The sequence below is a fragment of the Capra hircus genome, chromosome 22, assembly GCF_001704415.2.
Source record: "Capra hircus breed San Clemente chromosome 22, ASM170441v1, whole genome shotgun sequence".
Lineage (NCBI taxonomy): Eukaryota > Metazoa > Chordata > Mammalia > Artiodactyla > Bovidae > Capra > Capra hircus.
In genome coordinates this window covers 50,453,766-50,684,913 of record NC_030829.1, presented here as the reverse complement: position 1 = coordinate 50,684,913, position 231,148 = coordinate 50,453,766, and the positions used below count along the sequence as shown (strand labels likewise).

The 231,148-nt window shown below is 54.1% G+C and overlaps 13 protein-coding genes, 1 long non-coding RNA gene and 1 pseudogene across 30 annotated transcripts; 6 read left to right on the top strand and 9 right to left on the bottom strand.

Moving 5' to 3' along the window:
• BSN (bassoon presynaptic cytomatrix protein) lies at positions 5,409–83,336 on the top strand. The gene is made up of 12 exons (XM_018066666.1): positions 5,409–5,653; positions 44,606–45,014; positions 54,001–54,867; positions 61,993–62,460; positions 62,903–69,547; positions 71,668–73,759; positions 74,071–74,861; positions 74,989–75,088; positions 75,604–75,735; positions 75,992–76,046; positions 76,384–76,476; positions 79,349–83,336. Exons 1-10 carry the CDS (start codon positions 5,454–5,456, stop codon positions 76,030–76,032), a joined length of 11,745 nt encoding a protein of 3,914 aa, XP_017922155.1. The 5' UTR covers positions 5,409–5,453; the 3' UTR covers positions 76,033–76,046; positions 76,384–76,476; positions 79,349–83,336.
• APEH (acylaminoacyl-peptide hydrolase) lies at positions 85,519–94,098 on the top strand. 2 transcript variants are annotated; one of them, XM_018066656.1, is made up of 22 exons: positions 85,519–85,604; positions 85,680–85,812; positions 86,274–86,400; positions 86,778–86,865; positions 86,966–87,041; positions 87,131–87,294; positions 87,461–87,598; positions 87,694–87,785; positions 87,868–87,908; positions 87,994–88,115; positions 88,559–88,619; positions 89,704–89,801; positions 90,263–90,314; positions 91,179–91,267; positions 91,706–91,844; positions 92,335–92,418; positions 92,506–92,586; positions 92,934–93,022; positions 93,133–93,323; positions 93,432–93,534; positions 93,627–93,733; positions 93,827–94,098. In XM_018066656.1, exons 1-22 carry the CDS (start codon positions 85,593–85,595, stop codon positions 93,930–93,932), a joined length of 2,193 nt encoding a protein of 730 aa, XP_017922145.1. In that variant the 5' UTR covers positions 85,519–85,592; the 3' UTR covers positions 93,933–94,098. The 2 variants fall into 2 exon arrangements, with proteins under 2 accessions (XP_017922145.1, XP_017922146.1); XM_018066657.1 differs by lacking the exons at positions 85,519–85,604; positions 86,274–86,400 and having other exon boundaries at positions 85,703–85,812; positions 93,827–94,094.
• On the bottom strand, positions 94,519–99,492 carry MST1 (macrophage stimulating 1). 2 transcript variants are annotated; one of them, XM_018066658.1, is made up of 18 exons: positions 99,358–99,451; positions 98,332–98,479; positions 98,141–98,253; positions 97,946–98,060; positions 97,728–97,864; positions 97,525–97,645; positions 97,261–97,379; positions 96,915–97,083; positions 96,613–96,743; positions 96,424–96,526; positions 96,145–96,281; positions 96,011–96,046; positions 95,799–95,919; positions 95,574–95,651; positions 95,285–95,431; positions 95,098–95,204; positions 94,860–94,999; positions 94,519–94,753 (listed from the first exon to the last, which is right to left on the bottom strand). In XM_018066658.1, exons 1-18 carry the CDS (start codon positions 99,449–99,451, stop codon positions 94,592–94,594), a joined length of 2,178 nt encoding a protein of 725 aa, XP_017922147.1. In that variant the 3' UTR covers positions 94,519–94,591. The 2 variants fall into 2 exon arrangements, with proteins under 2 accessions (XP_017922147.1, XP_017922148.1); XM_018066659.1 differs by lacking the exons at positions 96,424–96,526; positions 96,613–96,743 and having other exon boundaries at positions 99,358–99,492.
• RNF123 (ring finger protein 123) lies at positions 98,060–125,820 on the top strand. Of its 6 annotated transcripts, none has more exons than XM_018066654.1 (39): positions 98,060–98,191; positions 101,980–102,090; positions 102,343–102,427; positions 105,009–105,088; positions 105,215–105,309; positions 105,648–105,702; positions 105,815–105,900; positions 106,183–106,269; positions 106,483–106,550; positions 106,741–106,866; positions 107,226–107,340; positions 107,425–107,529; positions 107,937–108,062; positions 108,173–108,265; positions 108,337–108,410; positions 109,094–109,211; positions 109,380–109,473; positions 109,678–109,739; positions 109,927–109,998; positions 110,184–110,304; positions 110,808–110,909; positions 112,118–112,224; positions 112,592–112,790; positions 113,143–113,288; positions 113,580–113,663; positions 114,409–114,516; positions 117,641–117,818; positions 118,561–118,635; positions 118,786–118,873; positions 118,960–119,047; positions 119,128–119,212; positions 120,439–120,578; positions 120,683–120,871; positions 120,956–121,031; positions 121,241–121,325; positions 124,837–124,979; positions 125,127–125,221; positions 125,331–125,416; positions 125,488–125,820. In XM_018066654.1, exons 2-39 carry the CDS (start codon positions 102,009–102,011, stop codon positions 125,606–125,608), a joined length of 3,939 nt encoding a protein of 1,312 aa, XP_017922143.1. In that variant the 5' UTR covers positions 98,060–98,191; positions 101,980–102,008; the 3' UTR covers positions 125,609–125,820. The 6 variants fall into 6 exon arrangements, with proteins under 6 accessions (XP_017922143.1, XP_017922140.1, XP_017922141.1 ...); XM_018066651.1 differs by having other exon boundaries at positions 101,973–102,090; XM_018066652.1 differs by lacking the exon at positions 98,060–98,191 and adding an exon at positions 99,841–99,950 and having other exon boundaries at positions 101,973–102,090.
• AMIGO3 (adhesion molecule with Ig like domain 3) lies at positions 121,630–124,830 on the bottom strand. Its single transcript, XM_005695955.3, has one exon. The coding sequence runs from the start codon at positions 124,050–124,052 to the stop codon at positions 122,511–122,513; it is 1,542 nt and encodes a 513-aa protein (XP_005696012.3). The 5' UTR covers positions 124,053–124,830; the 3' UTR covers positions 121,630–122,510.
• GMPPB (GDP-mannose pyrophosphorylase B) lies at positions 125,790–128,235 on the bottom strand. Of its 3 annotated transcripts, none has more exons than XM_018066664.1 (9): positions 127,857–128,232; positions 127,661–127,741; positions 127,525–127,573; positions 127,245–127,387; positions 126,877–127,035; positions 126,712–126,790; positions 126,510–126,637; positions 126,245–126,427; positions 125,790–126,169 (listed from the first exon to the last, which is right to left on the bottom strand). In XM_018066664.1, exons 1-9 carry the CDS (start codon positions 127,983–127,985, stop codon positions 126,038–126,040), a joined length of 1,083 nt encoding a protein of 360 aa, XP_017922153.1. In that variant the 5' UTR covers positions 127,986–128,232; the 3' UTR covers positions 125,790–126,037. The 3 variants fall into 3 exon arrangements, with proteins under 3 accessions (XP_017922153.1, XP_017922152.1, XP_017922154.1); XM_018066665.1 differs by having other exon boundaries at positions 126,026–126,169; positions 126,249–126,427; positions 127,857–128,234; XM_018066663.1 differs by having other exon boundaries at positions 125,795–126,427; positions 127,857–128,235.
• On the bottom strand, positions 128,560–166,509 carry IP6K1 (inositol hexakisphosphate kinase 1). Of its 4 annotated transcripts, none has more exons than XM_018066660.1 (6): positions 166,290–166,509; positions 146,189–146,539; positions 136,674–136,884; positions 134,743–134,924; positions 132,538–132,713; positions 128,560–131,994 (listed from the first exon to the last, which is right to left on the bottom strand). In XM_018066660.1, exons 2-6 carry the CDS (start codon positions 146,409–146,411, stop codon positions 131,461–131,463), a joined length of 1,326 nt encoding a protein of 441 aa, XP_017922149.1. In that variant the 5' UTR covers positions 146,412–146,539; positions 166,290–166,509; the 3' UTR covers positions 128,560–131,460. The 4 variants fall into 4 exon arrangements, with proteins under 4 accessions (XP_017922149.1, XP_005696007.2, XP_017922150.1 ...); XM_005695950.3 differs by having other exon boundaries at positions 165,957–166,474; XM_018066661.1 differs by lacking the exon at positions 146,189–146,539 and having other exon boundaries at positions 165,957–166,474.
• CDHR4 (cadherin related family member 4) lies at positions 168,709–176,269 on the bottom strand. The gene is made up of 19 exons (XM_018038474.1): positions 176,159–176,269; positions 175,586–175,770; positions 175,077–175,239; positions 174,917–174,999; positions 174,315–174,425; positions 173,612–173,715; positions 173,289–173,425; positions 172,848–173,031; positions 172,598–172,751; positions 172,283–172,376; positions 171,844–172,047; positions 171,624–171,763; positions 171,039–171,189; positions 170,721–170,941; positions 170,354–170,496; positions 169,812–169,868; positions 169,623–169,710; positions 169,366–169,396; positions 168,709–168,848 (listed from the first exon to the last, which is right to left on the bottom strand). Exons 1-19 carry the CDS (start codon positions 176,205–176,207, stop codon positions 168,793–168,795), a joined length of 2,355 nt encoding a protein of 784 aa, XP_017893963.1. The 5' UTR covers positions 176,208–176,269; the 3' UTR covers positions 168,709–168,792.
• Positions 178,445–180,269, top strand: FAM212A (family with sequence similarity 212 member A). The gene is made up of 2 exons (XM_005695942.3): positions 178,445–178,688; positions 179,425–180,269. The coding sequence occupies exons 1-2, from the start codon at positions 178,638–178,640 to the stop codon at positions 180,223–180,225; spliced, it is 852 nt and encodes a 283-aa protein (XP_005695999.2). The 5' UTR covers positions 178,445–178,637; the 3' UTR covers positions 180,226–180,269.
• Positions 180,436–189,527, bottom strand: UBA7 (ubiquitin like modifier activating enzyme 7). Of its 3 annotated transcripts, XM_005695943.2 has the most exons (24): positions 189,324–189,527; positions 189,071–189,239; positions 188,840–188,974; positions 188,624–188,730; positions 188,216–188,306; positions 187,990–188,125; positions 187,492–187,589; positions 187,261–187,407; positions 186,436–186,618; positions 186,147–186,254; positions 185,909–185,989; positions 185,672–185,827; positions 185,411–185,576; positions 185,134–185,336; positions 184,972–185,036; positions 184,698–184,881; positions 184,547–184,621; positions 184,128–184,302; positions 183,540–183,613; positions 183,201–183,293; positions 182,917–183,108; positions 181,269–181,361; positions 181,103–181,203; positions 180,437–180,661 (listed from the first exon to the last, which is right to left on the bottom strand). In XM_005695943.2, exons 1-24 carry the CDS (start codon positions 189,377–189,379, stop codon positions 180,550–180,552), a joined length of 3,000 nt encoding a protein of 999 aa, XP_005696000.2. In that variant the 5' UTR covers positions 189,380–189,527; the 3' UTR covers positions 180,437–180,549. The 3 variants fall into 3 exon arrangements, with proteins under 3 accessions (XP_005696003.2, XP_005696005.2, XP_005696000.2); XM_005695946.3 differs by lacking the exon at positions 181,269–181,361 and having other exon boundaries at positions 180,436–180,661; XM_005695948.3 differs by lacking the exons at positions 188,624–188,730; positions 188,840–188,974; positions 189,324–189,527 and having other exon boundaries at positions 180,436–180,661; positions 189,071–189,218.
• On the bottom strand, positions 191,843–210,593 carry TRAIP (TRAF interacting protein). The gene is made up of 15 exons (XM_005695941.3): positions 210,374–210,593; positions 205,327–205,384; positions 204,748–204,831; positions 202,698–202,737; positions 201,668–201,795; positions 200,390–200,484; positions 199,862–199,975; positions 199,030–199,117; positions 198,189–198,278; positions 197,622–197,710; positions 194,984–195,139; positions 194,710–194,758; positions 194,309–194,458; positions 194,153–194,203; positions 191,843–193,945 (listed from the first exon to the last, which is right to left on the bottom strand). The coding sequence occupies exons 1-15, from the start codon at positions 210,469–210,471 to the stop codon at positions 193,820–193,822; spliced, it is 1,416 nt and encodes a 471-aa protein (XP_005695998.2). The 5' UTR covers positions 210,472–210,593; the 3' UTR covers positions 191,843–193,819.
• On the top strand, positions 206,305–209,503 carry LOC108638586 (annotated as a pseudogene).
• On the top strand, positions 210,648–212,404 carry LOC106503453. The gene is made up of 3 exons (XR_001920011.1): positions 210,648–210,747; positions 211,300–211,341; positions 212,294–212,404. It is a non-coding gene; the product is annotated as an uncharacterized LOC106503453 (long non-coding RNA).
• CAMKV (CaM kinase like vesicle associated) lies at positions 211,934–223,935 on the bottom strand. 3 transcript variants are annotated; one of them, XM_013973627.2, is made up of 11 exons: positions 223,460–223,935; positions 216,306–216,414; positions 216,064–216,195; positions 215,815–215,889; positions 215,461–215,599; positions 215,197–215,317; positions 214,967–215,042; positions 214,732–214,868; positions 214,495–214,573; positions 214,166–214,253; positions 211,934–213,872 (listed from the first exon to the last, which is right to left on the bottom strand). In XM_013973627.2, the coding sequence occupies exons 2-11, from the start codon at positions 216,398–216,400 to the stop codon at positions 213,300–213,302; spliced, it is 1,515 nt and encodes a 504-aa protein (XP_013829081.2). In that variant the 5' UTR covers positions 216,401–216,414; positions 223,460–223,935; the 3' UTR covers positions 211,934–213,299. The 3 variants fall into 3 exon arrangements, with proteins under 3 accessions (XP_013829081.2, XP_013829082.2, XP_017922720.1); XM_013973628.2 differs by having other exon boundaries at positions 223,453–223,629; XM_018067231.1 differs by lacking the exon at positions 223,460–223,935 and having other exon boundaries at positions 216,306–217,472.
• LOC102177288 (protein piccolo-like) lies at positions 227,085–230,699 on the bottom strand. The gene has a single exon (XM_013973482.2). The coding sequence runs from the start codon at positions 230,697–230,699 to the stop codon at positions 227,085–227,087; it is 3,615 nt and encodes a 1,204-aa protein (XP_013828936.1).

Here is a 231,148-nt window from a genome sequence, read left to right as displayed (position 1 = left end):
TTCCCTGAAGACTGGAACTGAGTCTGATGAAGGGGCTGAGCTAACTGTCCCTTTCCCGTGAACTGTCCAAGTCATGTCTGAACCTCTGTTGCCTTACTCCAGGCACATGGGCTCGTCAGGAGAGACATGACTTACCACCTGGGTCTGTTCCCCGCCCCTTACCTCCGCATCTGTGGGACAGAGGTAGGTGGAGGCAACTCCATGGAAACTAGAATCCTAGTGGGAAGGATTGCAATGGGGATTGAGATAGTATTTTCTATAGTTTACAGGAAACCGTTTATGTGCTTGTCTCTCCCATTCTGCAAACTGAACTCCTTGAGGGAAGGTCCCTTAGTCTTCACTGGGCCTGGTACTGAGTAAATATAGGCTTGGCACTGGCTGAAGGAGGATAAGTATGCGGGTATGCATGAATGAGATCCACAAAGCCAGCCTGGAGGCTTGTCTGAGGGAAGGCAGAGGGACAAGGAAAAGCAGCGTGTTTTGACTTGGGCACTTACAGCTTGGAGAAAGCATGTCTTCATTATTTCTTTCTTGTCACAACAAGCCTTTGGAAGCACATAACTCTAATAGCAATGGGGCTTAATGAGCTTTCTTGGGAGCACTGCATGGGCGGTGGGGCTAGGTTGGTTATAAACGTTTATGATGATTTTTTTTCCCCTGGCTCTTTTCACAGAATGCACGTAAAGATTTGCACAGCGCAACAGGAAAGGAATTAGGCAGACAAGGCCTCCAGCAAGTTCTATACCTTTCAGTTTTGCTCCCTTTTCCTACTCTACCAAAGGCATGGCTCATCTGAAGAACCTAGGACACAAGCAAAAGTGTCCTAGCCAGCCCGGACGGGCTGCTGAGCAGGACACAGATTGGTCGGGTTCCTTATTTGCAGCCGCATACTAGCCTGCGGCTTGCTTGGGGAGCTGCCTTATTGCTCGTGTTGGTGGGTGGTGCTGACAAACCTCAGCCAGGAGGGAAACCTTCTGTTTCGTTGCACTTCCTTCCTTCCTTTCTCTCAGTCCTGTTTTTCCATCCCAGTGGAGGAATGCAGACAGGGATCCAGTTTCCTGAGTGGCTTCTTCCTGGGAGGTGAGACAGGCCTCGGCAGTGCTACAACAAAACGGAAGAGCAGAGAGGTCAGGAGACCCCGGGAGCTGGCTCTCCCAGTCTTTCTCTCGGGAACAGTCCACAGCCCGTGGCACCGTGCCATCCAGAACTGTCCTCAGCCAGCCATCCTCATTCCCTCCCACCTCCATGCTCTCTGCCTCCCCTTCTTGCTGGCAAAGTTTGTCATTCCTCGCCACCACCGTCGGCATCTTCATCTTTGCCTCCTGAGCCTCCCTGTGGAGGTCACCATGCTGAAAGTAGCGGCCTGGGGTGAACTGGGCTCTGTGGGGAAGCAGGAAAGCCTCAGAGTTTGCACGCTGCCCCTTCTGTGCCTGGGCTCACCTACATAGTGCCTCACCCATGGCCCAGCTGGCATCCGGGTGCAGGTCCCAAGGCCTTGCATCTCTTCATGCTTTCAAGATTTGCCTCCCAATGACTAATCATTTCCACAAACTCCAGCACCAAGCTGGCTCTGAACAGGCCTTTTTCTACCTTGGTAGATGTCCTTCCCCCCCCCCCCCCCGCCCCGCCCCAGTTACATTTTCCTTCTGGTCTTTTATCAGTGTTTGAGAGCACGGGCTGGAGAAGTCAGTGGACGTGTGTCCGTCCATCAGTTCTATTTTGGCATGTAGACTGATTCTCCTCCCATCTGGGCTTTCTCCAAAATGACTGCTGTGGGTCATATGTCACATCAAAGTGGGAAGAAAATGCCTTTGGCAAGTGAAGTTTAGGGGGCTTGGAAACTTCTGTAGGGGCTCCAGGTCCATCCTGTCCCTGACTGGGCACCAGCTGGACCCAGGAGGAAATGGTACCAGACATCCCAACTGCTGGTTTGTATAAACTTAGAGATCATGGCATCCAGTCCCATCACTTCATGGGAAATAGATGGGGAAACAGTAGAAACAGTGTCAGACTTTATTTTTGGGGGCTCCAAAATCACTGCAGATGGTGACTGCAGCCATGAAATTAAAAGATGCTTACTCCTTGGAAGGAAAGTTATGACCAACCTAGATAGTATATTCAAAAGCAGAGACATTACTTGGCCGACTAAGGTCCATCTAGTCAAGGCTATGGTTTTTCCTGTGGTCATGTATGGGTGTGAGAGTCGGACTGTGAAGAAGGCTGAGTGCAGAAGAATTGATGCTTTTGAACTGTGGTGTTGGAGAAGACTCTTGAGAGTCCCTTGGACTTCAAGGAGATCTAACCAGTCCATTCTGAAGGAAATCAACCCTGGGATTTCTTTGGAAGGAATGATGCTAAAGCTGAAGCTCCAGTACTTTGGCCACCTCATGCAAAGAGTTGACTCATTGGAAAAGACTCTGATGCTGGAAGGGATTGGGGGCAGGAGGAAAAGGGGATGACCGAGGATGAGATGGCTGGATGGCATCACGGACTCGATGGACGTGATTCTGAGTGAACTCCGGGAGATGGTGATGGACAGGGAGGCCTGGCGTGCTGGATTCATGGGGTCGCAAAGAGTCAGACACGACTGAGCGACTGAACTGAACTGAACTGAAGAGATTTGTGCATTCACTTGTCATGTAGTCAAGCCTAGTGAATTCTAGTTAGTACAGGTAGCTCATCTATGACCCCTCCAGCAGGAGACACTTTGGGCACAACCTCAGCACTGTCCCTGTTATTCATGAAGTGAATAACCCATACACAGTGATGCAGGAGCTAAATTCAAAGGTCCCTCTGGGGTCCTTTTAGCCTGGCGGTTGGTGAAGCCCTTGGAAGTGCCAGTGAGAGAAATGCCCGGAGCTGCCTAGAGAACTCAGCCCAACCAGCAACCCCAAAGCCCTGCTGAAGGGCAGCCCAGGGAATAGGACAAGCCAGACAATGTGCTGCTCTTGAAGAGCCCCCACTCTAAGTCAGAAGGAAGGAAACAACTCCTGGAACAGTGAATAAAAACCAGAGACTGAGTCAGAGCCCCAGACCACCAGAGGCCAGCGCCATCCCTTGGCCAGCAGGAGTCCCTGGGCCAAATGTGAGGGGTGGATGTGGACACGGCAGGCGTGTTCCTGCAGATGTTTCTCGGAGGAAGTGAGATTGGCAGTTGGAAAGGAGGGCAGGGGAACCACTAACTCACACTTCCAGGTCTCCACTGCACTGTGGTTTTTGTTACCAAGGCAGCAGAGACCCTGGAGGCCTGCTAACAGCCAACGATCCACTCTGACGAGGGCAACTCCCCGGGTCCGCTGCCCAGGTAGGGCTAATTACCCCCACTGGAACCAGGGGCACGTTGATTTAAATCTATGGGAAGCCATAGCTCTTATGGCTTTTACAAAAGCAAACATCCCTTTCTCCCCCACTTTCAAGGAGTCCACTGACTGGTGTCTGTGAAGCCGGAAGGGCCTGGGTCAGGCCAAGGTCAGGTCACTGGCCTGCTCATAGTGCCTGTGTACATGTTCTTACCCAGGAGAAAAGGTGTGGCACAAATTCTCCAAATCCAAGACCATCCACCAGAGAGACAACTAATAATAAATTTGGTCATGTGTACACCAGGCCCTTGTTCTTGTGTTTTATTTGTATCAGCCACTCCACTCTCACAATCCCTCACATTAGAGGGGGCTAGTATTATAACTTTGCAGGTTAGGACATGGAGGCTTGGTGAGTTTAAGTCAGTTGCCAAGGTCCCATCTGGGAAGTGGCAGGGCTGAGGTGTGGATCCTTGAGGAGCCTACATACACATACTCACCAGACACAAAGATGATTGAAACACAGGAGGAAACACAGTGAAGACCATCATAACATGGGCAGAGAGGCTCTTATTATTCCAGGCAGTCAGAGTCAGGTAGTCAAGTCAGCAATCCAGGCTTCATGGAAACTCCATCCTAGAGGTCATAGGGAGCAGATCAGTGTGCGCGGGAAGGCCCAGCTAAGGTCTGTCCATCTGGTTATCAGTTCACAGGAATCCCTGGATTATTCCAGGTCAGGTTAGAACTGCTGACATGCCATTTGATATATCTTCCATCATTAGGTTTCCCTGGTGGTTCAAACAGTAAAGAATCTGCCTGCAATGCAGGAGACCTGGGTTCAGTCTTTGGGTTGGGAAGATCCCCTGGAGAAGGGCATGGCAACCCACTCCAGTATTCTTGCCTGGAGAATTGCATGAGCAGAGGAGCCTGGCACGCTACAGTCCATGGGTCACAAAGAGTTGGACATGACTGAACCACTAACACTTTCACTTTTCACTTCCATCATTAGGAGAATTAGATGAGTTTGTAAAATATGTCCAAGTTTACTTAAGTTCCTCTGCACAGCTGTGATTTATGAAGCCAGGAATAGGTTGGGATATCTTCTAAGAAATTATCTCCCTCAGGAAAACCCAGGTTTGTGTGAGAAGCGAGGAGTCAGAGTAGAAGGCAAGCACTGAAGTCTGTAATAGTGAGGTGCGGGAAAAGTAATGGGTAAGCTCTCAGGTCCATGCAGAGGCAGCCTGCAGCCCCTCATCTGACATTCCCTGGGAACCACAGTTCAAAACCTCCAAGAAAAACTCTTCCCCCTCCCCATCCCCAAGGTCACTGTTCCAGGGCCTACTGAGGCAGCTTTCCATCTGGCTTCAGGCCAACCCTGACACACCGTCCACCTTTCCCAGGGACACTTTTTTGAGGTTCTCATCTCCCGGGACTAAGCCTGGACCTGAATCCCAGATGGTTGCACCGCCCCACCTGTATGAAGTCTTCACTCCCCAGCTAGCCTTTGAGAACCTCATAAACAGCCCCATATCTCAGTAGTCTTTAAAATCTCCGTCCTTCCATTACATTGTACCTCTGAACACTCTTCGTTCATTAGCGTTTCCAACTCCTAAACATCCTTTAACGCCACACTCGGCGTCCCCTCTCTGAGGCCAGTTCCCACAAAGTCTGCCAAAAGCTGGGACACTGAAGTTACCCAAATGAGAGCTCCCACGCCCAAGTTCCCCGAGTCAGAAAGCCCCACTGGCTCCAAGACAGGGCACGGAGTGACGCCCCCACGGACCCGTCTAGTTGTCCGTGTCCCTCCAATCCTGGTTAGGCGGGACGCTCCTACCAACCCTCGCGGCACACGCCTGGTAGTACCCGCCGGCTCGGAGGGCGCATGCGCCGGCGCCGGCGGCTGAATCCGGCGATCCAGCCTCAGGCTCGTGGACTAAAGACTTCAGAAGCCTGCGGGAGCGCGCGCACGCGTGGAAGGGGGGGAGGCGTGTGCAGAGAGGGGCACACGAGCCGCGCATGCGCAGTGGCAGGCGGCGGCGCTAGCCGAGCTGGGAGATGGCGGCGGCGGCGGCGGCGGAGCGGAGCGTGTGAGAGTCGCCCGGGAGCCGCCGGCCCGGGCCCAGTGCGACCCCGACCCCGCCCGCCCGCCTGCCCGCCATGGGCAACGAGGCCAGCCTGGAGGGCGGCGCTGGCGACGGGCCGCTGCCGCCCGGAGGCTCCGGCCCCGGCCCGGGCCCCGGTGCCGGGAAGCCGCCTTCAGCACTGGCAGGCGGAGGACAGCTCCCGGCGACAGGCGGGGCGCGGGCGACCGCCGGACCCGCGGGTCCAGGCCCCGGGCCTGGGGGTGGTCCGGGCAGGTAAGCGCGCGGCACAGCTCCCGGGGACGGGGGCAGGAGGGCACGGGAGTGTGTAGTCTGAGGCGGAGGCCAGTGCCGGGGCCCACGACCCTACGGTCTAGTCTGGACAGCGAGGTCGGACGTCCGGCCACACTTTGAACCCAGCTGGTTTGAGGGGGTGGCATGAGGGAGGGTGGTCCCGCGACGCGGCCCTCCCTTTACAGCCGCCTTGCCTTAGTATAAAGCACGATGCTGAGCACAGGGTCAGTCCGGGCCTGCAGACCGTGACTTCGTCACGAACCCCAAATTCTCTTCACCCCAATGCTGGGCTAAGGAGGGGCTTATGTAACCTCAGCCTGGTCCCTCCGCACTGGGGAGCAATGGGATGGAAAACGTCCTCCCTGTCTGCTGGTATCTGCCTGTGTCCATTGTGTTGGGCCGAGGAAAGAGCACAATGGGAGTGGCTGTCAGGGAGGATAAGTGTCACTGTGAGGAGCAGAAAGATGTGGAAATAGTTGAACCATGAACTTGGTCATGCGCTTTCCTCAGGCATTTCGTAGCTAAAATCTTTGGAGGAGGGGAACCGGACGCCAAAAGGTACTTATTTAGGCTCAACAGTACTAACAGGGTCATGTGCTTTCACCATGGTGTAGTGAAACACTTTGAGGTGAAGCAAAAAATGCTGTTGAATCATCTAGAACCAAATATGTTCTGTTGCCTCATGATCGAGAGTCCTACCTCAGATCAGTGACATGTTTTAAACAGAACATATCTGATCAAATACTATGAAACCAGCTGTTTAAAATGCACGTGATGGTCCTATAAACAATTAAGTGGCGTAAATGCAGTGGAAGGAAATGCCAATATATAGTAAATCAGTCAACTGAAAACTCAGGAAAGCTAAGAGACGGCAAGATAAAATGGAAGGCGTTATCTTCACAGCAGATAGACCCAGGGAGTAGCAAAGCTGGGGTGTGCTTTGGATCCATGTGAGTCTGCTGATAAATGTTGCCTTGGTTTTCCTGTGTGTCCCACAAACTGTAAGGGAGCATAATTTTTGCTTCTTCAGCTGCCCAGCTGTGCCTCTCAGGGGCTTATTTTCTCAGAAATCGTTTCTTAGACAATTAATGGTAATGAAAAGCGCTCGGTAGCCTGAAACCTGCCGCAGACAAGCCAGCTTGTGACCATCCCTTTTAGAGGGGGAATTTGCCCATTTTACATTAGCTTTTTCAGTAATGCAGTTGTGGAGCACACAGTTCTTAGCACTGCAAATACTGTCCATTTTGCTGCGTGTTGAGCTGCGCTTTGAGTTTTAGCTCGAGGGAGGCTCACTCAGGCTTTAGAGCACTCCCTCCAGGGGAAAGCCTCTACAGCTGTGTGGAAAAACACCTTGTTATTGGGAGTTCTCTATATGGGAAACTCGACATTTCCCTTCTGGTAACCAGGCAGGCTACTCTGCCTGTCATTTATCTGATGTTGCAGAGGCAAGCATCTGAAAATTTGGAAAGACTTGAACATCTCAAAGAGACAGGAAGAGGCTAGTGTCTATTCATATTCCTTTTCAGTATTTCATTTCTACCCCCTGTCTACGTGTTCTACTACAGGGCAGACCCATGAACCACTGTGGGGTAGAGAATCATGGGCTCCTGCTGGATTTAGCAGTCACGTAATTTTGCTCTTGGCTGTAGGCAGTGCATACACACGGGCCTGTTTAGCTATGGTCCTACAGCTATCAAGCTCAGAGGGTGAGCTGGCTATTTGTCACCAAAGCTGGGGATTGGAGGTCCTTAGGAGATGGGGTTTACTCTTCCAGCTGATATTCGCTTGTCTGGGCACCTCAGCCAAGCCGCACCTCCATGATTTGTCTCTCCTCCAGCAGCTGTATAGCTTCACTTCCTCTCACCCAGCGTCTCAGGTACCTAATGCCAAATTTAGCAAGTTCTGTTCTGAGATGCTGCTGAACAGATTGGCCCATTGATGGAGAAAAAACCCTGTGGCATGTGCTTCTGGGCATTTGGGAAAGAGCATTGGCATACTTTCAAGCCAGCTTGTGAATTTGGGGGAATTACATGGTGAATAGAGATAGGTGGAGGGTCAGGTAAGGGGAAGACCATTTTACTGACCCCAGAGGGGAATGGAACTGAGGCTCTGGGGGACTGGACTCCTGGCTCTTTCTTGTTGCTATATTACCCCTTGTCACCTCAGGCTGAATTAGTCTTTTCCTCCTCATACTGAGCTGACTTGGGCCCTGCAAGGGGCCACCTTCACCATTTGAGGCTGAAGAGCTCGGCTAGAACCCTGTGAGTAGCAGTCTGCCACACCCATAGTGCTGCCTCTTAACCTGTTTGGATGATATGGCACTTTGGGCATCAGAGAGTCTCTCAAGGCAGGGCTCTCTGCTCCTGGTCCCAAGTTCACATGCGCAGTTACATAGGTTGTGCCTTCCCTGAGGAGTGCCAGATCAGGGAAGGCTGAACTCTATCTCAGGCTCCAGGTTCTATGCCTTAGGTGTGGGCTGCATCTTCCTGCAGGAAGGGGCACCTTTCAGTTATTCATTCATTCAGTTCATTTTATGGCTGAATGGCTGATGTTCAGTGAAGGTCCCGAGTTGACGGGGTTTTTACCTGTACACAAACCAGTTCAAGAGAAACTTTATCAGTACTCCAGAAAACACCTTAAAAAAATTGCACAAAGAAGCCATGTAGACCAGTGGCGACGTGGTTAATCGACACCAGCTCTGTGGACTTGCAGAGCTTTGACATTTGCAAACAGATCTTTAGTCAGTCAAGCAAGGTATATTTACCAGTGTCAAGAGCAAGCACTGTGCTGAGCTTTGTGGAGGATCTCGAAGGATACACAATGCTCCCCTGGCCTCCAGCACCTCACAGTCTGGTTGGTCAGAAAGCTCCTGAAGAACTCTTGGAGAATACGGAAGGATCCTAGGAGTGACCCTGCAGGCATCTCAGTGTCTGAGGAGCATTCAATAGGTAATGCTTATAGAAGGGTTGTCAAGTGAGAAGAATAGAGAGGCAGAGCCAGGCTTCAAAAGAAGGAGAATCCCAAGTCTGCTTGGGAAAGTGAGGGAGGTGGCCCTGAGAGGTAGAGAGAGGAAGAAATGACATGAGGCACATGGTTTACACAGGCAGAGACTGGGGCTGAGTGCAGGGGTGTGAAAAACTGCGGCAGGCCACATAAGGCTCCTCCTTGTTACCCCACTGAAATCAGTGATCAGTGCTGAACTGTCACTCATTTCCAGACCATATGTCAGGGAGACATCTTGAGCCCAGTGCAGCTGGGTACAGAGAGCCTGGGCATTTGTGGGAAGGTAGGAGAGGCTGCCCTGAGAACCATACCCAGAGTTCCTTTCTCAAGATAGGTTTGCCATAATTATATCTCGAAGATAGATTAATGAACGAGTAACTAGGTTTGTCAGGCAAAGTATCTCTGGTCTGACATTAGCCAGACTTGTTTTACTATATCAGCTAACAGTCAGGCTCTAGAAAAATCTGGGATTAATTTGTAAGGCCAGAAAGAAAGGATACAATTATTAGGTTTAGAAATAATGGGCCTTTAACATTTAGAGATTATGTTAGGCCACTGGATTCTCATGGAGGACATGTCATGGAGTTTGTGCTAAAGTGACCCTAATATCTGGATGGTGATGATGTAAAAAACTTACCCTAAGAGGGAAGCCATTTTTGCATTTCTTGCCTGGGAGAGAGGGGCAGTTTTGATAATATAGCTATTTGTAGCCTTGGTAAGACTGATAATATGCCATAGGTCCAAAAAAAAAAAAAAAAGCTATGGATTTGTTAGGGAGAGAAAGTCTATTTTATTTAAAGTTTTTTTTTATTATGGAAAATTTCAAACACACATACATAAAAGTAGAGAAAATAAGTTAATAAACTGCCATGTTCCCACTGCCCAGCCACAGCCATCATCAACTCACAGCTGATCAAGTTTATCTATCTCCCTTACTCTACTTAAAGTATCTTCAATGGAAGCATCTTCCAGATATTCAAACATTTCATCATCAATGTTTCAGTGTATATTTCTAAGAAATAAGGGCTTTGGGGACTTTCCTGGTGGTCCAGTGGTTAAGACTTCATGTTCCCAATGCAGGGGACACAGGTGTGATCCCTGGTCGGGGATCTAAGGGGCTTCCCCAGTGCTACTAGTGGTAAAGAACCCACCTGCCAATGCAGGAGACGTAAGAGATGCAGATTTGATTCCTGGGTTGGGAAGATCCCTTGGAGGAGGGCATGGCAACCCACTTCTGTATTCTTGCCTGGAGAATCCCCTGGACAGAGGAGTCTGGTGAGCTACAGTCCATGGGGTTACAAAGAGCTGGACACAACTGAAGTGACTTCAGCATGTGCTCACGGGAAACTAAGCTCTGGCATGCTGCATGGTGAGGTGAAAAAGAAAGGAAATAAGGGCTTTGTATAAACATTACCTGGAGAAAGTAATGGCAAGCCACTCCAGTACTCTTGCCTGGAAAATCTCATGGACGGAGGAGCCTGGCAGGCTGCAGTCCATGGGGTAGCTACGAGTCGGACATGACTGAGCGACTTCACTTTCACTTTTCACTTTCACGCATTGGAGAAGGAAATGGCAGCCCACTCCAGTGTTCTTGCCTGGAGAATCCCAGGGATGGGGGAGCCTGGTGGGCTGCCATTTATAGGGTCACACAGAGTCGAACACGACTGAAGCAACTTAGCAGGAGCAGAAGCATAAACATTACCACAGCACCATGATTACATCTAAAGAGGGTAACAATCTCTTCTTAACCTCAGGGAATATTCCATCAGGGTTCAGTTTTTTTGGATTATTTTATTAATTTATTTTTATAATGGTCTGTTTGAATTGTAAGCTGAACGAGGTCTGCACATAGCATTTGTTTGCTACGTCTCTTCAGTTTCTTTAAATCTGTAAGTTCCGCTTATGATTTATGATTGTGTGGTTTTTCCTGTGGTTTCACATACACACACATACACACACACACTCATATTCTGGATTATGCTGATTGTATCCCTGTGGTGTCATTTAAGATGTTCCCCTGTCCCATATTTTTCCTCAAAATGGGGAATTACATCCAGAAGGCATTCAGAATCGCATCAGGGGTTTTTTGGCCAAGAAATCCTAGCTTTTTAAGAAAGTTTGTTGAGCACTTCCAATTGGAAGCGGCTAGGAGTTCGTTGAAAGAAGATCCAGACTTTGGACTAGTTTGAGAACAAAGATCGATTCCATGGGCCATTTTTCCATTCTTTTTCTAAAGTTCTTCCACCGAGTAGGTTTGGTTCTGAGTTTAAGAAGTCAAAGCTTGCGGACCCCCTAAGTCATGCCTTTTCACCCCAGCATCACAGGTGGAGCCTTCCCTGTATGTGTATTTTATATATTATATATGTATAAGTAGCTGCCAGGAGATAAGATTTGGGGCTTCAGTAAATCCTCCCTCTTCTCCTAGGTCCTGCACATTTCAATGGGCCCCTTTCCCCTTGTCTGATGGAGGTGGGGAGGGATAGACCTTGCTATGTGTGGGTTACCTGGGGAGAATCTGTTCCTGGAGCCTGTGGCCTGTGTGCTGTGAGTTGGGGCTGACTATGGAGGTAGGCTGGCAAAGCTGTCGTAACAGTTACAACTACCACTGCTGGGTGCCTGCTCCATCACAGTCATTCCTCTAGGTGTTTTATACACACTTATTCCTCACACCGGGCTTCCCAGGTGGCTCCTCGGTAAAAAATCTGCCTGCCAATGCATCAGACACCGGTTCAATCCCTGGGTCAGGAGATCCCCTTGAGTAGGAAATGGCTATCCACCCTAGTATTCTTGCTGGCAGAATCCCCATGGACAGAGGAGCCTGGCGGGCTACAGTCCATGGGATCACAAAGAGTCGGACACGACTGAGCAACTGAACATGCGCACATTCCTCACTCCACCTACCTGGCCATGGAGCTCCCCCGGGTTCTGTCTGTCCTGGCCTTACTTGCCTTTCCTGTCCAGGGATTCACTTTTTTAAAACGGTGAAATGGTGAGCGGAGACCTGCATGCCTGCAGCATGGGCTGAGTGTCACACTAAGACTGGAGGCCCTCCTGGTCAGCCAGGCCTCAGTGGACACTCCAGCTGTGGGGACTCCCATCTCAGTTGATGCCTGAGTATGTCATGTGGGTATTGGTCCTGCCTCTGGAGGACTTGCTCAGGCTTCTTTCCAACAGGGCCATCTGCCATCTCCACTCACCAGTGTGGTGGTGGGAGCTGGTCGAAGCTGGGGAATGACTTGGGACCCTGGCCTGCGTTCAGGGAGATGGAATTCTGGTGACCCACCTGCTGTGGATTGGGCCTCTGGCGGGGGCCTGTCCCCTTCTGGTATTTTCTGAGCCCAATATCTTATCCTTGAGCCTGTGGGACAGCTGGGCCTGTGGGATGGAGCCAAGGTGCATGTTCCGATTCCCCTGTGCTGTGCCTTGGGCACCCAGGCTGCTCTCTCCTTCCTGTACTTTGCTGTTAGGGGCATCTAGGGTTCTTAAGAGAACTTTGCTCTAGCAGACATCTCTTACCTGGTATCCTCACTTCTTTTTAAGAAGAGGCTCACCTGGAAGCATATTGCGAGTCTCCAGGGCATTGTAGGTCACCCTTGGGGTCAAATCCAAATTTCTTTGGAGGGACCTGGCTACTTCTGAAATGGTGAGACTACTGTCAGGGCCAAAGGTGAGGATGAGATTTTCCCTAAGGAGTTGTAGAAGGGCTTGTTCTCAACCACTGAGGAGATCACAGAGCCTCCACAGATTGTCCAGGAGCTCACACAAGGGGTCACTGGGCCTGGTCCCATCTGGCACCGCTGCTTGTACCCAGAGGAGCCCAAGCTCTCCACTGCCCCAGGCTCAGGGAGGGGGCTGTCCCCCCAAGGATGCTGGAAGAACCAGTAAGACATTGGGTGCTTTGAAAGAAAGGAGAGGTAAGGAAATTTGCCAGTAGGCACATCTGTATACTGGATACATTTGTGTGTGCTGGTAGGTAATCAGGGTCGTCTGCACTTTTCATATATGGGAGTGGATATGAGGAGTCATATATGTGAGGAATTTCTACAGTTAAATTCTACTTAGAAGTAGGAGGACTTTAAAGTGAAGTTCATCCATGTATCTGGAAACCTTTGCTCAACACCTATCAGATGCCTATCCCTGGGTGAAATGAGAGGAAAAAGAAGCTCAGGAGGTAGGCTCTGCCCTCGAGGGGGTCACAGTGTGGTGGGAGAGAGACACTTCAGTTCAGATCTTTTCCCTTGCCTTCCCTAAATTAGAGTTCGCTCCTGCCTTTGTCTCACAGAGGTAAGGGGAAAGAGCGCACCATGAAAAGGGGTTGTATCATTTTATCTTCTAAAATAGTAGAGCACATATTTGTATGATGTTTTACAGCTTACAAAACACATTCACAGCACTGACTTACTCTGTTGGGAGCTCCAAAGGTCTAACATGAGAGATTCAGAAGAAAAGCCAGCTTCGCTGACTTTAGCAAACCCAAATGCCATACACTGAGCACAGCTGGAGAACCACGTCACTTCCCTGCCTCCTGCTCTCAGAAGACGGAAAATTTAGCAAGAGGATGGCGAGGGCTTTGAGGACAGGGAAGAGATCTGGAAGTAGGACATTTGAGCAAAGGAGAGGATAGGGTGGGGTAGGGGATGAAGAACAGTGGAGACTTCCTGGGCGGCGGGAAAGGGGGGTCAGAAACTCAGGTTGTAATGAGTCCTGACCTTGCCTGAAATGGACTATACCTGTGGGCTTAGTCCTTGTTTTTTTTTCCATCTGTAAACTGAGAAATTTAACTAATCTCCGAAGTCCCCTCCACCTCTGACAGCTTATTTCTGTGAGATGATTGAAAAGGAAAGGGGAAGCTTCCCGCTGTTCAGCTTCACAGAGTAGAGAAAACAAGTCCAACTGGCGCCTTTAGGTTAATTAGAAGAGCTTTAAATGAAGAGGATTGCTCTCCCATTGTGGCCCGGAGATCTTCCGGAGTAGACAAAATGACTTCACAATCAAGCCAGGAGCCAGGAGGGGAACTGGTTCCCGCCTTGCCACTTGGTCGCTCCTGGTAAGCAGGGGCTCTTGAAAAGCTGACGGCCTCCTACTGGCTCTGCCGGCGGCCAGCAAGGTGCCCAGCCGGGCCGGCAGAGCCTGCTGCCGGCGCCCTCTCCCCAGCTGTGCTCGACGGCTCACCTCCTGAGTGTTGTCCCCTCCACATTCCACAGGAGCTCTGGCGCAGCCTGTGTGCTCATGACTTCCAGGGGGGCGGGGGTTGGCAAACCCTTCGTGGTGGGGGAGGGGGCCGTGGAAGGGGCTGGCCTGAAGGAGACCCTAGTTCTGGCCTCTCCAGTCAGGCAGCTGTTCGGCTTCCTCCACTTGTAGAGCAAGGAGCTGGATGTGGCCCTCTCTGCAGTTTCTCCTGCAGCTGCGTGGGTTCTGTGGGCTCAGGCCAGGTCTCCTCTAATGTCAAGGTCTGGCCTGTGAGGCTGCTTCCTTCAGGAGCATGCTTGAGCTTCAGCACCTGGTATGTTTGCTCTGTCCTCCTTTTGTTTTGAGCATCTAATTAAACCCCTGAGGGATGCCAGGACGGCGGCTTCCACATTCCCCAGAGGTAGGAGCTCCGCCTTGTCGTGACTTCCCCAGTGGTCCAGGCCTTTGCTCCCACCCAGGCAGATGACCCCCGTGTTGGGAAGTTCTCTCCCTTTTTGGGTCTCCTTGCACCTCCCGTCCTCTTGGTCCTGGCTCCGCCCTCTGGCCCCACTGACTTACCTGCTACAGATTTGGCAGGATCACACGATGCTCTCACCTCCTCAACCCCAGTCCTCTCTCCAGATGACTTCTCCAGCTCCCGTGGCTGGGAAGTGGCTCTGGGACCCTTGCTGACCTGGGCTGTCCACCCAGGGCTGTCAGATCCTGGGGCCAGGGAGGCTCGGAGAACAGGGCTCAGCAGGTCACGTGGACTGTGAGTGACGCAGCCTGAGGATGAGGCGCCTTGGCTCACGCAGCCTGAAAACACCACCCTACACCTTTCCGAGCACTCCGTGGCACTGCACCCCATGGTTGTCCAGCCTCATTCTGCGCATCTCATCGTGAAGGCTGGGTTCCCTCCTCCCTGGGCTTGTGCGAGTGTGAATCTTTGGGGGTTCTGCAGGGGCCCCTGGCATGACTTCTCTGGTCGCACTTAGAGATCCCTTCCAACCTAGTGAGACCCCTTTTGGATCCTGATTCTTACCTCTGAATTGGGGTAATAACTAAGGCAGTCATTGTTTCGGTAATTATGTTATGAGAACTTCTCCCCTTCCTATGGCCCCTAGAGCCCACTTTCCAAACCCCTTTGTCTGCTCTTGAGTGGCCAGTGTTGGGTCTAGAGGCCACAGCCTTGCCGGCTTGGGTTTGGAGCAGTGCCAGCTGAGAACGGTGGCAGAGTCAGGGCTCGAATGGAGAGGCCGCCACTGCCGGCACCTTTGCCATGGCAGACCCGGTGCAGGCTTGTCCTTCCCTGGTGGCCGGGTCATGCTGGCCGCTCTTTAGGTGCCTTGGCCTTTGGCTCTGTAGGTTAGATGTCCCTGGGACAGCAGATGCTCTGAAGATGAGTTTTAGACACACATAAAAGGAGAAAAGATGACAGGGTGAACTCCCTCCTATGAACCCATCACCCAGCATCAGCAATGATCAATGTTTTGTCAACTTGTTTCATATATTTTCCTCCCACCTTTTTTTTGGCTGGAGTATTTTCAATAAAAATCCTAACATATCATTTGAGTCATAAATACTTTAGGATGTACCTCTAATAGTTAAAAGATATTTTTATTTTCATCCAGTGACATTATCAAAGACAACAAAGTAAATTCTTAATATAACCTAATACCTAGTCCATGTTCAGTTTTCCTTGATTATCTCAAAAATGACTCTTTATTTTTAATTTTTTAAATTAAACTTTTTTTTTAGCGAGAGAAAAGATAGATTTTTATTTATATATGTCTGGGGGAGTTCAGAGAAAAATGTGATTTCCAAAAATGATATTTTAGAGTTTGTTCTTTCACATCAGAATGCAAACAAATCTTGCATATATATAGACTGCTATATATATATATATATATATATATATGTGCTTGTTTCAAAATAATAATATAGATATTTTTACTAGCAGTAATACTAATGAGCCTGGTAGGCTATAGTCCATGGGATCGCAAAGAGTCTGACACGACTAAGTGACTTCACTTAATACTAATGAGTGTAGTTGAAGATTCCCTTGTGGTTTCTTTTGTCCTTAGCGTATATCTTTTCAGGAATTTGTAGTCAAAGTTTGTGTTCTAGAGTTATTATAAATGATTCTTCTCTGTCTAGTTATGCTATTAAGAGGATATGCAATTAAGTTTGTTTTTCCAGTTTGTGTTCTGCTTGTAGAGATTGCTTTTTGATCACTTATCTGTTGCTATTGTCATACTGCACAATAAATCAACCAAACTCAGTGGCTTCAAAAGCAGTTTTTTGTTTTGTTTTTTTTTTTTTTTTAGTTTGCCTGCTGGCTAGAATTCACTGCTCTAGGCTGGACTCCAGGCTGCAGGTGAGTCCAGGCCTGCTCCGTGTGTCTCCCGTCCTCCTCAGATAGCAGGCTGGCCAGGGCGTGTTTCCCGTGGTGATGGCAGATGCATAGGAGGGCATGCCTAACCATACACACACGTTCCAAGCCACTGCTTAGAATGACATATCCACGAGTATTTCTTGAGTCAAAGTAATTTATAGTTAAGCCCAACATCAAGGTGTGGTACTGTAGTTACAATGGCGATATAACAAATTACCCCAAAAGTTAGTGGTGTAAAACATTATTACTTTACTCACAGATTCTGTAGGTCAGAAATTGAGGCAGAGAACAGAGAGCTGGTTATTTCTGCTCTACAGAGTCTGGATCTTCAGCTGGAAGACTTGAAGGCTGCGGACTGGAATCATTTGACATGTCTTCATCATTACTGTGTCTTACAGCTTATGCTGGCTATTAGCTGGGGCCCTCAGTACTTCCCCATGTGGACTAGATTGAGCTTCCTCACAACAATGGTTCCTGGGTTCCAAGGTGCCCTGAGAAAGGAAGCAGGTAGAGGCTGTGCTGCCTTTATTGCTGTCGTTTAGTTGCTGAGTCATGTCCATCTCTTGTGACTCCATAGACTGTAGCTCACCGGGCTCCTCTGTCCATGGAATTCTCTAGGCAAGAATACTGGAGTGGGTTGCCATTTCCTTCTCCAGGGGATCTTCCCAACCCAGGGATCAAACTGTGTATTTCCTCCTTGGCAGGCAGGAAAGCCTGCCTTTCCCTGGTGGAAAGCCACCAGGGAAGCCCACTTCCTTTATTACCTAATCTCAAAAGATGTATTGTTACTTCTGCCACGTTCCATTCATTGGTGCAGTCACAAAGTCCTGCCCAGATTTGAGAGGGGGAGACAGACTCCATCTCTTGATTGAGAGTATCCAGGTTTTATAAGAGCATGTGAGGGAATTCCCTAGTGGTCTAGTGGTTAGGACTCTGTGCTTCCACTGCAGGGGACATGAATTCCATCCCTGGTCAAGGAACTAAGATCCTGCATGCCATGTGGCTTGGCCAAAAAAAAAAAAAAGAGCATATGAGACTGGAAATCTTGCTGAGATTTTTTTCAAAAATAGAGTCTGCTGCAGCTGGAAAAATGTACTGCACCTCTAGTGGGAAAAATTGCAGAGTCACATGGTAAGGAGCAGAGATCCAGGGAAAGTAAAGGTTGAAGAACAATGCCATCTACCCTATTTTTTCTTTTCCACTTAATTTCCTTAAAATTGTGTACAACTTTCATGTGATTCCAAATAAAACAAGGGGTACTGAGAGAGGGCTAGTTCCATCTTGTTCCCTTCCACCTTGTTCTCTGCCTTCCCTGATAAGAAACCATTTTTTATTAGATTGTTTCTCTTTGAAAATGTAAGGGAAAAATGCATTTCTTTTCTTTTCTATATGTGAGTCAACAAACCCTAAACACTATACTATACTTTGCCTTTTTTTCACTTAATGTCTCCTGAAGATCATTTCCGAGCAGAACACAGAAACCCTCCTGATTCCTTTTTCCATGTGTGCACTGCTCTAGCATGCGGCCATGCCGTGGTTAATCCATGAAAAGCCTGTGTCCAGTCTTTTGCTCTTACAAAGTGCACCACAGTGAGAAACCTGATGCGTATGTCATTTGTATTTTTACAGCGTGTCTATGGGATACTTTACCAGTGTATCTATGGGATACATTGTGTTTTTTCCAGTGTACCTATAGGATAGTTTCCTGTTGGATGTGGAAACAAAATGGTAAATGCATATTTTTCTCTGTGTTGCCAAGTTTCAGGGGCAAAGGCGGAAGCTGGGAGCTGTTGAGGGGTTTGGACAGTATTCAGGTATGAGAGAATAGTCACTGGATGAGGATGAGGAGGGGGTGATGGGGAGTGGGGAGGGGGCTGAGAGTGCTGGAAAGTGTTCAACTTCTGAATAGATTCTGGACATAGAGTCAGCAGGGTGGCTGGAGGGTTGACTGTGAAGTTAGAAAAAGAGAGGACTCAGGAGGACCCCTGAGTTTTGGCCTGAGTGTCTGTGTACACTGGCGGCAACAAGGATGGGTCTAAGATCAGGATTTTGTTCCGGGACAGCTTGTGTTTTAGGGGCATCCAGGAGAGATGTTAGGTAGGCAGTGGGGTCGTTAAGTCTGGTCTGGGATAAAAAAATAAAGCAGCATTTTACCTGCAAATGCTTTAATATTAATGCCATCTGGTTCCTACAAGCACTCGGGGTAAGAGATAAGGAAGAGGAATAAATTGAGGCAGTACTGGAGTTCCAAGAGGGCAAGTCAAGCATATTTAGCTCTACAAGCATTTACTTTGTCAAATGAAATGCTAGAAATGAAAGCACTCACAAGAGGCCTGACATTAAATACCAGCCGGTGCCCGGTTCCTGCCCAGGGCTGAGGATATAAAGATGAACAGGTAGATTAGCATCCCTGTTTCCTGCTACAGAGCATCTTTGAATTAAACTTGATTGAAGGTATGGTCTCTGCCCTCTTTGAGATGCTCAGAGGATGCAGAGAGGACTGTGGTCCATCCTGCTCATCTTCACAAAAAGCTACTAAAGCAGATACAGAATTTGAGCCTCAGACCTGACAGTTTACTTGAAAGTCCTGGCCCGTACCATAGGCTCTCAGAATTCATCGCTGGTTGGCTCTGAAGCCCAGACCACCAGAGCCACAGAGAACACCCTCTCGCTGTAGGGAGAGTATCACTTTTCCCTCTTGACCCTCCCTTGTGTTCATAAACTCCAGGAAGGCTGGACTGTGGTGTGGGACAGGGTCAGGAAGTCTCCATGGCCACTCCAGATAAGGAGACTCTTGTGTGTCCAGCAAAGGGATCAGACATCTACTAGAGTGCAGGACTGGCCTGCTTGGTACCCTCTCTGCCCCAGGGTAGAGTGGGCTCGGGTTGGGGAGCCAGTTGCAATCTCAGGGTGGCCTGGTGATATAAAGCTCCAGGGCCAGAGAGAAAAGCCCATGCCCCACTAGATGGAGTTCAGGGCAAGGCCTCTGCCGCGGACTCCTCCGAACAGCTCAGTCTTGTATGCACTCACTCTGTGCCAGACCTCAGGGTGCAGTTGGGAGCAAGCACAGAGACGGTTCAGTCGTCTCATGTGCTGGCGTGGATGCAGGGGGGCCCTTGTGAACAAGCCCACAAGCTCCAGGATCTTGTGGCATGCACAGCCTTCAGATTAAGACCCACAGCCGTATAAGCGATTCTCATAAAGCATTCTAGTTACTATCCCATGACCTGTCTTGGGAGGTAGGTGTAGACACCTAGGATCTATGCAGCACCAACACTCTCCCCTGACAAATTGATTTCTCCACAGGCCCTGGTTTATCCCCAGGGAAGGCTTTGCTCTCAAACGATTCCCATCCTGAGAATGCTGTTTCTTTGTCCCACATTATTGTTCATTATTTATTTTTGTTCAGTGTTTGTTCATTCAACAAGCCTTTATTAATCCCGCAGTGAATCTGGGTCTGTGCAGGCTCCGGGTTCACAGAGGAAATGCAGTAGTCAGCCTACTTGTACCCCCACAGTCCAAGTGAGCATGAGGGACTCAGCCAGAGCCACCCAGTTCAGAGAAAGGAGTGAGCAGCGCTGGGGAGGGATGGGGCTCAGGGCAGGCCGTGGTGAGTCATGGCCTCCCTGTGGAGAAGCTTCTGGGTGGGCCCAGGTGTTTCTCTTAGAGTTGAACCCTTGGTCTGTCCTGTTGGAATCTCCCCTAAGGATGCTGCCAGTTTCCCTTTTTTAAGCAGGTGTGCAGCAAGGGTTCTCTGGAGCAAGCCCACTAGCTCTCATCAGCCTTATCAGCTTGTGACAGTGCTCCCAGGGAGGCCTTCTTGCAACTTTGGCTTCAAGGTGAGCCTCTTCAGACACCCACATCACAAGTCACACCTTTGGGAAGCCAAGGCCAGGCCTCCAGACAGATGGAACAGAGACCCTGCCTCCCCCACGCCCACTCCCCCTCCCCAGGACTGACCCCAGAAGGAGAGGCAGGGAGAGCGGCAGGGGGCAGGAAAGCCTGCCTGGGGTGGCTTCCACTGGGTGACCGTGATACCACTGACCAAGGTGCTGACTGTGTGCTTGCTTAGCATGACTGGGACATGGAGAGCAAGTTTACTACGCGTTCATCCCAGACATAGTGGGGGCCCCAGGAATGGGCTGGACCCTCAGCAGGGACTTTGGGAAGGAACCTTGCGGGAAGGGTCTTTGGATCCTGCTGGCCCCTTGCTTCTCGGAGATCTTGCCTGAGCAGGACTCCTGTTGCCAGTGAGGCTTGTTTTCTGTCTCTGTTCCTGGGCTTTTTCTTGGCTTCCCTTTTTTATGTTACTCTCCCTCCTCCTGATATATCCAGGTAATTCTGAGTTTTAACTTTGTTGATGAGACTCTTCTGGAATTAATTAAAAATTATATAAGTAAGACTGAATATATTTTTGATGTAAACCTTCAAACCATCCAATCATGTATTGAGTAAAACTTCTGTTTCGCTTTCTAGCATTATTGCTTTTCTATCTATACTTCTAAGATCTTTCTCCAAGTATTTATATTCTTGAATCTGTTGTGTACACATACTTTTTAAAAATAGCTCAGTGTTATTTTCTCTAGTAACAAACATTTACTCACCAAACAAACCTTGTGCCCCCTCTGGACAGGCAGAATGTTTGGCTGCAACAATAAAGTGGCAGCTAATCCAGAAATCAGTGCCCTGGGGAAGGATGTGCTATCTGGGAGGGGCACGGAGTTAGGCTCAGCTCCCTTTTTCCCTGCTAAGGCTTCACAAAAAAATAGGCCACAAAGCTGTGCACCATCAGAGAAAGCTGGTCAAGACAGGAAGGGATGGGAAATTCGGAGTTGACCAGGGTTTTCAGTCATTCATATGGAGCTACATCTGAACTGTCCCTCAGAGTTAACCATTTGGAGTCGGAAACTGGTGGGTGATCTCCACCTCCATGGGTCCTAGCAAAGGAACAGTGAAGCTTGAATTGGAGCACTGCGTTCCATGGACCTCAAGCCACCAGGCCTTGGTATATACACCTGGGCACCTGCTCTATCTGGGGGGTGCCACAGGCTATGGCATCTTCCTCTCCTGTGATGCCAGGGCCTGAGGATCACCCAGAGTCCCTAGGGTGCCAGGGCCTGAGCTGCTGGGGCTTCCAGGATCTCCTGGCCTGCCGCAGCTGCCGCCACTGCCGGCTGCGTCCACCGCGCTGGCCGGGGCTCCTGCATCTTTCTCCACTGTGCTGTGGCTCCTTTACCATCTGCCACCTTGAATCCGCCCACCCCCTCCACTGGCCACTAGAAGATCAACACACGTACTTTATTTTTTTAAAGAAATGGGATCACATTGAGTATGTTGTGTTGCAGCCAGCTTTTCCCGCCCTCCCCACAGAACAGTGTGAGGAACATTTCTTCCTACCCTCCCACTTTTCAAAGAATCAGGAGTTTGGGCCCTAGATAACCTTTTGTCACCTTGTCCCTTCATGAATGGGAGTAATCCTTGTGCCTTTTGGGGTCCCAGGCGTATCTCCAGGCAAGCTACCAGACCTTTGTCTAGTGGGACACCTAACTGCTCAGCCTTTGAGGGTAGCATGAGCTAGAGCAGCAGCCTGCAGGAGTGCAACAGTGGCCTTGACCCTGAGGCTCTGCCTCCGAGCTTCAGAGAGTTTCGGGGTTCTGGTCTGTTTTGCCAGCTAGGGCTGTCTCCCGGATGCAGAGGTCCCTGCAAAGTTCCTTTTTCTTCCCTGACATGTGGTGTGAATTCCCTTTCTCTCTTCATACCTTTTGCAGGTTGCACTGTTCAGTCATCTGAGTAGAAGACTGCTTGCAGGGCAGGGCCGCCTACAGCGTGAGGACTCACCTGTGCCAGCATCTTGGGTTTCTTCTTGGTCCCCCTGGTGGCCTGTATGAGTACACACTGCCCATGCCCCTGCAGAGACCCAACCCCAAATCTGATGGAGGGTGGACTCCAACTCTCTAACCTCTTCCCACTAAGAGTTTTGATGTTTGAAATTTGAAGGTTTTTTAATGCAGCCCAGCTCCATGTTGGGTCAGACCTCTACTCCAGGACAGAATGTACTTGAGGTCATTTATTCAGTAAATATTTATTGAGCACATGCTACATGCTAAGTACCATTCTAGGCAGTCCCTACTGTTGCCTATTAATCGTGTCCTCCTCCCAAATTTCTTCTTTGTTTTGCTGGTTTCCTCACTGCTTGCAGAGGCTTTTGCCTCTAAATTTGCCTCAGGAACATGAAACTTCAATGTCCAGCTAAATAAATCACAAGAATTTTTCCCCTGAGGTTTTACTCAAATTCTGTCCTACCAGGAACTAAAATTTTAATCTCCTATGAAATGCCAAGCAAACAGGAGGCCTGTTTCCTAGAAACTCGCCTTGGTATGTTTCTGCTGAGGCGTGTATCTTTTTCGTGCAGCTCTGTTTTTTTGGGCGTGCTAGGTGTCTGTTGCTGCAGGGGCTCTCTCCAGTGTGAGCAGGGGCCGCTCTCTAGTTGCCGTGAGTGGGCTCCTCACTGCAGTGACTGCTCTCGCTGCAGAGCACAGGTTCTAGGGCGCTCGGGCTTCAGTAGTTGTGGCACGTGGGGCTCCGTCCTTGTGGCTCCCGGGTCTAGAGCACCAGCTCAGCAGTTGTGGCGAATGGGCTTAGTTGCTCCACGGTATGTGGGATCTTCCTGGATCAGGGATAGAATCTGTGTCTCCCGCATAACAGGTGATTGCTCCCACTGAGCCACCAGGGAAGCCCAGGCACTTAGTTTTAAGGATTGGGAGTTTGAGAGTGGGGCTTGGAGGGGCAGCAGTTCTTAGGCCAGGACCCAGCCTTGCTGTCTGTTTTTCTGGTGCCCTTAAGCTGCTTTGTTTCTTTATTTTTTGCCCATGCAGCCTACGGGATCCTAGTTCCCCAACTAGGGATTGAACCCGTGCCCTCTGCATTGGAAGCATGGAATCTTAACAACTGGACCACCAGGGAGATCCCTACTGCTTTGTTTTTTTAATCTTCAGTCTTCTCATTGGAAAAAAATGGAAATGATAATACCCACCCTGCGTGGTTGTTAGGAGGTCAATTATGTAAAGGGCCAGTCTCGCACACTGAGTGAGCTGAGAGCGTGATGGTGCTGAGGGTGATGGTGTTTGTGATCTGACTCCCAGTGGATGAAAGGCAGTGAAGCCATTATGTATTTCATCAGCCAAGATTTTTCTTTAAATATTACTTTTTATTTTCTGATTTTGTGAATGCTTAATACATTAGCACAATAGCACATGCTTATAATTTTGAAATGAATATTGTGTATTTGAGGGTACTATTTTGAAATCCTTTTCTAAGTTATAATTCACATACTATAAAATTCACCCAATGGTTTTTAGAACAGAGTTGTATCACAAAAGCTATAATCTAAGTTTAAAACATTTTCATCACCCCCGAAAGAAATCTCACATCCATTAACAGTCACTTGTTATTTTTTCCCGCCCCTAGGGTCAGGCAGCCAATAACCTATTATACTATTTGTGTCTATAGATTTGTCTACTTTGAACATATCATGATTAAATAGAATCATGCAATTGTGGTTTTTTGTGTCAGACTTATTTCACTTAGCATGTGTTCAGGGTTCCTCCATGATGTTGCATGTCATTAGTTTATTCCTTTTTACTGCCCAATAATATGCCCTTATATGGATCTACCAAATTTTATTCCCTCATCGGCTCATGGACATTTGGGTTGTTTCCACTTTTTGGCTTTGGCTATTATGAATAATCCTGTTATGAATGTATGAGTACAAATTTTTCTGTAGACATATGTTTTAAATTATTTTGGATGAATTCCTAGGAGTAAAATTGCTGGGTCATTTGATAGCTTTACGTGTAACATTTGGAGAACTATTGGACTCTTTTCTAAAGTAACTGCACCATTTTACATTCCAACAAGCAGTAAATGATGGTTCCTTTTTTCTGCATCCTTGCCCACATGTGTCATTATCCTTCTTTCTGATTGATTTTCTAATTTCCCTTGTGATTTCTTCTTTGACCCATTGGCTATTTAGGAGTATGTTGTATAAGTTGCAGTTACTTATGAATTCCCTAAATTTCTTTCTGCTATTGATTTCTAATTTAATTCTTTGTATGTTGTGTTCAGAGAACATCCTTTTTATGATTTCTAGTCTTTTAAATTTATTGAGGCTTGTTTTATGGTCTGACCTGTAGAATGTTCCATGTGCACTTGAGAAGAGTGCATTCTGCATTGTTGGGCAGGGTGTTTCATAGATGCCTGTTAGTTCTAGTTGGTTTACAGTGTGTTCAGATCTGTTTTCTTGTTAATTTTCTGCATGGTTAGTCTATCCTTGGTTAATAGGGTATGGAAGGAAATTTCCTGGTGGTCCAGTGATTAGGACTTGCACTTTCACTACCAAGGGCCTGTATTCAGTCCCTGATTGAGGAACTAAAATCCTGCAAGCCACACAGTGCAACCAAACAATTTTAAAACAAAAGGTATTGAAATCTCCAATTATCGTTGAATTTTCTGTTTTTCCCTTTAATTCTGTCAGTGTTTGCTTCATGTATTCTGGCACTCTGTTTCTAGATGTATATATGTTTGTAATTTATATATAGTTAGGTATTGTATACTGATTCTATATAGTTATATATAATTTAAATCTTTATAATGAATTGACTTCTTAAAATCAATCTTTATCTTCCGTACACCTTTCTTCTACAATCTATTTTGTCTGATATCAGTATAGCCGCTCTAGCTCTCTTATGGTTGCTGTTTGTGTGGTAATCTTTTCCCATTAAAAAAATTTCAAACCATATCTTTGACTTTAAAAGATGTCTCTTATAGAGCGTATATAGTTGAATTTTTAAAATCAGTCTACTAATTTCTGCCTTTTGATTAGATTGTCTGATTTTTATTTAAGTGATGTTATTGATGTAGTTGGGTTTACATTTGCCAGTTTGGTTTTTTATGTTCTCATTGCTTTTAATTCATTTTTTCCTGTTTACTGCCTTGTTCTGTATTAAGTGGGCACTTTTTGGAGTAACATTTTAATTCCTCTGATGATTTTTAAATTACACATGTTTAGATTATCTGCCTGGTAGTTGCTTTAAGACTTACACCATATACATCTTTGTTTGTCAGAATCTACTTCAGACTTATGCTAACTTAATTTCATTGAAATATAGTAATGTCACTCCTTTACAATTCTATTACTTTCTCCCCTTTTTTAATGTGATTATTGTTACACGTACTATATCTCTTATCCCTGGACTGCAAGGAGATCCAACCAGTCCATCGTAAAGGAGATCAGTCCTGGGTATTCATTGGAAGAACTGATGTTGAAGCTGAAACTCCAATACTTTGGCCACCTGATGTGAAGAGCTGACTCATCTGAAAAGACCCTGATGCTTGGAAAGATTGAGGGTGGGAGGAAAAGGGGACGACAGAGGATGAGATGGTTGGATGGCATCACCGACTCAATGGACATGAGTTTGGGTAAACTCCAGGAGTTGGTGATGGACAGGGAGGCCTGGTGTGCTGCGGTTCATGGGGTCACAAAGAGTCGGACATGACTGAGTGACTGAACTGAACATCATTATAATTGTTGTTGTTGCTCAGTTGCTAAGTCATGTCCGACTCTTTGCCACCCATGAGCTGCAGCATGCCAGCCTTCCCTGTACCTTGTTATCTCCCAGGGTTTGCTCAAACTCATGTCCATTGAGTCAATGATGCCATCCAACCATCTCATCTTCCATCGCCCCCTTCTCCTCTTGCCCTTAATCTTTCCCAGCACTTTATATAATATTGTGTAATGTTATATACAATCTTATAAGACCTTTTACAGAAATTGAGAGAAAAGGGGGAGAAAGTATATATTTGCAGAATTTGTTATATGACTTTCTTGTTTACTATTTCTGAGTCTCCTCATTTTTCCCTGAGACTTCGAGTTACTAGCTGATGTCATTTCCCTACCTCAATATAGCTTTGTTCCCACGCACCTCTTTTCTGCTCTTTTTGTCAAACATATTATGTTTCTATACATTGTAAGCTCAACAACACACACGGCTTTATGCAGTTGCCTTCTTATCAGTTAAGAGAAAAATATGCAATTATACATATACATACACACTTTATGCTTGTTATTAAAAAGATTATTGGTCCTTGGCTAAGAGGAGGCTCTGCCTTGGGCCCGCTGGTGTAATAAACTGCACTCCACTAAAAAAAGATTGTTGGCTCTGATAAGGTTGAGAACCAAAAGGACAGAGTAATATTATGAATGATGAAATACCAACACATTTCTTATTCACAGTTTTTAAAAACGATTAAAAATGTTCAAAAAAAAATTTCAATGGCAACCCAGTGGACAATTGGCTTTATTTAAAAATGGACAATTTGAAACACATTTTAAAATTTAAATTATTGTAGGTTCACATGTGGTTTCAGAAACAATGCAGAGACATTCCTTCTATATTTTGCCCAGTTTCTCCCAGTGGTGACATTTTGTAAAACTACAGTATAATATCATAGCCAAGATACTGACATTCATACCATCTTATTCAGGTTTCCCTAGTTTTACTTGTACTCATTTGTATGTGTGCTTCTTAATTACTAAGGTGTACAGTTTTATCACCTGCGTAGATTTGGGTACCCACTACCACAGTCAAGACTCTGAACAGTTCCAACTGCACATTTCTCTTGTGTTGTCCTTGTATAATTGTGTCCAGCCTCCCTCCTGCCTCTGCACTCCTCTCCATCCCTAAAAAATCCCTGGCTGCACCAGTCTGTCCTCCATTTTTTGATTTTGTCCTTTCAAGACTGTTGCACGTGCAATCACTACAGTGCATAACCTTTTGGGATTGGCTCTTTTCCCTTTTTTCCCCTATAATTCTATCAAGATTTGTCTAAGCTGAAGCGTCTATCAGTTGTTCGTTCCTTTTCATTGCTGAATAGTACTCATGGTATGTATATGCCACAGTTTGTTCAACCAGTCACTGTTGAAGGACATCTGGGCTGACTTCAGTTTTGGTCTCTTACAAATAAAGCTCTTAGGAACACTCGTGCACAGGTTTTTATGTGAACATAAGTTTTCATTTCTCTGGGATAAATGTCAGGAATGCAACGGCTGGGTCTTTTGACAGTTGCAAGCTTAGTTTTTAAAGAGGTTGCCAAAATGTTTTCCAAACTGGCTGTACCATTTACATTTTCATCAGCAGTATGTGAGCGATCCAGTTTCTTTGCATCCTTTCCAGCCTATGGTATATTCACTACTTGTTTAGTTTAGTTATTCTGATATGCATTTTGGTTTCAGTTTGCATTTCCCTAATGGCTAATGATGTTGAACATCTTTTCATACGCTTATTTGCCATTTATATATGCTCTTTAGTCTCTTCATGTCTTTTGCCCATTTTTGAATTGATATTTTTTCTGTCGAGTTTTGAGAGTTCTTCATATGTTCTGAATACTAGTCCTTTATGGAACATGTGATTTCAGATACTTTCTCTTACTCTGTAGCTTTTCTTTTCAGTCTCCTTCCATAGGCTTTTACAAAGCAAAACTTGTGAAATTTGGTGAAGTCCATTGATCAATTTTTCTGTAATGGATCACACTTACAGTATCAAGTTTAGGAACTCTTTGCCTAGCTAGATCTTGACTATTTTCCTGACCTTTAAGTTTATTATTTATTTTGAATTAGTTTTTGTATTAAGTCTGAGGCTTAGGCCAAGGAGTTGTGTTTCGTTTCTTTTTCCCCTCTGTCTTTGGATGTCCAGTTGCTTCAATACAGTTTGTTGAAAACGCTGTCCTTCCTCAGTTGGTTGGTTTTGCACCTTTGTAAAAAGTCAGTTGAGCATATTTGTGTGCGTATATTTCTAAATCCTTTAATCTTTTCCATTAATTTATATGTCTATCATCTTAACAATACCGTTTTCTTAATATAGTTTTATAGTAAGCGTTAATACTGGATAGAGTTATTCCTCCCACTTTACTCTCCTTTAACAAGAATATTTTAATGTTGTAGGTCCCATGCTTTTCCATATAACTTCTAGAATAAGTTTGTCTATGTCTATAAAAACTTTACTGGAATTTTGTTATGAATTGCATTAAACCTAATAGATCAGTTTGGGGAGAACTGACATCTTTTCTATGCTGAATCTTCTAGTTCATGAGCATAGTATGCTCTTCCATTTATTTAGGTCTTCTTTGATTTATTTCATCAGAATTTTGTAATTTTTACCTATAGATTCTATTAAAAAAAAACTTTAAGTGCTTACCTAAGTTGTATTTGCTTTGGAATGATTGTAAGTGACATTGTGTTTTTACTTGTGATTTCTTCATGTTTATTGTTAGTATCTAGAAGTGGAATTGGTTTTATATATTTATTTTGTATCTTTCAACCTTGTTGAACTTATTTAATAACTATATATATTTTTTGTAGACTCTGGGATTTTTAATGTAGATAATCATGCCATCTGCAATATATTCAGTTTTACTTCTTCCTTTCCGGTATGGATGTCTTTTACCCCTTTTACTTGCCTTATTACAGCAGTTAGAATTTGCAGTACTACGTTGACTAAGAGTGGTGAGGGAGTACTGGGCCAAGGGATGTCTGGGTATCGGGTTTAAGGGGGCAATGAGGCCAGAGGCCAGAGGGCTTGGAGTGGCCAGCGGGATTTGGACTTGAGTCTGTTAAGGAAATTCTTCTGGACACTATGTGTGACATTCATCAAGGAGGGGAGCCTGGAGCCCTGGGAATGAGTGGAGGCTACAGCCCAGAGCCTCATCTTGGAGCCAGTGTCAGAGGTTGCTGAACATGGGCCTGAGACAGAAGAATGGCATGCAGGAAGTGAGGAAGATGTAGATGAGGCGCCATCTTCAAGACTAGACCAAGGCAAGACAAGAAGCTCCCATCTATTTTCCTTGCCCCTGTGACATGGTCAGTGAGTGGCAGGTACCAATGCTGTATCAGAGGAACTCCTCTCGGGAAGCAGAGAAGAGAGAAAGGAGGGAGGCTCCTAGGCTCCAGAAAAAAGGGAAGCCATGGTGGGTGCAGTAGGCTGGAACAAAGATTGGAGGGACTGAGGAGGTAGCCTGCAGTACAAGTGGCAACCTTCAGAACTACCTGAACATCATACATGAGACCTTCCCCTTGAAGGTTTTGGAGAAGTTAAGGAGCTCCTTACTTGCACTGCAGTGTGCAATGAGCTTAACTCTGCTTTCCTTTCTGAGGCCTAGAGAGCTATGTGAGCAACCAGAAACCTAGAAAGACCTTAGTAAGAACATGGTTTCTTTGAGGTTGGTCTTCTGATTGTAACACCTCTTCCAGTGCTACCTTATGGCTCTGTGTCTTGGCCAAAAAATTTGAGGGCGAAGCTAAGTCCAGAGCTGGTAAACAGAGGACAAGGCTCTGGTGCTAGTCCCCAGGGCAGATTCCCCGGATGTGGTTTTCCTCACTGAATTCGCTCCATGATGCTTCAGAGTGAAGGCTCTCTATCTAGTCTCAGAAAGACACCAGACAGCTTCCCAAGTTTTTGTGTGTTACCACTAACATTGTTTGCTTCTGAAGAATTTATACTTTTATTTCTCCATAGGAGGTAATTATTAGATTTCTGGGAAATGTGGGGTTTGTTTAAATGAGTCAGAGCAGTTGGCTGAAATAGATAGGACTCCATCTGTTGCCTTTGCGTGGTCTCCAGTTCTGTTCCCTGTGACTAAGCTGTAAAGGAGGCGGGAGAACTTGGTGTTCTGGGCGCTCACCACGACTGGCCTTGCCTGTCAGGCCCAAGTCTCACAAGCAAAGATGTGGGGAAGAGGACCCTGTTTCCTGAGAACTTCCCAACGTGTGATCCATGCAGTTTGTCCACTGAGCTTGGGTGAGGCGGGTGCGGGCAGGAGCCCCGGGCTCCTTGTCCACTGACCTCTGCCAGCTCCTTCATCAGTGACAGGTCTCTCTCACGTGCCGAGTGAAAGAAGAGGTGTGCTGGGAGTCAGGGGCACAGCACGTGAGGTGGTGATGTCCCCTTCCCCCTGCGAGGGTGGCTGCTCTGTGGGCGGAGCAAGTAGCTCTCAGATCCCAGCCTCGTCGCCATCAGCAGGTTGGCCCGCCTCACTCTGCTGCTCACAGGCCTGCCTCTTACTGGGCAGCTGGGGCCTGGCCTTCCACACCCGTCAGAGGGGCTGGGCCTGTAGAGCCGTGCCCGGCTTCTGCCGGCTCCTGCAGGACCAGAGGCCTGGGGACTCCGGAGGGGCACATGCGCTACGCTGCTGCTCTCCTCTTCTGCTTGAGCTGGGAGGCCTTGTTCTGAACTGTCGCTGGAAGTGCCGTGCCCCTCACCTCTGCTGGTTGGTGGTGTGCTGCCCGGCCAACGTCTAGCCTCAGCGGGCTCCTCCTCCTAGGGGCTCACTGAGGTGACGGTGAGGCCCTGTAAGCAGATGCCATCAGCTTCACCTGATGCCTTCTTCAGTTTCCCAGCTACCCAGGGTGTGTCACAGGATTGACTGGCACCCTAGTCCACACAGGCCTATCAGGTTGCGTCACGAGTACAGAACTGGCAAACAACCAGAGGCCTTTCTCAAGAGTGAGCCTTTGTGAGGAGTCCTGAGTGGACCCCACTCCACTGCTGGAGACGCACAGAAGCTCTTCCCTACAGGGATACTGGTAGCTCCGAAGGCCCAGGGAGATAGCGTTTCTGTTGGTTGTTCTAGCAGGCTTTGGTGAGCCTCGCTGTCACTCTGTGCTGAAGCTTAAGGCCCAGCTCAGCCCAAAGAAGTGGCCAGCTGACCTCGCCAGCTCCCAGTGGGTGCAGAGCCCCACACCTGTCTAGTTCTAAAACATTCTCTTCACCCCACAGAAAACCCCACACCCATGAAGTAGTTGCTCCCCGTTTCTTCCCCCAGCCTCTGGCACCCAACAGTCTGCTTTCCCCTTCTACTGATTTACTTATCCTAGATATTTCATATAAATGGAACTGTAGCATATGTAGCCTTTTGTGTCTGGCTTCTTTCGATGAACCCAATATTTTCAGGGTTCATCTATACTACAGCATGAATCAGGATTTCATTCCTTTTGTTTTGTTTATTGTGGTAAACTAAACATCGCGTACAATTTACCGTTTTAATAATTTTTAAGTGTGTAGTGTATGAGTGTTGGGTACGTTCATTGTTGTGGAGCTATCTCCACAATTCTGTCCATCTCCAGAACTTTTTCATCATCCCAAGTTGAAACTGTGGCCATTCAACAGAATTCCCCATTCCCCCTCCGCAGCCCCTGGTAACCACTGCTCTACTTTCAGCCTCTGTGAACTTAACTGTTCCAGGTGCTTCATATAATGGAATCATGTAATATTTACTCAGATTTAATTTAACAGAATGTCTTCAATATGAACATCCATGTTGTGACATGTGTCAGCGCTCCATTCCTTTGTAAGTCTGAATAACATGTCACAGTGTGTATATGCCACATTCTGTGTATCCATTTAGCCATCCACGGGCTTTGGGGTTGTTTCCACTTTTAGGCTGTTGTGAATAATGCAGGGATCCTGCATCTAGGCAACCTGGTGGACCGGGAGAGCACAGACATAGCCCAGCCCTGGGACGAGGTCCTGAGGCTTGGGGATGAGTCCAGAAGCAGGGTCTGCTCCCACGTCCCATGGCCTTTGTGTGGCTCTGCTCAAGTGTCCCCTCTTCCGAGGGCCCTCCCCCTCCTTTCTCATCTATATTGTTCTGAACGAGTCAGGCTTACCCATTTGTCTTCTTGGTGTTTGTCTGTCTCTGCACCACACGGCAAGTTCCAGGAGAAGAGAGGCCTTGTTGGCCTTGCTCACTGCTAGGTAACCATGGTCTGCAGTGCAGCGCAGTGCCAGGCACCCTGGAGCTGTTGGGAAAATGGGTGTTCAGTGACGCCTCACACTTGTGCCACTATGGCTGCTGCCGGAGCCCAACCCCCTTTTTTCTCCCCATCGTGCATTTGGATCGCACCCACCACATCCTCTGTCCAGGCATCGCCCCGTTATCTGGAACCCCAGACCATCTGAGTCCCCAGCACCTTCCCCAGGCATTCCCTCCACTTCTGCCAGCTGAGCACCTGGCTCTGCGTGAGGATGCAGCATTCCCCTCACCCCCTCGGCAGGGCGATCCAGACCCCCATTCACTCACTTGTCCCTCCTGGCCAGGGGGCCTTTGGGGCGGCATGAGCCTGGTCCTCAGACCCCGGTCCTTCCTCTCCCATCAGCCACTGGCCATATGGTTCTACTCCTTTCTCTCCCTCAGCATCTCTGCCTGCATCTCTCATTACTTGCCACTTCCCTAAAGACTTTGGCATCAGAATCCCAGGCTCCCTGCCCACTCCCCTTGCTGTAAGCCAGGGAAGGAAGGAAGGGAGGAAGGAAAGCGCATGTTTTTCTCAGCGCCTGCTGGGCACCTGGCATTGCTCTTCTGCAGGCTGGGGTGACCCTGTTCTCTCTGCTGGCTCAGGCTAGCCTGGGCACTCTGGGTGGGGACTCAGGGCTGGGTTAGTCCCTCAGGACATTGGCCCTTCCCCTTGGGAGCAGACATCCTGGACTTTACTTATTACTCAGAGCGGTAACTCCATGTACCACGAAAAATGTGGTCACACATGTGCTCACCCACGTGTATGTGCAGTGAACTGCCCACGCACACACCAGCACCCACGCTAGTGCCCACATGCACATACAACCTTGCACACACGTGAGCACTCACACGTACCCCCCACTCACACGTGTGCATGTGCACTCACAGAGCATCTCATCATCTTAGTCTCAATCACCACTCTCAGACCCACATTTTCCTTATGAGTACATCTGTCTTAATGGATTTTTTAAGCCCAAGTGGCTGAGTTTAATGTGCTAGACATGTGAACACGTGTCAGGTAGGAACACAGTCATGCCCAAGCCTGTGCTGGTTGGAGGCCGAGCCCTGGGAAAGGGAGGAGAGTAGGGAAGGGACCTCCTGGTCAAGGGCTTTTCCTGGCCAAGGGCCCCCACCTGAAAAGGACTTAGACTCCTTGGACAGGAAGTTCTGGCCTTAGGTCAGGCCCAAGGGGCCTTGCAAGAGAGCTGTCCTACAGCAGGCTGAGCTCTGGGAATCAGCCCCTTGAAGCAGGAGGAAGAATGGGGTGGGGTTAGGAGGGGTGGGGAGAGGGGAGCGCCTCCTACAGGAAGTCTCCCTGGTGTTTCATGTTATTGGGAAATCTCTCCCAGTGGCAGGCAAGCTCCCCGGAGGGTTGGTAGGTGAACCTTCAACTGGAGGAGTCTTGAAAGGAACTCCCAGCACCTTCCTAGCCCTCACAGTCTAAGGAAGAGGGAGGTTCAGGAACCCAAGTGCCACAAGTAGATGTTAGATTCCGCCCTCTGAGTTAGAGCCCTCAGAAGTGAAAGACAACAGAGCCACAGAGGAAAGAAAGACTGTGAAATTGGCAAACAGGGAAACTGAGCCCCCAGCCATGTGCATTTTTCTGCAGCTAGGCTGAGGGGGCAGGTAGAACAATGGAACGGTGATGCTAAAGGCTGGAAGGGTGGTGGGTACTCCTTGCTTTTGCAGGGTCGTTTAAGGCATGCTTCTTCCTGATGGAATCTTGAGTCTCATTTCCCATCTGGAGATGTCAGTTTTTTGTCATCTGATTTTTTTCTCAGGCCCTGTAAAGAGTTGCATCCACTAGTTAAACACTTCCTCAGCACCTTGACTGTAATAAATTTGGAATCGCCAGGCAAAGGTATTGTTCAGAGGCTTCTCTTCTCTTTTCAGGACCTGCGGTTTCCAGCCCTGCAGGTCCTTTGTTGGAAGGCAGGACTCTTTAGCGGTTGGAATAGCCCTGCCCAAGGACTAGCTCTGTGCCCTGGGCTGTAGGCGCAAGTGACAGAAGGGCAGGGGCAGGCAGGGTGGCTCTGGGAGATGAGGAGGTGGGGACCCCCCTTCTGTTGTTTCATTTAGAGCTGAAACTAAGGACCAGAGATGACCCTCGGTAACAATTTTCTTTTACCGTTTTTGGGTCACAGGTAAGTTCTTCCTTATGGTATAGAAGCATAAAGAGCAGGCAAGCTCTTACTAGTTTAAAAAACGTTAAACTAGGGGGAAAAAAGGAAAAGAGCAGGCCTTATTTCTGGACAGAGAGGTTTTTAGCATGGAAATATTACTTTGGTGTTTCTTTCTCTCCCAAAATACACAATAGATGTAGTTTTTGGATCCCATTGGCTTCCAGGAGAAGGGAGCTAAGGGTTCCTCAGGCTCGGTGGGGTTTCCCTGCTGGTCTTGGAAGAGCAGGCAGTGGGAAGCCTTAGACACTTGAGGTGTGTTCAGGCCCCACCTGGATCCCCGCGCTCAGCAGATGTTCAGCTAACTCACGTATTAATGATGCAGGCACTGGCTTATCTTACTCACAGCATTGTTCTGGCCCGTCTTCCTTCCAGTGCTTGGATCAGGGCCGGACATGAAGCAGGCCCATAGCCGTGTTTGTGGCACAGGATGTGTCCCTGGCCCTTAGGGCAGGCTGAGGGCTCAGTCCGCTGTGCTGGGTCTGAAGACAGGGCCGAAGCTTGTCAAGCTTTGTGAGCCAGAGTCCTGGCTTCTGATTGGAGCGAGGGGTGAGGCCTGCCGCCTCCATTGTCACAAAGAGTTAGAGTCTCCTCTTAACTTATCTCCTGGTTTCAGCAGAATCTGGAGGCGAGCTGACAAGCGTAACATTGTCCCCTTGGTAAAAGGCTACATTTGTAGAATTTGCTGGAGCAAGAAGCAGGGAAGGGCTGGCTCAGCTTTATGTAATGATGCCTGGCTCCTGATTAGAGCTTCCTAGCTCAGGAATCTTCCTCCTGAGCCAGAAAACTGGGACGCTTCGCAGCTCCAAGTGGTCCTCATGTGGGGTCCCGGGGCAGATGTCTGTGAACCCAGGGCTGTCTGGGGGCAGGTGCCTCTGGCTTAGGCTAGGTTAGAGCTCCTGGGCCATGCCTGGAAGCCAAGGCACTCCCAGGAGACAGGGTTGGTAAATGAGAACCAAGGGCTGGACTGGGGCCAGAGCTCTTGAGAAGGCTGTAGGAGGGGTGAAGAATTTGCCTGTCTGCCATGTGTGTCCTCAGAAAGCTGAGCCTGGGAGGGGAGTCCACGGGGGCATGTGACTGGCCTGGATGCTCTTTTGAAGGGTACCCCAGTCACCACAGGCTAGAAAGGCCAGGGAGTTCTTTAAAGTTCAAATGCTGTCAATGCTTTAGGCCTTAGGACAAGAATGTGAGGGCTTAGTCCACACGAATGTCAGCATACTAGGTCCAGTCCTTATGGTGCCCAAAGGGAAGGGTTCCTAAGGTGGGGCCCTTGTTTCCTCTGATGTCCCAGGTCAGGCCACCTGGAACGCCTGGGGAGAGCCTTTGAGGAGCTGCTGACCTGGGTCCCAGCTCTGGGCGGTGACTCTGGCCACTCTGCTCTGACCTGCTGCTTCTTCCCTCCCCTGGCCCTCTTGGCTCCCAGCGTGGGGGCCCGTGCTCCCGGCTCCCTCAGGAATCTCCTACTGATGCGCTGTTACCCAAGACTGATGAATAAGTGGAAATAAGACATTAGAGCACTAAAAGCAGTAATGCTCCTCCTACTGAGTTCTGCCTGAGGAAGCCAGTTCCTTTATATGCTATAGTAAAAACAATCTTTGGATCCCTTCCCCTTGGAATTTGTGGTAATTGGCTGAACCAGACATTTGTAAAAGGTAAATGATGTAAATATGACTGTTTAATTCACCTAAAATACGAAGTTGCTTTCAAGCCCTACCAGACTCATTTCCTACAAATCTTGCCTAATTGCAAGTTATTTTTCATCAGTTGATTGTAACTACCTGTGTGAACTTCAGCTTCCTTCGACTGGCAAACAGGGATTGCAACCAGGTTAGATTCTGGGAGCCCCTGGCCTCCTGGGGTGCCCAGTCTGACCGAAGAGACAGACAGTGAGCAATGCCTTGCAGTGGGGCAGCACTGGGACCAGGCTTGTGGGGGACACACAGGGAGGGGAACTCCAGGAGGCTTCACGCCAGAAGTCACATTGGAATGGTGCTGTTCAGCCAGCCTTATGGGGAGCATGTGGGCATGGGTGCAGGAAAGCCTCTGGTCCCTCGGGGAGCTCCCAGGCCTCAGGCAGGGCTTGCATTAGGGAATGTGTGGGCAATGCTTAAGAGACAGGATGGTGTGGAGGGTAGGGACCTTTGGCTTGAGACCCAGACTAGGGAACAAGGTTCCTATGTACTTTTAAAAAATGAATGAACGAATAAAAACTTCTAGAGACGCACTCTGAGCTCCTGGTGCTGGCTTTATGTCTGCTCACAGGCTCCTGAGGCCTGTGGCTGAGTGTTGTGGAGACCTCACCTCTGTGCTGCTGCTCTTAGCAAGGCAATTCCTTTTTGGTTCATCAGTGGTCAGAAAGGCTGAGGAGGGCCCCCCGATAGCCTCATGCCTCTCTGACCCTGACCTCAGTATACCTGTGAGGGGGCAGGGCTGAGAGCAGGAGAGAACCTGGTCTTGGCAACCAGCAGAGACCCCTTTAAAGACTGGGAGAGTAAGAATTCCCTCTGAAATGGGGCACACGTGCTGGGAGGGGAGGGAGACAGAACAGTCAAGTGAGGCATGGGAGAAAAACGTGAAAACCCCTCTTTACGTTTGTGTCCTATCTCATCCTTTCAGACATTGCCAGCTGGGGAGGTGTGTTTTAGCAGTAATTATATGCACTTAATTGGTAAATAAACAGTCATCTGTCGGGGATATGTGAACTCGTTTTAGTGATAGGGACTGGTGATCAAAAAGCCAGGAGGCCACTGGCCTGAAAGTGGGCAAGTCAGGAAATGTTTTCTTGTGTGAAAACTGGCCTTTTTTTTTTTTTTTAACTCAGACTTTCTCAATTCTCCCATCCCTTCTTGAGAGAAAACTCTCCGGGGCCCAGAACTAGATCCTGGTGCCCACTCTTCTGCAACCCCTGCTTCTCTGCCTGGACACATGGGGGCTAGTGGGCTGTCCTAGTGGTCCTTTCTAGCCTGGGCCTTCAAGAAGTCCTTCCCCCTGCATCTCCTTGACCATAATTGCCCATTACAGAAAGGTCAGCCAGGGATTTATCAAAAACCTTGTTTGAAGCCTGTGGGGCTCTTCCGGCTGCTCTGACTTAGAAAAAAACAGTGTCCTTAAGTTCACTCCCCTCCTGGTGAGCAAAGACAGCTATTTATTTGTGTGAAGTATCTTTCTTTCAAATACTCAACTGGAGGCGGCAGAGGGCGGGGGTGGGGTGGGGTGTGATGCTTTAGAAGGCTGTCGTGTGGAACCCAGCCTAGTTTTCCCTCGGGACCCCACATGGTCTCTCCCCGCTTTTCTGGCCAGTCTGCCCAGCATGAGCAGGCGCCCCTGAGCACACCTGCCAGGGCAGCCTGGCTCTGCCCTTAGGGACATACCTGGGGTCAGAGCATCTTCAGCCACTGGAGCTTGTTGGCCTCCTGCCTTTCTTGGGGGTTTCTGACAGAGTAGAGCCCAGCTTCTGACCAGCGCAATCTGGATTATTCCTCCTGGCAGTGGTCATGGAATGGGACAGCAGGCCTCAGGTTACTGAGGAGAGTTGTGGGGGAGGCCGATGGGATGGGACTTGTGGCAGAGGCTCCTTCCTGCTTTGCTAACCAGCTTTAAGACTTGTCTCTGATCAGTCAGTAGCCTTAAATGCTGAAAGGGAGGAGAGCTGGTGGAAATACAGCTATTTTTACATCCTCCACCTTTTGTGGCCATCTTTTAAAAATATCTAGCCTGGATAAGGAAGGCATTTTTAGTCTTCCCCTCCTTGTCTTCCAGGCACTCCTCCGTGCTTCTGCCCTCTCCCTCCTCCGCCTGCCTGTCCTCCGTGTCTTTCCCACTTTAAGGCAGTTTCCTCTCCCCCTCCTGCTCGCCTGTCCTCATCCCGGCCCTCCCCGGGGAGCAGGGCTCCCGGAGGCTGAGGGAGGTGCACTGGCCTCCAGGGCTGTCACTGCCGATGAGCCACATCCATGAAACCAGGGCTTCCTGAGGCTGGGCTGGGTCCTGCCTGTGGACACCCACCTCCCTCCCTTCTGTGCCCAGTGGAGACCTTTGCTAAGGAGGTTCCTCTGGAGACTTGCCTATGAACTGAACCCTTAACTCTCCCAGGTGAAAATATCTAGACTTGTCTGAATTGAACCCAAGCTCCAATCCATCTCTTGATGTCTCTTGAATGCCCCAACGGAGATCACCAATTGGACAAAACCAGCTCAACCTTGTGATTTTGCCATTTCATCCCCCAGTCTCCACCCACCAATTGGCTTCTCTCCCTGGATCCTCCAGCTCAGTCAAAAGGACCCTCCTCCCCAGACCCCAGGCCAGAATACTCCTGCTGAGCTTTCCCTCTCTCTCAGCCCCTGGACTGTCTTTTGGGCTGTCACGTTATTCTCTCTTCCGGGTAGGGTTTCCCTGCTAGCTCAGCTAGAAAAGAATCAGCCTGCAATGCAGGAGACCCTGGTTTGATTCCTGGGTGAGGAAGATCCACTGGAGGAGTGATAGGCTACCCACTCCAGTATTCTTGGGCTTCCCCCGGTGGCTCAGCTGGTAAAGAATCTGCCTGCAATGCGGGAGACCTGGGTTCGATCCTTGGTTGGGAAGATCCCCTGGAGAAGGGAAAGGCTACGCACTCCAGTATTCTGACCTGGAGAATTCCATGGACTGTATGGTCCATGGGGTCACAAAGAGTCGGACACAACTGAGCAACTTTCAGTTATTCTCTCTGTCTCCCTACCTTCACCATCTCTTTGTCACAGAGTGGAATACTTCTTGTTTGAAAAGCTTAAAGGGCCTGCCCTCCTGGCCCTTCCCATCTTGCCTCTGAATCCAGGTTGTTTGCTGCACGCTGTCTCCAGGAGCTGTTCAAAGTGCTGAGAATAGCACTGACTTACACCCTGTCATGGAGCCACCCCGGTGACTTAGTGATAAGGAACCCACCGGCCAATGCAGGAGATGTGGGTTGGATCCCTGGGTCAGAAAGAACCCCTGGAGAAGGAAATGGCAATCCACTCCAGTATTTTTGCCTGGGAAATCCAATGCACAGAGGAGCCTGGCAGGCTACAGTCCATGCAGTTGCAAGGAGTCGGACTTGACTTAGCAACTCAACAACAGAAACACCGGGTCATGCATCTGGGTCTTTGCACGTGTTTTCTCTTCCGCCTCAATTCCCCTTTACCTGGAAATGGGGGTGGCAGGCAGCCCATCCATGAAGACTTGGTTTAGACACCTCCGAGTTCTCTAAGCCTTCTAAAACTCCACCCTGGACTGTGTGGATGTGTCTTGCAGTGATTTGTTTGCACATCTGGTCTCCTCTCTGGACTGGAGGCTCCCAGAAGACTGGATCCCTGTCTGACCCACTTTTTAAGAAATTTACTTTAATTAAAAATTGAGTAGATGTTTATACAGAATATAAGAATACTTATAAAATATGTATAAGATGTAAAGAATAGCAATACAATGAGCACCTGTGGACCTACCTTCCATTTGTGAGTCGCAATCCATTCATACCATCAGCACCTATCACCCAGCCTGGAGCTGTCGTTCCAGGGGGCAGTGAATGTTTGTGAATGACTGAATGCTCGAATGCGCAAGTGACTGGAGTGTGGTTTTCTCTGTGAATCGCATTGCAGTGCTCCCCACCCCTCTACAGCCTTGCTGTGCTCACCCAGAGACAATGCAGAATGTGTTTTAGGACAGGACTGGTGGCCTTCTTTGACCACACTATGCGGCATGTGGGATCTTAGTTCCACAACCAGAGATCAAACCCATGCCGCTTGCAGTGGGATCACAGTCTTAACCACTGGGCTGCCAGAGAAGTCTGAACTGGTGCCCTTGGTATTGGAATCACCGCACCACCACTTACAGGTCATAATGGCTTTGCAAGTTCCTTAACTTCCATGTGTGGCAGTGTTCTCATCTGTAAAACAGGCAAGTTGCATCCTACCACGTGGATTTGCCGTGAGACTTAGAGGAGTTAACATGTGACAGGTGCCTGGCACATGGCGGTGTTCAGGGTGAAGGCACGGTTGGCACGAGCACTTCTGTGCCCAGTGGAGTGTTCTGTGTGGTGGGACTGGGGGTACACAGCAAGTGGCCGGAGAGGGCTCGGGGTGTCACTCCTGCCGTTCTGCCCTGCATGAGGCCAGATCCAGGGCGGGCCAAGTGCACGCCCATCATGTGCCGTGTTTCCTCAGCTCAAACACATTTAGGGGCCACGTTTTACTGTTCTGAGTTGTGATATGAGTGCAGTCCATCCACCCAGGAGACATGTATGAGCATCCAGCGAGTGCTGGGCTCTGGGGCACCGCTGTGGAGGAAGCCCAGAGGTCCTTCCAGGACCACAGAGGGTGCACGGGTGCAGCATGTCTAGCAATGATGAGTCGGGAGGTCTCAGTGCCCTGGAGCACAGAGAAGCCGGAGGGACGGAAGCTGCCTCTTTTTTTTTTTAGATTTTTTTAAATATATGGACCAGTTTTAAAGTCTTTGTTGAATTTGTTAGGGCCTCCCTGGTAGCTCAGCTGGTAAAGAATCTGCCTGCAATGCAGGAGACCCCAGTTCAATTCCTGGGTCGAAAAGATCCCCTGGAGAAGGGAAAGGCTACCCACTCCAGTATTCTTGGGCTTCCCTGGTGGCTCAGATGGTAAAGAATGGGCTTGAATTTATTACAATATTGCTTCTGTTTTATATTTTGGTTTTTTGGCCTCCCCCACCAGGAATTGAACCCACACCTCCGGCACAGGAAGGTGAAGTCTTAACCCTTGGATGGCCAGGGAAATCTGGAAGCTGCAGTTTTTAATAGGTTGGTCTGCAAAAGAGTCCCCACAACGATGCCACCAGAGCCAAGACCCTCCCTGCATCTGCTGCCCTTCTGCCGGTCCCGCTCCTGCCTCTGGGCGTTTGTATCTGCGTGCGCTGTCTCGAGTGTGCATGCAAGTGCCAGCAGGTGCCAACTTCCAGAGACAGGAGCGGGCCTGGCGGAGCGGAGCAGACCCAGGGCGAGAGAGAGAGTAGGAGGCTAGGGGGAAAGGGCCCGAACCTCAGTGGGACCTCGCAGGCTGTTACAAAGCCTTTGGTTCTTCCTGTGGGAGGGAAAGGAGGGTTTAAGCAGACAAGGGAAGCGGTTTGATTCATGTGTATAAAGGGTTATCCCGGCTGCCGCCCAGAGAAGACCCTAGATGGGCGAGAGAGACCAGCCCAGCTTGTGCAAAACTGGAGAGCAGAGGGCACCGTGACTTGAATCAGCTGGAGCGAGGAGGCAGTGGGGGTGTCCAGACACTGAAGCCCAAGGTTTACTGATGACTGATAAGGCCTGAGAGGAGAAGGAGTCAGAGTCTCCAAGGGGAAGACGGGGAGGAGCACGTGTGTGGGCAGATCAGGGGCTCAGCTTGGGCACGCCATGTTCGAGGTGTCTGTAAGATATCTCGATGAAGACATGGGGTCGGCAGTGAGAGGAGAGGGAGTTCTGGGCCAGACACACATTTGCAGTTACCAGCAGGGAGTAGGAGATAAAGCCTTGAGCCTCAGGGAGCTGTGGGCTCAGAAAGCCCCGTGTGCACAAAGGCTGAGTCCCTGCAATGTCGGAAGTGGGATTCTGGGTTTGGGAAATGAGGAAGCACCTGCAGAAGAGCTCAGAACAGCGTGACCAGGAGGGAGGAGGCCGCCTGGCAGAGGGTGGTGTTCCCAGAGGAAGCTGAGAGTTTCTTTCGGGAGAGAGGGAGGCCTTAGCGCTGTCGGGTCAGGGGATGATCAGGTGAGAGGAGGAACCTAGAAGCGACTTTCGGATTTGATGCTGTGGAGGTCACCAGTGACTATGACCTGAGTGACTTCTGTGGAAAGATGGGCAGAGCCAGGTGGCCCGGTTGAGAGGAAGGGAGGAGTGGGGCTGGAGGCCAAGAGTGGAGGCCACTCTTTCAAGGAGATTTTCTGTAAGAGCAGCAGAGAAATGAGGCAGTAGCTGAAGGGGAATGTGGGCCCAATTTCCTTTTTCTTTTTCAAGATGGGAGAAGCATCTTTGTATGGGCATTGAAATCATCAAATAGAGAGGCAAACAAGGACGATGAAGGAGAGGGGAGAATTTATGAAGGTGAGAAGTGGGCCTTGGGAGCAGGAGACTGGTAAACACAGGGACAGTTGTCGAGAGGCCTTAGTTGTACAAATTCCCCTCCAGCCACTCCCACTTTCCCAGCAAGATGGTGGACAGGTTGTCAGCAGCAGTGAGCAGAGGGAAGCGGCTGACAGCCTGGAGATCAAGGAGAAGGTGTGAGGAGTCAGGAGACAGGGGAATCAGGGTCCCGGGTGTGTATCGTGATTGCTAGGTGTTGGCTGCAGCCACCGCATGGTGTGTGGACATACATCGGGCCTGTGTGCAGGGGGCGCTGGCCTCGCCACACAGGCTCTGCTGGTGCAGAGGGCTCTGCTTGTTTGTCCGTTGCCACCACAGCTGAGTTGAAAGTTAACCTGAATTTGGATCCCTGATGGTCACATACAGTGTCCCCGAAAGACTGCATTTGCATTTCACCGCAGCATTGAATTAAAAAGTCACTGTGTACACAAAAGATTGCATGTCACACACCATGCAAAACAAACACAGTAGAAATTGCTTACTTTTTCTCAGAAGAAACCATGGACCTTGCCCAGCCTGGAAACAGGGTTCTGGTCCCTTTGCATGTTATAAAGGGCTCTCCATAGCTTCTGATGAGCCTTCAAGGGCTGCTGTTTAGATTCCAGCCCCAAGTAATTTAAGATATGGAACGATGAATTTAACCAAGTGGGATTATTTCTTTATGACACCTAGAAATTAGTCTACTGAAAGGCCCTGGAGCCCTTTGGGCCTAGAGATGGCTGCAGCCACCACCAATTGCCACATTGCGCTAGGCCTCACAGCTGGTGGCAAAGGTGACTTCCAGAGGGCTAGACTCAGGCTCTGGCCATCCGAAGTGGCCAGTCTGTGAGACTGGATGGATGGGTGTGTGCTGTGTTGGCTGACAGACAGTTAACAGTGTCCTTTTTCTTTTTCCTGGAAGAGTCCTTATTAGACCGAGGGTATGTCTCCTCCCTGGCAGTTCCTTGGAAGGGAGGAAGGACCGTAGAGTGTCTTGGAGTGGGTCTCCTGGCAGGTTCTGTGTCTCCTCTCTAAAATGGCTTTACCTGAGACAGCCTACCAGGGGCTCCTGAATCTTTTTGGCAAGCAGATGTCGTTCACATAAGGGCAGCAGACTTAAGAGTCTCCTCCTGTTAGTCAGACCCTACAAGGACCGGGAGCACAGGGGCCGAAGGGGCCAGGCCAGGATGCTCCACAGGCGGCTGTGGCCAGGCCTCTGCAGTGACTTTCAGCCAGGCTGCCCTGTTGCCTGGGTGCCAGCATCCACCCAAATGAATACACACTGAAGCAAGTATAAAATGTCACGGAAGCAGTGTGAAGTCTTGCCTTTGGCTTTCTGTATGTGGCTTTCTTCAAACTGGAAAACTGGGAGGGGGGTCAAACCAGAAGGAATGTGGGGCATTGAGTTTAGCCTCATGGTTTGCCTTCTACTCAGCTCTGATGGCTCTGCTGTAGCTGGGCCATGTCAGATGGAGGTGGGGGTCAGGCATATTGAACTCCCCTCGATGGTTCCTCAAGCCCTGGATCCTAGAGTTCTGGCCCTGTCCTTTCTTACATTAGCAGAAGAGTAACAAACACATCACCCACCTTGATGGACTTGGTCTGGCATTAGACCTGCTGGAAGACCACCAGAAGGAAGGCTCCATTGTCCCTGCTGGAGGTAGCATTAGCTGGGCCTTCGAGGGCCTCCCCTGCTTGCCTCCAGCTGCCCGATATTGGCCTCTGAAGCAGATAAGCCAGAACGTAACAGACCTACCAGAGCAGTTGATATAAACTAGCTGCATGTTGAAATCACCTAGGGAGGAAAAAAATACTAATGCCAGGGTCCTGCCCTCACAGATATTGATGTAATTTGTGTGGTGTGCAGTTTAAGAGTCAGAAATGTTAAAATCAGTCTAGGTGTTACTCATATGTAGTTTAGACCCTTGGTTCTCAAAGTGTGGTCCGCAGACCATAGTGAAGGCATCACCTTAAAGATCGTAAAAATGCAGACTATACCGCAGACCTACTGAATCAGACTCTGCATTTTAGGGGATGCAAAAGGGGACATTCCTGAGCCGACCACATGGCCTGGTGCTGATGGCTCAGGTGGGGACACTTGTCAGGGCCCAGCATGGAGCACAGTTAGCACTGGGCTGGTGGAAGGCTGTGCTAATGGCACCGGCTGGCAGAGGGGGGTGGTGAGGGCACCTGGCAGCCACCTGGGTTGGTGGAGACCTCTGCAGGTGACTTTTCTAACCTTATCATTTTCAATGTCATTTCAGCGTTCCCCGGAGACTGGACCCTAAGGAGCCCCTGGGTAGCCAGAGAGCAGCTTCCCCAACCCCGAAGCAGCCTTCTGCTACCACTCCCGGCCGCGAGAGCCCCCGGGAGCCGAGGGCACAGGGCCCTGAAGGCCAGGAGGCCGATGGCCCCCGCAGGACGCTGCAGGTAGACAGCAGGACGCAGAGATCAGGGCGGTCCCCCTCTGTGTCACCAGACAGAGGCAGCACCCCCACATCACCCTACTCCGTCCCCCAGATCGCCCCCCTTCCCAGCAGCACGCTGTGTCCCATATGTAAGACCTCGGACCTCACGTCGACCCCCAGCCAGCCAAACTTCAACACCTGCACCCAGTGTCACAACAAGGTCTGCAACCAGTGTGGGTTCAACCCCAACCCTCACCTCACCCAGGTAATCACCTCTGCGCCGGCTTCCCCCCACCCCACCCACCTTCCCAGGCCTCCCCGGTTTCCTTTCTCTTCCTGGTCATTTCCCTTGGCCGCCAGCCCCTGCGTCTTCCTTGGGCTGGGATTCTGGCTCCCAGGTGTGGAAGTAGAGAGCAAGTCCTGGTCCCAGATCTCCGGAGGGGCTGATTACTGTGCCTCCTGAAAGCTTGGGCTCAGTCCTGTTTAGAAGGTGCTTTCCTATCTGCTCCAAGTCCGACCTGGAAAAATGCTCTAGGGAGGCCAAACAGAGCCTTACGGATAGCTTTTCCCATGGTTGCTTGAAGAGGGTCATGAGCAGCCTCAGGACCCAAAGAGAGGCAAATCTCCTTGACCCCCGGCCAGCCTCCCTCCAGTGGGTCCTGGAGAGGGGAGCAGGGGAGGGGAACAGGTGTTAAGGGAGGCAGGAGACTGGGCTCCTGGAAGAGCCTTTGTTTCCCAATTTCAGTTAGCTGGGGCCTGAGGGGGCGGAGCAGCTCCCCTTCCCGGGTGAGGAGCCAGGATTCACATGGCGACAGTGTCCTGCCCTCACCGCGAGGCCACTGGAAGGCCATTTCCATGAGATTGGCCCCCTTTCTGCCCTAGAGGACCCAGGGTCCCCAGCCCCACCCTGGCTGTGTTGGGATGCTCTGAATTGCTGTGGAGTGCTCAGCCAAGCCCAGGAGGCTCTCCTAGGTGCCCTGGAGGCCAGGTGCTCCAGTATACTAGCTGGGGCCCATGCCTCTGAAATGAGTGGCTCCCTCCCTCCCTGCTGCGGTAACCCCCGGAAGTCTCTGGTTGTCCCCCCAGAGCTCCGCTCTTGGGCTGGTTGGCGCGTGGTGACTCTGTGGCTGTGGCTGCAGCTGGGATTAGCAGTAGCAGGAGCCGTTTGGACCACGTGGGTGGGGGAGGGCTGAGTGAGAATCGTTCACAGGTCGGGGTCTATTTGTGACATGAGGTGCTGTGGGTGTGGGACGTGTGGTTTGCGAGAGGTAAGTGTGAGATTCCGAGGAAGGAGCTGCCGGTGTGGGGAGATGACTCAGTACGTTTGGAGTCGCTCCTGGAGTGTGGGGGCTTCCTGCGGAGGCGTGCACACTCGTGATTATTACATCTGTGATTAGAAACGGCCCGTCCCTGCGCTGATCAGTTAGGTAAGTGTTGCTCCATAGTATCTAGAGCACTGTGATGAAGGCCAGGGAAGCTCACCTGTGATCCTGCCGCCGAGAAGCCAGAAGCACCCAGCCTCGCAGGAGCAGGGGGTTTGGCAGGCAGGGATGAGAGGCCACTGTGGGAATTCCGCCCCCATCTTATGCTGGCCCTGCACCCTGGGATCCAGCCTCCAGAGATGCTCATAGAGCAGCAGGACCTGAATGACGCTGGGTGGGGTGGGTGGAGATCAAGCGAGAGCCACACACAGCAGCACCAGTTTCCCGGTGGGCCTCCCAGCCTTTCCCCCACACCAAAGACCTTCGTTGAGCAGGGAGGGGAGCCAGCCTTGGGCCGCGCCTGGAAAAACAGCAGAGTGGGAGGGCCTGGCGACACTTGGTCCATCTGCCTCATTGTGCTGGGAGGAGCCGAGGCTCAGGGCCAGGAGGAAAGGGGCTGCCAACTTACTGCAGAGGAAGAGCAGGCCTTCGGCCCAGGTCCTTCACGGCACGTCCAGGCGGGTGCTCTGAGATGGGGCTGTCACTGGCTGCCTTCCCCAGACCTGCTTTCACGGAATGTTAGGGGCTGCAGTTATGGTACCCAGTTTGGGAAATGCTGACCATTCTCCAGGTGCTCACCTGACAGGGTCCGAACATTTCTCGCCAGCCCCAGGAGACCCTCCCAGTGAGGATTCACTGACCAGGAGCCCAGAGGTGTTCACATTTAAGTCTGTCCAGTGCCCGGTGATGGGGACACAACAAGAAGGCTGTTCTCTACCTGGATGTGGGTTCCTACACAAGCACCCTAACCCTCTGAATGTCGCATTTCTCTCGGGGAGAAGCAGGCTGTGGGTGCCAGCCTCGGTGGCTTTGCCGATGCCCCAGGCCTGCTCCGCCCAGTTAGCCCACCTTTCTGCTCTTCAGTGACTGCGCATTCAGGCCTGCCACCCCTTTCTCCTCCAGGACAGAGACACCTGTTCTGATAGCTGGACGAAGCAGACAGGTGTGGCTGTGGGCCAACAAATGGAGGGGAACGGTGAGGTTGGGCTGGGAGCCACTCCTGGAGACAACGAGCAATGCCTTGTCTGTCAGCCCCATCGGGGGCTTCCTTGCCCCGCTTGGAGCTGCCCCAGTGGCGCATCCTGGCTTGGAACTCCTCCAGAGGAGTCCGTCCTCACCCCAGGAACAGCACCACGGGAGTGAGTGCTGTGCGGAGGCAGGGTTGACTGCACGCCTGCGCGTCTCACTCTGATCAGCAGAATCCTCCTGGAGCACCACCACCCAAAATGAGGCTGCAGCCTACACCTGGGGGCGCTCACCCTCTGCCCCTGTGGGTACAGCAGGGCTGCCGCCTCCTCCTCAGTCTTCCAGGTCCAGGAACTCGTGTGCCTTCCACCTCCCTTGCTCTAGTCAGAACCACTCATAAGCCCCCTCTAAGAAAACTATGGAAACATGATCACGGTCTTTCTTCACCTGTTCCAAGGTCTAGACGTTGTCGAAACCAAGCTACCCATCACCCCATCACCCCACCCTCACCCCCCTGGCAAACCTTGGGCTTAAGTACATACCCAGGGTGGGTGGTGTGGAGAAGGAAGGGAGAGACGCAGTGGCCACAAGCCTCTTCCTCTCCTGCCTGCATCCCACTCTTTCCGGCGGCGAGGGCCGGGCCACCAGATGGCCCGGGGGTGGTGCTGTGAGTGCAGCCCGGATCCCTCTGCCGCAGCCTCCAGCCTTGCCCCCTTCCCTCTGCTCCCTCCTGGTCGTCTTACTACCTGCCCAGACCGTGAGGAAAGAGGAGCAGGTGTTAGAAGGACATGGATCAGCGGTGGGCTGAGGAGTGGCTAAGGTGTCTTCCTCTCTTCCTGGGCCCAGCCCTCCCTGTTCCACCTCCAAACAGAGGAAATGTGAAAGGACCTCTAGGTGGCCTTAGTCCCTTCTGGGTGGGTTTGCTTGGCAGTAGCCACTTTGACCCAAACCATCTCTGAATCAGTGGGGAAATGCCCTGAAGCTTCAGCCAGCCCTGGGCAGCTAGCCCTACCAGCCCCTACTCCCAGGAGCTGGGCCTCTCAGCCATCTCACTTGGATCACTGTGAGGTGGAGGCTAGAGTCACTGGGGGCAGACCGATGAGGCTGCTGTACAGGAGAGGGGGTTTTTCACTGCTGCAGCCATCAGGTGTGGCACGCCTAACTTTAACTATGAGAGGGGGCTGTAAAATTATCTGAGAATGAATATATAGTGCAGAGAAGATAGGCCTGGGAGGGAGGGGGGCCATCTGGTGTAGAACCGGCGGAGTTGAGGGCTCTTGGGAGGTGGAGAATTCTCTCCCTTTCATGGAGCTTCAGGCTAGTGAGGCCTTCCCGCCCCAAGCAGCAATTGGGTTCAGCCTCCACAACCCAAATCCTGGCCTCAGATGCTAGGCAGGTTCCGAGGGCCTTTCTCAGGGTCCTGACCTGATGACACGGACCTCCCCTGTGGGCCAGGCCTGGCTGAACAGGCTCTGGATCAACGTGCCGTGCCTTGTGGGACCCTGTGGTGCCCACCTCTAGGCCTGAGGTCAACCAGTTGACAGCGGAAGCAAGTTAGTGGCAGACTCGGGACAGTCAGCTGCTGGATGAGGCAGGTGACGTGTCCAATGACGTGGGCAGTGTGAGGGCACAGGCCCGCCCCCGTCCCTGGCCCACAGTGGGCTGCGTGCCTCCAGTCGCGGCCTGGCCCATGACTCACAGCCCAGAAGAGCATGGCATCATACTGGCCAGTGGGGCCCTCCCAGGACCCTCTGGACTTGGCACCAGCAGGGAGGGCTCATTTATAACCTGCTTCTGTGATGTTTCAGCTTGTACCAGAATGGAAAAAGGCGTGAATGCAGCATCAGGCATGATGTCAGTGCAGTGATCCGACACGCAGCCTGCCTGCTCTCCCTGGGAGGGCTGGGCTCCAAGGCAAGCCGCTGCTCTCCGCAGGAAGGCGGGCCACGTGACATGTGCCACCCTCCTTCCTCCTTGCTGGTGGTGCCGTGGAAGGGGATGCTGTGGGAGCACACGTTACTGCTGGGGGCCCAGAGCTTCCTGGCAGCCCTGGAGGTGACAGCGCGGCAGGCCCCGCCCTGGGCAGCCTTCTTTGGGGCCAAATAGCCACATGCAAGGCTGGATTCTACCCTCTGAGGCTGAGACACAGGGCGGCAGGTGCATTGCCACTGTGAGAACGATAGAGAAGCCCCTCCCGAAAGGTGTCCCCACTCCCCTTCCTGCCCCGGAGCCCCGTGGAGGGAGAGGCCACGCAGACGTGCAGTTCCCAGAGCCCCCCGCCTCCGGCTCCTGGAGGGTGGCATCACCTCCATTCCCCTGCTGTGCACTGAATGGTGCGAGGAAGGTAGCGGCTGAGAAGGCTCTCCCGGGGAGGACGTCCCTTCAGAGCCCACGGGGCTTGCTCTGCTCACCCTCAAGCCGGCTCCTGCAGCACAGGCACTGCCTCCCTGCTGGAAGCCACTTTCCTAGAGCCTCTGCTTCCCCGCCTCCTGACCAGCACACTGCCCTGTGCCTCCCCACCCCCGCTGTTGCTCAGGCCCCCACTGCGTGGGGTGCAAGGGCCTTTGCGCCTCTGAGATGGCAGGATTGGCCCCTGCTTTCAAGAAGGATCAGCCACCACCTGGCAGAGCCATCTACCTGGTAGCTGGAGCCCTGGGAGGTCCCCTTAGCTCCACCTCTGGGTCTTAGGACGGGAGATCTGTGACTGGCACATTTCCCAGCCGAGTGCCAAGTTAGGCTTACGGAGATATCTGAAAACAAGGTTCTAAAAGAGGCCCTCTGTCACACTGATGGAAGGCCTGCCCTCTGATTCTAGTGGGCAGTAAGCTAGGAGGGTGCCCAGGAGCCACAGACACGGTCCAGCCAAGGAAGACTCTCGCTGTGGTTGGTCCTGGAGTCTGGGGACCTGCCCCAAGCCTGGTCATGGATCCATGGCCTAGGTGGGCTGGTGATGCACAGCCATCTCCCTGCCCAACCAGTGGGCCACCCCCATGTCCCTAATGTGGGATAAGGACCTTGGAGTAGGGAGGAAGAGGCTGAGGATGACCCCCTCCCAGCAGGCTCCCAGGGGTCCATGGAGGAGCCAGAGAGGGGAGTCTTACGGATTCAGAGATTTCCCCAGCCAGCATCCTCCCCAGGAGGCCTGTATGCTGGTCCTCTCGGCCCAGGCCTGGGCCTGGGAGGGGCTGGGAGAGGGCACAGTGCAGGCTCCTCGCCGTCTGGAAGATGCTAGATAGAAATAGCTGCTCCCATCTGGGAGATGACTCACTGAGGGGCGTTTTAGCCGTTTCTTGGTGAGGTTCTATTTTAGGTGAGACGCCTGTGACAGCCTGGGTGCTGGGGGCTGGATAAGGGAATCTTCTGGTGGTGAGTGCAGGAGTTTTAGCACAGGCCCTTGTTGACCCCTTGTTGATCCGGGACCCAAAATGGGGTCTCCCTGAAGTCTCAGAATCAAAGGGTCTCACCTCCCAGATTCCTCTTCTTCGGAAGTCCCACCTCAGGGCATGCTTCAGAGATAAGACCTTGGGTGTGAGCGGCATACACACCTCAGGAACTGAGTCTGTGGCTTCCGCCCTGGGCCAGGGCCTTGGCACCCCACTCAGGAGGGTGATCATCTCTGGGTCTCTTTGAGGATTAGCCCAAACAGCTCGCCTCTTGGAGCTCCTACTTTGGACGAAAGTGAACCCTGACACCCCTACCAAATATGACTTCTTTAACGGAGTCTTGGAGCTGAGTCCCAAGGACACACATTGTCTTCTCTGTGGCTTTCTTTGTCCAAAAGTATACAGAGCTGCCTTGGGTCTTCAAAGCACTTAGGTGAGTTCACAGTTCCCAGCTTGGGGCGGGGCAGTTCACACCCCAGTGCTGTGGCATTGCTGATCTGATGGTTTCCAGAGCTGGGCTTGGTCTTTGAGTTTCTCGAGGGCAGCTTCTAGACCTCTGACTTGACTTGCATGAGGCTCAGTGGCCTGCAGAAGAGGTAGACATGTGAAAGGCACTGGGCTCCAGGCTGCAGCTCAGGAGCTGGGCAGGGCTGGCAGGGCCAGTCTCCCCAGCAGCACCGCTTCCTAGCCGGGTAACCGCAAGAGCCAGAGGCTAAATCATATTAGACCTTGGTTTTTCTCTACTGTGAAAACAAAATGAAAGAATGCCTGCAAACATGCCCTGCATGATGCAGGGCACCATGGGGTAATCACCAAAGCGCATGCTTCTCCCCTGTCTCAGAGGCTACTCTTGGTTTCATGGCAAGACAGCCAAGCCCAGGCTCCCAAACTCCAAGTCAGCCACAGTGGCGGCCATACAGCCTTGTGACCTCAAGGCAGAGAGCAGGGCCAGAGGTACCTACTGAGGATGGGCAGAAGGGGCTTTCTGCCCCAGGGACCAGACTGGACCTTTCCCTGGCAACTAGGCTACTGTGGTGCTTTCAAAGACTCTCGTTGCAACCATGGATGAGCAGACTTGTCCTCTGCCTTGGCTCAGGTTGAGAAGGAGGAGCTCCTTCCACACCGTGGGGTGCTGAATCTCCAGTCTCGTGGCTGTAGCCTTGTAAGAGCCATGCCTCCATTAATAGGTTATCAGGCTTCATCCCCCAGCAAGACTCTGGAGTAAGCCCTACTCTGTGCCAGGCACCATGCACTGTCCCCTGGACCACCTCAGTAAGAGCTCATGCGCGGGGCAAGGAGACACCCAGAGGAATAAAGTAGCATAAACTTTGGGAAAGAACAAGTACCATGAAGACAAACTGGGTGGTTAGCTACAGAGTGCTTCGGAGGGATTTTCAGTCATATGGCCAGGAAGGGCCCTGATGGGGAAGTGATCCTGGCTGAGACATGTGCAGATAGCTGGCTCCGGGGCTGAGGAAAGAGTGAGTGAAAGGCCTGGTTATGGAAGAGAGCTCAAAGGATCACTTGGTAGAAGAGGAGGCCCGAGGTGAGAGGGCAGGAAAGGGGGACAGAGAGAGGCGTAGGCTGGAGTAGATTGGGGGCCTCCCAGATCACAGTAAAGAGTTCCCATGGTAAGTGAGGGGAGAGTCCACTAGAGGGCTTTGAGCCTGTAAGTGACATGCTCTGATTTATATTTGGATTTTGAGAGGAAGATGATATTGACTCGTGTAACTGGGAGTCTGAGAGTAGATTTAAGACAGAGCTGAATCCAGGGAATTAAATGAAGCCATGGGGTCTGCTCATTTCTCCTGTCTTGGCTCCATTTCTGACTGTCCCTTCACTTCATTCTTAGCGCCTCTCTCCACGCTGGGCAAGAAGGCTCCTGCCCACTCCACCGCTACGTCCTTCTGATGAGTGACCCTTTCTCCTACGGTTCATTCACCCTGAAACATGGAAGGGCTCTGATTGGCCCTGTTTGCAAGGTCATGTGCCCATCCCTGCAACCCCGGCTGAAACCAGTGATTGGCCCAACCCAGTTGTGAGCCCTCTCTCCTTGGGAAGGAGTTAATGACAGAGAGAAACGACATATCCATCATGTGAACAGCAGCACGTGCCTTGTTTAGTCTGGAGGCACAAATCATCCATTTTCTTTAAAAAAGATTTGTCTTCCTTAAGAAAGCAAAAGATTTTTTCATTCAGTTTACGTCACTCACGTGGCATCACTTTGCCCTCATTTACTTCGCTCTCAAGATGTTTCATTTGTATCTTTTCTCCTCAGCAAGACTCTGAGCTCCTTGAGGACAGGGATCATGGTTTCTTTTTCTTTTCTTTTCTTTTTTTTTTTTTTTGCCTCCTTCTCCCACCTGCTGCTCTTCACTCCTTTATTCATTCTGCAGGTTTTTATTGAGTGCCTGTTGCATACCAGGCACTTGTTTTGGGGCCATGCGGTCTATCCTGATATACGTTTTAAAAGATCACTCTGCTGCCCTGTGGGCTCCAGAGAAGGCAATGGTGACCCACTCCGGTACTCTTGCCTGGAAAATCCCATGGATGGAGGAGCATGGTGGGCTGCAGTCCATGGGGTTGCGAAGAGTCGGACACGACTGAGAGACTTCCCTTTCACTTTTCACTTTCCTGCATTGGAGAAGGAAATGGCAACCCACTCCAGTGTTCTTGCCTGGAGCATCCCAGGGACGGGGGAGCCTGGTGGGCTGCCATCTCTGGGGTTGCACAGAGTCAGACACGACTGAAGCGACTTAGCGGAAGCAGCAGCAGCAGGGGCCCTGTGGGAGTGACCTGAAGGGGGCAGCAGGGGAAGGAGAGTGAGCAGTTGGAGGCTATTCTTAGGTGGCTCTAGTGGTAAAGAATCCACCTGCCAATGCAGGAGACACAGGAGACGTGGGTTCGATTCCTGGGTCGGAAAGATCGTTTGGAGAAGGAAATGGCAACCCACTCCAATGTTCTTGCCTGGAGAATCCCATGGATAGAGGAGCCTGATGGGCTACAGTCCATGGGGTTGCAAAGAGTCAGACACCCCTGAAGTGATTTAGCATGCACAACGAGGGGTCATCCAACCAGGAGGATGGGAGCGTAGGTTGGTGAGGTGGGATGTGGAGACACATGATGTACCCAGGTACAGCCAGTGGGTGTGGGGAGGACCCTGGCCGGCAGTGGGTCGGCAGTTTGGGGCTGGGGAGTGTGTGAGTGCCTCCGTTCCTCTCCGTGTACCTGGAAGCTCCTAGAGGGCAGGGTGGTACCATCTGCCCCTCAGCCTGCCTCCTGGCAGCCCAGAAACACCTGTGCCAGGCTTGGTGCTCCTGCCTGTGTGAGGAGCTGGCCCTGGTTGCTAGGGGCTGCAAGGACCTGGGCCGTGGGCGCCCCAATCCTGACCATCCTGGTAACCCTGCTGCTTCCTCCTCAGGTGAAGGAGTGGCTGTGTCTGAACTGCCAGATGCAGAGGGCTCTAGGGATGGACATGACCACAGCGCCTCGCTCCAAGAGCCAGCAGCAGCTGCACTCACCGGGCCTGTCTCCTGCCCACTCCCCAGCCAAACAGCCCCTGGGGAAGCCAGAGCAAGAGAGAGCTCGGGGCCCAGGGGGACCACAGCCTGGCCCCCGGCAGGCCGAGACAGCCAGGGCCACCTCAGTGCCGGGGCCTGCCCCAGCTGCCGCCCCTCCGGAGGTGGGAAAGGTGTCTCCCCAGCCCTCTCTCCCCATCAAGCCTTCCACAGCCGAGCCCAGGCCCCCGGCAGGAGAGGCCCCGGCCAAGAGTGCCACCGCAGCGCCCTCTGGGCCTGGTGCTGCTGAGCCGACCCAGGAGGGCCTCACTGGGAAGCTCTTTGGCCTTGGTGCGTCGCTGCTGACCCAGGCGAGCACCCTCATGTCTGCGCAGCCTGAAGTGGACTCCCAGGGCCAGCCTGCCCCCAGCAAGGGGCCGCCCAAGATCGTCTTCAGCGATGCCAGCAAGGAGGCTGGCCCAAGACCCCCAGGCTCAGGGCCTGGGCCCGGGCCCGCAACTGGAGCCAAAACTGAGCCTGGATCAGGGCCCAGAGCCCAGGCGAGAACAGGGGGAACCACCAGCCCAAAGCATGGCAGAACAGAACACCAGGCAGCATCGAAGGCTGCTGCCAAGCCAAAGACCACGCCGAAGGAAAGGGCCACCTGCCCACTGTGCCAAGCTGAGCTCAACGTGGGCAGCAAGGGCCCCGCCAACTATAACACCTGCACCACCTGCAAACTCCAGGTGTGCAACCTGTGTGGCTTCAACCCGACACCCCACCTGGTGGAGGTAAGAGCTGGACCAAGCAGGTTCCTTTGGGCCTTGGTGCGGGGCTGAGCCTGGGGTGATGGAGGGCATCAGAGTCAGAAAGGGCGGCAGAAGGCTGATTCTGGAGCAGTCCCGGGACTGTCCCTATAGCTGCAGCAGGGCTCCACTCCCTTACCTGGCCCTGGCGCCAGCCTCTCCTTCCACTCCGAGAGTTAACTGGTGCGGTGAATGGAGTCCTGGTGCTCACTGCCTCTGACCAGCTGACCAGCGCCTGAGGCTGGTCCCAAAGGTAACCGGGCTTAGAAGGCCCTGTCCTGGCCTCCCCGTTCCCAGCTATCATGGGCATGGCCCTGATGGAAGATTCCAGTCACCCCTGTGCATGCAAGAAGGGCCTGAGGTCCCACTTTGCCCACCGTGTGTGACCCTCACAGGGGTTGAAGGGCAGATAGGCAGCGGGCTGTGCCTGCATGCCCAGGGCCGGGCAGAAGGCTTCCTCACAGTAGGGCAGCCCAGCCAGGCAGTTTCCTCCCTTCATCCCCTCTTCCGAGGTCATGGGTGTTAATGTCTACTTGTCAATGCCATAACCTTTGGTCCACAAATTCTCCCTGGCAGGGCCTGGCTGTCCATGGAGCTATTTGTGGAGATGCTCAGAGATGCTCTTCTTACCCAGAGGGAAGTCCGAGGAAGTACTGGGGTTGGGGCCCATCTCTCTGCAGTCCCTCTTCCACTGGAGGGCTCTGGGCCCTGTGCAGAGTGGGGTGAAAGCGGGCAGGAGGCTTGGTATTCTCGTGAAGCTTGGAGCCCACCCTGGGAGGCTCCGAAGCTGCCCCATGGAGCTCCCCTGGCAGAGCAGGGTGAACCTGGGCTGGGAGGCTGCTCCAGCTCCTCCCCTCACCCCACTCCGCCCCACCCTGTTCATCCACGCGAACTCCGCTTTTGCTGCCTTGCACATAGCTGGGTGTGTCCCCTTCCGAGAGTGCCCTTGGGGTCTATGATTGGCTCATCTGGGCAGGTTGATGTGTCCTTAGCTGTGTCATATCCGATGTCAAGCCCCCTTCTCCAGCACACAGCAGTCACCTGAGTCTTGGGGCCCCTGGGCTGAACCATGTGTAACTGATGGCGGGCAGAAGAGTGTGGTGCCATGACTGCCGCTGGCCCAGAGACAACAGAGGAGTGTGTGTGGTGGTGGAATGGGCTCTGTAGCACCTAGTTCTGACTTGTCTTGTCTTGTCAGGCCTCCGTGGGAGCAGCTCGATAAGGAAAATAACTTTGGCTGCGAGAGGCCATGTTTTCCAACATGCAAGGAGGGGTGGCTTGAGCAAAACAGGTGACCTCTTCATGGATGCCCATGTGGCCCTCCAGGCCCTCACTGCCGCTGCCCCAAGCCCTAAGTCTGGTGGCTCACCGGAGGGTGGCTGGCCTGGCAGCCCAGAGAGGGGAGGGGACACCAAGGAGCCACCGCAGAGCAGAGGCACTCCGGTCAGAGCCAGGCACACCTGCACTGCTGGGCGGGGGGCCTGAGCCGAGCCCTGCTGGCCCGTTGTGCTGCCCAGCCCAGAGGACCTTGTCCCTGGGAGACCTCCTGGCCCACATTTCCTCATTAAGCAGGCTGTGCAGAGGGGAAGGCAGAACTGTCTCTGGCCAGGAGGATGAATGTTCTTGACAATGCCTCTCAGCGGCCTCCAGGCCGGGCCAGAGGAAGTGCTGATTGTACCCAAACAGAAGAGTCTTGGTCACAAGCTGACTTGGGGTGAGCAGTCTGGATTCTCAGCTCAGCTTCTCGTGAGGAGTTGGCTTGTCATCTTCCTGGACTCTGGAGCTTCTGCCCCTTGGCGATCATGGCCTCTGCCCACATCGTCCATGTCCCGCTGTCTCCATGTCCTGCCCCGCTGCCTCCTTCTGGACCAGGGCCACCCTTGCCTCCACAGGATCTGTGGGTTCCATGGGTTTGATGGCAAAGCTGCTGGGTGTCTTGGTCCTGTGCTCCTTACAGCAGTCCGGAGGTTGCCCAGCTTCTCTGTCTTATTTCTCCTCAGGGCTCTGCTGCTTAAAGCTGCTATCCCCAGAGGGCCTGGGGCTGCTCCTGGGGAAGTGTGGATGGGCAGCCATCATGCCACTTCCCGTGGTTCCTACCATGAGACCATGCCACCATCATCCATCAGAGGTGCCAGCTGGCAGTCTGGGACATCCTCAGCTCCCTGTCCCCCTGAACATCCTCCATGGCCCAAGCCCTGTGGCTTTGCCTTCTCACTGGCTAGACTCTGGCCTCATCTCTCCATCCCGGTAGCCACGGCCCTACTCCAAGCCTTTGTCCTCTCTCCCTGCAGACAACGATCACAGCTTTCTCATGGCCCTGCCTGCTTTGGGTCTTGCAGGGGGCTGATGGGAAGGGACTGGTGCCTGGTGTGTACCCCTCCCCTGCCCTTCCCACCGGCGCTGTTGCCTGTCCTCGGTGAGACTTAGCCAGCCCCTGGGCCATCTTTGGTGTTGTCTCAGCGAATGGCCGCTTGGCTCGTGGAGCAGTTTTGTGTTTCCCTGTGTGTTCTTGGTAAGAGGCTCTTGGTTTCTCAGCAGGTGGCCCAGACACATCCCTCCCTGGGAGGGAGGTGGCAGGAGCAGGTAGAGAGGAGAGCCTTCTCCAGGACCAAGGGTTAGGTCTGCCTTGGCAGTCTCTCCCCATCAAGCCGCCTCTATGCACAACGTGAAACAGAGGGACCCATGTCAGCATGCGTGCTGGGTACCTGGCGGGGACAGACCAGCTCCCTCCAGGCCTCTTAGACCTGCTGTGGCTCCAGCCACCTGTCTGGGCTGCCAGGGTGGGGACCATCCCCAACATCTCTGAGCCGTAAAAACCTTTCCACCTTCTTTCTCCGGAGGGAGTCCAGAGCACACAATGGAGGCGGCATTGAAAAGCTAGATCTCTTTTCCCTTTGAAATTTCCTCCGAAAAATTAACCATAGTGCTACTTAGTGAGTCATTTCATAATTAAGAGTTGTTGATTCCAAATTTTTTTTACCTATTTATCTTTTTGAAGGATAATAGTACCCTCTGGCTTAATTTTTAATTGGCTTTCGGTTCAAAATAGAGTTTGTGAAGAAATTAGTGCAATCAGAATAGTTACAGTAATGCCGCCAGCTTCTTTTATTATAATTGCTGAAGTAGCACCCATGGCCTTGAGAAGTCAGGCCTTCCCGCGGCAGAGGGCCTGGCACCTGTGATGTGGGAGGGGCTGGGGGCAGGGGCTACCTCTGCTCTATACCTGCCTCAGTCTGCCTCTGGGGATAGATCTCATGGAGCCTCATTTCCTCCACGCAGAATGGGAGCCATAGCGCTGTCTCTTAGGTTTCTGTGAGAACCAGTGAAATGCCATGCCTCCGACCCGGTGTAAGGTCCAGCACACAGGCAGCCCCCTTCAGCCAGGAGGTTGGAACCAGAGTGTCCGAAAAGGGAGTCTCTGCAGGACAAGAAAGTCTCTACCAGCCCCGACTGCCTGGGTGTGAATTGTGCCCGTGGCCAGTGCAAGCCCCTCGTTTCATCAGGTTTGGCCCCAGGGAACGAACACATATGTTGTTGCAGCGTGAGTAGAGGGCAGCCCAACCATGAAGGCACACCTTGGGGCTCTCAGCAAGGATTCCTCTTATTAGAGGCAGAGGCCACAGTCAGGAGAGGAACAGCAGCCCAGTGATGGCCTTGCCTGTGGTCCAGTGTACCACTCTTGGGCTTTTATTTTTTAACCTCTGGGCAACCTTGTCTCAGGAGTTCTCGTCGGCTGTCCCGGGTCTGGCAGTAGGACTGGGGATACGTTGGGCTAGGCAGCCAGCCCAGTGTCACTGTAACCAGGTGGACACCTCGGCCAGCAATACCTGCAGAGAGACTGTGTTCAGCAGGGTCATTCAGGCACAGTGTGGGGAGGAGGCCCAGCTGCCAGGGCAGCCGCGCTGGGCTCTCTCAGCCCACGAGGCACAGCAGCTAGTGATTCTGGAAGGTAGGGGTCTCACATGCCTGCCAGGGCCTCCCTACCAACTCTCTGACAACTCACGTCCCCTGCCTCGCCCTGAACCCACCTACCTCCATCCGAAGGGAAGCACATGAGATGGTGATTGCCCTCAGAGGCTGCTACCTTTGTGCCCCCGGAAAGGCACTGGACAGAGGGAGGCAAAGCTGACATGGTCATCAGAGCCTCCCGTTGTCCATCCCCAGGTCCCAGATCATCCCCAGCCCACTGGCCAAAGGGGGTAGGAAAAGAGCAAGCAAGCAGCGCCTCAGAGCTGGGCCTGGGTGATGGAGAGTATGACAGAGAACACGCAAGTGAATGAATGAATGAGGGGTAGACACTAAGTGGGGAGAGGGAATGAATGAACAGGGAATGAAGGGGTGGGGGTGGAGTAGGGGCAAGTGAGGGCCAGAGATGTGAGCAACACGAACAGAGGAGTCAGGGCTGCAGTTCCAGCTTCTCCCCACCCCCAGGCACGGCCTGCCTCCCATCCCAGCCTCATCCTCCAGAAGACTTGGGCCTTGGCCAGGTCTCCCTCTGGCTCCCCTTCTAATGGTCCCAATGCCCTATACCCTTCTCCCCCAACCCCCAAGGGGCTGGGGAAGGGCCTCCAGCTACCAGGTCGGGTGTTTATTTTTAGCTCTTCCCTCACATGCCTCTGCCTCCCCCACCTCCCTCCCCCGCTGCCTGCTATAGCAGAGCCAGGAGCAAGAGGGCCAACTGGGGTGCCCCTTCTGCAGCCTGGCTGCCTCCATGAGGAAAAAGTGTGGGAAGGAACAAGGCCCCAGGGAGCCTGTGACCACAGTCAACACACTCTGCTGAGGGCTGGGCCTCTGGGCTCAGGTAAGCAGGCTGCTGCAGGGGCTGGCTCTGAGCTCTTGGCATGAAGTCTGTCGCCTCCATTCTGGCCACCTTCCAAGGCATCCTTGTTTCATTTGGACTGTTTCTTCTGGGGCTGGGTCTGCCAGCCAGAGGTGGAGGTCAGAGGTTTGCCAGGTCACCAAGGTGAGCAAGGCAGATGACCAAGCTTCGAGAGGCCTAACCTGGATAGCCATCTACATGGGGCCAAGGGAGAGCCAGGGCAGTGTTACCTTGGGCCAGCCCCCCATCCAGGCCCAGATCCTCACCCCGTGATGCTGATCGTGGGGCTAGGGAAGGGACTGTTCGTTCATTTCTAGAACTTTCTCTGGGCCTCTGCCGACACCCCTCTCGATCTTTTTGCCACCTCACAGCTCTCTCCAACATGGAGGGATTCCCACTGTGACCCAAGGTGATGCTGGCTCAGCCCACCTAGCAGTCTCCCTAGGCACCAAGTGAGCCCATGGCCCAGCCAGGGGCCAGCACCCATGACCTTGTAGGAGTTTGTACGAGGGACACACAGAGAATCCAACAGGGTCCCAGGGAGTCAGCAGTGGTGCCAGAACCAGGCCCTGCAAGGGGCAGGGTGAGGACATGTGAGACCTCTAAAGGGTTCCCCTCCATAGCTGAGCCCCTCTGCTCAGGACCGGGGTGTGGAATCAGCCTCCAGGCAGAGTTGGAGCTCCAGTCTCAGGGAAGCAGTCTCAAGGCCCGAATCCCAAGCCTGTGGAGCAGACCTATCCCTCAGTCAACACCCAGGCCCTGCCACCTGCCTGGCCTGGCCTTCCGCCGGGGCCCAGGGCAGAACCATTGATACAGCACCCACTGTGGTGGCCTGCAGGTGCCAGGCCAAGGGCAGACATCTTGGAGGTACCATACTTCCAGGGTTCTGTTGGGTGGACTCAGGGATGTCGTGGGCCCAGGGGCGGTATGTGAGGTTAGAGTGCTAAGGATTCTGGTCCTCTGGGCTGGTAAGGGCCGAGGGCTCTCTCTGGCCCTGTCCCTGGCTCTCTGACCTGGTGGTTCCATGTCCTCTGGTTCCCCTGACTCCCCATCCTGCTGGTCAAGCTGCTGGCAGGAGCCCAGGAGTCTGGGCACCCTCATGTGTAAGAGCAGGACAGTAGGGGTGCCAAGGCTCTGCACCCCTGGGGTGAGAACAGGCACTGGCGTGCCTGTTACTCTCATTCCCTGCCCGAGTCCCGCCAAGGAGGAGCTCTGACTCTGGAGGAGGCCCTTGGAAGACATCCCCTTCCCGCCACTGAGCTGCTACAGAAATCACCTGCTCAGAGGTGCTCAGACCCTTCCCTGTGCAGACGCTGGCACCTGGGGGGGTTCGACTTGGTTGCTGGGGTTCTGGAAACTTCACCATTGATGTCCATGTCATACTTGGAACAACCCCTTTGGGCTCTGGCTTCCAAGAAGACTATGTACCAGCCCACGTGTCTGTCTTAGTCACGGCTGTGTCTCCAGCCCTTAGCACTGAGACTGACACAAGGAGAATAGTCTTGAGAGTGAGAGGCTGAGGGTGGAGGAGGATCCCAGCCCGGCTCTGGAGGGAGCAGGGCCCCTGGCCTCAGAGCCAGCACACAGTCCCCATCAGAACAGCCCAGAGCCCGGGGAGCAGGAGGAGGCTTTTGCATGGGGGTCTTTACTGGTCTAAGACAAGGTGAGTTGGTTTGGAGGGTGTGAGCAAAGGGGACTGCTCGGCCTCACCCCCAAACGCCAAGCAGCACTTCCCCTAGACCGCCTCCCCTGGCACCGAGAGCCAGTCCCCTCCCAGAACAGCACTTACTTGGGAATGGAGAAGGATGGTGCCCAAGGCCTGCGAATTAGGAGGCTGGGGAGGGGCAGTGCTTCTGGGAGGTGCTCCCAGCCTGATGCCCTTCCTGAAAGGCCCTTCCTGGGGGACTCTGCTCCACTCCCAAAGCTATTCACACCCTGGGGAGTCCCCAGCCCCCCTCTTCCCTAGACTGTGTGCTGCTTTTGTAGCCTCCTTTCTCATACAGGTCCTCCTTTTCAGCCTAGTAAAAAGCTTCCTGTGGGGTAAGGAAGGGCTCCTTCCTTGGGGTTTGTCTTTTTAACTCTGTACACGAGCATCTAAAGGCTGGGGCCCTCTGTCATTTGGGACCAACAGACCCATCAGCCTTTTGCTCCTCATCAGTCCTTTTGCCTGTAGTGCTGTGCTTTGGGAGACTTTCTCCTCCTTGTGTTTATAGACATAGTCACGGAAGTCATCTTTAAGTACTTCAGTGTCTTTGTGATTTTCATCAAAACCCTCTCTCGTTTCCTTACAGAAAACCGAGTGGCTCTGTCTGAACTGCCAAACTAAGCGGCTTCTCGAGGGCAGCCTGGGAGAGCCGACGCCCCTGCCGCTGCCCACCTCACAGCAGCCCCCTGCGGGGGCCCCTCACCATACAGCTGGAACAGCCCCTCCAAAGCAGAAAGGGCCTCAGGGGCTGAGCCAGCCATCAGGCCCCCCACCTGCCAAGGCCACCCCCCTGCCCACCAAGGCCAGTCCCCTGCCCACCAAGGCCAGTCCCCACGCCAAGCCCGCCAGGGCTTCTGAACCCAGCAGAACCCCAAGCAGTGCCCAGGAAAAGAAGACAGGAGTCCCAGCTAAAGCCGAGCCTGTGCCGAAGCCCCCTCCAGAGACCACCCTGCCCCCCGGAACTCCTAAGGCAAAGGCTGGGGTGCGGAGGACCGAACCCACCACCCCCATCACCAAGGCTGTTCCAGAAGCCCCCAAGGGTGGGGAGACAGAGGTCAGTCATCATTCCCAGGGGTCCTGGCTTTCAGGCAGGGGAGTGTGGAGAAGGGTTTAGCTCCCCGCGGGACTGGGATGTGGACCTGGGACGGTTCTTTGGGCCAGAGAGGACAGCAGGACCGTCTTGATGAGGCATGGTGGGCCTGGAGCCTGTGAGTTCTAGGCTGATCCTGTGTTTGACACCTTTTTAGATGCTTTGTTGCGTCTTTGCTACCATTAGATCTAGTAACACTTCTCTTTGAGAACCTAGGGATGCTTGTGGTTTGACATGGAACCTGTGAGTTATGCAAGTCCAGAGCAATGGAGTAGGTGGCGGGCCCTGATTCCCCCAAGAGTGGAGGCACCCCCTCCCTAGGGCCCCGGGGGTTGACAGAGAGGCTGGGGCTCCCCCAGGAGCCATCTGCCATCGGCAGTCAGCATCTGCTTCTTGCCCACTGTAGGAGCCTGGGGGCAAGCCTTACTCTCAGGACCTGTCTCGGAGCCCACAGAGCCTCAGCGACACAGGCTATTCCTCCGACGGCATCTCCAGCTCGCAGAGCGAGATCACTGGTATTGTGCGGCAGGAGATGGAGCATCTGGACAGCGCCGGGGTGACGGGGCCCCGGCCGCCCAGCCCCTCGGAGCTCCACAAGGTAGGGAGCAGCATGCGGCCTTCGCTGGAGGCCCAGGGCCCGGCGCCCAGTGGTGAGCGGAGCAGGCCGCCGAGTGGCAGTGCCGAGGAGCAGAAGCGGCGGCCCCGCTCTTTGTCCATCATGCCCGAGGCCTTCAACTCCGACGAGGAGCTGGAGGAGATCCTGGAGGAGGAAGAAGACTCCACGGAGTGGGGGCGCCGGGGGGAGCAGCAGGACGCAGCGGAGTCCTCTGACGACTTCGGGAGCCAGCTGAGGCATGACTACGTGGAGGACAGCAGCGAAGGCGGCCTGTCCCCGCTCCCGCCCCAGCCCCCGGCGCGGGCGGCAGACCTGACTGACGAGGAGTTCATGCGGCGGCAGATCCTGGAGATGAGCGCCGAGGAAGACAACCTGGAGGAGGACGAGGCTGCCCCCGCCGGACCTGGCCTGGCCAAACATGCCTCCCAAAAGGGCGGCCCCCAGCCCCGGCCCGAGTCCAGCCAAGAGCCGGGAGCGCTGCCCAAGAGGCGCCTGCCCCACAACGCCACCACGGGCTATGAGGAGCTGCTGTCTGAGGGAGGCCCCGCAGAGGACGTGGACGGCACTGCTGGGGCCCTGCAGGGCGGGCTCCGCCGCTTCAAGACCATTGAGCTCAATAGCACGGGCAGCTACAGCCATGAGCTGGACATGGGCCCAGGCCCCGACCCCAGCCTGGACCGGGAGCCTGAGCTGGAGATGGAGAGCCTGACGGGCTCACCTGAGGACCGCTCCCGCGGGGAGCACTCATCCACGCTGCCGGCCTCCACGCCCAGCTACACGTCGGGCACCTCGCCCACTTCCCTGTCCTCGCTGGAGGAGGACAGCGACAGCAGCCCCAGCCGCCGGCAGCGGCTGGAGGAGGCCAAGCAGCAGCGCAAGGCCCGGCACCGCTCGCATGGGCCCCTGCTGCCCACCATCGAGGACTCTTCGGAGGAGGAGGAGCTGCGGGAGGAGGAGGAGCTGCTGCGGGAGCAGGAGAAGATGCGGGAGGTGGAGCAGCAGCGCATCCGCAGCACAGCCCGCAAGACCCGGCGGGACAAGGAGGAGCTGCGGGCCCAGCGGCGGCGCGAGCGCTCCAAGACCCCCCCCAGCAACCTGTCGCCCATTGAGGACGCCTCGCCCACAGAGGAGCTGAGGCAGGCGGCCGAGATGGAGGAGCTCCATCGCTCCTCCTGCTCCGAGTACTCGCCCTCACCTTCCCTCGACTCGGAGGCTGAGGCCCCGGAGGGGGCGCCCAGCCGGCTCTACAAGTCGGGCAGCGAGTACAACCTGCCCACCTTCATGTCCCTCTACTCTCCAACCGAGACCCCCTTGGGCAGCGCCACAACCCCCAGCTCCGGCCGGCCCCTCAAGAGCGCTGAGGAGGCTTACGAGGAGATGATGCGGAAGGCCGAGCTGCTCCAGCGGCAACAGGGCCAGGCGGCAGGGGGCCGCGGGCCCCACAGTGGCCCCCCTCAGCCCACAGCTCCCCGCGCCCAGGGTTCCTTTGAATACCAGGACAGCCCAGACCGTGACTACGGCGGGGTTGCTCAGCCGGCTGCAGAGGGCACGCCAGCCGGCCTGGGAGCAGCCGTGTACCAGGAGATCCTCCAGACGTCCCAGAGCATCGCCCGAATGCACCAGGCCTCCTCGCGGGACCTGGCCTTTGCTGAGGACAAGAAGAAGGAGAAGCAGTTTCTGGACGCCGAGAGTGCGTACATGGACCCGATGAAACAGAATGGTGGCCCACTCACCCCTGGTACGAGTCCCACCCAGCTCGCTGCCCCCGTGTCTTTCGCCACTTCCAGCACCTCAGACAGCAGCGGGGGCCGAGTCATCCCTGATGTCCGTGTGACTCAGCATTTTGCAAAGGAGCCTCAGGACCCCGTCAAGCTGCACAGCACTCCTGCCTCCCCCAGCTCCACCTCCAAGGAAGTAGGCATAGGCTTTGCCCAGGGCCTCGGGGCCTCGGCCTCCATGGCTGTGACCCCTGGTCCAGCTGGCCTGCCACGAGGGTACATGGCTCCGACTTCCCCAGCAGCCTCAGAGCGTAGCCCTTCACCCTCTTTCACTGGCCATGGCTATGGACAGAGCCCGGCCACTGCAAACTATGGGTCTCAAACTGAGGAGCTACCGCAGGCCCCCCGTGGCCCAGCTGTCAGTGGGCGGGCTGCCAGAGAGAAGCCCCTGGGCGTGAGTGAGGGTGAGAGTGGCCCCCCACAGACCTCCCGGGGATATCCCTACTTTGTGAGCTCCAGTCCCCCTCTCTCTCCATCTTCTCCCTCAGAGAGTCCCACATTCTCCCCTGGCAAGCTGGGCCCAAGGGCCACCGCGGAGTTCTCTACACAGACGCCAAGCCCGACCCCTGCCTCAGACACGCCACGGAGCCCTGGTGCCCCTGCACCGACACCCACGGTGGCTCAGGGCACACAAACGCCACACCGACCCAGCACGCCTCGCCTGGTATGGCAGCAACCCTCTCAGGATGCCCCATTCATGGTTATCACCCTGGCATCAGATGCCTCCAGCCAGACCAAGATGGTCCATGCCAGTGCCTCCACTTCCCCAGTGTGCTCACCTGTTGACACCCAACCCACCACCCACAGCTACAGCCAGACAACACCTCCAAGTGGGTCTCAGCCCCCTGAGCCGCCTGGGCCCCCTGGCTTCCCACGGGCACCCAGCGCTGGTGCAGATGGGCCCCTGGCAGTGTATGGCTGGGGCGCCCTGCCTGCCGAGAACATCTCCTTGTGCCGGATCTCCTCCGTCCCTGGAACGTCTAGGGTTGAGCCCGGCCCCAGGCCCCCAGGCAGTGCCGTGGTAGACCTTCGCACCGCCATCAAGCCCACGCCCATCATCCTCACCGACCAGGGCATGGACCTGACCTCTCTGGCCGTGGAAGCGAGGAAGTACGGCCTGGCTCTGGATCCAATCCCGGGACGCCAGTCAACTGCTGTGCAGCCTCTGGTGATCAACCTCAATGCCCAGGAGCAGACACATGCCTTCCTCAGCACCGCCACCACCGTGAGCATCACCATGGCCTCCTCTGTGCTCATGGCTCAGCAGAAGCAGCCTGTGGTCTATGGAGACCCCTTCCAGAGCCGGCTTGACTTTGGCCAGGGTGCAGGGAGCCCAGTGTGCCTGGCCCAGGTCAAGCAGGTAGAGCAGGCCGTCCAGACCGCACCATATCGTGGTGGGCCTCGGGGAAGACCCCGGGAGACTAAGTTTGCCAGGTATAACCTGTCCAACCAGGTAGCACCTCTGGCCAGAAGGGACGTTTTGATCACTCAGGTGGGCCCAGCCCAGAGTGTTGGCCTCAAGTCGGGCCCAGTGCCAGAGCCCGGTACTGAACCCCATCGGGCCGCCCCTACAGAGCTGCGGTCGCATGCCCTGCCGGGCGCCAGGAAGCCGCACACGGTGGTGGTGCAGGTGGGCGAAGGTGCGGCAGGCACTGTGAGCACACTGCTCCCAGAGGAGCCGGCAGGGGCCCTGGACCTCACAGGGATGAGGCCTGAGAGCCAGCTGGCATGCTGCGACATGGTCTACAAGTTCCCCTTCGGCAGCAGCTGCACGGGCAGCTTCCGCACCGCCCCAAGCGCACCTGAGAGGAGCGTGGCAGAAGTTGCCCCACATGGCCAAAGCAGCGGCCCTTTCTACAGTCCCCGGGACCCAGAACCTCCTGAGCCCCCCACCTACCGGGCGCAGGTGATCGGGGGACCCGGCCCCCACGAAGAGCAGAGGCCCTACCCACAGGGCCTCCCCGGCAGGCTGTACTCCTCTATGTCCGACACCAATCTGGCTGAGGCTGGCCTCAACTACCACGCCCACAGGTTTGGGCAGCTCTTCCAGGGCCCAGGGCGAGACTCGGCCATGGACCTCAGCTCCCTGAAGCACTCCTACAGCCTGGGCTTTGCAGATGGCCGCTACCTTGGGCAGGGCTTGCAGTACGGTTCATTCACTGACCTGCGTCACCCCACAGACCTTTTGACTCACCCGCTTCCCATGCGGCGCTACAGCTCAGTGTCAAACATCTACTCGGACCACAGGTATGGCCCACGAGGAGATGCAGCTGGCTTCCAGGAGGCCAGCCTGGCCCAGTACAGCGCCACCACGGCGCGTGAGATAAGCCGTATGTGCGCAGCCCTCAACTCCATGGACCAGTACGGAGGGAGGCACGGCAGCGGTGGTGGGGGCCCCGACCTCATGCAGTATCAGCCCCAGCCCGGGCTCAGTGCCCCACAGGGCCTGGCTCCCCTGAGACCTGGCCTCCTTGGGAACCCCACCTTCCCAGAGGGCCAGGGGAGTCCTGGAAACCTGGCCCAGTACCGGCCTACAGCCGGCCAGGCCGCAGCAGTCAGACAGCTGCTGCCATCCACAGCCACCGTGCGGGCAGCCGATGGCATGATCTACTCGACCATCAATACTCCAATTGCTGCGACACTGCCCATCACCACGCAGCCTGCCTCAGTCCTGCGGCCCATGGTGCGTGGCGGCATGTACAGGCCTTACCCACCCGGTGGAGTCGCAGCTGTGCCGCTTGCCAGCCTGACGCGCATGCCTGTGATTGCCCCGCGCATACCTCTCGGGCCCACGGGGCTGTACCGATACCCTGTACCAAGCAGATTCCCCACCCCTGCCAGTGTTCCACCCACCGAGGGTCCTGTCTACCTGGGGAAGCCGGCTGCTGCCAAGGCCCCAGGGACTGGGGGCCCCTCCAGGCCAGAGCTGCCTGCTGGGGCTGCTCGGGAAGAACCCCTTTCCACAGCACCCCCTGCTGCCGCCAAGGAGACGGGAGCAGCCCCAGCCCTGGGGGCGGGCCAGAAGCCGCTGGGAGAGGCCACTCCTGGCGGTGGTGGCGGGGCCCTGGGCCGGCCGGGGCTCGAGAAGGAGGATGCCTTGCCGGAGGAGAGGCAGCGGAAGCAGCAGGAGCAGCTGCTGCAGCTGGAGCGAGAGCGGGTGGAGCTGGAAAAGCTGCGGCAGCTGCGGCTGCAGGAGGAGCTGGAGCGGGAGCGCGTGGAGCTGCAGCGGCACCGGGAGGAGGAGCAGCTGCTGGTGCAGCGGGAGCTGCAGGAGCTGCAGACCCTCAAGCATCATGTGCTGCAGCAGCAGCAGGAGGAGCGGCAGGCGCAGTTCGCCCTGCAGCGGGAGCAGCTGGCCCAACAGCGCCTGCAGCTGGAGCAGATCCAGCAGCTGCAGCAGCAGCTGCAGCAGCAGCTGGAGGAACAGAAGCAGCGGCAGAAGCCGCCCTTCCCCATGGCCTGTGAGGCACCTGGCAGAGGGCCGCCCCCCGCCGTCCCAGAGCTGGCCCAGAACGGCCAGTACTGGCCGCCCCTGACCCATGCAGCCTTCATCGCCGTGCCCGAGGGGTCTGGGCAGCCGCGTGAGCCCATGCTGCACCGCGGTCTCCCCAGCTCCGCCTCGGACATGTCGCTGCAGACGGAGGAGCCGTGGGAGGGAGGCCGCAGTGGTGGCCTCAAGAAGCGGCACTCCATGCCACGCCTGCGGGACGTGTGTGAGCCGGAGTCGGCACCCGAGCCCTGTGGGGTCAGAAGGATCGCGGACAGCAGTGTGCAGACGGACGAGGAGGATGGAGAGGGCCGCTACCTTCTGACCCGACGGCGCCGGGCACGGCGGAGCGCCGACTGCAGCGTGCAGACCGATGACGAGGATAGCGCCGAGTGGGAGCAGCCTGTGCGCCGCCGTCGGTCCCGTCTCTCCCGCCACTCAGACTCTGGCTCTGACAGCAAGCACGATGCCACGGCCTCCTCCTCTGCTGCTGCCCCCACCACGAGGGCCACGAGCAGCGTGGGCATCCAGACCATCAGCGACTGTTCTGTGCAGACGGAGCCTGACCAGCTATCCCGAGTTTCTCCAGCCATCCACATCACGGCCGTCACCGACCCCAAGGTGGAGATCGTCAGGTACATATCGGCACCCGAGAAGACTGGGCGCGGCGAGAGCCTGGCCTGCCAGACGGAGCCGGAAGGGCAAGCCCAGGGCGTGGCCGGGCCGCAGCTCATGGGGCCGACTGCCATCAGTCCCTACCTGCCTGGCATCCAGATCGTCACCCCAGGGCCCCTGGGCAGATTCGAAAAAAAGAAGCCGGATCCCCTGGAGATCGGATACCAGGCCCACCTGCCCCCAGAGTCCCTCTCTCAGCTCGTGAGCCGCCAGCCTCCCAAGTCCCCCCAGGTCCTCTACTCACCAGTCTCCCCTCTGTCCCCACACCGGCTCCTGGACACCTCCTTTGCTTCCAGTGAGAGGCTGAACAAGGCTCACGTGAGTCCCCAGAAGCACTTCACAGCTGACAGCGCTTTCCGCCAGCAGACGCTGCCGCGCCCCATGAAGACCCTGCAGCGCTCCCTGTCCGACCCTAAGCCCCTCAGCCCCACCGCCGAGGAGTCTGCCAAAGAGAGGTTCCCCCTCTACCAGCACCAGGGGGGACTGGGTAGCCAGGTATGGGCACCGGGGCTGGGCCAGGGTGGGACAGGGGTCTCGGCCTAGCCTGGGGGCCCCCACAGGGAGGGGTGTCTCCTGGGGTGGGGGTGGAGTCACCTCCAGCACCAGAGGCCCAGAGCTAGAAGTCGAGTCAGAGGCACATTGGGTGCATATCCGGTGGCGCCCACAGCCCAGCAAGGTGATCCTGGGCAAGACAAACTCACACTTGGGCCCCCGAGGCTATCCAGACCCTGCTGGAAACTTCAGCCCCTCCCTAGAGCTGCCTCTTCACGGCCCACAGCTGGCCTAGGCTCTGCCACTTCCTCCTTGTGGCCTCCTCAGCTCTCCCATCCGGCCTGTGCCCCTCCAAGTGTAAAACTTTTGTCTGGATTTTTCCTGGGAAAATGAGTAACATGGACCTGGCTGAGCTGCTCCCCACTCCCCAGCTCCAGCCTGGCTCCCCTTGCCCCACACAAAGCCCCAGCCCCATGGACTACCCTTCAGGGCCCATCCCCATACCTCATCTTGTCCCGTGCCCACATTCAACCCTCAGTGAATCTGTTCACACACCTGTCTGCTCCCCTAGATAGCGGCTCCTTGTCTGTGACTTGAGTTGCCAGTGATGTCCTGAACTGTGAGAGAGGGTGTGGCGTGTTGGGAAGATGGGGATGGCGAGGGCCTGACACCAGGGTCTTTCAATGCCAGGCCAGGAGGGGAGGGCTTTTCTCAAAGGCCCTTGAAGCTTCTGGATGTTTCAGGCAGGTGAGACAGGATGAGATCAGTATCTTAGGAAGCCTCCTGGGCAGAATGTGGGCTGGTGGACTGAAGGAAGTGCCTGTACAGTGGTCCTGGGGAGAGCCTGCAGGAGCCAGAGGCGTTGTGAGGTGTACCTCTGGGTAGGATGCAGAGAGGGGAGAGGTGAGGCCTCGATGGGTGGGATTGTGGAGGAGAGCCCTGGGGTATGCAGCCCAGAGGGGAGGGGGTGCAATATGGAGTCAGCGCTGGCAGGGAGGGCAGGTCAGAGAGGCTGGGTCCTGCCTCCAAACTAGGGTCAGCACAGAGGTCCCGTGCACTGGGCGCACTCCCGTGAGCACTCATAGTGTGCGATCAAAATGACAAGAGATGGACAACAGCGTGAGGAGTTCAAAGAGGGAAATTTGTTCCATTCTCTCAAAGGCCACCCTTCGTCCTGAGGTTTAGGGACACATTAGCATTTCTTTTAGGACGCTTGTTGAAAGCAAGTTGAGAGTTGCTTGGCAAGATAAACCATAAGAAGTCCAGTGTCAGTCCCCAGTGTATTTGGGGGATTTGGGTGGTCTGTGAAACCCAGAGGCCAGGAAGCTAGAGACAGTGGGAGGGCCAAGCTTCTGGCAGTGTGGACCTTGTGGCAACCCAGAATGAGCAGGTGAGCAGGGCCCCAGGCAGCACACGTTAGGGCGCCCTCACCAGGAAGCCAAGGAGCCAGAGGTACGGCCGCAGAGGCCCTCGAGGGCTGACAGGGATGTGGAGGAAGCTGGGGCCCGGCGGAGAGCATGGCCTGGCAGAGGGTGACATAGGGCTGCAGGAGGAGGAGACTGAACAGGCAGCTGAACTGCCTTTCACTTGAGAGAGGAGGAGGGCAGGAGGCAAAAAAGACTCAGAGCCTGCAGCCCCTGACCTTGTCAGCACGCACCCCTGGCCACGATCCTCTAGGGAACCTGGTGGGCCCAGGACCCTCTCCACTCCTGTCCATGGCCCTCTGCTGCCCTTGGCCCTTGCCAGCTGCTCAGACCCACACCCAGAGCCAAACCCGTACTCTCCTGCCCTCAGTACACTCAGTGGGAGGCAGAAGGTGATAAGCCCACTGGAGATGAACAGGGGTTCTCAGAGCCGCTGGGGGCCAGGCTAGTACTGGGCGTCAGCCAGAGGGGCCTCTTCTCCTTCCTCCTCTTCCACCGCCCTGAGCTCTGGGAAGGAAAAGGCCCATAAGACAATCACAGGCCCTCCTTCCAAGGCCATTGGGTGGGCAGGGCAGGCTTCGAGGCTGCCTGGAGAACCGGGGCGCTGACCCCAGCCAGGCCAGGGCTCTTCTACCCCGTGCCCCAACAAGCCACCCACACCTTGGGTCTCAGTGCTGCCCGCCCTTCCCTCTGTCTCAGGTGTCGGCGCCACCGCCCAACGGCCTGGTCCGCAAGGTGAAGCGGACACTGCCCAGCCCCCCTCCAGAGGAGGCTCACCTGCCCTTGGCTGGCCAGGCTGCTCCCCCGCAGCTGTATGCAGCCAGCCTGCTGCAGCGTGGGCTGGTGGGGCCCACCGCTGTCCCCGCCACCAAGGCCAGCCTGCTCCGGGAGCTGGACCGGGACCTACGGCTGGTGGAGCATGAGTCCACCAAGCTGCGCAAGAAGCAGGCGGAGCTGGACGAGGAGGAGAAGGAGATTGACGCCAAGCTCAAGTACCTGGAACTGGGCATCACCCAGCGCAAAGAGTCTCTGGCCAAAGACCGGAGTGGCCGGGACTACCCACCCTTGCGTGGTCTCAGCGAGCATCGTGACTATCTGTCGGACAGTGAGCTCAACCAGCTGCGGCTCCAGGGCTGTGCCACCGCGGCTGGCCAGTACGCGGAGATCCCTGTCACTGCCGCTGCCGCCGCCCCTGCTACTCCCTCCGGCTCCGCTGCTTTCCAGCCGCCCCGGTTCCCACCTCCAGTGCCACTGTACCCTGCAGGCAGCGCTGGGCCAACTCAGAACGGATTCGCAGCCCACCAGGCACCCACCTACCCTGGTCCCAGCACATACCCATCACCTGCTCTTCCTCCCAGTGCCAGTTACCCCGCTGAGCCTGGCCTGCCCAGCCAGCAAGCGTTTCGTCCCCCGGGCCATTATGCAGCCCAGACGCCCCTGCCAACCACACAGACCACCCTTTTCCCAGCCCCGGCTGACAGCCGTGCCCCCCACCAGAAGCCACGCCAGACATCACTGGCCGACTTGGAGCAGAAAGTGTCCACTAACTACGAGGTGATCGCCAGCCCCGTCGTGGCCATGTCTTCAGCCCCGTCGGAAACCAGCTACAGCGGCCCTGGCCCCACCGCCAGCAGCAGCTACGAACAGGGCAAGGTTCCCGAGCTGCCACGGGCCAGTGACCGCGGCGGTGTGAGCCTGAGCCCAGCCCCCATCTACTCCTCCGACTCACACTACACCAGCCTGGAGCAGACTGTCCCCCGGAACTACGTGATGATCGACGACATCAGTGAGCTGACCAAGGACAGCGCCTCCACCGCCCCCGAGAGCCAGCGACTGGAGCCCCTGGGGCCGAGCAGCAGTGGGCGTCCAGCGAAAGAGCCAGGAGAACCAGGCATCCTCGAGGGGTCCGCACTGCCCTGCTGCTATACCAGAGGGGAGGAAGAGTCCGAGGAAGACTCTTACGAGCCCCGTGGTAAGAGCGGCCACCACCGGGGTGTGGAGAGCAATGGTCGACCAGCCAGCACGCACTATTACAGCGACAGTGACTACAGACACGGCACTCGAGCGGACAAGTATAGTCCAGGCCCTGCGGGGCCCAAGCACCCCTCTAAGAGCCTGGCCCCAGCTGCTGTCCCCTCGAAGCGCAGCAAGCACCGGAAGCAGGGCATGGAGCAAAAGATCTCCAAGTTCTCACCTATCGAAGAGGCCAAGGACGTGGAGTCAGACCTGGCTTCCTATCCCTCCTCTGCAGTCAGCAGTAGCCTGGCTTCTCGGGGAAGGAAGTTCCAGGACGAAATCACCTATGGGCTCAAGAAGAACGTGTATGAGCAGCAGCGGTATTATGGGGTGTCCAGCCGGGACCCAGCGGAGGAGGATGACCGCGTGTATGGTGGGAGCAGCAGGTCCCGGGGGGCACCTGCATACAGTGGGGAGAAGCTGTCCAGCCATGACTTTGGGGGCCGGGCCAAGGGATACGAGCGGGAACGGGAGGCTGTGGAGCGACTTCAAAAAGCGGGCCCCAAGCCCTCATCTCTGAGCATGGCCCACGGCCGGCCTCGGCCCCCCATGCGGAGCCAGGCCTCTGAAGAGGAGAGCCCCGTCAGCCCCTTGGGGCGGCCCCGCCCTGCTGGGGGCCCCCTTCCCCCCGGGGACACCTGCCCACCATTCTGCTCCAGCCACTCCATGCCCGATGTCCAGGAGCACGTCAAGGAGGGACCGCGGTCCCACTCATATAAGCGTGATGAGGGCTACATCCTGGATGATTCCCACTGCGTAGTTTCCGACAGCGAAGGTAATGGCAGCTGGGGGTGATGTCTGCGGATGCTCAGCACCTGGGGGGCCTTGCCTACCCATGGGGTCCTGAGCCCTGAGGTGTCCCGGCGGGGCCGGGCCTGGTGCCTCACCTGGTGGGCCCTGCTGCTGGCTGCCCTTCCTCCTGCTCCGCCCGCGCCCTGGCCTCAGCGGTGGGGGTGGGGGCTGGGGGCCTGGCGTTAACGCTTGTGGCTGTGGGCCCACTCTCTGTTTTCCTTGCATGGCTTCAGCTGGGCCAGCCCCCTGCGGCCAGCCCAGGGGTTGACCGTGTTCTGTTTTTGGTCTCTGAAGCGTATCACCTGGGCCAGGAGGAGACAGACTGGTTTGATAAGCCCCGGGATGCCCGCTCTGACCGGTTCAGGCACCACGGGGGCCACGCAGTCTCCTCCTCCTCCCAGAAGCGAGGCCCTGCCAGGCACAGCTACCACGACTACGATGAGCCCCCCGAGGAGGGCCTGTGGCCACACGATGAGGGTGGTCCAGGCCGCCACGCCTCAGCCAAGGAGCACCGACACCACGGTGACCACGGGCGGCACTCGGGCCGCCACGCCAGCGAGGAGCCAAGCCGGCGGGCTGCCAAACCACACGTTCGGGACGTGGGTCGCCATGAGGCCCGGCCTCACCCGCAGCCCAGCCCTGCCCAGGCCGTGCAGAAGAAAGGTCAGCCTGGGTACCCCAGCTCCGCCGAATACTCACAGCCATCCCGTGCCCAGTCAGCATACCATCACTCTTCTGAGAGCAAGAAGGGCTCCCGACAGGCCCACCCTGGGCCCGTGGCACTGCAGCCAAAGCTAGAATCCCAACCACAGCCGCAAGGCCGGCAGGCAGCCCCAGGGCCACAGCCGTCCCAGCCACCGCCGTCCAGGCAGATGCCCTCGGCAACAGCGTCGCGTCAGCCGCAGACACAGCCGCAGCCGCAGCAAGGTCTTGGGCTGCAGCCTCCACAGCAGGCCCCATCGCAGGCGCGGCTGCAGCAGCAGGGCCAGCCAGCTGCCCGGGGTCCGGCCTCTGCTGCCAGCCAGCCAGCAGGGAAGCCTCAGGCAGGCCCTCCGACAGCCACAGGCCCCCAGCCGTCAGGACCAGTAAGTAGGGCTCCGGCACATGGATGCCCTGCAGGGTGGATGCTGGGACAGCAGCTTGGACAGGCCCTGGGTTCCAGGCTGGGCAGAGCGGATGGGCAGTAGCTCAGCTGTGTTCTGTGTTTTGCAGCCACGGGCAGAGCAGGCGAACAGCTCTAAAGGGACCGCCAAAGCGCCCCAGCAGGGGAGGCCTCCTCAGGCCCAGCCACCGCCAGGACCTGGCCCTGCAGGTGAGCCTGCCTTTGGGCACCCTTGGCTATGACACAGAGTACCTGGGCTGCCCTCTTCCTACACTGACCGGGACCCTGAGCTTCCCCACACTGCGTGCCGTCACTGGTTCCTGAGAAGTGCCCAGCAGCGCTGCTGGCCTCCCCAGCAGAAATTAGCCTGGGGTTAGAATTAGCCAATGGGTCACCAGCACGGGGGACTTAGGGCTCAGGCAGCTCCGAATGGAGAGCCTGGAAGGGGCTGGTGAGCACAGTGCCACGATCTAGCTCCTTATTTTCCTCCTCCCTCCTCCCTCTTTTCTGCTGTTCCCTTCCTTGCTCCTTATCGTCCTCAACTTCTTTCTTTTTTCTGCTTCTTCACACCCCTTTACTTCCTGTTCTTACCTTCCTCTCTTGATTTTTCCATCATCCTCCTCACCTTTCATTGCACAGGGCACCTGTGTTGCCATTACTTGCCTGCTCAGACTCTGAAGTGTCGGTCCAGGCATGGCTCATGATGGTGGCTCCTTTCCCCCTAGGTGTGAAGGCTGGAGCCAAGCCTGGAGGGACCCCAGGGGCTCCTGCCGGCCAGCCAGGTGCCGAAGGGGAGAGCGTGCTCTCCAAGATCCTCCCCGGTGGGGCTGCGGAGCAGGCCGGCAAGCTGACGGAAGGTAAGCAGTGCCTACAGCCGGGTCTGTGGTGGGCAGTGCTCACGGGCCCTACCGTGGCAGAGTTCGGGTCTGGGGAATGGTTCCAGGCTGGGCCACCTCGTCACGGGCCAGCCCGAGGGCGCGCCTGCTGCTGCCTAGTTATTCTTAAGGCAGTCCCTGCCCCTTGGGCTGAGCTTGGCTTTGCACCAAATGGCCTTGATTAGGAGGGTGCCTTGCCCACTTTCCTGACACCTCTCTCCTTTCTCCTGTGTCACAGCTGTGTCTGCTTTTGGTAAAAAATTCTCCTCCTTCTGGTGACCATGCCCTGCAGGGTGAGTATGAGCCTCCTGTACCCACCTTCCCCTGGGAAAGGCCTGAGGCACTGGACGTGGGGGAGGTCTTCTGGGAGGAGCACGGTCTTCAGCAGCGGGTGATGTGGTTAGAGCTGCAGTGAGTGTAGGAGGAGGAAGGGGAGGAGGGGCCCTGTGCACAGAGGGTCTATACAGTAGAGATCCCCGGCAAAGGGAAGCCAGGGCCAGCTTCCCTTTGTCCTTTTCCAGCACCCCCAGCCCGTGACAGGGCTCTGAAAGCTACGCGTTGACATTAGGTTGTGGGGGGGGTTCCGCAGGGTGCAGCTCCTCCCAGCCCTCCCTTGTGTATACTTCGCAGGCTCTTGAAGAAATGAAGGGAGATGATATCATTGCTGTGGAAAAATCTCTGGAGCCAGAGGCCTGGGCGCAGCTCTGGACTCTGCGTATAACAGTGAGTATCAGGACCAGGCTGGGCTGGGCGGAGGAGGAGGTGAAGGGCCCAGGCCGCCGACCCAGCTTCTGCAAGTGTGAACTAGGAGGGACCTATGGGAGCTTCCTTCAACTGGGACAGGCCCAGCAGCTACCTGGAGGCAGAAACGACTGAGCTGGCTGAGATGACTCAGGTAGTAACCTCAGGAAAGGGCTGGGCAAACCAACTGTGCCCCACAACTGGGGCTCCATACACTGGGCGCTGATTCCAGAGCCCCGTCTCTGAGGCCTAGTGCTGGTCACTTTGCTCCGGATGTTCAGATGAAGCTGGAGTCCCCAAACCGTGTAGAGTTAGCAGTCTTCAGTGTGACGTCAAAATAAAATTGACCTCACAGTTGCAAGAGGGACGTGAAGAATGAGCAGAGAGGTGGATGGGAAAGGGACAGAGTCAGGGAGGACACCCAGACAGGAGTCTCAGCTCCAGACCAGGTCAGCCCAGGAAGAGAGCAGAAGGGCCTCAGGAGGGGACCCTGGCTTTTGCTGGGCTGTGGTGATCAAAGCAGGATCAGAAGCCTGGACCTAGAGCCTTCTCTGGCCCTGGCCTTGCCTCCGGGCAGGCAGGAGGAAGTGGTACCTCCTGCAGGATGGTGGGGAGGGTAGGCTGGCTGACTGCATTGCTCTATGCAAAACCAGGCACCACCTCCTCACATTCCATAGCCTTGGGGTCCTCTTCCTACCCCTCCTTTGCCACTTCTGCTTCTAAGAGTACAGAGGTATGGGTGCTTCTCACAGTGGGCAGGCATGTGTGTGGCAGGGCCAGGCGCTCAACAATCAAATCACAAGGGAGCCCTGGGACCAGCGAGGCCTTTGCCCAGGCCTGGCCTGCTTGTGGGAAGGAGTGAAATCGAAAGGGTCACCTGTCTCTGGAGGACCAGTGGGGAGACTGGAAAGGTCCAGTTCCCATCCATTTATTCAGTAAGTGTTTGTCAGGTACAAGTAGGTGCTGGGCCCTGTTCTGAAGAGTGCTGAGGATCTAGCTGAGAACAGGACTGGCTCCCTGCCCTCTGAAGCTGGCAGCCTGTTAAGAGGGGCAGAGAAGAAATAAGTTTAAAAAAAATTAGATGAGAAGGTAATTTCTGGGATATCCCTGGAGGTCCAGTGGTTAAGACTCTGCACTTCCAATGCAGGGGGTGCGTGTTTGATCCCTGGTCAAGGAACTAAGATCCCACATGCCACAGAGCATAGCCAAAAATATTAAATAAAATGAAATTGAGTCCTTAAGTAAAAAGAAAATATTTTTAAAAATGAGAAGCATATGAATCTATAAAAAAAGTCTTAAAAAAAAATAAAAGGAATTTCTGAAGGTTTTAAGTGTTCTAAAGCCAGTGAGGCAGTTATGGCTCAGAGGGGTCTACACTAGAGAAGGTGGTCAGTGACAGGTAAGGCTCAAGCAGGGAGAAGAGGCTGCTGTGGAATGGGCCCAGGTGAGGGAACGGCAGCTGCAGAGCCTCCAGTGAGACAGATAGACTTCGGGGACAGACAGAAGGCCAGCACAGCCAGAGCCATAGAGGAGGGGAGAGATGTCCAAGGGTGTAGTCGGAGGAGCCAGCTGGGCTGGGCTTTGCAGGCCAAAGTGGAGAGCCCAGAATTTGTTCTAAGGAGACTACAGCGCAGCACTCCAGCGTTCATCCTGCCTTCACCCCCAGGGCAGCGGACTCCCTGCCGCCTTCCCGCTCCGCCACGTTTTCTCTGAGTTGCCCTGGAACAGAGGTGAAATGGGAAGTTGTGCTGAAGGGAGGGGAGGTTGGGGCAGCTCGGGACCAGGCCCACAGCAGGATCTGCCTTGGGTGTAGGGCCAAGGCTGTGTCACTGGGGAGCGAAAGGAGCCACTGGCGTGGCTTCATCCCATGTTCTGCCCCGTGACACGCATGGGCCACTGAGGCCACTGACTGTGGACTTCAAGGGGTCTCCCTCAAAGCCTGACATCTGGCTGATCGTGCCAAGTGGTCAGCGCTGCTGTGAGTGTCCGTCTCCTGGTGCCTTTTGTGGAGATTTCAGAAGTGGGCTGGGAGAGGCTCGTCATTTTAAACAAAACCCCATCTCCCTCATTCGTTTTTTAAAAAATTTTTAAAAAATAAGTTTATTTGTTTCAAGGTTTACAAATAACAAAGGTGCACCGTGTATTTAAAATTGCCATTATAGGTGAGAGCGTGCATGCACAGTCATTTTTGTTTGAGTAATATTTTTAATGTAATAGATTTTAAGATGTGTAAGGGAAGGAGCTGGCAGAGATGAATGTGCCGAGCAAAACCACAGCTGTGTATCTTTTAAAGCACATCGTGGCCTTAAGTACCATGTTGTTAAGGATTCTCATGAAGTGCCATTGACTAAACATCAAATCAGAGTACTGTTTCTTCAGTGTTATTGTTTTCAGAGCCACATTTTGTTGCTTATTTGCTAGTATTAATCAGTCAAAGGACACCATTCTTTTTTTTTTTTTTTTTTTGGAAACCAAAGCTGTCTCAGAAATGGCCAATTTAACTTTACAGTAACAAAATAGCACAACACAGACTCTCTCAATACAGATAAATTCACACATACTGGAGATTATATATAATAGACAGATATGAAGCAACTTGTGTTAAAGAAGTGTCCCTTCCTGGCCAGCCTGATTCTTCTTTCTTCCTGACCTTCTCTTTATGAACTCAAACCTGCCCCAGTACCCATCTCCTCTGCCTCAGTGGGGCTGGGAGCCCGTGGGTGCAGAGGAGCCAGGCCATCAGCCTGTGGCCAACAGCTGGAAGGAGGGCGGGCGGGAGGCAGCTGTCCATGGTGCTTGACCAAATTTTTCTCTTTCCTTTTTCCCTCTCTCCTGCCTCCTTTTCTCCTCCAAGCATCTACAATCTGACAAACCGTCGGCCCAAAGACTCACACGAGGTGGAACGTGGCTGTCGGGCCTCAGTTGAGGACAGGATGTTTTCTAACAGCAGCTGCCAGGGTGAAGCCTGTGCTGGTCACGTGGGACCACTGGACCCGGGTACCCGTGACTGCCTTCCCAGAGACCCTGCTCTCCTCCGGGCGCCACCGTCAAGGCGCAGCCATCAGTGGGAGGGAGGAACGCCCTCTGGAGACCCTGCCACATGGCAGTTTTGCTGCTCTGCCCATAGCTGCCCTCCGCGGCCCGGCCGGCCCGGCCTCCAATGCGTTATACACAGAGTTGGGGCGCACGCTGCCTGTTTTTGACGGATGCTGCCCTCCCTCCACCATGCCAGAAGTTTTTCCACAGCCTTGGAGAGGGGCTTTGACCGAGGGCTGGGGGCCCCAGGCTCCGTTTCCTTCACATTCCAGCTGGCCCAGATCCCTCCGTGGCCACAGGGGCCTGCCCTCCCCTCACCCTGCCCTCTGGGTGACACTGGAGCAGGCGTCCACATGGCTAGCGTGGGATTGGGAGAACTTTACAAACGTTAGGACCTAACACTGTCTCATCGCTGAAATCAGAGGCCATAGCACCGAAAAGCAGCGTGGGCGCCGGCTGAGGCTTCTCCCAGCCTGTGGGCGGCCGCGTGCTAGCACGCCCGCCGCCATCTTCAAAGCCATTCCCCCGAGTCATCATGAGCATCCCAGCGGCCCCTCCACTGTCTCCACCAGCCGGCTCCTCGTTCGTACACCTGGGGATTTCTTTTGATTTCAAGAACAGCCTTAATCATTTCAGTTTGATTTAAGTGTATACCTCATAAACATTGTTCTTTCGTTTCTCCCCCCACCCCTCCTTTCTCTCTTCCCTCTCTCGGCTCACCTCCTTGCCTCTCCCCTTCACCACCACCTTGTGACTGATGGTTTGGTCTCCTCTTTGCTCTGCCCCTGCTCAGCACAGGGAGAATGTTGACTAAGAAGCAATAGTGGGCAGCAGGCCACCAAGAGCACAAGCCCAGGGCGGGGTCTAGGGAGGCCCCTCAGCCCACCTCTGTTTACCGTGGAACTCCAGTCCTTCTTAAGCCATCACCAGTGGACGTGCTCAGAGGAGAGGGGCCAGGGCTTCTGCCAGCCGAGCGAGGGAAGGGCCCAGAGCCCTGTGCTGGGGTGGGTGGTGCCGTCCAATCCACCCCAGTGGACTGGGCGGGGCTCCTCCCCAAGGCCCTTCCGTCTGGGGCCTCCATTCATCTTGGGCACAGCCGCAAGTCTCATCTCTAACGTTCTATGCAATGAAATATAAACCCTCAAAGACAACTGTTAATATTTATTAAATTCCGTGTTATGTATAAGGAGTTAATTGCGAAGATGCAATTGAGAAACTGGATAGATCAGCTCATATCCGACCCCTCGCTCCCCTCCCCCTCCCCCGCTCCCACCGTGTGTGTGAAGTTCTCAGTCTGTGGCATGTTCGACCTGTGGCAGGACTCGCTGCTGCCAAGCAAGTCACCGCCGGTCCCACAGCGGAGCATGCACAGCTCGCAGCCTCTTTGCACGATCTCATCCATTTTAAATGCTCGACCCTCTTGCTTGGAGTTCTTTTTGTCTCAGACCCCCTGCTTCAGGAGTGCTTCTAGCTGACTTCTGCACGAGCTAGTGAGGACAGCCGGAATTGCTGCCTGAGCATGCCAGGCCACGGGCCCGGCAGTACAAGGCCCCACACACCCTGCGGGTTTCTCTGACCAAGACGTCTCTGGGGAGACACGGTGGGAGCCCACACAGGATGTGTGCACGTGAGCATTTGGAAGATTGGCTGTGGGATTTCCATCTGTAAGTTGCCCCCCGCCCTTACCCTGGCCCCGAGCCAGAGACATCTGGCTGCCCCTTCCCAGCGGGGCAGTGTTCGAGGGCAGAGCTGGACTGCCTCTGCAGCCAGAGAGACAGAAGCCAAGAGTGGGGCCTGCCTGTGTCCTAGGACCCAGCTCCTGACTGTGCCTGCTCTGTGCCTCTCCTCTGGCTTGTAAGCTCCAGGGTCTGTGAGCCAGGAGATCTAGGCCAGGACCAGAGGCCAGAGGGTGCTCAAGAAGGGCTGGACCTTTGCGTTTGTGGTGTGGACCGCTGACAGTGTCACTTTGCATCATAGTGGGTGTTCCCATAGACAGTGGCTTCAAGCAGAGATTTTTGGGAAGCATCTCAATAACAAGACTTCCAGAAGGTTCTGTGGTGACACTCTCTGTGTCTGTCCCCAGGACCTAAACGCCCCACCAGCCCCCATCTCTGGAGCCCCAGCATCCCACTGCTCATGACTGAGCCAAGCGTGCAGCAGGCACCCGACCCCTCCAGGCCTGGCCTTCCTCCAGAGTTTGCACCATGCATTTCTCAGGGGTCTGCATTTCTCCTTTCCAGTAAGGTCTACAAGCCCTTTCAGAGAGGGATCCTGACCCACTTCTGGCAGCTGTGGATGAGATAGGAGGCTGTTACCCGCTTCATTGGGCCCAGGCCCCACCCTTCTGGATTTGGGCTTCACCCATCCAACCAGACACCTGCCTCATTGCAGAGAGCAGGCCTGGGCCATGTGAGGCCATCTGTGCAAGGGCTAAGGGAGGCCATCATCTGGCCCCTCTGACCACCCAGGGCCAGGTTTTTGTGAGGTGTGGCTAGTGGCTGGATACATATGTGAGGGACTAATGCAGTGAGCCTCCCCACAGAAGGCCAAGGGACGGGTCCAGAAGCGGGGAACAGGCAAGGAGATGACAGCAGGCCAACCTCCATCAAGGCTAGTTTCAAGGCTAGTTTCTTATGCATTGACTTTTCAGCAAATCTTTCTGGTCAAGCTCTCTGAGCTGGACATTTCTGACATCTGCCACTCCCCACCCCCCAACATATCCACAGGACACATCTGTACCATCACCCCCTTGTGAAGGTGGCTGGAGCAGGCCTCTGGGCCACAGGCGTGCTGGCCCTTGTATAGATACAGCTGTGACTCCAGGGACCAGAGGCTGAGAGACCAGTATTCGATGCCTTGGGTGCTGGGGAGCACCAAGCACATCTCCACACAGGCAAGGGGATGTCTCTGGAGAGCAGTCTAGGCCTTCTCTATACCCTCCCCCGCCCCAGTGTCATGAGTAAGGGCACTGCCTCCTCTACTTCAGGGCCCAATGCATTCACAGCAACAACCCCCGCCCCACCATCGCTTAGTCCTTGGGAAGAGACTGCGGTCTCAGGGCCCATGGTGAGAGGCAGCAGTGGCAGCAACTATGTCCTGTCTTCTGGAGCCTGTGGGGAGTTTTCCAGGCCAATCCTTTGCCATGGCAACAAGGCCCTGGCCTGTTGGCCCCTCCCTTGCCCTCGTGCCCCCTCCCCCCACTCTGTAAATACTTGTCATCATGGACCACGACAGGGTCAGAGGGACAGGCCTGACCAACTGCAATGCCTCAGAGACATCACTTCTGTTCCCTGGGTACCAGCAGCCCTGGTGCGTGTGCGCTGGGGGGCACGGGAGAGCCAGGGGAGTCGTGAGGCTATCGTGCGTATGCGCATGTGAACAAGCGTGTGAGTGTGTGTGTGTGTGCGTGTCTGCCTCACTCGGCCTCTGGGACCCAGTAAGCCCGTCCTCTCTTAGAGCAGCGCCCTGGAGGGCGGTGGCCGCCCCACGCCTTTCCTCTGCTAGCTTCTTTGTCTTGTTTTGGCTCCCCCTCAACACACGCCTTCCCTCTGCCTCCCTTCTTTCCTCTCTTCCCTTCTTTCCTTCTCTCCTTCTTTCTTTGAGGGGGGAAGAGTGCTGTACAAAGTCAAACAAACAAGTTTACAGTTGTAAGTGCAATGACCCGAGTCCTTCACGTGACCTTGTGAACCGTGTGCCGTCCTCCGTGCTCTGTGAGAACTCGTGGTACTTCAGTGTCCCTCCCCCTGTATTGTGACAAGGTAATTCTGTGGTATCAGAATAAAAGGACTTGATATAAACAACCTACAGACTGTCTCTGGGATGGTTTCTGAAATGGGCAGGCGCAGACAGAGGAACAAATCCCCCAACTGTGACAGCCCCGTGTTTTCACGGTTGAAGGGAAAGGATGAGAAGGCAATGATGCGGAAGTACCAGCAAGGCCAGGGCAGAGCTCACAGCAATCTGGCCAAAGACAGTGGGTCCCTCCACAAAGGCAAGTTTAATGCTTGAACCTGGAGAGAGCAGTTAGTTCACTGGGCAGACTTGTTAATAAATATTTTTTAAGTTTTTTAAATTGGGGTTTAATTACTTTATAGTGTTGTGTCAGTTTCTGCTATACAACAAGGTGAATCAGCTATATGTATACATATATCCCCTCCCTCCCACCTACCCTGCCTCAAGGGCAGACTGTTGAGGGTACCTCCACAGTCTGCGAGTGTCTGGGGTGCACACTTTTCTGAGGCCTGGTTCCTGGGGACCCAAGTGAGCAGGTGCTGCCCCCTGGTGCCGCCAACAAGCCCTACACCTGTCTGCCTTGGCTGTGTCCACTCCAACCTCCAAACTCTTGGGGACTACTAGATCTTAGTCCTTCCCCAGACTAAGAAAGCCTTCTTTTCAAAGTAACCCTGAGTTTCTAGAAATGTTTAAAAACACAGATAAGTGAAAAGAGTATCAGCCTCACCTCTGGCCTTCCTCAAAGTTAGTATCTTGATGCATGTCTTTCCTTCCTGTGTTTTTCTTTTTCATTTTAAACAGAGCCAGAAAGATACAGCAGTTCCTGTTTTCTAGCATTCTGTTTATTTCTACATGTTCATTCCAGATACTTAGATGTTCATCCTCCAATGCCCAGCCTCCAGAGAGCTGCACCATGAGTTTACAGCCAGGCTGCTGAAAGCGCCCTCAAAGACAGGCACTATGTTCCCAGTTTTCCTGTTGTAAACAATGCTGTAATGAACATCCTCATTTCCACCTTTCCACCCAGATGGGTGGCTGGGGCCACTCTTTCTGCTCCCAGTTCTGACCTTAACAGGCCTGCACCTATGGATGCTCACAAATAAGTGGCCTCAGAAAATGGAAACTGTTTTTACCTGACTAGTCTGATGGGGAAGGGGAAGGGGAAGCTGCAGGCCAGTCAAGTGGGATCTGAGTCACAGGCAAGGCAGGGCACAGGGACCCAGGGTCCTGAGGGAGCCAGGGTCCTTGGCTCCAGCCAAGCTCAGGAGACATCCATTGCTTCTGGTTTGACAACTGGCCAGCCTCTTCTGCCATGGTAACCTGCCCTGTCCAATGCCAGTGTCCTGAGGGAGCCTTCTTGCCCAGGTTTCTCATTCCACAGGAAGGACTCTGGTTCTGGGGGGGGCCTGTACCCACCAGGCCCTCTGCACCCAAGAACTTGGGCTGAGGCCTGGGAAGGCAGACAGGCTCATGCGCTCATCCACGTGCCACGGAGCAGGGTGGGGGAGGGCTGGAGGGGCAGATAGCTTCTGGGTCAGGCTTGGTGTCCGATAAGACCTGGCAACACCCTGTGTGAACTTTGTACCCGCCCTTTGCCATAAGCCCAGAGCTCTGCATTCTACCAGGAGCACACCTCCACCCTTTTCTCTTCGGCCAGAGAACCCCCTGCAGAGCAGCGTCTGGTGAATGTAAGCCCAGCAATAGACCAGGAGGTCCCGACAGCCAGCCTCCGGGCTGCGGGAGACCCCAGCTGGGGCTGACTTTGGCTTGCATCCCGCCTCTTAGGCTCTGCCCCCCTCCTCTCCCTGGACTCGACTTTACCCTAGCTGGGCTCAGAACCTCCCACTCTGCACCCCCACCCCCCCACCCCCACTCCCGCGTCTTCGAAGAGTCCTCGGTCTATAGTCTGGCCTCAACCCGTCTTCTCGTGGGCCCTGTAGTTACTCGCACACTTCGCCCCTCCATAAAGACCAGCGCCTTTATTCCGTCCCCTCCCAGTAATAGGCGAGTACTTGGCCCACAGAGCTCGCCTCTCATCAACCTAGCCCGCCCCGAGAAGCTGGCTTCTTTCTGGGAGATCCCTGCTCTTCCCCCGCAGGACTCCAGCGACCGTAGCCCCTACTTGTTCCTTACAGGCCCTTCCTCTTTACCAACCATGGAGGTCCCGCCCCGCTGGCTAACCGTCCTCGCCCATTCGTCGAAAATCCCGCCCCTCTCACTTCACTGCAAGCCCGTGGCGGAGGCGGGCTGGGCCTCTCCGGGCTCCGCCCCCGGAGCCTCACTTCCGGGCGCCCGCAGGCCCCGCCTCGCCCTGGCGGCCCAGAGCCACCATGGAGCGGCAGGTGAGGGATCGGCCCGCGGTTCCCGTGGTCTTTGAAGCCCGGGCCGGGCCTGACCCTGCTGTGTCCCCTGCGCAGGTGCTGCTGAGCGAGCCCGAAGAGGCGGCGGCGCTGTACCGGGGCCTTAGCCGCCAGCCCGCGCTGAGCGCCGCCTGCCTGGGCCCAGAGGTCACCACGCAGTACGGGGGTCGCTACAGGACGGTGCACACTGGTGTGTGTTTGGAGGGGATTCGGGGAGAGGAGGGGGACGTGGAGGGCTCGCTGTCTGACGGTGCACACGGGTGTGTGGAAGAAGGCCGTTCTTGAAAAGTGGGTGTGAAAGGGTGCCTCCCCAAGAGCCCCGTGCACACAGATGTATGGGGTTGGGGTGGGGCTACCTAGAGTATTATGAGCTGGTGCCCATGAGTGCAGAGCGTGGGCCTTGTAAGGGCTACCCCCATCGTCCTATCCCACACGCACCCTCAAGGTTCCAGGGTGGATGCTAGGAGCAGTAATGGTTTCTCTCCTGAGATGTTGTCAGCTTAGGCTCTGGAGCGCTAGACCTGAGCTGGGTTCGGGTGTTACTCATCCTGCCCCCAGAATATCTGGAGACAGATTGAGGGAGGGGGTGCTGGGGAGGGGAGCCCATGCCAGGACTGGTCAAGTTGAGCAGTCTCATGCCTCTCCTCGCAGAATGGACCCAGAGGGACCTGGAACGCATGGAGAACATCCGATTCTGCCGCCAGTACCTGGTGTTCCATGATGGGGACTCAGTGGTGTTTGCAGGGCCTGCGGGCAACAGTGTGGAGACCCGGGGGGAGTAAGTTTGAGGGAGGAAGCTTGTCCGCAAGGCCCCAGCCATCTACAAGCCTTTTCTGAATGCCTACCATGGGCCTTGGTGTGGATCTGACCCAGAAGGGAAGCCTGGAGTCAGGTTCCTGCTCCTTGGGAGTTCAGGCAGCCTCTAGTGACATGGTCGTAAGCGCTGGAGGCCTGCTCCAAACTTGGGATGGAACTAGAGGCCCTGCCCCAGGAGGCGGAGGCAGGCAGCTTCTGTGAAAGGACTAGAAGGGCTGCAAGGGTGGATGTGGGCTGGAGCCTTAAGAATCTTGTCTAAGAGGTTGACCAGTAAGGGGACTGGATGGGCTGTCACTGGGTGGGAGGTCATCCTGACCCGCTATCCTGTATCGTCCTCAGGCTGCTAAGCAGAGAATCTCCTTCAGGCACCATGAAAGCCGTGCTGCGCAAGGCTGGAAACACTGGGGAGGAGAAGCAGTTTTTGGAGGTGAGTCTGCACAGGACCAGGTGGTAGGCAGCTGGGGGTTCTGTCCCACCGATGAGGCTCTTGTTGGAGGACAGGCAGCCTGATTACCAGATGTCCTCAGGTCTGGGAGAAGAACCGGAAGCTCAAGAGCTTCAACCTGTCAGCGCTGGAGAAGCATGGGCCGGTTTACGAGGATGGTGAGGCAGCCGGCTGGTGAGCAGGCAGGGTGGCCAGGAGGGGCAGCCGTAACCCTGGGCTCCCCCTGATCGGCCTTCCTTACACCTAGACTGTTTTGGCTGCCTGTCCTGGTCGCACTCGGAGACACACTTACTATACGTGGCAGAGAAGAAGCGCCCCAAGGCTGAGTCCTTCTTTCAGACCAAAGCCTTGGACATCAGTGGCAGTGATGATGAGATGGCCAGGCCGAAGAAGCCAGACCAGGCCGTTAAGGTGCTCACGGCCGTGGCCAGTTGGTGAAGGCTCCTCCAGGCAGCCCTCGAGCTCAGTGGGCTCTCTGCCCACACTGTGCCTACCGGAACCAGGGAGGCACTGGCTTCCAGGGGGCAGGGCAGGCTCCCACAAGACAGGCTGGGCATTGAGTGTCTTGTGTTCTCAGGGGGACCAGTTTTTATTTTACGAAGACTGGGGAGAAAACATGGTTTCCAAAGGCACTCCTGTACTCTGTGTGCTGGATATCGAGAGTGGCAACATCTCTGTGCTTGAGGGGGTCCCTGAGAGTGTGTCCCCTGGCCAGGTTAGTGCTGACTTGGCCTGCATCACTCCTGGAGTCTGGGGCCCCTGCCTGAGTGACTGCCCGTGTTCACACCTGCCCTGTGGTCTTGTTTACAGGCCTTCTGGGCCCCTGGAGACACAGGTGTGGTGTTCGCAGGCTGGTGGCATGAGCCCTTCCGGTTGGGCATCCGCTTCTGCACCAATCGGAGGTGAGGACAGTCGAAGGTGGGGGGCAGGGCGCCTTGCAGCTCAGACTGGACTTGAAGCTCAGTGTCTCTCTGGTGGTTCCAGGTCAGCCCTATACTACGTGGACCTCACTGGGGGGAACTGCGGTACGTGCTAGCACCTGCCCGTGCTTTACTGACACACCCTGGGCCCTGGCAGCCTGCATGATCCTCACATTTCTGTCTGGTCCAGAGCTCCTCTCGGCTGACTCTCTGGCTATCACTTCTCCCCGGCTGAGCCCGGATCAGTGTCGCATCGTCTACCTGCAGTTCCCATCTCTGGTCCCCCATCAGCAGTGTGGCCAGTTGTGCCTGGTGAGCTGGGGGGAGGGGGGGGGGAGGTCAACAGGAGGAAGGGATGGTGGATGAGAGCTGAAGAGTCAGTTTTGACTCCCCACGAGCCCCTCAGTAGACCTCATGTCCTGGGTGCAGTGATGGTATGAGCTCCACCTGGCCATCTCTCCAGGCAGGGCCTAGAGGCTGAGAGTGCTGTCCTGGGACGCTCCGTACAGTCAAGACTCACCACTTGGAGAGCATTCTCTGTCCACAGGAATGCTTCTCATCTGCACGTGCCTGGGCTCTGCAAGGGGCTGGGAGGTAGTGGGCTCTGGGCCCCTCCTGAAAGTCAGAGGCCTCTCCAGACCTCTGGTCCAAGTCACTAGAAAGGAGATACATCAGGCTCCTCTCAGGTCCTCGCCTCCCTGCCCTGACGGCACTGCCAGTCCCCTGGTGGGCCTGACCGCCCTGTTGTCTTGCAGTATGACTGGTATACCAGGGTCACGGTGGTGGTGGTGGATGTCGTGCCTCGGCAACTGGGAGGTAAGGGGTGTGTGGCGGGGCGGCTGCTGCGGAGCCTGCAGCTCTGTTCTCTAGCCATCTGTTCCCCTTGCTCGGGGCCAGCCTCCTCAGCTCTTCCATCCTGAGTTCCTTCTGAAGTCTCCCCTTCTGCCGGACCACCCCAGGTTCAGCTGCCACAGCGGGTGGGGCCATCACCATCGGGCATGGTTCTGACAGAATGAAGTCACTTGGACCAGAGCTGAGACGGTTTCATTCAGGCTGCAGCCCATAGACCTTTCTTGTCCTTCCAGTGACTGATTAAAGCCCCTGCTCCTTCACAGGCTCTCGGAAAGTACACTAGGTTGGCAGGTCCTACCCCCAAGGGTGAACCCCTGCCCCAGCGTTTGTCCAGTCCAAGCCCTTGAGGCAGCAGGGTCTCCAGGAGGGTGGCTCTTGGCTGATAAGCTCCAGTCACAGTCTCAGGCGCTCAGAGCTCCGCTTGGGATCCCAGGCTATCCCAAGGATGTGAGGGCTGAGTCTCCTGCCTTCTCGGGCCACCTGGTCTGTTCCAGGACACAGGGACAAGAGATGCTCTCCTCTTCCTCTCTTTGGGCTACAGGGATGCAGCTGGTACGAATTCTGGCTCTGCCCCCTACTGGCTGGGTGTTCCTGGGCAGTATCCTGACCCTCTGAGCTTCCATTGTGAGGGGGAAGGGGTTGTCCCTGCTCTTTGCAGGACTGTAGTGAGGGTTAAATGAGTGATGATACTAGAGGGTAGGATTTATTTAGGCCCCTGGGCCAGGCAGTCAGCTAAGTATGGTAATGGACAGACAGGTGTTACCTTGGTTACAGCATCCGCTCCTACCAGGGGCCCAATAAGAGCAGCTCACAGGAATGCCAGTGCCTACTGTTTCTCTCGGGAGCTCTTAAGCTCCCCCTCTCCTGGGCCCTCAGAGGCCTCTGCCCTTCAGCCCGCACTTTAGGCAGCTCCTCATCACCTCAGGTACCCATGTGTGGGGCCCCAGGTGAATTCCCCAGCAACCCAGCCTTCCTTAGAGTCTTGCTGCCCCCCACCCCCCGACCCCCTCCACTCTTGGACATGGCCCCCAGCTCTCTGCCTTTGCAGAGAGCTTCTCTGGGATCTACTGCAGCCTGCTGCCTCTGGGATGCTGGTCAGCTGACAGCCAGAGAGTGGTTTTTGACACAGCTCAGCGCAGCCGGCAGGTAAGGGGCCCCGACTGTATTGAGAGGCAGCCCTTGACCAATCCCCAGGAGTGGCAGGCCTGGGACATCTGGGGGACACAGGGGCTGCCATGGGGGTGGACCCCTGAACACCACCATATGGGGAGTTGGTGGAGGTGGGACAGTGGTTTCTCCCCAGGGTTGAGCAGGGACACCACAGTATGCCAGACTCCTTTGGGGTGTGATATCATTGGGTCCTCAGGGTAGCTGGAAGGAGTTCAGAGGCATTCCCTCTCCTGCCCAGGGTCACTCACCACGTTGTGATGGAACTGGGATTTGAACCCAGATCCCCAGGCCACACCTACTGTTCTGAGTAGCTGTCGCCGTAGTCACTCACGGATCTGGGCTGGGCCCAGGGTCCCCAGGAAGGTAGAGAGGAGGTGGAGGCAGGACCCAAAAGGCCCTAGGATGTGGTGCCAAACATGGCCTCCCCTCTGCTTCAGGACCTGTTTGCCGTGGACACCCAGACAGGCACTGTGACCCCTCTGACGGCTGGTGAGCAGGGCCAGGGAGAGGGGCCAGCCAGGCCGGGGGAGGGACCGGAACTCAAGCACACGGGGCTGCAGCAGCGCTCGCGTCCACTCTGCGCGAGTCCTGCAGCCTCTACTGACAGCTTTGAAGACCCTACCTCTGCAGGACCCTCAGCCAGCCAACAGACTGCCTCCCCGCCTCTGCCTGCCCTCCCCACCCCCCGTGTCCTGGCACTGCTCAGCACAGCCCCCACCTGGCTCCTCAAACCCACACAAGTCTCTCTGGCCAGGATCGGCCAGAATCATCCTCCCCACTCTTCAAACCTCAGGCAGAGGCACCTCTGCTTCTCCAGTGCCCAGGAGAAGCCCTGGGTTGGCTCCTTCATCTTCCTTTTACCCAGGCCTGATGATCCTGCCCCTAAAATGTTTTTTGAGTCCTCCACCTGCCCAGGCTGTACTCACCCCTCCACAAAGCTACCAAAGTGTTGTTCCCAAACTGTTTCATCGTACAGTCCCCGGCTTAGGAATTTTACTCTCCTTGGACCGCACTGCCTAGAATCAGCACCTCACCCCCGCCCCCATTCTCCTGGGCCCAGCTGCCACCTTGCAGACTACAGTCATCAAAGGGTGGGTGGATGTACCATGGGGTCTGGTGTGTCACCAGATCTGGCAGTCACAGGGCACAGCTACTGGATGGATGGGCTGAGAAGGAGGCTCTCCCGGAGCTGTGTGCAGTTGGCTGTCATTGGCTGTGACATCTCTCTGTGGGCCTCCCTTTGCTGTTCAGGGAGGAAGGGACACCTGGCTTTAAAGTCGCCAGTCTGGCAGTTCTGGCTCTGCATTTGGAGGCGGGGGGTGTGGAAGTAGTGGTGGCCTCTGCCTTCTCCAGGCGGGTCAGGTGGAAGCTGGAAGCTGCTCACAATTGACCGGGACCTCATGGTGGCCCAGTTCTCCACGCCCAACCTTCCCCCGTGCCTGGTGAGTGTTGGTGGCAGGGAGGGACCAGGAGGCAGGGATTCTGTGCAGGCAGAGTTCCCAGGTCAGGGAACTGACCCAGGTCTTGACTGTGGCTGGTCAGTTCATGAGCAGCCAGGATGCCGACTCAGCTCAGGATAGTCCATGAGATCTGGCAGCATGGGGAGGAATGCCTGAGCTGAAGTTTGCTCCGTACAGAACAGGGTGCCTGGGAAAGTGCTCAGTCCTCTGGTGTAAAATAGCCTAGAGGCTGAGGAGGGAGGGGTACCTCTGTGTGGTTGGGTGAGTGTCTGTGTATATACCAGCTTACGACAGGAGTCCATGCCGTGCCCTCTGGAGGTGGGCAGACAGCCCAGTAGAGCGAGGGCTGTCCATGCTCACAGTGGTAGGAAGGCTGGGAGGCAGCCAGGCCACCTGTGACCCACTCTTTTCCCTTGGCAGAAAGTCGGGTTCCTGCCTCCTGCGGGGATGGAGCAGGAGGTGGTGTGGGTGTCCCTGGAGGAGGCGGAGTCCATTCCTGACATCTCCTGGAGCATCCGGGTACTACAGCCACCCCCAGAGCAAGAGCATGCGCAGTATGGTGAGCTGGGCAGGGGCAGAGGGACACCTTCTCCTGGTTCCCCAAGCACACGGCATCGGTGGTCACCTTTCCCGTTTTCCTGTCTCACATTTTGGAGGGGAGGGTTTTGAGATTGTCTCTAAGAGCTGTTCTGCTCCTCTTGTGGACGATCATGGGGAGTAGTGTCCAGGCATCTAAGCATCTGCTCTGGGCATCATCGGGCCGTGTCATCTGTGGTGGGACAGCAGAGCCCAAAGAAGCCAGGTGTATGCGAGGCCTCTGTGACCACACCTCCTCCAGAATGCTGTCCCTGCAGAGAACAGGACTCCCCAACCAGGGAAGAAGGAGCATGAATGAGCCCCCTGGGGTCTATGCATCACAGTGTGGGCTACTTTTGCCCAGCCTCCTGTGTCAGAGGTCAGCCCCAGACCTGCAGCTACAGTGGAGGCTTTAGCTGGCAGAGCCCTAGGCAGTAGCCCTGGGTCTGCTGACTGCTGCTTCTCCCCTGCAGTTGGTCTTAACTTTGAAGTGATCCTTATCCAGCCCAGCAACCCTCCAGATAAGACCCAGGTGCCCATGGTGGTCATGCCCCACGGTAGGTAACTGACCTAACATCCCCTACCCTTCCTCTTCACCCCTCCTTAGCTGGCTATTTCACCCTCTGTCTGTTCCCTATCTGCAGGGGGACCCCATTCATCCTTTGTCACTTCCTGGATGCTACTCCCAGCCATGCTTTGCAAGATGGGCTTTGCAGTACTACTAGGTGAGGGGGCAGGGCCCTGAAGCTCTGGTGGGGCCATGGGGGTGGTCATGGGGTGGGCCTGGTTGGTGCAAGTGTTGTGGGTACTACCCTTGTCTCCAGGCCTCTCTGCAACCCTGAACTGGTAATCACTATCAGAAACTGCCCTGGCCCAGCCTCAGGCTCCGTGGACTAACTTGGAACTCCCATGAAAGGGCATGTGGCCACTGGGCCATCTCCGACCTCTTGGCCCCTTCTCCTGGTGTCTGAGGCAGCTAGCCCCAAGGCCTAGTTCACATAGAGGGGAAAGGGTATCCAGGGCTCCAGGAATGTCACTTGATCACCCTGTATGGTCCCTCCTTGGCTTCCAGTGAACTATCGTGGCTCCACGGGCTTTGGCCAGGACAGCATCCTCTCCCTCCCTGGCAATGTGGGCAGCCAGGATGTGAAGGACGTCCAGGTAGCAGGGACTGGGGCTTCTGGACAGGTTGGGAGGATAGGACAGCAGGGGTGTGGCTCCATTTAGCTGGTCAGGCTGCTGGCTGCAGCATGATCTGCCCCACCCTGTAGTTTGCAGTTGAGCAGGTGCTCCAGGAGGAACACTTTGACGCAGGCCGAGTGGCCCTGTTGGGTGGTTCCCATGGTGGCTTCCTGTCCTGCCACCTGATTGGTCAGTATCCCGAGACCTACGGTGCCTGTGTGGTGCGGAACCCTGTGATCAACATTGCCTCCATGATGGGCTCCACGGACATCCCTGACTGGTGGGTGTGCACACAGGCCCCTCGCCCTTCTCCCCTCCCCTCCATATCCTCATGGAGCTCCCGAGGGCCCCAGCGCTCCCGGGCCTGCATTAGCATGGTGTCTTGTAGGTGTGTGGTGGAGGCTGGCCACCTCTACAGCAGCGATTGCCTGCCAGACCCCAACTTGTGGTCTGAGATGCTGAACAAGTCACCCATCAAGTACACCCCTCAGGTACGGAGCCCTCCTCGCCTTCCCACCACCAGTGCACCACCAGTCTGTCCAGGGCCCTGGGCCCTACTCACCGCTGCTCCCCGCATACTTAGGTGAAGACACCAGTGTTACTGATGCTTGGCCAGGAGGACCGGCGTGTGCCCTTCAAGCAGGGCATGGAGTATTACCGTGCCCTCAAGGCCCGGAATGTGCCTGTTCGGTGAGTGCATGCAGCAAGACAGCCCTCGCAGCTGGTAGGCCGGTGAGCAGCAAAGGCACCTCGATCCTCACACACTGCTGCTCAATCCCCCAGGCTCCTGCTCTATCCCAAGAGCACCCACTCACTCTCAGAGGTGGAGGTGGAATCCGACAGCTTCATGAATGCTGTGATCTGGATGTGTACGCACTTGGGTCACTGAAGCCCTGCCCCTCGGCATGAGCTGGGTGGCATATGCCGCATTGGGCTCTTGGAGGGCCCCAGGGTCTGGCAGAGTGGCGAGAGGCTTCCTGGTCTCTGGACTTCATGGACGGGTGAACCGAGGAACATGGGCTGCATACTCATAATAAATGAAGACACAGAGTCTGGTTCCTGCTGGTACTTTGTACCAAGCCACCGCTAACCCCAGCCCCACCCTTGGGGTTCAGAGACTGTAGGCCCCTGCGTATGGTAGCCATCAGGTTGGCATCTACCTCTAGGGTGAGAGGGAGGGGGCAGTGTGAGGGGGACAGTGAGAGGCTCAGTTGTCACCTGGCCAAGTACGCCACCAGGTGAGCTCCCTCAGCTGCAGCCCCTTGTGATAGAAACTGCTCTATACCACTTTCTCCTCCTTGCCATTGATTAAGGGGACTAGTGAGGCCCTGCCCTTCCATAGCACCCACAGGTTAAAGCAGTCCTAGGGCAGATCACCCCGCCTAAGATGCACTGGCCTTGAGTCATTCAGGCCCTGCTATGGAGTTGCCAATTCATTCCCCAGAAGCAGAGGTAAGAAGCACCCTGCACAGATGTCAAGAGGAAAGGTGGCTTTATGTCGGACAGAAAGCTTCAGGCTTGCCAAGGCACACAGGATTGAGGCTGGGACTAGCCCAGCCTCATGACCTTGTGAATCCAGTCCACAAACACAGAGACACGCATGAAGACGGCTGGCCAGCGGGGCCGTGCACACACTCGGTTGGGGATTATAATTCCCTGCAGGACCCAGCAGTCATGAGTAAAGCAGGCAAGTGGGCCCCCGTAGTCACCCTGGTAGGTGCAAGAACTGGTGAGGGGGGCCTGGGCCGTGGCAGAGACTAGCCCCCTCGGGGGTGAAGGAGTACATTTTCAGCTGGCCAGGGACCCTGCCACTGACCTCACAGGCTCCCACAGGGGCCAGCAGTCCTGCAGTGCACATCTCACTCTCCCGTACGCGTCCTCGATGCTTGACATTACATTCCTGGTTGGAGATGACATTCAGGAGGGCTATGTTCAGGACTGTGTCGTCCCCTGTACCTACAGCGAAGGGAATGAGAAGGAGAGGGTCTGCAGGCAGGAACCAAGTTGGGGCCTGTTGGCCTGGAGAAGTCCATGCCTCTGTGCTGTTCTCTTACCTTTGGTCTCACCCCAGCCTGCAATCTCACACCTGGTGCCTGGAGGCACCACATACCGCTCAGGGGGCAGGCAGATCAGGGCCACACGCTGGTTCAGGATCACGGGTCTTGAGCAAGAATGAGGGCTTTCAGGGTCTGAGGCCACGAGGCCCAACCCCACCTCACAACCTCTTGACTTCTCACACACCTCTCCAACTTGAGCAGAACAAGCTGGGAACCAGAGGGCCCGCAGACCATCTTGGCCATTGGGATGCGCTGCAGGTCTGGCTCCCCGGGCTGTGGGTCCTGGAACAGGGTGCCCAGCCACACCTCATAGCCCACGAGAGATGTATGGCTGAGAGAGAAGCTCTGCTAGATGAGTTGAGACTCAGGGTCTGCTGCCCAGCGCTCACCTGGTGACTTGCCAGGGAAGGTGGCTGAGGGGGAGATGAAGGCAGGGGGTTGGGACTGGGTCCCCAAACCTAAGGGAGGCTCACCAGGAGGAGAAACACTGCCGGGCAGTCAGAACCCACTGCTCCTTCACTAGGGAGCCTCCGCAGAAGTGCTGGCCCTGCCTGCAGGAATGCGGGTTAGGAAATGGTCCTGAGACCCAGGCTGGACCTGCCATCTCCAGGTGGGGGCAGTTTCCCACCCTGCTACTGGCACAGGCAGAGCGGATATAGCTTCAGCCCATCTTGGGGAGTCAGGCAGTCATGCCTCACCGGTTGCGCAAGCTGACTGTCCAGGGTGAGTTCCCAGGCTGGCCCCCGACCACACGCAGCTTGGAGCGCAACGGGTCCACTCGCGTCACTCTCTTGCCACATTTATCAAACAGCACCTGGTCTGGGGGACAGAGTGTGCTGGATGAGACCCCCTACTGGATGGACCTGGGAGTGTAAAGGGGCCACAAGGAACGCCTGACCCAAGTTCATACGTGCAGTCTCCAGGATGGACGGCTGTTGGTCATCATCTGAAAGATCCAAATTCAGCATTAAGGGAGCCAGCCTTTGGCAGTGGAGGCTGAGGGCGGGGCCGCGCGGTACAGTTCCCCCGCGCCATGGTGCTCACCACAGCGCCGCAGCGCACAGTAGTCGAATGGAGTACCCGGGTCCGTGGTGTAGCACCAGGGCCCGTGACTATCCCCGTCTGGGTTCCGGCAGAAATTTTCCTCTAGGGGCGCGTGTGGGGCAGAAGTGTGCTTGAACCTAGGCAGAAGAGGGGAGCAAGATCAAAGGGTAACCCCAAGCATTCGCAGTGAGAGATGCCTAGGCTTGTCATCCGAGGCGTTGGCCTGGGCGGGGCCTGTGGCCTGGGTCTGGGAGGTGCCAGGTGCGCGGACAAGCTTACTGCGGCTTGTGTGGCATCTCAGCCGACCAGTTCTGACACCGGATGCCCTTTCGGGTTTTGCTAACAGAGCCGCGGTACAGTTCCCCTGCGCCATGGTAGCAGTCTGCGGTGGGCGGACAAGGGCGACCGTCAGCGGGTTCTCGCCCCAGCCCTCCGGCTCCGTGCCTCCAGCCCCAGCTTCGGCCTTACCCTCGGGCCGCACGTCGTCGGTGCAGCGCCGGATCTGGTAACAGAAGGCCATGCGCATGCCAGGCCGCGATGTGAAGCACCAGGGCGCCTCCGATCCGTCGGGGTTTCGACAGAAGTTCTCCCGAAGGTCCCTGAGCAGGCACGCTGCTCAGCCCAGGTGGGTCCCAGCCCGCCAGCAGGAGCCGCAATCCAGCCTTCAGCTTCTCCCCAGGTCTCGCCTTCCTTCAAGCCCCGCCCGGGACACCCCCCTCAGGTCCCATCCCCAGGAGTACTCAGCTGCCACCGGCTGCCAGCCAACTCACTTGCACGCATACTTTTCCGGCGCAAAGCGGTGCTGATGTGGGAGCTGTGCATCCCAACGCTGGCAGGGCACGCCCGCGGCGGTGGTGTTGGCTGTGCCCCGGTAGCCTTCGCCTTTCCCGCGGAAGCAGTTGAGCGTCGTGGCTTCCTGGCTCGGCTGTGCCTCGAACCCTTGGATGGACCGTGGCCGGTCGGGGCCGGAGCCGGAGCTGAGACCCGGTCGCGGGCTGGTGCGGAGCCCCAGGGTCTCTGAACCCCCGCGGGGTCACGCCTAGCCCTGCCTCTCGCCCCCAGGCCACGCCCCCACGTATCCCAGGTGCCCTCCCAGGCCCCGCCCTCACGCTGTACCGCAGCGGGGGAGGTCGCAGAACTCTCTCTCCATCTGCGGGTCTGTGGTGTAGCACCAGGGCCGCTCCGAGCCGTCCGGATTCCGGCAATAGTTGTCGTCCAGATTTTTGTCCAGAAACCTGGGGGCGGTGGCCGGGCATAAACAAGAGCCTGGTTGGTACTCCCGTCTGACCCCATCCACTGGGCCTTCTATCGCCCCGCCCCTGGAGGCCTCGGCCCGCCCCTTGCCCGCCCTCCTCTCGCGCCGAGCCCGCCCCCGCGTACTTGCTCGGCTCGAAGGGGTGTGGGTGCGGGTGCTGCAGGTCCCAGCGTTGACATTCGCGTCCTGACTCGGTGCTGTCCACTGAGCCGCGGTAATCCTCACCATTGCACCAAAGGCAAGCGGCTGGAGACACACGGGGCCGATGGGTTCGTGGACGGGCGTGGGCACGCGCCTCCCGTCCCAGGCTTGACCCGGAGCCGCTTACCCTCCCGGCAGGACTTTATGCCGCAGCTCTGGAAGCGCACGGCAGGGTCGGTTGTATAGCACCAGGGACCTCCCGGGTCCCTGTCCGGGTTGCGGCAGAAGTTTTCCTCCAAGCCGTTCCGGAGTGTGGGTGTGAACCTGCGAGAGCAGCAATACAGTGAGTGCTGAGGGGCAGGCGCCAGGCAGGCAGAGGCAGAGGGAAGCTGCTGCCTGTCTCACTTGTGGTCATTGGGAAACCTCTGGCTCCAGTGCTGGCAGGGTAGGCCACCCACGGTGATGGCCACAGTGCCCCGGTACTCGACCCCGGTGTCCACGATGCAGGTGCGAACATAGTCTGGGAGCAAAAGACCCAGAATCAACAAGGCGGGAGACCTCAGCAGCCCTCTCCCCAGCGCACCCTTTGCAGCCACTCACTTTTCTTTTGGAAGAGGTCACAGCGCCCGGAACGCTGCAGTCGTGTATGAGGTGAGTGCTGGGTCCATGGCAGCAACTGGCAACCATGGCTGCTCAAGTTGTAGTGGAAGGCCCTGGGAAGAAGGGGCACAGGGTCACCAGTGCCCAGGTTCCTCTCCCTCCAGTCTAATCGAGGCCCAGTGGGCACTCACCTGCAGTCCAGGAGGGGCCCACAGCGGCCTGCACACTCCTCAGCATTTGCCACATCTTCTTGCCAAGGCCTGGGCCCCCCTGAATGTAGCAGGTGTTGCAGCTCCGTACCTCGCAGCACCTGGAAGTCATTCAAGGGCGAGCGCTGCCCTGCAGGGTGGGCATGCGAATCAGCACGTGTATATCAGCATGTGCATACTTTATTCATTCAGGAGATCAAAATAAAAGGCCTCTGGAGTGGATCCTGTGATCCCTTCCAGGGTCAGACCCCTGTACTGGATGGGAGGAGCAGGCTCAGACGTGACTGTAATCACTAGCGCACCTGTTTAGTGGGCAAGGCACTGGGCTCAGCTGTAAAACATATACTCTGAGCGCAGTGCATGCTGGTGCTGGCCCTATGGAGCTTATGCCATCTCGTTTCTCACGTGAGGATGTGAAGGCTCAGAGCTATCTTATTAACAAGGGAAAGGCCCAACCCAAGCATTCTGACTCCAAGTCTAAGTTCTAACCAGCATAAGGGTAAATGCTGAAAGTGTTGGTCGCTCAGTCCTGTCCAACTCTTTGCGACCCCATGGACTGTAGCCTGCCAGGCTCCTTTGTCCATGGGATTCTCCCAGCAAGAATACTGGAGTGGGTTGCCATTTTCTTCTCCAAGGGATCTTCCCAACCTGGGTCTCCTGCATTGCAGACAGATTCTTTACTGTCTGAGCCACCTAACCAGCATAAGGGTATATGCTAGGTAGGAGGATTAGGTCTGGCTCATAAGGGATAAATGCCTGCATGTGTGTATGTGTCTGTGTGGTCCTAACACTGCCTCAAAGCTACAGCAGACATTTCACTGCAGGCCTGAATATCAGGCAATGTGTTTGTGTTCCTTTGGCTGCCCAGCTCTGTGAAAGAAGCCAAGGTCACTCACTGCTACAGGCTCAGTAGGAAAGTAAGTTCCCAGCTCAGATAGCAGGATGGGCCTGGGGCCGACCCCTTTCTGAAGGCAGATGGGGATCAGGGCTGAGGGGAAGGGCACTTACCAGGGGCCCCTGAGAACCGTATCAGAAGCAGCAGGAGTGGCAGCCACCCCATCCTCCTGGCTGGAGGCTGCACTGTGACCCACCACAGCCCCATCCGGGAAGTTGTGAAACCTGTCCCTACGGGATTGGGTGGCTCTGTCTCCACACCCCCACTCTAGGCTTGCTGGGATCTGACCTGAGACCCAGTGGCAGTAATGGGGGTGGTGCCAGGCCTCAAGCCCCCTAGGTGAGGTACAAGGGTCCTCACTCTGGCATAGTTACCCCCAAGAAGCCTCCCAATATAGTGGGCAGTGTTGGAAGGGTTCACTGGGGACACTTGAGGTGCCGTGGGGTGGGGGTGTGCGGCCCCCACAGTCTAGGCCCCTCTGAAGGGAAGGGCTGTGTGGATATGCTTGCTGCCAGAGGCCAGAGTTCCAGCCTTAAAGTGGTGATATTAAATTTTCCTGAGTTTCAGCTTTCCCTGTAAAGTGGAGAAAATTCCCTGTTGCTTTGATGACTGATGGGCTCCCACGGGGGCAGGTCTGCCCACGCCCCTGTCAGCAGAGCCCAGGGAAGCTCTCCTCGCCCGGCCAGAGGTGCCATCCCTGGGAAAGGTGAGCGAGGCCACGCGTCTAGCCTGAATGGAAGTGAGGGTGACAGGTGGCAGAGACCCTTGGGAGGAGCAGCCTTTCGGACGTCCTAGCGGACCTCTGGGCTGAATCTCCAAATACGGGCAGGAGTAGAGAGATAGGCGCCCAAGGTCTCTCAGGACACAGCGTTAATGGCACGGCTGGGCCAGGAGCTCCTCCCGCGCCCGCGCAGGTGGGGGACGGAGGCGAAAGAGGCTGGGCAGTGGGGGCGAGGCGGGCTCCGGGAACATCCCGGCTTGGAGGCTTCAGAGGGGGGGCGCCACCTAGCCGAGGCCGAGTGCGGGTCGGTGCGCGTGCGCGTGCGCGGCGGCCGCTCGGTTTGGCCACGGACGGGCGCCGTAGCCGAGAGCTGGGCAGATGTTGTGAGCCGGGACTCGGCGGCGAAGGCTAGGGGGTGAGTGAGGGGCGGCCGGGCTGCGAGATGGGCGGGCTTCCCCGTGGCTCCCCTTGCGTCCCCGGCCCGTCCAGTTGTGAGAGTGCTAGCCGCGCGAGGGATCGCAGCCTGTGGTGCCGGACTCCGGGCCGGAGCTGGCCTGGAGGGTCCTCCAGAGCTTGGGGCCGGGACGGAGGCGACTTGAGGGAGACTAGCGGTGCCCTGGCGTCCTTGGGGGTGGCTTCGATTCCGAGCCCGGAACCCTCGGCGGGGCTGAACGGGACGACGTGCCAGGGAGCCCCCGGACAAAAGTCAAGGCCCGCCTCCCACCTGGGTCCTCAACACCTGACACCTGGAGTGGGTGTCTGGAAGCTTTGCTCATCGGTTCCGTGACAAAGTCTAACCTGTCAGGCACCTGCTCTGTGTCAGAGGGCCGGTGGTGGGCGGCAGGGCAGGGAGTCGCCTTCCTGAGGGGCAGGCGTGGTGCGAACTGGGAGCGGGCAAGAGGGTGTGGCGGGAGCAGAGGAGCTGTTTGGGGTGAGATAAGAGAGGAGTTCTGTTTCAGGCATTGCTAGCGGACTAGGCTCTAGACCCGCACCGACTAGTAGAACTTTCTGTGATGATGGCAATGTTCTTTATTTTCGGTGTGTAGTCCAGTAACCATTAACCACATGGGGCCACGGAAATCCTTGAAACGTGATCACTTTAATTGAGAAATTGATTTTTAAATTTTTTAACTTTTCCCAACCCAGGGATTGAACCCGCATTTCTTAGGTCTTCTGCTTTGGCAGGCGGGTTCTTTACCACTAGCGCTGCCTGGGAAGCCCTCTGAAACTTGAACAGAAATTTAAAGAGCCTAGTCGGTGCTGTGTTGGGTAGCACAGCTCTAGATTAGTGAGGCACCAGCGACTTAGTGCCCCTTCGGAAGCAGCTGTAGCAACACCATGGTGTGTGAGGGACGAAGAGCAGTGGGAACAGTGTGTTCTGTAATGAGGGCAGGGGTGCTGCTGTAAGGGGATAGGATGCTGTGTATGTGAGTGGGGACAAGAAAACTTGCAGACCTTTGGAACAGAGAAGGGAGGAGGATCCTGGAACTGAGGCAGGGGGTCCTGGCCTTGGATGTCAGTAAGACTTGCAGCTGGAGATGGCACCAAGGCCTTTGGATGGTGGACTAGGTGTAGGGTTCTCTCTTCCACATGTGGACCCAGCGTGGCTGATAGCCGAGAAGGATGCAGGAGCTCTGCTCCTGGGCCACCTCCCTTTGGACACCTGGGTCTGATTTCCCACTGGGTTGAAGCATTCATTAATAGTTTGGTTTAACAAACACATATCTGGCATCTGCTCCCTGTCGAGGCCTGAGTGAGCACTGGGCCAGGGTGGGGTCTGTCCTGCCGTCATACCCCCATGCACCCTCCCTGTGTAGGAAGTGGGAAACCCCTGCTTGGAGGGCCCCAAGGTCTGGCAGAGCAGTGAGAGACTTCCTGGGTTGATGCGTGTGTGAGTGCCCATGTAGCGGCTTCACCTGTTCCTAGGCCTTCCTGACACCCCAGGATTGAGGTCAATATGGGAGCCCTTGGCTTCCTTCGAATAGACAGTCTCTGCCTCTGCTTAAGCCCTCAGGACTACAGGCTACCCACAAGAGATGAAAGATGGCGTCCAAGGAGGGTGGCATGGCTTTCTCGCGCAAGAGCTACAAACTGACCTCAGATGCTGAGAGATCCAGGGTCACAGGTAAGGGCTGGCAGGGCAGGGAGGAGGCTCCCAGTGTTGAGGGAAGCAGGAAGAAGACACAGAGGCAAGCATGTCCCGGGTCCACTGAACCCAAGGCCCTCCTGCAGCTCCCTGTACCTGTGAGCCGCCTCTTCTCCACCAGCAGCTGTGGAGCAGGGCACCCACCGGGACTGCTCCTCTGGCCTCTGTGCTGGCAGGGGCTGGGAGCCACACTGACCGTGTGTCCCTTCTCCTTTCTAACCTGTGGCCCAGGTATCGTGCATGAGAAGCTGCTGAGCGACTACCTGCACCGTGTCTTTGCCTCTCCTGATCAAGGACCCGCGGCAGCCACCAGCAGGTATGGCCAGATGGCTCTCCCCTCCCTCTGCAGAGCCAGACCAGAGGCAGGAGGTTGGGGTGTGGGGAGGGAGGCTGGGCTCTGGGTAGGCTGGCTTGCGTTCCATCCTTGCTCTGCCCCTCCTGACTGTGAGACCTGTGGCCCAGAGAGTACCAGAGTCTTTGCCCTGGCGGTGCTGATACCTCCCTTCTGAGGGAGTAGTGGTCAGGGGCACGGTGCAGGGTTAGTCCTCAGTGTGGCACTTCACCCCTGCTCTACATGCAGTATCTGGTCTGTGTGCCTCTGCCCTTACCTCCAACGCACCCTGGCCCTCTGTAGCCTCTGCTGGACCCATAATATGCAGACTCCACCAGCCCTTTATTCCTTGTACATTTAATGTATTTAAGTTGAGTTTATATCCAAGTTATAAGTGCAGTTTAGCAGCAACTTGTAAAAGCAAAAGCATCTGCCATCTTCTTCTAATATAAATGATCACGCGTGATTCCATTTTGTGTTCTTTATCTCATAATGTATGCAGGTTGGATTTTGCCGTATGGGAAATTTGCTTAAAATTTTTGTCACTGTCAGTTTCTTTAAAGTTATTGAGGAATAAGTGGCATGCCATAAACCGTGTATTTAAAGCACACCATCTAGTAAGTTGTGACACAGATAACCTGAGAAACCATCACTGCATGGACATACCCCCAAGAGTTTATAGGAGATTTAAATCCTGTTTTTGTCATCAGAGGTTATTCCTGAATGGTTTTCTACACAACAGATTGATACTGGTGGGCATCTTTTAGGGCCAGGAATCTGCCTGAGCACTGCCCTGGTTTAGGGGGGATTTGGTTTTTGTAAACAGTGCTGTGTGGACGCCCAGGGTTGGGATCACGTGCCTGGAGTGTTTGAATCTCAGTCACTCGTAGGACTGCTGGTGAATTTCTTCTTCAAAGGGTTCTGAACATTCTTCCTCCCTGCAGTGAGGCACGGGTGTCCCTATGTGTCAGCCCCCTCGCCAGCCAGCCTTGTTCTGTCTTGCATGGTCTCTGCTCACTGGGCAGGCCCAAAGGGCCCCCTCTTCCATTTTAGCAGCCATGGTGGCCAAAGGGTTTCCACTTGTGGAGGGCTGGGGCCCACCTCTACCCCAGCCCCAGTCCTGGCCTGTCCCCAGGCCACCCGATCCCTCCCTCATGTGACAGCAGAAATGATCCTGCTACCACTGGCGCCGCTGTTGCCAGGAGTGAGAGCAGGTGGCGGAGCCGTTAGTCAGTGGTGGTGGGGACGCAGAATTCTGGGCCAGGACCTGGGCAGGCCAGAAAGGCCAGGCCAGGGCTGAGGGTGGCCAAATGGGAGGTGCTGCAGGCATTCACTGAGGCCGAGTCTCAGACTGCCCGCCCGTAGCTGCTCTTAAAAGCAGGCACAGGACTGGAGCAGCCCTCCCAGCAGGGCCTGTAAGAAGTGCCCTTGAGGAAGTCTGCTTGATCTGTGGGCCCGCTGGGGGTGTTAAGAGACAGAGGGGCTCCATCCTTCCACGTTACTGGCAAGGCACCCCATTGCACAGCTGCCTCCTGGCCTTGACTTGGGGCTCCACAGCAGTGGGGAGGAGACTTCGTGAGTCTCTCCTTCTTGCAACTCAAGGTCAGTTGTAGCTCAAGGTGTGGGAACATACGGCCCCTGGGCATGGGCTGAAGCTACCTAGCCAGAGAGTCGGTGTGCTGGCCCATCTCTGTGCCCTTCCAGGGCCTGACCTCTCAGGCGGTGAGCAGGGTGTGACCTGGGATTCGACATGGAAGAGCAGGTGCCAGCAGTCTGCGGGCTGGATCCGGATGGGCCTCGGGCCTCTGCTCCTAGAGCCCTGCTAGTTACCACCACCTCATTCCTGGCTATTCTTAGCAGATGAGCTCAGGATTAGCTGGCCAGCATTAGGCAGAGCTCTTTCTCCTCTGGGCATGTGTGCTGGGAGGATGAGGGGGCCACTTAGACACATCCTCCCGGCCCCTCTGACCGGGGCAGGTGGCCTGCCGTGTGCTCTCCTCTCCTCTCCAGGTGGGTCCAGGACACAGCCAGCCAGAAGCTAAGAGGGCTGAGCCCTGCATCCTCCTAGGACATGTCTCATTCAACACACAGGCTTCCCTGGATGGGACTACAGACCTGGGGTCAAGGACTGGACTAGCTGGTCTTGGTACTGAGCATCCTGGGGTTCTGCACTTCTCCCAGCCCTCCTGGCCCAGGTGTAATCAATAAGCCACTTTCAGGAGTGGGCAGGTCCTGGGCTACCCAGGGAGCATTATTTCTTGGACTCTTCACAACATCTCTGACATATAGCTGTTGTTCCGTTTGTACAGATGAGGGGATTAAGGCTGACAGAGGGCTCTTCCTCCTTTTTCCTTTTCAAATCAGTCTTGCAATGCTCCAAGTTTAGTGGATAACCCAGTCTTCTGACCCCCAGTACCCCAGAATGTGGGACCGGCGCACCCCTTGTTCTGGAGTCTGGGCAGCCACCCTCCTCAGCTCAGGAGAAGGGGACTGGGAGAGGGGTTTGGTGTCATCTGGCTGGTTTCAAGGACTTGGGGGCCCCCTCTCAGCCTCTCGCTTTCCCCAGGAAACCCCTGAACTTCCAGAACCTGCCAGAGCATCTGGACCAGCTGTTACATGTGGACAAGGAGGAGGAGGAGAGCCGGGGTAGGTGACAGCGTAAATCTGGAAGGGGCTTCGGGGGCTGGGTGGGCGTGGGGGGCTCAGTGCCCTCTCTGTGTCTGCCTGAGCCTGTGCCCGGCCCAACGCCTCACCCTCTTCTCTGCTTTTCAGAACAGGTTGAAGGGCGGCTTGGCCCGTCCACTGTGGTCCTCGACCACACAGGTGGCTTTGAAGGGCTGCTGCTGGTGGATGATGACCTCTTGGGGGTGAGCAAGGGCAAGGCATGGGGCCCCAGATCCAAGCCCTTCCTGATGTGGCCCATTGAATCCCCAGCCCCCAAACCCTCCAGACAATAGCCCCGAAACGCTCTTGGTGTGACCCCAACCCCAAGGTCTTCCCAACACAGCCCCCTCCCATCACGCTTCCAGCCCAGGATCCCTCCTGACCCGGGCCTGGGCCCTTCCGCCCTGTTCCAGCACGGTTCAGCATTAGCCATGACAGGTGTCGCCACCAAGGCGAGCCGAGTTGGCATAGGACTGTGCTCCCTTGGGGAGGCCCCCTGTGTGCCCGGGAGGAGGCTCACCATCCCCTGCTCCCCACCCAGGTGATTGGACACAGCAACTTTGGGACGATCCGCTCCACCACGTGCGTGTACAAAGGTGAGGCCATGCTCCTCCATGGCCCAGGGAGTTGGCAGGGAGTTCGAGGGCGCAGGCCTCAGACAGGAGGAAGTCTTTGATTCCCTGCCGGGTCTGACACAACTCTTTTCAGGGAAATGGATCTACGAGGTGCTCATCTCCTCCCAGGGGCTCATGCAGATTGGCTGGTGCACAATCAACTGCCGCTTCAATCAGGAGGTACCGGCGGAGAGGGGCCCCTCCCAGGCCTCAGCAGGGCTCAGGCAACCCCCCAGCCCAATGGGGTCCATTCAGGACCCTCACCTGGACTGCCCTCTGGAGGAGGACCATGTCCCACCCCACCCCACCCCATCCCAGGACACCCCAGCCCCGAAAGCCCTCCTGCCTTCCCTGAGGGGATCAGCCCCCTTCAGTAGAGCTGTGTGGGTCCAAGGCTGGTGCCTGGCGGGCTCGGTCCTGCCCCTTCCCACTCCCCAGACCTCACGGACGGCTCCACCCTAGGAGGGGGTTGGAGATACACACAACTCCTACGCCTACGACGGCAACCGGGTACGCAAGTGGAACGTGACCACGACGAACTACGGGAAGGTGAGGCCACCTCACCTGCTGCCACCTGCCCTCTGCCCCTCCCGCGGCTTGACGCGGGCAGCAGTGAGGGGGTGGAGGGCACCAGAGGCTGCACGGACTCAGGTCCTCTGTCCTGTAGTCAGTCTCCCCTGGTGCAGTGCAGACGCAGGTGAAGAGGCAGTGTGGGCAGGGCCCTGGGCTTCTGCTCATCTGCACGGCATCCTCCCCTGGCAGGCGTGGGCGGCGGGGGACATTGTGAGCTGCCTGATCGACCTGGACGAAGGCACTCTGTCCTTCTCCCTGTGAGTCTCCTCTCTGTCCCCAGCGCTGGCCTCTGGGGCACCCCAGGCTGCCCTCACAGTCCAGGCCCTACTGTAAGGGCTTTGGCTCTGACAGCCGGAGGGTGGGCAGCCCTCACAGAGGCCTGCTCACGGGTCCCTTTCAGCCACCTCCTTCTTAGCCCTGGCTCACAGGCCCTCCTTTCTGCTCCAGGAATGGTGTGTCACTGGGCACCGCCTTTGAGAACTTATCCAGGGGCCTGGGCATGGCTTATTTCCCAGCCATCAGCCTCTCCTTCAAGGAGTCTGTGGCCTTCAACTTCGGCAGCCGTCCGCTGCGATATCCTTTTGTGAAGAAGGCTGTGGGTCGCTTGGGTGCGCTTGAGGAAGCTGGGAGGGGGGCTCCCTGTGGGCTGGAGGCGGCCCTGCTGCCATGAGGAGTGAACGGGGTATGGCTTAGGTGAGTGTCAAGGATGATGCTTACACTAACCATCGTTGCTTCAGTTGAACAGTGAAGAGAATGACGTGGCAAGAGAAGTTTCAGTCCACAGAGAAAGGGGAGGGAGCGGTGTGGTGCAAACTAGGCAGTCTGACCTCGCAGCCCTGCTCTGGAGCCCAGGCCCCACCCCAGGGGTCTCGGTGGGAGCGGTGGGCTTGCTGAGCCACAGAGCAGCTGTTGCTGGCTTAACTCGGTGGTACCTACCCAGTGGCGGGCTACCGGCCCCTGCAGGACCCGCCGAGCGCCAGCCTGGTGCGGGCACAGAGGTTGCTGGGCTGTTTCCGGGCGGTGCTCAGCGTGGAGCTGGACCCTGTGGTGAGCCGGTGTCCGGGTCAGGTGGGCTGGGGGCTTTCTGCGGCCCTCTGCCCCTCACTGTCCTCTCCTCCCCGGCATCCCCAGGAAGGGCGGCTGGTGGAGAAGAAGAGCTCTGAGTGGCAGTTGCAGGGCCAGCCCACCATTCTCCTCACCCTGGCCCACATCTTCCATCACTTTGCATCGCTCCTGGTGAGGGGACGCGAGGGAGGGGATAGGCCCAGGCTGAGGGCTGGGGTGCTGAGGTGTGTGAGGTCCAGCCACATCACCTGGCAGGGCCCCCATGACCAGAGCTCTCGGACCTCAAGGACGTCATGGGGCAGCAGGGGGTGGGGAGGAGGAGATGCTTCCAGCTGAGGGTATTGGGCTTTCTAGAAAAGATCCAGGGGTGGTGACATCCCAGGCCAAGGGAACATCCTGTGCAGAGCCCCAGAGGGGCCGTGGGGCAGCGGCCTTTCCTGTGTCTCCGTCAGACCCCGGCAGGGCTCCTCCATGTCTTAGGGGTCCTCCAGGGGGCCCAGGAGCAGGGTTGGATGCGGTGGGGGCAGCCTGAGTGGGATAGAAGGCCGCCACCTCACCAGCCCCTGGCCCTGGTGCAGTGCGAGGTGTACGTGGTGGAGGCCGTGCTCATGAGCTTCCTGCTGGGCGTTGTGGAGGCGGGCCCCCCCGAGCAGGCGCAGACCGTGGTGCACCACGTCCTGGACCTCCTGTGGCTCTTCATGGAGGTGAGGCCAGGACGGGGGGAGGTGTGGGGAGGTGTTGGAGAAGGCCGCGCGGACGGCTGGCCTGAGGCTGCCCTCGGCGGCTCGCCGTGCAGCCTGACCCCCTTTTCCAGGACTACGAGGTGCAGGACTGCCTCAAGCAGCTGATGATGTCCCTGTTGCGGCTCTACCGCTTCTCGCCCATCGTCCCTGACCTGAGCCTGCAGGTGGGAGCTCCCGCCCCAGCCCTGAGCCCCCTGGGTCTCTCGCGCCCCCTCTGAGCACCCTCTCCCCACAGATCCACTACCTGCGGCTCACCATCGCCATCCTCAGTCACGAGAAGTCCCGCAAGTTTCTCCTTAGCAACGTCCTGTATCCTCCCCATGCTGCCAGGCAGGCCAGCCCTGCGGTGCCCGCTGGGGTCAGCAGAGGCCCTGGGAGGGCGGTGTGCCTTCAGCCAGGGCTCCCCACAGAGGCTCAGGAGGGCCAGAGCCACCTTGTTTCAGGACTCAGCCTTCCAGCACTTTCTCTCCAGAGCAGGGAGGGTAGCGCTATGCAGAGGTGGGTGAGGTGCCACCTGCGCCTGCGCTCTTCAGCCAAAGCGTCGCACTTTTATCTGTGGTCCATGGTGGGTGTTCATGTGAGATCTTACGGAGTCAGCTCTTGTTTCCAGAAAAACATGGAGAACCGCTCCATGTAGCAAAGAGTAGGAAAGAGAGCGTGGTTTCGGGCCCCTGGCTGGGAAGCCTGTGCCGGTAGCTGTCCTGTCTCTCTGGGGTCCTCAGCCTCTAGGAGGCAGGAGCAGATGGAGAGGCCACAGCCCTCCGCCCAGCTGTCCCAGCATCTTCTACTCCTGTGACAAGCCGTGATCAGGTGCTTGCAGGGAATTGGGCGGGGAATTGATAACCACAGCCCTTTCTCAGGGCAGACAGGCACACAGCAGCCACGGGCCCCTGGGAGGGAGGTGGTCAGGCTCTGGGAGCGCTTCCCAGGGGGACTCGCGAGGGTGTCCGGGGCCCTAGTGGTGAGCGGAGCTCTGCCTTGACGACCACCAGCTTCGATGTGCTGCGGTCCATCGTCTTCTTTTACATCAAGAGCCCGCTGCGTGTGGAGGAGGCTGGCCTCCAGGAGCTTATCCCGACCACCTGGTGGCCCCACCGCTCCCCCAGGGAGGTGAGCGTGCCTGAGGCGGGTGGGCGTGGTCTCAGCGAGGGCTGACCCAGGCTGTCTGGACCACCTGCGCTTGGCACACGAGGCCGCTTCCTAGTCTGAGGGCTGGAGCAGGGCTCTCCTGGGTCCTGGGTGAGTCTTGCTGTCTCAGATCCCCCTGCCCCTGCCCAGGGCAAAGAGGAGGTGAGGGAAGAGACCTCTGAGGAGAGGCTCCGGCGGCGTGCCTACGAACGGGGCTGCCAGAGGCTCAAGAAGCGCATTGAAGGTTGGCCCCCAGCCTCGGGCACTGGGTGGGGGTGGAGGATTTGTGTGCAGGTGTACTTGGGGCACTTGGTGGAAAGCATGCTTAGGTGGGACACAGGGATCCCTGGTGGTGGAGCCCTGATCCAAAGCTGCTCCCCCCGTCCGTCTCTGGGAGCCTGGGGCCTGGCCCGGCCTGAGGGTGTCCTGCTCCCCACCCCATCTCCAGTGGTGGAAGAACTACAGGTCCAGATCCTGAAGCTGCTGCTGAACAATAAAGATGACAATGGGGTGAGTGACTCCCAAGCCTGCCTGCATCCCTGGTGGGGAGGGGGCCAGACGGGACCCAGAGACCCAGAGGGCAGGGCTGGCACGGGCCCTGTGGCAGGGTGCAGGGCGCAGGCTGGGATGCTCCGCTGGGTTCAGCATGGGCCAGCGTCCTCAGCTCCTCACAGCCTCAGCTTTCCTTCCCCCAAAGGGTGAAGCTTCCAGGTACATCTTCCTGACCAAGTTCCGAAAGTTTCTGCAGGAGAATGCCAGCGGCCGGGGGGTAGGTGTCCCCACCACGGCCCCCCGGCTGTGTCGCGGGGTTTGCACCTGGCTTCGGGCACTGTCTGCTCGTCTCCTGCTGCCCTGCCCTCCCCACTGAGTCCCGGGTCCCAGGGCAGGGCCTTGGATGAGGAGCAGGCTGGCCTCTGGGCCACACAGACGCGTGTCTCACACCCGTGTCTACAGAACACTCCCATGCTCTGCCCCCCCGAGTACATGGTCTGCTTCCTACACCGCTTAATCTCGGCCCTGCGCTTCTACTGGGACGAGTACAAGGCTTCAAACCCACGCACCTCCTTCAGTGAGGGTGAGTGTGGCCTGGGCCCCACGTGGCAGACGCTGGGCAGAGCTGGGCACCGGGCAGCCCCTGGGCATTGGCTGAGGCCAGGGCTGGGGGTGCTGTCCCAGGCCTCCTGCCTGATGGAGCCCTGCTCCCTGGGGCATAGTGTTTGCTCTGATGGTCCCCAGCTTTCTGTCCTCCACAGGCCCCTTTCCTCGGTCCTTGCCCGCCCATCCTTTCATCAGGGATGCCTTGGATGGGCTCTGAGGTGCTGGGGCCTCTGCGTTTGTGTGGAACAGCCCTAAGGCTCAGTGGGAGCAGCCTAGATTGGGGGATCTCCCACAGGGCTGGGTCAGGGCCCTCTGATTTTCCCCTGGGTGACGCACAACCATGCCCCCTTCATCCCAAGCTGTGCCGTTCCTGGAACTGGCCTGAAACGGCAGAGGCAGGAGTGGTAGGGGAAGGCTAGTCAGGTCGGTGGCCTAGGCCAGGGGTCCTGCTGGGCTCTGACTGCTGGTGTGACCTCGCAGAGGCCTACGTCCCACCCCAGATCTTCTATAACGGCAAGGTGGACTACTTCGACCTGCAGCGCCTCGGAGGCCTCCTCTCGCATCTTCGGAAGACGCTCAAAGGTGCGCGTGGGCCCGTGGGTGGGGAGCAGGGCAGCTCCTGAGCCAGCCCAGCCTTGACTGCTGAGCTGCGCTATGTCCACCAGAGGGCGCCCGAGCTTCCCACCTGCTCAGCGGGGAAGATGTGGCTTTCCCTCCTCTGCCTCGGGCTGTCGTCCAGCTATTCCTGCCCCTGCACCCACCCCAGAGGAGGTCTGGGAGCTCTGTCGTGAAATCCGGGGCTGATGGATCGGGGCAACCTTGGGGTCTTGGTGAGGGGTGGCATGGGGTGAGGTGGCGCGTGTTTGCTGCTTGAGCGGCTTTCGAGGATGAGCACAAGCGGCTCCGGTGCAGAGGGCTGAGGGCACGGTGTGAGCGGTGGCAGAGGTGCCAGCGGTGGCCTAGCACGGCCTGGAGAGCTGTGCCGGAGAGGAAAATGAGAGGCGGGAAGCGGTGGGAGACGAGGCCCGGGAGGCTGCAGGGCGGAGTCTGAGGGCCTGTGGGCTACAGAGTTGCTGGAGGCTCCTTCGGGGACAGGGGTAGCTTTGGAAGGTCCTGAAGCAGAGGAGCAAGGTTGGGGTTGGGAGTCTGCATTGTAAGAAGCTCCCTCTGGACGCTGGGATGTGGAGGGTGGAGTGCAAGGGCCCAGAAAGGAGACAAGGGAGCAAAGTCATCCAGGCAGCAGAGGAGATGGGAGGACGTGGGGGGGAGAGGAGGGGTCAAGGATGACCCCAGGCTTCCTGCCAGAGGCTGTGGGGTTGAGGCCCCCTCAGGAACAGGAGCTGCAGGAGAGGGTAGTGCGGTGTGTTTGAGGGCTCAGCGATGCAGCCGGGACGAAGGCCTGGGCTGGAGGCGGAGCTGTTATGTCTGGCTGTCAGAATAGAGGTGGAGACAGGTCTGCAGTGAGGCAGGGACAGCTCTGGATCAGCTTCAGTTTACGGAGCAGGACAAGGAGGAAAGTCAGAGGCGTAGGGGGGCCCTGGACAGAGTGAGGTCATTGAGATAAAGACAGAGGGAGTGACGGGAGAGCCTCCTGCCTCATGCAGCAGGACTTGCCCCACGAGACCCAGGGCCTTGGGGTGCAGAGTGAAGGCTGGGTTGGAGCAGGTGGACGGCAGGGTGCAGGCACCATGGTCAATGTGATTCCAGCACCTTCTTGCTGCCCTGAGCAGCTCCACCTGTGACCCCTCTCCCCTCCACTAGCCTGAGAGCCTTCCTTTCCTTCCTCCTAGATGACCTTGCCTCCAAGGCCAACATCCTAATCGACCCGCTGGAGCTCCAGGCGACCACCATGGATGACCTGGATGAGGATGAGGAGCCAGCCCCGGCTGCGGCCCAGGTGCCGCGGTAGGGGCAGGCGGGGGCTTTGTGTTGGGCTGTCCCTTTAGCATCAGGGCTGGAATGTCACACAGGCCATCTCCCCATCCGTGCCAGCAAGGAGCTTGTCACCCGGCAGGGTCCCGTGCTGTAGGGGAGGCATGGAGGGCCGGTGTGTGGGAGGGCTGCCAGTTGCTGAGGTGATACGAGACCCCGGGCCTTGAGAGGCACAGTGAATGCTGGGCGGGGGCAGTTGGAGGACGAGGTGCAGCCGTGCGGTAAACAGGGCCCCGTGGGGCCTATCCCCCAGCCCACGAGTCAAGGGAGCCCCGAGCGGGCCCAGGCCCTGGGATCGTTGAGTGGAGTCTGGCCTCCTCTCTCCACCGCAGCGCCCCATGCAGGCCTTGGCCGTGGGGGGCGCACTGCCCCTGCCTCGGCCCGGCTGGCTCAGTTCTCCAACCCTGGGCCGAGCCAACCGCTTCCTCAGCACCGCAGCTGTGAGCCTGATGACCCCACGGCGGCCCCTGAGCGCCTCGGAGAAAGTGAAGGTCCGCACGCTGAGTGCAGAGCAGAGGACCCGCGAGGACAGTAGGTGCCAGGCAGGGCCAGGCGGGGCCCCCCTGACAGAACCTTCTGTCCTGTGAGACTCTCGCACGCAAAGCCAAGTGCACCCGTTCCCTCCTGGTCCTGTGGCCTGGCAGCATCTCAAGGGTATGGGAAGTGCACTCTGAGGGCGGGAGATCGATGCTACAGAAATAGGTCCTGGAGGCAGGACCTTCCCCACCCCCACCCGGCTCCCACATTCTCCCTGCAGGTCCCTCCTGGGGCCTGAGCCCGGGCCGCGGGCGAGGGCTCCCTTCTGCTGCGAGGCCCCTCCTGGCTCCATAGGCTTAGACAAGAACTGGAATGGCCCTGACCCTGTCCTTCCCCTGTTCCCTAGTCGAGGGTAGCCAGTGGAATGAGGGCCTGCTGGTGGGGCGGCCCCCTGAGGAACCTGAGCAGCCCCTCACCGAGAATTCCCTGCTGGAAGTCCTAGATGGCGCCGTCATGATGTATAACCTCAGTGTGCACCAGCAGCTGGGCAAGGTCTCGCATGCGTGTGTCACGTGTTGTGTTTCTGTGTGCGTCTGTGTGTGCCCATGAGCCCACTTTCTGCAGGGGTGCCTGGGCACAGCTGTGCATGTGAGCATACGTCACAGCAAGACTAGTGTTTCTGCCAGTGCCCTTTGGGCCTGACCCAGTTGATTTCTGTGGGAGGGGGCTGTCCTCCTAAGGTGACGCATTTGGTGGGGCTGGGGTCCGGGCTGTGTGGAGAACCCTGTGCAAGGTGCCCAAGGGTCCCCCTGGACGTGTGGTGTCTGCTGTCCGGTGCTCTAGATGGTGGGAGTGTCCGATGATGTCAACGAGTATGCGATGGCCCTGCGGGACACAGAGGACAAGCTCCGCCGGTGCCCCAAGCGGGTAAGGTGGGCGGGCGGGTGGAACTTGGGGAGAGTGGGCTGTGGCAGAGGGCGGCTCGCTCGCTGGGGGTCCCCAGGGAAGCCCACGAAGGAAACCTGCTCCCTGCCCCTGAGGGCTGCCCAGCAGCTCCCCTGTCCCCACCCCCCGCCCGGGCCGGCCCACGGCAGTGAGAGTGGGGCCGGCAGCAGGCCCAGGTCCGGCCTGAGCCCTGTTAGCAAGCCGTGGCCTGTGCCAAGGTGCCCGCAGCCGGCCACTAAGTGCTGACGCACACCCGCTCTCCTCATCAATTATGGATTCGCCCCGAGTGCTTGCTCGGCCACGTGCAGAGTCAGCAGCAAGCAGGGCCTGCCACCCCGCCTCCCCTGGAGTCCCTGTGCCGCAGCTCTCCAAGCTGGGGACCAGAGCCATTCCCTGTCCAGGCAGCCCCCGGCCCGCACCTGCCTGCCCACAGAGCCCAGGCCTGTTCAGGGCAAAAGCAGCTGCCAGAGCTGCAGTTCTAGCCTGGCATTCCTGGGGGGTCCCCACCACAGGCTCAGCTCAGCCCCACGTCCATGCTCTAAGGGGCCCCGAGGCCCTGGCTTGCCCAGGCCCACCAGCAGGTCAGACTGAGGAGGGTTTTGAAGAGTGGAGCCTGGTCCACCCCGCCCTGTGCCTGCCCCGGGCACAGTGGGCCCTGCCAAGCTGTGTGGGTCTAGGTACGGGGCCCTGTGCTGACTGCCCTCTGCTCCTCCTCCTCTGGTGGCAGAGGAAGGACATCCTGGCGGAGCTGAGCAAGAGCCAGAAGGTCTTCTCAGAAAAGCTGGACCACCTCAGCCGCCGCCTGGCCTGGGTCCACGCCGCCGTTTACTCCCAGGTGAGCAGGGTGGCCTCGGCCCGCGGCTGCTCCCTCCGCCAGCTCACGGACTGGCCACTGACTGGGCCCGGGGGCGCCGCCCCTTGGTGCCCCCTGCCCTCCTGGGCCTCGGGCACACACCTGACCCTCCCAGCTCCTCAGGCTCCCTCCCACCCTGTGTCATAACCCGATCTTTTCATGCCCATGAACTCAAGCAGATGCCGTCCATGGGCCACAGTTCCCCGTTCCAGCTCTCATGGTCCCTCTTAGAGGACCAGTCTGTCCCGCCTGCCCCCGGGCCTGCTGCCTGTCCTCCTCTTCTCCCAGCACGTCCAGGGCTCTTGGCCTCCCCAGCCTGAGTCTGCTTCTCAGACTCCCTCCATTCCCTGCTGTTAAGGACACTGGGTTGTTCCCTCCTCACTCACTCATTCCCTCATTCACTGAATAATGTGCCCAGATCCTGGAGAATGCCACATGCCTTCGTGACCTGGTAGCTCAGCAACAAACCAGAAAGCTGAGTCTGCCCTCCCAGGACAGACGAACAGACAGTGACTCCTGCTGTGACTGTTTTGACATCCCTCTCCCGGCCCTGGCCCCCAGCACTTGTTTTATCTCCCCGGCTGCCCTGGCATCTCCCCTGCAACCAAGCGAGCGCCCCTGGATGCTCCCCAGGTGCCTGTGTCAGGGCATCTGTTCACCTTCGTGGACATGCCCCTCCCGCACGAGTGGGTGATCACAGCCCTGTCTCTACCCGGCCGTCTCTGCTTGCTCTCTCTGCGGGTGGCTCCTCCCCAACCCCACCCACCTGCACCTGTCACCCCTCTGCTCCAGCCCCACAAAGATGGGCACTGTCTTCCCACCACCGGGATTTCATGCCCATCCACCTCCCTCCATAGGCAGTCTTGCCACCCCTCCTTCACTGTCTTCTTCACCCTCCCATCTCTCTACCTTCTTTTTGAATCATGATAAACTATACACAACATAAAGTTTACCACCTTAACCATTTGAAAAAATCATGGTAACATACAATAGGTGGCTTACCATCTTGATCATTTTAAATGCATGGTTTAACAGCGTTGTGTGTTTACACTGTTGGGCAGCCACCGCCAGAACTCTCTCCATCATCTCCCCAAAGTGAAACTTAGGCCCACTAACTCCCCACTGCCCCCGCACCTCTGTTCCCAGTCACGGTTCTCCTTTCTGTCCTTGAAGTTGACTGCGCTTGGTACAGTGCATAAGCAGACTTTTGGTCACTGGCTTATTTCGCGTTGCATTACCGTCTCACGGCCCATCTGTGCTGTAGCATATGTCAGGATGTCTTTCCGTTTTGAGACTGAGTAAATAAATATTCCGCTGTGTGTGTATCACGTGTTGTTTACCCACTTATCCCTCTGTGGACATTTGAGGTGGTTCTACCTTTTGGCTATTGTGAATAATACAGCTGTGAACATGGGGTGCTAATACCTTTTCAAGATCCCATGTTTAAAAATTCTGTTGGGTGTATACCCAGAAGCAAAATTGCTGGTTCGTGTGGTAATTCTATTTTTAACTTTTTTGAGGAACTGCCGTATTGTTTCTCGTAGTGGCTGCAGCAGCCCCACTAGCAGGATGCCGGGTTCTAATTTCTGCCTGTCCTCATCAGTAATTGTCACTGAAAAAAATGTTTCACTAATAATAATCCTAACCTGTGTAAACTGGTACGTACTTATGGTTTTGACTCGCATTTCCCTAGAGGTTAGTAACGTTGACCTTGCTGGGTATTTTATATATCCTTCGTTGAAGAAACGTAGTCAATCCTTTTGCTTAGTTTTTAATTTGGTTGTTTTTCTGTTTTTGATTTGTACGAGTTCTTTCTGTATTCTGGATATTAACCCCTTCAGTTCAGTTCAGTTCAGTCGCTCAGTCGTGTCCGACTTTGTGACCCCATGAATCGCAGCACGCCAGGCCTCCCTGTCCATCACCAACTCCCAGAGTTCACTCAGACTCACATCCATCGAGTCAGTGATGCCATCCAGCATCTCATCCTCTGTCGTCCCCTTCTCCTCCTGCCCCCAATCCCTCCCAGCATCAGAGTCTTTTCCAGTGAGTCAGCTCTTCTCATGAGGTGGCCAAAGTACTGGAGTTTTCAGCTTTAGCATCATTCCTTCCAAAGAAATCCCAGGGCTGATCTCCTTCAGAATGGACTGTTGGATCTCCTTGGAGTCCAAGGGACTCTCAAGAGTCTTCTCCAACACCACAGTTCAAAAGCGTCAATTCTTTGGCGCTCAGCCTTCTTCACAGTCCAACTCTCACATCCATACATGACTGGAAAAACCATAGCCCTGACTAGACGGACCTTAGTCGGCAAAGTAATATCTTTGCTTTTGAATATGCTGTCTAGGTTGATCATAGCTTTTCTTCCAAGGAGTAAGTGTCTTTTAATTTCATGGCTGCAGTCACCATCTGCAGTGATTTTGGAGCCCAAAAAAATAAAGTCTGACACTGTTTCCACTGTTTCTCCATCTATTGCCCGTTAACCCCTTAGCACATTACAGCTGACAAATATTTTCTCCCATTCTGTGGGTTGTCTTACTGCTCTGTTGATTGTATTCTTTGATGCACATTTAAAAGTTTTAAAAATATTAATTTGTTTTGCTGCACTGGGTCTTAGTTGAGGCACGTGGACTCTTTAGGTGGGAGCATAGAGTCTTAGCCACTGGACCACCAGGGAAGTCCCTCGCCCCCACAGCCCCTCTGTGCCTCCACACTCCCGGCGGTCCAGCCCTTTGCTGTCCTGGACTTGGCCGTGGCCATAGCTTCCTCGCGGCCTCATCCCCACTTGCCCCTGCAGCCACTTCTGCTCTGGGCAGCTTCTGATCACAAGGCACCCTCTCACTTAAGGCCTTGCGTACCTTAAAACAGTGCAGACAGGCTTCTGGCCGGGGCTGTAGCGCTGCCTTGCCAGGCTGGTGGCCTGTCCTGCCTGCCCAGCAGTGCTTGATCACGCCTACCTGAGCTCCTCTCCCGCTTCCTGGAGTCCAGCCCTTACGTCGTGCTCCTGGGAGAGTTTTCCTCATCCCCTGACTGGGCTGCACCCCATGTCACTCCCTCGCCCCCTGCTCCACAGCAGCCTGGCAGTACCTGTCCGCCCCACCTCCCCCCGCAGGAGAAGATGCAGGACATTTACTGGCTGCTTCGAGTCTGCCTGAGGACCATCGAGCACGGCGACCGCACGGGTTCTCTCTTTGCCTTCATGCCCGAGTTCTACCTGAGCGTGGCCATCAACAGCTACAGCGCCCTCAAGAATTACTTCGGCCCCGTGCACAGCATGGAGGAGCTCCCAGGTGATGGGGCCATTCAGGCTGGGAGGGGGCAGAAAAGCGGGCCTTCGCGGAGCGAGCCCCAGGAGCCCTGTTCTGAGCCCCCACGACCCAGAAGCATAAATCCCACATGGGCTCAGACAGCATCACACAAGTGTCTGCACAAGTCCCGCTTGGCGGAGAGCCCTGTCCTAGGACCAGCAGCCACAGACCTAACAGCTGCCCCCTGCGTGAGGAGGAGAGCAGACAGATGGAGTAGAGGGCGTGAGGGCCCCGCCCCGCCCCACCCCGCCAGGACTGTCACTTCCTTCTTGGTGCTGCTGTGGCCCAGGAGCCAGCCGGCCTCTCACCCTCCGCCCTGGCACTGCCCATGGGGTGTGACATCCCACGCAGGGGCAGGTGGGCTTGCAGATCACAGCAAGGAGCGGGGCCCCTGCTGGTGGCCACAAGGAGCAGGGGCTTCTCTCAGACCCCGGATTCCAGGATGGGCTTGGGTGGATTAGGCTGTGGGCTTTTAGGCTCCTGGCCTGTCCCCTGCCCTGCCCTCGGCCTCGGGGCCTGCCCAGCCCCCTTCCTGAGTCTGTGCCTTAGTCTCTGCCCAACCATTAGTGAACGTACTGCCAAAAGTCCCCAGATGGCAGCTTGGGCCCAGACTGGCCCTTGTAGCTGGCTCTGGAGCCTGCTCCCCAAGCCCACCCACCAAGAGATGTGCCTGCCGCTGGTGTCCGCACTCCCCACCAGCTCATCCTGTCACCCCACCGTGTAGGCTACGAGGAGACCCTGACCCGTCTGGCCGCCATCCTTGCCAAACACTTCGCAGACACACGCATCGTGGGCACTGGTGAGGCACTGGACAGAGGGCTCGAGGGGATGGGCATGGGGTGGCACCCCGGGCTGGCCATTTTCTGCACAGATTGCCGCCCAGGTGGGGGTACTGCATGGGCACCAGGATCATGCCAGGCACCTGCTGAGGTGTGGCCTGTCCTGGCAGACATCCGGGACTCACTGATGCAGGCCCTGGCCAGCTACGTGTGCTATCCCAACTCCCTGCGGGCTGTGGAGCGGATCCCTGAGGAGCAGTGAGTGGGGGTCCGGGGGCGGGGTAGGCATGCTGCCCTGCACAGCACGAGCCTCACCCCGGGCCCACCACCCATTGCTCTTGCAGGCGCATCGCCATGGTGAGGAACCTCCTGGCTCCCTATGAGCAACGGCCCTGGGCCCAGACCAACTGGATCCTGGTTCGGCTCTGGCGGGTAAGGCTGGCTGGAGGGGAAGTGGCTATGGCTGGAGGAGTTTCCCTGCCCCACTGACCTCCTGCCGTCTCTACCCCCAGGGCTGTGGGTTCGGGTACCGCTATACGCGGCTGCCACACCTGCTAAAAACCAAACCTGAGGATGCCAATCTGCCCAGCCTCCAGAGTGAGTACCCAGGTCTGGCAGGCAGGGGGCCCTCACCCACTGCTCTGAGGTTCTCACAGACTTCCCTGCTTCTCCCAGCCCCAGTCCTGGGCTCGTGGTGGGCCCCAAACTTCCTGTCCATCCCCCAGGGTTTCCATTCTCTCCTTCCTCCAATCCGAGGACACTCTGGGACTATCTCTGCAGCCCCATGGGTGCTGGCAGCTCACGCACCGAGTGCACCCTGTCCGTTGTCCTCTGACCCAGCTCCCTGACCTCCAGCCGTGTCCCAACTCCCATCTCCTCTGCCCCTTTACTTCCACCTGGTGGTCCTGGATCTTGGATGCCTGAGTCAAGGCAGGGGCACAGACTAGGGGCTGGCCAGGGCCCCAGAGGGTGTCCATGGTGTTGCCTGGAGGAAGGGGCCATTTATTGGGAGCAAAGTGTTCACTGTCCTGTGAGCCCGAGGACCTTCACTGGGCCCAGCCCAGAGTCTTGGGTGGTCTAGCTTGCAGAGCCTACCTCCCCCACGCTGTACCTGCCCCACAGTGGCTTGCTTTAGCCCACGGGGTGTTTCTGCTCTTGTGGGCAGTGTTTGGGCCTAATGGGGTCCCCAGAGACCAAGGGCCTTGTGGCAAGTCCTTGCCAGTTGCCTTGGTCCTGGCTCTAGGGTAGACCTGAGCTGCCCGTGGAGAGCACGGGGGCAGATCCGCGTCCTGCTGCTGACGGAACTATTGATTTGCTTGGGGGAGGGCTGGCCAGCCCGGGTGCGGCTGAGGGCTCTGGTTACTGCTGCGTGTCAGCCCAGACTTGGCGCCCACCACCTCAGCCATCTGCCAAGGCCACGCCAAGGGCAGCAGAGGACGGGAGAATGGCAAGGCTCAAAGTAGGCTCTTGGGGAGGATGGCCTTGACATGAGTGGAGATGGCTCTGGGCCGCCCTGTCTGTCTAGCACACCCTGAAGGGCAGGTGACTGTGGACTTGCTGGTGCTTGGGGGCCATTCTAGAACTCGAGGTGGGTTGGGGGTTGGGAACAACGGCAGCCTGTGGTTGGCCCAGCAGAGGGAGGGGACAGGTTTAGCCCTAACCCCTGCTAGTGCTGCATGCTGTGCCCAGAGGTTCCCAGAGAGCCGTCTCTCTGTGCTTAACCAGCAGCCCCGTAAGGGAGGACAGAGACGGCAGGCAGGGCCATTGACCGGGGTGTGATGATGCCCAGCTACCGCCCCCCACCCCCCGCCCTGTGCCCGCAGAGCCCTGCCCCTCCACCCTGCTGCAGCAGCACATGGCAGACCTGCTGCGGGAGGGTCCGGACGTGGCCCCCAGCTTCCTCAACAGTGTCCTCAACCAGCTCAACTGGGCCTTCTCTGAGTTCATTGGCATGATCCAGGAGGTGGGTCACAGGGGCGCCCTGTGGGCCGCGGGTGGCAGAGGACGAGGCACCACCTGCAGTGTGGGCAGACCCCTGACGATGCCTGCCCACGTGGCGGGGCTCAGATCCAGCAGGCTGCGGAGCGCCTGGAGCGGAACTACGTGGACAGCCGGCAGCTCAAGGTATGCGCCACCTGCTTTGACCTGTCGGTCAGCCTGCTGCGCGTCCTGGAGATGACCATCACGCTGGTGCCGGAGATCTTCCTCGACTGGGCCCGGCCAACCTCTGAGATGCTGCTGCGGCGGCTCGCACAGGTGTGTCCATCTGGGCAAGGGGTCAGGAGCCTGGGGACACCCTAGTGGTGAGCTCCCCCCCACCAACGGGTTCCTGCCCCACAGCTGCTCAATCAGGTGCTGAACCGGGTGACAGCAGAGAGGAACCTCTTTGACCGTGTGGTCACCCTGCGGCTGCCTGGTGAGGACCCAGAAGCCCGGGACCCAGCACACTGCCGGCCTCGCTTCCTCTGCCTGGAGCAGTGCTGCCTGACCCAACAGCCTACACCAGACCGCCGGGGCCTGGCAAGCCAGCCTAGCTCAGCCGTCTGCGGGGAGGACGGAGGGAAGTGCTGGAGCCCCTGCAGCAAGAGCGCTTTCGAGGCTCACCCCCCACTCCCTTCCCTGCAGGCCTGGAGAGTGTGGACCACTACCCCATTCTGGTGGCAGTGACCGGCATCCTGGTGCGACTCCTGGTGCATGGCCCAGCCTCAGGGTGAGTGCTGGGGAGTGCGCTCCCCTCTGGGGGTGGGCGGGGCCTTCCTGAGGCTCATCCTCACGTGGGCCTCAGTCAGGCCTAGGCACCGAAGGAAGCTAGAAGAGGGGTGAACCCAGTAACGAGTAACTAGGTGGCCATGGCAGCAGCTCGGAGCAGGAGAACCCAGGACCTCAGCAGCGCAGGCGCCCTGGCCTCGGGCACCGAGAGTCAGTGCTAGGGGTGGGGGTGCCATCCTACCATGCCAGGACAGCCCTACTGGGCTTCAGAGCTGAGCACACACACCTGGGTCTGAAGCCTCCAGCAATGAGCACGTACTGCCTTTATTGAGAAATCCCATGACAGCTGGATCCAGGACACTTGTGGGCCCCCTGGCCCAGCCCCGCTCCCTGGCCTCCCCACAGTGGAAGCGGTGAGATGCATGTGAAGCCAGGGCACTACTTTAGCCATTAGGGCTGAGACTAGTGCCAGCCCTTAAGAGGATTCTACCCTCGGGGGATAGCGAGTTCCAGATGGGCCCTCTGGTCTCAGCCAGGCTCGGCTGGCTTTTTACAGACAAGCTGGGGGCACAGGCCGTGGTGCCCCTTACTGCTGTCTTGCAAGCCCATGGGAGAGGGCCTGCCCTCGGTGGCCTGTGATGCCCCAGGGGGTCCCTTAAGGAGCTTACTTGCTGCTTGCCTGCTCACCAGACTGCGTGGACTTGTGAAGCTTGAAGTAGGCTGAATGTAGCTGCACGGGGAGTGGCATTTCACCGGAGCAAGGGCTTGGAATTTCCTCTTTGCACCCTGCGGGTGGGGACTGGTCTTCATTTGAAGTCCTCCTCCTCCTCCCCTGCAGGCTGCTCCCTTCCCCTCCCCTTGGGGTTCGGGAAGTGGTCACCACTCTCCATAATGGCTGGCCGCCTCGCCACCCCACTCATCCTGGGGCTCTAATTGCAAGGGCTCTTCCAGCTGGGCCTTGGTTCCAATCCTCGTGGGCACACGTAGGCCCTGCTAGGTCCCGGTGATGGGGAGAAGCAGGAGAGAGGTAGGGGACCTGAACTGCTCTACCAGTGAGGGGGTCCCTGAGGGAGGCTGGAGGACCAAGCCTAGGGCTTCCCACCAGCAGCTGGCAGTTGTTCGGGCAGCAGCTGGGAGCAGGGCAAGCAGTGGGCAGGCAGCGGCCTCAGTGGGGGCCATGGGCAGCCTAGGTCATCACCAGACCTTCAGAGGCTGTGGAGCTAGTGGACTCGGAGCCGGCCTTGAGCCGCAGGCCCGAGGGATTGTAGAGGTCGAAGTCTTCAGCTACCGCTAGCTGCACACGACCATTGAGGCCCCTCCTGCCAGGCTCCAGAAAGACCACGTGCTTGTGGACACTGGCTTTGCGGCTGGGTGCGTCGGGTGGCGTGGTGCTGAGCACCGAGGACTGTGCGCTCAGCTCCCGGAGCGGGCTGGGTGTCTGGGGCCAGCGGCGGCAGCGGTGGCAGCAGCGGCAGGTGCGGAGGTAGCAGCGGCGGCAGCCGGGGCAGGGGGGCGCAAACAGGTAGAGGAGTACGAGCGTCAGGCCCACGGCGCAGCCCAGCAGCGTGGTGAAGCCAGTGTTGAAAGCGTTGGGCTCCAGGTGGGGAAAGGCCACGCTCACGTTGTACTCGTGCGTCTGGTTGTGAGGCAGGCGGGGCCCAGTGGCCAGGCACACAAAGATACCCTCGTGCCACGGCTGCACACTCCTGATGGCCAGGCTGCCATCGGCCAGCACGGCGATGCTGCCATTGCGAGATCCTGGTGCCACGAGCAGCTCGTGCTGCGGGGAGACCCAGGCCACACGCAGGGCTGGGGCGCTGGTGTTGCAGTGTAGCCGCAGGGACCGCCCCACCTGCACGTGCAGCTGCTCTTCTGGCCGCTCCAGGCCCTGAGCCAGGGCCACCGAGCAGTTCTCGAAGACACGGCTGTGCGCAAAGAAGCGCACGCGGGAGGCGGGTACCTTGAAGGCCTGGCAGGTGTACTCGCGGGCAAAGTCGCTCACGGCGCTGAGCCCCCGCTGGTGCCAGCGTCGCAGCAGGTGGTAGAGACGGCAGTCACAGGGTAACGGGTTGTTGTGCAGGTAAAGGCCATTCTTGAGAAAGGCAGGCAGCGCAGCCAGGTCAGGCACAGGGGTGCGTTCTATGTGGTTGGAGGAGAGATCCAGAATACGAAGGTGGGCAGCGCCCAGCCCATGTAGGTGGTTGAAAGAGAAGGATGAGAGTTCGTTGCAGCCCAGGTAGAGACGACTGAGCGTGCCCAAGTGGTGGAAGGCACGTTCGTCCAAGTGCGCCAGGTGGTTATTGAACAGAAACAGCGTCTCCAGCGCTCCCAGCCCGTCGAGGTCGTGGCGGCCAAGTGCCCGCAGGGCGTTAGATGATAGATCGAGCAGCCGCAGGCCAGCACTGGCGTTGGTGAAAACTCCCCGACCCAGCGCCTCCAGCTCATTGTGATTTAAATGCAGGGCGCGGAGCCGGGAGAGGGGCGCCAGCCAGCCGGGGGGCAGGCGCTGGAGCCCATTGTGGCTCAAGTCGAGGTCTGCAGCCGCAGCCGGTAACGTAACCGGCACCTCCCGCAGCCCCAGGCCGGCGCAATCCAGCAGGTCGGCAGCACAAACGCATTTGTGGGGACAGTTATGAGGCTCGTGGGGCAGGAAGCTGTCCGAGTCCTGGGTGCCTAACGTGACACTCAGCAGGCACAGTAGTGTGCTCTGCAGCACCAGCCGGGCCATATCGGAGGCTGCCGGGGCCCAGGACAGGGCAGGTCCGTGGGCAGCACAGATCCGAGACTCACCCGCTTCTCCGGTGAGAAGTGCCGGGCGACGGTCAGCGAGCCAGGACGCGGGCGCTGTCTCGCAAGGCCGACTAGTTCCAGGTTTGGAGATGTGAGTTGAGCCACGCCCTTCTCGGGCTTCCCCAGCTCCCTCCTGAGTGCCTTCCTGAGCGCGCTCAAGCTTCTAAATACTCCCGGGGAGGCGATTTCTCAGGGGGCGGGGCCGCCGGCTCCCATTGGCTCCCACTGGAGGGGCGGGGCCGCCGCGTCCCGCCCCCCCCCGCGACAGTAGTCCTCGCGTGGCCGCCAGGGGGCGTGAGTTTGGCCGGCGGCTTTCCAGAGGACCTGTCTCCCGGAAGAGAAGAGGAAGCCTGGGAGGTACGCCTTCCAGCTGCTTGTGTTTTTTTTTTTTTTTTTGAAGATAAACGTGTATTAGGGAGATGGTGTTTTCCTTGAAGGATTATTGTGTATGAGGGGCAGATGTTTCTTTTGTAGGATTAGTATGTGAGAGAGAGCAAGTGGACTTTCACCATCTCATGGTGGTGCCCCCTTTGACCTGCTCAGGAGCGGGTCCTTACTGGGATCTAGGACTTTACTGGGAGGATCAGAGAGCAACAGGGAGATAGGGTGGGACGAACAAGGAGGTAATGGGAATGGGCCGGACTTTCACAGGACCCCACCCCTCCAATAAAAAGGATTTCAGGCCCAGGCTCCTGACTTCCCTTGTGCCCTCTCCTATCTAGGACTGAGAGAGCCACGTCAGTGCTCCTGGCTGACCCCTGCTTCCAGCTCCGCTCCATATCCTACCTGTTGGGGCAGCCGGAGCCCCCAGCCCCTGGCACTGCCCTGCCTGCCCCTGACCGGAAGCACTTCTCCCTACAGAGCTGTAAGTGGGCCAGGGAAGACAGGGATTTGGGGCTGGGTCAAGTCAGTCGTCTTAAGAGCAAATTCCCAGGCTGGAAATACTCAAGAGGCACTGGGTTCTGCGGCCACATTTGGCCTGACACCTCCTCCCACCCCACCCCCGCCACAGATACAGATTACATCAGCGTGGAGGAGCTGGGCCAGGTGGAACAGATGTTGGCACACCTAACCTCTGCATCTGCGCAGGTGGCAGCTGCCTCCCTGGTGAGTGGGGCCACAGCAGCTCAGTACATGTCAGCACAACTGTGTGTGTCCCGCACAACCACTTGTCTGGGTGTCTGACTCAGCCCACCCTGCACTCTGCTCCCTGCAGCCCACCAGTGAGGAAGACCTCTGCCCCATCTGCTACGCTCACCCCATCTCTGCCGTGTTCCAGCCCTGTGGCCACAAGTCCTGCAAGTACGTGGGCCCTAGGGCACAGGGGGTGGGGGCGGGGCTGTACCGGCCACTGGCACGCCCTCCTGTTGCAGAGCCTGCATTGACCAGCACCTGATGAACAATAAGGACTGCTTCTTCTGCAAAGCCACCATCGTGTCGGTGGAGGACTGGGACAAGGCCGCCCACGCAAGTGCCACTTCCTCGGCTGCCTAGGCCCGCCTGGCCCACACGCAGGAACCTCCACCCCTCAACTCAAAGCCAGGCTGGGCCCTGTTCATGAGCCCCTGGCCCCGTCCCCCTCCCCACCCCATCCCACCTCCTCGCCTGTGTGAACCGCGTCAGCAGGGGCCCAGCTGTGCCCTATTTGTGCCTCAGCTTGATTTTCAGTCAGGGCCGCAGTGAGCATTAAATTATTATTCCATACAGTCCCGGCCCAGTTGTTCTTAAGGGAGTGGGCTTTGTAGGGTATGTCCAACAAGGATCTTGTCAGATTATGTCCATGGGAGAAGGCAGGTGTCTGGCAACTTCAGCCTCGTCCAGTCCTCCCCAGTCACATGGCAGCGAGTCCAGGGCCTTTGGACGTGTCGAGCCAGAGTTCTCCTTGTCACTGGGAAACGGGCTCGGCCGGCCCCGCAGCAGCCCTCACATGATGATGCGCGGCTCTGGCACCGACTCGCCAATGGATTTGTGGGGCAGGACGCTGGCCCCGTTGAGGTAGAGCTCGTCGTTGACGATGACGTCCTCGCCCAGCACTGTCACATTCTCCATGCGCACCTGCGGGGAGGAGGCAGGCACGGCAGTGAGGCAGGAGCGGTCCCCACCCTCCCCACCGAGCCCCGCCGAGCGTACCCACTGGCCCACGCGGCAGCGCCAGCCCACGATACAGGACTCCAGCCAGGAGTGGGAGCGGATGTGGGCGTCTCGCAGCACGGTGCACCGCCGAATGCACACGCCATCCTCCACCACCACACCGGGGCCCAGACTCACATTGGGGCCGATGCTGCAGTTCTCACCGATACGGGCACTTGGGTCCTGAGGACAGCGGAGAAAACCCAGTGGGCCACCTGTCCTCCAGGATGGAGGGGACAGATCATGGGCTGGGCAAGGGCCTCACCACCAGCACGTTGCCCACAATGCCAGGGCCTGAGCACAGCTGCTCAGGATGCTTCTGTCGCAGTGACTGTAGAAAGAGGCACATGCCGGTGAGGAAATCCTTGGGCTGCCCGATGTCCATCCAGAAGCCTGCAGGGGGAGAATGCATCAGGAGGCTCAGCCCAGCCACAGACCACCCCCACCCGGTGGCATCCCTGCCTCACCCTGCAACTCCATGGCATAGAGCTGCCCTTCCTTGGCCATGACAGGGAAGATCTCCTTCTCAATGGATGTGGGCTGCAGCTGTGAGAGTGGGCAGCTCGTGAGCAGGGTCATGGCAGTGGTGGCCTGTCCTACCCCAGCCCACCCAGCAGCTGGCTTCTACACACCTGGATGCGCCGTAGCACTGAAGGACTCAGGATGTACATGCCTGCATTGATCTTGTTGGACACAAACACCTGCGGCTTCTCCACGAACCGGTGAATGCGGCCTGTGTCTGCCTCACACACCACCACACCGTACTTAGAGGGTTCCTCCACTTTGGTCACCTGAGTGCAGCGGGACTTCAGGCCTAGTCCAGTACTCCTGAGCCTTGATGTACATGCTGTCCTAAATTTCCCATGCTTTGTCCCCAGTGTTTAAAGACAAAAACTGCACAGCTCTACACCCACAACACCACTGGGTAGTTAAGGCTGCAGAGTTGGAGATACTGGGCATGAGGACATGAATATCAGAGAAAGAAAACGTGCTATCTTACCAGGATGGAGCCCTCCTGACCATGGTGCCGGTGGAACTGCACCATGGCTTCGAAGGGGAAATCGCAGATCACATCACTGTTGAGGACGAAAAAAGGGTCTGCAGTCTCACAGAGCAAGTCTCGGGCCAGGGCCAGGGGCCCAGCTAGGGGAAACGAAGAGGCCAGCATCATCTTGAGGGTCTGAGCCCCTGGAACCAGGCTCAGCAATCCCCATCCAAGCGTAATCTTGCCCTTTCCTGGCCCTAAACCCTCTCCAAGCGATCACTCTGTCTCTCCTGACCTGTCCCCAAAGGCTCCTCTTCGTGGGACATGGAGATTCGGATTCCTAGCTGGAAGGGAGAAACGCCTCCGTCAGTTTCCTCTCATCAGAGTGAAGAGCAGGGACCAAGGGAAAGGGCCCAAAGTCAGTACCTCACCTTTTGCTCCTGCGCTTTCATTTCCTTCTCCAACAACTGAGACATATAACTCACGGCCAGAATCACGTGGTCCACGCCGGCCTGGGGGATAGAACAGCGCCGGCCGCCAGGCGGGCTCAGCCGAAGGCACGGACGTCCCCGATCCCCAATCCCTGGCCAGTCCCACGACCTACCAAGACCCCGACCCGGGCCTTACCGCAGCCAGCGCCTCCACTTGATGCAGCAAGATGGGCTTATTGCAGAAGTCCACCAGCGGCTTCGGGATGCTTAGCGTCAGCGGCCGCAGACGCGTCCCATAACCGCCCACCAAAATCAGTGCCTTCATTGCACCTGTGGCCGGCCAAAGAGCGAGTCCGAGGCTCCGAGGTGTCCACGGCCCGCCTAGCGGAACCCTGCAGCACACTCCCGCCGCCGTGCCCTTCACTAGCCAGACTGACCAACTGTGACTCTGCCCTGTCCGCCCAGTCCGCGCTAACGTTAGCTCCGCGGCCACAGCAAACGGGGACGCTACGCCGGACGGAGAGCTTCAGGCTCCTACCTCCGGCTGGCGGCGGGCGGGAAGTGACGTGATGCTCGGGCAGACCAATCAGCTATGGTATACGTGGCACGCCGTCAACGTAGGGACGCCGGGACGCGAGGCTCCGACAGACGCAGCCAATGAGAGCCCAGCGCGCCGAGCTGCCATGGGAACCGGGACCCGGACCTGCGGGTCAGCTGGCCATTGGCGGATCCAAAAGCGCAGCTGGCGCCAAGGGCGAGGCTTCCTTTGCGCCGCGCCCCGGCAGATTCCGGCACCACCCCGCCGGACCGGAAAAAAGGGGCAGGGCCGGGGGCGCGGCTGGGCCTGATCAGGCCAGCCGCCCGGAATCCGCGGGTTTTCTCCAAGACACGGAGACGCGTCAGTTTCTAGCGGCTTTATTTTGACATACACGACCTCAGACACAAGCGGGGCGGGCAGCGCTAGGTGTACAGAAAGGGTGGGCTCGGTATAAGGCCTGAGCACTCCCTCCCCTGCACGCAAGGTCCCGAGAAAACGCAGCCGCGCCCAGACGCGACCGGAGCCACGTGTCATATCCGGGCGCAGGGCTTGGACGGCGTGGACAGGCTTAGGCAGCTTCCAGTAAAGTGGAGCAGAGAGCGGTCCTCCAGACGAGGCCTTGTAGTTCCCCGAGAAGCAAAGGAACCAGGCCCTACCCACGGTTCTCCCCCAAATTTTCCCCATTAAAACATTTTTTAAATTGGTACAAACAAAACCAAATCGAACAGTTTTAAAGTTCAAAACAATCTGCATCTAGGAGTGTGCATGTGACCAGATAAGAACAAGGGAGCAGAGGATACCGAACAAGCCCAGGCCTTTGGCCCCTTAGGAGAATCCCCACGCCCACTGCACAGGCCCGGATGTGAGGGAGGGGTGGGGTCCCTGGCAAGTTGCTACACTGGTCCCCTTCCTCTTTAAGCACCGCCCATCCCACCCCGCTAGGGGGCTGGTGTCGACTTGGCCCACGGAAGCACTATAGAGAGGGGTCACTTGGACACCCCAACCCGTGATCCCGTCTTGCACTTTGGTCCCAAGTTGGGGCTGGGAAGGCAGGGCCTGGCAGGGACAGGGCTCTCTGGCATGGAGCAGGGCAAAATAGTGGCAAAGAGCGAGTGCACACACATGCCCCCCACCCGTTAGGTAACGGGGCTGTGTCTTGCAAGTGTTCAAAAGTGCTGAAAAGGGACCCTGCCCTGGGAAAGCAGCAGCAAATACCAGCCCTGCTCTTTTACTGCCGGGAAAATACTGCATATGAGTGGGTGTAACCTCTCTCACAATGAAGAGCAGAATGGGGCAGCAACTCCCACAGGACACTAATTCAGGAAGCACGGCACATCCCCACACTGGGGAGGTGCCATCAAGTGGGTCCCAAGTGGGCCCAGACCCTTTGGTTTAGCCTCGGCCTTGCCAGGAAATGACTAGCCACGCTAAGGAAGAGCTCCCCGCCGCCCCCCATGGCTGAAGCCACAGAATAGTACACGAGGAAGATGCTCTTTACCGACCAGAAACAGACAGGCTACTCCTCCTGGCCCCCAGGAATGGGAACCTGCCCACTAACGGCACTAGGGTCAGAGGGCCGAGAGAGGGGATCCCATCGTGGAGCCCATTTAAGCTATGTGAGGCTGCGTCTCTAAGGAACCGGGAAAGTAGTCCATCAGTTACTGAGGCCTCTCAGACTCAGGCTGGCAGGCTTACCATTAATGCCATAACAGGGACATGCTAGCAGTGACAAAGACAATGGCCCTGGACTCAGAGGGGAGGCCACTAACATCGGCAACAGCTAGGGGAGCTCCTGGCCACACCTGCTAGAGGTGGCAGGTCTCTGTGCTATTACGGGCTGGCAGCAAAATCACTGAAACCATCGCCAAGGAAGGGGTCACCCCCTAGAGGTCTTCACTGTGGCACTGTCACTGCTGAGTGCCGAGGGGGCCATGCTGCAGGCTCACAGAGACGCTCTGAGCTAGCAGGGAAACACCTCCTCCGACTCATTTTGCTACCACTTTTTAAAAGGTAGCACCCGCTGAGGAAGGGCACAGGGGCAAAAGCTCACCTCAGAAATGGGGAAGAGGATATTCTGCTGAGGGAAGCATGAGGGAAATCAATACTCACTACTGAACAAGGCTACACCTCAGGGGAAAAGATCACAGGGGCTGGCACATGGACGAACGGACAGACGGATGGGACCCCGGTACTGGTAACACAAAACTCTAGTTGGCAGAATCTGGGCATCTGCACCCAGCGCCCAATGTCCTCAAAAGCAAACAAGCTTAAAATTCTCCCTCACAAGCCTGGAGCTCCTCATAGTGGGATGCTGCCTTTAGCTTGGCCTGGGGAGAGGTTAAGACCCTGAGCGGACCACGGCCTTTGAGCCCCGGAAGGAGCAGTCTCTCCGAGGCAGCAGAGCTGCCCAAGAAGCCAGAGGAAGCAGATTCCTGCCCACAGCCCAGGGGCTGCAAATACTGTCTGGGTCAGAGCCGTCGGAGGCCCCAAAGCCTGCTGGGAGGCTGACTCTCCTTAGCACACAGAGCAGGGACCCCTCCAGTGGGGCAAGAGGGGATGGCGTCCTTAGGCAAGGGATCTTGGTGAGAAAGGCTGGCTGGGGTGTGCAGGCAGGAGCAGGTTCAAGTGCCAAACAGTGCCTGGGGATCCCAGAGCCTGCCCTCTGCCATAGCTGGCTTCAGCACAGCTTCACAAATCTAGCCTCATGCCAAGGTCAGAACCAGGAAGGGTCCAGCTGTGTACAGTTGGCCCGTGGTGCCCTGGGAACACCTGTCAAAGAGATGGGTGATACCCACAGCACAGGCTACAAAGTCCCCCAAGAGATGGACACCCAACCCTCTGTGAGTGAGGAACCAGGGGTGAATGAACATGGAAGGGCCCTGCACCAACCCAGGGCTTCACCCTGCAACTAGCAGGACCCTGCAGTCACAGACCCCAAAGACCTGGGCAAGAGAAACCAAAGTCCAAGGGCAACCTGTCCCTGCTGCCAGGCCCACCAGGGGCACCTCTTCCTTCCTAAGTCTGCCTGGACACAGCAGTTAGAGCTGTCAAGCTAGGCAGCCTGGCTGAGAGGACGTGTTCTGCCCTCCGTCACTTTATATATATGGATTCCAGGCTACAGCTAAAAACATTTCTTTTAGTTTACACCAAAGAGAAATATAACCCTTTAAAAGCAAGTCTGTGTGTCCTCACGGCGAGTTGAGAGCAATGGTCCCTGCCTGCGGGTGGAGAGGAAGGGGGTCCGGGGGGCCCCAAGCTGGGCCTACTGGTTCTCGTCCCGCATCTGTTCCATGATGCTGATGAGGTTCTCCAGGCCGAACACATAGCCTCGGTCGGGCCCGTCATGCACTGTGGGGTCATCTCGGAAGCCCTTGAACGTGCTGTGTGCAAAGTCGATCATGCGGACGTCCACCTTGGGCGGAGAGAAGGGGCCCGCCTCCGGGCTGGTGCCGCTGAGGCTGGTGCTAGGGCTACAGGGCGGGGCCACCTCTGGGAGGCTGGTGTCCAGGTGCTTCAGACGCATTTCGGACCGGCGGTCCAGGTAGGACTCAGACCGGCACTCCTTGCCGTCATAGATGACCAGCAGGGAGCTGGAGTAGAAGCGGTAGGAGGCCTGCCGCTCCAGCACGGCCTTCAGGCCCCGCAGTTTGCTCAGGATGGGCTCAAAAAGGTCACGCCGCAGGTCCAGGCCGTTGTGCAGGTACTGATAGAGTGCGTTGCGGAAGCCTTCGATGGAGAGCCCACGGCCATAGTATTTGTTCCTGCAGAGGTAATGCCCCGTGTCCAGCTGGTACACCTAAAACCCCAGGAGACAGGAGCGTGAGTACCAGGGAGGTCTGAAGACTTCACGGGGCCCTGGGCAGGCGCGGTCTGGAAAGGACTTCTGACCAACCTGCGCTTTTCTGCTCCACCCTGCACAGCTGGAGTGAGCAGGCCAAGTTCGCCCTGAGCTTTCCTGTGGTGAAGGCAGGAGAGTGCGGAGACCAGGCCTGCAGGTGTTCTGCCATTACCTGTGGGGCCCTCTCGGAGACCAGCTGGATTCAGACTAGGAACATCGTTCGTGCTGACGGACAAGAGTCTTAGTTGCCCCAGTGTCAAGGCAACAGGCTCTCACAGCGGTTCTGCACTAGAGCCCACTCCAGGGTCCCCGGGTAAGGACGAGAGGGCTCAGGGAACAAATCTGCGAACAGGCAGTCAGCGACCCCCCCGAGGACTCGGCCTCCCAGAGGAGATTCTGGCCCACTGTGGGCCAGGAGGACCCCCGGCACAGACACCAAGCAGGCACATACACACAACCCCGAACACGCAAGCACCTAGGCTCTCGCCAAGGCCGACTCACCTGCATGCCACAGACCCTGACGCCCAGCGTCGCCGACGTACTCTGCTCGCACTTCCGCATCTGCCGCGCAGCCTTCTCGGCGGACGCGTCATCGCCATGCTGCCGGGTGCCCATCTTCAGGTCCAGCACGCAGGGGTACTTGAAGTGGTGCACCACGTTCTCAAGCAGGAGGAACTCTGGGCCGCGGTCAAGGGGAGTAACGACCACACTTGCCAGCAGTCCCAGCCAGGAAAGGACAATCCAGGTTTACTCCGAAAGAAGGCACTCCCTTCTAACGTAATGTGTGTTCACCTCACAGACTCTCAAATGTGGGTGTCACACCGCTAGCTTATTATTTCTTTGAAAACATTTTTATTATGGGAAAATACATACACCATTTACCAGGTTAACCATTTTTAAGTATGCAACTATCACTGCCATCCAATCTCCAAAACCTTTTCATCTTCCCAAACAGAAATTAGAAACTGTTCAGGAGTGTGTGTGTGTGCGTTCCTATGAACACATGTACACATGTGTATTTTTCCTTTCCCAATAGATAATATTAACACAGTAACTCCTATTCCCACCCCACCCCTCATCCCCTGGAAACCACTATTCTACTTTCTGTTGCTATGAATGTGCCCGGCCTAGGTATTTCATATCAGCGGAGTCATAGAATATTTGTCCCTTTCTATCTGGCTACTTCACTTAGCAAATTGGTTTCGAGGTTCATCCATACTGTAGCATGTGACAAAATTTCATGCCTTTTTATGAATAATTTTTAATCGTATGTATTTGCCACATTTTTTAATGTCATCATTTTAATTTCATTCTTTAGCTCTGTCTTGCAGGCATACATAAATAAACCAAAGAAAATTTGGGAGTTTCACATACATCCCCAGCACCATCAATAAACCAAGACCCTGCTCAATCCAGTCACTCATTCAGGCATAATGTAGCTCTACTGCAAAAATGATGACTCAGATTTAACATTCCCAAACAGGAATCTTTAGAAAAAGCTGGATTTAAATTTCTCTCTTGCCGTTTTCTGACTAAACTTCAAGCCATATAGTTAAACTTATCCCTTAGTACTTCCAAGATCTTCTGTTTACATCCAGGTCTTCATCTACATCTCCTGTCTGCAATGATCTTAGATAAAGGTACTGGCTTGTCACAGGTCTGCCAACGGTCATCAGCGAGGCTCACAGCCGAGCCCTCAGTTCCATATTTTGGACTATGGAGCAATCACCTGGTCTTAGAGGGTAAGACCCTCGGCATCACTTTGATGATGAACATTTTAATATCCTCTAATCCTTTCAAGAGTAATGTGAAATTCATTACGTACGACTTTTAACTAGCCTCATTGCCTGCTATGATTTATAAACAAGCAACAATAAAACTCGAAGAAGGCTGCAGTAGTATCTCACAATGCCTTTCCACTCACTGGCTCTAGGCACAATACTTCATCCCCCCATGCTTCCATATACTCATCTATAAACGGGAGTCATAACAGTTCATCCCTCAAAAGCCGGGAAGACTGAGTAAGTACATATGAAGTGCTTAGCACACTTCCCCGCAGTTTCTCAGTACGTCTTAGTTATTTATTGTCCACTGTTTCAAAACACTAACTGATTTTAAGAGTTCTCATTTCATAATACTTTTTTTACCTCTGCTCTCTTAAAACTATTTTACATTGGTATACTGTTTACCTTTAGAAAAAACACTAAAACACATTTTTTTAAAAAAATATCTGTTGGGAGGGGAGAAATACACATGGGTACATGTGTTCATATGCACACACACACACCCCCGATTCTAGACATGCACTGACAAATATGGTAGCCACTATCCATACCTGCTGACTTAAATGCAGATTTTAATTAGATAAATTAAAACCTGAGTAACTCAGTCACAGCAGCCACATTTCAGTAACAGTATGGCTAGTGGCTACCACAGATTTCAGCATGGATTCTTCCACTGTCACAGAGTTCTACTGGATAGCACTTTTCTAGACTGTCAAGTTTAAGCTTCAGTCTTACCAGGCCCAAAAGGCAGGGGGGTAAAAAAATGATGAAAATATGAAGAAGAGCCTATGGAAAAGAGAGATAAGAACAGAAGACGAGCGCCGGGACAGGGCGGGTGCTGACCACGGTGCTGAGAGGCGCCCTGGCACAGGAGCCGCGGCCCCAGGCAGCAGGCGCTGCCGGAGGAGCGCGACAAGGATACTGTAGAGCTTCCGGTCCTTGGACTCGGAGCGCATGCGGCTCAGCTGCTGCTTGTGACAGCGCAGGCTCCAAGGGTTGTGGCTGATCTTCTCAGAACTCAGACCGCTGTTGCCATCGAGCATCTGGAAAGGGACGTCTGAGTGGCTGTGTAGCTCCACCTTTGGACTCTTTGCCTCCTGGGGGCTAAGAAGGAAGAACACACACATTGCTAAGGGGCTCAGACGAGTCATCCTCTGGGGTCTCACTACATAGGGCTGGGGAGGCCTGGATCAAGTCTAACATACCATCCACAGATCTTTCTGATGGGTGACACATGGCCCCAGAGGCATGAGCCCCTTCAAGCGAGTAAATGGTGTAAGTAGTAAGGAGCCAGTGTGTGCAGCCAGCGCTGCTAAACTGATCTGATCTGACGGCAGAGAGAAACTACTGTTGCCACGTCTGAGAAAAGCCCTGATTCTAAGTCAAGTCACAGAGCCATCTAGTTACTGATTTTTTTTTTGGCCATGCTGCACAGCTTGCAGGATCTTCATTTCCCTGGGCTCGAACTCAGGCCCTCGGCAATGAATGTGCCAAGTCATAATCACTGCACTGCCATGGATTCCCTCACTGAAACTTATTTTTGAGTGAGATTAAGTATGTACAAAGTAATTTAATCATACAATTTTGATTTCACTTTGGTTCAAAAAGCTCATATTATTTTTTGTTTACATTATTTTACAATTCCGTAGTTTTTTTAAGTATAGTCACAAGGTTAGAAAACATCACCACTATCTAATTTTTATAAATTTTCATCACCCGCAAAACAAATCTTCTCACCATTAGCAGTAGCGACTTCTCATCAGCCCTGCCCCCTCAACCTCTGGCATTCACTGACCTACTTCCTGTCTCTTGGACAGAAAAGATGTGGATTCACCAATTCTGAACATTTTAAGTAAATGGAGCCATACAGCACGTAGTTTTGTGTGACTGGCTTCTTCCACTTCACACGTTTTCAAGGCTCATTCACAGTGCAGCCTGTGTCAGTATTCCATTCCTTCTCACTGCTGAGTGATAGCCGACACCACATTTAATTCATCCATTCATCAACTGATAGACTTTCAGGCTGTTCCCAGTTTGGGGCTATTAGGAATCACACTGCTATAAATATTTGCATACACAGTTTACACGTGATTATTTTCCTTCAGTTCTCTTGGGCATATACCTAGGAGTGCAGTTGCTACATTTAACTTTTGAAAAACTGCCTACATTGTCTTCCAGAATGGCAGCTATTTTACTATTTTACATTCCCATCAGCAACATAGGAGGGTTCCAGTTTCTCCATAACCTCAACAAAACTTTCATTGTCTATCCTTTTGACTGGCCACGCTTGTGGGGGTTCACATTTTTTGCATGATGTATCAAGAAAAATAATAATTTTTCCTGATCTGTAAGAAAATTTAAATTCCAATTCAATAAACTGAATTTTAGATGCAGGGCAAGGGTTAACGGTGATATCAGAGTCTCAGAGATCTGACTCCAAAACCCTTAAAGAGCATGGGCCTGGCTGCACTCACTGCCTCTGGGCTCTGCGATCCTGCAGGGGAGAAAGCAGCTGGGACCTCACCGTGGGCCAGTGCCTCTCCACCTCTGCCTTGGGAATGCAAGACATAACAAAGCTGGAAGAAAACAGCAGCATGTTCTTGCTTCCAAAGAGCTGAGAGAACTCCATTCTCTCTCTCGACCAGTACAGCCAAACTCAGAAGCGGGACTCACTGGGGCAACGGAACACGCAGGCGGCAGGTGGCACGATGGGGTGAACCTGCAAACATCAGCCATCGTCCCTCCACCTTGAGCCCTGCTTCCCTATGACGCATCAGGATGCTGGAGATACTCTGAGTATCTGTGCTCACAGCACCAGACGTGAACTGCCAGCCCTGCTCACCACCCGCTTACCTCTCCGAGGTTTCGAGGGGTAGGCTGGCTTTCTCCTCCTTGTGGTCACTGCCACTGCCCGACCGGTGCAGGCTCCGGCGGGAGTGCTTGCGCCGAGGCTGCTCCCGCTCCGGTGTGTCATCCGGCTCCACGGTCTCACTTTCCACGTACGGGTAGGCCACCAAGTTGATGTAACCGTCACTGTCCCCCTCGAAACAGACGGATACCACTCCTGTTGGGAAAAAAGAGGCAGCCAGTCAACAAATGTCCACCCAGGCTGAGTCCATTCAGCACAGATTGCTGGCCTTTGCCGGCCCTCCACACACAGTCATCACCTGCCCTGAAGCCACTGTAGGAACAATGAGTGGCAGGCATCTTTCCAGAACATACTTCACCACTCATTCCTCATCCTCAGTCCACCATTCACCTTTGATTTTGGATAAATTCGTTTTTATTTCCCATCCTCTTATCTAACTCTCTTGCTTTCAACTATTGCCTTCTGTGCCACTCAAAAGAACTGCACCTTCCCAGTGACATATCCACACCAACATCATTTAACCTCCACTTACGGAACTGCTGTACACTGCTGTCATCTCCTCTGTCCTCCTCTAGATCCGGTTTCCTTCTGCCTGACAGTGTCATCAAGAGAGCCATCAAGACTCCTCCAAGACAGCCCTCAAAACATGTCTCTACACTGAGGATCAGGCTAGTCTAGGCTCACCAGGCAGAACTTCGGCCTCAGCAAAGCACCAGCATTCCGAAGTGGAAACAGCTATTTTCCATACAATACTCATGCAAGTTTGCTGTGTCCATTTTTATCAAACAGCTTGTCCTTGGTTTCTTCTGGATCATTACCAAAGGAGCTGAAACACAGCACCTAGAAATCTAACTCAATGAGTTTCTTTGGTTGTTAAAAAGGTCCAGGCTGCCCTTCATCTGATTTCCATAATCCAACCTACTATCAGCTACATGTCTCGTTTTACACTCTTGGTGTGCAAAATCGGCATTATGATCTGACAATCGGTGACAAGCCTTTAAGAATAAGTCAGTATGCGAGACCAAGAACATCCTTTCCTTTGGCCCATTTCCTTCTCCAGGAGGACACTGCTCTTAAACCCTGGTCTCTTTTAGGAGGGAAGAAAACCGCTGAACCATCAGCGTGTAAAGGATTCTTTTCTTACATTGCTTAAATGCATACCTCCCTTCAGTGGGCTTCACAACCGTACCCTGCTGGCCTCTCCCACAGGCTTCTGCCTCCGTAATTTCTCCCCTTTGTCTTTGCAGAGCTTCAGTTCTGTTCAAGCCTGAACGCCCCCGGCCTACACTATTGTTTGTTTCGTGGGATCCCCCTCGCGCTCTGACGTGGAGTGTTCTCCAGGCCTGCCACGGAGCTCCGTGCTGGAGCTGACCAGAGTCAGAGCTGTTCCTTCTACGATCCTCTCCTTTCCCCCCATTCTCTTGGCTTCCTCCTAATCTGAGTGGAATACATCTTCAAGTAAATTCCTAACAAAAGAGGGTTCAGGATGTCAATTTTCTGAGTTCTTTGTGGGAATCCTACTCCAATAAGTGATGGATAGTTTAGCTGAAGACAGAATTCTATGTTGTCTGCAAATAAAGACAGCTTTACTTCTTCCTTCCCAATCGGAATGCCTTTTATTACTTTCCTGCTTACCTGTACTGGCCAGAACCTCCAAGTTAACTGTCAACTAGAAATGGAGACACGGACATTCTTATCTCGTACCTCAATCTTAGGGGCTAAACCGACTGTCTTATCACTGAGTATGAAGCTAGCTGTAGGTTTTTCACAGATGCCTTCTATCAGGTTTGAGGAACTTTCCTTCCATCCCTAATTTGCTGAGAGTTTTGTTATTGTTATTGTATCAAGAATAGATACTTGAAACAGATGGTCAACAGAAAAGATACTCAACATGGCTAATTATTAGAGAAATGCAAATCAAAATTACAAGGAGATACTTCCTCACACGTGACTCATGGCCAATCATGAAAAAAAATCTATAAATCATATATGCTGGAGAGGGTGTGGAGGAAAGGGAACCCTTCCACACTGTTGCTGAAAATGTAAATTGGTACAGCCACTATGAAGAACAGTATGGAGGTTCCTTAAAACCTAGAGTTGCCATATGATAACAGCAATCCCCCTCCTGGGCATGTATCTGGACAAAACAATAATTGAAAAGATACATGCACTCCTAAGTTCATAACAGCACTGTTCACAATAGCCGAGACATGAAAACAATCTAAATGGCCATCGAGAGATTAATGGATAAAGATGTGGTATGTACATACAATAGAATACTACTCGGCCATAGAAAAGAATGACCTAGTGCTATCTGCAGCAACGTGGATGGACCTAGAGATCGTCATACTGAGTGACGTAAGAAACACAAAGACAAACACCATATGGTATCACTGATAGGTGCAATCTAAAATACGACTCAAATGAGCTGATCTATCCTATGAAACAGAAACAAACTCACAGAGAAGAGACTTGCGGGGGGTGGGGGGGCAGGAACAGACTGAGAATCTGGGATGTGCAGATGCAAAGCATTATATATACGTGATAAACAACGAGGTCCCACTGTATAGCACAGGGAACTGTATTCAATTTCCTGTGATAAATCATAATGGAAAAGAATATTAAAAAGAACAGACATATTTTGTATACTGAATCACTGCGGAAATCATGTACTATTCATCCTTTTGGGTTTGGCTTCTTTCACTTAGCATAACGTTTTCAACGTTCACCCACATTGTAGCATGTGTCAGAACTTCATTTGTTTTTATGGCTGAATACTATTCCACTGTAAATGTATGCCCTTTATCTGTTATGTAAATGTATTTTGTTTACCAGTTCATCTGTTGATAGGATGCTTGGGTTGCTTCCACATTTTGACTATTATGAATAATGCTTCAGTGAGTATTACTTTATATGTATCTGAGTTCCTGTTTTCAATTCTTTGGGGTATATATCTAGGCATGGAATTGCTGGCAATTTCTGTGTTTTAACGTTTTTGAAGAACTGTCAAACTGTTTTCTACAGTGCCTACTCTATTTGACATTCTTACCAGCAGTGTTCCTATTTCTCCTTATCTTTGCCACACTTCTCTTCTTCCTTTTAACAGCCATTCAGTGGGTGAGAGAAGTCTCTCTTGAGGTTTTGATTTGCATTTCTCTAATGACTAGTGATGCTGATTGTCTTTCCATATGTTTGTTGGTCATCTGTGTGTCTTCTCTGGAGAAATGTTTATTCAAGTCCTTTGACCACATATGACTAGGGCTGTTTCTTAACTCTTAATTGGCAAAAAAGAGCTAGAGTAGTTTCTTAGAGCACTGAGGTTTTGCCCATTGTTTTTTGCCTCAGGGTTTTTGCTTATCCTTGGAAGCTTGGAATATTCTGTCCATTGTCCTTTGCCCACAGCTGTTCCTCATTCTTCAGTCCTTTAAGTCTCCCCAGACACTCCTTCCCCAGTCATCCTCTATCAAGGGCTCTGGTTTGGAAGCTTTAGTACTGTCAATTACAGAACCTTACTTATTTCACTCAAAGTACTTAACACAATCTAGAATTGTTTTGTCTATAATTTATTCTTTCTCATATTAGCATGCAGGCTCCATGAAGATATGGGTCTTTTTCATCTTCTACACTAATGAGCACAGGGCCTGGCATCCAGTAGGTGCTCAATAAATACTTGATAAATGAATGAGGCAAGGTTTTGAAAAACGATACAAGGCATTTAGCACTGCAAGCAGTAACACTTGATGACTACAGCTGGTCACATTAAATAAACGAAAATCCCTCTTCAAACCTACTGCCAAAATATAGAATATTATTGGCATTTTTCCTTAGCTGAGTTTTAAAAACACCTGTGGTTCTGGCAATAAAGACATATGTATGTGACTGTGGATTAGAATTAATATATGCATTTTCTAAACCTCTGTGTTGAAAGGGCCTAAAAGCAAAGCCACTCCAGTGGCAATCAGAACATCCAGCACCAAGATCTTGTTTTTTCTAACTATCATTCATACGATACAAGGAAGAAAAGCTTGGTGCAAAACCTGGTTCCTGAATCAGGGCACAACAAAATACAAGATGAGCCTGGAATATCTCGTGGTAACTGAAAGTAATGAAATAGCCAAAAATGATGAGGGGTGAATGTCAAAAATACACAAGAGCTAATGTTAAGGAGTTCCAGTGACCAAATCTAGAATAATTTGAGGAATAAAATACATACATCCACACTGATAGATAAATGGGGGAGGAGGGACAATTCTTCCATATAGAATTGTAATTTATTTTAACTACTAAGTCTAGAAGAAATGATGGAAAGAGATGTCATCACTAGGCATGCAATTTTGCTGTTGTTCAGTCGCTAAGTCATGTCTGACTCTTTGCTACCCCATGGACTGCAGCATGCCAGGCCTCCCTGTCCCTCACTCTGCAACTTAGTAATTATCACAGGAAAGAACCACTGATCAATTGGAAAACTAGTATGCTATGAAGCAGGATATCCAGAGAGTCCCAAGGTATCTGTCCATATGAAACTCATTCATTACAACAAGAAAAGTCATAATTTTACAGTGCAAAAGCCAGGCAGACACCATCTTAACAAAGCAATCCAAGGTAAATCACCAGTAACAAGAAATGGGCCTCCTGACATGATGAACTGAAGAGGACACTGGATCGTTTCTACTGCTCAAAATATAGAACCTCAGTCTAATCACTGGGAAAGAGAAAACAAATCCAAATTTAGGGACAATCTGCAAAATAACTACTAGCGCTCTTCAAAAGCATCGAGGTCACGAGAGACAGAGAAAGAGTGAGAAACTGTCCCAGACTGGAGGAGGCCGAGGAGGACTGAATACACTGTGAAATCCTGGACCTGAAACATGACGGAAGTGAGAAAACAGCCAAAATTTGAATAAAGTGTACAGGTTAGCTAATAGTATTACATCAAGGCTCCTTTCCTAGCTTTGGTAATTATAAACCATGATATGGTTATGTATCTTTTAATGATGCTTTTATTTATTAATACTAGACAGCCAACCTAAATAAAGCCTTTGATTTCAGTATCCAATAGGTATGAAATAGCAGCATTCTTGAAATCTAAACCTTTTAAAACCAGGTACTAAAATTCACATAAGGCACTTAAGGGCAGGGTGTCAAGTGCCAGGTTTTCACGACCTCACCCGTTCCTCACATTGCTGCTATCGCACTGCAGCCTCCTGTCTGCTGGAGCACAGACCACAGCACAATTTCTGCCACAGTCAGTTCACTCCCAACAAGCCAGGGGCTCTTTCCGAAAGCTGAATTCATAGAGCAGAACTCAGGGGCTTCCCTCTTCTAGCTGAAAAATAGCTCTTCCTACCCAGCTACCAATAAGGGTTACATTTATAGCATTATGCTTCCGGTCAAACAGAGAAAACCAAAAATTGTCTTATGTTCCCTTCTCCTTCAATGGGATACATCACTGGGATACTGAACTTCATTTGAGTCTTTAGCACATTCTTCGGAATTAGAGTAACACCCAGCTGATTCATGACAGGGCTGTTTTTTCATCTGCTCACCAAAGCACTCACCAATTTTCTGGCACGCTCTCATTGAGTACGTGTGAACGGTAGAGAGGACCCTATAGTGGTCACAGAGCAGCCAGTACAACACAAGCAGGAGAGGGGAGGGGAGGAGAGGGAAGGGGAAGGGAGGGATGGAGAGGGGAGGGATGAGAAGGGGAGGGATGGAGAGGGGAGGGATGAGGAGGGAGGGAAGGGATGGGAGGAGGGGGGAGGGATGAGGAGGGGAGGGATGAGGTGGGAGGGATGGAGAGGGAGGGATGGGGAGGGGAGGGATGAGAAGGGAGGGAAGGGATGGAGAGGGGAGGGATGAGGAGGGGAGGGATGGAGAGGGGAGGGATGGAGAGGGGAGGGATGAGAAGGGAGGGAAGGGATGGAGAGGGGAGGGATGAGGAGGGGAGGCATGAGGAGGGAGGGATGGAGAGGGGAGGGATGGGGAGGGGAGGGATGAGGAGGGAGGGAAGGGATGGAGAGGGGAGGGATGAGAAGGGGAGGGATGGAGAGGGGAGGGATGGAGAGGGGAGGGATGAGGAGGGAGGGATGGAGAGGGGAGGGATGGAGAGGGGAGGGATGAGGAGGGAGGGAAGGGATGGAGAGGGGAGGGATGGGGAGGGGAGGGATGGAGAGGGGAGGGATGAGGAGGGGAGGGATGGGGAGGGAGAGATGAGGAGGGAAGGGATGAGGAGGGAAAGATCAGGAGGGAAGGGATGGGGAGGGAGGGATGAGAAGGGGAGGGATGAGGCTGAGTTTGTGTTGATCAAGATGTCTTTCAGTGCCCTGTAATCCCTTCCAAACACTGAATTTCAGCCCACTGTACTGGAAGCTGAAGCAGTGGGTTCATCAGCTTGGATTAGTTGGTTACATCCAAATCCACTTCTGGCATCTGAATCATCTTGGAGAGAACCATCAACTGCAGCTTTCCATTCACACAGATATTTTCAAGTATCATCTTGGTGGAAAAAGTAAAAATAAACCATCATCCTGGCAGAACTCAAGAGGTTGAAGACGCTTCCTGAATCTCACCCAGGGCTGATGGTCTTGCCATGCACACAGGAAAGCCAGTACGGGCATCTCCACGGAGAGGTGAGCTGCACAGTGACAGGGCTTTGCTTGGTACACTGGCATCATGGGAGCATCAGAGGACCTCCGTTACTTTTGCAACTTTTCTGTAATTTTACATTTCAAAATAAAAAGTAAAGGACTTCTCTGGTGGTCTAGTGGTTAAGACTGTGTTTCCACTGAAGGAAACATTGGTTTGATCCCTAGTCAGAAAACTAAGCTCCTCCATGCCCTCAGAGCAGCCAAGAAAAAAGTAAAAAACCTAAGGTATCAGTCTTGGAAATACATGAATCGAACCCACCATATCTTCCATTTTCTTGGGACTTCATTTGACTTAAAAAAAAGAAGAGATCGGTTTCAATTTAATTGTATTTTTGAGAAAGTATATTTACTCTTCCCTAGTGAAAATGCACCCTGAGGAAAGAAAATCAAGCAGATACTAAAGACTTGCTATGGGTTTTAGACTTCTGTTCCCCAAGCTGAGAATTGGTTGGAAGGAAAACCGAACCAATGTATGACTGACAATCCTTCCCTGGGTGGCACCTTGAGATTCTAATTAGTCCAAATTCTGGTGGTTGTGATTTAGAAAACATTTCTCTGCAGCCTGGGGTTCCACTTCATTTTAAAGGATTTTTTTCTTCCCTTAGCATCAGAAGAGGACTCCATGAGCTAACAGGGATTGTAGTTTTTTTTTCTGGTTTTGGCATTTTTATAGCAAAAGATTTGGCCATGATGTATTGAGTGTGGATGGGTGGGTGGCTGAAGCTACATTTATAAAGCATTTGTAACTTGTTTCTTAGCCATTTAGAGTCGGCAGTGTGTTTGATTCTCGCTTCTCTCTCGTTTTGCAGCGTTAAGAGTATTTATTCTTCCAAATTCAATATGCTTCTGATTCTGTTCTGAAAACAGTAACAAACCAACCGATTCAAAACTGCATAAAGGACTTGAATAGACACTGCTCCAGAGAAGATACACAAATAGCCAATGGCACATCAACCTCATTCATCAGTCATTAAGAAAACAGGTATCCTAATGATGGGATACCACTTCATACCCACTTGGGTGGCTACAAAGTTGTTGCTATTGTTTTTAATGGAAAATAATGGTTTGTAAGGATGCGGAGAAAAAGAAACATTGCTGATAAGAATGTCAAATGGTAGGCTAATACGGACACCAGTTTGACAGTTCTTCAGAAACGCTAAACACAAAATTACCATATGATCCAGCAATTCCACTCCTAGGTATATAACCAAAAGAACTGAAATCAGGGACTCAAGAAGGTGTTTGTAAGGTAATACTTACAGAAACATTATTCTTAATAGCCAAAAGGTAGAAACAACTCAGGTATCCATCAACAGATGAACAGACAAATAAAACACGCATATATTTACAATGGAACAGTATTCAGCCGTAAAAACAAATGAATTTCTGACACATGATGAACCTTGAAAACATTATGCTAAATGAAATAAGCCAAATCCAAAAGAACAAACATTACATGATTTCACTTGCATGAAATATCTAAAATGGGCAAATTTATAGACAGAAAGCAGATTAGAGGGTACCAGGTGAGGGGAAATGAACTATTTAATGGGTACGGAGATTTTGTTTGAGGTGATGTAAAAGTTCCAGAAATAGATAATGGTAATGGTATACAGCATAGTGAATGTATTTAATGCCACTAAATTAAACACTTAAAAATGGTAAACTCTGCTGTATAATTATACTTCAATTTTTTAAAGAGCTGCATCCACCTTAAAAAATGGTTAAAATTTATGTTATGTATATTTCACAACAATAAAAGAGTTAAGGAAACAAAAGCCAATACCAATATGGACTGTTTTTCCTAAATCGAGGATCTCCCAAGTAAAGCATGGTGCAAACATGACTGAATTCACACTGCTTTGGAAAAGGTAAAAAAACAAAACACAGGGAATGTCCCAGCAGTCCACTGGTTAGCTCAATGCTTTCACTGCACCGGCCTGGATTCAACCCCTGGTCAGGGAACTAAGATCCCACAAGCCATGCAGCATGGCCAAAATAAAAAGAACACAGAAAACGTAATTTATACGTGCATGGATGCGTACTAAGTCGCTTCAGTCGTGTCTGACTCTTTGCGACCCTATGGACCATAGCCCGCCAAGCTTCTCTGTCCATGGGATTCTCCAGGCAAGAACACTGGACTGGGTTGCCGTGCCCTCCTCCAGAGGATCTTCCCAACCCAGGGATCAAACCTGCATCTCTTATGTATCCTGTATTGGCAGGCAGGTTCTTTACCACTAGTGCCGCCTGGGAAGCCTCAACTTATACATGAGGGTCAATAAAAATGTATACATGCAGTGACAAAAATCAGATTTTAAAACAAAGTGACTTAAATTCTGGTATACATTCATGGGGTTCTAGCCTATCAAGTTACATTATAAAGCAGATTATTTTTCCTTTAAAAGTTAGGACCTCCAGGCTCCAGTCCTTCTCTAAACTTCTTACTATCCATTCACCCCCAGCATACACACACACAGAGCTCCACAGCACCTCCTCACCAGCTACCTCATCCCCTGAGCCTGGAGAGCATCCAATTCCTTCTCTGGGAGCAGAGAAGGGCTGCCCTTTCTCTCCTAGATCATCCCAGCCAACAGGGAAACCTCCTAGACAACAGCATGCTCTTCGCCAGTGGGACTTAATGCTGTGAATTCTTCTCGGGTTTACCTATCAATCGACTCAGTTTTCAAGAAATAAAGACCTCGCTGATGCTTTCGAATTTTGCTTAACAAAGTGACTTAGCCGCACGGAGACAACACAGACCTACAATCGTATCACGTGGCCGACAGAACAAGGAAAACTGGGCTGAGGGCCTATAGCTGCTGCTCTCCCCTAGCTGGCCAGGGACTGACCTTTGTACTCAGGGGTGAACTCCTTCATCTCAGGAGGGAGGGACTCGTAGAAGCGCTGCTCCCGGGAGATGAGGGGCTTGCACACAGTGTGGTCGTCGTAGCGCATCATGCTGCTGTGTCCGCCCACCTGGTGGATGAAGGGCTCCAGGAGGACTCCCCGGTCTCCGGCCCGACTCGCGTTCTTGCCATACTGCCCCACTTCCATGGTTTGACAAACACACATTGCGTTGGGGGCCAGCTGCACACTGAGGGCAGAGGATGTGGCACATGAGCCACGAAAGGAGAGCTGCGCAGAGGGTCCTGGCGGGCTGAAAACCGACGGTCAGAGTCTGCTCAGCTTATTCTTCTCTCCTAACAGAGGGAAGAGAGCAAAGAGGGAATCAAAACACCCGGCAAGCTAGTTTCTCTGGAGCTCTCAGAATATCCGCTCCTGAGGAAGAACAGGGGTTGTGTCTCGCTCCCTGCTATGTGCTCCCAAGAATGACAACACTGTCGGGGAGTGAGCTGGGCTGATCTCTGCTAACGGTGCAACGCTGGTTGCCTCCACCCATCTTTTGTACCATTCTGTCTGGATTTCTCACAACATCCAGTACTGTTAAGGGTCTCTCCCTGACTCAAAGAAAGGGTTTTGCCTCCGAAATCAGGTCACTTGAGATTCCCAACTTTTCTGCTTAAGGGGTCAAGGACCTGGCAGGGAAAGCCATTCCCTCCTGAGTTGCAGAAGCATAAAAAGGTTTTGTTTTCCCCAAAAGGAATTCAGACTTCATAGTTCTTCTACTTTAAATCTATGGCCATCAACTTATGACCATGCCAAGCACCACAGAGCTTCCCTTCCGGTTTGATTCTACACAAACAGCGGAACACGGAAAAGCTCTTTGTACTTAAATAACCTCCTTTTAATGTAAGTTTTCTCTCAAGAAAGTTACTATAGTGCAACACTTAATAATGAATATATCTTTTAAATTAGGAATGTAGTAGGTAGGCAGGTGGTGGAGCGAAGGGTAGCGAGTTTGGGATCAACAAAGGCAAACTATTATATACAGGATGGATAAACAACCTCTTACTGCAGAGCACAGGCAACTATACTCAATACCCTGTGATAAACCATAATGGAAAAGAAAATGAAAAATAGCACATATAACTGAGTCACTTGGCTGTACAAGAGAAATTAACATGGTACTGTAAATCAATTATACTTCAATAAACACTTTAAAACTTCAAAGGGAACATAGTAGGCAAGACAACATCTGAAAGATCAAGACTAAAAGAAAAATATTTATAGAGCAGAAATACGGCTGTACCTGTAAGAGATAAACTATTAGTTTTTCTGAACCTCCTGATTACGGGCAAAATGAGCTGTGCTGGGCTGTGCTTAGTCGCTAGTCGTGTCTGACTCTTTGCGACCCCATGGACTATAGCCTGCCAGGCTCCTCTGTCCATGGGGATTCTGCCAGCAAGATACTAAGGTGGGTTGCCACGCCCTCCCCTCCAGGGGATCTTCCTGACCCAGGGATCGAAGCCAGGTCTCCCGCATTGGAGGTGAATTCTTCACTTTCTGAGCTACCAGGGAGGCAAAATCAGCTATGTAATAACACTGCTGCAAAATGTAAAATCTTCTTTACTCCAAAGCTGCCCAGGAAACTATGTGTTATCAACACCATTCCCACTCCCCCAAACGGATCAGCATCCCTTTAAAGACATTCATTTTAAGCTCTCCTTCAGGATACGGCTCCGACTCCATGCTCTTCAACCAAGAGCTTGGCGCACCTCTGCGTCTCCTGTGGCATCCTGTGCCAACTCTACAGCAGCAATACATTCACTGTCCTGTCATCTATTTTGTCATCTGTCACCATCACCAAACCATTCTCTCTTATTAACTCCATCTCAGGTTCAAGGCAGTTCCTGGCATAGAGCAGTGCTCACCCACCCCCCAAAAAAAAGCTTGTTAAAATGAATTAAATAATCCGAGGAAGAGGACCACAGTGAGTAAAAGCACAACTATATAAAAACAAAATATGAAAGGAGAGTGGCAGTGCTTAGGACACCAATCAACTGCAGAAGGCTCTCCTCAGGGTTCCTGGAGGTGCCCCTGTGGCAGGAGACTTCAGGTAGCAATGCCAAGTGCTTCCCACCCTGCCTCCTCCCCTTCACCCTGGGATGGCCTCTGATCGCAGATGGGATACCAAGAAGGTGCTATGCTATCTAGCCGGTGTCAGTGGGTACCTGGTTTAGGAGAGGGGGTCAACAGTGCCAAGCGCCCCAGAGGAGTTAGGCATTAGGGCCATTCCCCTGGACTCTTGAGTTCAACATGCTGCAGTCTTTTCTGGGATCCTCTGCCGCCTCCACAGGACCGAAAGTCCAATCAGATCTGGACTTCTGATGTTTTGTTTCCACAGGATGTCTACATAAAGTCATGGTACTGTTTCTGGGTCTAAAATACTTTCTTGGAAGTAAACATGTAAAATATACCATGTTTCTATAGCTCTCTTTTGGCATTTCTTTTTAAATAACCTGGGAACATGAAAAAGTGGACATACCCACTGGTCTACAAGGTGTGGAGCCTTGTAATGACTTACAAGTAAGAAACTTTAATTTTCCTCATGAAGACATGCCTGCTGCCAACTCTGTGGGATATGCTGATGGAGGTGAAGGGCTTGGGCTTGCCTCGCCTTCTGCGCAATCCTCAAAGTTCTAGCAAAAGCTCTGACTCATTTTGATACACAACCAGAGGTTGTTCTTGACGTCTGGGGTCCACCAAGGCCCACTGAAAAACCTGTGGGCTGAGAGCTATGGATGATGGCGTCTAGCTCCACTACTCCTTTCCTAACAGAGTCCCAATGTTGTTCATGTACATCGAACAACACTGTTCAAGTGTTGCTCACATTCTTGAGCCAAACCTCAAGGGAACATGAAACTCCATTTAAACTCAGCGAGAATCCTGAACATTACTTCATTTCTTATGAACTGACTTAGGAAAAAGCGTGTGACTCTTTTTCCCAACGAGATGAGGGGAAATTGGCCATAGGTTCTCTGCGAACTTATCCTGCTCTTCACACACGAGAAGGGCACCTCCTCTTCCTCGGGTTATTATTCCAATATCTGGACGTGACACCTGAGACTACTCAGCTACCCTGTGACTCTCAAACACCCCTGCCTAGGACAGGGCCAACATGCTGACCACACAGACCAGGAAGAGGAAATCAGGGCTCCTGAAACTGTCACCCAAGTACTGGCTATCCTGTTATGTAACAAAAATAAGTTTCCCTCTATTCTTTAAGCCAGTCGTATTAAGGTACTCTGTCTCTTGTAATCAAAACCATCCTAAATGAAAGGACAGAAATAGTTGCATCAAAATCCCAAAGTCTCCAGTTAATACACTTTGCACATTAAGTGGTCACTAACTGTTTTCTGATGACCACAAGGAGACTTTCAACAAATGATGGACAAGCTCTCTCACTAACGACAGAGGGCATGTTCTCCACGAGCCTCAAAATGAAAACTGTGATTCTCTAATCTTTCCAGTGTCCCTGAAGGCAGAGCATTTGAATTATGTCTGGTCCACAGGGCTGGTACCAAGATACTAAAAAAGAATCTGACCAACAGAAAACTCACTCTCTCACATATAGAAACAAACCTGTCCAAATGTTCAAATAATTAGCTTAGAACTGATTCTACCTTGCTTCAACAGGAGGCAAACCATTAAAGAGATTTATACTCTTGCCACTTCAGGATCTTACTGATCATTTTTTAACAAATGGATCTAAATACAACATAGAGGAAGGCGGGAGGGGGGTTCAGGATTGGGAATATGTGTACACCCGTGGCGGATTCACGTTGACGTACGGCAAAATCAATACAATATTGTAAAGCAAAAAAAAAATAAAGATCAGGAAACTCCAAAAATAAATAAATAAATACAACAGTCAATAAATTGTATTTTCCAGCGTGTAGTTACTTCTCGAAGATTTTCCAGACTGTCCTCTGCAAATACACTGACCTCACTTCAAGTAGTTTATGCCATTTAAGATGTCAACAGCTTCTGCAGTCTTTTCTAGATTTAAGAAACTCCCAGCATGAAGAAAAACTTGTGAATTCTTTAAAAAGCTACAAACTGTCAAAAAATATCACATAACTGAAATCATGAGGAACAACGGTTTCATTCCCATGGGTTGAACTAGAAACAAACAAAAAACTCCCTACCAGGATGTTTTTTGTTTTGTAAACAAAACCACCAAAGGCTTCCCCTGGGGAAAACTCTGTATTGATAAATAGTGCTCTTTTCCCCATGTGGTATTTTAAGAGATCGTGGCCAAGTCTCAGTTTTCTGTAGAGCTCTGCTCTCATGTAAATGTGTTTCCAAGTTACCAGTCTTGTCTGCTTTCCAGGTAACATTCAACAAAGCTTTTCTCTGGAAAGGTGGAATTCCTACAGATATAGACCTCTGTGCTGGCAAGGGTTGGCTTCCTGGATGTCAAGGAAAGCAATGGATTGTGCTTAAGCATTACAAAATTGTCACTTTTTCCCTCCTATTTTTCTGGCCACCCAGCACAGCATGCAGGACCTTAGCTTCCCAACTAGGGATGGAATCCATACTCCCTGCAGTGGAAACACGGTGTCTTAACAACTGAACTGCCAGGGAAGACCCACAAAATAGCCACTTCAATTCCACTACTCATGCAGACCCAGGACCCACAGGCGTGGAGGAACTTGAGAGGCAGAAAGCTGGCATTTATTAAAAGCATCTCCAGGACTCAAAGAGGCTCCCACACGTTCCCCAGTCATCCCCATGGCCCTTTGCTATGACTGACAAACACGCAAGAGTGAAAAGCAATGGCAATTAGTATTGAATTCCTATAGCCTAATTTCTTTTGACAGTAACATCTGAAGTGGCATCCACCCAGATTCAGAGTTGAAAGGAAATGTACTATTTTCTTTCCTCTCTATACCTTTTTGTCCTTGGCATAAACGAGGCATTTCTCATTTTGGAGGCATTAAGGACTATGAAAAGACAGTAACTACAAGGAGGAACATTCTCTAGGTTTTGAGAAGGATCCTAAGGAAATTGTCTTAATCTGTTTCGGCTGCTGTAGCAGAATATCACAGACTGAATGACTTACAAACAACAGAAATTTGTTTTCTTAGTTCCAGAGGATGGTAAATTCAACATCAAGGCAATGGCAAATTTGATTGTTTGGTGAGTCACTGTGTCCTCATATGGTGGAACGGGTGAAAGGGCTCTCTGCGGCTTCTTTTATAAGGGTACTAATCCCATTCATGAGGACTCCATCCTCATGACCTAATCACCCCAAAAGTTCCCCTTCCAAATACCAACACACTGGAAATCAGGTGTCAATATATGAATCTGGAAAACAAACACTCAGTCTAGAGCAGAAATCACGATCAGTGTTTTAAGTTCTGGTGCCACGGTATCTATTCTTTTTCTGATTAGACTTCACCATTTCTGCCATGACTTGGTAGAATATTTTGGCAAGGAAATCTTGTTTTTGTGAAAAGGAGACTTGTTATTTTCTATGAAAATAGTTTGTAACTTTCTGGGTATTAGCATGAAAATTATTTTACTTTAAAATGTTTAAAAATAAGAAAATTCCCTCTGTGGAAACATGATACATTTCTGTATTTAGTAGTAAAGCTCCTTTTTGATGAACACAATCTTAAATAATGAAAATTAATCAACAATATTCTCTAATATTCTGCGTTAGAGTAGACAAGACCGCTTGTGCTGATTACCATGTCAGCACATGGTAATTTTCATTGGGTTGTTTGAACTGTGGTCTGAATCAGGCTCTAGGGGAGGCAGGAAAAGTATAGCACCAAGTTAGGCTTTGGTTTGCCAAAACAGATTCTTTGGAAAATGGTAAGTATGAGGCTTGGCAAAATCATGTGGTGATTAAAATTACATGAATCCTACCCCCTAAATACCAGATGCAGTTTTAGCCCTTTTTTGTCTTATCAGAAAAGACTGTCTGTGCCCTAATGAAAGGACACCTGATTTGGTTTGCAGGGTTTTCAGTAACAGCTGCATTTTCTGTAACACCGTCGCTAGCGCACGAGCAGAGCAAAGGTCTAACACTTGAGGATGAGAAGCAGCAGATATTCTTCACAAATGCGGGTGTGGAGTAAGAGGGGCTTAAGTAGCAGCAATGTTCTCCAAACATCCCGGTGATGGATATTCAGAGAGGAAACAGCTTGTGTGGATCAGTTCTTTCAGATCACTGGCAGCTTATATTAAAATGGTTAAGATTCTGTCAGCTTGTGAATGGACTGCTTCCCCAGGGTTCCATGCTCTGCCTAGGAGTGTGTGCACCACCAGCTATAGAGGTCTCTGTTTCTCCTTCCTTTTCTTTAGGAAGTTCTGGTTCCACATTTTACTGCATAAAATGGGAAGGAGGCTATTTTTTAAAAGAACCTGTTGAGATTCTCAAGTTGAATTTTTTTCACTGGTGAACAGCAACACATGGAAATAAATTTGCCCTGTAAAGACATTAGTTAACATTAGTTAGACTGACCTTCTGGTTATAGTAACTACCTTCTTGAACATATAATTGAACTCTGACATGAATTATGTCTCTATTCAAATAAAATAAAGTTTCTCATACTGCTCAAATTAGTATTTTCCTTTTTCAAAGCCAAAGCTGTTGTGAGGTAAAATGATTATAAGGTGTTATTATGGCTTGTAAATTAATAATTGGGATATTTAATTCTATAAAAAAATTAAAATCTGTGAATTGTGGTATATTCATACAGTGGAATACTACAGAGAAATAAAAAAGAACCAACTACTACCAAACACAGCATAGAAGAATCTCAAAGGTGTGATGTAGCAAGAAAGAGTCTAGATACAAAAGAGGCCATGTGTTGTGATTCTATGCATACATGAAATTCAAAATGATCATGAAAATCACAACAGTGGTTTCTCTGGGAAAATACTAATTGAGAAGGGGCATGAAGGTAGAGGTGACAAAGATGAGCACTTAACATACGCACTCAGCTGTGTGCCTAGATTTCTGAACTTTACTCTAAGTCAGAACTTAAAAGGGAAAAAAGAAAAAGAAGAGTACTCCTCTATACCAGCAGATACATTAGAAAATGGAAACTATTTAAATATATTCCATTTACAACAGCAACCAAAACTATATAAAGTACTTATCAATCTTTAAAAAGGATTACAGATCAATAATAAAACTTTACTGAAGGACCTAAAAGAAGATATAAATACTCCATATTCATGGGGTGTGGGGCTCAATAGTGAAATGCAATGCAATTTCAATAAAAATTCCAAGAGAGTTTTTTGACAAACTTGACAATCTGACTTTATATTCACATGGAGGAGTAAAGACCAAGTAATGTCGTTAGACAGCAATGTCAAAGAGTAATGAGAGATGATCTGCCCTCCCCAATAGCAAAGCTCCTTATGAAATTACGGCAATTAAGACAGTGTGATATTTTGCAAAGAGAGGCAAAAAAATCTTAGGCTCAGACGTGAGAGTGGATGTGTATATCTGAAGGAGCATTTACATACCCATTTAATCAACTGAAAAAGATGATATAATCTCATAACAGGCTACACACAGATTAAATTCTATCCTTACCTCCAACTATACTCCAAAATAAATTCCCAACATACAAATGTGCAAAATAAAACTTGAAGGTAATTAGAAAAAAATTTAAATGCCTTTTGATAATAGATTAAGTAAAATTCCATAAGACATAAAGCACACAAACTACAACAGGAAACACTGATGAATAAGACCACATTAAAAAAAATGTTAATTGAAACAGCTTTTATTGAAGTATAATTTACAAACCATAAAATTCACTGAAGTGTACAATACAATGATGGTTAGTAAATTTACAGAGTTGTACAATCCCCACAATCTAATTTTATAGTATTTCTATCACTCCAAAAGACCCCTCATACCCACTCACAATTGCCCCATTCCTACCATCAGCCACAATAAAATTAGTCTTTTTTGTATAAGAGAATCATAAGTAAAGATAAAAGTCAGATAAAGAACACATATTTGTAATATTGATAATTATCAAGAAAATCAGTAAACAATATATGAAGAATTCCTATAAATAAAAGTGGAAGAAAATAACAAGATGGAAAAAAGATGAGGCTCAGTGGCTAATAAACATGTGATTAAATGCCCCTCTTCACAAATACGAGAGAAATGCAGACTTAAACAGGAAATGATTTCAATTCTTTAAGACTGGAAAAAATAAAAGGTATAAACATCCCAAGCACTGGCCAGCCAGGGAGAAAGGGCTTCTCTCTTATGATGATGATGGCAACACAAAACCAAAGTGGTATGCACTCCACAACCCAGCAGGCACCCAAGAGAGCAGGTTCAAAAACGTTCACTGCAGCACTGCTGCAACAGAAAGACGGGCAATGACCGAACGGTCCGTCAGTGGAAGAGTGGGTAAATGAATGCGTGTCTTCATGAACTGTACAGTCCCGAATTAGTAATCCACATGTGTCAACATGAATACATTTCAAAACAAACTGGAAAAAGCATGTCTGGAAATATTTCTAGTATGCCATCATTGTAAATTTTTAATACAGAAAACACCATACCTGAATTTATGGACACATATATGTATTAACAAGAACAATGATGTGAAATGGAAGAATGTGCACCAACTTTACAGGAGGAAAGGAAAGGAGACTGGTTATCTAGGAAGAACAGGGAACTTCAGCTCTTTTGGTAATTTTTAATTTCTTTTTTAAAAAGTCTGAAACAAATACGGTAAAATGTTAACATTTTCTAATCTCTGTGCCCAGTACACTAGTATCATTCTCTGAACTTGTATATCTTTAAATAAAACAAAAAGCCTTCACAGTGTTAAAAGCCTGATGTTAATACACAGTAATGACAGAACATGCTAGCAATGGTTCCAAAGTAGGGTATGAATATCTGGAATTGAGTGAAGTGAAAGTTGCTCAGTCGTGTCCAACTCTTTGCAACCCCCATGGACTACAGAGTCCATGGAATTCTCCAGGCCAGAATAGTGGAGTGGGTAGCCTTTCCGTTCTCCAGGGGATCTTCCAGACTCAGGAATCGAACCGGGGTCTCCTGCATCACAGGCAGATTCTTTACTGACTGAGCTATAAGGAAAGCCCTAACTGGACAGAAAACATTAGAACTCCTTGATCTGTCTTCCTCACTTGGCCGTCAAGCACCACATTCTCCTCATTCTCCTGGTAATCAATCTACTCTGCTGGTTCTTTCTCTTCTTCCCACACTTTTAATGCTGGAGGCCTCGGGGCTCAGTCCTCGGTCCCCCTTTGTTTAGCTACACTTTCAGTTCAGTCCTCTTTCTGGAACACCAAATTCATATAACTGACTGCCTATTTGATCTAGGAAGTTTAAATTTAACATTGCCAAGATAGAACTCATCTCCCCAAAGCCCCCAAAACCTCTCCACCTGCAGTCTTACCCATCCCAGCTCCATCTTTACAGCTGCTCTCACAAAAATCCTGACAGTCATTTCTGATTCCTCTCTCTCTCAACCCCCCCTGCAGTAGGCTATCATGTAGCCCTACTGAATCTACCTTCAGAACACGTCCAGATCCAGCTACTCACCATCTCCAGGGCTACCACCTGGTTTGATAACCAACATCTCCCACCTCCTCACTGGTGTTCCAGCTTCCATCATGGCCCTCCTGCAGCCTGTTCTCAACACAGCAGCCAGGGGCTCTGTTAAACTGAGAGTCAGACCATGTGACTTCTCTGCTCAAAACCCTGCAGTGGCTCCTGTCTCCCCTAAGGCCTTGCCATAACCTTCAAGTTCTGCATTCCTCCCCACCCCCATTTTCCCTCTGATCTGATTCCTCCCCTCCTCCCCTTTGCTTATTACCTCACTCTAAGTCACACTGGCTAGACACACAGGGAGATTCCTACTCTGGGGTCTCTGCACCAGCCATTCCTTCTGTCTGGACCATTCCTCCCCCAGATATCCAAGTGGCTAACTCCCTCACCTCCTCTGCTCAAATCTCTCTCCATAAGGTTTCCCCTGACCTCCCTAAGTTTAAACTGCAAACCCATCTGGATGTTCCATCTTCCTTACTATGCTCGTTTTTCTTTTTTTCAAGGCATGTTCTATGTTTTATTTATTGATAATGTCTACAGTTTATTATTTTTATTGTAACGATGTCAGATCCATGAAGAAAAGCATATTTTTTCACTATATATTATTCAAAATGTCCGGCATGTGGCAGAGACACAATAAAAAGAGATATATGCATATAATGTGTATAACACATGTGCACAGCAGTAAAAGAACATGGCATATGAAAAATGTTCATGACGGGACAAGATTTTTCTTTCTTTCTTTTTTTGTTTACTATTAGGATTGTTAAGTCAAAAAAGTTGACAGATTTCTAACCTAGGGCTTCCAAAACCAGAAGAAAGAGTTAACTTGGCTTTACAGAGAAGAAAGCATGATAACCAAAGGATAGAATTCCAAACCAAAGAAAGAGAACGTAAAATTCTGTTTTGACTCTAAAAAGAGTTGATATATGAAAAAAGAGCTTTAAATGTACCTGGATAAAAATGGCAACTAACAGAAACTAAACAAGATATGTAAGAAAAAAGAAGATAGCCTATGAGGAAGATGATAAGATCATTTTTATTACTAATACAAAAGAGAAACAAGGGGTGAAAAATCAGACAAAAATACAGAAAATCTCAATTATAAAGAATAAACCATCTCAAAGAACTTAAACTAAATTTAGGAGGTACAACTAGGTTTGCTTGGTTTAATTCAACAACACAGTGAGCCTAGAAAGCGGCAATGAATAAAAGCCTTGGCAAAGACAGAGAAATTCCAATCAGATATGGTGGAGAATAAGGTCCAAACTATTTTAAGAACTAGGAAGGCACTGTCTTCACAGAAAGAGAAAGACAATACCTGGTCACCAAGTTTGTCCAAGTTTGTTAGCTGGGTGGGCACAGACACTCCAAAATGCAGATCAGCAGAGTGCATTCTAAGGAGCTGGTTTAGAGTTGGTAATTTTGTGGACAATGTATTTTTACAGCCTCAGACTAATCACCTGAGTTTGGTATGCAATCTTTTTGTAAAAAGAAGTATCCTTGGTACCATCACACTGCACAGGTGTATTTATAAATTTCCTCATATTTTCATTAAAACTGGTTTAGAAATCCAATATTTCTACTTCTAAAACTAAATATACTCAAGCACTAAAAGTATAATGCCAAAGTATCATGCCCTTAAAACAAAGCATATGAAATGTATTTAGTCTTTTAAAAGTCTATAAAAAGTAATTTAAACTTGGTAATGCAAGAATGCTAAGTAAAATTTTGGCAATAATTCAATAATTTACCTTTGGTTTGTTTTTTACTGTCCAAGGGAAAAACAGCAAAATCAGTCAACTGAAAAGAACACAATGGACAGATACGTCACTCTCACAGAAAAGAACAACATATAAACCTCTAGCTGCATAGCTCTGGACTTTATGAAAACTCATTTCTAATTATTTCAGAAATAAAAAGCTGATGCGGACTCTAAGAGGAAAAGATACTCTCAAATACTTTCAAATTCAAGGACAAAAAAACCTACAGCTGAAAACTAACATGAAAGCATATTTGTTCTCTAAAGCATATAATCAAGGGAAACTAATGTTTTCTTAAATTCAAGTCAATTCTTGCTTTTATTAATATGTATAGGACTTCCCCGGTGGCTCAGACGGTAAAGCGTCTGTCTACAATGCGGGAGTACCCGGGTTCGATCCCTGGGTCGGGAAGATCCCCTGGAGAAGGAAATGGCAATCCACTCCAGTACTGTTGCCTGGAAAATCCCATGGACAGAGGAGCCTGGTAGGCTACAGTCCATGGGGTCACAAAGAGTCGGACACGACTGAGCGACTTCACTTTCACTCACTTTCATGGGACTGTAGGGGGCTTCCCATGTGGCTCAGTGGGTAAAGAATACATCCGCCTGCAATGCAGGAGACACAGGCAGACGCAAGTTCGAGCCTCGGGTCGGGAAGATCCCCTGGAGGAGGGCATGGCAACCCATTTTAGTATTCTTGCCTGGAGAATCCCATGGACAGAGGAGCCTGGTAGGCTACGGTCCACATGGTCGCAAACAGTCAGACACAACTAAAGTGACCGACCACGCACACGTGAGACTGTAGCTGCTGCTAAGATTAGTTATACTTATGAGGGTGAAAGAAACAGTCCTTCCTTCCTTCGCACCCCAAGAACTGTTTCAAGCAGATGCTCACAAACCTCACCTCTGAGGAAGACAGAACAGAGAGAACATTCTTGAGGTAAATATAGCTGCCAACCTGATTGCCCTTCCAATCTACCAGGGACTGGGACATCCCTCACCTAGAAACCAGAAATATGTGCAAAGACCTAGCGCAATCTGGGAGGCCTGAAATAAGGGGAAGGGGAAAAGAGGCTTAGGTATCCATTTTGTTTATCCTCAGAAAAGACGTTGCTTAGACATCTGGGTCCTATCCAGAAGCAAGGGACCCAGTGGCACCCTTCTGAAGATGCCAGGCTGAGAGTAAACAGGTTGAGTTCCACTTTATATACACACACACATGTATATATACACACACATACACACACAAATACTTGTGCTTAATCACACAGTCATGTCTGATTCTTGGTGGTCCCATGGACTGTAGCCTGCCAGGCTGCTCTGTCCATGGGATTTCCAAGGCAGGAACACTGGACTGGGTTCCATGGGATTTCCAAGGCAGGAACACTGGACTGGGTTGCCATGCCCTCCTCCATGGGGTCTTCCCAAGCCAGGGACTGAACCCGAGTTGCCTGTGTCTCCTGTATTGGCAGGTTCTTTACCACTGAGTCATCAAAACAAATTCTTTTGCTTTTTTTTTTTTTCATTTTGTTTTGTTTTCTTGGGCCGGGCCATGTAGCATGAGAGATCTTAATTCCCCGACCAGGGATCGAACTCATGCCCTCTGCAGTGAAAGTGCAGTTTTAACCACTGGACTGCCAGGGAAGTCCCCCCAGAGCCAAATTATTTGAATGTACTGTTACTGGCCTCACGGGTCTCTTAAAAAAGAAATTCCTTCTCTTTTATCCACTTAGTTATTCAAAAAAAAGGAAAAAAAGCCATGAAAACCAGGGACTATAGATTCCAATCAAACGAGGAATATTACATACTGGTTCTCTCTTTGAACAAACTATAAAAAATACAGTAAACTAAAAATAAAAGATACTTCAAAATTTTACTAGAAGGCGCTCTTAAAGAAGCAGTATTTAAAGAGTAATTTTCTCGCTTCAGACAACTCCCACGTGAAAGTTTCACTCATCTGAAATATCCACCTTACCTTCCATCCAGAAAATAGCTAAAAAGCAACTCCATAAGAATCAGTGTTATTCTTGAGGAGATTTGAGATGCTTTAAAAGAGGATGCTGATAACCAACTTCTTGGCTGTAAAGAACTAGTCACTGAACACTGGGACAAGAAGTCAACGAAACAGAACTCAATCTGCCCAGCATGCGTATGAACATGCAGTGTAGAAATGACCTCAATGGGACAGGCTGTTAGGGATGAATACTCATCACCAAAAGCACTGCTCACTGCTCCCAGGAATTAAAATCTAGAACACTTAGCTAGGACCCTCTGGTTGGTACTAGTTTTCAAACAGCACCCATGGAAGATCATCGAGTCAAGCTTTTTTTTCAAAAATAAAAAAGCTGCATATGAATTAAAATTAATTCACATATATAACTTTTTTTTTTTAGGTAGCAAAATACCAGCCACATGACCAACGGTCTAAAGAGGCAGTACCAACTGTGGTAGCTGAGCTTGGTTACTTACAAAGGAGCAAATCACCATGGCCAGGCTCCACAAAGAGATGCAGGATGAACCCTGTGGATGACCAAGAAGCCTCCTGCTGCTGCTGCTGCTGCTGCTGCTGCTGCTAAGTTGCGTCAGTCATGTCCAACTCCGTGCGACCCCACAGACGGAAGCCCACCAGGCTCCTCTGTCCCTGGGATTCTCCAGGCAAGAGTACTGGAGTGGGTTGCCAATTCCTTCTCCAATGCATGAAAGTGAAGTCGCTCAGTCGTGTCCGACTCTTAGCAATCCCATGGACTGTAGCCTACGAGGCTCCTCCATCCATGGGATTTCCCAGGCAAGAGTACTGGAGTGGGGTGCCATTGCCTTCTCCAAAGAAGCCTCCTAACGTGCATCAATTAACAGAAACCCAGGATCGTGACAAGTAACTGAAGCTGTTAAAGCAAACAGACTCCCTCAATCTAGAAGCTCGCGTCTACTTGCAATAGTTCCTAATTATTCCAACTTCCCACTTCAACAGAATGCCCATTCGTTTCTGACTTAGCATGGGTATATCTGGAAATCTGGCAAAAAAAAAACATAAAATGAGGCTTCGAGCAGAGAATTACAAGGAGGAGCAATAACAAAACTGGGCCCAGAGTGCATAGAACTGTTCAACTTTCTCCTAAACAGTGTCCGTGTGATGTAGTCTGGGGGTCAGGGAAACTCTACTTGTGGATATTTACCACAGAGAAATGAAAACAGGTACACATACAGACGTGTATGAGAACATTTATTACATCTTTACTCATAAGAGCCAAAAACTAGAAACCACCCAAATGTCTAGCAGCAAAAAATATGGCCATAAAAAGGAATACTACTCAGCGATAAAAAAGGAAGACACCATAACAGATGAATCTCAGAAACATCATACTAAGCAAAAGAAACGAGATACGAAAGAAAATATAACCAATTTCCAGTACTCACAGTAGTTATGTTCTATAAAGTCACTGCAAACAAAAAAAAGAGTTAGTGAATACTGAGCTGCTGCTCCTAGAGAAAACAGAGTTAAGTTTCTCTGACCCTCTGGTCACAGCACTTCCACCAATCAATTTTTAATCTTTCAGAGCTACACACATATAATATATAACCTTGTATGTATATTACTGTTTAAAGATACTTTATTAAATACATAGCTGACTCATTAACACTGAACTCTCAGCCAACTGCACTATAACTCAGACCTGAACAAACCTTACCTAACACATGTATTTTGTTCATAAGGCATTTCACATCCTTCTTATACTTAAGATTAGATAGCACTCCAGCACTGGTTACTTGAGAGCCATTTTAACCAGCAAAATTATCCATAAAAAACACAAAAATATGAAAAATCATGCCACTAAACAGACCATGAAAAGAACACCTGTTTACAGAGCGACTATCCCCTACTTCTCAAAAATTCACTTTACGCCACTGTGTTTTTATGAAAGACAGACATTAGTACTGCTTTCACTAACCAAAACAGATCCAAAGAGCATTTTCACTTCTATGGAAAGGCAGCAAGTGAAAAGAGCGTTCAGTATTTGTTTTGCAGGGAGTCATCACAGAGGCAGAGTGCGCCCAGAGTGGCGAGAGCGGCACTGCCAAGCTCCCTTCCCGGGAACTACACTCAGCAGCTCAAGCTGCCACAGCTCTGAACTGTCGGTGAGCATCTGTGCGTTGTCTTGATTTATACTGTACATCCGTTAGCAAGATGAGTCCTCAGGTAATTGTTTTTTCACTTTATGTCATTTTGGCTCACAAAAGGTTTCACAGGAGCACTCTACATTCATCCGAAAGCACTCTACTTTCACCTGAAATCAAGGCAAATCTGTACTACAGCTGAAACGAGGCAGCAGAGTGGCACCTTGCTCCCCTTCGGCTTCCCCAATTTACTGCCAGCTAGCCCCTGATGTAAATACATCATTTACCAACCCAGAAGTTTTTAATACAGTGTTGACTGCAACAAGGTACCAATTAGGGTGTCCTGCATGATCTCATTTTTGTAAAACTTACAAAAAAATCACCTGAAGAAATATGGTCAAACAATAAAACACTAAGTGAAATTATGGATGGTCCTGTTTTTATTTCTTGTTATTCATATATTTTTAAAAAATTAGTGAATATACATTATTGATAAGTTATTTTTTGTAACAGCTTCAAGATATAATTCACACAGCATACAAGTCACCCATTTAAAGTGTACAATTCATGGGACTTCCCTGGTGGTACAGTGGTTAGGACTCTGTGCTTCCACCACAGGGAGCACGGGTTCAATCCCTGATCAGGGAACTAAGACCCCACCATGCCACATGGCATGGCCAAAAAAAAATAAAATAAGAAATATAGTGTACAATCCAAGGGCTTTTAGTATATAAAAGTTATGTGTAACCGTCACTACAGTTTCAGGACATACTCATCACGTCTCATCTCGCCCTAAGCAACCACTTATCTACTTCTGATCTCTGTAGGTTTGCCTCATCTGGATATGTTTTATAAATGAAATCATATATGACCTTTTGTGTCTGGCTTCTTTCACTTAGCATAATGTTTCCCAGGTTCAGTCATGTTGGAGTATATTTTGGAACCTCACTCCTTTTTATTGGTAAATGATATTCCATTGTATATATAAAATACGTATAGACCATGTTTTATTGATCCATTATCAGTTGATAAACATTTGGGTCATTTCCCGTCTTGGTTATTATGAATAATACTGCTATAAACACTCACATATAGGTTTTCGCTTGTACATGTTTTCATTTTCCTTGGGTGGATAACTAGGAGTGGAACTGCTGGTAACTCTAACCATCTGAAGAACTGCCAGACTATTTTCCAAAGTGACTGCATCATTTTACATTCTCACAGGCCGAGTTTATAAGGACCAACAGTTCTCATTATTTAACTTTTTGATTACAGAATAAGTTGCTTAGCTCATTCAATCATAACAAGCTCAGATTTTTATGGTCTTCAAGGTACTCTTATTTCCTGACATCAAAATTTAGATTTGAAAAGAGTCCAGTCCTAGGCCTGCTCACCTTCTGGAAAATGAAGGTACAAGAATAAATGAGCTAAATCCCCACCCACAAATAAAAACTTTTGCAGAAGAGATGGGATTTTCTAAGCATTCAAAAAAACAAAGTCTCTATCAGGGATCCAGCACTGAAATGAACATATGTTCCCATCAAAACTCATTTGCAATGCCTCTTCCATAAACCCAACTTCAAACTGTAATAGCAGCAAACATGAATGAGAGTCTCAATCTATCACCTCTTATAAAAGAAACAAGACTGCTTAGGTTTTCCCACACAGAATTCGCTGCTTAAATCCTGCTGTAGTACAGGAAGAGAAATGAAATCTAATTTAAGATCGGGGCAAAAGCACAGACCTACTGGTGCAAACATACAAAATGCCTCTCTGCTCCAAGCCAGAGACAGCTCTACCTGGCTTTCCCCAGCTTTATCCATCACTGCTCCTTACAGCTTCAGGGCAGCACTGGGAGGACAAGCAGCACATACTACTGACACATTTACAGAAGCCCAAGGTGTCAGTGAGAAGAACCAACCAGGAAGAGAGTCTAAGAATCTCAATGCTATGCTCACACAACACGTTTTCTGAGAGTCAAACGTAGCCAGGAAGAGGGATGACCACACAGCCATTTCTGAGACGCAGAATTACTTTCTATTGTTGGGCTTCAGTTTCTGCACTACGTGCAAGTCCTGCCTCTTATAGAATGATGGGCCTCTGTGTGGTGCTAGAGTGCAAGCCCTCCGGGCAGTGCAGGACGTGGAGTTCCACGGTGAAAGTCTCATTTCTACCTGCCTATTCCCTCCAATTCCCTGTTTAATTAGAGGGTGTTCCAACTCAGGAACATTTAGTACATTTCTGTGACCATTTAGTTCTCATCTACTACATGCAGCTCCAAGAAGACACAAAACTACAATCTCTGCAGGAAAGGGGTTAGGTCTAATCAGAAAAAAAGCTGTTCTTAAGAGAGTCTATACTGTATTATTGTTTTTAATAAGGGCAATAATACCACTGCAGTTCAGAGGAAGGAAAGTATTCCCAAAGACAGGAATGTTTTGGGGAGTGTTTCATAAAGGAGGTAGGAAGGACGTGAGCTGGACTTAAAAGAGAACTGAAACTGAAGGCAAAGGGTATCCCCAAGAGGGGCAAAAGGAAATGGACTAGCTGGCAACAGGATCTGTGTAAGAAAATATCACACGTGGAACGATTACCAAACCATTCAGGTGGTGACAATTAGGACAAACCTGGGAGAGGTGGGTTGGGACCAGCTGGGCAGCAGCACCGAAAATGCCACATTAGGACATCAAATCTCATCCTATATGCCTGAGCAGTTTTGACTCATTCAGTCTGTTGCTCATAACAGTTTAACATGCTGACATTTACAGATGAATTATGTACATGCAAAGTTAAAGTAGATGGAAGGTCCGCTATTCTAACATCCCTACTTATTTGCATTTAAAAATGCCCAGCATAGATGTACTGCTAAAAGCGATCTCTGAGTAACAAAATAGGCTTAATCAAGCAAGCACGATCTAATACTCCTAAGTATTCACAAGGCAATAAAGCATTAAGAAAAGGCAAAAAAAGTTCTTGGCTATTCTGTAACTTCCTTGGGGCAACAGTTCTAACACAGAGTTAGACCGCGAATGGACTGTAACAGACCCCTGAACCTAAAACCGCACAAAAGTTAGAGTAGTTAAGTAGACTAAGGCAGAGATTTGTTCTCTTTCTACATCTCAAAGATAACTGAAACAGACCAAGAGCCTAATTTATGGTTATTTTTCACAGAAAACAGCAACCCTGTGGCAGCCTTAACTTTCTAAAGGAAGTGTTAATCAGAGGGGAGTTGGGGGGAAGTTAGCTTGAGGCCATTTTGAGAAGCTCCTAATATTTTCACGTCTTCCTTTCTTGTAAAGAACTACCCAAGGAACTGGTTTCACCAAAATGAAAATTCATTCAAGATTGAAAAACTGGCCCAAAGGAGGGTAATGAAATGTCTAAAGACTACTCACTCAACTTCTCTCTCTCCTTACAAGGCAAACAGCAACAGGCCACCAGCTGCCTCTGGTTTCAGCATCTTCTCCAAGAGCATTTCCTGACCAAACGGATAGTTTCTTGCAAAATTAAACATTCTGAGGTGATAAGATCCTGACAGAAGCAGCACAAAGTAGTCTCAGGCAGGCTTTCTGTATGAGCACAGACAGAAGCCTGTGCTGAGAAGCCAAGGGACCAAAGGCAAACAAATGTTTTCTGGAGCCCTCAGCACATCAGGACATCAAATCTCATCCTATATGCAGCAGTTTCCTAGACCTGCACACCTTATGCCGCGTCTCTAACCCTCCTACCCTCACAAAAGAAGAGGGCCTGGAAGTCTGTTTCATTGGGCAAGATATATTTACTCTGTTAAAAGTTAATTTGGCATTCACCAGACAGAAAGAAGTTTCATTTCTTTTTCTGATTCTAACACCCTCTTACATTTCTTTTGTCTCCTTGACTACACTTGGTAGATTATCTTTTTAGGAGATAAAACCAATCAAGTTAGTACCAATACTCACTTTCTCCCAGAGCCAAAAGAGGAAGCCCTTACCACCACTCCAAAAAGTGGTGATTCAGAACAACAACAACAACAAAATATATTATGTCCCAAACCAAAATTCGGGCATCAGGGACATCTGATCAGGCCCTTCAGGAAGAAGCAAAAGGTGAGCTCCGAGGAGTCCAAGAGGCAGGCGCCGGGCAGAGGGGCCTTCCCCTGGTCTGAATCACAAGGGCCGTCACACTGGCTGGCCTGCTTTGCAGGGGCTTTCGACTGGTTGACCTAGTCTTAGTCTCAATCGGTCTGAAAGTCACTCGCAGGAGCGACATCTAAGAAAATAGTACGTGTATTTCTCACCTGGGAACAACACAAGACCCCGGAGAGCATCAAGCTGGCACTGGACACGTTTCAGCGCTGCGGGTCAATGGAGCCCAGGGCTTCAGTCACAGAAACTAGTTTCCCGCTACCCCGCCGGCCAGCCCTCAGGCGCGGGGCTTTCGGACCTCTACCCCGAGGCCGTCCTGCGACCTCGGCACCAGCATCGAGGAGACTTCACGGGCTGCCGATGAAGACGCTCAAGCGATGCTCAACCGATGCCCTTGCCCTGCGCGGGCCAGCTCCAACCCCGCGCCCGCCGCCGCCCGCCCCGCGGCGTCAGGCCGGTCTTTCGGCCCGGCTCCTGTCACTCACCGGCCCGACCCGGGCAGCGGGCGCCCACGGCTCCCCACGGGAGCTGGGCCCCCCAGGCCTCCAGGTTTCGGCCCGCCCCCTGGCAGGCAGCGCAGGTGGCTGAGATCCGCAGGAGCGGCCCCGCACCGGCCGCTCGGTCCAGCTCCCGGCGCTGCCCACTAGGTACGGATCAACAACAAGATGGCGGCCAGCCGAGGGGGCGGGGGCCGGGCGTCATAGTAACCAGGACGGCAAAGAACCCGCCCCCAGCTTAGAATACTCCCAATCAACAGCCTCTTTGCCCTACGCCCAGTGTAGTGCCTCCCGATGACAGGTTGGCCGCCCTGTCAGTCAGAGCCTGCCTCTCGCCGCCCAAGCCGAATGCTTCAGCACGTGACTGTGACGGCACGGATTGGCGCATGCGCGCCGTTCCCGGAGTTGCTGGAGGCAAAGCGTTTGCTAGCTACTGAGGAGGCCGTAGCGCCCTTGGCATCCGTGAGTGCTCGGCTTCTAAGCGGTGCTGACAGCGTCTTCTCACGCACGCGTGCACACTTAGGGAATGTCTGCTGTATGCTTTTTTGGGTCACTCACCCTGGAAGGCAGTACTTGTCCCTCACTACTGAGGAAACGGAGGCTCAGTGTGGGAAGGCTGGGCCAAGGTTACGCCACCTCTGGAAATGTGAGCACGGAGTTTCGCTCCTCCTCTTACTGGCTCCTGTGTATAATGCCCTCTTTCCAGTGGATTCCCTAGCTTTGCCCTTCATCAGCCTTCTGTGCCCCAGCAGCCTCTGGCCTGTTACCACGTTTGTCCTTCTACCTGGAGTTCAGTCCCCAGCACAAGCCCTGGCACATAACAGGCACTCTTATTCCTGCCCTAGGGTGGGCATCTTGTCTCCAACTCTTATAACAACATCTTTTGTCCTGGACTGTCATGGTCTGCCACCAAGCACAACTTACGAGCCTTGGGAAGACTGTTACCTTGGGCTTGGCATCAAATGTAATCACACAGCCTGACTCACAAGTGACCTGACTAGCTAGCTTTGTGACTTTTGAGGCTTGCTTGTTCTATCTGTGAAATGAGGATAAAAATCAAGCTCCATAGAGATGAGCGTTTAATGAGCCCTTAGAGCATTCTAAGTGCTCAGCAAAAGTCTGCCCGCAGCTGCTTCCTATAACATCCTGCTGTCAAATTGCTGTCCCTGAGGCCAGCTCTAACACCCTCACTTCATTGGAAACACCAGGAAGCATATTTTTCCCACAGAAGGCTCTCGACTTCTTCCTCTCCCTGGGGCACTGTAACTGGTTCAGGAAGGGAGTGAAGTGAAGTCGCTCAGTCGTGTCTGACTCTTTGCGACCCCATAGACTGTAGCCTATCAGGCTCCTCTGTCCATGGGATTTTCCAGACAAGAGTGCTGGAGTGGATTGCCATTTCCTTCTCCAGGGGATATTCCCGACCCAGGAATCGAACCCGGGCCTCCTGCATTGCAGGCAGATGCTTTACTGTCTGAGCCGCCAGGGAAGCCCTTCAGGAAGGGAGGTCCTCAGCTACTCTGAAAGTGAAAGTGTAAGTGGCTCAGTCATGTCTGACTCTTTGCAACCCCATGGACTACATATAGTCCATGGAATTCTCCAGGCCAGAATACTGGAGTGGGTAGCCTTTCCCTTCTCCAGGGGATCTTCCCAACCTGGGGATCGAACCCAGGTCTCTGGCATTGCAGGAAGATTCTTTACCAGCTGAGCCACAAGCGAAGCTACTCTGAGAAGGTTCAGATCCATAAACTTGACAGAGGGAAGAAGATTGAGAGAACCTGAAGACACCACAGTTAAGATAGCCTCCACCAAGACAGCAGGTCTTCTGGGAGAGCTGGCAGTATCCTGAGACTTGATGCCAGGCTGGGTATGGGGAGTGGGCTAGCACTTCCCCCCAACAGAACCTGCCCTCCTGCAGGCTGCTGTGGGCCACTTGGCCATGTGCAGCACAGGGAGGATAGAGGGCCCATGAACCAAAGAGATCAAGAGGATATGGGAACACCTTCTCTAAAGGGGGCTATTCTCAATCCCTCCATGGCCACCCATGCCACAGGGTGCTCAAGTCTACACCAACCCTCACTTCAGTGCAAAAGCTCCAGATGCAAGAAAACCTCCACATACAGTTCGCAAACTGCCCTGGAAGTTGGTGGGGCCCCTGGGCCCTCACCATCTGCTAGAGTAGGTGTCCTCTGAGGGGACAGACCAACTGGGGGCCTCCTCAGTCATTGACGAGGATGACAGTGTCTTACTTCTGCAGAACGTTAATCACAGTCAGCACTGTACAATGCCTTCTGGAAAGAAAAAATAACCTTGTTCCCATAAGACAGGGCATCCTCCAAGTGAGAACAAGGAACACAGATCTCAGAGCTTCTCCCACATGTAGGTTACCAGGCAAGGACTCTTCTGTTGGTAATTTTGTTTATTATTGAATCAGCTTGAAAACACGTGATCATGTGAAGAAGAAATTCCCCAAATATGATGCAGCTCCCAGGCCTCAGAGCCAGCGCCGGGCTCCCGTGTGCGTGTTGAACAGGTAATCTCTGCCTGTACCTGAGCTCAGATGGTCAAGGGAGAGAGAGAGGGCCTTGCTGGCTTTGGCAGCACTGCTTCCCTCCCCTAAGGGCAGGGAAAGATATTCCAGGACCCTTGGTGTGACCCGCCCCCCACCACTACCTCCTCCTTGATCTGACTTGTCCTCTCCCTGCTTTCTCAGCAAATTATTTGAGGTCTGGCTCAGATATGCAGGAAGCATCCATGAGTCCCCAAAACTTGACATCAGCTCCCCTGAGCCCCGTGCCAGATTAGTCTGCCATAATTCATGATGACAGTGGACCATTTGGGGGCCTCTTCCCTCACAACTTTCCCCCTATTTTCCCCCCGGAGGCAGGAACCAGATCAGGGTCCCAGGTGTTTGGGAAACTGGCTGAAAAATGAGTAGGGGTGAGAAGAGACCCCATTCAGGGAAAGAGTAGATAGTGAATGTCTGGTGGTAGGCAGAGATATTGAGATGAGGTCTGGAGAGAAAGTGGGCCCAAGTGGAGAATGGTTTGGAAAAAGGGGAACTCACGGGAGTCCTGGGCTCTGCCATCAAAATGGTGCTGAGGGGAAGAAAGGAGAGTGTAACGAGGTGAACCCTGCCCATGGGGAGCAGGTGGAGGCTTGCCCCCCGAAAAGGGTCAAGAACCCACCTGCTTCCTGCATCCTGATGGTGCTGGTATGGACCCTCCCACAGGGACAGCCAGCCATGAGAAAGGAGGCAGGCTTGGCAGGGAGCACTCAGCAGCAGCCTCAGTGCCCACCGCGCAGGATGGTAGGTTGACATACCAGGCTCGTGACACTGCTGGGTGCCTGGGGTGTCTCCATCCTCGGGGCCTCCACGAACCCTTCAATGGATCCCTTAGTTCCCTGGATACTGGGGCAAAGTAGGAGCAGAAGTACAGGATAGGGCTCTGCGCCCCAGCCTGAGTTTCAGAGATGGACTTCCAGGCATAGAGGTAGAAAAAGGAAGCTTACCTGTTTAGCAGTAGAGCCTGGGTGGGTTTGCTTGATGTCTGTAGCACCTGGGTCAACCTAAAATGCCAGGAGAGACCAACAGTGAGAACAGCAGCCCTGCTGGCTCCGGGAATCAGCACCATTCATCTCCACTTTTACTGGAGATAGCCTGTGTCTGTATGCACTGGCCACACTGTTACTCCCATCTTCCCCTGGGTTCAGTCCTGTGCTCACGAGAAACTCAGCATCTTAGGGGAAGGTCACATTTCAGGTGGAAGGCAGGGCTCAGGAATAGGGGTAAATACCCAATGCATGACAGACTCAAGAGTCTAAATCCCTTGACCTTATCCACAGCCACCCCATTCCAGTCTGGGTTCTGCCAGCGAAGGAGACAACTTTCTCCCAGTGTCTCTCTGCCTCTAAGCTGATGACCCCCGGAGGGAGGGCAGTCCTCCTTAGTATCATTCTGTCTGCTCATCAACTTGGGCAGTCTTGGGTAGAACCCACTGTCACAGATGCGAGGGCTGGGGGGCAGGCAAGCAGCACAGGGATAGGAACCCTACCGCCGTAGGAGCCAGCTGAGGAACCAGCCCAAACCCAGGAGGAGAAGGGCACCGGTCACTGTCAGCACCACCACGAACCAGGGCTCTGGCTGCCAGAAAACCTCCGTGTCTGTCACAAGCAGGGGTGTCATCCTTGAAGGCACCTGAAATGGGGCCACAGCTTCACCACTGTCCTGCCAAAACGCCCCAATCATCCAGCCTTCAAACCCCTCCAAGGGCTGGGCCATCCCACACCCCAGCTTTCTCTTCTGTATTGCCAGGCTCTTTGCACTCAGCAGTTTCCTCTGAAATGCCTTCCCCAATTGTTCTACCTCGAAAACTATATCTTTTCTCCCCACCCAGCAAGGGCCTGAGGACCCCCTCTCACTGTGGTTCTGTGGGTGCTGGTGGCCCCTGTGCTGGCCCTCCAGGGCACTATATGCACAATCACAGTGGCCGTGGTGCTGAGGTGGGGGGCGGAGGGGCCTGCATCGGCCACACGGATCAATAGCTCATATGTATGGGGCTGCTCTGGCCAGGGGGAGCCCAACATGAGGTCGTTGTGCACTAGGACAGCTCCTTGCAGGCTGAATCGGCTCTGACTATTCCCTGAAAAACAGAGTGGGAGAAGAAGGGGACCATGGCTGGCCTTGGCCTGCTCCTCCCCAGCAGCCTGGAGGGCCCCCATGGTCCCCATGGCCCTCACCTCCCACAATTCTGTAGGAGAAAGCCAGGCGCTGGGGCTCCTGGGCCACCCGACACGACACTGTGGTCACCTCCAAACTACGGCCCAGGTGAGCGTAGATGGTGAGTTCCTGAAATGGGGGCTCACACTCGGGGGCATGGTCGTTCACATCCTGCTGGAAGGTAGTCAGATCACCCACCCCTAAACCCCCAGCCCAGCCCCTCAGCCTCCTCCCACCACAACCAAAATCTCGGTGTCAGCCAACAGTTTCCAGAACTTTCCACAACAAGGCCCCAACCCTCTCCAGCCAACCAGTAGAGGAAACTGAAAGTGAAGTCGTTCAGTCACGTCCGACTCGTTGCAACCCTGTGGACTGTGTCCATGGGATTTTCCAGGCAAGAGTACTGGAGTGGGTTGCCATTTTCTTCTCCAGGGGATCTTCCCCACCCAGGGATCAAACCCAGGTCTCCCACATTGTAGGCAGATGCTTTACTGTCTGAGCCACCAGGGAAGTCAGAGGAAACTGAAGGACAGAGGAAAAGCAGAGCACCCGAGGAAGGAGATGAACTCTTTCCAATTCTTTCTGAAGCTTCGGGGCTCATTTACCTCAACCTCAATGGTGATGGTGCAGGAGCCTGAACGGTGGCAGGTGGGGTCCTGGTCTTGGCTGTGGTCAGTCAGCAGGACAGTGAGCCTGTACGACTTCTGCAGCTCATAGTCCAAAGGCCCCAGGAGGCGAACCTCCCCTAGAAGACAGGGCCACAGCCTCAGCTTGCAGAGTCAACCCTGGCTCCACCCTCTCCACCCAGCCCTGGGGTGGGAGTACCATTGAGACGGTCCACAGCAAAGGGGGCGGACCCGCCAGAGGTGGAGTACTCAATGCTATCGTGTGGGTAATCCAGGTCTGTGCCCACCACAGAGCCCAGCAGGGTGTGGGGCCTTGCATCCTCACGAACCCGGAATGTCCGTGAGACACAGGTTGGGGAGAACTCGTTGACAGGTGTCACCATCACCAGCACAGGCACCTCAGCTGGAAGCCATTTGGAAGTCAGGGAGCTGGCCTGGTTGGCCTGGCCCTGCCCTGGGGTTCAGAGGAGGGAGAGGCTCTGGAGGGAGGGGGGCGGTAGCTCACTCAGGGGTCTTTAGTGGACACAACCCCACCCTATTGGTTTCCAAGAGAGGAGAGATGACGCCACCCTGAAGACAGGAAGAGGGGCACAGAGGAGCCCTGTCCTGAATGTGCACGCCTGGGCGTGGTCACTCACTGGCCATCAGAGGCTGACCACTGTCAAGCACCAGGATGGAGGCTGTATGCTGCAAGCAGGCGCCAGGAACGTCACAGTCCAGTGTGTCATTCACCTAGCCAGAGGGGCAGGAGAGTGAGCTAGGAGAGCCTTGGGCCCACTGGGCTGCCTCAGGCCAGGTTATTCTCACATAGCCTACCCTGACCTTCAGGTAAAGCGGGTTGGCTGCAACAGCATATTCTTCGCCCTCATGGTCTCCACTCCCACGCGACCATTGGGCCACCCCCTCCCTGTCCAAGCATCCTACACGTGGGTCTAAGGGCAGGGTCTGGGTACCTCCAGGACTCTGTCTCGCAGGCAGAGGCTGGAAGCGCTGGCAGGGCTGTGGAACAGCAGTTGGTAGTCCAGGGTGGAGCCAGGAGAGTCTGGGTCAGTGCAAGTGAAGGTATTCACGACGGTGCCCACAAGCGTGGTCTCGGGGATCTGAGTCCTGAGAGCAGAGGGCGGGCGGCAGAGCGGGAGCTGGGGCAGGGCTGCGAACCCTGGCTCTCACCCAACAGCCAAGGTAAGACTCCCAAATACTCACACCAGCAGCGCTGGGAGGCAGCGCGGGGGCCAGCGGTTGACCGACTGCACGTCCACCCGGAAATCAAGCTCGGCGCTGTCCCACGGCCGGAGCCGCTCGAAGGCCTTCACCCGCAGCCTAGTGACCGCGGCGTCCGGGGCTTGCGCCAGCTCCAGGGGCGCGGTGGTTCGGACCACGCCGTCGACTGGGAGGGGTGGCAGGGCGTGGCACGCAGAGTTCGGCCCCGCCCCCAGGTCAGTCCCGTTCCCACCCTCCCACCTCTCCACGCCCACCTCTTAGGGCGCAGAGACTGACCAGCTGGCCGCCGCCTCCAAGGCTCCTCTCTAACTCCGGGCCCCCAAACGCGACCTCGCCCCAGGTTCTGCCTCGGCTCCAGGCGTTGCGGGTCACTTCTAGACCACCCACAGAGGCATCCCCTTACCCGCCCTCCACGCCCCTCACCGCGTCCTATGGAGAAGAGCCGGCAGGGCACCGGGGAGACGATTTCGTAGCGCACGTCGAAGCCCTGGGCGTGGACTTGAGCCACCTTACTTCCGGGAACCAGGTTTTCGGGAATGGTGATGTTCTGGGCTTGCTGCCTGGACCAAAATGGGAGCACTGGCTCCTACCTGCTCCCGGCAGGGTCTGCAGGCCCCTCCCTTGGGTCTTGCTTGGTACAGTAGCCAGCTGGGGATGCTCCTGCAGCCCTACACCTTAACCCTACTCCTGAGTCCCTGGGGCTGGGTCCTGTCTTTCCCACTGTCCCCAGGGTAGGGGAGCCTTACGGGAAAGAGACCTGGCTGGAGGGAACAGGCAAAACTTTCACCGTCAGCATCCCACGGCAGCTTCGGCCTTGTCCAAAGGTCACTAGGATCTGAAGCTGGAAGACCTACCATGCACAGAAAACAAGAAGGGAACCACTATGTGTGTCCACCTGTATGTGTGTGCCCAGCCCCCCTCAGGACCTCCATAAGGAGCCTCACATTCACTCTTCCGCATGACCTGTCACTCTGCTGACAGATATTCCTTTGTGTCTTACTCTTCTGGGTCATAAGTCCTTCTCTTTGGATGCACACAGCCCCCAAATGAGTAATATCTGAATCATTCACAGCATGAATTAGCATCGTAGAGTTGCCAAGAGCCAGTCACTAAGATGTGGAAGCTTTAAAGAAGGAACTTCTCTAGTCTCCTTCAGACTACACCTGCCGCTGTACTCAGAGTTTTCGCTTCCTGTGTGACTGCTCAGAACTTTCTCCTTTCTGTAAGGGGCACTGTGGGCTCCTGGAGCCAGGGATCCCTATTCTTTCTAGAGCTCCAGAGCCCAGCACAGAACCAAGCCAAGGTGGGAGGACAGCCAGCATGGGGCAGCAGGTATGGCCTATGTCTGGGAAAGGCAGCATGATTGATGAGGCCAGAAACAATCCTCCATGAGGTAATGGCTCTGTCCATTTTATGCCCAGTCCATGGATATCGCCAGGTCATACTCACCTTCTGAGCCTGGCCTTTGAGTCCCTGGGATGGCGCCCACAGCTGACCCTGCCCATCGATGGAGAAAGGTCCAGGGAAGTACGGGGGGTCCTGGGCACTAGTGATGTTCATCTGACAGAAAAGAGATGCTGGAGGCCCCCTTCCCTACCACAGTGCCCCCAAGCAACCCCAAAATACCCCAAGAACCCAACATGTATCCGCCCACTCTCAAATCTCCTGTACTCTGCTACTGCCACTTACTCTAGCCTGGGCTCCCCTGGCCCTGATCCAAAATCGTGTCTGCTTTTAAACTATTCAGTTTTTTAAATACATTTCTTTTGGGGATTGTAAAAACAATTCAGGTTTGTTTTTTTTTTTTTTTTGAGAATTTAGAACACAGAAGAACTTTAAAGAACTCAACCCCTGAGAAGTCCCTACAGGAACAGCCATAGTCACTGGAGGTTGGGAAGCCCTCAGTGACTCTCTCCAAGAACATGTATCCCACAGAGGCTCAGTTATAAAGAGTCCTTCTGCAGACTGTTCTTGGCCAGGCAGGGGCTGGCCTTGGTCTTCCCATCTCCCTCCATCCTACCCCCCTACCACTGCCCACATGCAGGCCTCACCTGGGCTCCCTGGCCTGGGAGCAGCAGAGTGTACAGTGGGGTCCCAGGTGTGACAGTTTCTTGAACCTGAATAATTTCCCCAGCTGGCCAGAGGGGAGGTAAGGGAGGTTCAGGCCATGCCTGCCCCCCCACATCCCCCGCCTGCTGCCTCTGGCCTTACCTGGGCTGGCAAATCGACCAGCACACTGGTCACGATTAGGGTCCCGCTGAATATCCACAGAAAGCCGACCCTCTGTCACATGGTTGCCACATGTGAACCTCAGCTGCAGCTCATAGTGGTTCACTGTCAGGGCATCCAGCCGGGCCGAGCTGCTCAAGGTCATCTGTGGCAGGTGGGCAGTGCCATGTGGGGCCTAGGATCTCCACCTCCCGGCACCACCTCTAGGGCATTCCCTGGTGGCTCAGATGGTAAAGAATATGCCTGCAGTGCAGGAGACCCAGGTTCGATCCCTGGGTCGGGAAGATACCTGGAGAAGGGAATGGCAATCCACTCCAGTATTCATGCCTGGAGAATTCCATGGACAGAGGAGCCTGGCAGGCTACAGTCCATGGGGTTGCAGAGTGGGACATGACTGAGCAACTAATACCATCACTTTCACACCACCTCTGACTTTGTGAATTTAGAGTCTGCCCTTCCCCCACTGTCCCCAGCTGTGCCCATGACCATACCTTGCCCACATAGGTCCTCTGCCACCTGGTCAGGCTAGGTGGGTTAAAGAAGGTGGTGGGTGGCTGTACATGGAGCAACTCCAGGGTTGCTATGTATGAAGAGCAGTTGAAGGAGAAAGACTTAAGGGTGGCTCCAGGTCCCTGGCTCTCAGAGACGTCTATGAACCAGGACAGGCAGTAGAGGTCTGCGAGGAAGAGATGATTCAGGCTAGAGACCCCCATGCTCATGGAACCAGGTACACAGAGTCCTTCCCTTTTGCCTTGGGGCCTGGCCACATCTTGGAGACAAGCAGCCAAGGTCTCCCCTTGTCCCCCACATCCAACCATGGATCGGCTCATTTCATGGACTGGGGCTAGGTCCTATCTTTCCCACTGTCCCCAGGATAGGGGGACAGTGAGAACTTGGGTGAGGAAGCAGCTAAGATAAAGAATGAGAGTCAGGGGTTCAGATCTTGCCCTTTCCTGGCTCCCCCCAGCCACTGTCCTCCATGGTAGCTTATCTGAGAGGGAGCAGGACTCCACTGTGGACTCAGGGGGTGAGAAGTGAAGTTCCCCCACCCACCAGCTCCTCACCAGAGACAAGCAGAGCAAGAAGCAGCACGAGGGGCCTGAGCAGCACCATAGTGGCCTTAAGACACGACAGCAGCGGAGACTCCAGAAGGGCAGACGTGTTTTGTCAGGGCCACCCTGTTGCCAGGTCTGTTGTTCAAACACAGGACTCCTTGGCCTCCAAGATTCCAGCCCCACCCAGCCCCTGGTGACTGAGCTCTGGACACTATAGGTTATCAAGAGGCCTGGAAAACTCCATTTTTTCACTGCTCCCAGTGGATTTCCCTGTTTATCACTACCATGCAAAGATGCGAGGGGAGAGAGGCCAAGCTTCAGATAGGGAAACTAAGGCTCATGGAAGTCTTGGTTATGCAGTTCTTGGAGACAGAACATGCACAGCAGCCAGGAAAAGTGGGCCCAGGCCTGCTATCCCACAAAGCCTGAACTCCAGCTGCTCACCCCCATTAGAACATTATCTGCCTGTGAAATCTGAGCCCAGCCATCAACAGAATCTCCCAAAATCTGTCTACGTTCAACAGACAAAAGGTATCCTTGGTGATGGAAATAAAAATGGTGGTTACTTTGGGGCATAGCAATTGGAGGGGACAAAAGGTGGCCTCCTCGAGTGGCTGGTGATATTCTATATCTTGATCTGGGTGACACAGGTGTCTACAGATTTTAACATGTATAGAGCCATACCTTTAAGAGCTGTCCATTCATCTTATTTACAATCATATGCCAGTTTTTAAAAGGTTGTCTTCACATGCTTTCTCCACCTCTTTGCCTCTCTTTTCTACCCACTTTGTTTGAGCTTGTTCCTCTCCCCATAAAAATGCCCTTGTCAGGGTCCTCAGAGACCTGCCAACTGTCCAGCAGTTTATGTTCTTTTCTCACCTCCTCAGCAAGCGTTTGATGCTTGCTCCCCTCGGCTCCTAAGTGCACACACTCTTAGTTTCCTCCCACCTCCCTCACAGCTCCTGCTCAGCTCCTTTGCTGGTTCTTCTTCATCTTCCCTACCTCCACCCAGTGGAGTGTTCCAGGGTTCATCCTGTCCGCTGCCATCCTCTGTCCACATGTCCACAAATGGCCATTTGATTTTCTTCTCCAAGACCACTCTTTTCCAGTCTTGCTTGGTTGATTCGTACCAGTTCCATCCAACCAGTAGTTCAGCCTGGAAGTCTAGGAGTCATGCTTCTCTTTGTCTTCCCATACTCATGTATTAGCAAGGCTTGATTTTAACTCCAAAACATACCTCAAAGTATGTTTGCTCTAGACCTACCCAGATCCAGGCCCTCCCTTCCCTTGATGGATGAGGCAGGAGCCTCCACTCTTGACAGCAGAGTGGTTCTCCCAAAGCAGCGATTATCTAAACAGCAGCCAGCCCAGGTCGTTACCTGCTCAAAAGCCTTCTAGCGCTCCCCACCACACCAAAAACAAAACCCTTTATTCCCTTCTAAAATGGCTAGGAGCCTGGTTTTGCTGACCTCTTCAGTCCTCTCCCCCTCCTGTCAACTACCACCATGAGAAATATCTAGGCCTTCCCTGGTATTTTCCTGTCTACTGACTTATCTAGTTTGTCTCCAGTTAGTCTGTGTCGTTGAACCTAGCCCTAGCCACCTCAGGGAACTGGCTCTAATCCTTTGGTCAAAGAACCCCCTGCGGTAATCCCCTGCATTCACTCAGCCTGCCTGTAGTCCGGGATAGACAGGATGCAGGTGTTGGGAATCCCCACGAGAGGGCAGCCCTGCTTAGCTCGGCCGAGGCAAGAGACACGGGAATGGGAGGCTGGGCCTCGGCCGGGGCTCCTCCCCGGTGCTGCAGCGAGGTTCTGCGCTCCCTGAATCCTCAGAGGGGCCGGACCCCTCCCATGACTTCCAGGGACTGTGGAGGCCAGCTCCAGGAGCGGATTCAGTGGGTCGGACCACGAGCGGGCCACAGCACTGCCGAACCCGACGATTGGGCCCGATCTACCGGCTCAAGGGCGCAGCCGCGGTACCCTTGCGCTCCAGGGACCCCGGCGGGAGGGACCACAAATTTCCCCTGGGAATAAATGAGGAAACTGAGGCTGCCGCAGGGATGCGACTTGTCCTGGGAGTCAGCTCAACGGCCCGGGACTACGGGGACTCCCGGGCCGGATCCCGCCAGGTTTCCAGCTACAGTCCCGCCCTTCCCCATAAGAGCTGCTTCTAAGGAGTGGGTAGTGGGCGTCAGGCTCGCCCACCAGGCAGGGCCCCGGGGGTGGAGCCACACCAGCCCCGCCCCAGCTCCATTGGCTGAGGCGCCAGGGGCGGGGCGGGGCCGCCAGATGTTGGGGCGGCGGCGGCGGCGGCGGCGGCGGCGGCGGCGGCGGCAGCAGCAGCAGCAAGAGCTGGGGAGAGGGAGGAGCCGCGGAGCCAGGCGGAGGGCAAGGGCGCCGCTGGCCGGCCCGCCGGGCCCTCTCCGCACCGCTCTCGCTGGAGTTTGAAGAGGAACTGGCAGGCCTGGAGGGGGCTGCGGCACGGACATGCACAGCGCTCGGCTTGACAGTTTCCTTGGCCAGCTGCGCTGGGAACTGGTGAGGCTTGGGGGCGGGCGTGGCTCGTGAGGACTTGTGTGGGGTGCTCGGCTGCCTTCCTACCCGAACGACACTAGGATGGGGGGGAGCTGTCCCGAGTGCCCATCCAAGACAGGATGGGGGCGGGGCGGCGTAGATGGCCCAGATGGCCCGCGTCGGGTTTCGGACGATTGGGAGCTGCGCTGGGCATCAAGTAACAGCCGCCCAGCTGGCCGTGCTGCTGGCGCAACGCAGGAAGTTGTGGGGGAGAAACTTCTTGGGCAGAACAGGGGGTTTTACGGAACTAAAAAGGTGGTGGGGCTACTACCGATGCCCCTTATTCCAGGCTGGCGTGTACCTCTTGTCTTCCTGGAAGGTGCTCTTTTCTTCTCTGAAAGAGGCTGCGGGCTTTGGGGAGCTGAATCCCTCAAGAGGCACAGGATGCCCCCCCAGCCCTGAGCAAGACCTACTTCCCCATGCAGGCCCACAACCCTGCCTCCCGCCCTGGTGGCGGGTACCAACTTGCCCGGCTCTGCGTGCTGCAGCCTGCCGGACTGCCATCAGGTCGGCCAATGGGAGCCACACGAGCTTCGTGTGCCAGCACCCCATGCCGACCTGGTGCCCGCTAGAGGCCTTGCTGCTGAGGCCTGCAGGCCTGCCCAGCCCTCCTGGGCCTTCTGTTTTGGAACTGGCCTGATCAGGCAGGCCGGAGTGACCAGCACTGCTCCTACCACTTCTGCCCTCTCTTCTTCCACAGCTGTGTGGCCGGGACACTGGCTCACCCCCAATGCCTGGTCCCCTTCCGCCACCCCCCAAACACCGCCCAGGCGTGCGGCTCAAGCACCAGCTCAGGGCCTCAGATGCGTTGGAAGAGGACTCGGTCTGTGGTGTGGAGGAAGAGGATGACGAAGTAGGGGTGACAGGAGACAGGAGTGCAGCCTTTGGGAGCCCCAGGGAGCACGGCCTGGACTGGGACTCTGGCTTCTCAGAGGTGTCAGGCAGCACATGGAGAGAGGAAGAGCTGCCCGTACCCCAGCACCCAGCAGCCTCGGCATGGCCCCCCCGGAGACAGCGCCTCTCAACCAGTGGTGTTGCCCAGCCTAGCGGTGCGCCCATGGCCCGGGTACCACCTGTCCACCGACCACGGCCCAAGTCCACCCCAGATGCCTGCCTGGAGCACTGGCGGGGGCTAGAAGCCGAGGACTGGACCACAGCCCTGCTGAGCAGGGGTCGTAGTCGCCAGCCCCTGGTGCTGGGGGACAATTGCTTTGCGGACTTGGTGCACAACTGGATGGAGCTGCCCGAGGCAGCGGGTGAGGGGGACAATGGGGGTGGGCCCCGTGCGCGTGCTCGGCCCCCCCAGTTCCTGCTGGGCCTCTCTGAGCAGCTGCGGCGCCAGCTAGCCAGGGCGCGCCGGGCAGCACTGGCAGGAAAGCGACTGTCATGCCCACCTCGCCCAGAACCCGAACTACCTGCGGATGTCTCACGCTTTGCAGCCCTCATGAGTTGCCGCAGTCGGCAGCCCATCATTTGCAATGATGTTGTCAGCTACCTCTGACCCTGCCCTCCAGCCTGGGACAATAAAGGCCTTTCTCTGGACAATCCTGGTTCTGTACCCCTCGAGGCTCCAGGAGGCAGCGCCAGCCCTGCAAGGCACAACTCAGGCAGGCGAATCGAAAGAGCCTTTTCCCTCCCCTGCAGGGGTCCTTGTCACGCCTGTGTCACACGCCATGTGTCTGCTCCATCACCCGTCCTGTCCACTGAACACCTTCCTTCAACAAGTGTTTATTGAGTGTCTGCTGTGGGCTTGGGACGCAGGGCTCGGGACGCAGGGCTCAGGATGCAGGGCCCGATGGAGCTGGGCGGTGGGGCTGCTGCCTTGTCACAGCTTGTAGTGCAAACGTGGAAAGTTAGTGTCATACTCCTCGCCCTCGTAGCCAAGTTCCAATACCAGCACCCGCTGCCCAGGCTCCTTCTTCACCAGCTCTGTCACCCTGACGTGGGGGGAGGGGGTGGGGAGATTGGATAGGTGAGTGGTGACAGAGAGTGTCCTGGCATGGGCTCCAGGGTGCTGGGGGACCAGAAGGAGCCCAAGCTAGGAGCAGGAGCAGCCCAAGACAGGAAACATCTGAAAACTATTTTAGGAGCGGCTGGCGGGGCGAGCAGGAGGCAGGAAGCTGTGAGTCCCCTGGGAGTGGGCCGTGAAAGGGGAGGGTGTGGAGGAGCTGGTGGGGCTGGCCAAGCAGGCAGCTCCTAGAGGCCCCTCCTAGAGGGCTCCTGACCCTTACCCCACCCCCAGCCCGTTTGCTGGCTCCATTTGGCAAAAGAAAACTTCAGGAAGGTGTGAGGGGCCCAAATGGGGTTGGGAAGAGGAGAGGCTGCGCATCCCTCACCTCCAACCTCCAGGGCCTGGTTAAAGCCAGGTGCGGGCTCACCTGCGGGACAGGTGCCGGGCCTGTTTTTCCTCAGACCATCCTGCTGAGTAGAGCTGGGCCGACCCATGCAGGAGCATCGTCACCCTCAGTCCTTGTAGCTCCTAGAGAGAGATGGGTCAGGGGCCAGCAGGGCCAGGCCTGGGAGCAGGGCAGAACTGGGGCACACCTGGATGTGGGCCAGCAACGACTCCAGGGTCCTCTCGGGCTGCCCAGCAGGCACTTCCAAGCGGTCCCAACAGGTCCACTTCAGGTGATGGAACTGGGGGGTGGCAGTGGGGAGGAGTGAGAAGCTTCTTACACACACACACCCTCTCCCTGCCCCAGTTGCCAATAGCTTATGGCCCCTTTCCTAGGGGAGGAGCTGGACTAGAGGCAGGAAGCAGAAGCCAGGGGGTGGGGATGGAACGTGGGATCTGGGCCCAGAATCTCAACACCCTCCCGGCCTGTGCTGGGACAGGAAATGGGGCTATGGGGCCCCCCGCACAGGGAAACAGGCGATCCATCACACAGGCTGATTGTGTGTGTGTGTGTGTGTGTGTGTGTGTGTGTTGGGGGGGGTGCACAGCTTCCTGAGGAAGCGAGGAAGCAGGAGCAGGGCTGCTGCAATCTCTGATAAAGCTGCCTGTTCCTCAAATGTAAGGCTGGAAGAGAGGGTGGGGGGCGGGTACATCCGGTCCCCTAATCCTTTACCACCAGGGCCTTGGACTTTCTCATAGACACATGGGTGAGGGGCACAGTGACTTCAGTGGGGACACAGTCCACAGAGGACTCTCTTTCTGTCCCTTTGTTCCTTGTTTCTTGAGTCTTGGGGTTCTGGTACCCAGAGCTGAGGACATAAGGGTGGCAGGCAGCCAGGGACCAAGACTAGAGGGGTTCTGCCAGCTCCCCAGAAAACAGTGAGGTCAAGCTGAGACAGGACCAGAAGTGATGTGGGGGACCCTTCTCCTCCCTTCCCCCTCCTCCATAGACAAAGGCAGCTTGTGTTCTAGCTAGAGGAGGGGCCCTCACAAAGGGGCTCTGTGTGCTGTGCCCTGAGGGACCCCAGGGCTGCTCAGCCTAAGCCCAGTGCCGGCCCATGACCTCTCCCCTCTACCCTGGTGAGAGAATTCTCTCCAGACCCTCTCCTGTGTCCCCAGGGAAATGCCAACTTTTACAGAGCCTGGGCACACAGCCGGGGCATTCACAGCCCAACACTTGAAGGAACACATATGCACACAAGCCCACACGTGTACTCACAGGCAAAGCCATGCAGGCCCACATCATGAAAGGGCCCTGCAGCCTCCTCTGGCACACAGATGTGCAAGCATGCTCCCTCCATGGCCACACACCACGGAGCCAGGGATGCCCAGACCCAGGTGCCCTCACACTTGTGACAGGAATGCACACCCTGTGACAGAGTTGCACACCCCCATACCCATGCTGGTGAGCTCAGTGCCCTTTAACTCAGTTGAGGGGGGCAGGCGAGGATCCCCATGCCTGGCAGCCTGACGTTAGGCTCTGTTTAGGGCTTGGGCCCTAGTCCCCCCTCCCCCTCAGGGAAGGCGGGGATGGTGGGGGATGGATGTCTGGCTCCACTAATGAGTTAAAGCTGCAGCTCCCCCAGACCTGGAGGGTTGGGGGCTGGGGGTGGCTGACGGCTGCTTCCTGTGTCTGACAGGTCCCAGCCTGGCTGTGCAGCAGGGAGGCAGCTGAAGGAGGTCTTGAGGACTCCCCCAGAGTCTGCGTCCCACGAGAGCCTGAAGCTGGAGTAGGGCCTGTTTGGGTAGGTGCAGGGAAAACTCAGGTCTGGTACAGGTGAGGTGTCCAGGGCTCACCTTCTGGATGTCTGGGGCCTTAGGTACCCAGCGGCTAAAGTAGTTTTCAGCCAGGTGCAGATAGCTGTGGCGAAAGGCATGGCGGGGCCGTGGTCCGCCCACCACCTTGTACAGCTCCAAGCCCACCAGGCCAGCCACGGCCGCTGTAGTGGTGACAACGGCTGGGATAATCCGGCCCACAATTCGCTTGGTCTGCCAAGGACAGGAGATCTGATCTGGGCCCGAGGCCTAAGGCTAGGGTTTGACCCGCCACCTCCAGGCCTGAGCCCCAAGGGGCAGGTTACCTCAGCGTGGCTAGCCACTGGGATCCCATAGTTCTGAGCTCTCAGGCTGGCCGCTGCCACCACAAAATCCACGTGGAAGTTGCTGTCATTGTCCTATGAGACCCAAGGCACAGTTGTATGAACACTGTCCCAGTGCCCCGAACCTGTGCTGCTACACAGGTCTTCACACGATTCTGTGCTTAACAGGTAAGGAGACGGAGGCTCAGGGAAGCTGAGCTGCTTCTGGGATCCTTCAGGGAGGAAAACTCAGGCCCAGGGACTTCAAAACTACCTACTTAGCTCTTGACCTTCCCCATCAACCTCTCTGGCCCAGCCCTTCACTCCCACTTGGGCTCTGACCTTCTCGAATGTCAAGGGTTCAAGGGAAGGACCCTTGCTCCAGGTCTTCAGGTCTTCATGCAGTTGCTTACAGCCTGTTGGGAGGAGGAGGAGGGTTAAAACAGTCCTTAGCCCCCAAGTCCTATACTCTTCTTGAGCCTGCCTGCCTGTCCTTGGTCCCTGCCAAGTCTACCACTTACCGCTTTCAAGGAGATCCCTTGATGGATGGTGCAATCTCTTCTCTGGCAGCCCTAGCCCTCACGTTATGTGTGCCTGCACACACACACATACCTAGGTGACCCTGTCCTCATCAGGGGGGGCACAGCTAGTTGCTCCCCAGGGCCCAGTGGTTTGTGGAGTTTTTTTCCTTTGCTGAGAGTTGGCCAAGGGAATGGGGTGGTGAGGATGGTAAATAGGAGGGAGAGGACCTACTCTGGGACCAGGGGATGAACCCAAGGCTAGAGAGAAGCAAGGTCAGAGGGCCTAATAGGTTGTCACTTGGCTTCAGGGGCCCCAGACCCATCTTCTTTCTGCAGCACAGGCTGAGGAATCTCAGGCCTTTGGATGGCAGCATAGAGGGCTCAGGGCCGGGGACCTCACCAAACTCACCAGAAGGCGAATCCAGCTCCAGCTCACTAGCAAAAATGCGGTCCATGTTCTGGGGGTCAGGCAGTGGCAGCAAATTCAGTAGTCCCCTGAGCGCAGTCTGGTCCTGTGAGCCAGGCAGCCTATGCATCTGGGCATACAGGTTGGCAGCTGCCAGCACGTAAAGGAGGTGTGTATCCTGCAATGAGACCCAGAGGCTCATGGGCCTGAGTGAGCGTGTGTGGGTGCGTGGGGCGGGGGTCAGCGCCCACTTGAAGATCTGTTGGAGGGCCTGCCTCCGCCTCCCATGTGGACACCCACATGTGCACAGACGTGGCTGTCTCCCTCTCAGCGTCTCGGCATCGCTACAAAACACAGAGGTGCTCACCTCTGCCCTGAGGGGCCACATTTCCATCTCAGGGCTGCCCAGGGACCCCACTCACTTGGCTAGCATCAAACTCCAAGGGCTGGGGATACTGTTTGGGACCCGACCAGAATGGAGTTCCATCCTCCTGCACCTAGGGAAACACAGAGGCTGCTGGGCTCAGTCCGGTCGCCCCCAAGCCCTCAGCCTCCTGGCCCCCAGCCACCCACTTTGTCAGGTGGGTAGGTCCTCAGCAGCTGTGTGATGCCATAATGGAAGCGGAGCTGCCAGTGGCCAAGGGCCCACAGCACGCAGTCTCGCCAGGTCTGTGGACGCTCTGTCAGGACACCCCGCATTGTCTGCAACAGGGGCTGCTTCTGCGACTTAACCAAGCCTTCTGGAGATGAGAGTGCGCTGCGGACGGTTGGGAAAGCTTGAGGCTAAGCCCTGAGCCTCTTGGTGTTAGGGACCCTGGACTCCCATTCGCCCTTGTCGGGGTCTTACTGTGGGTGGCTGTTGATGGTCTTGGCAGACTCACAGAAAAGGTCGTCAAACTCACCCTTGGCCCACTGTGGGGGAGAGAGAAGCCATGAGGTGGCAGTTAGGAAGTAGGTCTGGGGCAGAGGACTGAGCCAGGCAGGTAGGAGTCTCCGGGGTGCCTCCCACCTGCACGGTGTGCTCGGCTGTGGCGGGAATGTACCGCACAGTGCAGACAGGCTCGGGGGCATCTTCAGAAGCTGCATCAGAGGGGGCTTTGTAGTTCTCAGTCACGTGTGGTATGAACACGCCAGCGCTACCCCGGGTGCCTGTGGTGCCTGCCTCCAGGAGTGGTTTCAGAAAGTGGGTGCAACGAGCAGCTATGTAGTCCCCTGGCAAGGGAGGCAGAGGGTCAGAAGTGGGGCTGGCACTCAGACAAGAGTGAGTTCTGAGGCTGGGCACTCACGGGCCTCGAAAGTGTCCACGGCAGCAGCCACACCATCCACACCGGAGAAGAAGTCGTCCCCAAAGATGTGCTCTGTAGTGGGATCCAGCTGGAGGTTGAGTGGGGTAACCTGCAAGTCTGCATTCAGGCGGCGAGTGGCCTCTGCAGCCACCTCTGCCTTTTGCCTCTGAGAAGAAAGCAGGAAGATGTTGGGGGTGGGGGGAGGGGGGTACTGTGGGAGGACAGTCCAGGATGTGGGCGTGGGGAAGGGTCGACACTCACGTGAATGTCCTGGGACCTGAAGAGGAACTGCCGGCTAAGGTTGGAGAGCTCCACATGGTCCATGTCGGCAACGGTCACGCCCCCACTGCCCCCAGCCCCCAGGCCCATCAGGGCAAAGCCTTTGAGCAGCTCGCAGCCGACAGCGCCAGCACCCACCTGCCGGCAGGCAGGAGCAACCTTAGCCAGAGGGCCAGGCCTCACCCCTCCGCACACTCCCAACCTCACCACGTGGCTCACCAGGAGGTAGTGCTGGTGGCTCAGCTTCTCCTGAAAATCTGCCCCAAACACTGCAGTTTGCCCATCATAGCGGCAGCGTCTCTAGGGAACACAGACTGGGCTTGACGACGACCACCGGCCTGTGCTGGGTCTCCCTCTCACTCCCAGTTTTCCAGGTCAGGACCTCAGGACTATTCTTCATGTTTCTCCCTGTGTCCTGAGTTTAGCTAAGGCTTGCATCCCTACCACACGTTCTCACCGGTGCACAGTCCTCAGGGTTGGGAAAGGGGTCCCCAACTTCCGGAAGGCAATCCAGGGCATCGAAGTACAGCCACTGGTCCAGGGGCATAAACTTGCCAGAAATCGCCTGTAAGTCAGAGCTTTAGTCTGGGGACTCTTGGCACCTCCTAATCCCCTGAGATCCTGGCTGAGGGCTGCACCCAGGTTGGTGAAGCTCCTAAGGCTGCTCTCTAGTGTTGGGCACCCTGTGGCATCCACAGTGACCTCTGCACCCTTCCCAGCCCCGCGCTGTCTCTGCCTGTGCCCACCTTCAGCACTTCCTGGGCAGCCACAGCACCTAGCACAGCTGCCATGGGGCTCAAGCCACCAGCACTGCTCAAGGCAACTGTCCGCACAAGAGACTCATCCAGCTGCTCTTCCAGAGGCTCTCCTTCTGTCCCCTTCAGTGGTCCCATGGCCTGGGCCAGGTCCACCACCATCTCTGCATCAACCTAGCGGGTAGAATTCTGTTAAAGCAGACCCACCCTGAGCTCCACCCCACATTTGAATCCTTCAGGCAGCCATCCCCCCTGTTCCACAGAAGAAGCAGCAGAAGCCTGAGTGGGAAGGCCCCACTAGGCGATGCCTGGTGCCAGACAATGGCCCTGGAGGCTCCCCCAACCTGGGAGCAGCTGCCAGGCCAGATCTGAGGGGTGAGGAGTGGCATGAGTCCCCAGGCTTTGTGCTTGGCCCCTTCATGAACTCAGCCTCTGGTCTAGGGCTTCCCTGCTGGCTCAGATGGTAAAGAATCTGCCTGCAATGCAGGAGACCTGGGTTTGATTCCTGGGTTGGGAAGATCCCCTGGAGGGCAGGGCAACCCACTCCAGGATTCTGGCCTGGAGAATCCCTATGGACAGAAGAACCTGGCAGGCTACAGTCCATGGGGTCACAAAGAGTTATGACTGAGCAACTTAGAACAGCTGGTCTAGAGATAAGTGTTTATCAGCTCCCCACAGCCCATCGTGTCTTCTTTATATAAGTGGGACACTGCTTCTGGGTTCAAACTTGGATCCGTAAGATAGTCACTGTCACCTCCTGGTAGGTGAGGCCCCATTATGACAGAGGCTAGGGAGAGGGGCATCGGGGCCACTCACAGGATCCCAAGGCTTGGGAGGGCGGCCATGGAGCTGCTGGAACTTGTGCAGTGAGCGGAAGGACTGATGCAGGCAGCGGGCACGGTGAACCTCCTGGGGACTCTGGGCCACCACACGGGGCTGAAGGAGGGCTGCGTCCAGGGGTTCCTTCAGGGGGCACTCAATTTAGGGTCAGATCCGGAACCCTGTGGGCCCCTCGAGGCACCCAACTCGAGATGACCTTGCACTCACGTGGCTGACAGTCTTGGCTCTCTTGACCTCAGTGACAGCCCCGCCACGTAAGTAACGAGAGAAAGCTGTTGTGTCTCCAATCTCCAAGGTCCCGTCCTCTGGGGAAGATTGAGCCTAGTCAGCATGCCCTCTGAACCTGAGTAGCTCCCCACAGCCCATCCTGTCTTGCCTCAGCATTCTCAAGGCGGGACTTCCCTGCTGGTCCAGTTAGTTAAGAATCCACCTTGTGATGCAGGGGACGTAGATTCAGTCCCCGGTCAGGAAATAAGATCTCAAACACCATGGAGCAACTAAGCCTGTAGGCCACAGCTAGAGCCACGGAGGACCCCACATGCTGCCACCAAGACCCGAGGCAGCCAAATAAATAATTAAAACAAAACAAAATTCTCAATGTGGCTCTGCCCTGAGGAAGGTAGAGAGAGACCTTATCTCCAAAAACCAGGCTGCGTCCACTCCCACAGGGGCCTGGGTGCTGAGCCTGGAGTGGGGTTGACGTACCCCGCACATGGAGAGGCCGAGGATCACAGCCGTTGAGCTCCACCATGCCCTCAATGCCTGAGAAAGTCACCCAATCCCCTGTGTGGAAGTGGTGGGCATCAGCCTCTTCTCTCAGAGTGAGAATGCCAGGGGAGCCCTGTGATGAGAGGCAGCCTGCTCAGGGGGCCTAGCCCTGCCTTTCACAGGCTCCTTAGTAGGGGTAGTGCCCCCCGACCCCAGCACCCACCTGGGAGATGTGCTGGATGGTGGCCATCAGGGGTTCCGCCTCCGTGGGGTCCTGCACAGTGAAGTTCTTACCGAAGTCACAAAACAGCTGCCTGTGGCAGGGTGGCAGGGGTCACTGAGCTGACTCAGTGTTTAACCGCCACGGTTATGGTGAAGGGCAACAGGCACTACGGCAAGCCCCGAGGAATTGGGGGAAAAGTGCTGGGACAGGCTTGGAAACTGGAGTTTGAAAGATGTACTGAGCAAGTCTGGAGGCTGGGGTAGAGGAAGCAGACGAATGGGACTGGGGACTGTGATCATGAGGGGAAAGTGGGAACAGCCCTGGGGTTGGGTGGAGGGGCTCTGGAGCAAGCCTGGAACTGGGATCGCTTGCTGCCTGTGATGTGGCAGTCTGGGCGAGCCATCTCACCCCACGAGGCCTCGGGTGTCCGCCACCAGGAAGCAGACTCCATGCTCGTGGCACAAGGTGCCCACTCTCAGCTGCTCCTCCAGCCTTGAGGCGGTCAGCACCACCACCTGAGTGGACCTCATGAGATCAGTAGGGCCAGAACCACTTCGAGCCCACCCTGCTGCTAAGGGCTGGGGGTGGGGGAGGTTGGCCTGGAGAGTAGGGCTGGGAGGGCACCTGGAAATCCAGCAGCAGGTCCTCGGTGATGTCGCCTGTATAGACGCACACCTGAACGGCTCCATTGAGCTCAGCCAGAAGTTTTTGAGAGGCCTCAGCCCTGCTCCTTCCCAAGTCCTGCTCTGAGAGCAGAAACTAAAGAGATGCCCAGACTGGCTTTAGCAAAGAGTTTTTTCTTGGGCCCCACCCCTACCCTGGTCTGGAAACCCACAGTCCCCCCAGGAGCCTCACCTGGGCAGCCAGGTCAGACCAGCAAGTAGGATGGGGATCATGGAGAGTGAGGCTGCCCACACCCATCAGGACCAAGTTTTTGGCCACCTCAGCCCCCAGGCCCTGCAGGCCAGACAGCAACACCTTTGCTCCCTGAATTCTCCGCATGGCCGGCAAGCCCAGCACATACCTGTGGGCAGGAAGAAAGAGGGCAGGCAATTGGAAACCAGGGGTTAGAAGGCTAACCTGCTCTCCTCCCCACCTTGAGCCTCACAGCTGCCGCGAGTATAGCTCCTTATCCAGCGACTTGGAGGTCTCCAAGGTATCCATCCTGAGGCCCGGGGCTGCAGGGCTTGTAGACAGGAGGCAGTGCCAGCAGGAGCCAGTGCCCAGCGGTGGCTAGTGCAAACAGGAGCTAAGGCTCAGAAATGAAAGATGCAGCTGGCAGCTTTCTTCCTGGTTCCTCTGTCATTTCGGGTAAAGCAAAAGTGAAAGTGAAACTGAACAGGCTTGTGGTCCCGCCTCCAGCCTGTCCCGCACAGCCTGGCTTGGCAGACTTCTGGCAGCCCGAGCGCACTGGCAAGTGGGGAGAGAATTCCCGGATCTGTTTCTCTCTGGGAGAGCAGGTATTTCTCTTAAGGAAGAAAGAGGGCAGGGCCATGGGAGGGATCCCTGTGGTCTTCTGTAGCTCCCTAGATGTCCTAAACTGCAAGCTCCTGTCCCCTTCAGGGGTCCCTGTCTGAATGGGCTTCCTGCCCAGAGGACTGGTGGGCTTCCTGCCCAGAGGACTGGTGGGGAAGCCCTTGTCCTGAGGGCTCACCTGGCCTCCTGTCCACACACAGAGACTTAGAGACCCTAGAGGGCAGAGCCAGCCCCATTCCAGAGGCTGAGAGAGCTCATGGGCTATGCTGCCCATATCCAGGGCTCACCCTAGACTTGGGGTGCAGCCTAGCACTGTTGGGAGTGCCTGCGTGTTCTGGAGTCATCTCCTCCGGGATCAGGGATTCCCCTCTGCCCACACTGCACAGCCGGGACAGTTGGCAGCCCCAGGTGGCCAGTCAGGATCTCTCACTGATGCGTCCCAGGACTCAGACAGGGTTGTCAGTCTCTGAGTGTCAGCCCTGTGTGGAAGACTAGGGGCAGTTATGATCATGTGTCCTTTATATTTTAAAATAATTATAGATTCAGAGGAAGTTGCAAAAAATAGAAAAGAGGGGCTACCCTCCCCACAGATGTCTCCCTCTGCCTTCTTAGGAACCCAGGGCCAGTTCTCTAGAGGATGGACCACAGATCCCTGCAAAACTCCACAACAGTTAAACCAAGTGCTATCAAAAATTCTTTTTTTAAAAAAATTAAGGTAAAACCTATATATCATTAAAATAACCATTTTAAAGTATACAATTTAGTGGGATTTAGTGTGTTGACAATGTTGTGCAATCACCATATCTACTTTCAAAACCTCATCACCCACCAAAAGACACAACTACGTTGGATAATTGCTACACACCCCCATTCTATCGCCTGGCAAACATACATGCTTTCTGTCACTAGGGATTTGCCTATTCTGTGTATTTTATATAAAAGGAATAGTACAAAATGTGACCTTTGGTATCTGTTTTCACTTACAATCTTTTTGAGGCTAATCCAAATTGTAGCATGTCTCAGGACATCATTCCTTTTTGTGGCTGAATAATATTCTATGAGAGGCACATATCACAGTTTGTTACTCAGCAACCCTATATACAGTCAATGGAATTCTCCAGGCCAGAATACTGGCGTGGGTAGCCGTTTCCTTCTCCAGCGGATCTTCCCAACCTGGGGATCGACCCCAGGTCTCCCGCATTGCAGGTAGATTCTTTACCAGCTGAGCTACTAGGGGAGACATTATCCAGTCACTGGTTGACATTTGAATTGTTAACACTTTTGGAATATTATGAATAGCGCTACATGATCATTCTTGAACAAGTATTTGAGCACCTGTTTTCTATTTCTTTGGGTATATACCTAGGAATAGCATTGTTGGGTCATATGGCAATACGTTTAAGTTTTTGACAGACCAACAAACTGTTTTCTACCAGCAATGTATGTAAGTTTTTATTTCTCCACAACATAGTCCAACTGGTTTTTCCTTTTTTTTGCAAATTATACCCATCCTAGTGGGTGTAAAGTGGTAGGCAATTCTGGTTTTTTTTAATTCAATAAACATTTATTGGCTGTGTCATATGTACTAGGTACAGAAACCAGGGCCAGATTCTGAAGTAAGTGGTGTCTTCAATAGATACCAAAAGACATTTGATGACATTAAATATCCAGTCCTGAATTTTTTTTTCACTCTCATTAAAATAGATGGATTTTAAAATTGTGGTTTTAACCATTTTCATTTTTAATGTTTAATTTTGTTTATATTTTGGCCACACCACGTGGCATGCAAGAACTTAGTTCCCTGACCAGGGATTGGACCCATGCCCTCTACAGTGGGAGCACAGAGTATTAACCACTGGACCGCCTGGTCTGAATCATTTTTAAATATGTACAATTCAATGGCATGAAGGACATTCACAGTGTTGTATAACCACAAAACTATTTCCACAACTTTAGCCCAAGGAGAAACACTGTACCCGTTAAAAAATAATTCATCCATCTTCCATCCCATTTCCTAGGAGCTTCTATTGTACTTTGTCTCCATGACTTTGCCTACTGAAGATAATGAATATAGGCGGAATCATAAAATATTTGCCCTTTTGTGTCTGGTTTCTTTCACTTAGCATATCTTTACAACATTCATCCAGGTTGTAGCATGTACCAGAATTTTGGTCCTTTTTTTTTATTGTGAGAAAATATACATAAGATGAAATTTAATGTTTTAAAATATACAATCCAGTAGCATTACAGACATGCACGTTGTACCAACACCACCATTCATGTCCAGAATTTCAACTTCTCAAACTGAACTCACAACCCATTGGACAGTAACTTTCCATTCCCTCCCTCGCATCCTTGGCAATAACCATTCTGTCTCTGTGACTCTGACTACTCTTGGTATCTCATACACATGGAATCCTACAGAATTTGTCCTTGGCCCCTGGATTATTGCACATAGCTTAGTGTCTTCAAGATCCATTTACATTGTAGCATGTTTCAGAATTTTTTTTTTCACAAGGCTAAATAATGTTCCATTGTACGTACAGACCTAGAGCTTTACAGTTTTCCCTCAGAGATCTTGTACATATTTTGTTAGATTTATACCTAAATATTTTGTTTCCTTTCTTCTTCTTTCTTGGTGCTAATGTAAATGGTACTGGGTTTTTAATGTTATTATTATATTTTCTTCTTTTTGTTTCTAGGTTTTTAATTCTAATTGATTACTGATCTATAAGAAAGCTATTAGCCAGCCCCTGCACCCTTAATTTGATGCTGCACTTCCCCTCCCCAACCATCCTTGGCTCAAGGCAGCACCAAAGGAGTCCAACTCCCATAACCAAGAGCATCACGTCCCCCCCAAGAAGCCCCAGGCTCCCACACACCTGCGGGGGAGCAGACGGGCACTCTCAGTCTGAAGCAATCTCTCTTGTGCCAGGCTCATGCTGAAATGTGCAGAAACAGGTGAACACCCACCCAGTAATGAGAGAGGGAAGTTTAGGGGTCCTCACCTAACATGCTCAGATACTCAGTGGTGTCCGATTCTTTACGACCCCATGGACTATAGCCCACCAGACTCCTCTGTCCATGGGATTTTCCAGGCAAGGATACTGGAGTGGGTTGCCATTTCCTTCTCCAGGGGATCTTCCTGACCCAGGGATTGAACCTAGGTCTCCTGCCCTGCAAGGCAGATTCTTTACCAGCTGAGCCACCAGGGAAGCCCAAGTCCTCACCCAAGTTAGGACTTAAAAGAGAAGTCTTCTGGGAGAAAGTGTTCTTGAAGCCAAGCCGCGGAGACTAGCAATTTGGCTGGTAGAGTTGAAAGCTGAAGAAGGGGTTGTGACAGGTCACTTGTAGTTGCTGTGAGTTCCCTGTGTGTCTAGACCCTGGTTCACCCATTTGCTTTCCTGCTTATGGCCTTGCACCGTGCCCAGGTTACAGACTGTGGACAAAGCTAGGTGATAAATCGCTCGTTAGAGTCTCCCTGTGAGAGGGCACATGGCTAAGGGCGGAGTTTCCGGGTCTGGGTCTAGGTGAAGGTGCCCCCTTTAGAAAATCATGCAAGTCAGTTTTTCGAAGTGAGTGCAAATTTACCCTCCCAGAGCCAGGAAGAAAAGACTGTATCTTTTTTATTTCACATAGAAATCTGCCCCCTCCTCTCCCTACTACCATTGACCATCTCCTGCCCTGCCTGGCCCAGGCCATGCCAACAGCAAGTCAGAAGCAGGCAAAAGCCTGGGCGGGCCGAGGCGGCTTGAGAAGCCTCAAGACTTTGGTGCTTACAGTCAACAAAACACCCCGGTCTGAGGACCAGAAGTAGCCCAGCCACATCTGATCATGGCTATAAACGGAAGTCTGGAACAAGGGGCAAGCCCTGCTGGCAGGAACACTGAGCTGATCACGTCAGCCCCGACAGGGAGACCCAGTATGATGGAGGTGGAGCAGGGTGTGTGCAGGAAAAGTAGGTTTCTGGGCCCCACTTTCACCCCCATCTTCTTATTTATCCTTGTCCACTGGGCTGGTCCTAGAAGAGGAGCCATGCCTGCCAAACCCTCTGCCAAGCCAGTCACCAGTCCTTGGCCTGTAAGTCAGAGGCATGTTTCTGGCCACCGATCAGACTCACTGTTTTCACTACCATAGGAAATTGTCCAGCGTGGCCTGGGAGGGGGTGGGTGCTGTCCTGGCCCCCAGTTTCTGCCTAGCCCTGCCCTTGGGCTTTGGTTTAACTGGCAGTGGGCGGATCATAGTTGTGTCGGTCTGAAGGAAATGTCAAGGAAGAGGCCTACAGAGAGGACTGGAACGCAGGGCTCAACCTTGGGGGTGGGCAGCGCTGCTACATGGGGCAAGGTCTGGCTCTGCCCACCTGGGACTGCAGCCACCAGTAAGTTGGGGTCTGGGGGTACAGGTGAGGGATGATGTGGGCACCATAGCTTAGCTCAGCCCAACACCACAAAATAAGGATACAGGCTGGATGAATTTTGTTCGGCCTCCAAGTCCATCGAAGCCAATCCTTACCTAAAGCAGAAGGAAGAGGTAAGTGGGCTGGCCTAATGGGCGAGGGCCACCCAGCCCCACCTGCAAGAAGGCAGACACTTTTCCCTTGTGGGAAACCACACTCACTGCATCTGTGCTGCGGCAGGGCTCTGCCCTGACCCTCTTGGTCTGTTTCTGGCCCAGGAGAGCATTCCGGATGAAGACGGGGAACGCGCTAGCCAGCTCCTCATCAGGCTCCCCCAGACAGCGCTGGCCCCCCAGTGAGAGCTGGGACTCCTGCAGAGGGGACCCCAGAGCCAGGCTCGATGAGACAGGTGGCAGCAAAGAGGGGGGTGGGAGGCATGTGGGAACAGGATCAGGATCTCTGGTGCCTCATCCGGAGGCAGGAAGGACAGGCAGTAGGGTTCCCAGGGTCCTCCAGGAGTGAGAGGGCTCCGGCAAGACCCTGACCTCTCAGAAGACCAGCTTCATACACAGTCCTGGCCAAGGATGGAGGGTGACTGCCTGAACATCTTCAGGGGCCTTACCTGCCTGGGGCCTTTGGTTATCTTCTTGGGAACATCCTGAACAGGAGAACTGCAAGAGAGAGATGTGAGGATTAATGAGATAAGCAAGAGAAGGGCTTTGTATAGAGTGAGTACTCAGGAGAGGGAAGAAGAGGTGGCTGGAACCAGATTCATGTTCAAACCTAGGTGACCCTCAGTGCCCTGTCAGCCACTCAGAGCTATTAGCACAAGACCTTCAGAGATCTCTTAGCCATCCTCCCTCCAGGCTGTGGAAGGGCCAGGGACTACCACTTACTGTGCTTTCTCAGGGAAGAGCCTCTTGGCAAGGCCATGCTGGGTGCTGGAGGGCTGGGATGGGGGAGTGTCCACATTAAAGGTGGCATTGAGGTCAATATCATCGCCAAAGGCTGGCCGGCGAAGCTTCAGGCCCACCATCTCCACAGGAGCTGGGCTATAAGGCAGAGACAGTTTGGATACTCAAGATCACAGTGGCAACAACCCCTCAAGCATTAGAGATGGATCAGCTCCAGGGGCCTGGAGCTCACACCTGGTTTAGAGCTATCCTTCAAGGAAACCCTAATCTCTCCAGAAAAAAGAGATTAGTCCTTGGCTTGGTCCTTCACACAGTAGAAGTCTGGAGACATGCAAGGAAGAAAGCAGAAACCCACAGAAAATCCAAATACACAGATGAAAAACGTTTTGTTCAAGAAGCCTCATTTCTCAGAGTGCATGCAAGGATCCTGTCAGAGAGGTGACCACAGGCTGAAGGAGATGGATGTTCCTTCCAGTGCTACTTATCATGGCCAGTGGACATATTAGAGACTGTCCAAACAACTCCCCTAGGGGGCTGGCACTTTCAGAGCTTGAATATGAGACATACATTCAAGTAGTGTTCCTAGAGACTTCCCTGGTGGTCCAGGGGTTGGGAATCCGCCGTGCAATGCAGGGAATGAGGGTTTGATGCCTGGTCAGGGAAGATCTCACATGCCACAGCTGGGTGTGTACATCCTGGGGGGACCAGGGTGTACACAAGCCTCCAGAGCACCTCTGAGGCCCCTGGCACACAATGGCATCTGAATATGAAGCAGTACCTGTGCAGAAGACAGTAAGCTCATTTCTGCTGAGGAGACTAGGGAAGGGAGTGCAGAGGACAGTGGACCCTTCAGTGTGGAGAAGAGCTGGGGGACACAGAGCAGGAGGACACAGAGCAGAGGGACACAGAACAGGGGCCACGGAGCAGGGGGCCACGGAGCAGGGGACTCGGAGCAGGACACGGAGCAGGGGACTCGGAGCAGGACACGGAGCAGGGGGACACGGAGCAGGGGGACACGGAGGCAGGGGACCGGAGCAGGAACGGAGCAGGGGGACACGGAGCAGGGGACTCGGAGCAGGACACAGAGCAGGGAGACACAGAGCAGGGAGACACGGAGCAGGGGGACACGGAGTAGGGGGACACAGGGAACACGGAGCAGGGGGACCCGGAGCAGGGGACACGGAGCAGGAGGACACAGGGAACACGGAGCAGGGGGACACAGAGCAGGGGGACACGGAGCAGAGGACACGGAGCGGGGGGACACAGGGGGACACGGAGCAGGGGGACACGGAGCAGGGGGACACGGAGCAGGGGGACATGGAGCAGGAAGACACGGAGCAGAGGACACAGGGAACACGGAGCAGGGGGACATGGAGCAGGGGGACACGGAGCAGAGGACACGGAGCAGGGGGACACAGGGGACACGGAGCAGGGGGACACGGAGCAGGGGGACACGGAGCAGGGGGACACGGAGCAGGGGGACACGGAGCAGGGAGACACAGGGGACACGGAGCAGGGGGACACGGAGCAGGGGGACACGGAGCAGGGGGACACGGAGCAGGGAGACACGGAGCAGGGAGACACGGAGCAGGGGGACACGGAGCAGGGAGACACAGAGCAGGAGGACACAGGGAACACGGAGCAGGGGGACACGGAGCAGGGGGCCACGGAGCAGGGGGCCACGGAGCAGGGGACTCGGAGCAGGACACGGAGCAGGGGGACACGGAGCAGGGGGACACGGAGCAGTGAGGACACGGAGCAGTGAAGACACGGAGCAGTGAGGACACAGAGCAGTAAGGCAAGGGGTGTCCTGCTGCGAGGGGCAGTGCAATTGGCCCGAAGCCTGAAGGTCCACCCCGCCCACAAGGCCAGCTCCATGAGGGCTGAGTGCAGAGGGTCCTGGGAGGTGTTTGGCAAGGGACTGGTAGGATGCCCAGGGGTTGCTATGCTTGGCAGATGGGAGGAGTAGAGGATGGTCCCAAGCCTCACACAGAGGTGGTAAAAAGGGAAAGGGTCAGGGAAGCAGCTCCTAAGTTAGATGGGCAGGCTCCAAGCAAACGAGTGGATGCGTGGAAAAGGGACCATAGTGATTTTCCAGCATTGAAAAGTGACTCGAATAAAAGTGGCTGGGTCGCTGGGTTGTGTTTTCTGTTCGGACCACCAGCAGGCCAGCCAGGCCTGAGGACCCTCTCAGCCTGTCGGCTTCCGGGCGGCCACAAAGGCAGGGACAGCCATCCCTCGGCCTCTTGGCTCCCTCTGCTGGCAGCTCTAGTGTGCCGGTGCTGGGACCAGAGGAGAGCTCTTTTGGTGGGTGGCTTCATGTTTGCTTCAGAACCTGGGGCAGGCAGATGTATCAGGTGGGCTGCTTCATACACAGGATGCTCCTCCCCTTTCCCTGACCATCCCCAGGGCCTTTCTGGCCTCTCTTTGTCAAAGCCCAGGGCCTGCCTCAAAGCTGCGTTCCAGCTCAGTCTTGGCTGTCACTCAGGCCAGGAGGTCCACAACCTTCAGGCCGACCTGGGCCACCTACCCCCCAACAAAGCCAGAAAGGGTGAAGACACCCTTACCAGGGAGCTCCTCCAGCTTGGAGTCCCTGTTCCACCCCAGAAGGTCAACGAACCTCTCTAAAACAAGGCGGTTGATAGTTTCACTGTCTCCTGGTGGCAGCTTCAGGGTTTCCTGCAGTATCGTCAGCTTTTTTTTCAGGCTCTTCAGGAAGGAAAGAGAAGCGTGTGAAAGAAAGACTGAGGCACCAAGTCCAGGGTGGCCACCATGGGCAGTACGCATGAAAGGCAAGCCCACTGGGACCAGAACAAGGCCTGAAACTCAAATATCAGGCTCAAGAGGCCAGGACCACCTGACCTCAGAACCCCTCTGGCGGTGACCTCCTCCGGTGACCTCCTCCTCCTCCTCCGGGGAACCCCCCTCCTCTGGTGACCTCAAGGATGCAGGTACAGGACAGACTGTCAGCAAGATCCCTGTGCTCTCTGTCCTCTGCTGAGGAGCCCAGGCTTCAGACCAAAGGCCAAGATTCCTGTCCTGACCCACCCTGAACCAGGAGGATACAGGGAGCCCAGAGCTGCGACCACTGACTGCTACAGGGTTTGTAGGCAGAACTCACCCAGCCCACATCTTGGAGGGCACATAAACCACCCTTCCTTCCCACCTGCTCGCCGATGTTCCTCACCGCGATTTCCTTGTCAGCACTCTGTAAGTCCTTCTGAGACGACCTCAGCTCCAACTTGGCCTGGTCCAGTTCAGAGCAGACTGTCTGCAACTGCAAAAAAGTGTAAGGAGCGAAGGATGAACACAGGGCTGGCTGTGTGCCCCGCCCCCACCTGCTGCTACACTAGCTCGTGGGAGCCCAGACCCAGGAGGAGCGGGGGACACAGGGAAGACCTGAGCTCCATGGGGCTGGACCTTTGTCTTAGTCTGGCAGTGTTCATCTGGAACAGTCCAGGGCTCCTCCCTACATCTATGCCCTGACATGCACCATGCCCAGAAATAAAAGCAGCTGTGTTGACTGATTCAGGTTTCAAGAGGCCTTCTACAGGGAGTCAGTCCCCTGGTGGTCTAGTGGTAAGAATTCTGGGTTTTCACTCCACAGCCCAGGTTCAATCCCTGGTCAGGGAACAGAAGAACAAGGGGAATAAACCAAATGGCAAAACACAGCACACACACAATAAATAAATAAAATAAACAAACCACAAAGTAAAGAACAAGAGGCCTCCTACTCTAGGCCTGGAACAAAAAACAGGCCCCTGAAGCCATCACATTTGTGCCCCAGCCAGCTGAGAGGTACCCAGAGAGCAGAGGGGAACAAAAGTGTGCAGGTGTTGGGGTGACAGTTGCGTGACCTGCCACCCTAAGCAGACAAGCCAAGCAAGCCAGAGTCAGTGCCTAGTGAGGACCAGAAGCCAGTCTCTGTGAGTCATCCCACAGCCCCAGGGCCTGGCCTAGGAGCCGCTCACACACATGACAAAAGGACAGCCACCTCTCCCCTCACCCTCGGCTCCCCATTCAGTTACCTTGCTTCTGGAAGAAAACAAGTCCTTCTTCAGTTTGTCAGCTAGCTCCCCTGAGGCCTTCCGGGCCTCTTTTAGATTCTCGTACTCTCTATGCAGGGACCATGGAGAAGAGATGTCAGCCCGGGACACACCCCTGGTCAGACTGAGTCACAGCACCAAGCAAACACAAAGCCCAGCCGAAGCCCCCAGCTCTTCTCCTTCCAACTCTGACACCGGAGCCCAGCAGGGACCGGCTGGCACTGCAGGGGGTCAAGCACCCCAGATGCTAAAGAGCTAGTGAATCGCTGTTTCCTGCCTGCTTGCAGGCACTGGAGATTTGAGAGGGTGTGCAGGAAACCCTGGCCCCACTAGGAGGCCCCCTACACCAATTGGCTGCACACCAGGCATCGGGGATCCTTCATACCTGTCAGCCAAGTGGCCCCTTTTCTCCAACCCCACACCCATGGGAATGAACACCTGAGCTGTTTCTGATGCAAGCCAGGTGGGGTCAGTAACCGCGTGCTAATGGGGAACAGGCTCCAGATATCAAACTGGAGCATGGCAAGCTGTGCCAACCTCCTTAGAAATAACACTTATAATTCACATGCAATTCTCTCAATAATTCTGTGAGGCAGGTTATTATTATCTGTTCAGGAAGCTAAGGATCAGAGACGTTAAGAAACTGGCTCCTGGCCACACAGTAAGAGGTGGGATGTGGTTCAAACGAAGGCAGCAGGGCTCCAGAGCCTGCTCCTCACTCTGCCTGCTCTGCTTCATAAGAGACGGGCAACACGCAGAGGGGCATGGCTTGGGGGCCATGACTCAGCTTGGATACCGGGGCCAGAGTACCCACTTCTTGAGGGACACACAGAACACAGCCAACTGCTCCACCGCGGACTGTCCCACACCCATGTCTCGGATCATCTCCTCCACCTCGGGCCGCTGGCTCTGGAGTAGGAGCTCGATTCTGAAAAACACCCGGCCCACGGCATTTAAAATCTGGAGGCTGATGGGTAGGTACCCAGTGCAGCTCTGCCTCCCTTTGCTGCCGTTGCTATGGAGACAGCCTGAGCTGCTAGGATGCTTTAGCAGGAGGCTCTGCCCAAAGAAAGGCCCCAGCGCAGAGCTTAGCACAGCTGCAGGGATGGTGCTGAGGGAGAAGGGGTGCTGACAGAGGGTCTCAGGTCAGGGATGCCCACGGAGAGGTTCTTAGAACAAAAGCCCTGCCAGGTTTCCCATGGAAAGTGGAGGAGCCTGCACAGGCTGAGTAAGGCCTGAGCCCCCCGTGGCCTACGGAGAGCTGAGCCATCCCCTGCTGCAGCCCCGAGAGTCGTGCCCCGGGGGTGCAAGGGCACCGGGTAGGCCCCAGCTCTAAGCTCACCGCTCCATGTTCTTCATCTTGCTCCGGAGTCGGCGGGCCTCTTCCCGTGCTTGCTTGGCCTCATCCTGCTGCTGCTCCAAGTACTTCATCTGCTTCTGAAGAGCAAACGCACCCCAACATGTCTGTTGCTTGGCGGATCCCAGGGGCCAAGGTTAAAGTCGCCGGGAGAACTCCACCCTAGAACCGTCTGCTTTTGAAAATACTGATAAGCATGTGTGCAAGCCCCAGGAGGTAAGGCTCCTGGGCCCCACTCTGACGTGTGCTTTTGCTGCTACAAGGCCTTGGACCAGCTGCTTCCTCACCCCCCGGCTTGCTTCCTCCTGAGATACGTCTTACCGTCAGCATAGCCCACTCTCAGCATCTAAAGGCCTGCTGGGGGCTGCCAGAGTCCAGCGACTGTGTAGAAAGCTGAAGAAGCCTGGAGCACAGACCCAGGCCATGCTATCCATCAGCTATGGACAGTTGCCAGGGTAGGACAGCTGCCCTCAGCACCTGGCCACTTCCTCTCCGACCTGGGAACGCCAGCACACTCCTGCTCTGTGGCCAGGTGCTGGTCCGCTCCTTCCTTCCCATTGGCCAGGCCACATGATCCAATCCAGCCACCAAGCAGAGCCAGAAACGGCGAACACCCTGGGGCCCTATCCGTTCACCCAGTTGGGTCCTTTTCCTTCTCAAATGGCACCCGGCAATGACTGGCTCCTTCATATGAGGTCAGAATTTCAACTGTGGATTCAGATCAATCACCTCCTGCCCCTTGGAGAGCAAGAGGCTCACCAACCCAGGCTGATACAAAATTCATCTGGGTCTAGAGCCGCTTGCTCTGCAGGCTTTGATCTGCCCGGTCAGCTCAGCACAGCCAACTTCAAAGGCCCCCTGCTCCTCTCTGGGATGCTGTTTGATCTGGCTCCAGAGAGCAGCCCAGCCAAGGACAGGCACGCTAATGGAAGGTTCTTCAGGCTGGCTTTGTCAGTGGAGTACAAACCACTTTGGGAAACATGGCCTAGGCTCACTGAGGTCTTGGTTGAGCAGTCCTTCCACGAAACACTGGGCAGGCCTCACCTCTCCAAACTAGTACAACAACCACAGGTGCAGGCAATACGACCCTTTTCTCATGGGCTGGGTAGGAGGCCTGGGGAAGATGGAATTTCCCTCCATTTTACAACTGGACAGACCACGGTATTAACCAAGGCAGACACAAAAGACAAGCCCACAGTGGGGAGCCCAGGAGGAAGACTGTATCTCCCCACCAACCTGTGCCCACGGGGGCTGGGGACCCACCTTGAGGGCGGAGCACAACATCTCAGCCTTGTCCAAGGCCCTCTGCAGGGACTCCACAGTGGCGTTGCGCTCATCCAGCGTGTCCCGCAAAGAGTCGATGATGAGCTGGCTGTCTCGTTTTTCCTTCTCTGCAGCAGGGGTTGGGGACAGAGGGAGAGGAAAGGCCTGTCTACTATGCACTATGAGAACCTGGGGCCCTGGGCCCCAGCACCCCACCCCAGAGCCAGGTGAGGAACAAGTCGTGGGCCACAGGTCAGGCAGCCTGCTTATCTCTTTGGCAAGCACCAAACCAGGGATGCCCAGCCATTCTGGGGATGAGACCCTTTTTCTGCTGCTCAGAGTTACTGGAGTAAAGATTTCACTGCTCCTTGATCCCACACTCTAGTTAATTCCTCATCCCAGAACTCAAGCACTGAAAAAGTCAAAGTGAAAGTCCCTCTGTCGTATCCAACTCTTCGCGACTGAAAGTCCATGGAATTCTCCAGGCCAGAACACTGGAGTGGATAGCCTTTCCCTTCTCCAGGGAATCTTCCCAACCCAAGGATCGAACCCAGGTCTCCCTCATTGCAGGCAGATTCTTTACTGGCTGAGCCACAAGGGAAGCCCAAGAATACTGGAGTGGGTAGCCTATCCCTTCTCCAGGGGATCTTCCCAACCCAGGAATCAAACTGGGGTCTCCTGCATTGCAGGTGGATTCTTTACCAACTGAGCTATGAGGGAAACCCTCAAGCAGGTTCCTGCCAAATCTGGCAGCGGAATCCTCAACTACAATATTCTGACCTGTCAGGTAGACTCCTCCCAGCCTGGGTCCTAGGCGAGCAGCCCCAGGACAAAGAAGAGGCTCACCTCATCTGGGTGAACAGCATCAGTCACCTCCCTTTCCTTTCCTTTTCTGCCATCACAAGAGCTGATAAGACTTGGATATACCAAGCAGGGAGAGCCCCTGGATATGCCAGAAGGCTGAGGGCTTCCTCCCAGGCCTCAGTCCAGTACCCAAGTCAGGGGCTTCCCAAGGCCCCTGGGAACTCACCTTTCTGGGAAAGGAGGGCTCTGGTATTATCCAGTTCATTCTGCAAGGCAATACTCATAGTAAGCGGCAAGAAGGCATCACAGCTGGCCCCCACCCAGCCTCACATAAGGTCTGTGGGGAGCCCCAGGCGGGGACAATGAGACCTGTGGGCCCAGAAAAGCATGAACCTGCTGCTCCTCAAGGCCAAGTGAAATCAATAAGGGAGAAAGAAGCCTTGCTTTGTCTCTGAGTGTCTTTTTAAAAAGTCGGTAAAATGCAGATAATCTCAGGTATAAGACCCTAGGACAGGAAAAGAGGCATAACGGGGCAAAATAAGTGGAGCCTGGCCTGCACAGTCAGTTTTATGGCAGAAGCTTCCATCGCTTCCTCAGGCCTGTGCCCGTCCTGACATTCCCTGGCATTAGCTGGACCCAGCAGGGACACAGAAATGGGATGGCCAAGCACCCTGGGCCACACTGCTCCCTCCACCCTGGGTCCTACCTGCTTTATGGTCTACCCCCTCCCAGCCCTAAGCTGGCTCTGTGTGCCAGGACTCTTCCAGCCCCAGAAACCAATAGGGTAGGGGAGCCAAGACAATTCTGCACCCCTAGATGAAACCTCACCTGCACTAGGCTCTAACCAGACAGTTGTGAGGGTCAAACGAGCCTCCCCAAGCCCATACATATGTTCCACAGCCACTGCCACAGAACCACTGAGAGGCTGGAGCAGAAGAGAGCCCCACTCCCACTCAGGAGTCCCATGAACTCAACACCCTTGTGGGCAAGAGATGTACCTACTCCATAAGCAGGAAAACCAGGCTCGGTAAACCTGAAAGGCTTGGCCTAGGGTCCGTGATGGTAACTGGATGCAGAACAATCCTCATCCAGGTTACTCTTCCCAGGTCAATGCAAGACTCATATTATGACCAATACAAGGCCGGGCCCCTCTTCGGGGCTAAGCTCCTGTCGTCAAACTCTCTACTCAGGACTTTGGGGCAGGAGCTGTTGGTAACTGAGCTGGTTAAACAGGCTGGACATCTCAGCTGGAAGCCATGGGTAGAGAAGGGCACACGGGCTGCCTGAGAGCAGCTGCCAGCCCAACCTTTCCGCTAGTCCCTAGCACCTTCCACACCCAGGCAGGGTGCCTTCCAAGTCCTTGCTCCAAACTACTCAAGATTTTGCCTCTATGTCTCCCAGATATGGCTTAGAAAATCAGAAAGAACTGAAGCTGCCTTTGTTGCTTTTCTCACAAGGAGGACACGGCTTAAAACTGGGAGCAGTTACCATGACGATGAACACGTTAGCTTTAAGCACAAAAGCTCCACATCTTGAAGCAGTGAGGTTCCAAGGACGTCACAGCCCCCCCGGGGGCCAGAGCCGAATGAATCCTAATCTGACAGATGGCCAGAAAATTAACCCTCAGAGTCCAGGTTCACTTGCGAACCCCAATCCCACTTCCTTGAGAGGTTTCTGCCAATCCAATCCCTTTGTGCACAAAGCAAGCTAAATCTTAGGCTTGGAGGGGAAGCAGTAGAAGTGTGGTAGAAGTGTGGTAGAAGTGTGGGAGGGAACCCACCCATCCTCCCCTGCAGTGTGGGTTTCCATCCTGGCTGCATATCTTGATTCCAGGGGCCCTGCCCTCCATTCCTGCTCTGGGAAAGACTCAGGCACCTGGATACACACCAAGCTGCCCAGGCAGTTGTGAACAGGCAGGTTTGCGAACAGTGGGTTCACACATCTTCCCTGGCTGAGGACTGGAAAAGATGGTTGTACATTCTTTGCAAGGTGAGGGGACTTCGAGGGACACATTCTAAATTATGGTCAGAACTGCTCTGAAATCCCAAGAGGAGGGCTCACAGTCAAGTGGCTCCCTTCCTCCCTGACAGAGGATTTCTCCAATGACTGGAACATCATCAATTATTCTCTGCTCTCACTGTCCCAGCCTTGAATTCTCTATCAAGTCTCCCCTTCCAGAACCCATCTCCAGACTCTAGGTACCCTCCCTGGGTAGGAGCAGAAAGTGAACTCTCAGAGGGCCTGGGATTCAGCAGAATGAGATAAAGTCTGGGTACCTTTAAGAATTCTGCATCTAAGACATTCTCCTCCTCCTGGGCAAGGTCAAAGTAGAGCTTATTGATAATGGTTCTTTTGCCGACCTGAATGAAAGAACGAGACACAGTGTGACTGCATAGCTGGGTCATGGGCAAGGAGGACAGGGGACATGCAGCCAAGCCCATCTCCCGCCTAACCTTTCACAGCACATCCCTTGGAGGGAGGTGACCTCTGCGATCCTGTAGGTGTCCCAAGCTGGCTACCACTAGTTACTGAGTCATGTCATTACAGATCCATGTGGCAACTGCTCAAAAGATACCCCAACTCTAGGTGCTGGGCATTGCAGGGGAAAGGCAGATAAGGAGACCAAATCTAGCCAGGTGAAGACTGGCCCAGGCAACGAGTCCATCTGCCAGCTCCCCTTGGGCAAAAGCAGGCCTCCCGCACCATTTAAGAGCACAAGTGAGGCTCAACCAGCCTCAAACCAGATGGTCCAGACAGGTCAAAGACATTGCTTTGCTTCAGAGACCTCTCCTCATCCTTGCTCCCTGGCAAGGAGTATCTTTAGCTGAGGAGTTTTTTCACCCCACCAACTTTACCTGGATTCGGCACTGCGGGCAGGTCCGACTTGGTGCTGTCTCAAACCACTGAATTAGGCTGGAATGAGAACAGAAAAACAGACTGGTTTTAGGGGGAAACATACAGGCCAGGTAGCCACCCCGACCATTACAGCGTCTGTCCTGCTCCTCTCTGACCCATCACCTGCCCACCCAGGAGGGCAACACCTGAGGTAGTGATGGTATATCCCACAAAGCCTGACTCGTACAAGCAATCCAACCAACCGGCCCTTTTTTTTTTTTTTTCCCTTGGCCCTTGCTGGCTTGGACTTCTCTCTCCTGAGCTGTAATTTTATCAACTTTCTAGCCTTTGATTGAGGTTAGGGGCAATGGTCAAAGTCAGGGTCCCTCAGAGACAGGAATTATAATATTCCAAAGGGGTAACTTTCAAAGTGAGGGTAAACTAGAGGTAGCAAGCAGAAGTAAAAGTGAAACACAGCCCAGCTATGCACCATCAATCTGCCCTAAACGTTAAAATATTCTTCTACTAGGGCATTATCTGCTGGTCTAGTGGTAAAGGACTCTGTGCTTTCACTGCCTGGTTGGGGAACTAATATCCCACAAGCCAGGTAGTGCCGTCAAAACAAAATCAAAATGTAGCAGACAATCTACTAGTTGGCCTACTTGTAGACAATCCCCCCAGGGACCACAGAAAAACAGTCCTTTTGGGAAGATGATACCATCTTTCTAGAATGCGATTTTTTTTTCTATAAATAATTTTTCAAATACATATAATACAAAGCTCACCACACACAGTGAGGGAATACTACACAGCAATGAGAATGAATGAGTCTATAACTCAGAACAAATTATGGGTGGATTACATAAACATAAGACTGAAGAAGAGAAGCCTGATACCAAAAAAAACCAAAACCAGTAAATTGTGTTTAATTCCATTCACATAAAGTAAAAGGTAGGCAAAACTCATCTATGTTGCTGGAAGTCAAGACAGTGGCTATCATGTGTAGAGGAAAGGCAGACTGGTGGGAGTACCTGGAAGACTGCACGGGGCCCTTGGACTCTAATCCACAGAGACTGGTAAGAGGCCAGAGGAGAAATTCAGGCAAGGCTTTCTTGTGACTGCACCAGGAGGGAGCAAAAACAAGCAACACGTGTCCTTGCTTGCTCGCTGGGGAGAGGAGGGGAGTGAGGAGCGAGTTCCTCATATGAGGTGAGTGCAGAGGGGCAGATTGGCAAGCTGAGCCACAAGGGTAGCTTAGGTGGCGATGTGCCCACCCCTTTGGTGGTCCTGTGTGGAGGGATCCTGTACAGTACCCTGGTTTTGCTCCCAGGACCTCAGGAATGGCAGCTGTGTTTTGGCCTTTTTGTATCTTCTTGTTCATAGTTTGCGCAAGCTGAGCGCGTATGTAGTTACTTTTAGTCCCTTATAGTTTCTTCGTATTCTGTTGTTTGAGGAGGCATTTGTGTAGGTGCAAATGCAAGCATTCTGGAAGAGTGTCCCGGGTCCCAGTCTTTCTCAGCAGGAGGTTTCTGAAGTGCTGATGTCTTGCTCTGAATTCTGGTTACATAGGTGTGTTCAGTCGGCAAAAATTCTGCAAGCTATACATTTCTTATATTTGTGCTTTTATGTATTATACTATATTTCAATATAATGCTTGGTTTTAAAGTAAACAGTTACACAAGAGAAAGCGCTGCATATTGTAAACCAGAACATAACCACAGAGACTTCAGACACTGGAACTGTCACTCACCATGACAGACACACTATGCCGGATAAACAAAAATTAAGATCAAAAATATCAAAAGAGAATTTGAAAATAAAAGGTGACATATCAGAACGTAATACGAAATAAACAGAAATTCCAAAACTGAACAAATGGCCCAAATTAAGAATTCAGTAGATGAACTTAATAGCAGTTTAGGCAGAGTTGAAGAATCAGTACATTGAAAGATATGTCAGAGGAAACACTGGGAATTAGAAAGGTGGAAAAATACATAAGAAATGATAAGAGATATAAAAGTTACCATGAGGTCTAGGATACATATAATTAGAAGTTCCAGGAAGAAAGCGTTAGGTAGAATAATGCCCTCACCTCTAGTCCTAATTACCAAAGCTTGTGAATATGCTACCTTATAAAACAAGAGTAATTTGGAGCTGTGATTAGGTTAAGGAGATGGGGAGATTATCCAGGGGTGTCTCACGTAATCACAAGCGTCCTTATAAAAGAGACAGTGTCAAGAGTCATACAGAGAGGTTTGAAGATGTAACACTGCCGACTCTGAAGATGGCTAAAGAGGCCATGAGCCAAAGAAGGCACAGCCCCACTTACATCTTCATTTTAACCAAGCAAGACCCATTTTGGACCTCTAAAATTATAAAATAACTTCTGTTGTCTTAAGCCACTAAGTTAGTGGTAATTTGTTACAGCAAAAATGAGATGCTAATATAGAAAGAAAAGAGATAATGGAATAGAGGCAATATATGAAGAAATATGGCTGATACTTTCCCAGAACTGAGTAAAGATATTGTTCCACAAGTTAAAGAAACCTCATGAATTTCAAGCAGAATAAATAAAAATAGTAACAAAAAGTGAATTGAGGTAACTATATTATTGTCAGACAAAACAAACTGAGGTCAAAAAAGCATACAAGAGATAATGACTTTATATATTGATAAAACGCTCACTCCAACAAGAAATAACAATTATAAACATATATACACCTAACAAAATCGACATGAAATATATATATGAAAGAAAACTGTACAGAATTAAGGGAGAAATAGCAAGTACTACAATAAACGTTGGAGATGTTAATATTACACAATTTCAATAATGGATAGAACAATCAGACAGATGATCAATATGGAAACAGAAGGCTTGAACAACACTTTATACCAACTAACCTAACAGATGTATACTCCCCCCAACAATAGCAGAAAACACATTCTTCTCAAGTGCACATGGAACATTCTCTAGGATAGGCCATATGGTGGGCCACAAAACAAACCCTAAACTTTTTTTAAAGATTGAAAATCACACAAAATAGATTTTCTGATTAAAATAGAATGAAACTAAAAATCAATAACCAAAGAAAAATGGAAAATTCACAAATGTGTGGAAATTAAACAACACACTCTTAGACAACCAATGGGTCAAAGAAGAAATCACAAGGGAAATAAGAAAATACCATGAGATTAATGAAAATGAAAACATATCAGAACTGTGTAAGACAGCAAAAGCAGTGCCAAGAGGGAAACTGATAGCTTTAAACACACACAGTAAAAGCGAAGATACCCATCACGATGGCTATTATAAAAAAAAAAAGAGTTTGGCAAGGATGTGGAGAAACTGGAACCCTTGTGAATTGTTAGTAGGAACGTAAAATGGTGCAGCTGACACAGAAAAGCAGAAGGGCAGCTTTTCAAAACATTAAACATAGAATTACTATACGATCCAGCTAGTCCACCTCTTGGGATAACCCAAAATAAATGAAACTAGGAACTTGAAAATATACTTGTACACCAATGTTCATAGTAACATTACGCACAGTAGCCAAAACACGGAAACAACCCAACATCTATTAACAGATGAAGGGACAAACAAAACGTGTTATTTTCATACAATGAATAATAATCCCTTAGTGATAAAAAGGAGTAAAATTCTGAAACATGCTACAACATGGATGAACCTTGAAAAGACTGTGCTTAGTGAAATAAGCCAAACTTAAAAGAACCAAATGTGATTTCACTTATATGAGGTCCCTAGAAAAGAAAAATTCACGGAGACAAAGTAAAACAGAGGTTTCCATGGGCTGTGGGAAGGGGGGAATGGAAAATTATTGTTTAAAAGATTCAGTGCTTAGTTTGGACTGATGGAAACGCTCTGGAAATAGTGGCGATGGTTACACAACGTTGTGAATGTACTTAATGCCACTGAATTGTACTCTTAAAGTGGTCAAAATGGAAAGCATCTTCGAGCTCATCGAGTAAACATTCTCCTGAAAAATTTTTTAAATTTTTGAAGTTTTCATTGAAATTAAATGGTGGCAGACATGTCCAACAAATATTGCAGGAATTTGATCCCTTTATGAATCTTGTGAGAGATGAATGTGTGAAGCTGGGCAACAGAACAATACTGAAATGGTGGTAATATGAGAAAATCGTATCATCATATCAGAAGTTTTGGAGCAAGTATAAACAAAGGCTGTGTTGACCAGAAAAATCAATTGCTTCCATATGTCCTTTCCAAAGGGCCTATTTTACTATGATATAAAAATCAGGTCATATACATTTTCATAAATTAACTTTTTTGTTAAGTAAGCTTTTGCAAAATGTTAAATGTTAAGTCTTATATATATATATTATATGTTGCTCCAATAGAATGGTGTATAGTGAAAAAAAAAGGAAAAGGAAAAAATGGTTGATTTTATGTTACATGTATTTCATCACAATTTAAAAAAGAAACTCCGGACTCAGCCTGTCCACAGCTACCAGGGGGATCTCCCCACCAGCAATGCACTCAACAGAATGGTCCTACCAGTCAGCAGAACACCTTGATTCGAGAGCACCTCCTTGCCATTTGATGTTAGTTTGGGTTTGCTTAGGTCAGTGGAGTGTCTGACCAAGAAGATGACTCTGGACAGAATCATCCCAAACCCAAGCAAACCACAGCAAACCCAGTAGACTGTTGGCTACCAGGTCTGGCAGAAAACGAAGGGCTCACTAATGTGGTGAAAGCATCTGCACGGACAAATAATTTTGAAACCACATTTCTCTGCAAGCCAATCAAAGAAACCTCTACTCTGTCTTCATTAAACCAAGCCTTGTACCTCCCCCGCCTCCCTACTCCCCAACCCACAGCCTCACTCAGCTCAGCTGTCACTTCCTTGGGGAAACCTGCCACACAACTCGCCTCTGCCCAGGTCAGGAAGTCTCGTGGGATTCCCATCTAATGCCTTCTTCATCATCAGTCTGGGGTCCAGGGACGGGTCACCCGGAGCCCCGACACCCCACAGTCCTGTAGCCCTACGGGAGCGAGGGCCCAGCTCCAACACAGCGCTCACTCACCAATGCGAGTGGAAGGTGTGGCCGCAATGGATGGCGGCCACGTCGCGGGAGTGATCAAAGAAGTCGGAGCAGATGGTACACAGGGCACGGATAGGCATGATAACTGGTCTCGAGTCGCCGAGGTAGCCAAGGAAACGGCGACGGGTCCAGCTTGGCGGCCGTGCCTCCGCGTCTTCACTAGCTTCGAATTTGGCTCCAAGGCTCAACTTCCGGGAGAGGATCGGAAGTGGCTGCACTGAAGGTTAGGTCCCGATTGGAAGAAGCCTCGGGGGGCGGGGCTTAACGGCCCCGCGGCCGTGGAGAATCCTGGGGCGGAGCGCGGGCCTGAAACTATCTAGCGGTAATTCTCAGGCAGTTCGCTGTTGAGACCGCAGGTACAGCGGGAGCGCAGCGTTGGGTTGGTACGGGGACCAGCTAGACTGCTAGCCGGGCCCCTTTTGGGGGCAACACAGGGCGTTATGGTCCCAAGCCAGAGGTGGCTCGAGGTGCGCTGGGCGCGGGCTTCTGAGCCCTGTTCTCTCAGCGCAGCCTTCTCTACTCTCTCGGAGCAGAGTAGGGAATGGGATGCCGGTCACGATAGAGCGGGTCCCCTGGGCTCTGGGCTGTGCTTGACAGTATAGTGGAAACCCATAGTTCCCAGACCGAAAAAATGCTGCATTCTCTTAGCCCTCCTTTCTGAGTGGTCCTAGAAGGATGGACACAAGTCCTAACCACTCAGGACATCTCAAGCGCACGTAGGATCTATACAAGCAAGACTTGATTCCTGAGTTTAGAGGTGATTAGAGGTGGCAGGGCCAGTATCCTGACTTTAGTCCTAGCTCTCGGGAGGATCAGTTTTGCCTCAGGACTGCAATCGAGTTGTTTTGGAGGCCCAGTTGCATCTTAGACAAGTGACTAACAAACCTTTTTTATTATTCCCACATCAGAGTTGTCTTTGGGATCCTTTCTGAGGAAGAGCGGCATCCCTGGTGAGTTCACCTGGGCTAATCTCAGCTGGAAGGAGTACTCCTAGGAATTTTTGTGATTAACTGTTTTTAGTAGTATTACTCCCCTCTTCCCAGGGAAAAAAAAAACTTATACACAGCCCCATAATGTAAAGCTTATCTGTTCCACGTGAAGTGGACCTGAGTGAAGTCTTTGGGACCTATGTGGAAAGCCACTGTGTTGTTTACAGGAAGGAGAAATCAACACAAAGGGCAGGATAGAATCATTGTGTAATGCCTATCCTGCACCCACTCCACAACCCAGGGAAACCCACTTTGGCCATGTACAAAAGGTCTCTCCCTATGGTGGGTGGCCCTCAGTGGGTTCCAGGTCTCATGCCTAAGTCGACACAAGGACTCCTTGTTCAACAAGACTTGTCAGAACAGTAGCCTCACATGGTTTTCTAGAGTCCAGAGGACCCCACCCCTACCATCAAGGACCATCCTGTGGCATCCCAAGCAATCCACATGGCACTGAGCTCAGACCACTACCAGCGAAACTACCCCCAGCGTCTACCCTCCCCACTGCCTTCCAGGGGCCCTCCCCAGTGATATAGAGGAAGCAAAGGCGAGAGGGTGGCCAGAGGCTTTGGCAGAGTGACATTTATTTGCCAGGTTCAGCAGGTACACAGCCCACCGACCTTCATACACCAGAGCAGACCCACAGGCATGCAGGGAGAAGGGCAGGACTACCCCCGAGTGCCAAGCGAGGGCTGGGACCAGTGTGGCTGCCTGCCCAGGCTCTAGTAGGGTCTGACAAAGGGCACCTGCCAGGAGCCTCCATTAGGAAACTGGGGAGCTTTATTCACTCCCTCATTCCAGCAAAAGCAACTCAGCATGGCCCAGAGACACCTGGGCCTCTCTCTAAGCCTTGATAGAAGGGGAAGTGGGTCATAAACATAGAGAGTGTTCCTGTCTATTTCACTGTTGAATTTAGAGAGCAGAAAATCTGGCCCCGTGAAGGGCAAACCCCCAAATCAGACTATGGGACACTGCCAGGCAGCAGGCCCGCTGCCTGGGATGGAGAGGACTGTGGACTGAGCCTAAGGAGCCCATCTGGGAAGAGCCAGCGGCAGCTGTCCTTGTTCGGCCCAGGGTAAGGACCCAGCTAGGCTGGTACACTAGGTCCTGGATGTGCACTCCGCCCTCCCAGATCTCATCGCCACATCCTAACTGCTCCTCCTTCCCCTTGCAGGCTCCTGAAGCGCAGGGCACAGGGCAGCCCACTGCAGGACCCAGGGGGGCAGGAAAGAAACAGCGCAAGGGTCTTAGGAGAAACGTCCCAGGGACAGAGGTGGGAGCTTCTACCCTCCAACTCATTCTCATTCACTTCTGAGGAACCCCATGGCTACCAAGCAGCGCCCCCGGCCATGTGGCCAGTCTTGTCTTAAAGCATTCTGCCCGAGATTACAGCCTTCTCTAACCAGCCTGTTTCCACTCCTAGAGCAGCCCACACACCACAGGCACATACCTTCATGTGCAGGAGCCTAAGACCGCTGACAGGGCCTCGCTGGAGGACCAGCTCTCAGGGCAAGGCCACCCAATTTAGGGCCTGGGAGAGGATGGGACCTTCAGGGCCTGCCTGGGTGGGGGGGAACTGTGAGGCAGAGAGGGGAGGGGGGCAGGGGAGCAGGGACCTCCTGAGTATCCCTAGAGCAGCATCCCACAAGAAACAGAAACTGATGAAGCTAGCAAAAGACAGAAAAAGCCACAAGGAATCCATGCAGGGGCTAGGGCTGGTCCCGCCTCTGGCCTGCCCATCACTCACGCACATACACACAGGAGATGAGACTGGTCTCCTGTGGCCCCCAAACATGCCCCATGCTGGGAGGCAGGGGCGGGGGGAGCGAGGGCATCATGCCAGTGACTCTATGTACAGTGAGAAGCCCCTCATCCACTCTCCCACCCTCCTGCCCATCCCCCGCCCCCCACAGCCTGCCCCCTCAGCTGGTCTCCCCCCTCCGAGACTCCTGGGCACAGCCAGCAGCCTCTTCCCCTTTACTAGAGGGTAGAGCCTGGCCTGTTGCGCCCCCTGGGGCTGTGCTGTCCGGCTGGGCCAAAGCCGGCTCAGGGGTGGCAACAGCCTTGGCAGCCGGTGTGGCACTACTTTGGGTGGTGGGCACGGTGCTCTCTTCCACGGCTGGTGTGGCTCTCCCATCGGTGGCTGGAGTAACACTTCTGTCGGTGGCTGGGGTGACGCTCCCATCGGTGGCTGGGGTGATGCTCCCATCAGTGGCTGGGGTGACGCTCCCATCAGTGGCTGGGGTGGTACTGCCATCTGTGGCTGGGGTGGCACTACGGTCGGCGGGGGCCACGTTCTCACTCTTTGTAGCATCACCTGCTGTGGCTGGGGTGGCACTGCCCCCAAGGGCTGAGGCAGCTGCACTTGCAGCCGTGGCCCCGCCTGCAGCCCCAGGGGTGGCAGTATCTGTGCCTGGAGCAGACTGGGCTGCAGCCGTGCCGGACTGCTCTGGGGCCCTGAGCCGTTTCATAAGGGTGGTCACTCGGACAGCTTTCTGAAAGGACAGTGGAGAGAGGCTCAGAGTGAGGCTTATGGAAACTGGATCTGTTTCTTCACAAAGGCCAAACCCAGACCATTCCATGAGGCTCTGGCTGCCTCTGACCACCCCAGAGCCAGGGACCCAGCTGCTCAGCACACCTGCCTAAGGTTATAACACTGACAACAGCTACACCTGATGGTTTAAGAAAAGCCTGCATATGTCTGCAGGGGTGTGATGCAGACAAGAAACTGTGGTGCCAGAAGGAGCACTGAGGATCAAGCCAGGAAAGAGAGCCATCCAAGCCTTACCTTCCACTTAGCTCTGGCAAAGTTCTTTTCAATCTGGGCACAGACACCATCCTTAATGTTCTTATCAGAAGCAGCATTGCCAGAAATCCTGGAAAGGGTACAAGTGTGTCTAGATCTGAGGGCATATGGCCTTCATGGAGACTGTGCCCAACCCTTCCCTTATAAGATCCTAGGCAGACCCTCTGAGCTGGCCTGAGCTCTGGGTACCCCCCTGAAACCCAACTCAAGGCCTCAAGGATGGAGGCTGCTAGGTGTGAAGAAGACAGAGGACAAGGAACCCCTGGCCTCTCCTCCCATCCTTCCTGCCCGCCCCCCTGCTCCCTGCTCACCACTCATGGGAGATGGCCTCTTCTGCAGTGATCCGCTGGTCTTGCTCCACCTCCATCAGCCTTGTGACCAGGTCTTTGGCTGGGAGAAAGCCAGGGAGAGTCTAGGCATGGGCACCCCTCTCACGGTCTAGAGGTGATGAATGGGCTCGGGGATGTGATCAGAGTCCAGCAGAGAAGGTTGACAGCAGTCCCCCACACCAGCCCTTTACTCTGCCCTCATGCTGGGTACCTCCTTACCTGCCTGTGAAATGTCATCCCAGTATGGAGAGTCAAACTCATAATCGCCAGCCAGGATTTTGCGGAAGAGATTCTTGTCGTGGTTCTCATAGTCATCTTCCTCTACCTCCTCATAGAAAGGTGGATTCCCTGAAAGCCTGCATGGGGGCCCACACTCAGGGTCATTCAGGAAGGCCATGGATGCAGACCCTCTCTCCACCTCACTGCCAGCCTGTTTGCCCACTTAGCCACTCACAGGATGTACATGATGACTCCAATGGCCCAGCAGTCCACAGGGCGTCCATACCGCTGCCGGCCTACCACCTCTGGGGCTGCAAACAGGATCCATCTGCTGGTCAGTATCAGCCCTGGCCTGGCCTTGTACCACCCACACCCATTTGCTGGGATGGGGACTTCCTCCTCCACTACCCAGAGTCAGTCTTTGAAGGCTGTGTCCCACCCTGCCCTGCCCCACTCCCTGCTTGCCCAGGTATTCGGGGGTTCCACAGGGCTCCTTGATGAGGCCATTCTCTAGCTTAGCCAGGTGAAAGTCGCTGATGACGATCTTTGAGTTCTTCAGTCTGTTGTAGTAAACCAGGTTCTCCAGCTGCTCCAGCCGGGAATGGCATGCGAGTGGGCAGATGAAGACACCATGAAACCCTCAGAGGGTGGACCACGGCCCCGAAGTGCTGCCCACCCCAGCCCCGGGCCAGTTGCCAACTGACCCTTCGACCTGGTTGCCGGCCTCACCTTGAGGTTCCTGTGCACGATCTTGAGTGAGTGCAGGTAGGCCACCGCCTCCAGGACCTGCCGCACCACGTTGCTCGTGTCTCGCTCTGAGTAGTAGCCCTGGTCCAGGATCCAGTCAAACACCTCCCTCCCCGTGGCCCTGAGGGACACCAGCCCCTGAGCCTGGTGTGGGCAGGATCGGGGGTGGGGCAGGAGTACATGGGCAGGCTACTGACACCAGGCAGCTGGCTGGGCAAGGCACATGGGCCTGGGACCCCAAGGGTCCAGAAGGGGGGCTTGCCCTGGCTGCAGAGGGCAGAGCAGGTATAGACCTGGGAGGACTAAGGACTCCTGGAACCCCAGACCCACACTCACAGCTCCAGGAAGATAAAGTACTCCTTGCGAGTCACAAACACATCCACCAATTGCAGGATGTTCGGATGCTTCACCCTGGCAGCAGAAAGAAGAGCCTAGCGCTAGAGCTGGGTGAAGCCCCTCAGAGAAGCTTTGGTGGGCCACAGCACACTCACTGGCCGGAGGCTGGTACTGCTTGAGGTCCCTGGCCCTCGGAGCCCTGCCCTGCTTCCTCCCCTCCCCCTCCCCACCCCAGGGCCTCACACTCACATCTTGAGGATGCCTATCTCGTTCTTTGCTGCCTTCCGCACCTTGCGGCCATCCCGCTTCTGGAACTTCTTGCAGGTGTGCAGCTTGCCTGTCGTCTTGTCCTTGGCCCGGAAGATCTCACAGAACTCCTCACTGCAGCCAGCAGGCACTCCTCTCAGCCCTGGCCTCAGCATGGGCTGTACTCCACTCCCCTTTCCCCAGCCCTGGCCCGCCCACCCTGGCCCAACAGACCCGGCACTCACGTCTTGATGACCTGTCCCAAATCATATCTGTCAGTCACCTCCGATGGCTGGTTATAGTTCTTCTTGTCGCCCAGAGTCACACACCCAAACGGCATTGCCGGGCTCTGAGCTGCAGACAGGATGGGGTCTGGTTCAGCTGTCCCACTCCTCACTTCTCCACACAATGTAGAGGTTGTCTTTGGGAAACGCCAGCCTGGCTCAGATCAAGCCAGAGGCCGAGTCTACACCAAGAAGGGCTAGAGGGTGGTCATACTGGGATCCCACCCCTGCCTTTTTGGCCATACTTCCAGCCACTCAGCTTGGCTGCCCACGCTACAGCAGCCCCTGCTTATGAAAAATATATTAAACTGACATATCCTAGAATCATTCTGCATTATGTATAATCAAAAAGAGATTTATCAAATGATTGATTTAAATTTCAGTGATTTCACAGATGAAGGGGGTTGTAGCTACCCACCCATCAGTCATCTCCGCAAATCTAAAGATGCCAGGCGTTGGCAAAGATGTGAAAAACATGAGCACTGCTGGTGGAGGGCAAGTTTCCCATTTGCAAAACAGTTTGGTGAAACTACTGAAGTCGAACATTCCCTAATAACCAGCAATTGCACAGCTGAATATACATCCTATAGAAACATATACATTTGTGCAGCAGGACACTCATAGAAGAGTGCTCATGGCTGCAATATTCCGAATTGCCCCAAACTGGAAACAGCCCACATACCCATCAGCAGCAGGATGTATTGTGGGAGAGTCACACAATGGAATATTATTACACAACAATGGAAATGAGGGGAATGAGGGAACTACAGCTCTACCCAACCACATGGTCAATCTCACCAATAAAAGTATCGAGTGAAAAAAACCACATAGAATGTGAATCTATCGATACAGAGTTCAAAACAGTCATCACTAATCTATACTGTTTAAGGATACAGACATATTGGTCAAGCTATAAAGCAATACTAGGAAGTAAACACCATGAGACCTCCTAAGAGAAATAAAACAGGTTGTGATTGCGGGGGATTCTGGAGGACCTATTTCTGAACCTGAGTAGTGGTTTCACAGGTCTGAGCTTTATAATAATTTGGATAAATGTACATACACATATTGGGTTCATTCCTAGAGTTTTGTTATATTTCACAATAAAAAATGTGAGTAAAAATTATGGCCATACATACTGCCAAATACTTGATCACTATTAAAAAGAATAAAATAGATCAAAATGTGCTGCAGTAGGACAGTGTGAGAAAAAGAGGACAGAACAGTGGGTAAAGGGTGCTACACTGGGGTAAATTTTTTAAACTTTATGTATCTGTGTACACTCAAAGTCCTTTCTGGAAGAAAATAAGAGTCCCCTTTGGGGGAAAGAATTGGGTGTCAGAGGGGCAGATTTATTCTGTCGTCTGGTCGCTCAGTCGTGTCCGACTCTTGGCGACTCCGTGGACTGCAGCATGCCAGGCTTCCCTGTGCTTCACTGTCTCTCTCAAACGTCATCCACTGAGTCGATGATGTCTACCGTTAGTTAATTTCCTGTTAGAATTTGTGCTGTGGTTGTTTTTACTGATTTAATAAATACTGCATTCATGCACAGTGCTTGGGGGATTCCTCAGAGGGAGAACCCCCATCTGGGTAGAGAAGCGAGGAAAGGCTTTGAGGAAAAAGCAGCATTAAGGCCGGGCCTTAGAGGGAAGGGATTTGCCAAGAGGTGTGCAGGGGTAACGGTCTGGAAAAGCAAGACAAGCCTGTGTTGTGCCTCACTGCCAGGGCCCACAGGAGGCCTGGCCATCGGGCCCAGGGGAGAGGCCTCTGGCCATGGGTGGCTACTCCAGGCAGAAGGAGGAGCACAGCTGGCTGCACTAGGTTCCAGGCACTCTGGCACCTGGAGCGTGGCCCCTCAAGGATCTGCCGCCCTGCCAGCCCAATCCTCACCTGGGATGCAGGGTGGACTGGTGCACCCGCAGGAAAAGGCCTTCGCAGCCCTTGCTCAGAGGTAAACCTCAGGAGGGGAACTGGTGAGAGAGTCTGGACCTTCCCAGATCTGACTCAAAGTTGGCCTCCTTAATGCCTGGTTGGTGTGACACTGGGGTGATAACACGCTTCACACAAAGGGCTGCATTCAAACTGCTCTGCTTCTCTGACTGTGCACGGTCTCTCACCAGCCTGATTAGCACTTGCTGTGCAAAGCGCCTGGCCTGGGGCCTTGAATACCTAGGTGCCCTGCGTGAAGTGATTCACAGCCACAGGGTATGGAGGAGAGAGGACGCTCCCACCCGAGGAAGAAGCTGGCTCAGAGGGACTTTGCCAGCCAGGGTCAAAGGCCAGGACCCACACAAGCCCCGTGGCCGGCCCTGGCTGGCGCTTGCTTCTTCCCAGGAGGAGGTTACTTGCTTCCCAGGGCATCCAGTCCTGCAAAGTCTCCCTCAAATTTGCCCTCCGCATTAGGGAACAAATTCCACCATTCCCTCACCCAGGTTCTTTGGGCTCAGGGAACACAAACGCATTTTTCATCAGCGTGATTCAAGCCAGGGCTTAAGCCATCTTGTGAAGTACTGCAGAAGCAAACAAGAGAAGCTTTGAAGATCGTCCCCGACTGCGTATCTTTGCCACTGTGGTCACAGCCCGGCTCCTGCATCTGCTGGGAAGGAGCATGTGGCTGGAATCCCACTCTCACAGCTAAGAGCAGAGGCGAGGCCACCCACCACTGCCGGCCACCCATCTCTAAGGCCTAACAATCCGAGGGAGGGGGCTTGCATCAGTTGCCCCGATGGCTCTGGTGTGTAGCGATTCCCTTTCCGGGCTGCAATCCAAGGGCCCTTTACGGGGTGGGAGGGTGATACCTCAACCTGCAAGTCCCCCCAGAGGGCTGGGAGGGACCTATAGCTCAGCTCTGCTGCTCTGCTTACACCATTCCCTCTGGCAGGAATGCCCTTCCCCCTAAGCCTCCCATCAGTATCCTATTTGTCACGGCAGAGTTATTTATAACATTCAAAAAATCAGCAACTACCTAAACAACCAACAACAGGTGACTCGCCAGCTCAACCGTGTCTACTCAGTGGAGGAAGTGTGGGCACTGGCAGGGGCACTACCCATCCTGGCCTCCCTGTGGAGCAGCTTCCATGTGAGCCAAGTGCGGAGACCAGGGCTAAATCTCTTCTTTCCTTGTGATTCCCAATGTTCTAAGGTTATTTGTGCCACAGATCATTGGTGACCATCCTGAGGTTCCAGGTTCAACACAGCCCTTTGCTGAGATAATTTCTACCACCTCCACCTCTCCCCAGCCCCACACCAATAGCTCCCTGCTCAGCCACGCAGTGTGGGAGGTTTTGTAATATGCCTGTCCCTGATCTTGGCCCTGCTTCTGGTCTCGCATATGCACTCAGACCTGCAGGGACCCAGTCTTGGGGGTCTGTCTCCACCATAGGGACCTCTACTCAGTCACATCAACCTGGAGCCATGTCCTGAAGCCTCGTGGCGGGACACACCTGCCTCCCTGCTCCCATGGCTGCCCTGATCTCAGCCAGTCACTACCTCCCTTTACCCATCTAACTGCACTCACTCGCCTCCACCCGCAACCTGGCCCCAGGGCGAAGAGAGGAGAAAGAGGGGCCCTGCTTCCGATTAGCATCTTGGTCCCTTCTACCCCCACCCACTCTCCCATCTGCTTCCCACTGCTGCTGCCTAGGAGGCTGCCGGTGTGTGTACCAAGCCCCAGGCACCTGCTGGCAACAAGGGCAGCCCTGGCCCCAAAGCTGAGAGGAGCAGCTGAGACATCGTCAAGAACAGCAGAAGGCCAGGCAGAAAGAAAGAGTACGTTTCTCTCCCCCGCGCCCCACTGCCAAGGCCTGGACAGCCCAGGGTCAACATCCAACAGCACAGAGCTCCCTCCCAGTGACATGGGGCCCTGGCTGGACCTCAAGTCCACACTGGGACAAGGGAGGGCACAGAAGTCCCATTGCAGCCATTTCCCTAGAGACATGCTTCTTTCCGTTCTCTGCAGAAAAGCTGACTGGTGTGCACAGGGGGTGGTTCCAAGGGAGCTTGGGAGAAGCACAGAGCCTGGGGAGCCTCTGAGGGAGTCTGAGGGCCAAGCATTCCCTAGCTACTCAGGTCTGACCCCTCGGGCAACGCTGATGGAGCCTCAGCCTATGGGTGCCTTGGTAATAAAGGGTCCCAAGCGGCCCTATCGCAGCCTAAGGCAAGTCTGGCCCAGGGGAAGCCTGAATGGGACAGAGGCCCCTCCAGAGGTCCAGAGGTCCCACAGAGTCCTGGCCCCTCCTCCACTGGGGTCAGCCTGGTTCCGGCCCCACCTTTCATAGCCATAAACAGGAGTTTCCTGCCACCCTGTCCTCTGCCATGTGGAGCTCCAGATCTTGCAGTAAATCTAGGGAGGCCAGGAGGGGCCCAGGAGGCCTCCAGCAGCCTCCCAACAACTGTGGGCAACACCTCCCGATTTAGTGGCAGCTGTGAACACCAGCCTGCAGGCACCCCCTCCCCTTCCCTGCTGTCTACTTTCAGGGACCAGAGCTGGGTTTCCTGCTGTAATCCACATGCCTTGGTCTGAGCTCTGCCCAGCGTGAGGCAGACATTTCATCCACAGGATGGGTAGAAATAGAGACCTCGCTCTCAGGTCTGTGTCAGGAGGCAGAGTCAAGTTTCTCGTCCACCATCCAGCTGCTTTAGGTAACTGGGAAGGGGCCTGCCCTGGCTGGGCCTTGGTCACTAGTTCTGGCTGCTATCTCCCATCTAATTAGAGCGCATGCGGGGTTGGGGAGAAGGCTCTCCAGTCTTGGGGTGGGCATACAATCCAGTGCTGTCTCCAGAAAGTTCAGCCTTCAAACGTGCAGGCTGAGCCAAGAGCCAACTGACCCCTTCCAGGCACCCGGGTTCCAAGCTTTGAGCCCCTGAAGGAAAACCCACTGGCGGCCCCGCTGCCCTTTGAGTGGAGGAGCGGAAATGCTGAGAAGGCCCTGTGAGTATAGGGTTGCTATGGTGATGGAAGTTTTTAAAAGGGGGGAGGGGTAAGGAGAGGTGTTATTCAAACCCCTTCTCCAGGAATTCCCTGAGACTTTTGTCCTGATTCCTTCCCTATGGGTTCTGTGACCCTGGTCTCCATCAGGGAAGAACTGGGAGACTTTAGGAAAGAGAGGGGCAGGGCCACAGAGAGACAAAGGCACAACCTGTGGTGGAAGGGGGGTAAAGAATTCATATAGTAAAAAGGACGCAGGCACAAGGACGCAGGAGAAAAGGTGGGCTGGGGGTTTTGAAGGGGCCTACGGATGTCCAGCAGAGCCCTAATGTCTCCATGACCATGTGCTCTGCACACCTGGGCCAGGAGCTGCCCCTGATGCCTGGACCTTTGAGACTGACCCCTCCTGTATCCCCCTAGACATGCACTGAACTTGGTGTGGGAAGAGGCCATCTGTTGTGGTCCCCTCGGTCCCAACAGTTCCTCAGCCCCTCTCCCTGTCACCAACGCAGCTTAGGTAAGGCAGTTCCAACATGCCGAAGGCACAGGCGTGGGGGATGGAATGAAGCTTGGAGACCTGGCTACTTCCCTTTGCAGCCCCTCTTGTCAGCTGACCCAGCTCTGCCTGGACGCACCAGCCCCCCCCACCCCCATCTGCTCTTCCCTAGAGGCCTTGGGTCCCCAGGGCCTCTCTGGCAGCTCAGCCTCATTCCCTGCCACGGCTGCCCCCCTCCCCAACAGTGGATTTTGCCTGAAGGCCAGAAACAGCACCCTGAGCAGTCTAGAAACAGGATAACAACTGCACAGCATCCTCCCCACTCCACCAACTCTGCCTCAGTTTCCCTGGATGGAGATCACTGACTCTGTGGCCTTCTCCCAGGGCAAGGACTGCCCACCTGCCAGGACAAGGATGGGAGAGGAGGGCCAGCAGCTGATATGGGAAGAGGCAGCTGATACGGGAGGAGGAGGAGGATCCCTACCAAATACTGTAAACGAAAAGGAGAGAGACCTCTGCTCCAGCCCAGGGCCCAGCCTGACAGAGAGGGGAGCGGAGACACCAATTTCTCAGTTGAGGAATATCGGGCCCAGCAGGTGCCTAAAGCTGACAGGAATTGACTGGGGATGGGGGACAGGGAGGACACCAGGTCCCTGCAGGTGGTCCTTGGGTGGCTCAAAGCCACCCTTGGAGGAGGGTGGCTGGCCAGAAGCTGGACTGCTGCAGACTGAGCTTTTGGTGATGGACAGAGAGCCCTGCTTCCTCGGAGGGAACCTGGTGAAGCAGGCTCTGCCTAGGGGGTGCAGACAAAAGCAGTTTGGCACAGCTATGGGGGGCTGGGGTAGCCTAGGGTCTCTGCCAGACGCTACAGGGGGGGGAAGGCAGACTCACTCTCTCATTGTTCACCCTGCCAGCCGGGGGCTCTGCTCCCTAACCGTGCTGCCACCCTGACCCCCTTCCCCAGTGCTGCTGACTCGCCCCCGCTGGCACAGCAACACACATGCGGGAGGCACACGTGTGAGCACCAAGCCCCGCACCTCCCGGCAGAAACATGTGCGTCCCCCACCCCACCCCCACCGCGCAGCGCTGGGTCGGTGTCCTGGACCCTCGGGGAGGCCGCCGAGTTAAGGCTCGGAAGCTGGATCTCGCCTAGGGGGCTGCTGGTCCCCAGGGGCTTGAGCCTCCTCCCCCACCCCGCGGCAGCCCCGCCCAGCCCCCTTCAGGTTGTCGCCCATAAAGAACTCTCGTTGTCATGGAAATTAGTGACTGCTTAGCTGGAGGGAGGGAGGGTCCGGGGGCAGTTGGGAGGGGCTGGAAGCGGCTTTGGGAGTCCAGAGGGACCTTTGAGCCCTCGCCCCCAACCCCCTGGGGCAGCTCAATGTTGGAAGGTTACTGTTTTCACAGCGAGACGAGGGGTGGGATGGGGGACAAGGAGGGGAGATTGGCCTGGACTTGAGTCTCAGAGGCTTCCCTTGGGACCCCCGAGCCGTCTGAGGTGATGGGGAACTTCAGCCCAACCCCGCACGCCCAGCCCTGGATCTGCAGAGCCCGCGTACTCTGCCCCCGCCAGGACCCCAAGCCGTTGCAGCGCCCCCGCGCACTCGGCTACCCAAACCTCGAGCCAGAGACCCAATCCCTTAAGACCTCGCAACGTGCGTTCCGGGGGCCCACCCCTCCCGGCTCACCCCGCACCTGCAGCGCTGGTCGGTCACTGGGAGGATGCGATCGCGGGTTCAGTGGGGGCGCCGAGGGCTACGGGGGCGACGGGCAGAATCCGCTCCGGGCACGCGGGGCAGACGCGGCGCCAGCTGCAGCCACTTCGGCTCGCGAACCTCCAGCATCTCCCGCCGCTCGCCGGCACCGGATTCGCACCCCGGGCCGGGGGCGGGCTGGGGGCGGGGCCTCCCTCAGCCGGCTCCGCCCCGACCCTGGAGGAGCCAGAGCCCGGAATCCTACTCGAAGAAGGGCTGATGAGGGGTGGCAGCAGAGACGGTGAGCACTGGCCTGCGTGGCCCGGGCCAGGCTCTCGAAGGTTCCCTTAGGCACTCGGACTGACCGGGCGACAGGGACTGGAGGTACCTTATGATGCTCATTGTAGAGGGTGCGGCAGAGTAGAAGGTGTGGGGAGAAAGCCTGAGTCCTGGAACTGCACAGGAGTGTCTTGGCAGGTAGTGGTCTCTAGGGTACTGGCGCTCTGTCCAGCCCCCAAACTGAGTGAAAGGCGCTCAGTCGTGTCCATCTCTTTGCGATTCCATGGACTATAGAATCCATGGAATTCTCCAGGCCAGAATACTGGAGTGGGTAGCCATTCCCTTCTCCAGGGGATCTTCCCAACCCAAGGATCAAACCCAGGTCTCCCGAATTGCAGGCAGATTCTTTACCACCTGAACCCACCAGCTCCCAAAACCTGACCCAAAGAGCAGAACCCACTAAAAGAACCAACTGGGCAGTCGCTAGGGCAAGTTCACTATAGACTGGCCTCCCCTAGCTAGTAAACACATGGGGGTGTGTGTGCATGCAAGCTAGGGCCCCAGACCTTGGTGCCAGTCTCTCTGCCCACCCTTCCATCCCTTCCTGCCAAGTTAGAGCCTTTCCCATCTCCAAGTCCCAGCCAGGGTGGATGGCCCAGTCTGCCCCCTCCAGTGTGCCTCTGAATTTCTCAAGCTCTGAAAGTTACCTATGATAAGGGTAGACTCTCCATTCTTCCCCATTTAATCACCCTTGAGCACTTCCTGAGCACAATCACCCCTGGTGGCCTGGGCTAGGATACAGGGATACAAGAGAACTTACAGCCCCCAGGAGTCCCAGCAGACCTGCCCCCTTACCTGAGAACCTGCCCCCTGGCTGAGAACTGCCAGGAGGAGGCCCTGCAGGAAGTCCTTGGCCATTTCTCTGTGCCTTGTCATGGATGCAAGTGGACCAAATGCCTGCCATGCCACCCCCCACCCCCACCCAATCCTTAAGGCCAGTGTCTGAAGGCCAGACTTTGGCTTGCCTGGAGCTGGGCCCCACCTCACCCAAACCCTTCTGACCCCATCCTTGGTGGGGTCTTCTCCAAACCTTTGGCCATGAGTGAGTCTCTCCTGGATGGTTCCCTGTGGCTGCAGGTGTCCAAGTTAGGAAGTTGAAGCTGGGGCTGGGGCTGGAAGTCTAGCCTGGGACATGACTACTTAAACAGGACCCATCAGTATCTTTCTCCTCAGGGGGTGTTGAGGAGCCCTTCACATCCTTCCCTGGCTTCGTCACAGCCTCTCGGCTCCCTGGGCTCTGGGTGGTCTCAGCCACCACACCAACTCCACCACTGGGAGGACTCTCCTGGCGAGCTGGGCACAGGCCAGAGCCTGTGTCCTGTCTCCGGGTGCTCAGTTCATGTCTGCAGAATGAATGAATGAATGAATGGCCTAGCACTCAGTCCTTCCTGCTGTCTGCCCACTGTCATTGAAACAGTTCTCTGAGTTGTATTGTGCATTGGATCCATGGCTTGCCAACCCCACACATCACACACATTTTCTGCCTTTCCTGAAGATCATGGGGGAGACGCAGGGCCAAGGAGAAGCTCCAACATGGGGGATTTCGAGGCAGGGGAAGAGGTGGCTCTCTAGAGCCTTGCCTGCTGCTGGCAGTGCTCCACCTCTTCTGGGTCCCGTGCACACTCCATGTGCCTGTGGGTGAGCACGTGGCAGGGTGTATGTGCACACGTGTGATGATGTCTGTGAGTGTGCGCTCTTATGCCAAAGGAGATGGCAACAGCACAGTGTGCAGTGGTGCCCAGGGGCACATGTTTGCATTCTGTGTGCACCCAGGCATGCTTGCGTGCCATGTGCACATGGACGCTGTAGCTAGCTAATCCTGGTCCCCTTCCTGACTGACACAGGCCTAAGGATAGGGTCCAACTCAGGGTGTGAAAACTGGACTCAGGAAGAGGGCAAACCATGTCCAGGGATGGGGTGGGCTGTGATGACCCTATATCATTGGCCATTTGTAGACTGTCCACAAAGGGCCGTCCCTCACTCTCAGGTATGTGTGGAGATAGCCAGGTCTCTGTCCTTTGTGGAGAGGGCACCCTAAAGATGAGGACCCAGGATTGGGACAGGGGCATGGCTTGTTTCTCAACGCTCAGCCACAGGGGCACAGGCAGGACAGGGCCTCAGTATTTTGGCTTCCGCCACCAGCTGCCCTCCAGACAGGAAGTAGCGACACAGCCGAGTGCCTCCCCTCACCTCTTCCTGGCCATGGAAGACACAGACCTCTGTTCCTAGCCCCACTCTTCAGAGCTAGACAAGTCAGGGGCCATGGATTCTAGCCACCCCCTGACCAATGGGAAGCCCTTTAACACATGGTGGAGTTTGGGACTAAAACAGGTCAGTTGGCGTTGGCATTACCCCAGAGTCTATTAGGATCTCCTAACAAGATCTGTATCCTATTCACCCTGTGGGCAGGGGTGGCCCAGGTTGGGAGACAGAGGAGGCAAAGGGACCCACAGTTGACAGTTCTGGCTCCCACCAGAGAGGCAGGATAAGGTGAGAGTCTCCATATCCACAGAGGCTACAAAGGAGCTCACCCCCCAGCTCAGTTTGTATCTTCCATCCAGGACCCAGGACTTATGAGCCTGACTCCCTGCCCCACGGCATCACAGGCCAGCACTCCTTCTCCTTCATATTCTGACTGGCTGACAGAAGCCCCTGCCTACCTAGTGCAGAGCTCCAGCCGTGGTTCGGACTTGAGAGGGAATCTGCACTTTCAGGTCAGCTCCCCCAAGAAGCCCAGATTCTGACACAGACCCTCCCTTGGAGGCAACAAAGCTCCAGGCCCCCCAGTCATCGGTGGAACTGTTTGGCTATTGTCGATGTTGCTGGCCTCAGCCCCCATGGAGGACCCAACATGAGGGAAGGCAAGCAGTCTTTTCCTCTGGAGCTTGGGGAGGGGGCTCCCCCCCTTCGTGACTCACTCCAGGCTGTGTGGGTTATTTCATTATGTTTCAAATTGCCATGGCAACTAGCTGGCAATCAAGGGTAATTGAGCTTGTCGCCAGGGCAACAGGGCAAAACCCACAGCAGCCACTCTCTGGTTGCCCTTGGGGTGCAGTAAAGGTCAGGCTAGCCCAGGGCCAGTATCAGCCAAAGGGCTCTCGGACTCCCTGGAAAGGACAGAATTGCCAAGGCCCATGGAATTCCAGTGTGTAGAGGAGGGTGTACCTTGGGAGTGCCAAGGCCCCCATCCCTGACCCCACACCTGCAACCCCTGCCCTTCTCTCTGCCACCCTGTGCCTAAATACGCCATGGTAGTCAAAGCAAGCAGAAACAGAACTTTTATGTGCTCATAGATGGTACTTGTAAATGGCCCATGGGCCCTCCTCGTCATACTCACGGCGGCTGAGCCACAGGCTCTGGAAGGAGTTCCGAGACGCCATGATGGAGCCTCCGAGCCAAGCAGCGACAGCCCGGTGCGGAGAGCCCAGCACAGTGGCACCGGGGCCCAGCTCCTGTCTCAGGCGCTCAGGAAAGCCATTCAACAGGGTGCTGCCACCGTCCAGCACCACATTGGCCAGCAGCTGCTCCTGCTGCTTGGCCTCCAGCCGGCTGATACTGAGGAGGGCTAGTTGCGGAAGGCCCGGCTGATTGACGCCCAGCAGATTCGGTTGGAAGAGAGCCTCCGGGCAGCAGAAGCGCTCAGAGCCCAGCGTGATGACCTGCTTGTCCGGAAGCACAAAGTCCACCCGGGTCTGGGACTGCATGCGGGCTCGCTCAGCCGTCATGTCCATGGCCACGTAGCAGCAGGTCTCTTTAATCTGGTTGACCAGCTCTGCCTTGAGCGGTGATTGGCCACCCGCCAGCAACAGCTGAGCCAGGTGTTCCGTAAGGTCGCAACCCGCCACGTCCAGCCGGTAGGTGTCAAGGGGGGCCAGATCCCCAGTGACAATGGGCGCCACGTAGGATGTGCCGTGGCCACTGCCCAGCACCAGCCCGGTGGTGCGCCCGTAAGCATAGAGCGCCAGCAGGGCCTGGTGCACTGTCTGCATGGCTGGCACATGGAAACGCTCGAAGAGTATTTCAGCCACCTTTTCTCGGTTGGTACGTGGGGAGATGGGTGAGTCGGCCACAAGCACAGCCAGCTCCTCGGGCTGCACGCCCAGCCTGCAGTAGAACAGGTGTTGCCACAGCACCTCCAGGGCATCCCAGTCAGAGACCACACCTCGATTTAGCACCGAGTAGGAGGGCTCTTGCTTCTCAGGCACCGTGTACCTGGGCTGGCCCTGGACTGGGTGTTGCAGCAGTTGCACGCGTGAAGGCAGCACACTGAGAACGTGGTCCTCTCCAGCCAGCCCGCATTTGGTGAACCCTGTGCCTGTGTCAATCACCACGGCAGCCATGTCCTGGTAGGGGCCCAGCGGGTGGCGGCAGAGCACTGGGGACCGTGTGGCCAGAGCATCCACGGTGGGCACCAGCTCATAGCAGGCCCCGCGGACCAGGCCGAGGTGTGCGACCACCGGCGAGTGGATCGTGTCCTCGTTTGTCAGCTTGAATTGGGGACCCTGGAGCTGAGTGCCCACTGTGACCATGGGCAAGACCTTGCAACCAGTGCCGGGTGTGGTGATCGTGATCAGGGAAAGTTGCTTCTCCTGCACCTTGGGGGAGCTGCCATGCTGCCAGGACAAGAGCTGATGTAAGCTGGAGCTTTGGGCAGCACTGGCACCAACTTTTTCTCTGTTTACACAGATGCAGGTCTCCTCAGGGGGCATCCGGTGTACCTCCACATGGGTAGGCGGGCCCAGTGGCTCACCTTCTTGGCCCAGGGTGGAAGCCTGACCAGGCTCCCTGGTGGTTAGGGCACCCCTTGAGAGGGTGGGCTCATTGGAGATGAGGGGTTCTTGGGGAAAGGGAGGCTGCCTGGAAATAGGGGTTCCAGTGAGAGGAGGTTGAGCAGGAAGTGGGGGCTGCTTGGTGGAGGGGGCCTGCTCAGCTAGTGGGGGCTGACCACCGAGGGGGTCCTGCCCAGCACGTTTGACCTGAGGGCTGTCAGGGTGACAGCTCTCTTTCTGATTGTGGCTGCCTATATCTTCCTGGAGTGGGGGTCTGAGCACCTCCTGGTTTTTGGCTGCTGGCACCGGCTCTGTTGTCTGCTCTGAGCTCATCCACTGTTGTTTCTTGGTCTGGTCCAGAGAGGTGTCCTGCATCCCAGGGGCATCCAGCATCCAGATAGTGCGACTCCTTTGGTTTTTTTCAGCATCAGGTTTGGACCAGCCAGGATCATGGGCATGACTCAGGATCCTCTCTCCAAACTGGAGCGGTGTCCCCAGTAGAACGGGCCCACCGAGCATCCCCATCCTCATGGGTGTCTCAGCACCAGGGGAGCCTTGTGATTCCAGGTGGACCCTGGCCTCTTTGGGAACCAGGGCCACCTCTCGGTAGCTTCCTGATGAAAGGCTGGAGGGCACTGGGCTGGACACCACGGCCGTGGTGGACCAGAAGCTGGAACGATCACTGTCGGGGGTGAGGATGGGCGTGGGCAGTGGGCGGGCGGGTTGCGTGCTTTCGGAGGCATAGATGGCTGGGTGGGGGGGCATGAGGCCCACCAGCACTGCCCGGGAGCCCATGGGATCATGGCACAGCAGCCCCATCCTGGTGTTGCCCGTGGCCATGTCAAACACCAGCACACGGTCTTCCACAGCATCCTGGAACTGGCAGGTAGGGGCACTGGAGGCAGGTATCTGCGTGGCTTCCCTGGGAGGTACTGGGGCTGGGTTGTGGCCGCTTAATTGGTAGGCAGACGGCAGCCTGCTGGAGCAGGGGTTGTTGCAAACATTGAGGGCCTGCTGACTTTGCTGAGTGCTGTGGATCTCGTGGCTGTCCCTCTGGCTCTTGGGAGTTCCTGGGGGCCCTGAGCCTGGTTTGGGGCTGCCTGGCCTAGAGATACTGACCAGGGGCTTCTCCACTTGGTTCTTGGGATGCCTGGGTAACACTGGCCTTTGGGTAACCTCGCGTACCTGGGTCTGGTCCAGGGATTTGTTTAGGGTGGGTGCTGGAGTGCGAGGCTCCTCTTGAGGATGGAAATTCAGTTTGTTCTGGTAGCATGTGCCCCCTTTGGAAGAATCCAACTGGACTGCCCATTGGTTGCCATATTTCCCAGGCAAGAGGTCTTGGGACAGGCCCTTGGTGGTGGCTTTGGTATCAGTCAGGTGGTCAGAGTTGCAGGGGTAAGATTCTGCTCCTGCCATTGAGACTGGATCCAGACCTGGAGTACTGGCCCGAGTTGGAGTTGGCGTTGGAAGAGCCTGAACCGGACCTGGGCCCTTGCCCTGGCCCTGATCATGACCTGGAGCCAGAAAAGGACCTTGGGCTGCAGGTGAACCATCCTCCCCTGAAGGAATATACGGTAGCCATCGGCTCTTCCTAATGCCTGCTGGGGCAGTCTGCTCGGGGCTGCAGGGGCCTTTGCCCCAGCCTACGAGGACTTTAGCTGGAGCCTTGCCCTCCCCCACCACCTGCACCTGAAGCCGGGAACAGTAGAGTCCATGCTGGGCCGTGTCACTGGTGGCATCACCGCGCGTGTACACTGGTAGGGCCGGGGTCCTATTGTCCGTGACGAGATGTGTCTGGGCTCCCATGAAAGAGCCTGGGAATGAGCTAGTGGAGGGGAGTCTCGGGGTATCCTGGGAGGCCCTCTCACAGCCACATTGGGAGGTAACCTCCGTAGGCTCCCGGAGGTGCTGGTGACAGGGCTCATGGGTGTGGGCCTGGGAGGCTGAGCCATAGGCCCCATCAGAGTTGGCCTCGGTGGACAATGGCACCTCGTGCCTCGAGGATGTGGATCCTGAGTTTATCCGTGGTCCCTGGGACCCTCTAACACCACCCCCCAGCTGCTGGCTGCCAACTGAGGGGTGGCCCTGGGGGCCCGATGGATCAGGGCCCCCCACTTTCTTGGTGACTTCCATAATCCTGCTCCATGCCCTAGGTGCCCTGCCCCCACTTCATCGCCATGGCAACCCCACACATCACAGCGCCCCATGACCTGGGGGAGGGTGAGAGAGTGTGGGAAACCAGGGGCCCCACCCCCCTGAGGAATGGGGGCCTGCCCAGGGAATCTTGGGTAATGGAAAGACCAAGGGATCCCCGTGAAGTCTGGCAACCCTAGACTGTCCTTCTCTCTCTTGGACAGTCAGATAGTCACTCTGCCCGGGCCAGCCAAAGAGCGAGGGTAGAGCTCCTGGAGGTGAAGGCCCATGTAAGGCCAAGGGGAAGAAAGTGTAGGCAAGGGAAGACGCTGAGGGAAGCCCCTGGGTTCCCAGTCTACCTCAGGTGTCAGACTTGGCTCTTTTTTCCCATTTCCCACGTGGCAACCTGATGCTTAAACCCTGATCCACGGATGCCGTTCGAAGTGTGT

Coding starts and splice junctions, on each gene's coding strand:
- BSN (XM_018066666.1), top strand. CDS start 5,454: ATGGGCAACGAGGCCAGCCTGGAGGGCGGCGCTGGCGACGGGCCGCTG. Junction 69,548..71,667: donor AGGGGGGACTGGGTAGCCAG/GTATGGGCACCG, acceptor CCTCTGTCTCAG/GTGTCGGCGCCACCGCCCAA. Junction 73,760..74,070: donor CGTAGTTTCCGACAGCGAAG/GTAATGGCAGCT, acceptor TGGTCTCTGAAG/CGTATCACCTGGGCCAGGAG.
- APEH (XM_018066656.1), top strand. Junction 86,401..86,777: donor AGTGTGGAGACCCGGGGGGA/GTAAGTTTGAGG, acceptor TATCGTCCTCAG/GCTGCTAAGCAGAGAATCTC. Junction 90,315..91,178: donor TGTGACCCCTCTGACGGCTG/GTGAGCAGGGCC, acceptor TGCCTTCTCCAG/GCGGGTCAGGTGGAAGCTGG.
- MST1 (XM_018066658.1), bottom strand. CDS start 99,451: ATGGGGCTGTGGTGGGTCACAGTGCAGCCTCCAGCCAGGAGGATGGGG. Junction 98,480..99,357: donor ACGGTTCTCAGGGGCCCCTG/GTAAGTGCCCTT, acceptor CCCACCCTGCAG/GGCAGCGCTCGCCCTTGAAT. Junction 94,754..94,859: donor CCCCTGTGGGAGCCTGTGAG/GTCAGTGGCAGG, acceptor TGCACCTACCAG/GGTGACTACGGGGGCCCACT.
- RNF123 (XM_018066654.1), top strand. CDS start 102,009: ATGGCGTCCAAGGAGGGTGGCATGGCTTTCTCGCGCAAGAGCTACAAA. Junction 106,551..106,740: donor GGCACTCTGTCCTTCTCCCT/GTGAGTCTCCTC, acceptor TTTCTGCTCCAG/GAATGGTGTGTCACTGGGCA. Junction 109,212..109,379: donor CCCACCGCTCCCCCAGGGAG/GTGAGCGTGCCT, acceptor GCCCCTGCCCAG/GGCAAAGAGGAGGTGAGGGA.
- AMIGO3 (XM_005695955.3), bottom strand. CDS start 124,052: ATGGCCCGGCTGGTGCTGCAGAGCACACTACTGTGCCTGCTGAGTGTC.
- GMPPB (XM_018066663.1), bottom strand. CDS start 127,985: ATGAAGGCACTGATTTTGGTGGGCGGTTATGGGACGCGTCTGCGGCCG. Junction 127,574..127,660: donor TGAAAGCGCAGGAGCAAAAG/GTGAGGTACTGA, acceptor TCTCCCTTCCAG/CTAGGAATCCGAATCTCCAT. Junction 127,388..127,524: donor AGAGGAGCCTTTGGGGACAG/GTCAGGAGAGAC, acceptor CGTTTCCCCTAG/CTGGGCCCCTGGCCCTGGCC.
- IP6K1 (XM_018066660.1), bottom strand. CDS start 146,411: ATGTGTGTTTGTCAAACCATGGAAGTGGGGCAGTATGGCAAGAACGCG. Junction 134,925..136,673: donor CCCCTCGAAACCTCGGAGAG/GTAAGCGGGTGG, acceptor CTTCCTTCTTAG/CCCCCAGGAGGCAAAGAGTC. Junction 131,995..132,537: donor TCAGGGTCTGTGGCATGCAG/GTGAGTCGGCCT, acceptor CTGGGGTTTTAG/GTGTACCAGCTGGACACGGG.
- CDHR4 (XM_018038474.1), bottom strand. CDS start 176,207: ATGGTGCTGCTCAGGCCCCTCGTGCTGCTTCTTGCTCTGCTTGTCTCT. Junction 174,426..174,916: donor TCCCAGGCCAGGGAGCCCAG/GTGAGGCCTGCA, acceptor CTTTTCTGTCAG/ATGAACATCACTAGTGCCCA. Junction 169,397..169,622: donor CCAGCAGTGTCACGAGCCTG/GTATGTCAACCT, acceptor TCTTCCCCTCAG/CACCATTTTGATGGCAGAGC.
- FAM212A (XM_005695942.3), top strand. CDS start 178,638: ATGCACAGCGCTCGGCTTGACAGTTTCCTTGGCCAGCTGCGCTGGGAA. Junction 178,689..179,424: donor GCCAGCTGCGCTGGGAACTG/GTGAGGCTTGGG, acceptor CTTCTTCCACAG/CTGTGTGGCCGGGACACTGG.
- UBA7 (XM_005695943.2), bottom strand. CDS start 189,379: ATGGATACCTTGGAGACCTCCAAGTCGCTGGATAAGGAGCTATACTCG. Junction 188,307..188,623: donor GACACCCGAGGCCTCGTGGG/GTGAGATGGCTC, acceptor ACCCTGCCACAG/GCAGCTGTTTTGTGACTTCG. Junction 183,109..183,200: donor CAGTGGCTAGCCACGCTGAG/GTAACCTGCCCC, acceptor TGTCCTTGGCAG/ACCAAGCGAATTGTGGGCCG.
- TRAIP (XM_005695941.3), bottom strand. CDS start 210,471: ATGCCTATCCGTGCCCTGTGTACCATCTGCTCCGACTTCTTTGATCAC. Junction 202,738..204,747: donor TAGATGCAGAATTCTTAAAG/GTACCCAGACTT, acceptor ATTGCCTTGCAG/AATGAACTGGATAATACCAG. Junction 199,976..200,389: donor AAGATGAAGAACATGGAGCG/GTGAGCTTAGAG, acceptor GGTGTTTTTCAG/AATCGAGCTCCTACTCCAGA.
- CAMKV (XM_013973627.2), bottom strand. CDS start 216,400: ATGCCGTTTGGGTGTGTGACTCTGGGCGACAAGAAGAACTATAACCAG. Junction 216,196..216,305: donor TTGGGACAGGTCATCAAGAC/GTGAGTGCCGGG, acceptor TGCTGGCTGCAG/TGAGGAGTTCTGTGAGATCT. Junction 215,318..215,460: donor TCGTGCACAGGAACCTCAAG/GTGAGGCCGGCA, acceptor CGGCTGGAGCAG/CTGGAGAACCTGGTTTACTA.
- LOC102177288 (XM_013973482.2), bottom strand. CDS start 230,699: ATGGAAGTCACCAAGAAAGTGGGGGGCCCTGATCCATCGGGCCCCCAG.